Source organism: Lepidochelys olivacea (assembly GCF_965140295.1).
Source record: "Lepidochelys olivacea isolate rLepOli2 genome assembly, chromosome: 10".
Classification (NCBI taxonomy): domain Eukaryota; kingdom Metazoa; phylum Chordata; order Testudines; family Cheloniidae; genus Lepidochelys; species Lepidochelys olivacea.
In genome coordinates, this window is record NC_140420.1 from 46184750 (window position 1) to 46448585 (window position 263836).

The 263836-nt window shown below is 46.4% G+C and overlaps 3 protein-coding genes and 1 long non-coding RNA gene across 8 annotated transcripts; 1 reads left to right on the forward strand and 3 right to left on the reverse strand.

Annotated features, from left to right (window-relative positions):
- Nucleotides 1–20424: 20424 nt before the first annotated feature.
- Nucleotides 20425–41861, reverse strand: SEC11A (SEC11 homolog A, signal peptidase complex subunit). 3 transcript variants are annotated; one of them, XM_084641322.1, is made up of 6 exons: nt 41733–41861; nt 39693–39802; nt 32316–32465; nt 28623–28742; nt 21078–21135; nt 20425–20889 (listed from the first exon to the last, which is right to left on the reverse strand). In XM_084641322.1, exons 1-6 carry the CDS (start codon nt 41781–41783, stop codon nt 20839–20841), a joined length of 540 nt encoding a protein of 179 aa, XP_084497448.1. In that variant the 5' UTR covers nt 41784–41861; the 3' UTR covers nt 20425–20838. The 3 variants fall into 3 exon arrangements, with proteins under 3 accessions (XP_084497448.1, XP_084497449.1, XP_084497450.1); XM_084641323.1 differs by lacking the exon at nt 41733–41861 and adding an exon at nt 41343–41483; XM_084641324.1 differs by lacking the exon at nt 41733–41861 and adding an exon at nt 41402–41423.
- An 867-nt stretch (nt 41862–42728) lies between these two features.
- ZNF592 (zinc finger protein 592) lies at nt 42729–140363 on the reverse strand. 3 transcript variants are annotated; one of them, XM_084641836.1, is made up of 9 exons: nt 140282–140363; nt 131367–133711; nt 73273–73451; nt 69090–69266; nt 68070–68229; nt 59758–60033; nt 57528–57640; nt 48893–49028; nt 42729–45644 (listed from the first exon to the last, which is right to left on the reverse strand). In XM_084641836.1, exons 2-9 carry the CDS (start codon nt 133701–133703, stop codon nt 45147–45149), a joined length of 3876 nt encoding a protein of 1291 aa, XP_084497962.1. In that variant the 5' UTR covers nt 133704–133711; nt 140282–140363; the 3' UTR covers nt 42729–45146. The 3 variants fall into 3 exon arrangements, with proteins under 3 accessions (XP_084497962.1, XP_084497964.1, XP_084497963.1); XM_084641838.1 differs by lacking the exon at nt 140282–140363 and adding an exon at nt 139714–139733; XM_084641837.1 differs by lacking the exon at nt 140282–140363 and adding an exon at nt 135284–135295.
- Nucleotides 140364–140602: 239 nt separating this feature from the next.
- On the forward strand, nt 140603–188503 carry LOC311527080. The gene is made up of 3 exons (XR_014713235.1): nt 140603–141084; nt 185921–186125; nt 186979–188503. It is a non-coding gene; the product is annotated as an uncharacterized lncRNA (long non-coding RNA).
- Nucleotides 169138–238894, reverse strand: LOC311527079 (mucosa-associated lymphoid tissue lymphoma translocation protein 1-like). Its single transcript, XM_084640697.1, has 15 exons — nt 238559–238894; nt 235403–235506; nt 234124–234242; nt 231727–231880; nt 227953–228131; nt 224656–224752; nt 220380–220406; nt 217493–217696; nt 201922–202099; nt 198884–198958; nt 197724–197851; nt 196361–196492; nt 192101–192252; nt 181975–182100; nt 169138–170174 (listed from the first exon to the last, which is right to left on the reverse strand). Exons 2-15 carry the CDS (start codon nt 235410–235412, stop codon nt 169812–169814), a joined length of 1944 nt encoding a protein of 647 aa, XP_084496823.1. The 5' UTR covers nt 235413–235506; nt 238559–238894; the 3' UTR covers nt 169138–169811.
- Between the last annotated feature and the right edge of the window lie 24942 nt (nt 238895–263836).

Genomic DNA, 263836 nt, shown 5'->3' on the forward strand with positions numbered 1-263836 from the left:
ATCATTGTTGCAACCACTGTTATATATTTGCAACAAATCTTGTACAACAGTTGTCAAGTGAGGTGTCTTTAAAAAGGTTATGATTTGCTGGTTATGCTTATGCTATCTGTATTCATGTATCAGTTTTGTATTTGAAATTATGAGTATTGACTCTATACCTGTATTTCAAATGTTTGCTCCTGGGGTGACTAACAAGGTAGTTAGCCGGCACATCTTGGAGGGACTATTCAAACTGAGTGGCCCATCAAAAGGACACTTAACTCACAATGGACCCTGGGTGATGTCCATCTACACTGAGTGGACTGTCACGTAAACATGCTGTCTGGAGCATAATTAATGGCTTCCTGCAATGACTAGGCAAAATGCATGGACATATGACTTGCCCATGTGACTCCAAACTCCATCTTGTTGCTGTAATTTTCCTCAGTAAGAACAATGGGTTTCCCTCCACATGGTAGAGGATATAAAAGGCCCTGGAAACTCCTCCATTTTGCCTCTATACTGCTCCAGCCTTTGGAATGTGGACTTATACTAATGGGAGCATTTTAACCAATGGACTGAGGACCTTCCAATGGTTTGGAAGCAGTCAGAGACTTGACATAAGCCAGCTGTTTATTCCATCACTGCTACAAGCCTGAACCAAGAACTTTGCAATTACTGTATGTAATTGATTCCATTTAACCAATTTTAACTCTCACCTTTCTTTCTCTCTTTTTATGAATAAACCTTTAGATACTAAAGGATTGGCATCAGCGTGATTTTGGGGTAAGATCTAAGTTACATATTGACCTGGGTGTGTGGCTGGTCCTTTGGGCTCAGAAGAACCTTTTATTTGATGAGACTGGTTGTAAAGAACCACTCACCTTTAAAGCCAGTGTTTTCAGTGGTAATACAAGAACTGGAATGCCTGAGGAAACTGCCTTTATGACTTCTTGTTAGCCACTGTGGTGAAACAGAACTTTACTTTCGTTGCTGGTTTGGTGTCTCCTATGGCGGATTAGCCACCAGTCTCGGGGTGTATCTGCCCTATTTCTCAGCAGTTCGTCCTCATTTTGGCATTCTCAGTTGTGACCCACAGAGGCACGGTTACACCGATGAAGCAAATGAACCTGCAGCGATGGAAAGTTCCTACTGCATCACAGGTGGAGGATAAGCACGGTAACCTCAGTGACCTGGAAGCTCTGCCAAGCAGGGCTGACAAAAGACAGAGCCGATTCTACCCCTGGGAAAATGCCTGGACTTTATCCATGGATTTTATAACTGACACTAGCTTCTCCCTCTTGCTCTGCAACATGGGCATGCAGGGCTTGTGCAGGGTAATCCCTCCCTGTTTGCACTGCAAAGGCATCTTTTCTTTTTCTTCTTGCTATATTTCTCTCTGTGTCTCTCTCCACCCCCTCATCATGGCATTGCTTTCTTCACCCTTCTGCTATTCCCCAACCTTCCCTTCACCCTGTTCTGCTCTATTGTTGTATTGGTGAGATCCGTCCCAGTTGATCATCACAGAGTTACGTCGACAGTACTAAACTCTCACCAGGTTCATCTAGACCTGATGGCTACTTTGCAGAGTGCCAGGAAGGGTAACAAAGAGAAGAGAAGGAGAAGAGGAGCCTTTTGCTAGTGATGTTCATTGCGACAGCCGAGCAGAGCGGTCTGTTTAAGAGGCAATTTCTCACAGTGTTCTAGAATGCACATGCATAGATAGATTGCTGTGTCACATCAGGGCAAGCATAAAGTTAGTGAGTGCAAAGTTGGAATCATCTGGTCCCGGGGGTCCTGAGATTCAGCCCCCCTCATTCTAAAATTTGTTAGCTTGTAGAATGGTTTATTACCTGCTGCTAAGGAAAAAAATATATATATAGGCAGGGCCTGCCTGAAACTGACATCACACTGGGCTTCCTCCAAGCTCCTGAACGCCAGCAAGAGCCAGCTGCACAATGCAAGATTTTACAAGTTGTTACAATTTTTTCTGTTTCTGTAAAGTGGTGCCCCAGACTGATGCAACCCAGAAATCTAGTGCGCAATCAGGCTAGAAACAGAACTTGTCAGTTACAAGACCTATTTTCAGTGCTCTTAACTTCACAGGCACATTCAGATGGGCTTTAAAGTTGGCATGCCTGTTGCAGACCTGGCATACAGTTTGGGGAGCACATTTGAGGCTTTGGGGTGAGGGGCTTCCCCAAGAGACAGCCCCTCCCAAACAGCCTGATTTTACTTTTCAAAGTGTTCCAAAATGCATGCATGTAAGCAGGTTGCCCTGAAATTGCTGTGTCAGATCAGGGTCTGAGGTAGACAATAAAAAGTCTGAGATAAAGTCCCCGCTCCCTCCAAATGACCCGCTTTGCATGATCTAAGGGCTTGTCTACATGGCAGCTTAGCACAGGGCAAGGCAGAGTGCCAATCTACAGTGCACTAACCTGCCAAGTACTGTCCGGCCGTGTGGACCCTGCCACTGCACACTAAAATTTCATAGTGTGCTCTGATATAGTCCTGTCAATTTTAGTGCATGGTAGCAGGGTCCACACAATGAGTTAGTTCGTGGCAGGCTAGTGCGCAGTTGTGAAATGCAGAAGAGAAGAGAGAAGCCCAATACGGGGAGGAAGACAGGATCTGGCAGGGCAAGGAAAGAGTGTGTGAACATTATTACATTGTATAGAGGGGAAAGCAGAAGGAGGGAGGAGTGAAAAAGGAAGGTGAAAAGAATGGACATAGGGGAGCAGAGTTGGTGGAAATAAGTGAACAGAACATACAATGAAGATGGCAATTAATAATCACTACAACTGGACAATTAATAACTAAGCAGCATGATCAAAGATTAATTCCTATCACAGTAACCTATCAATATCAGTGAGCCTGACATACTGCAGTCACTAGCTAGTACAGTTATTGAGCCGTTTTGCTGCTGCTGGATAAACAGGATTAAAGTGTAGATGCCCTTGGGGCAGGCGCAGTCAGCATGTTCGGGGCTGCCTGGGGAGATGAGGCACCTTGTGCTGGGTATGGCCCTGTGGTATCCAGAGGTGCTATGGAGCTGAGAGTGGGCCCAGCTCTCCTGCTGGGGGCAGGATCGCAACCAGTGAAGCAGCCTCATTGTTGATCAGTGGTGGGATTGGTGCCCAACACTGGCGTGTCCGTGGGGATGGGGTCCTTGGTTCTCAACTGGAGGTCTGGCCAGGAATGACTCAGGATCCCTGGGGCAGAGGGGGATCTCAGGAGGGTTATGGAAGGGGGATTGCCACAGGAAGGGCTGGAAATGAGAGTGGAGCAGGGATTAGGGCTGTCAAGGGGTTGTTTGTGGGGCAGGGTGGGACTGGTGGATAGGATGGCCTTGATCCGGATGCTGCTGGGAGTGGGCGTAGGTGGATGGGTGGGATGGTGGCCAGATCCTTACCCCTCTCTACACAGCCTGGCCATGGTCGCTGTGCCCGATCAGCAGCCCTACTTCCCCACACTGGGCCAGAATCCAGGCAGCTCCACTGAGTGGGGATTCCTTGCTGCTGGCTGCAGGAGGCTGAGGGAGTGTCAAGGGTTCTCCTCACCATTGGGGCACCTCCTTGTGGCTGCATCTGGGGGAACAGCACCACCCAGTCTGATGCCCCTCTCACACCCGCAATTACAGTGCTCCCTCTTCGTGGCCTGGCCCACCACCCAGGTCACTATGCGGTTTCCCCCTACCAGGGTCCCAACATCACTCCACAGGAACTGGCTCAGGCACTCTTCCAATTCACTGCCCAGACTGTGCCACTTCTCCAGCAGCTGGTAGGGGAACCCGAGCCTGCCCACTACTCCAGGTTCCCCCTAAGGGACTCTCAAACCAGCAGCCAGGGTCTGTACTGTTCCAATCCTTACTGGCATTTCCCTCAGCCTTTTCCTACTCCACCCTATCAGGCTTCTGCTCCACCAGCCTTCTGAGTAAAGCCTTCCTGCAGGACCTGGATCCCAGGGCTTCTATTCCCGCATCTGGGTCACCTCCTTCCTTTCCCTCTATAAGCCCACAGAGTGACTGCAGTCCCCCTGGCTGTGTCTGCTCTTGCTCTCCCTCCCTCCACCTACCCCAGCCCTGCCTGCTCAGCTGGGCCCCATCTGCAGTCAGAGGTTGTCTATCTATCTAGTTCGTTAGCCCCAGCTGAGCCACATTAACCCTTTCCAGGCTAGTCTGGGGTGAACACCCGCACACAGGGAAGGACAATGTGCTGGGATGTCCCTGAGGGTTCAGGCAGCCACGGTCAGGTTATGGCGCCCTGAGGAAAAGTGTCGACTCCTCTCCGCATTTCCTGTTTTGTCTGTGGTGGGGTTTTGGACTGCAGTTCTCCTGTGCCCACCAGGAAACCACGTTTTGTGTGTGTAAATCAAAACCGGTGGCCAGATACTGGGGAGGAAGTTGCGGAGGGTATATAAAAGATTACAGGACAGATGTGCAAACTCTGGCTTCAGCCCCGGATTAAGTGATACTAATTACAGGCAGGGCAAAGAAAGCCAGAGTCCATCATTCACAGGGCCAATTACTGTAGGCACCAAAGGTAGGTTACAAAGATAGGAAGGTAGGTAGGTGACAAAGATTTAAGTTTCAGAGTAGCAGCCATGTTAGTCTGTAGCCGCAAAAAGAACAGGAGTACCACAAGTCCTCCTGTTCTTTTTAAAGATTTAAATGCTGCTCTCAGAGAAGCTGAATGCCTCCGAGAGATTACCTGGGCGGGAAAACAAGCGCCCCCCCCGGAAGATGCTGTCACATTGATGGGGGCAGGGAGCAGCCAGACCACCGTGGAATTTTAAGCAGGGGGAATGGGTTTATTCTCGCTCCAATTTAACTGCACACAAGGCGTGAAAAATGCAGCAGGCTCTGACAGGGATGGAAAAGGTGGTCTCCTCCCTCCTACCTAGGAGGTTTTTGTCAAGAAGGCACTTTTCTGTTTTCACACAGTGGCAGTGGGCACAGCCCAGCTGTACGGGTTGCCACCTAGGGTGACCATATGTCCTGTTTTGGCCGGGACAGTCCCTTTTTTAAGCCCTGTCCTGGTCATCCCGACTTTGTTAGCAAAAGAGACAAATGCCCATTTTTGCCCTCGCCCACTGATCATCATGGAGGAACATTTGGGGAGGGGGGAGCCAAGTGACTATGCGGGTGGCGGGGCTCAGGCTGTCTGCCCCCGGTGGCATAGGACTTGGGCGGTCAGCTCCAGCCCCGGGCAGCACAGGTCTTGGACGGTCAGCCCCAGCCCCAGCCCCAGCAAGGCTTGGGCAGTCAGCCCCGGGCGGTGCGGGGCTCAGACAGTAGGAGAACACTTCAACCTCTCTGGCCACTCAGTAACAGATTTAAGGGTGGCAATTTTGCAACAGAAAAGCTTCAAAAACAGACTCCAGCGAGAAACTGCTGAGCTTGAATTAATATGCAAACTAGATACCGTTAACTTGGGTTTGAATAGAGACTGGGAGTGGCTGAGTCATTACACATATTGAATCTATTTCCCCATGTTAAGTACCCTCACACCTTCTTGTCAACTGTCTAAATGGGCCATCTTGAGTATCACTACAAAAGTTTTTTTCTCCTGCTGATTACAGAACATCTTAATTAATTAGCCTCTTACTCCACCTTTTCATATTCTCCGTATGTATATATATATCTTCTTACTATATGTTCCATTCTATGCATCCGATGAAGTGGACTGTAGCCCATGAAAGCTTATGCTCAAATAAATTTGTTAGTCCCTAAGCAGCCACAAGTACTCCTGTTTTTATTGCGAATACAGAGCAACACAGCTGCTACTCTGAAACCTGAAATGAGTCCCACATGGTGTACCATTTTTGCTTTGGGAAATATAGTCACCCTACACCCATCCCAGTTTGGGCAAGGGGGAAAGGAATGGGACACTTAGAGCAAAGCTTGGAAAGGGCTGGCCCGGCTGTGAAGCCATTGGAGAAGGGCAGGACTTCTGCCGTGGGCCAATTCCTCACTGGGCAAGAAGTGAGCCGATACGGACCCTCTATTGTTTCCATAATAAATCTTGGAATTCCAGGGAGATTCCCGAAGACTGCTAAGGTGGTGCCAATATTCAAACGGAGCAAGCAGGATGACCTGGGTAACTATTGGCTGGAAGCCTGATATCAGTCCTAGGCTAAATTGTGGAAAGGTGAGATTCAGTTAATACAGAATCAAAGGATAGGAATATAATTCATCCCAGTCAGCCTGATTTCACAAGCCCCCCAGTTCACCTAGCTGAGGGGAGCAGAGGTGAAGTCACTGCACTGTCCTGGATGCCCTCGACTACCTCTGAGATTAATCTGACTGGAGAGTGGGGTGATGGTGGGTGTGCTTCCTGGAGAGCCACTGTTCTGGATCCCCTCTGTGACCAGATCAGGATGGTCCCAGAGCCCCCTTACATGCCCTAGATGTGCTCAGCATTAGATCCTTTAATGCTCTGCCAGGCCTGCTGAGCAGTTTCAGTAAGGTCTGTTACACACAGTGCCACCTAGTGGCTGAACAGTATAATACAGTTTAGCATTGGGTTACTTCCATAGGCTGGAGAGACATTGTTGGGACTGGGAGCCTTGACCTGCTGGTTTGTTTTGAGGTTGCTCAGTTCCTTGTACACAAACAGATACACTGGGAATTTGTGTTTCTTTTCACTGATTTCCTTTTCCCCATGTCATAAATATAAAGGGAAGGGTAAACCCCTTTGAAATCCCTCCTGGCCAGGGGAAAGCTCCTCTCACCTGTAAAGGGTTAAGAAGCTAAAGGTAACCTCGCTGGCACCTGACCAAAATGACCAATGAGGAGACAAGATACTTTCAAAAGCTGGGAGGAGGGAGAGAAACAAAGGGTCTGTGTGTCTGTCTATATGCTGGTTTCTGCCGGGGATAGACCAGGAATGGAGTCTTAGAACTTTTAGTAAGTAATCTAGCTAGGTATGTGTTAGATTATGATTTCTTTAAATGGCTGAGAAAAGAATTGTGCTGAATAGAATAACTATTTCTGTCTGTGTATCTTTTTTGTAACTTAAGGTTTTGCCTAGAGGGGTTCTCTATGTTTTTGAATCTAATTACCCTGTAAGATATCTACCATCCTGATTTTACAGGGGGGATTTCTTTATTTCTATTTACTTCTATTTTTATTAAAAGTCTTCTTGTAAGAAAACTGAATGCTTTTTCATTGTTCTCAGATCCAAGGGTTTGGGTCTGTGGTCACCTATGCAAATTGGTGAGGCTTTTTATCCAACATTTCCCAGGAAGGGGGGGGTGCAAGTGTTGGGAGGATTGTTCATTGCCCTTAAGATCCAAGGGTCTGGGTCTGTAGTCACCTAGGCAAATTGGTGAGGCTTTTTACCAAACCTTGTCCAGGAAGTGGGGTGCAAGGTTTTGGGAAGTATTTTCGGGGGAAAGACGCGTCCAAACAGCTCTTCTCCAGTAACCAGTATTAGTTTGGTGGTGGTAGCGGCCAATCCAAGGACGACGGGTGGAATATTTTGTACCTTGGGGAAGTTTTGACCTAAGCTGGTAAAGATAAGCTTAGGAGGTTTTTCATGCAGGTCCCCACATCTGTACCCTAGAGTTCAGAGTGGGGGAGGAACCTTGACACCCCAGATAAAAGCTGTCTGTGGCTCCATGTTCCCAAGGACTTGGAGGGCAGGTGAGTGCGGAAAACTACCTGCAAGAGAGACATGGGATGTTTTATTTTAATTTACCGGAGCCAGAGCTAGGAGTCTGCCTCTGGGGTGGGCTGATTTATTTCAGTAAGGATCCCTCCACACATTAAATCTGGCCTTTGTTGCTGGCTGTGGCACCTCGCAGAAGGATTACGGTGATAACGGTTTAGATCTCTCCCAGCCAGTCAGTTCTGTGCAATGTGTGTTCAGGGGAAGGTGTCTGTGGGATGCCCCAGTATACATCAAAGAACCTAGAGAAATAACTTATATAGATTTTCTTCGATGTTTGCAACAGGACCAGGCTTTATTTCTCAAACTCAGCCAGCTTTTCCCCATGTAACCAGCCCATTTGCACTACAGCAAAGGGAGCTCAGGGCTTCGTTCTTGGGAGACCGCTCCTCCCAACCGAGCTGCAAGACAGGGTTTTTAGGATCATCTTCCTAAGAGTGTCTCCTGTCCACAGGAGAAAGTCGCACAAGGCCCCAAGTAGAAACACAACGATGGTGGGTGGGTTGGAGAACAGATTGCCATCAATTACCCACGTTTTGAGTTTATTGCTGTTAGGATATAGATATTCAGGCCTGTCTGCAAAGGCCTGTACTTTAAGAATTTAGGTGTATTCTTGTCACTTGGCTAGTTAGAGGTATAAAAGAAAGAATCAAAATCACCGTCTGCCAGTGTAAGGTCCTTCTCTTACTGTGATAGTCTGAGGCCCTGTTCTTAGGCTAAGGCCTTTGGCTAAGCAGCAGAGGCAGCCATAAGCTGGGAAGCGACCGGTCATTTCCTCACATTCCAAACTAGTCACATTGAAAGAAGGTGCTATTGGGCTGTTAGGAATACAATCCTGTCCTGATAGTGCCTATCACCTCCAGAGAAAGGGAAGTGCCTAGAAGATGTAAAAGGAAACTTAGTGTGATAGCATCCTGTCTGGCAAGAACTCACTTATCAATAGCTGGGATGTGAAATCCTCACTTCTGTATTGTTTTGTCATTATAGTTCCCACTTTGCTATTGTTTGTCTGCATAATCTCTGTCTGGTTCTGTGATTGTTTCTGTCTGCTGTACAATTAATTTTGCTGGGTGTAAACTAATTAAGGTGATGGGATATAATTGGTTAAATAATCATGTTACAATATGTTAGGATTGGTTAGTTAAATTTCAGTAAAATGATTGGTTAAGGTATAGCAAAACAGAACTCAAGTTTTACTGTATAGTCTGCAATCGATCAGGAAGTGTGTGTGTGCGTGAGTGGGTGTGTGTGTATGGGGGGGAAATGGGAACAGGGAATGGGGGTGGGGAAATTGGAATCATGTTTGGCTAAGGGCAGGAATGGGAATAGGGACACAGGTGTAAGGCTCTGTGGTGTCAGAGCTGGGAAGGGGGACATTAAGGAAGGAAACTGGAATCATGCTTGCTGGAAGTTCACCCCAATAAACATTGAATTATTTGCACCTTTGGACTTTGGGTATTGTTGCTCTCTGTTCATGTGAGAAGGACCAGGGAAGTAAGTGGGTGAAGGAATAAGCCCCCTAACAATTGCTCTGGAAATGTCAGAGGTTTGGGAGATAAAAATACTCCCTTGTTTATGGCCCTGAAGGTCTGAGCCATTTCACTTTCTCCGAGTTCAGCATTATCAATGTGCATGAAAGGAGAAAGGCCTTTCACCAGGCAGCCTGCTAGGTCCTCTCCAAGTCTGCACTGCTCTGCACAGCAAATGCAAAAGCCTTAACTACAACCATCTACAGCCACCTTCCAGAGAAAGACACGATAGTTGACAATCTCCCCGAAGAAGTCTGTGGATGCCTGGCACTTCTCTTTCCTGTTGCAGTCACATACATCCGGGGCGGGTTAAAGTCTCCCACCAGGACCCTGCACTCCTGAGAATGAGAGGGGCTCTGAAAGATGGATACCTGTTGATAGAACTGCACCTGCTCCAGTGCAGATGTTGACAACACTGAGGATCAGCCCCTCCACAAACCCAGAGGTGCAGCAGATGGCTGGACACATCTGGAGAGAACAGTCACCATCCCACCCAAAAACTGCACTGTGGCTGAAGTGCACCTGTCCCCCCACTCCAGTTGCCATCTGACTTTCTTGGCCGCATTGGAGTGAGTCTCCTGCAGCAAGATAACAGCATAAGCCCTCGCCCAAGGGTAGGAGAATACCTGACACTTGCAGAGACTCACCCTACAGCCCCTGGTGTTCAGCGATGCAATGGAAGTTGGCTTCATTGGGGGATTGAGGATCCTTGTGGCCAGAGCAACACCGCCTGCACGCCTGGCACCACACAGCAACCCATGCTCGATCCCAATGGTGCTTAGGGAATTGTGGAAGCTTCAGGCCTGCTAGAAGGCCTTGCTGGTGCCCTGGGCATAACTAACAGTGCGAACCAAAGGCTGTGAACGCAAGTAGACCTGGCCTTGCCAGAACAGCAACTCACTAGGTATTAGGTAGCATCAAGTAAGCACACTCCTGACCGGAGAGGATAGTACAGGAACACCCGGAGTTCTCAAATAACGGCGTGAACACCTTTGTAGGAGATTGTACAGGGACACACCGAGCCCTCGTAAGGTAAGGAGGGAAGGACAGGATAATGGATGAGGATGTTTTGTTCCAACTAGCAGGCACAAGGACCAGGGTAATAATGAAAAGCATATGGAGTGTAATACGAAGCGTTTATATCCGTGCGTAAAGGAGAAGTTATAGGAGGGGTCAAAGCATATGGCGTGTAATACGAAGCGTGTTTGTATCCGTGTGTAAAAGGAGAAATTACAGAAATTACTTTGTATCAGCTGAGGGGACAGGACCATGGTGTCCTGAGCCTTCACCTAGTCATGGGCATACATGTGTTGGTGTCCCTGTGACCTGTTGGACAAGGTGCATGCTTTGCTGATGTCGCCACCGAACTGAGCCTGTGGTCTCTGTTTAGGAACAACCTCGAATCAGCTGAATCAGCAAGCTGCGCTCTCTGCTAGTGCAGCAAACACTGTAGCTCCAAAACCAGCAGCACATAGCAGCCTTAAGAATGCTCTGCAGCACTCATAATGCTGGTGACCCCCACTGTGGATTTGGTAAGTGGTGAGCTGCCCACTGTTAAGGGTCACAGCCTTCGATGGCAGAAAGCTCCAAGGCAGGTGTGACACATGGCCAGAAAGGATTTAGCATCCTGCAGGATAAATGACCCAAATTCAACCTCTAGGGACATATTGGTAGATGATGTTTGTGTTTTTGTGTGGTTACACATTAACTGTTAGAGGTTGACAGTGTAATCAAACAGTTCCTCTCTATGCTGCATTCTCTTAATTAGAGATCAAAAGGAGATCTTAACATTTAAATTAACTGTAAATATGACATCTCTGTATTGATTTCTCTTTGAAGTATATTGCAGATCAACTGCAAATGGTGGAAAACCGGCAATTGCCTTATGTTAATCCATGTAGCTAATTAACGGTGATGCTTAGGAAATAGGTCTACTTCAAAGTCTTGATGATGGCCTATTGTTTGCCTAAGGACTCCGTGCTGTCAAGAGAAGGCCTGGAACTGTATAAAGGTCTCTTGGGTCCTGATCCTTTTAATCTCAAATCTGCTTAAGCTTTATCAGGGAATGCATTAAGTTGCAAGATGGAGATCTCCAGTCCCATCTGGCTCACCCTACGTATGAAACTTTGGACTGAAAATATGGCCTAATTCTAAGAACTCTTTGCAACTCAAAAGCTCACCATCTCTACTATGAAACCGATCTCAGAACTGTCTGTATAATGATCTTTTAACCCAGGGGCGGGCAAACTTTTTGGCCTGAGGGCTGCATCGGGTTTCGGAAATTGTATGGAGGGCCGGTTAGAGGAGGAGGTAGGGTCTGCTCAGCCCCCACCTCCTATCCAACACCCCCTGTTCCCTGACAGCCCCCCCGGGACCCCTGCCCCATCTACACACACCCCTGCCCCTAACTGCACCCCGTCGCCCCATCCTGCCCCTCCTCATTCCTGACTGCCCCCCCGGGACCCCTGCCCCATCCAACCACCCCTTTTCCCTGTTCCCTGCTGCCCCATCCAACCCCCGCTCCTTCCTGACTGCCCCCCGGGACCTCTGCCCCATTCAACCCCGTTCCCACCCTGACCCCTATCTACACTGCCGCCCTCTGACCATGACCCCGAGCTCCCCTGCCCTTTATCCAACCCCCCCTGCTCCCTGCCCCCTTACTGCGCTGCCTGGAGCACTGGTGGCTGGCAGCACTACGGCCACGCTTCCCGGCAGGAGCCGGGCCACGCTGCCATCACCACACAGCACAGAGCCCCGGGTCAGGCCAGGCTCTGCAGCTGTGCTGCCCCAGGAGCTCACAGCCCCGCCACCCAGAGCATTGCCCTGGCAGTGAGGTGAGGCTGCAGGGGAGGGGGGACAGTGAGGGAGGGGCCGGGGGCTAGCCTCCCCGGCCAGGAGCTCAGGGGCCAGGCAGGAGGGTCCCGCGGGCCGGATGTGGCCCGCAGGCCGTAGTTTGCCCACCTCTGTTTTAACCAATACTCTCTCCCTTTTCTTTTTAAATAAATTTTTGTTTAGTTTACAAGAATTGGCTGTAAGCGTGTATTTGCGTAAGATCTGGAATATTCATTAACTGGTGAGGTAATGTGTCCAATCCTTTGAGATTGATGGAACTTTCACATTTGACTTGGCTGTCTGAGAGGGAGCTTTAAGGGAACTGTGTTTTGGCTTCTGTGTAACCAGTAAGGTATTACAGAAGCTGTTTCGTGGCTAGCTGCATGGATCTGAGTATTGGAATAGCCACCAGCTTTGGGTATTGTCTGCCCCATTCTTTGCATTTTGCCTTAACTGAGTAACCTCAGTGTGGGCCCCCCCGGAACCTCAGTCACACTAGGGAATCCCTTTTCCCCTCCTGTCAGATCCCCAGAGTTTGATGAGGAATGGATGCGCAGGGTAACGAGTAAAAGTGGCCCACATACGTTAAAAAAAGGAAGTGGAGAGACAAGGACTGGAATCGGTAAGGCAGTGGCAGAGACTGTAGCCTTGAAGGAGAAGAATAGAAATAAGAAATGTAGAACATTGCAAATTATGGTCACGGCTGTTGGATGGCTAAGATACCATGCCACAAAATTGGCGAGGCAAGTAATAGAAACAAAAAGAGTTAGAAGCAGCAACAGAAGGAGTAGAGCACTGGGAAATGCATGCTCTGCTGCCAGGGCAGCAAGCAGTTCAGAACCATGCTATGTTACACAAAGGCCTACAGTAAGGTGAGGAGCACTGTCCTTTGATCCTTTTCCCCGCCTCCAACAAGGTCCCCTCACTCTGCAGGACCAGACTGAAATCCCCTCCACCGCTAGAGAGCGCATTGCAACTTGCTCTGCTCAAGCTACTAAATGTTTGAGCATGCAACTATTCTCAAAGGGGAATGCGACATCCGAGTTACATGTAATCAGCTTTTACAAACATCTCTGCTCAATAAAACCAAAACACATTTATTCACAGACTTGCTTCTGGAATTCAGCTGATGAAAGTACTCATGAAAAGGGTACCCTGAGCAGCTTATACACTTCAAGGCCTCAGAAATCAGCTGCAGGGCTGGATGGGAGTTTAATGATTATTGATTATTATTTTAAGTGCTGATCACATATCTGGCACTGGAGATACAAAGTGAAGACAGTCCCTGCCCTGAAGAGTTTACAATCTATAGGCCAGATTGCATTCCTCGCGTTGGCTTGTTTGCTAAATTGCTTCTTGCAAGCTCCTCTCTGCTAGAGAAAGACCTTCCACTTCTACAGATTTATCTTTGGGGTCAACAATGAACATATGCAAATCAATGCAGTTCCATAAACAAAACACATCTCCTCACATTACTCCAGAGAGCTCTGGGCTTGTACCTTTCCATCCAGGCGTTGGTCAATTGTGCTGAATTGGGAAGTGTTTGCCTTGAACCGCTCATGCAATTTGTCTTGTAATCAGGCCATGAAACAGCCAAGAAGAAACTGCTCTCTGAATTCTAGCTGCCTGTAACTCTGCATAGCCAGAAGCGTTCAGAGGAACAAGAACTCTGTCCTCAGACTACACTTGGGAAACAGGCTTTCAGCACTAGAGTAGTTTATAAACAAATCCCACTCCTGTTTCATCGACAGTCTTCATCTCTCCTAACCTGCACTGAGCCCCTGGATCTCTTGGGCTCCTCCGTGAAGCGAGCGCTGGCATTGCACAGAAAGGAGAGTTCAGCCACTATTTCATCATAAAAGCATGGACCCAGTAAGCACAGCACCACAAACACCCTCTGGAACATAGGAGCATTAGCACCCTAGCCAGGCCCAAGGCCTTGAGTGCTGACTTCTGGGGCAGGCCGTCAGATGCTGTGGCACTTAGTCCAGCAAACTGGAAATTCTGTGGCAGCTTCAATGATATTTTAAACATTGAAATGTTTAGCAAATCAACTATTAAAATCAATAATGCATTCAGTACAGTCCCTCTTGTTTTGGTATTAAATTTCATTGATGTTCCCTCCACATTTTCAGTCTACACAAATCCTTGTCCTGAGCCCCCATAACTGTACTGCAAGAGTTCTCAGGGAAATGCTGGAGCTTTTGGTAACTGGGTGGGGGCATGTGATAAATGAATGGGGGGAGGGGGCAGCTCCCTTTTATGGACACCCAGCCAGCCAGTTAGCTATAAAATCCCTGTTAGTAGCTGTTCTCTACTTGCTTTACCTGTAAAGGGTTAAAAAGTCCATAGGTAAAAGGAAGGGAGTGGGCACCTGACCAAAAGAGCCAATGGGAAGGCCAGAACTTTTAAAAATTGGGAAAAAAAACCTTTCCCTTTGTCTGTCTGTCTGCTGTTCTCCAGAGCGAGATGCAGAGCAGGAACAGGGCTGAACTATGCTGTAGGAAGCTTTAAGCCAGGTATGAAAAACTATCAGATCATACCTAGACTGCTTATCTGAAACCCCAGATATGTAAGTAGATCAGGGAATGTCTAAGAAGACACGATTCGGTTTATCTTTTTTTTTTTTTTCCTTACTGGCTTGTGGACTACTCTGTGCTAACCCCTAAATGCTTTTGTTTCGCTTGTAACCATTAAGCTGGACCTCAAGAAAACCATTCTTGATACTTAATTATTTTATTTGCTCTTTTTAAATCTAGCAATAGCTTAAGTTCCAGATGTATTTTCTCTTTGTTTTTAATAACATTTACCTTTTTAAGAACAAGATAGGACACAAAAAACCCAAAAAGAAAAGGAGTACTTGTGGCACCTTAGAGACTAACCAATTTATTTGAGCATGAGCTTTTGTGAGCTACAGCTCACTTCTTCGGATGCATACCATGGAAACTGCAGCAGATATTATATACACACAGAGATCATGAAACAATACCTCCTCCCTCCCCACTGTCCTGCTGGTAATAGCTTATCTGAAGTGATCATCAGGTGGGCCATTTCCAGCACAAATCCAGGTTTTCTCACCCTCCACCCCCCCACAGAAATTCACTCTCCTGCTGGTGATAGCCCATCCAAAGTGACAACTCTTTACAATGTGTACTATTGGATTAATAGTATCCAATTTGCAAATGAATTCCAATTCAGCAGTTTCTCGCTGGATCTCTCTGGTTGCGCAGAGAGATCCAGCGAGAAACTGCTGAATTGGAATTCATTTGCAAATTGGATACTATTAATTTAGGCTTAAATAGAGACTGGGAGTGGCTATTTCCCCTTGTTTTTTCCTCCCCCCCTCCCCCCCCAGACGTTCTGGTTAAACTTGGATTTAAACTTGGAGAGTGGTCAGTTTGGATGAACTATTGCCAGCAGGAGAGTGAGTTTGTGTGTGTGTGTCCCCCGTGGGAAAGGGGTGGGGGGTGAGAGAGCCTGGATTTGTGCTGGACATAGCCCACCTTGATTACCATGCACATTGTGAAGAGAGTTGTCACTTTGGATGGGCTATTACCAGCAGGAGAGTGAATTTGTGTGTAGGGGGGTGGAGGGTGAGAAAACCTGGATTTGTGCTGGAAATGGCCCAACTTGATGATCACTTTAGATAAGCTATTACCAGCAGGACAAGTGGGGTTGGGGGAGGTATTGTTTCATGATCTCTGTGTGTATATAATATCTGCTGCAGTTTCCACAGTATACATCCAATGAAGTGAGCTGTAGCTCACAAAAGCTCATGCTCAAATAAATTGGTTAGTCTCTAAGGTGCCACAAGTACTCCTTTTCTTTTTGCGAATACAGACTAACACAGCTGTTACTCTAAAAAACCCAAAGAGGTTTGTGCATATATTGTTTAGCTGATGGCAACAGCTGATTTCCTTCGTTTTTCTTTCTCAGCTCTTCCTTGGGGGCAGTGAAAGGGCCTGAGGGTACCCCACAGGGAGAGATTCCCAAGTGCACTTTCCTGGGTCCAAAGGGGTTTTTTGCAGTTGAGTGGTGGCAGCATCTACCCACCCAAGGTCAGAGAGAAGCTGTAACCCTTGGGAGCTTAATACAAGTCTGGAGTGGCCAGTATTAATTTTTAGAATCCTTGCGGGCCCCCACCTTCTGCACTCAAAGTGCCAGAGTGGGGAATCAGCCTTGACAGGGCAGTTGGGGTTTTTGGTACCTTGGAGATGTGGGTAAGTATATTTGCTGTGTGTTTCTGCTGCAATCAGCAGCACTGAAGTAGCCAACCATTTATCTATCTTCATGTTTCACAAATGACCTCCGCTCCTATGAATGGAGCAGGCCACACCTCCGAGGTACTGTTTCCTGAGGCTGCAGACAGCCTGAAGACACCACCACATCTTTTCCACTCAGTTCATGTTTTCAAGGTTTTCTTTGCAGTCAGATGATTAGGAACATAGGGCCAGATCCTCAGCACAGGAAAGGGGGGCCATCAGGGTTCTTCCTACACCCCTCTCATTCTCAAACTGGTGCTGCTTCAGCCCTGGAGTAATTTACAGCAGCCTAGAGGAGTTTCTCATTTATGGCTCCTGGCTATATTCTTTGAGTGACCCTAAACCAGTGGAGAACTAGCGGAGCAAAGCTGTGCTTTGTTTCACTCCACTTCACCTTAGTTCCAACACACACCCTTCTGATCAATTACACTCCTCCTCAGTTCAGGTTTCTCTCTCTCTTCGGGCTGGATGTGGTGCCCAGTATCCCATGTGGCCACACTACAGCAAGACAGAGGGTGCCAATTACTTCCCCACTGTGCTGTGTTCTGCCTTTGTGTAAGCAGCTCGTAACAGCACAACCCTCATCAACTGTGTCCCACTCTCTCCTTTCCAGGGAGGGTCTATGGTTGGGATTATTTTCCCCACACATGCACTTGTTGAAATTTACCATCTTATTTTGTTATTCTCCTCTAGTGGGGCCCTATTTGCACCATCCGCACTAGTGCTCACTGAGGCCTCCCCTGCCTCCACTTGTGCAACAACTGCAGCTGAACCAGTGCTAGTTTGTAGTTGGCTTCACTTGGAATGCAGCTGTGTTCAGCTGTCCCTGTTGCTGACACCTGCTGGCAGTAATCGGTAATGGCTGCAGTGTAGACAAGCCAATAGCTAGCACATAGGCCACCCTCTAAGTAACAGACAAAGAGGCAATTGATCCTCTCTGCCAACCAGCTTCCTCAAAACTCTTCTTGACGTCCCAGTATTACAGCCCCCTGCTACCGCAGGAGCCCTTGCCACAACCTTCAGTTGACTCTTGTCACTGAGCTAATGCTGGTCACAAGTGCCGCTGCACGCAGAGCCGTGACGCTGGTGCGAAGGTGGGAGGACTCAATAGAGCACCATGTCATCAGCACTTTCACAACATTTTAATGAAGGCACGAGGTGTTGATGAACAGAATTTAAAAGCACTCTCCTTAACCTGGGACCAGCTGAAGGACTAAGAGTTCATGCTTAAGAACACCTTGGGCTGCTGGCAGTCCAGGGTTAATATAAACCCCAGGGGCAGAAGAGCTTGGCCTGCAGGCAGCCTGCTGCGAACTTCAAACCCATGGGGGAGGAGACTCGCTGGATAGGCCAGTGGAGAAGCATTCAGCCCTCAGGGGTCCTCCGGTCTGGCTCCAGGGCCTTTGGCCTGTATTTTCTCTACAGCAGTGGTGATGATATATCAGAAGTTTGCTTTCTGTTGCCAGCATTCTTTCTGCTTGTGCTGCATCTTGCTTTCCCATTTCTGTGTCTCGCACTTGGAAGAAGCCACTTGTCAGGACTCCATTCCCATGAGCTCCAACAGCTGGAGTTGAGGGCAAGAAGTTTTGTACAAAGGGACCTGGGCTACAAAGTTCCGCTATGGAGCCAGAAATCTCATATAAAGGCCTCTCTCCCTATCTGGAGAGCGCCAGAGATCTGGTATTTGCCCTGTTCTCCCTGGTGTCTCAAAGTTACTGTGTTTCATCCTACCCGAAGAACAGAACCGGCAACATATCAAATGGGTCATTAGCCCCCTTTGGCTTGAGATGTGGTGTCCAGGACCAGTGGCTGAACTCTGAGGTAAAACATCAAGAAGGTACAGTGAGTTCTGGGGGACCCAACTGCTCCTTAGGGAGCTCACCAGAGAGCTGATGAGCTCTGTAAAGTTTGCCACAGTGCTGACCTCACCCACATCCTCCAACTCACCCACTGGAGGGTTTGGTCCCATACAGCTGCAGGTAATGACTCCACATATGTTGTACCTGGAGGAGAGCCTGTCCTGGTAGAGTACCCAAAGGGATTGGTTTTAGTACTCAAGGCATATTCAGGAAGCCAGTTAAGTCCAAAGTTCATCACTTTTGTTCTTTTCATGTGCTAGAGTTGTGATTTTACTCTATGGGGTTTGTACTCATGACACCATAGTGCCGAGATTAATGATAATTGTCTAACTGTTGGTGCCAGTAACCTTCATGAAGAATGGGGAACGAGGGCCCTGGTACATGTGTCTAATCAGAAACTGGTGAAGTCGACTTTCTGTGGGCTCTCCCAGATCAAGGGGAGGGCTGCTAAGGAGATTTGAAAGGCATGGATTTCTAGGGACACAGAGAAAACTGCAGAGAGACAGGGAAACTGTTTATAGCAGGAAGCTTGTGATTTGTGAGCAAGCTATGGGCAGACTTATTTGCAGCAGTATGAGGAACTCACACATCACAGCATGAGGGGGTGGTGCTGCTAAACTCTCAATAACTGCCTAGAGACAGGTGTGAGCCCTGCCTCACTAATGAGCAGAAACAGAATTCTCTCATGAGTTGGATCAAACATCCTGGTAGGGGTGAACTGCAAACCTGACTCACCCAGTGCAGCTAGCAGGACACAACAGGTCAATGCACAACCTACACCACGGTCTCAGGCAGCCCCCTGGGCTAAACCTGTGCAAGCAGAATCACTGCTCTGATGGGGACCAGCACAGAAAAAAAACCAGTTACTGCAGGAAGTGATAGGTGGTATCCCTTCCCCTCTGCCCCTATGTTAGCACTACCCCCCACTACCCTAACACTCAGAAAGGGGTACTGTGTGGCTACTACCATCTTTGGGAGGAGCTATAAAACAGGGCTAGAGCAATTATGATCACTGCAGATCCCACAGCACATTTCACAACTGTAGGGAAATTTACTTCTGTAGCCTGGACAAACCCCAGCCTGCGTAACTGCATCCTACCCACCCCTCAGCTACAACTGGGTATTTCCTATCTATCTATAACTATAAAATCATGGGGTCTAAATTAGCTGTTACCACTCAAGAAAGAGATCTTGGAGTCATTGTGGACAGTTCTCTGAAAACATCCACTCAGTGTGCAGCGGCAGTCAAAAAAGTGAACAGAATGTTGGGAATCATAGGAAAGGAACAGATAATAAACCAGAAAAGTTCATATTGCCTCTACACAGATCCATGGTATGCCCACATATTGAATACTGCACGCAGATTTGGTCACCCCTTCTCAAGAAAGATATATTGGCATTGGAAAAGGTTCAGAAAAGGGCAACAAAAATGATTAGGGGTTTGGAACGGTTGCCATATGAGGAGAGATTAATAAGACTGGGACTTTTCAGCTTGGAAAAAAGAGGACAAAGGGGGGATATGATAGAGGTCTTTTAAATCATAACTGATGTGGAGAAAGTAAATAAGGAAGTGTGATTTACTCTTTCTGATAACACAAGAACTAGGGGATCAGATTTAAAAAAACAAAAGGAAGTATTTTTTCACATAACGAACAGTCAGTCTGTGGAGCTCTTTGCCAGAGGATGTTGTGAAGGCCAAGACTACAACAGGGTTCAAAAAAGAATTAGATAAATTCATGGAGGATAGAGCCAGGATAGGCAGGGATGGTGTCCCTAGCCTCTGTTTGCCAGAAGCTGGGAGTGGATGACAGGGGATGGATCACTGCATGATTACCCGTTCTGTTCATTCCCTCTGGGGCACCTGGCATTTACCACTGTCGGAAGACAGGATACTGGGATAGATGGACCTTTGGTCTGACCCAGTGTGGCCGCTCTTATTTTCTTATCCAAGTTCCTCTGAGTAGCACCATTGTGCACTGCTGAGCAGCCACCGTGGTCCTCCACAGTGGTGGTTCCATTCCAGCGGGGGATGAAGCAGCCCCTACCCACAGGCCAAGACACCCACATTATTTCAATAGGATTTTAAGATATCCAAAGATATGAACGGTTTACCCCATCAAAAGAAAGTTAAAGTGACAGCTGCTATTTTACTGCAACATATAAACAAAGGATAGTTTAATTCCTAAAGAATGTCTTAAGAACCTGTACAACACCAAATTCCTGGGCCTTTCCAATGAGGCCTTGGAAGAATTTGCATCCAGCCGTTTTTAAAACAAGAACATGGCAGGGACTGTTTTAGAGGATACGCAAAATCTTTTATTCGTGTTTTGAAAAAAAGACCCTGTCACCTCAATGGGTCAAACTACAAACTGGAGGGGGTTATTTGCAGCCAGGAGCAGCACCGACCGAGAGAACATTTGTGCAGGCACTTCAGAAATGAAGCTCAGCTTCAAAATACAAAACACAACATTTGGCTTAGACTTTTAATACAAAAACACACCGATGTACGAAAAGGCTAAAATGTGACAAGCCATTGGAAATACTGTGATTAACATTCTTCCTTACACAGTAAAAAAACAAACCCAAACTGCTAAGAAGCATTGAAATGTACATTTTCCTTTCTCACCACACATCAGGCCATTCTCTACTCAAAAATCTTGGTTACAAAAAGCATGGCATCTTCACTAGGAACTTCACTGCAACAGGACTACTCTCGATGGACCAGCACAAATAAGCCCAGTAAAAAGAGGACGGCATACTGAAAAACAAAGCAGCAGGATCACGACTCAGAATGTGCGTTCAGCTCTACAGACTAACCGTAACAATAAACATGCTTAGAAGAGCAGCCACTAAGTACAGTTTAGCTTGTGTGTGTAGAAGCTTCCCCAGCAAACCAACAAGAAAATCATTTCCTAGTGTAATGTGACAAAAATAAATATGTCATACCTTAAATTTTGGGTAATCGTTCATTAGAATAGTCACAATTCCAATGTAGGGGACAAATCTACAAGAGAGAAAAAAAAATCACTTATTTCAGACAGTTTCCACTGAAGATTTCACAGGCTAGGTTGTGCCCTGAAATACGCACAAAGAAATTGCCAGACTGGAAGACAGGAGCGCTCCATCAAGCACAGGATACTCTCTATGAACAGTTGCTTCAGTGGAAGATGCAAAGCCTCCCCTAGGGAAAACTTCCCCCTTAACCCTCTTTAGATAAGAGGCTGGGTTAAGCTCTGAAGCAGTCAGGTTTCCTCCCTTCCTAAGTTCTTGGTTTTTGTTTTAAATCCCTGGTATTATATCTTGGGGTATTCTTGTTGTCCATAAATCTCCAACATTTTTTGAATCCTGTGAGCTCCTGGCCTCAGTGATATGTTGGGGCAATCAGTTTCTCCAGCTAATTATGCAGTGCTAAAAGAGAATTTTTCTTCAGTTTCAAGTTTGCAGCCTCTCAGTTTCACTGCATGTCCCTGTGTTCTTGTATCATGAGACAGGAAGACAGAGTTCCTCTTCTACTTTCTCTATAGCATTCATCATTTTGTATAACTATCATGCCCCTTCTTATTCTCTTATGCTAAGGTAAGCAACCACAATCTCTGCAGTCTCTTCATATGGGAGTTTTTCCAAGCTTCTAACCATTCTGGTTGCTTTCTGAAGCCCCTCTATTTCCGCTTTCCCCATTGTGATAGAAATCAGTGGTCCACATTCTATAATGTCATTAGAACACAGGCTCTCAAACTACATTGCACTGCGACCCCCTTCTGACAACAAAAATTACTACATGACCCCAGGAAGGGGGACCGAAGCCTGAGCCTGCTTGAGTCCAGCAGCCCCAGGCGGGAGGGCCAGAACCTAAGCCTGAGCCCTACTGCCCTGGGCAGGGGGACCAAAGCCAAAGCCCAGGGGCTTCAGCCTCAGTTGGGGGTCTGTAACCTGTGTCCTGCCACTCAGGGCTGAAGCCCTTGGGCTTTGGCTTCAGCACGGGCTTGGGCCCCAGCAAGTCCTACCGACCCCATTAAAAAGGAGTCCCGACCCACTTTGAAGTCCCAACCCACAGTTTGAGAACTGCTGCATTAGAAGATCTTCATTGTTATTCCCAATCCCCATACATTTGCTTCTCTGACTGCTGCTGTCCATTGAGCAGAGATCTTCACTGAACTGCCCGCAATGATGCACAGGACTTTTCTCTTAGCAGCTGGCTATTTTAGAACCCAACAGGGCATAGGAGTAATTCAGATTATTCCTCGTTATGCACATTACTTGGCATTTGTCAACAATGAATTTCATCTGCTCCAGTGTAGCCCATTCACCTCTTCTGGTTGGGTCCTTTTGAAGCCTGAGCTTTGACCAACCTAAATAATTGTATAATCCTGCAAATTCCCACTTCGCTGCATACACATGGGCAAATCTGTACCTAAAGCAACAAAAACGGATGTGTGGTGCACACCAAGTTAGTTATATCAGAAACAACCCACGCCACTTGCACTGTGAGCTGAGTGACATGGTTATCAGTACCCTGTTCACAATGAAAGTACTCCTCGATATACAAAGGGACGCACTACTTGTGGAGGGCATAAGGAGTGCAACGTCACACCCTCCTCCTGAATGTTCTGCGAGAGACTTGGACACTGCCCATGGCGGAGGCAGTACATTTAAAATCCCTGTTCGTCTCTGGTCACGCCCCCTTTTATAGCTTTGCAACTTGATGCCATTCAGAGGTGTCCTAGCAAGATTCGGGGTTCCTGGTCCCCGGGTGCCTGAAACACGTTGGGGTGTAGGACTGCTAACAGAATGCAGGTAGCAGTATCTGTTAAAGTGTAGGTGTCTTGGCATTTAGCCACCAATGCCATGAGGCAGTGTGCCTCAGTTTCCCCTTATACACAGTAGCGTAGGCCTGTTATGCTTTTGCTGCTGTGCCAAGCTTCCAGCCTGTTTACAGGTATAAGCTGAAAAGTAACGTGCTTGTGGGACTGTCTTGTCACCATCTCTAGCACGTACAGAAGTTTTTCCCAAAAATTAGGTATGTCACACATCTTCAAAGCGTTTACCATTAGTATTAACTCCTTCGTCCTGACCCATAGGTGGACTAACAAAAGATACAAGATAACCAGCCACTTTATGGCAGACAGACTCTGTTTACCCAGTCTGGTTTGTTCAGTGTCCACTGCATTTTTCAATTCCTTTGTGTACCATAGTAGGCATTCAGATACAGATTCTCCTGTCTCTTTGGAGAAGGCTCTTAATTCAGGTATGTGTGTGGGGTTTTGGCAAGGAAAGGGTGCACTGCAACCATGCCTGCCCTCGGCCCCTCCCTCTAGAATCTCTTTGTGTCGGGCCCCATCTGCTCCTGAAGCTTCCCAAATGCAACTTCCTCCTGCTGTGAAGAGACAATGTTATGTCTTGCAAGCATAGCAGGAACAGCATCCTTCAATGGAGTGCTTTGGATTGGTAAGATCCCCCCAGTCACCCCACTCTCTGTTCCCAAAAGGTCAGCTGGGTGGACTCTCCTGTGTCCCCCAAAAGGGAAGGTGACTCTGATCCAGCTGTAGCTGTGAGCCCACCAGCCATGACAGACCCTTCCACCGGCCAGGAAAATCCGCCCCCTTTCACTCAGGTCGAGCTTGCTTCCAGGTACATTCCCCTCCCCCAGGGAGATGATCACAGGACAGGCGCTGGCTCTACCCACCCCCTCCTGCAGGGTCCTGCCTTGAGCCCCAGGGCTACAGGAACTGGCCTCAACCATCCCTGCCCCCAATGGCCCATTTTCCACTGCTACCGAGGAATTAAAGAGACACTCTCCTATTTTTCCAGCAGCACATGTGACTTCACCCTCCCCTCTGGGACTTTCAGCACAAGATTCCTTCTTGCTGCTAACGAACCTAAAAAGATCTATCTGGCTTTAACATTAAACCCAGTAAGTTTATGGAGGAGATGGTATGATGGGATAACATGGTTTTGGTAATTAAATATTCATGGTAAACAGGCCCAGTGGCCTGTGATGGGATATTAGATGGGGTGGGAATTGAGTTACCCAGGAAAGAATTTTCTGTAGTATCTGGCTGGTGAATCTTGCCCATATGCTCAGGGTTTAGCTGATCGTCATATTTGGGGTCGGGAAGGAATTTTCCTCCAGGGCAGATTGGAAGAGGCCCTGGAGGTTTTTTGCCTTCCTCTGTAGCATGGGGCACGGGTCACTTGCTGGAGGATTCTCTGCTCCTTGAAGTCTTTAAACCACAATTTGAGGACTTCAATAGCTCAGACATAGGTGAGAGGTTTTTCGCAGGAGTGGTGGGTGAAATTCTGTGGCCTGCGTTGTGCAGGAGGTCAGACTAGATGATCATAATGGTCCCTTCTGACCTAAATATCTATGAATCTATGAAACCCTGGGACTGATTCTGCCACATCAAAAAAATCATTCCCTAGTAGAAACAGTGCAAAATTGTGTGCCACCGCTGCAACAGTTAGTGCAGCCCGCAAATCACCAGTTTCCATGTGTATCTTAACCAAAGGTCCAAGGACCTTATAACCTCCCACCAATTCTAATTCTGCCATTTTTTCCTGGTAACAAATCCTTCTCCTGGATCAGGTCCCTCCTGACCACAGAAATCTCTACACCAGTATCCCTCCAACCTTGGAGCACTGTGCCATTAAGCTTAACAGCATGCATATGCTCACTGCTTGGTTGTGTAGAAGCAACCTTTACAAATCCTGTGTGGAAAGAGGCAGTAGCCTGGGATACCACTGTGCTCCGAGAAGCAGCAGCTTCATGTGTTACCTGCTGCCTGTTTCCACTCAGCCAAGGACACTTATTCCTCAGGTGCTCAGTCAACTTACAATGATAGCACCTTCTGGGCTCCTCTGCTTGTACAGGAGACTTGGGACGAGTAACAGGGGAATGGGGAGGCAAACGCCCCGCCTCCTTTTTCCCAGGGGTAAAACGGTGATTCTGTTTTCCACCAACCCTCTACCCCTTTGTCAGTGGTTTATGTTTAATTGCAGCTTGTGATTGCTCATAAGAGTCTGCAAACCCAGCTAATTCCCCCACTGCATCCACCTTTTTGTCCCACAAATACTGTTTTACATCATCACTGCCCATATTCAGGACCTGTTCTTGAGTAACCAAATCACCCATTTCTTCAAAGCTTGTAATGCCTTTTCCCCTCATCCACTTGTCTAACAAATCTCTCATTTCATCTACATAGGCCACATTACTTAATCCAGATCCCCTCTTAAGACTCCTGAATTTTACCCTGTAGGTTTCAGGTGTAATCTGAAAATGTTTCAAAACCACTTGCTTAAATTTACCACAGTTTGAAGCATCAGCAATAGGCATCTTATTGAATACATCCAGAACTCTCCCAATCAATTTTGCAATCAAAGTAGTCATTTTTTGATCCTCAGGAATCGCATGGAGAGTGCACAGTCTCTCAGATGTGATGAAATATTTGGCAATATCACTGGATTCCTCATATTGCAGGCATAACCGTTCCCATTTGTGGATTTTTGCGGAAGTGGAGCTAGCTGCCGAAGAGTTTTGTCTCTTCCACTCCATTACAGCCAGTTCATGCTTCTGGGTTTCAATTTCGGCAGGTCTCTGGGCCTCAATTTCTTTGTCTTTCAACTCCCCCAGGGCTAGCTGCCTCTCTCTTTCCTTCTCCTGAGCTTGCTGCCTCTTTCTTTTATCTCCAGTTCTTTCAGTTGCAATAATCTCTGGTGCTCTCTCTTCTTTTCTGCAACTTGCAGCCTAAAAAGTTCCAACTTTGCAATCGCTTCACTGCTTTCACTCATTTTTCTGTTCCTACTTCCCTTTCCCAAAATAAAGGAACAGAAAACAACAAACCAGTAACCACTTTGTCTGTTCTCCAGCCACCACACTTAAAACTCACTTAAAATCACTACCAGTGTCTCAAAGCAATCAGATGGAACAAAGTAAGTCACCAAGCAAAATAAAGCAAAAACATGCAAGTCTAAGCCTAATACATTAAACTGATTACAGGTAAAATCTCACCCTCAGAAAAGTTCCAATAAGCATCCTTCACAGACTAGACTCCTTCCTAGTCCTGGCCCATTCCTTTCCTCTGGTACAGTCGTTGTTCGTTTCGGCAGACATCTTAGGTGGAAAGCAGGGGTGTTCTCATGACGGGGTGTTCTCATGACTGGCAGCTCCCTTTGTTCTATTCCACCCCCTTTTATAGCTTTGGCATAAGGCGGGAATCTTTTGTCTCTCTTGGTCCCCCCCTTTGGGAAGTACCAGATTTAAGATGGATTCCAGTGTCAGGGGACATGATCACACGACCTGAGAGACCCCAGCTTCCATTCTTCCTGGGCTGGCCCACAGGTACACAAGAAGGTTGGTAAGTAAACAGAGCCATTTACAACCAATTGTCCTAGTCAATGGAAGCCATCAAGATTCTAAACCACCATTAATGGCCCACACTTTGCATAATTACAACAGGGCCTCAGAGTTGTACTTCATATTTCTAGCTTCAGATACAAGAATGATACATACATACAAATGGGAGGAATATATTCAGTAGGTTATAACCTTTGTTATGATACCTTACAAGAGACCTTTCGCATAAAGCATATTCCAGTTACATCATATTCACACTCATAAGCATATTTCCATAAAACATATGGAGTGTAACATTACACTACTATGAAGTGAGTCTAAGACACCAGGAAGTTTTGAGACAGATGGACTCTACATAGATTTGACACCAGAAGTAGAGCCAGCGTTTGCCATTTTGGGGTGGGCCTGTGAAATGAACTTTCTGCCCCTATTGTCCCCTGGGACACAAAAGACAGGACTGAAGATTTTAGAGCTCTAGCAAGGAGATTCTTTGGGGGACACCCAAACTTTAACTAGCTCTTCAGGTCACCATCTGGGTCCAGCTGTAGGAGAAGTGAAGCCTAAGGCCTGTGCTGCGGGTCGTGCATACTTTAATATTTAGACTGGCTCTGTAAGGGACAATTATCCAGGTAAGGCAGGGATCTGAGGACAATGCACTCCAATCTGCCAGACAGTTGAGGTGAACATTCAGGTAAAGTTTAGCACTTACAGCTGGCCCCGGCATGATCCGACACACCGGCCGCTGTTGGCACAGACCCCGGGGTGGCCCTGGAGCCAGCATCACCGGCCACTGCTGATGTGGCCCTGGAGCCAACTGCTCAGATGGCTGCTAGGGCAGCACTGGGGGCACCGGAGCAGCAGCAGTCCCAAGGGCCACCCCGGAGGCCGTGGGAGCAGTGGTTCCCAAGGGCCACATAGAAGCAAGTGGTGGGAGGCAGTCAGCCCCCGCCGCCAGAGCAGGGGCCAGCTGTTGGCCCCATAACTCCCCCAGATCAGAGGTGTCCCAGGGCCCCAGGAGCTGTGAAGTTTGAGTCAGGGGTATTTATAGTGAAAGCCATGGACAGGTCACAGGCCGTGAATGTTTGTTTATTGCCCATGATCTGTCCATGACTTTTACTAAAAATACCCATGACTAAATCTTAGCCTTAATTATGCCTTCCAAAGTTCAGTCAGCCAATCATTTCTTTTAATCAAGCTAAAATGATTAATTTGATAGGAAAATATAAACACTCTTCAATACACCAGTTCAGCGTATGCTTTTCCTGAAAGCAACAAAAAGCTTTCTTAGTATTTAGCATCAACAAGTCGTTAAGCTATTTTGATCTTCAACTCCAATCAAAAGATAGTTTTTCTACTCCTCTTTGAAAATTTTCATCCAAGTACTACTGACATTAACTTGAAAGTGATTTTCTTTTGTTTCTTTTTAAATGTTAAGCTTGTGCCTTTACTTGATTCTTTATGGTGGGTAAAAGAAGCCTGAAAGCTTTCTATTGTAATTATCAAAAATATTCAGTTATGGATCCCTAGTTTTTCTGAGAACGTCTTTGGGCTCTCAGGGATGTTTCTTGAGCTCTTGTACCTTAACTGAAAGAAGCATTGAACCTTTAGCAGAGATGGCCTTTCTCCCAACTGTTCATTAAGCCGTAGAGTTAAACAGACATTAACTTTAAGCAGTCTGACTAAAAAATCCCCGCCATCTTCAGTTGCTGAACTTTCATTGTCTTAGCATTTGTGCCAAAACTGCACCAGGTCCCAGGTCACCAGGCACGCAAGACCTGAATTTTGAATGTAAAAAGCCTTTCCAGCCTTCTTTATCCATTATAAAGCAGTGAAAGGGTACGCTCCCACTGCAGATCAGCTTTAATCGAGTTCCAGAAGGGGCTACATGACAACTCATCCACCTCCAAGACAGGAAATGAGCAGAATCCTGGAGGACAGTTCACACATGGCTACCTTTGGTCAAGGCAAGCCAAGAAGTGAACTTGCCTTTGTTACTCAATTCCACACATTACCTGCTGACACGCCACTTTAATCAGAAACTCCAACAGGGAAGAACTCAACAGAAGAAAGCATTTTCCAGTTCACACTGGAGACAAGCACTGGTCAGAGCACACCCTCCTCTGCTGGATAGCTTTACTTACCCTCTCGCTCGCCCCACCACGTCTTTCTTCTCCAGCCAGTGCTGCCCTTGTTTGTACAGCCCTCTGTCATCAACAGCATTGTTGTCTCCCTTTGTCAAAAATTTGATGTCTCCATTTTGCCTTACAAAGAAAAGAGACCACAGGTCACAGATGAGCCACTAACAGATATTCTAAGCAAGCACAATGACTGCAGGGACTAAGATACACAAACATTTCAAACACACAGGTTTGTCAGAGGTCCCAGTCAAGAGGAGCCCTCCCCCTTCAAAGCATTTTTGGAAGGGCAGATTAAATATTTAGAAACATTTAAAACACGAGAGAGAGAGAGCGCTCCTGGCCCCACTAATTCCAAAACATTGATGTTCTTTCCTAGGAGTTTCTGGATGACACTGATGGGATGTGTGATTGCTTCTCTCTTGGTAATTCTCTCTCCTGCTTCTGATCCTTTTTGCCTCCCTTTCCACCTGCAGTGTCTCCTGATACTTCCTTCCACCTTTCTAGAGCTCCCAAGTGATGCATATTTCCAAGTGGCATCCACAAAATGGTGCTACCAACTGGTCTTCAGTGCATTCCAATCACTTGTGAATGGTCCCTTGAAAGCATGTGCCAACTGGAGCTGCTCTTATAGCTTGGTTCAGCATGTCATGAGCTTCCCAGTCTGCAGGCCTACTGTCAAATCAATCGCCTGAAGGAAAGGACGTGGAAGCTTTTCATTGTGTGCACTCCCTCCACTGCACTCGAGCCTATGGGTGCTCTGACACAGTCTGCAGCCAATAAGCAGAAAGTCCAAGAGGAACACAGAGCCAGCTGCATTAGAGTAGCAGCAGGAGTGTCCTTAAAGTGTCTTAGATAAAGACGGCCTTGTCACAGGTACAGTACATGAAGCCTGCCTCAGACAGCTTATTGCTGCAATTCAGCAACAAGTGAGAATGTCAAAATAGGAGTGTACAGTGCAGGTCTGCTACTCTCAAAAAGGATTCGCAAAAAGAAAAGGAGTACTTGTGGCACCTTAGAGACTAACCAATTTATTTGAGCATAAGCTTTCGTGAGCTACAGCTCACTTCATCGGATGCAAAAGGATTATGCAACAGTGGCTTCTTCTTGCAGTGCAGATCTGAACCCTGGAGATACTAGCTATCAGAATAAGCAGGTGACCTGAGTGCCAAACATAAGTTGCCACTCCTTCTCATCCTTATTAGCCCTGCAGAGTCCCCAAGCTCTGGGAGGGGGAAACTGGATTCTAACCTGTCTCACAAAGTGACAGAACTGTTAGAATTTACTTGACAGCAGAATCTTTACCTCTGGAGGTAGAGAATGAATCCAGTTTAGTTCTTAGTCCAGAAGCACTTTGTAGGGCTGATGGGTAGAACACACTTTCCTTTATAAACAAAGGAGATTTGATCTGGAGTCAGAGGAAAATATGAATCTGCGCATTTTTGGTTTTCAATAGGCTACAGAGTCTCATACGGACAGCCCATTACTACACAATGGAAATTGTAAATCAGGAAGCTAGAGGTTTTGGCCACTGGGTAGAGAACAGCTGAGCGTTTTGGTATCCAGGGAGAAACAGGAGGCAGCTTAAGTCTAGGGTAAATACTCAAACTCGCTGCTGGTGATGGCAGAAATGTCAAAAATTAAGCAGTTATCTTTATATGTCAGAGTTAACACCCATTGAAATGAATGTGGCAGGTCAGACCTCAGACCTGTTGCTTCAGGCTGTCTGCTCTGCTTCACACTGCTCATGGTTTTAAAGGTTATCTTTACAAACAGGAGGACTAGATTTAATACTAAATGTAACCTGAGATTCTGGGAAAGACGGTGGATTCCACAGAATGCAAAGCACAAGGCCTTGCCTATAGTCCATTCATCCCTGGCCATCTCAACACTCAGCAACAGCTGAACAGATTCATATAATTCTTTAAAAAAAGTTTAGCTCTGAGGTAAAGCCAAGGATGGGAAGTTTGGGAAGGAAGAGGAAAGTTTAGTAAAGAATCCACATCTCAGCCTTAGCGACACCTGAACTGGTTGCATGCAGGAGAAGACTGGATGACCTCACAGGTTTTTTCTCTTCTAGCAACTATCTGTCAAGGCAGTGCAAAAATCTAGTAGTATGTATTAATAAAAGAAAAAAGAATGAGAAGGACCTCTTATGTGGGTAAATTTCACAGATTAATCTTAAAATACTGTACATGCAATGTGACATTGGAACCACCAAGACGTCCATATTTCCCTATTTTATTTTTAAATTCAGGATGTCCAAGTGCAGTTCTACTCTGAGAAGAGACTAAAAATATCACAATGGGTTTTCTTTATTGATCAAGATTTGTGTATAAATAAATAAATAGCAAAGAGACTGGTCCTATTAACTAGCAGATCTGGAACCCACCCTGAAAGGAGAGTGAAGCGGGGCTGCCCAAGGACAGCAGCTGGCTGAAACTGAAGTCTGGCAAGACAGATCACGCTGGTGGGGAGGGAAGCACTTTGTAGAACTCATCACGACTAACATCACCCCCACCATTGAAGCATCCTACCCTCCAGATGTTGAGATGATTCACAACTTTGGGGTCATTCTACACCCCAGTTTCTAGGTACCAACATAGCTGTAGCTACTAGAACTGCATTGAGGCTGAAGGTGAAAAGCCACGCTATCTATCAAAGCGATTTGGCTGTGGTAATCCTCGCACATGTGACTTCTACACTCCATTACTACAATTCATTGTGTCTAGGAATGACTCCATCAGTCCTGATAAAAGCTCCAGGTTATTTGTAATGTAGCACCACCACCTACTGGGAGCCCATCACCTCTAGACACCACTCTCTGCCTTGGCTCTCCATGGAATATAGGATCCAATTTAAGAGTCTCAAATCCCTCTACGGGACTGTCCCAAATTAGCTGAGGAACTGCCCCCATGTGTGACCACCACCACATGCCACTGGAAACATGGAAGAGGGAGTCTCATGAACACAGGATGGAGTTTTCTTGGAAGCTGGCTCAGAACTGCAGAACTTGCTCAAGGAAAAAATCAGAATGACCATCTCACCCACTTCAGAACAAAACGCAAGACTCACTCTGGCTCTAGGTTTATAGACAAGGAATGATACAGTCCAGGTAACCAGGACTTCCTAAGGTAGATATACCCTGTCCCAGAATGAGAACAAGAGAACTGGCATATTAAAAACCAACACGTTTTAAATTAACACACTACATATATCTAAAGGATCCCAAAACAAATATATAGAAGTCACTTCACTCACCACTGAAATGCAATCACCTCTGGGGCTATATAACAGAGATATGAACCCTATCCAGCAGTATGGGACAGGAAATGAACAATACTGTATTCCAGTAACGTTGCAGAGGAAGTTAAGGGAGGCAGAATTGCCCATAGTTGGTCAGGACTCCAGGATTAGCCCCGAACTTGTGAAAAATGGCAAGAGATCTTTAGCACAAGTTATAAGGACCTGACAGTAATTCACCTGAAGACCATTCCAGCAGCACACTATTTCCTGGCACTCTGGTAGGACACTGGGTGAGTGCTGAGGTAAGAGCCTTCACAGCACTTCCTGCAGAACCCAGGCTTTCCTTGATGTCTCCCATCCACTTACCAACCAGACTATTTTTTGAGATAAGCACAGCCCAAGGTACATGGCTATAGACATTTGCTATACAATTACCCCAGACGCGATACGTACTTTTCATGAATTTTCAAGACTCGATGAACTATTGGAATTTCCCTTCCTTCTATCCTAAAGACCACGATTTCTCCCACCCTGATGGGATCTTCAATTCGGTTGGTTAAGAACAGGAGATCTCCTCTGTAAAAAGCAGTCTCCATGCTGCCACTGAAAGACAAGGAAAATAGAAATTATGAAACAAGGGCATTTGAAAAACTAGAATCAGTGTTTGAAATCTATATGGTTTCAAGTAAACCCCAGGAAATCCTCCCTTAGGAAAGAGCCCCTGAGGAAAACAATCAAAATATTGAAATCACTGAGATGCTTTGATATAGACAAAGTAATCCCATAGTTGTAAGACAATCAAGACAAATATATACAGAGGATCATTAAATTACATCCCCTCTCCTCCACTTGGCCCTCCTTTCTATTCTCTTAAGACTTTATCCCTTCCTTTCCCTACAAAACATACAGCTTCACCCCAAAAAAACAAAAGGTTAATAGGAATCATTACAAATGTACACACGCCTTGTTAAGGTCATGTTTAAATAATTTTGGAAAAAAGGGAATGTTAATGATAAAACAAGATATGATCAATATACAATATGTTACTTAGCACAGTTAATCTGGTATGAAGATATGCACCTATATATCAAGACAATGTAATTGTAATATCTTATGGCTCATCACCCAAAGTATCCATAGTCTACCCCCTCGCTCCCCCCTCAAAACTAAGAGTCCCTGAGGAAAGCAGTTGAAGCCAAGACATTTCAGTTTCACCCACACTCTGCTTTGATTTCCCACCACTGGCAGCCATCAGCTTTACCACCACCATGCCAACCAGGCAAGGCTCTCTGGTATCCAGACTGACTCTTAGTGGTAAAGAGACTAGTGGCTACCAGCAACTTGTTTCCCCGCACTGCTAGAGCTGCACCAGGACTACTGCAATGGTGGGAAATTTTCGGCCATGTCTGTGCTACAGACTTTGGTTGATGCAAGTTTTGTCTGCATGCAGTAGCTGAAATTAGCACATTGCTTTGGTGTGGGCATACTTGGCTGCTTCCATTGGCGCTACGCATATTCACCCAGAAAACTTGTGCAAAGTGCAATGCAGTGCACCACAAGTATGTATCCAGTGTGCCATCTGCTGCAATGCCTTTTGGGGGATTTTTGCAATGTGTTGTAGGATAGTAATGACTCACCCAAGGATCTGCAGGAGCTAGCAGTTTTCAGCATGCAACTTTCTCCATCCCATAATGTCATCCATATCCCACAATTTTCTCACCTTTGTAAAAAATCCCACTCTGACAGAAGCACAGAGCCTGCAGAACTCTGCACTGTTCTCCCAAATGTTGCAAACTCAAGACGTGCGATTCTCCTGTACTTGCAGACCCACAGAAAGTACAGCAACAACGGTGGACACGAGGATTTCTTTGAGAACAGTTTGCTGAGCAACATTGCAAAGAATAGTTCAAGGTTGTTGGTGACATTCATGGAGCAGCTGCAGATGGTGGAGAGCAACTTTTGGGCCCCCAAAAGGAGCACTGACTGGTGGGATCACATCTTAATGCAGCTTTGGGACAATGAGCATTAGCTGCAGAACTTTTGGGTATGCAAGGCCACATTCTTGGATCCGTGTGCCAAGCTCATCCCAGAGCTCCAGTGCATGGACAACAGAATGAGAGCTACATTGACAATAGAGAAGCGAGTGGCAATCATGCCCTGGAAGTCTGCAATGTTGGATTACTACTGGTCAGTGGGAAATCATTTTGGAATTGGGAAATCCAGTGGGGGCTGTTGTGATGCAAGTGTGCAGGGCTATTAATAGTCTCCTGCTATGCAGGACGGTGACTCTCAGCACTGTGAAGGACATAGTGGATGGATCTGCAGCAATGGGATTCCTGAACTGCCCAGGGGCGGCAGACGGCATGCACATCCCTATTTTGGTACCAGCTCGCCTTGCCCCCGAGTACAGCAACAGAAAGGGCTACTTTTCTATGATTATGCAAGCGCTGGTGGATCATCAGGGATGCTTCACAGATATCAATGTGGGCTGGTCAGAGAAGGTGCATGATTTCTCCCATCTTGACGAAAACAGGACTTTTGCAAAAACTGCAACCAAGGACATTCTTTCTTGACCATTGGATTACCATTTGGCACTACTGAAATGCCAACAGTGATTCTGAGGAACCCAGCCTATCCCTTGCTCCACTGGCTCATGAAGTTGTCCACTGGGCATGGGGACAGCACCAAGGAAATATTCAACTACCATCTCAGCAGATGCAGAATGACAACTGAAGGGGCACTGGTGGTGTTTACCCAACAGATTGGGATATTTTTCTCATGGAAAACCCATTATTATAGCTGCCAGTTGTGTTCTGCACAGTATCTGTGGGGCAAAGGGAGAAAAAAAGCTTCCATCAGAGTGGAGAGCAGGCTGTCTACTGACTTTGAAGAGCCCAACAACATGGAGGTATGCAGTTGAGGGAGGCTTCGAAAATTCACTTTAGTGGTCAGTTACAGCAGTGTTTTGTGTGGAAGCGTTCTCTGGGCCTGGAGCTTTGGGTGCTGCAAAGAATTGCATAGTGCTTGCTGTACATTTATAACTATGACTGTTCATTTTACTGAAGCTATGAGTTCTGTGGTGCTTGGTTTGCATTTACAAATATTGTTTGCTTTAACTACCACTATGCATTCTGCATTTGTGAACTAAGATAATTTGGTTCTCCATAAACAAAACTTTGAATGGGAATAAATAGTGCAGAAAATCAATGTGCAAAAACACCCCACAGGCAATGTTATACAGATTTTTAACCTAACTTAAAGGGGTGAAAATTTAAAATTATAAACTAAGTAAACACACGTCCACTTGAGTGCACAAATGTTGTTCATTGTGGGCCCACATACACCAGCCGTTGTTCTTGCAGGTCAGTATGTGAGGCTGTGGTCTTCTCTGTTGTCTCCCAGGGTGGAGCGGTAGGCATGTGCCCTCATGATGCCATGAGTATGTTGGAGGGTGTAGGGAGCAGCAATCACGGAGTTCTCCAAGTACTGCAAAGGATAGAGTGTCCAGGAGTTATGGACCAGTAGTCTTTACATTTGCTACCTGAGAAGACCCATAATGTCTTGGAGTATTTTCCCCACTCCTTGTCTTGCTGGGACTCTTGGGCCTTCCTACTGTCCCCTGTCCTTTTCCATGCTGTTCATATTGGCCCTCCAAGCCTATTGTTCCTTGTCTGATGCAACACTGGCTTGTAGGACTTCATTGGACATGTCCTCCATAGTCCTCTTCTTTCACCTCGTCCTCGGGGTCAGGCATTCTGCGGGTGTAGAGGGCACATCCTTCAAGGCTGCCATGACAGAAGCTACTGATAAAAAACACAGATGTGACATTGGATTTACAGGCACATCCATTATTCACATAAGCCCTTAAGAAATGCTTATTAACACTTCAGCTTTGGATCACCTTGGTACAGCACCACTTTCCGGCCCCAGCCACAATAAATATTATCACCAGGTGTGGGGAGAAGAATCTTCTGTTGTATGAAGATATAAAAGTTCATTCCCTATCCCATCAGTATGAGTATAGGGCAGGGGTTCTCAAACTTCATTGTACCACGACCCCCTTCTGACAATAAAAATTACTACACTGACCTCAGGACGGGGGACCGAAGCCTGAGCCTGACCAAGCCCCGCTGCCCTGGGTGGGGAAAAGTCAAAGCCACTGCCCCAGGCAGGGAGCCAAAGCCCAAGGTCTTCAGGCTCGGGTTTGGAGGGGGGCTGGTAACCTGAGCCCCACCACCCACGGTGGAAGCCTTTGGCCTTTGGCCCCAGGCAGGGGGCTTGGGCTTCAGCCCCGGGCCCCAACAAGTTTGACACCAGCCCTGGTGACCCCATTAATATGGGGTCCCAACCCACAGTTTGAGAACTGCTGGCATAGGGCAATGGTACTGAACACTGGCACTGTTTTCCACAGGCAGTGGTAATTTTAGCTGATCTCCCCCAAGGCTCACAAAGGCACAGAGAACACAGCTGCTAATGGCATCCTAAAACCACACTGGCCTATATTCTGCTAGCCTGTTTACTACAAAGGTACGAGCCAATCTCATCGAAGAGCAACTTGGGAAAGTATCCTACCTTGGAGGAAGGAATAAAGCAGCCATTCCTAGAAATCTCTGGGAGAAGACTGCAGAGTATCTCCATGAAAGTTTCATTGAAATCTTTCCAGAGGACAAAAGGGACATCCCTATGCACATAAAGCATGCTGCATGGCCCACCCACCATCTAACCCACCGGGGAATGAAAGACAGATGACAACACTACCTCCTCTTGTAGGAAAAGTTGTTCCTTTTGCCTTTCTTCTTAACTTGGGGATGGGCCAGGCACCGTCCTTACATTTAAACATTGCAAGGAAAGGTATGCACACACTTATCCGAGTTCCCTTTCCCTTCATCAGGCTCATCCACACTTGCCAGGAGGGACTGTGGCGGAGTCTCAAGCAGTTCCTGGTTTGTAGCATGGCCAAAGTCCTGGCTGTGTGTCGTCATCCTCACTTTGCACAGTTGTGGTCGGTCTCAGACTTTTCCAATGTATCCGCAATGGTGTGCGGGGTGCTGGTGGGGTCTCTGCCAGGTATGGCATGCAGTCTTTGAAGAAGCGGCAGATCTACCGCACAACACCTGGTCCATTGTTGTGCTCCCTGGTCTCGTGGTATCCCTGGCAAAATTCCTTAACTTTCACACAGCTGCCGATTCCAGTCGTACCTTTTGCCTGCGTTCCCCATGCAAGCTGCCTGTAGATGTCCATAGCTGTGCTTGCACAGCCTCTTCTTCCCACAGGCCTGTGAGATCCAATACTTCCCCTCTACTCCACGCAGGAGCACATCTAGTACTCCTGTGTGCATGAAGCAGACACGGTTAGTTGGGCACCTGCACACAAGGGTGAGCTGCTAGGTGTGCTTGCCAAGGTGGGCAATCAGGAAAAGGGATTTCAAAAATATGCAGGGGGTTTTAAGGAGGAGATGATTCTGGTCTCTGTTAGCCCTGCCCAGTGGAGTTTAAAATTGTGACCAGAGCAGTCACTGTCACAGGGAATGGGGCATTGTGGGACAGCTGCTGGAGGACTGTTAGGGTTAACACAGGTCATGCAGCATCTACACTTGCACAGTGTTGACCTCAGAGGTGGTTTTACTGCATGAGTAAACAGCGTGCTTACGTTGACCAGAAAATTTGCGTAGTAGATACGTACACAAATAGGTCAATGCAACGTAACTTACGTCAACTTAACTTCGTAGCGCAGACCAGGCCTTAAGGTCAGTTTAGACACATTCTTTGTGAATCCACATTATGCTCAAAATAGAAGGGCTCTCAAGTTCCCAGACAGACTGTGCTGGAGATCGGTTCTTGTGATTCAGCATGTCTCCTCAAACAATCTCACTGCAAGCACTCCTACTCAAATTTTTTCTTGTAAATGGCAGAACATTACAGCATCCCTAACCTTTTTAATTGCAAATAAAATCATCATATAAAGAAATGAACTTCAAGCACTACATGTATTCCCATTGTGCCTGGAGATACTAGGCGAAGGTTGCTTGTCAGAAGAGAACATAATTTCACTGAAAAGGGAAAGTGAGTTTATGGCCTCCCATCTTACTCAATGGGAAGTGGGTGAAGTGCCTCTCATCAGCACTCTGAGGAATCAGCAGTAAGAGAGAAGTTTCACTAGTTTGTTTTCAAAAGTGACGTGATGCAAAAGAATGACAAGCTGCATAGCCAATGTCCCCAGAGACCTGGACCTGTGAAGTCAGTACATGTACATTCTGGGGAAGCCAGTACCTGCAATAGGTACAGTAGAACCTCAGTTACGAACACCTCGGGAATTGAGGTTGTTCATAACTCTGAAATGTTCGTAACTCTGGTTACGTCATGGTTGTTCTTTCAGAAATTCACAACTGAATATTGACTTAATACAGCTTTAAAACTATGATACAGAAGAAAAATGCTGCTTTTAACCATCTTCATTCAAATGAAACAAGTACAGAAACAATTTCTTTTCCTTGTCAAATATTTTTTAAACCCCCCACCCTTTTCTTTTTTTAAGTAGTTTACGTTTAACACAGTACTGTGCTGTATTTGTTTGGTCTCTGCTGCCACCTGATCGCGTACTTCCCATTTCAAATGAGGTGTGTGGTTGACTCGTCAGTTCGTAACTCTGGTGTTCGTAACTCTGAGATTCTATTTTATAGCCACTGCCGCAGGAATTTCAGCAACAGGAAGCTATTTCAAGTCATAACTTGCTGACACCAGCCCCACTCATTTCCTATTGCATTTCTTAGCTCACACAGATGCCATGTGAAAGAATTTCCCATTGAGTCATATGCAGTGTTCAGCAAAATCTATGGAAGTGGGAAGGACAACTTGCCGAGTAGTCTTAGAGCTCATCAGATGGCCAGAAAATAGATCTCTGGGCATGGAACAGAGTGGTCAGCACACTCCTAGCCTTGTTACAAGAAAGCAGCACAACACGTTCAATCGCAAGCCAAGACACTAAACAATTCTGTTCACATTTGTTATACTCATAGCAATCATAAGTTTCCCTGCTGAGTGTCTCCATCTGTTACATTGACTTCCTCACGATATCAATTTCACTGCCATTAAGAGCTCGTCATGTACTTTAAATATACATGTAGCAGCAAGATGGAAAACAATGAAGACGGGGGAAATAATGCATTTATATTTTCTGTTGTATTCCACAATTTAGTTTCAGTTCAAGTTGCTATCCTTTTGAGAAGATAATCTTTATAACATAAATAGATGCACCGCTGTAATGGTAACCCAATCTTGCTGAGAATCAATAGACACCCCCCACCCCCTCTACTTTACCTATGACCTCCCTCCTTCGTCACTTCTTCCAGACATCTTCATGCTCACTTCTATGCTATCCCTTAGGCCTGGAATGTCTGCACTGAACCCATCCATAAGGCCACTACACTTTCTTCCTTCCGTGGCCCACAAAGTCACAAGACCTCCTTGTCATCCCCCAGATCAGCCTAAGGAAGCTCAACGATGGTGGTGGGTGATCTGCAACTCTGGGGCCTGCATCCACTGGCTTCTTGGACTCCTCTGAAGAGCAGTGGGCTGGAAGAACAAGAACTAGACTAAAAGAAAGTCTGGCTAAAAATATACAGGAGATGCTGAACATTCAAACAATATATGAATGAATACTTCTCAGCCAAGCCATCTTTAAGCCAGTGTTGCTGAAATTCTATAAAGACTGAATCATTTGTGTTCCTTCCCTGAATGGAAATGTTCAGCCTCCCCTCCTCTCAAAGCCAGATCCACGTCATGCCCCATTAGCCGCACTTCATGAGAAATCTGAAAGTCAAACGATTTTTACCTGAGTACCACTACAATGGGACTTTCACTTCCTGTAACCACCATTAGCCCCTTCCAGATCATTAAAGCTGAGGAGACAATCATCCCAAAGTTCAGCACCTGATAGTACAGCTGCAATAAGAAAAAGACACTAGGTTAAGGGAGCACAAACATGGACATGTAGTAACCTTATAGGGGTGATGTTGTGGAGAATGAGGAAAACAGATTTCCAACAAGTGAGTGACTATGAGGCAATGCCTTTGTAAGTGTGCTAGGTCTGAAGCAGTGGCAGATTTACTGTGAAACAGTATGTGCCCTGGCTCGGGTCTCGCGGGCCAGGCACTTGGGCAGCCCGCTCCATGGGGGGAACTGCAGGGGCAGAAGCTGTGGGAGGCAGTAGAACAGGGAGGGAGGGAGACTCACCCGCAGCCTCAGGGGAGCAGGCGGGAGGTGCGGGTGGCGATGAGAGATGCAAACACACGCCAGAGGATGCAGGAAGAGTACAGGGTTGCCGCACAGCTGGCCGGAGAGAAGCGGCTGTTTGGAGGTGAAACTGCCGCTTCTCTCCAGCTGCGTGGCTGCCCCCTGCTCCTCCTGCCCATGTTCGCGCTGCTCGCCGCTGCCTGGTGAGTGGTGGCTGGGCGCAGCCCACCGCAGGGGGGAAAGGCCAGGGGATGGGCGATGTTTCGGCTCTCCTCCCGACCAGACAGGAGAGCTGACAAAGCACGAAAGGGGGGGGGGGGAATTTGCACTCTTTCAAAGGCTGCAGTAAATGACTTCCCTCCAAAGTTGTGGGCAAGAGAGCAGTGAGAATCTGAGTCCAACTCAGTTCCACTCAGGGCTTGTCATGGATGTACAGCTGCATGCTGCCTGTTACTCAGAGATAAATGCACAATCAATCACGAGCTAGCCTCAGACGGTAAGCTCTTTTGGCACAAGGATGTAGGCTTAATATATTTTTGTGTAGTGCCATGTCCTGTATGGCACTTTATAACTAATGAACATGAACTATAGGATGCATATATACCACTTTTAAGCAATCATACAGAGATTTAGGTAATTGGAGCATTTAAATCCTGAGCTAAAAGGTTTTGATCTGGAATTTCCCAAAGCATAGCACAGAGTCAGTTAATATAATGTTTTCGTCTAAGCTTTGGCCCTTCAGTTGTGGTGTAGTCTTTTTGTGCTCTGCTAAATAGCTGCTGTGTTCTACCACAGAGGTAGCTACCTTTCAGGAGTGGCGAAGTGATTTCTCTATACTCCTTATCCACCCAACAAGAATATTCAGAGGATTGATTTAGTTAAATTTAAAGCAATTTCTGATCATCAGAAAATAAATATTTTGAAAAACCTTCCCCTTGGAGTCTGGCATGATTAGGAGGACAGACAGTTTATAGTTAACCTTAAACTTCTGAAAAAAAGAATGAGGGGGGGAGGGGAGATAATAGAGAATGTTCTTTTTCTTGGCTGCGTCCCGGGAGAGCGGGGGGGCAAAAATGAAGCTGAGCACAGGGCCCCACTAACTCTAAATCTGCCACTGGTCTGAAGCCCAAGAACGGGATGCTCCTCCACTAATGGGCCACTCGATAGACAAAGGAGTCAGAGCAGGGGGGCAGCGCGCTGCAGCGACACTCAGAACGAATCCGTGCGACCCCCCAGGGCCACTGCCAACCTGCTCAGGCCTGGGGACGAGCGTCGGGGGCTCCAAGGCTAGTCACTGCGGTTCCTCACCGGCCACACGAGCCAAAGCCCGTCCCCACGCCCCTCACCCGGCTCAGCTCCGTGGGCGGGCGGACTGAGACGCTGGCCGGAAGGAAGAGGAGGCGCCGGCTCTTACTTCCGCCCCAGACCGCCGGGCTCCCATGGGCCATGCTGGGCAGCTCCACGGCCTGCGGCAACAGGACGCCCCAGGCCAGGGCTCCCCACGGGCGCCTGGTCCGGGCCTGCAGGGCAGGCTGCGCGTGACCAGAGCCCAGAGCCCCGCCAGGCCCGGGCGCTCCGAGGGGGGAGGGGAGCAGCAGGAGCGGCCAGGCCACGCCAGCCCCAGCGCTGGGGGCCTCACCTGCCGCTTGTTCATGCGCCGCACATCGTCCAGAAAGTCCAGGGAGAGCATCGCCGGAGCCTCCGGCACCGGCCGCCAGCGCGCCACTTCCGCTTCCGGTCTACGGCCCCGCTTCCGGCGGCGGCTGCCCCAGACCCCGCCCACAAAGCGCTTTGCCGCCACTGGCCCCGCCTCCGTCATCACCCCGACCTCCCCCCTCCAGCCCCGCCCACATCCCTTCATCACCCAACCCTGCCCCCCGCCCAGCCCCCCAGCCTTCATCTCCCCTTCTCTCTCAGGAGCATCTTACCGAACTTTCACGGTAGAAACGTGCAGGACCCCCAGACAGGGGGTAGCTAAACACATGAGAATTATTTTCTTCCCTCTTGCACCCTTGAAGGTATTCGCTATAGCAGGTTTAAGGCTTGGGGTGTAAACTACTGCAGACTAGATAGAACATCTGCCTTTAACAATCACTTTTCTAAAAATCTTCAGTCATGCTGTAGGGAACCCATCATCAAAAGAAGAGACCATGAGAAGCCTCTGGGGTGAGAAAGCAAGCCCTAGAGCAGATGATCTCAAATGCGGTTGGGATCCCAAAGTGGGTCACAACTCTGTTTTAATGGGGTGACCGTGGCTGGCTTAGACTTGCGGGGACCCAGGGTCAAAGCCCAACTGCCCGGGGCCAAAGAGCTTCAGCCCTAGACAGCATGGCTCAGGTTACAGGCCCCCTGCCTGGGGCTGAAGCCCTTGGGCTTCAGCTTTGACACCCCCCAGGCTGGTGGGGCTGGGCTTTGGGGCAGTGGGACTCAGGTGGGCTCAGGTTTCCGTCCCCGCCACCTGGGGTCATGTAGTATTTTTTGTTGCCAGAAGGGAGTCACAGTGCAATGAAATTTGAGAACCCCTGCACTAGAGTATGTGTTAGGAAATGCCTGAGGGGCAAGCTGGCCCATGTACCTTGCACTGGCTTACCCACCCTGCTTAGAATAGAATGGAGCCTATCCGCATGTTCTTGGATGCTTTTATTTGAAATAGTTTGAAGTAAACATTATAGCAAGGCACAAATGCCACTGCAGATTAAATAGATATGTGATGGTTTGGGAGTGACCCCTGCTATTGTTACTCTACATAGGCTACCTTGTAAAACATTCCCTAGGCTAATGTACACAGTATCAAAAAATACAAAGAGTTCCAAACTGGTTGTATCAAAACACATCAAGACAAGAAAGTAAGCAATTCAAATCCAATAAGATAAATAGTTTTTAAATTAGTTAAACGTCATAGTGAACAATAATGAGCGGGATTTTGTCTCAACATAAAAAGTGTATTGAAGTAATTATATTACACAAAGCATGTGAAGAGAACAAATAAGGAAACAGCACGGAAACAGTGAAGAGTCAATATGACTATACGGAAATAAAAAGTCTCCAAAGTAATTTATAAAATTGAGTAAAGATGGGAGATCTGCTATCAAAGGAGCTAGAGTACTGGAAGCATTACAGTATGGTGCTCTCTCAGTTCAAACACCTTTATGGATGCTACTCTCTTCCTTGCCTCATCATGTGTCTGGAACATTCCATGCTACTGGAACGGCTGCTAGTAGTGCTAGGAGTCTGATTTAGTTATATGCTGCACAGAAGGATACACACACTGGTGTTAGACTGACTTTTCTTACTGTAATCACAGTATCTGCTTCAGTATCTTTTTCTCCCAAACAAGGAGCTAACAACCTACAGCAGATTAAGTACATTTCTCTTGCAGAGTTTCTCATTCCTGTGATTGAAAGTATATAGTCTGTACCACTCCAGCTGATACAGCAACAGGCAGGTTCTATTTGTCTATCCTGGGAATTTCAGCTGTCCCTGGAGTACTGGTGCATCCTCCCTAGTGCAGACAAGCAAAGCTCTTATGTGCTGCAATATGCACTGTGCAGATTATTCTTGTCTGAAACCGGGACAAACTGCACAGGTGCTAACTGAATCTTATACTGGCTCTGTCTTCAGCGGGGTTTGCAGCAGTGCAGCTACATTGGTGTCTGGCCACCAAAGGCTTTAACTGTGGCAACTCCCCAGTTGATGGCCTTTGTTGGTGTGTGAGATGTGCTTTGTAAATCACTTACAAGTATAGATGATTTAGCAATATTTATATAAACAATTAAAAAGATGACTGAGGCTGCAAAATAAATCTCTTCTATGGTGATTTAAATTTATAACACAACTTGATTCAATAACATTCATGGAAAGACTAGAAGATGAACCTGGCATACTTCTAGGGCAAAGGTGGGCAAACTACAGCCCGGGGGCCATATCTGGCCCTCCAGAAGTTTTAATCCAGCCCTTGAGCTCCCGCCAGTAAGTGGGGTCTGGGGCTTGCCCCGCTCTGGCGCTCCAGCTGGGGAGCAGGCTCGGGGTCTTGGTCCACTCTGCATGGCTCCCGGAGGCAGCGGCATATCCCTACTCCGGCTCCTATGCATAGGGGCAGCCAGAGGGCTCCACACGCTGCCTCCACCTGAAGCGCCACCCCCCACAGCTCCCATTGACCAGGAACCACAGCCACTGGGAGCTGCAGGGGCAGTGCCTGTGGACAGGGCAGCACACAGAACTGCCAGGCCGCACCTCCACATAGGAGCTGGAGCGGGGACATGCTGCTGTTTCTGGGAGCTGCTTGAGGAAAGTGCCATCCAGAGCCTGCCACCCTGACTCCCTCCCATGCCCCAAGCCCCTGCCTCAGCAATGATCCCCCTCCCGCCCTCTGAACCGCTCGGTCCCAGCCCGGAGCACCCTCCTGCACCCCCAACGCTCATCGCTAGCCCCACTCCAGAGCCCACACCCAAGCTGGAGCCCTCCCATACCCTAACCCCCAATTTCGTGAGCATTCATGGCCTGCCCTATAATTTCCATATCCAGATGTGGCCCTCGGGCCAAAAAGTTTGCCCACCCCTGTTCTAGGGCAATGAAAAAGCCATGGTTTGCATCTGCTGCATGATGGAAGAGTATTTAACGTAGGTTTGTACTGTCCTGACAAGTGTATTTGGTTGACACACAGTCTTATGGATTTGAGTGATAAAGCAGAAGGTTGGAAGGGGAATTTAAATATTAGAAGAAAACTAAAAGAAAGGAGGCAAGGCTAGCGCTCCAGGCAGAGGCAGTACATACTCAAGGAAGAGAGCTCATTTTCAGAAAGAAAACTGCAGCTTCAGAAAGTGCTCCTGCATCCTTAGGAGTCAGACAAGTTCCAGTGGGGATTCTTGTCCTGCTTTCTCTTTTCACCTCTGATCTGGCAGAGATTCAGTGCTATGGAGGTGGAAGCAGTTTTTATTTCCCTTACAAATTAAAAAAGTTAATGGAAAGCACAGTCCAGCCCAAGAAATAAACAGGATATTTCAAAGATCTGCTTGATTTCCACCCAATATTTTGAGTAAAAATTTTTCTTTTCTTAAATCTTAGTAGCATTTGAATGATTGTTCTGAGAATTGCTACTGGAATCCTCCATGCCACACCTCTGACTGTGTGCACAAAGCACTGAGTCACTCTTGCACATTTTGCATTTCAAACTATTTTCTTCTTCCACTGTAGTGTTCATTTCTCTATTATACTCTTCATGTCCATTCTCATTTGTCTCTGTCTGTAACTTTTCCCTTTCCTCTTCCTCCTCCTCCTCCTCTTCTTCTACTGGATCTTTTACTTTATGAACAATAAAGAGGTGCCTGTTCAGAGAGATGTGAGATGTATAACACAAGCCACAGAGCAAGCATTGAGCAGTGGAGTTGTCCGCCTTGTGCTGAGGTATGTGTTCCTGAAATTCAGTACTGATATCTGTTGCAAATCCACATTTAGCACATTTCCAATGTGCCTTCAGTTTTTTGGCTGGTGGAACTTCAGTGGTTTCCATCTGTCCTGGAGCATCTGCAGACACTCTCTTTGGAGATTTTGCCTAAAAAAATGTTAAAAACGTCTTTATTATTATATCCACTTAAGAGCAAGAACTTTGGCTTGCTGAATTGACTGACATGGCTACAACAATACTGGTACCTTTCCCAGACCCAAAGAAGGACTCTGTGTAGCACAAAAGCTTGTCTCTCTCACCAATAGAAGTTGGACCAATAAAAGATATTACCTCACCCACCTTTTCACAGTTAGAATTAAACAGACACCATACAGTTTAAAGGAACATGAAGGACAGGTTAAAGGCTCTCTGGAATTATCTGAAGGAGATGTAGCGGTGTGGTGCACCAGGGCAGTGAGTTCTATGCACATGGGTAGAACAGAAGATGCAAAGATGAAAGTGGGAGAAGGACACAGGAAACAGCTGCTTGAGGTAAGTGCAGGCTTAAGGAAGGCTTGGGAGGAGTTAGAAGGAGAGTAAAGAGAAATGAGAACAGGGATGGAAGACAGGTCTAGAGCTCTGAAGGGGGAAGAATTTGAACTTGATGTGGAAGACAAAGGGGTTTGAAAAGGAATGTAACGTGATCAGAGGAGGGGGGAGGTATGTTATTTTATCGATAGCATGTGGGATAGACTAGCAGGGTGAGAGGTAGAGAGGACCATGGAGGAGGCTGAAACAGCTGAGGAAAGGGATGATCAAGGCATGGAGAAGGGGTTTGGTCAAAGGGCTTCTCTAGAGACATTGTTAAGGAAAAAACAGCCTGATTTGACCAGCTGGACTGGGAAAGGGAAGAAGCTGAAGATGGCAAAGATGAATGGAAATAGGTAAGGCTGAAGAGGAGACTGGAATGTAGTCCCACTGAATGCCTGCTAGAATCATTCTCTCCTCAGCGTGTGATCTTAGGGAAGAAAAACTGCTGGAAGCTCAGCCAGCAGGAGCAAAGACAAGCAGCTGAAGCAGAGAACTTGAGATGTGATGACATCATTCGCTCCTGGCAGCTTTTTACAATTTTTACTCTGGACATTTTCTTCCCTCTGCTGATCGGCTGTTTGCTCCAGCTCCTTCTCAGCCTCTCCACTTCAGCCTCCCTCCCTACTCCTCTCCCCCTCTCATCTCTCTCAGCAGCTAATCCCCTCCCAACAAAACCCCACATGGCAAAATTATAAACAAAAGCAAAAGGAACCAACAAAATAACTCGCACTATCATGTCATTTGCATACTATCACAATGTTCATTCCGCTTGTATATTACATCCTTTCCACCCAACCTTTTGTCTGACTTATCTATTTAGATCTTAATCTCTTCGGGACAGGGACTGTCTCTTATTCTGCACTGGTACTGTACCTAGTACACTAGAGGTCTGGATCTGGGTTGCAGTCCCTAAGCACTACCCCAATGCAAATAAAAGAAACAACTGCAACTACAGCTCAGCACAAATCTACCCCACTTTTTAAGACTGTAACAGTTAAAAAAATATAATGAAATTGGTTGAATAATTTATACAACAAATATAACTTACCCAGCTCTAACTAGGGGAAAGAAGCAGCCCTCTTTCTCCTATTGCAGGGATATTAAAAGTATTTCAATAGGAAAAAATAGTCCTTTTAAAAATGGAAGTGATGAGAGAAGAAAATAATGAAAAAATTCAAGCTAAGTTATGTTTGGGGAAATAATTTAGAATACAAATATTTAATGGAAGGGAGAAATTTGTGTGTGACAACAAAGTAAATTGGACCTGAGACTGCAGTGCAATATGGTTGTGCAAAATAAAATAAAAAATTCCTGGACTGTGTTTGTTATAGACTAGAAGGTGTAGACATTAAGGAGACGGTATTATTTAGAGTGTACATAGCTATAACTAAGAGTAATGAGATAAAATACAGAGAATCTTTAGGCAGAGATCTGTGGTTCAGGAGGGGGAGTGCTCCACAATCAAATTCCTGGACTGTGTGAGTGTGTACAAGAGAGGTGCACAGGCGTTGAGGGGGTTTTGGTGTCTTCTGTTGGCTTCTTAATTGAGCGTTCAAGACAGAAAACACTGAGTTTGTACATTCTAAATACAGAGACCTCAGGAAGTGAAAAAGTTAAGGCTCGTATATCATTCTTAATTCACCCATAGGGCACATACATTTGATATTTTGGATTATTGATTAGACTGTTAAATATTAATTTACTATACAGCAATGGTTCCCAAACTAGGGGTGCTGCTTGTTCAGTGAAAGCCCCTGATGGGCTGGGCCGGTTTGTTTACCTGCCGCGTCCCCAGGTTCGGCCAATCGCAGGTCCCAGTGGCCGCGGTTCGCTGCTCCAGGCCAAGGGGGGCTGCGGGAAGCGGTGGCAGCACATCCCTCGGCCCGCGCCGTTTCCTGCGGCTCCCATTGGCGGAAAACGGCGAACTACGGCCACTGGGAGCTGTGATCGGCTGAACCTGCGGATGCGGCAGGTAAACAAACGGCCCGGCCCGCCAGGGGCTTTCCGTGAACAAGCGGTGCCCCTAGTTTGGGAACCATGCTATACAGCGTATTCCATGTGGGAGAGTCATTACCACTATAAATCCATTAATATTTGCTTCCAAAGTTTGAGGTTTTAAAGATCAGCCATTTTTAAGGTGTGACCCATCCCACCTACCAAAAAACAAAAAGGAAAACCAAATGTGAATAATTGTTTATAAGGTGAGAAAAGGTATTTTACTTACCCACTAACTTGATTGCTCCTTAACAATAATTTTAAAACGGCTGAACAGAAACTTTCCAGAAAAATTCTACTTTTGGCAAAGCCCCAGTATGGAAAGTTACAGCAGTAAAGCAGAATTCTGTTTTTTCCATTAAAATTATGTAAGAGTGAAAACGGCGGTATAAATTTTGCCTCCCTAACTCTGAGTTTTGGTTCAAACACAATACTTCTGGTTGTTCTCTGACCTACACTGTTAACTAAGACAATACTCTTGTAAATAACCCTGGCTGCATACACTAGTTTCTAGGATATAGCTCAAAAAACCCTGTAAGTATATATAGAGGTGGCCAAACTTAATAACCCTCCAAGCTGCATAAGATAATCTTCAAAAGTTTGAGAGCCACAAGACATGCCCAACCTGCCCCAGAGGGCAGTGCCTGTTGGGGCGCAGTTCTTGTGCCCTGATGCCCCCTGCGAGGCTAAAGCCCCGAGTACCACCACCCTGCTGTAGGATATAAACCCCAACCTCCCCCGCAGTCTGGTAGGTGGATAATGTGGGGGCGGAGGGGGGTAGAGGACTTCACAAGCCACTATTTATTTTTCAGTATAACCATGTAAATTACTTTTGTTGAGTCACACTCTGGAGCTTTTGCTTTGGACATCTGGGACAGGTCTGGGTTTTTGATGCCATGCATAAGGCTGATGTGATTCTCCAGCATGGAAGGCTGAGGAAATGTCCGATTTTCATCTGTGCAGAACCTTAAAAACATAAAGGAAGAAAGTTACTAGCGAAGTGAAAAGCACATTTCTGCTGATTTAATTGTAGGCAGCCTGTTGGTAATGCAGAATTGTGAGTCAGTAAGAAATGTCACTGGCTACAGATAAAGGTGTTTTTAGTCTCCGAATTCTGACTGATTAGATCATCTCAGAAGATGCAGGAGTGCTCCCTACACTACATAGCATTTTATTATTTATTAGTATTTCTGACAAAATACTTCATCTACTTAAAGTTACGTTTGCTACAGTAAGTAACCAGCAAGATTCCCAAGTATGAAAGGTACTGAAATGACAAATAATGAGTATCAGAGAGTAGCGGTGTTAGTCTGTATCCAAAAAGCATCAAGGAGTGTGGTGGCACGATAATCCGTTCTTTTATATTCCAGTAGCAAACTAGAGGCCCCAACTGAGATCAGGGCCCCACTGTGCTAGGTCCTGTACAAACAGTCCCTGCCTCAAAGCATTTACAATGGATAATGATTGGCTGCCATGATGAATTGAAGGAACCATCTGTGGGCAGGGTGTATTGTGATGTGAAAATACATGGCTTGGAGGTCGAGGACTGAGAATCAGTCTCCCCGTTCCAGTGCTAGGATAATGGTGGAGAGGGTAACCATCTTGAAGTGTAGCAGTTTGACAAATTTGTTTAGGTTTCAAAGGTCTAGGATCGGTCTTCACCCACCAGATTTCTTTTGGATCAGAAAATAATGGGGATAAAAACCCTACCGCCTGTGCTGAGATAGGACTGGCTCTATGTCTCCCAGTTGCAGAAGGTGGTTTATTTCTTCTTGTAGAATGCATACATGAGAAGGGTCCCTGAAGAGGGACAGGAAGGGAGCAAGGGTGGGTGGGATAGAAAGGAATGGGATGGACAATCCTTCCTTGATGATCTTTAGAACGCACTTGTTGGAGGTAATTAGCTGCCATGATGGAAAGAAAGGGTCTAGATGGTCACCAAACTGGTGGGATGTTGGAGACAGTTTTTGTGACTGAACCAGGGGGAGGGTTCTCAGGGCCTCAACCACACCTTCAAAATTGTTTGACCAAAGATGTGTGAGAGGTAGCCCCTTGAGGAGTTGTATGTCTATGCTTGGTAGGGGATTTCTGTCGTACTGTTGATAGGGAGTGTACTGTGGTGGTCAGGATTGCAGGCAGGTTGATATTTCCCCGGTTGTCTCTTCAGCGCTAGTGGGTAAATGTTGAGAGAGTGGAGAGTTGCTAGAGAGCCCTTAAGTGAGTGTAGGGATTCATTCATATGCACTGCAAATAATTTTGGGCTCTCAAAGGTAGGTTCTCGATGATGGTTTATACCTTCTTAGGGAGGCTGGACATGTGCAAGCAGGATGCCTGCCTCAGGACTACGGCAGTTGCAATGGAATGGGCAGCAGGATCTGTGAAGTCCAAGAAAGTCTGTAAAGCTCTATGGCCCAAATGGTATCCTTTGGATATGAGTGTCTGGAGTTGCTCCTTTTTGTCATCAGGAAAGTCTTGGCAGAGTTTCTGTATTTTGGAGTAATTGAGATAATTGTATTTGGCCATGAGAGCCTCTTAGTTGTATATTCAGAATTGGAGCATAGCAGATGAATAAGCTTTGCAGCCAAATAGAACCAATTGCTTCCAATCCCTGTCATAAGGGGTGGATCGAGGTTGGCATTGACAAGTAAGGAATCTGGAGCGGGGCGAGAAAAAAGAAATTCCATGTCCTTTGCAGGACCATAATATTTTTTTGTCTGCCCACTTGCAGGTTGGTGGGATGGACGCTGGGTCTGTCATACCACCTTGGCAGGATCGAGAAGGGCCTCATTAACTGGGAGGGCTATTTTGAAGGAGGAGGATGTCTGCGGGACGTCGAGCAGTTTATACTGTTGCTCTTTCACTTCCTCCAAAGGAATCTGGAGGGAGTCTGCTATCCTGCGAAACAGCTCCTGAATGTGTTTAAAGTTGTTGGCTGACGTAGGGGGTGGAGCCAGGATAGCCTCATCAGGGGAAGAGGGGGAGAAATGGAGTGGCAGTGGAACTTCTTCCTCTGTTTTTTCTTCCTCGTCCACTATAAGGAGAGGCTCAGTCTTTGGTGGTCGAGAGACCGATGGAGATGCCCAATGTGTAGGCCTTTGGCTTTGCTCCATGGGAGGCCTCTCAAACTGTGCTCTGTACATGGCCCACGGATCCCAGTATGGCCAATGTCAAGGGAGTGGCACATGGGGTTACATCCATGGCAGGCCATACCAGGGCCCTAGTCCGGTTGTGGGGATGTATAGAGGACTCCTTTTCTGTCTGTCCCGAGTATGAGGGTGGGACGGAGTACTTATTAATTAACCCAGAGTATGTAGTAATACTTGGGGGTGGGGTGGGGGGAATAGCTGTGCATCTCTCTCTATCAGTGTTACAGAGGGCGAACAATTTATGAGTTTACCCTGTATAAGCTTTATACAGGGTAAAATGGATTTATTTAGGGTTTGGACCCCATTGGGAGTTGGGCATCTGAGTGTTAAAGGGAGGAACACTTCTTACGTTGCTTTCAGTTAAGTCTGCAGCTTTGGGGTATGTGGTTCAGACCCTGGGTCTGTGTTGCAGCAGAGTAGCGTGTCTGGCTCAGCAAGACAGGGTGCTGGAGTCCCAAGCTGGCAGGGAAAGCAGGGGCAGTATTAGTCTTGGCACAGTTGGCAGTCCCAAGGGGGTTTCTGTGATCCAACTCATCACAGTGGCGTAGAATATAAATTGTTCGCCCTCTATAACACTGATAGAGAGGTATGCACAGTTGTTTGCCCCCCATCCCCCAGGGATTAATATATACTCTGGGTTAATTAATAAGTAAAAAGTGATTATATTAAATACAGAAAGTAGGATTAAAGTGGTTCCAAGTAGTAACACAGAACAAAGTGAACTACCAAGCAAAACAAAATAGAACACGCAAGTCTATGTCTAAGAAAACTGAATACAGATAAAAACCTCACCCAGTAAGCTTCCTTTTACAGACTAGTCTCCTTCTAGTCTGGGTCCAGCAGTCACTCACACCCCCTGTAGTTACTGTCCTTTGTTCCAGTTTCTTTCAGGTATCCTTAGGGGTGGAGAGGCTATCTCCTTAGCCAGCAGAAGACAAAATGGAGGGGTCTCCCAGGGGTTTATATAGACTTTCTCCTGTAGGTGGACACCCTCCTCTCCCCCTGTGTAGAATCCAGCTACAAAATGGAGTTTTGGAGTCATGGACAAGTCACATGTCCATGTATGACTGAGTTTCTTACCAGCCAAGCCACATGCCTGGGAAAGCTCACATGTGGATTGGCATCTTCAAGATCCATTGTCCATTAAGTGCTTCTTGACTGGCCATTTAACTTGCACGTTCCTTTCTCGAGAGACTGACCAAATGCTTACTAAGGCTACTTAGAAATAAAGCCAGTACACAGCCAATATTCATAACTTTGAATACAAAAATGATACACGCATACAAATAGGATATATAGATTCAGTAGATCATAACCTTCACAGAGATATGTTACATGGCAAATGTAGCATAAAACATATTCCAGTTATATTATTCATATATACACACACACACACATTCATAAGCATATTTCCATAAAGCCTTATGGGGGGCACCATCACAATAGCATTTTACACAGACTTCACACTGATTTTCCACAAGTGTACCTGAGTACACAAGGTGCAAGGCCACGAAGTGTTAGCCAACATTCATGTTTGGTTAGTCTATACCATATTATATGAATCCCTGGTTAGCTGTAAGAGCTAAACTGACTTATTTTTCCTGAATTCTGTTCACTCATGCTAAGCTGCATCCCACAATACGCTGCAATAGTACAACTGACCATAAACATATAATAAATTCTATGTCTTAGTACAAGCTAGGGAGGTACCTTCACAGACCAGTACCTGGAATTGTAGTGTCCAAAACAAAAATAAAGAAAGGTACAGAACAAGTTAAGGAAATGGGATAAAATGATGGGCTGGATTTTAATGATAGGTAAAGGGTTTTGTAACTTGTAAAATCATCCTATAAATACTCCTAGCTGAAATGTGTAACTTTGGGAGCACTTTGTCTGTGTAAGATGAAGGTAACAGCACTGCACAAGACAGCTTCCCAGAGACTGGTATCACATTGAAACTTTTCCCTGTACTATAGCATTATTGAGTTTTAGTCATAAACCTGACTGATACTGGCTATTTTGTCTCTTGAATATCAGGGTGGATAAAAATCAATGATTTAAAAAAAAAATCAGATGTTTTTAATTTAAATTGGATTTTTTTGATAAAATGCTTTTTGAGGGAAAAACCTATCTATAGTTTTAATTAAGATACATTATAGCTCAAAGATATCTCATCACGGAATAGGGATTATAAATTCTAATTCTATAGTATGAGACAATATATTCATGTAATGTTTAAGAAAAGTTTTGTAAATGAGTTCTAATAATTCACCGATTAGAGACCCAATCTTAATGGGGTTCCAGGGGCTTCGGTATAGATTATTTAAGTTACTCTATCTACCCAAAGGGACTCAGTGTTCAGTCTAGAAGATACCATCAGAGATGCTTAGTTTTGCAGTTCTCAAACTGTGGATTTGTGTCTCCAGAGATAACAGCAAAAATGTTTTTAAATAAATAAATACATAATATATAGAGGTGAGAAATAAGACCTCAACCCTATTGTCCCTCTGCAAATTTGTGTACACAGAGTCAATCCCTTACCTCTCTCTAAAAGTGCAAAGTTTCAAAAAGTTCAATGAATAGAAGATTGTTGGGGACGGAATAGATCTGGACAAGGAGAAGAAGTCTGGAGATGAATGTGAGAAGGGAAGGAGAGGCAGGAGAAACAAAAGTGAAACTGTTTGAGCAGCATATTCCAGAAGTCTTGAGGTCTTTCTGAGTGCAGCCTTCCTTGATTTGAAATCTACCATACCATTCTCTCACTAGAAGGGAAAACCTATAATGGCAGCAGGCCATAAAAGAGACCCAGTTTGGGAATATTTTAATGAAGTTCATCTACCTGTGGGTAAGACAGACATGTGTGAAAAATGAAACCAGTGCAACAAAGAAATGCAAGGCCTGGTTGCCCAAATGAAACATCATCATGAGAAGCGTTCCTTCTCAGGAGGAAGTTGCGTTGAAGATGATGAAAGGAACATGTCTGAACATGCAGAATCTTCAGGTTGGTAAACTTTTTTATTTTATCCTTCTTTCTTAAGGACTGCCTGTCTTCCTTCTGGACTATTCTTCAATTCTCATGTTTGAGCAAAAAATATAGGTGTTACTCTATGGTACTATCATTTTAGATACAGTTGTGATAAAAAATAAATAGCTGAAATAGGCAGATCTTCCTTTTACAATTTCACCTTTAAAGTAGTACTGAGCGTCAGGGAATGCAATGAGCAGTACTAAATGAGCAGTATGGTAATAATAATTAAATAACTGCATTGACTTAGGAGACTCTATCCTCAACATACAGGATTCTGAAGACTATCCACCTTCAAGATCACCATCATTTTCTATAGTTGCAGAGTTATCTGCCAATGATAGTGTTTCAGTCACATCATGTATGTCACATAGCCACAATATATCACCTGTAGTAAAAAGGAAAAAAAATCTCCGTCATCCAGAAACAACCACAGATAAGTTGGTGATAAGAACCGGCACATTACAAAAAGAGATAATTGTTGAAAAAATTGCCCGGTTTCTTTATGCAACAAACTCTCCTTTCCGTATGATTGAGAACCCACACTTCATTAACATGGTTCAGTCATTAAGACCAGGATACAGTCCACCCAACAGAGCAAATGTCACAGGCAAATTGCTGGATAAAGTGTATGAAAGAGAAATTGAGCAGTGTGCAAAAGGTCTAGAGGGTAAAATTGTTAACCTGAGTCTTGACGGGTGGAGCAATGTCCACAATGATCCTGTTGTATGTGCTTGTGGGACAACAGAAGAAGGAAACGTCTTCCTTACAGATACAATTGATACATCAGGAAATCCACACACAGCAGAATATTTACAAGAAGTAGCAGTAAAAGCTATAACAAACTGTGAAAAAAAATTCAAATTTCTATTACGCAGCTTGGTCACAGACAATGCTGCAAATGTATCCAAGATGAGAAGAAATTAGTTAGAAGAGAGTGAAGAGCGTCCCAAGTTAATAACATACAGTTCCGGTGCTCATTTGATGCACCTCCTAGCCAAAGACTTCAGTGTTCCAGAAATAAAGGCTAATGTTGTTGAAATTGCAAAATACTTCCGTAACAACCACTTTGCAGCAGCTGCTCTGAAAAAAGTGGGAGGAACCAAGCTAACTCTCCCCCAAGACGTGCGATGGAACAAGAACTGGCCTAAACTGATGACAGTTTGTGAACAAAATCATGAAAAAATAGATGGCACTGTCACAGCCAAAGTGCTCAACGTTGGGCTTAAGAGAAATGTTGAACACATGCTGAGTATCCTGAAGCCTATTTCTGTAGCCTTGAACAAAATGCAGGGAAACAGCTGTTTTATTGCTGATGCTGCTGAAATTTGGAAGGAACTGAGAGAGATCTTTTAAAAAGATGACAGAGTTAAATTACAAGCATTAAAAAAACAAATGGGACAAGCACTGTCTCCAGCTCATTCTCTTGCAAATATTCTCAATACTCAGTACCAGGGTCAAACCTTAACTGCTGAAGAACAGGAGTTGGCTATGACACTGACATCTGGCAATCATCCCTCCGTAATGCCAACTATAATAAACTTCAAAGCTAAGGGTGAACCATTCAAGAAAGTTTGCTGATGATGTTTTAAAGGAAGTCACACCAGTGAACAGGTGGATGTCACTTAAGCACTTGGATTCAGAGACTGTTGAAGTGATAATCTCACTTTTAACAGCAGTAGCTTCTTCTGCTGGCGCAGAAAGAATATTTTCTTCTTTAGGAAGAATTCATTCCAAGTTGAGAAATCATTGGGGACCCGAAAAAGCAGGAAAGCTTGTTTTCTTTTCCAGATTATGAACAAACAGGAAAACGAAGGTGAAGACAACAGACTTAGCTGCAGAAGCCAATATTTTAAGTTCCTCATGTTGACCTGGCTGACATAGTCAATTTAATTTTTTTTAAAAAATATTTCATTTAACTATTTTAGCTACAAACAATTTTAAGAAAAACAAACCTGATTTTAAAAAACTTGAATGTTTAACTCAATTCAAAAAATCATATGCTTGTTTTGTTAAAATATTACATGTTTGCTGTTGAAGAAAAAAATCCAGAACATTGATGTTTTAGTTAAATAAAACTATTTAAATGTCTGTCTGGTGATGTTCTCCTCCTAATACAGCATGGCAAGAAAATCCTCCAAATATTAATGAGTAAGCTGTTGAATTGGAGATAGTTCACCTCCCAATGACTTCATAAATATCTGCTTCAATTACTTTTGGTAAATGAAATAACCAATCGTTCATTTTCTGTTATAGCTGTAAAACTAATCTGAAAAGTTTTCAAAATAAATCACTTTAAAAATGTATAGTGTGTACCTTCTAAAAATGAAACCTACATCTATCTCTGAGTTGTGAAGAATATGTATTAAGGTAACAATCAACAGCAGTGCACTTTTATGTAGAAATCCATGATTAAAGCGAGTTTTCCTGACTAGTGATTTAAATCATGATTTAAATCAATTTGATTTAAATCAAATCCACTCTGTTGAATACATTTCAGAATGAACCAAAGGGTGGCCAAGCAACTGACCATACAATTTATCAACAGGAGAATCAGGCCCAGTGTTTCACTGGCCATTCTGCAGGTGTGTGAGACTGTACTCATAGATACATCTGTAGAACTCAGTTTTAAACCTCACCCCAAGTCTCCAGGAACACTGCAATCAAAACGAAAGACCTATCTTAGCGAAAAAGTCACTCATGTCTAACCTTTTCCTCTTCTTACTCTTCCACAGTGTAATTGGAGAAAGTACAAGGAAGTGTTATTTACTCCTTCTCATAACACAAGAACTGGGGGTCACTAAATGAAATTAATAGGCAGCAGGTTTAAAATGAACAAAAGGAAGCATTTCTTCACACAATGCACAGTCAACCTGTGGAACTCTTTGCCAGAGGATGTTGTGAAGGCCAAGACTATAACAGGGTTCAAAAAAGAACTAGATAAATTAATGAAGGATAAGTCCATCAATGGCTATTAGCCAGGATGGGCAGGGATGGTGTCCCTAGCCTCTGTTTGCCCAAAGATGGGAATGGGCGACAGAGGATGTACCACTTAATGACTACCTGTTTTGTTCATCCCCTCTGGGGCACCTGGCACTGGCCACTGTCAGAAGACAGGATACTGGGGTAGATGGACCTTTGGTCTGATCCAATAGGGCCGTTCTTATATTATGTTCTTATGTAATTTACATTCTAGAGTAGACAGGAGAAGACATGATCTATTACAAAGGGCTTTTAAACATGAAAGATGAATTAATCTGTGGGAAAGCTTGGAAAGCAGTGTTAGGTACTCACCAGCAAGTGTAAACTTTCTTTGCTGTGTCATGGTTATTGCGAATATGTCTGCCCAGACTGCTGAAGTCGTTGAACGAATGCTCACACTGCCGACAGGGATATCTCTTCACAGACTAGCAGAAGAACAGAAACATCTTTTAACAACTGAAGCCAGCTAGCTCCTTTTGTCTACTTGACTCAAATGAAGGGATGAATAGCAAGGGAGACGCACAGTGCCTACACCCAGAGAGAAACACCTTTAACTGAGGTACCTCAAAAGAACAATTTCAAGATTTTTGGGATCCCCAAGTTAGCCAGCCTGAAAGTGGGCTGTCCTCATTGATCTCACCTTTAAACAGGTAAAGATCAGAAGCAGCTCAAGAACAATCTGACTTTAAAAAAAAAGTATTATTAATTACTTCTGCTACTGGGTACTGATTTAACTCTCTTCACTTATTGGTGACAAGAAGAAACCTCCTCATGCTCCTGAAGAGAGGGGGGAATTGATGAGAGTTTCCTCCTTAACAACAGAAGACCACCCTTACTGCTGAAGGAAGAAGATCTGGTTTAACTAGAAGACCTGTAGGGATAGGACACCATTATCTGCAAGCCCAGACAGCCACCTTGGAGTCAAGAGATAAGGTCCTTGATAGAAAAAGAGGCTGACTTCACTATAGGATTCTACGTGAAATTAATCCACTGACCACCACCGCACTCCTGTGCCCATCCTACACCCAGTCCTCTCAGAACTATGTGCTTCTCTGGTCCGCACCAGCTCTTTGTGCTAATGCTGGCAGGGGAGAGGGAAAAGTATCACCTTCTCCTGTCTCCTCCCTTCTCAGAGAAAGGGATGAAAGCAGGCACTGGCAAGACTCAAAACCACCTACCCATTCTCTTCTCCCAACAGCAGCACCAGGAAAAACAGCAGGCCCAAGGTAGCATTAGCATCACACTATGAGCCATATCCATTAATGACTCCAAATCCCCCTATACATTTGTTTTCTATCTGGCATCCTTCACGGTGTAAATCTGTTTGGGATTACACCCTTGTTATCATCTGCATTTGCCAGAGTTAAATCTCATCACATATATTAGCTCATTTCTAAAAAAACAAAAACAAAAAAATCTTCAATACTTAATGAGGATTTCCATTCCCCACGTTGTGTTTATCAAATGGGACAATCCACCACTCCCATCTTTCCCCTTCTTGTATTTATGAATTGGGACAATCCAGACCTTCTTGGTCGCTGTTCACAGGGCTCCAGTTACGTGTGACGCAGCACATTAATGACTCAGTACATTTACCTTGAGGTATTAAGAGTTTGGCTGTACACGAAAACCTGGCCTATGTTTCGTCAATGAGCTGGTGCTAGCCCTGAAATGCCCATTCTAACACTAATCTGTGTAAAAACCCATGTCAATAGAACACAAGATTTTAGGCACACAAAAGTGAGAAAATTCAGATTTATGGTTCCTAAAGCAACCTCACCTCTGCACCTTGCACAAATTCATTACAACAGAGTCTCTCAGGGTTAGATACCTAAGAGCAGACAATTCCCCATACTGTTTAGCAAATAATAAAATATATTGAGGAAGTGCCTTTTCCTCTTCATCTTTAAATGCATATATAGATGGAGGACAGTCTCCATCTGAACAACAATGTTGCTTCCAATTACTTTTACTCAAATTGCTATCTATGTTGTGCTGAGTTGATTAGCAGAGTGGAACTGCTATTGTCATGGACAGATCACAGTGCTAAGCGAAGAGTATTGGCAGCTGCTGAGGGAAATCGCAAACACAAGCCAACAGCAATCAATACAAAACCTGGAATCCCAGCCAGTGGAGCTGTCAGACCAGTGACTAGAACAGATACAGCTCTCCATTCATTTACCAAAGTATGTGAAAAAGGAAACTGGATGTGACATGCAGTGAGGGAAGGAGCAGAGGAAAGGGTGACATGCCAAAGTATAGATCATACTATTCAAATAGACCCAATATGCTGACAGCAGGTCAGGTCAATGTTTTGTTTCTGGCTATACTTTCACTCCAACAGTGCTGGTGAACAGCTACTGGGTTTCCATTTGATCAAAATATTAATGACTAGTAGTTCTATTGCCAAAAGCTTATAAACAGGAAGAAACATGCCTGAAATACTTAGTCCTGCCTTGAAATGCAGGGGACTAGACTAGATGACCTCTTGAGGTCCCTTCCAGTTCTATGATTCTATGAAAGGTATCATTTGGCTCCTTACCTTTCCATGGCTTTTCTTCATATGGGACACATAGTTTTCCCGATCAGGGTTCCATTGTGAACACTCTCTACAAGTCCAACCAACACTTTTCAAGATGGGTTTTGATTCTGAGTTGTTTTCCACTCTTGTGTCCTTCCTTGGCAAAGCAGTGTGGGAAGTACCATTGGCTACTGACAACTCCTTTGGTGGTGCAAGAACTTGGCTGCTGGACGTTGTCTGAGGCTTCTGTCGAAGGTTAGAGACATCCTCAGGATATGGGGGGACCCCATGAACAGCCTGATTAGTAATAAGGGAATTGAGCATCAGAATCAAAAACAGTTTAAATAACATAGCACTGAGGTACTCCTAAATCCCCACCAAGCTTCTGCCCCTGAAATAGGCTGGAAAGTTCTGCCTGACAGAAGAGTTGTTCGAGTAGCATTGCTAATAATTTACAAAAATACAACACTTCTATATTTGGCTCCCCATCTTGAGATCGTAACGTGCCTTATGAGCATGAATAAATTAATCCCCACTACCCTGCTAGGTAGGTCAGTGTTGTTAAACCATTTTTAATATGAGGAAATTCAGGCACATGGAAGTGCAGTGACTAGAGCGCAGAGCCAGTAAAAGAACCCGGATCTCATAATTCCCAGTCTTGTGCCTTAATCTATTCATTCAAAGGCACAAAAGGTCTTCAAATAATTGGTTCCATTTTCTAATCAGCAAGCAAAAGCACTTTACAATAGTTAGCTAACGGTACAAACAACATTTGGAAGATCATTAAGTGGTCCACCGAGACCCTCAGCAGTTTTCAAGTGGTGCGTGGAAAAAAAGTTTGAGAACCACTGCAATACAGTATGAACAACTTGCCAGGTGCATTATGGGGATGGGGATTTGCCACTCCCCATGTAATGTGATGAACCAATACAAACAAAATAGGATGAACCAAACCCCTTCTTTTTATATAAATGTAATGTACAAGGAAAGTAATCACAGAAAATATGAAATACCAGTAGAAACAGAAATGTTTCTAAATGGAATAGGTTTCCCACTTTTCAATCTGTCCTCATCAGCTCTTTAAAATCTTCCCTCTTAGTTACACGTGAAATATTTAAAACATTTGTGCTTTTTTTTTTTGCTTCAATATAAAACAACTGCCAGTCAACCTGTGACATTACTGACATAACCTGTGACCGTATAGATCATTGTTGCAACCACTGTTATATATCTGCAGCAAATATTGTACAAAGGTTGTCGTGTAAGGTGTCTATGGAAAGGTTATGATTTGCTGGGCATGATTATGCTGTCTGTATGTGTGTATCATTTTTGTAGCTGAAGTTATGAATATTGGCTATGTACTTGTATCTCAATGTGTTTTCATTCTAAGTAACCTCAGTGAAGCACTTGGTCAGCTTCTTGAGAATATTCTCAGTAAGTGCCCAATCAAAAAACACTTAATTAACAATGGACTTTGGGAGACGCCACATCTGAGCTTTCCTGGGAACGTTCAAACTAACATGTAAACAATGGAGTTGGCCTGTAAAGAACCGAGTCATGCATGGACATGTGACTTGCCCATGTGACTCCAAACTCCATCTTGCTGCTGTGATCTTCCACGGGCAGAGAATATAAAAGGCCTTGAAAACCGCCCCGTGTTGTCTTCAATCCTGCTTCTGACCTCTAGAGAGACTTTGCTACAATCTGAAGCTCTGAACAAAGGACTGAATGATCCATCCCAGCTGTGGATGTACTCCAGAGACTTGATTTGAACCTGCAGTTTACTCCATCACTGCTACAAGCCTGAACCAAGAACTTTGCCATTACGGTTTGTAATTGATTCCATTTAGCCAATTCTAGCGCTCATCTATCTCTTTTTCATTTTATGAATAAACCTTTGGGGCTTGGTCCTTTGGGATTGAGAGAACCTTTTTTCTTTTACTGGTGTATTGTTTTTAATAACCAGTCATCCCCATAGCAAGTGGCACTGGTGGTGATACTGGAAAACTGGAGTGTCTAAGGGAATTGCTTGTGTGACTTATGGTTAGCCAGTGGGGTAAAACCGAAGTCCTTTCTGTTTGGCTGGTTTGGTTTGCTTTAATAGTAAAGGAACTCCAGCTTTAGGCTGTAACTGCCCTGCTCTAAGCAATTTGTCCTGAATTGACACTCTCAAGGAGTGTCCCACCAAAGGCAGCATTGTTTATTTTTTTTTTAAATACCGTCTCAAGAGATAGAACAAACAACAGATGAGATACCTGGCTGTATCATTACCTGATCTACCTAAAAATGTCAGTGCTGTAAAAAGAGAGGTTACTGATCTTGTCTAGTAACTGGAGTTCTTTGAGATGTGTGATCCCTGGGTAGTATTCCACTGTGAGGGTATGCATGTCTTCCATGCACCTGAGACAGGAAGATTTTTGCATGAAGTGTCTGTTAGGCTTTGTCTACACTGGCAAGTGAAAGGCAAAACTTTTCTTTTTCAGGAGGTGTTAAACACACACAAAAACAAAAGTTCTGTCGACGACAAGCACTGGTGTGAATAGCGCTTTGTCAGCAGGACCGCTCTCTTGCCAACAATGCTAATGCCGCTCGTTGGGGGTGGAAGTTTTTGTCGTTAAGAGAGCTCTTTCCTGCCGACAAGCAGCAGCTACTCCATGCGCCTTTTAGCAGCATGGCTGTAGCGGCACAGCCATGTCACTAAAAGTTGCGTAGTGTAGACATAGCCTTAGTCTGTACCCGCGCTCCTCCTCTCCTCATGCTCCGGACTGAGGGCAGAAGGGGTGATGTGGACCAACAGCCAAGAGGTTCTTTCTCTACCACAAGTAATAAGTACAGAATCTGAAGCAGAGAGAAAGAAGGGCGGATAGTGGAATACAGATAGTGACCACAGAACTCAAAAACTCCACTTGCTATAAAAGGTAAATAATGCTGCTTCTGTGAGTGCTGGTTCCTATGTGTATTCCACTGTGGGTGACTGAGAAGCAAAGCCCATTTAGGAGAAGGGTGAGAGAACCTACATGGTATTGATGACTCAAGTACCATCAATCTAAAGGATGCATTTGCTGCAGAGGCTTGAATAGTGAATAATGTCTTGTGAAGGCAAGTATAGAGCTCTATACTATTGCCTTACAGATATCAATAAGAGGCACTTCATGAAGTGAGGCTATGGAAGCTGCCTTGACTCTGGTAGAGTGGGCCCTCACACCTTGAAGGGGAGAGCTATCAGCTGACTGACAGAGCAGAATACAGCTTGAAATCCACTTGGAAAATCTCGGAGAAGAGATCGCTTGTCCCTTCATCCATTCTGCCAATCCAGGCAATTTCCTAAATGAATTTGTTCTTTGTAAGTAAATGCCAATGCCCAGCACACACCCAGGGAAAAGAGGCTCTTCTCCTCCCTTCATTAGTCACACGTGGCTTCGGCAAAGAAAGGTGTATTGTCTGGTTTAGATGAAAGGCGGAAGAATTTTGGGTGTAGTCTCCATGAACCTTTTCCTTATGGAAAATTGTATAAGCTAGAGTAGCCATTAGGTCTCCTAGTTCTCGAACCCTTCTAGGTGACCTGATGGCCCCTAGAAGGGAGAATTTCATAGATAGATAGAACAGCAAACATGTCAGCAATGGTTCAAATAGTTACTCAAATAACGCTGAGAGTACTAAGTTAAGATCCCATGTGGGAGCGTGTTTAGTTTCAGGAGGGAAGGTTCTAATGCGATGCTTTAGAAAATGTACAGCTGCTGGATGGGTGAAAATGAATGGTTATCAAGGGAAGTGGCAGGCACTAACTTCAGTTAAGTGCAATCATAGGGAGCTAAGGGAAAGACCTGAGGTCTTCAGGGTCAGCAGATAGTCCAGTTCTTCTGGAGACATCTGTTGATGCTGAACCCAAATAGAAAATCTCTGCTTAGCAAAGCAGAATTTTTTGGTGGATTCCTTCCTGCTATTATGAAAGATGGCTTGAATTGCTACTGAACATGTCTGCTGTAGGTTCAATGCCCATCCAAGTACCAAGTCTTGAGGTAGAGACACTCCAGATTAGGATGTCTGATCTTGCCCCTGTCTGTGTCAAGAGGTCTGGGAAAGATTGGATATTGATGGGTGGATGTGCTGATGGCTGGAGAAAGTTGGGGAACGAATACTGTCTAGGCCATTTGGGAACAATAAAGATGACCACTGCCCTATTCTGCAGAATCTTCCTGAGGGCTCGAGATAAGAGAGGAATGGTGGGAAAGGCATACCTTAAGGGTCCCATCAACAAGATTAGAAAGGCATCCTCTTTGGAGTCCTGACCTTGCGCCCCTTTGGCGCACTATATCTTGGATTTCCTGTTTTCTCATGACTGTGATCCTAACAGCACCCCAGTGCAAGAGACTCACATATCTGGCAGTGAGTTTCAGCTGGCCTGACCAGTTCAGTGTACCCCAACTCATTAATATCATAATCTATATTTAAAAGGAGTCACGTAATATATCAATAGGAAGCTAATAACATACTTATTAATACTATTGTGTGGTGTATTGGGAATTATGTTCTTAAAGTGTCTCTGCTAGGCAGTGCTGAAGTTACCCCACCCTAGATAAACAAATGTGGTTCTGCCACCTTGAAGGTACTTCCAAGGTACATTGACAGACAATGGGAATGTATTTACATAAAAGGAAAACAAAACCATGAAGTCAACAAGGGGAGGAGATAACCACTCAGCTTCATGGCAGGGGGAGGAGATTGCAGGAACAGATCAATTTGTGTTTTAGAAAACACCAGTGCAGGAAGAAACCAGCATGGAATTTCCTTTACCATGAGACTCCAAATCTCCTTCCTCACAGCTTGAATGAACTTTACTTTGGGGGGTAACTTTCAGAAGAATCCATTACAAAGGTGCGCTGGAGTATGAAAGAGAAAGGCAAAGAACTCCAAGGTATCTTTTATCTAAGGAGACAAAAAGAACCAAGCACTCTGGACTTTGTGGGAGAAGTAATTGTAAACAGGGAACAGTCATAAAGTGTTTCCAGTGGGGTCATTCAGGGTTCAGTTCTTGGCCATATATTATTTAATATTTTTTTCAGTGACCTGGAAGAAAATTAAATCATCACTGATAAAGTTTGCAGATGACACAAAAATCGGAAGAGTGATAAATAATGAAGAGGACAGGTCACTGATTCAGAATGATCTGGATCCCCTTGTAAACTGGGTGCAAGCAAACAATATACCCTGTAATACGGCTAAATATAAATGTATACATCTAGGAGCAATGAATGTAGGCCATATTTACAGAATGGGAAGCAGTGACTCTGAAAAAGATTTGGTTTTGTGGTGGATAATCAGCTGAACATGAGCTCCCAGTGTGATACTGTGGCCCAATAGCTAATGCAAACCTGGGCTGGATAGACAGGGGAATCTGCAGTAGGAATAGAAAGGTTATTTTACTTCTGTGTTTGGCACTGGTGCAAAAGCTGCTGGAATACTGTGTCCAGTTCTGGTGCCCACAATTTAAGAAGGATGTTAATAAGTTGGAGAGGGTTCAGAGAAGAGCCACGAGTACAAAGCCTACTATGTAGTGATTGAATTCCTAGAGTCTATCTATCTTGACAAAGAGAAGGTGACTTGATTACAGTCTCTGGGCACCTACGTGAGGAACAATTATTTAATAACAAGCACTTCAATCTTGCAGAAAAAGCTCTAACATGATCCAATGGCTGGAAATTTAAGCTAGACAAATTCAACCTGGAAATAAGGTGTAAATTTTTAACAGTGAGAGTAACTAACCATTGGAACAATACATTAAATGTCATGGTAGATTCTCTATCACTGACCGTTTTAAAATCAAGATTGGATGTTTTTCTAAAAGATTGATCTAGGAATTATTTTGGAGAAATTCTATGGTCTGTGTTATACAGGAGGTCAGACAAGATGGGCACAATGGTCCCTTCTGGCCTTGGACCCTTGGAATCTATGGAGATGATGATACTCCTATCGGCCCTGGCAATACTGCTAGATCTGGCTCTTCCTCCTCCTCTTCCATGGGCTGCTGAGGGGGCTCTGGCTGATCTCTGGGGGGAAGAAAGGGAGAGAGGGATGGTGAGATTCCCAATGAAAGTGGACTGATTCAGGATATTGTAATATGGATCCCATAGTCCCTTGTAAAACCAGTAAGAGGGATCCAATATAGGTTGAGGAGATCTTCAAGGCACAGTTTAAAAACAGTCCTGGGGGGAAGGGTATCCCATCTTAGGAGGTCATGGCAGTGCCTAGAGGATCCAGAACCTTCTATCTGGGATGACATCTCCTAGTGGAAGTGATGTCAGTCCTTCCCCCATGTCAAATTCCCTGGAAGAGGAAAATATGGGCTCCAGTTCCAGTGGCTGTGCTGCCAGTACCATGACTAAAGAAATGCCCCAACTGGTAGGAAGAACTTCTCTCATAGCATTCATGGACTAATGGTGTCAGAATCTACCTTGTAAGGACCAGGCCCAATAGGAGGCAATGTTCTGGATCTAGAAGGATGATGATATCCTCTGAAGTGAAGTATCTATTGCCACTCATCGGTGTGAAGAGTCTTCTTCCTATGTTCCTTTGGAGCTGGCATGGAAAGACTCTTGGAAGCCAGTGTTTCATTATGCAAGCTTGTGGATAAAAATGGAGCAAGAGGTTCTCAGGTGTCCCTTGCCAGTACTGGTGGTTGTCCAAGCCTTGACTCCCGTCTCTCCTTGCTCGGTACCGGTGGTTCTGCTCCTGTCAACAGTGCCAATGCAGGGGCACCCTTATTTTTCAAAACCTCTGGGTTGTTACCGTGACCCCTATGGGCTCTTGAGCCTCCTGGGATCCAGAACATTGTCATTGTGAAGTGTCACCTGATTGAGAAAGTGTTGGGTAAGCAGCCCTCCTCTTAGAGTGGGATTTCTCTTTAGGCTTCTGAAAGTGCTCCCTACCTTCATGGTAAGCCTGGGAAGAGTCTTGGCGCTACCTTTCCTTGCCCCTGTATTAGATGTGCGAGAGCTAGGCCTTGCCCAGTATACAAGATGGTGTATGCCTGGTCTGAATTGAACTGAAGCCTCATAGTATTGTCCACTAGATGTCTCCTACATCTGAACTTCTATTGATTGGGAAAGGAGCGGAAGATATAGCATTCAGGTATGAGCTTTTCCAAGACAGAAGAGGCTCCCCTCAAGGTCATCATTTACCAAGAAGGACTGGGGCAGGAGATGCCATTCCTGAAGGTCAGATTCCTGGGCATAATCTGCATTCCATACCTGGAGTGGGAGGAGGTAAAAGGGGGCAGAAGGGACTTGTTCAAAATTCTAACTAACCAAAATAACTCAAACTAATACTTAACTAACAAAAGGTTTTATTTTACAATATTTACAGATTCAAAGTTGGAGGGACAGTTCTGGGGACACTGGAGGGTTCCATCTCAGATCATGTGGTGGCAGAAAGGAACTGGCAGTCAGGCCCCACTTAGACCAGAGCACAAGGAGAGAAAAAGCACAGGTGTGGACCAAAGACAAATCCCACCAACAGCAAGTAAAGGGCTTCAGTTTCAGATGCATGGAGCACATGTGTAGCCCACAGTGGAATATACAAAAGGATCAGCATGTGAAGGAGTACTGTGTCCAGTTCTGGGTGCCACACTTCAGGAAAGGTGTGGACAAATTGGAGAGTCCAGAGGAGAGCAACAAAAACGATAAAAGCTTTAGAAAACCTGACCTACTAGGAAAGGTTGAAAAACTGGGCATGCTTAGTCTTGAGAAAAGAAGTCTGAGAGGGGACCTGATGAGTCTTCAAATATGTTAAAGGCGGTTATAAAGAGGATGGTGATCAACTGTTCTGCACGTTCACTGAAGGTAGAGTAGGATGTAATGGGCTTAATCTGCAACAAGGGAGATTTAGGTTAGATATTAGGAAAAACTTTCTAACTCTAAGGAGAATTAAGCACTGGAACAGGCTTCAAAGGAAGGTTGTAGAATCCCTATCCTGGAGGTTTTAAAGAACAAGTTGGACAAATACCTGCCAGAGACGGTCTAGGTTTACTTGTTCCTGCCTCAGCACAGGGGGCTGGACTTGATGACCCCTCAAGTTCCCTTCTAACCCTACCTTTCTATGATTATATAACATCACTACTACATATTTTTGTTATAAAGTGAAATTTACTAGTGTTACCCAAACTTGCATAGTGAAATTTTACCTTACACCACAATGCCCCCTGGCAAAAATTAATTACATACATAAAATAAAACCCCACTTCCTTTCATCTCCTGCCCTCAGAGTCACTTCTGCCTGTATACAGACACACACAAAAAGGGCTCTGTGCTATCAGTAAGTCAGATTCAGCTACCTACCTTGACATGCTGCATTAATTGTTGTTTCTGCATATACACTAATTGACACTGCGGACACTTAAATACTCCCACCAACAGCTTGTTGGCATTCTGTTGGAAGTGCTCCTGGAGCAGCTTCTTCTTGTTAAAGACAGTCTCACAAGAACATTTGTAGATAACCCTGGAACAATTTAAAAAAAATAAAATTCATGCTCAGTATATTGACTATTTTGAAAAGACACTAGATAGAAGAAAACTCTATGATTTAGTCTTAGAAAGGGAAGTTACTTATTAGTGAATGGAGTTCTTTCAATGTGCTGCCTGCACATACCCATGCTTTTTGGTTATACCCCAAACAAGCTGCACAGGCCCCAGAACCGTTTGAAGCAATTAGCTGGAGGGGCTGAATGCATCAGGCACATATTGAGTGTTCTAAAAAGAGGATCCATTAAGCCCTGGATAGATTGGGAGGGTAACCATGGATATACAGAGGTAATTCATTCAGAGAACACCAGCTACCTGTTACTTTCAACCCAATCCAATTCCCCCCACCCATGCACCCACAAGCTCTTTCAGCCATGGCTAGAGGGGAAAAAGAAGAGGTTGCAGAGTGGAGAACACAAGACAATTTCTCCAGCTTCTTTAGGCAATGGCACCCCGAACATCCAGAAGCCAGAGGAGGCAGTTGTAGTGCAAAGTCCTTGTCAGTAGATGCCACTCTTACTCATGGGCAGGCAGGGTGTTGCAGCTGAGACTCCTCGCTGCAGCTGCTCAGCTCCCTCCCTATCTCTCCACCCCCAATCTTATGAGGCTCTGAGTTCAGGGCAGGGAACTTTGGCTTGGCAGAGACTAAGCCCCTGGCAAACAGCAAAAGCAGCAGCTTTTCCTCTTCCTCCTCTGACAGAGACAGGCAAAGGAAGGAGATGTGGGGGTGTGGAGGTGGGAGGGAATGTCAGTTCCAGAGCGATCCAGTGGCTAACACAGTTTACACAAAACATTGGGCAAACAGTGTAAATGCTTCCAAACGCTAAGGGCACTTACTGAGTAGTTTTGTGAGGCTCTTCTGGGTGCTGGCTAGTAATATGGGCAGTGGTACTGTCCGCAGATTTGAAAGCCATTGGACAAAAAGAACATTTGTGGAAGACTTCGCAGTGTTTCTCGTGAATGTGCACTTTCAGCATAGCTAGCGACATAAAGACAACTCCACAGTGGATACACCTGGAAGGCAGAGGGGAAAAAAATCTGCATTAAAATACACCAAGCACTGCCTCTCTTCAACTTCCAAAGGGAAACACAAAAGTGAAGAGTGGAGGACACCAGAGCATGGTGTTAGCTCTCACTTGACCCCCTCAGTAGTGATCTGGAAGAGGCAAAAAGCAGAATGTTAATGGAATTAATGAATCTTAAGGCTTTGCCCATGCATTGAGGCATGGAAAGTAAGGGGTTAACTGATGCCGCTCCAAAATCATCACAGGCATTGGCTAGCACCAGCTCATTAGTCTCCCCCTTCAATCTAATCCCCAGCTCCCGTTTCATGTTCAAATATTCTAAGCAGATGGGAGAGAGCTCTCCCATCAACTTACTTCAGCCCCCATGAGTGGTGGTAGCTATGTCGGCAGGAGAAGCTCTCCTGCTGACATGGTGCCATCCACACTGGTGCTTAGGTTGCTGAAACTTACGTCACTCAGAGGGGTTGCTTATTCAGACCCCTGAGCAACATAACTTATACCAACCTAAACTGTAGTGCGTACATAGCCTAAAACAAAGGGAAGGGACAGTAGGGGCAGCCAAGGTCCTATAGGCAAGGTTCTCCCAAACTTTCATCATTTCATCCATTCAGTCAGTCTCTCCTCGCAATTACAGAGACCTAGAAATACTGCCCCCAGTGAGCTGGCAACAACTGCTTGCACTTAACCTTCTTTCCATCCATCCCACCTTTTTTCTTATTCAAAACACACAAAAACACTATTCTGTGTATCAGTTAAGGGTGCTCTACACATAACATGCCTATGACAAAACCTCAAAAGCAAGGAAAGGAAAAGGTAAGCCCTTTAACAGCACATGCCCTCTCCTCCTCCACCCAGATATATGCACCTGGCACAAACAACTATACACCACAACCTTAGGGCTTGTCTACACTGACAGCACTCCTTCAGTGCAGATACTCTGCTGTAGCGCTTAGTGAAGAGGCTACTTATACCAATGGGAGAGCTTCTCCCATTGGTGTAGGTATTCCACTTCCCTGAGAGGTGGCAGTTATGTAAATGGAGAAGCCCTACCATTGACATAGCTCCATTTACACCAGGAGTTAGGTCGTTATAACTGCGTTGCTGAGGGGTGCTGATTTTCCATGCCTCTGAGCGACGTAGTTAAACTGACATAAGTTGGTAGTGTGGATCAAGTCTAATTCTGAGGCTAGGATGCCAGCCCTCCAGCAATCCTTCTCCAAACTCCTACCACCACAAATAAACCAGACTATCCCATTCTCAACTGTCCCTTCTGCACTGTTCTGGGAAACGACATTCACTCAGATTTGGGATCTGAGGTTGTGCATCAGATATGTTATGTGTAGACCCTGAATCTAACAGTGTTTGTGTGTAGATTTCCCAGTTTTCTTAGTTTTAGAAAGGATCTCTGACATACCAGCAGCTGTCTTGAAACAGGATCTTCATGACAGTAACCAGCCACTCAGGAGCTTGTGAAAATAGCTTTCCTCAAAGCTCCTCCTCTCCAGTGCACAAGAATGCTGCTGGAGTAGATCTCTTAAGCAGCTGGTGTGCTGTGACCACTGCTTTCCATGCTGGACAGTTTGGGCTCATTGCTTCTCTGTGCTCCTCTTTCGTTGTATCCATCTGTTGTCTTTTGTCTTGTATTTAGATTTTTAGCTCCCTGGGGCAGGGAGTGTCTTTTTGTTCTTGTGTGGTGTGTACAATGCCCAGCACAGTGCAGCCCTGGTTTATGATTGAGGTTCTTAGCTGCTACCACAATACAAATAAATAATAAAAAATAATCCCAACACCAAAGAAGAGGAAGGGATATTGACAGAACTAACAGTGACTACTGTGGCCACACCGCTCCCCTTCTCCTACAGCCAACTAGGCACTTCACAAAAATCCTGTCCTTTGTAAAAGGAGCTGCCACTTTGTCAAAGATCCTCCCCATGACACAACACAAGTGATGCTGAAGTACAAAACTCCCTTCCTCTTGACTATGGTAAGCCCTGACGTGGGGATATTACCATGGAGCATCTAACAAAAGGTAGGTGCTCTCCTAAAGCGTTCAGGATATATTCCAAATGTCACACTGGAGAATGGAGGCAGGGGATGAAACATGTTATTTGACAGCTCTCTGTTCCAAGTTTTCAGTTATGAGAAAAATGCCAATTATTTTTTCCTTTTTGTTAATGAATTTGAAAATTTTTACCAGTACCCTGTGAATTCTGCAGCCATGAAAACTGCAGCAGATTTCACCCCGCCTCAGAATTGTGATCCAGAATCTCAGATTTCATGTAAAGTTTCTAACCCTCATGGTTAGAAGAAAAAGCTTGAAAGAGTAATCTGAGTGAAACAAATGCAGTGATGGCTGCCTGAGTTTGCAGGCAGCCTGAAACGTTATCTCTGAGAAAAGGAACCGAGTCATTCATCTTAATGGGCTGTTAACGCTGAAACTTAAAGATGGTGGCATATTGCTGAAAACTAGAGTGTAGGGACAGCAAAAAAATAAAGTGAATTTAATATGAAAACAAACAATAGAGGAATGCAATGAATGTACTATTTATTTTTATATTTAATTCAATAAAAATCTCCATTTTATAAATGTATTGGAAACAGCTACAGAATTTCCAGAGTGCTGCAGAATCTAAGGACGTTGTCAGAGAATTTAGGTCCATCTTGCCATTGAGCACATGGGGCCTTGTATTATTGCAAGACACACTACATCTCACAGAGCAAGACTTTCTACTGTATTCCAGCAACCCAAAGGGACTAAAAAGCTGTCAGGTTTGTCCAGCTGAGAATTCTTCCAGTGTGAGGGAGCTTCCAGCTGGCATGAAGATGTATAGCTGGTTCCTATGTGAACCACTCACCCCACATGCAAGAAAGGAGGTAGAGGAGAGCATAGCTGGGATACTGCTGCACTCTGGCATTCTGTGGTCTGTTGGGGACCACAGTTAGCGGTCTTAAGTTTGACCAGCCCTTAGATTACTCTAACCTATGCCAGGGCCAGTACAAATATGCAAGGAGAATCTGGGTATGTCTGCACAGCAAAGAAAAACCTGCAGCTGGCTTGTGCCAGCAGACTTGGGCTGTAGACTTCTGGGCTTGGACTGGATGGGACGGTCCCAGACTATAGGCTCCAGAATAAGCCTGGAAGTCTACACAGCAATGAAACAGACCTACAGCCAGAGACGGCTGTCACGGGGCAGCCAGGTGATTTTCTTTGCTGTGTAGACATACCCTCAGGGAGCTATAACCAGCTCCTGGATATGCACTTCATTGCACCAAATAGCTTTTATAATCTTGCAAAGATCTATATACTACCCTATCTTAAAAGCAGAATTTTCCTGCAGATTTGTGGGATCTCTCCATTTTGGAGAGCGTGGATGTGGTGTTAACTTTCCTAGAGATCAACAATAGGACCTGGGTAAGGCACTTATCGTTCTAAATAGAAAGCTGACAGTAAAAATAAATCTAAGTTTGAGTGGGTATAAAACTGGAAAGATTTCAGGGCCAATATTTTCAAAAGTCACTAATAATTTTGGGTGCCCAACTTGAAGTTTATACAAATTGGCCAATTTCTTTTCTTTTCTTTTTCTTCTTTTTTTTTTTTTTTTTTTTTAAAAAAAGTGAGCTCAAATTCATTTGAGCACTCAGAAATGCTTTCTAATAGTTTTTATTTACTGTAATCTTCTTCTTGTTACATTAAATATTTTTAAATCTGCTTTGCTGTTCCAGAATGCTTTCCTTCATTGGGATGTGTGAGCAATTATCAACCCAAATAAATAGACTTTATCCATTTCTCAAACTGCGAGGTGGAAGTGATTTTTATGCTATCAATATATTTAAAACAATCTTTCAGTGGGACTTTGGATTCAGCCCTTGCACCTCAATCTGCCAAATTTTCTGTAACAGGTAATAAAAAAAATCTGTCTTTTTTCCCCCAAGAGCTGAAATAGTCCCCCATTCTTCCTCACATCCCCAGACAGACCCTTATAAACAGCACAAACCTGTATCCAACTTTGCGAGAGTAATGTAGGCAATTTTCCTTGACATGGGTTTGGAAATGGGCTGATCGGCAAAGTATCCCGCACTCTGGGCAGCAGTAAGGGGACTTGTGAGTATGGATTCTTTGATGAGCACAGTAGCAGCACTGGTTAGGCAGCATCATCTGGCACACTTGACAAGTCTAGAGAAAGAAAAAAAGAAATCACATTAACCATTTATTCTACACATTTTTTTCTTAAGTGACCTAATTTCATCCTAGAATCATTCAGATTGGAAGAGACCTAAACAATGCCTGGTTTTGCCTACTATCTCTCTATTGATGGAGATTCCACAGCACCTTGGCAGCTTCTTCCACTGGTGAACTCTTAAAAATTCTGAAGTTAGGAACTATTACAGTGGGACCATGTCTTGTGTCACTCATAGTTCTTTTAAAAACTTTCACCTATTCGTCTGAAATTTTCTATATTTGGTCTCTTCATCAAAGTAAATTGTTCTGGAAAACTTCAGCAAAAACCCTTCAGTCATTTTTTTGCGTAGGAGGCAAGAGGGAGTAAAATAATTAATGTTTCCCATTATAAAAAACCCTTGCTTTTAAAAACACCTTTACTGCTGAAGTCACTCTGGTAAAATGTTGGAATTTGGTAGAGAAGTAGCCTGCACGGAGAAGTGCATTTGAGTGTCCCTTGGAAAACTGCTTTTGACTTTGACCAAGTTATGACCCTTCAAAACTTACATGCAACCCGTGCTGTACATTTTGCAAGGTTTTTCTTGCTAATCTTGTATAGTATGAAACTAAGGAAGGCAAGAATACACACACATAATTTGGCTACACTTTGAAGGAGCTCCTTTCTCAGTTTCTGCAGACCTTATGGAGTCCAGCACTCCTGCCCGTGCAACTGGAAGGAAAGGCCACTACTGTGTGTTGTAGAAGTATAGGTTTGTAGGGAAAATGTCATGAACATGGTATGTAAATTTTCTACATGAACATGGTTTCAACTCCGATGGCTCCAAAACCCCGGCCCCCAGGCTCCAGCAACCCCAACTCCTCTCACTTCCCCCAACAGATTCAAGAGATGTCTGACAATCTAAGGAGAACAGTAGGGAAATGCCTGAGCAGGTGTACAGCTGCGGTAGACATCTGCTGTGCAGAGCCCTGTTCTGCTATGTTTAGTGGCTCTCTATGCATATACTCCCCAGCTCTTAAGTTTCACGGGTGAAAGACCCCCTCATAATGTGCTTGGGAGTGTTCTGATTGAATCCAGCTAAACTGCTCCAGATCAGGGAATTCTTATGTACTAACCTTTTTCTTACAAAAGCCTTGATAACCTCATTCAAGAAAAAAAGTGACATTAAGAGGGCACAATGAAACTCTCATAAGTAGGCCTGGCAGAATTCAGTATTTGTTTTTTTATAATTTCAACAGATAATTTTGACACATTGTTTCTATTTTTACCAATTTAAATTTTCAAAGTTGAGCAAAATTATGGGTTTTAACCTTTTTAAAATTTTTATCTATTTAAATTTTCACAGTGGTGGGAAACGTGGAGGGATGAGAGAAAAATTATTTAACAACAGTAGACATAGAGGTTCAAAAAATTAAAGCTTTATGACCATTAACACAAATTATCAACAGTACATGTCAAAATACATAAGTAAATATCCTTAAATCAAAGTTCTCAAGCAGCATTTTTCTTACTTTGCCTGTCTGTAAATTACAAAGATCATCAATGGAAATATTTTTTGTTGGATTTGTGTGTAAACTGAAATTTTCTTTTACCAACATTTACGAATAAAAACTGAATCCTTCTAAGCCTAGTTATAAGTCAGTGTCCAGATCAAGTTAAGGCTGCACACACTACCTTATCCATGCCTCCTTGTGGATGGGTATGGATCTGTACTTATACCACATGCTATTTCTACAGTACAACATACAATAGTTATTTCCTACATCCTTAGTCCTGGTCTACACTATGAGTTTAGGTCGAATTTAGCAGCGTTGGATCAATTTAACCTTGCACCCATCCACATGACGAAGTTTTTTTTTTTTTTTTTTACTTAAAGGGCTCTTAAAATCAATTTCTGTACTCCTCCCCGATGAGGGGATTAGCGCTGAAATTGACCTTGCTGGTTCGAATTTGGGGTAGTGTGGTCACGATTCGACGGTATTGGCCTCCGGGAGCTATCTCAGAGTGCTCCATTGTGACCACTCTGGACAGCACTCTCAACTCAGATGTACTGGCCAGGTAGACAGGAAAAGGCCCGCGAACTTTTGAATCTCATTTCCTGTTTGGCCAGCGTGGCAAGCTGCAGGTGAATGCAGATCTCATCAGCAGAGGTGACCATGATGGAGTCCCAGAATTGCAAAAGAGCTCCAATATGGACTGAAGGGAGGTACAGGATCTGATTGCTGTATGGGGAGACGAATCCGTGCTATCAGAACTCCGTTCCAAAAGACGAAATGCCCAAACATTTGAAAAAATCTCCAAGCACATGAAGGACAGAGGCTATAACAGGGACCCGCAGAAGTGCCGCGTGAAACTTAAGGAGCTCAGGCAAACCTACCAAAAAGCCAGAGAGGCAAACGGCCGCTCGGGGTCAGAGCCCCGGATATGCCGCTTCTATGATGAGCTGCATACCATTCTAAGGGGTGCAGCCACCACTACCCCACCCCTGTGCTTTGACTCCATAAATGGATTATCACACAATAAGGATGTGCATTTTGGGGACGAGGAAGATGATGAGGAGGAAATTGAAGATCGCTTGCTTGCTGTGCGCTGAGAAACCATTTTCCCCGAGATCCAGTTTCTCACCCTGGGCTGGAGCCAGTACTCCCCGAACCCACCCAAGGTAGGCTCCTGGACCCACCAGGCGGAGAAGGAACCTCTGGTGAGTGTACCTTTGTAAATATAATACATGGTTTAAAAGCAAGCGTGTTGAACGATTAATTTGCCCTGAAGACTTGGGATGCAGTCGCGGCCAGTACAGCTACTGGAAAAGTCTATTAATGCGTCTGGGGATGGAGCGGAAATCCTCCAGGCACATCTCCATAAAGCTCTTCTGGATGGTCACCTGGTTGAAATAGGGTAATTTTATTAAGGGGACATTTAGAGGTGGCCGTTCCTGCTGGGCTGCATGCCTGTGGCTGAAAAGAAATATGCCCCGCTGTTATCCATGCAGTGGGGGGAGGGGTGAAGCAATCATCCCAGAGAATTGGGGGTGTGTTGGGGGGGGGGTTAGTTGGGTTTCTGCTACACAGTAACCCGAAAACCACAGCCCCTCCTTTTAAATTGCCAACCCATTTTAAATGGCCAACCCAAAGGCTGCTTGGTATGGGAAATAAGGGGGCTGCTGTTTGAAACCATTCCCACATGTTATGAAGGTTAAAGAAGCCAAAAGGAGGGGGAGGGATAGCTCAGTGGTTTGAGCACTGGCCTGCTAAACCCAGGCTTGTGAGTTCAATCCTTGAGGCAGCCATTTAGGGATCTGGGGCAAAAATTGGGGATTGGTCCTGCTTTGAGCATGGGGTTGGACTAGATGACCTCCTGAGGTCCTTTCCAACCCTGATATTCTATGATTCTATGAAAAGACTGTGGCTTACCATGGCTGCCTGCAAGCTGAATTCGGTTGCCCGGCCCTGTGTGTGTGTGATCTCTCACACCAAACCGGAAGACCCTCAATATAAGACGCAAAACGCAACCTGGTACTGAAAGAACATGTGCTATGTAATGTTAACAGCAAGGCTCACTGTGAAAGAGTCTACACATTGTTCTCTAAAATGTGTCTTTTAACTACTACTCTACCTTTTTTCCCCTCCCGCAGCTGCAAATGTTTCAACGTTCACACTATCATCTCCATCCCAGAGGCTAGTGAAGATTAGAAGGCGAAAAAAAAGCACTCATGATGAAATGTTCTCTGAGCTCATGCAGTCCTCCCACACTGAAAGATCCCAGCAGAATGCATGAAGGCAAGCAATGTCAGAGTCCAGGAAAGCACAATATGAATGCAAGGACAGGTGGCGGGTTGAAGATGATAGATGGTGTCAGCTTGCTGACAGAAGGCAGGAGGCAATGCTGAGGGTACTGGAGGATCAAACGGATATGCTCCAGCATATGGTTGAGCTGCAGGAAAGGCAGGAGCTACAGCCCCTGTGTAACCAACCGCCCTCATCCCCAAGTTCCATAGCCTCCTCACCCAGACACCCAAGAATGCAGTGGAGGGGGCGGCCTCCGGGCACCCAAGCACTCCACCCCAGAGGGCTGCCCAAGCAACAGAAAGCTGGCATTCAATAAGTTTTAAAGTGCAGTGTGGCCTTGTCTTTCGCACCCCAACCAGTGCTTCCCTCCTCACCCACCCCTCCTGGGCTACCTTGGCAGTTATCCCCCTATTAGTGTGATGACTTAATAAAGAATGCATGAATTTGAAACAATGATTTTATTGCCTCTGCAAGAGGTGATCAAAGGGGGGGAGGGGAGGGCGGTTGGCTCACAGGGAAGTAGAGTGAACCAAGGGGGCAGATTCTCATAAAGGAGAAACATACGTAACTGTCACACCGTAGCCTGGCCAGTCATGAAACTGGTTTTCAAAGCGTCTCTGATGCGCACCGTGCCCTCCGGTACTCTTCTAACCGCGTTGGTGTCTGGCTGCGCATAATCAGCAGCCAGGCGATTTGCCTCAACCTCCCACGCCGCCATAAACATCTCCCCCTTACTCTCACAGATATTGTGGAGCACACAGCAAGCAGTAATAACAATGGGAATATTGGTTTCATTGAGGTCTAACCGAGTCAGTAAACTGCGCCAGCGCGCTTTTAAATGTCCAAATGCACATTCTACCACCATTCTGCACTTGCGCAGCCTATAGTTGAACAGCTCCTCACTACTGTTCAGGCTGCCTGTTTATAGCTTCATGAGCCATGGGAGCAAGGGGTAGGCTGGGTCCCCAAGGATAACTGTAGGCATTTCAACATCCCCAACAGTTATTTTCTGGTCTGGGAAGAAAGTCCCTTGCTGCAGACCAGAGTTCCTGAAGATGCGAGCATCATGTACCTTTCCCAGCCATCCCACGTTGATACTGGTGAAACATCCCTTGTGATCCACCAGTGCTTGCAGCACCATTGAAAAGTACCCCTTGCGGTTTACGTACTCGCTGCCTCGGCGGTCCAGTGCCAAGATAGGGATATGGATTCGGTCTATCGCCCCACCACAGTTTGGGAAATGTGCAGGTCATAGTGGATGGCTTTGCTGCAATGGGATTCCCTGAGTACTACCCTTGATAGCAGCAGCTCAGTGATTGTGTTGGCTACTTGCATCACAGCAGCCCCCACAGTAGATTTTCCCACTCCAAATTGATTCCCGACTGACCGATAGCTGTCTGGTGTTGCAAGCTTCCACAGGGCTATTGCCACTCGCTTGTGAACTGTGAGGGCTGCTCTCATCTTGGTATTCTTGCGCTTCAGAGCAGGGGAAAGCAAGTCACAAAGTTCCATGAAAGTGCCCTTACACATGCAAAAGTTTCAAAGCCACTGGGAATCGTCCCAGAGCTGCAACGCTATGCAGTTCCACCAGTCTGTGCTTGTTTCCAGGGCCCAGAATTGGCATTCCATGGCATGAACCTGCCCCATTACCACCATGATGTCCAAATTGCCAGGGTCCGTACTTTGAAAGACGTCTGTGTCCATGTCCTCATCACTCTTGTCACTGCGCTGCCATTGTCTCCTTGTCTGCTCTTGCAGGTTCTGATTCTGCATATACTGCTGTATAGCACAGGTGGTGTTTACAACGCTCATAACTGCTGCGGTCATCTGAGTGGGCTCCATGCTTACCGTGGTATGGCGTCTGTAGGAGAGCAGAGTGGCAGCAGAAGTGGCGGGTGGATGACGACGCTGACAGCAACATGGCGCCCACATGGAAAATGGTGCGAAACTATTGTTGGCCGTTGCTTTCATGGAGGGAAGGAGGGGGGAGCAAGGGGTAGGCTGGCCGAAGACGATGCAGTATGACTGCTAGCCATTGTGGTCTTCTGGGTGCTCGCCAGGAGACAGTGCAGAACAACTGTAGCTGTCATCGTTTCCAGGCAGACTGAATCGCCATGAGACGAAACTTAAATGGGAGTGAATCTAGGTCATTCTCTTATGTCCAGGCACCCCTGACAGACCTGCCAGGAGCACCCATGTCTGCCCAAGTGCCCCGACCGACCTCACCGAGTTCGTCCAAGAGCACCCAGGAGACGACGACGGCTACCAGTCGTATTGCACCGTCTGCTGCCACAAAGCAATGAGCTGCTGCAGTGTAGCAATGCAGTACCGCGTCTGCCAGCATCCAGGACACGTACAGTGACATGCTTGCCGTGGTATGGCGTCTGCATGGGTAACCCAGGAAAAAAGGCACAAAACGATTGTCTGCCATTGCTTTCACGGGGTGCAGGGTGGGAGGGCTGACGACATGTACCAAGACCCACCCACGACAATGTTTTTACCTCATCAGGCATTGGGATCTCAACCCAGAATTCCAATTGGCGGCGGAGACTTCAGGAACTGTGGGATAGCTAGCAACAGTGCAGTGCTCCGGAAGTCGATGCTAGCCTCAGTATTGTGGATGAACTCCGCCGACTTAATGGTCTTAAGTGGGGACACACACAATCGACTGTATAAAATCGATTTCTAAAAAATCGACTTCTAAAATTAGACCTAATTTTGTAGTGTAAACATACCCTTAGATACATATGCGTAACATTAGCATTGTGCACTATGCTGTGTGTATGCCAGAGTCCTTGAAAGTGATTTATGTGAGAAGTATACAGTAAGCCACATTTACCTACCATGACAGGTTTCACAATAACAGCTGTGTTAGTCTGTATTTGCAAAAAGAAAAAAGAAAAGGAGTACTTTTGGCACCTTTTCTATTTACCTACCATATTTCAGATTAAGTATAAACTATAGCAATAGTGAAAATGAACTGGTATATACAGTCCACCTAAATTGATAGCTATGTTAGTGTCATAATTAGCTGCCTCACCTCTTGAACTGCACCAAAGGAAGGCTGTACTATATGGCAAGCTCTCTAGAGTAGCTCACAAGCATGAGTGCCAACCTCAGGGTAGACTGTCAAGGAACAGGGCAAAAACCACAAACTGGTTGTATGTTCTATAATTAGATTTCACCAACCAAGTATAAAGTGTGAATGTCTCAAGCACTATAACAGCTTTAACATGGAGGCAGTCCCCTTGGGCACTCCGGTCTATCTTGCCACCCAGGCAAGTCTGCCTTTGCAATAGATGGTCCCTTACACTAAAAGTCTCAACAATATTCAGGTTACTACACCTAGTCTCAAAGCTAAATTGTACCTCAGAGATCTTTCTCCAAGGATAACACTTGCAGTCAATCCTGAAATAAACTAAAGATTTATTAACTAGGAAAAAGAGTTATTTGCAAGGTTAAAGCAGGTAAATACACACACACGAGTTACAGTCTTAGGTTTCAAAAGGAAATAGACACTGCTGTAATATGCAAGCTGTGTGTGTCCTTTAGGGCTAACTCAAGTTAAGCAGCTTGGGGATCCCTTGCTTATGCTTAGAAATATTGCTCTCTCTGAATTTCAAGCAGCATAGAAAGAACCATTTTTCTTGACAGGGATTTTTATCCCCCTCACTCAGAGCTCAAGCTGATGGGACGAGGGTTTGCGCATGACTCCACTTCATGGGTGCGGGGGGAGCAATCAACAAAGTCTTTCATCCACAGATGTTCCACAACGGCTTGTCTGATGTCAATAGGCTCTCTTTTGTTGGGCAGAAGATGAACCCTTTCATGGTAAACTCGTATTTCACACTTGATAGTGCTTTTCTCCTGACAGTGAGGGTTTACAGTTTTAGAGCAAATACTTTTTTAGTTACAAAGCAAACACTTAAATATTACCTTATGACATAGGATACAGATTTATAAGTGAGATTAATGCATGCAGCAACTTAGAAGCATTTCATAAAGTTTAAACACAGTATTATTTTAACAATACTAACACACAGGTGAATCAGACTGGTTTCCAGCTCTGCATTTATTTGTCAGTGTTCAGTGATGCCTAGGGGCCTTGGCATAAGCTGGCACCTGGCGTGCCAGCACCACACACACACATATAGTATGGGGTTAGTGACAAAATAATTAAATACATACAGTAGACAACAATGTATCATATAAAAAGTTTAACTCAGAAAGATATTAGATCATTACAATAATGAAATTACTGTAAACTTAACAGAATGAAAGAACATTACAAGATGCTGTACATACATATGTAAAGTTATAAACAACTTTTAAATATTATATCATAGTTGAGAAATAGCATGAACTTATGTAATTAAATACGGTCTCACATGGCACAAGGAGGTAGAGATAAAATTGTTCTATCATTTTCTGACTTTTGAGGCCTTAAACGTGCACCTTTAAAATACTCTTATGTAGTTTTAGTTAATGGAATTAATAGCGCTATAGTTAAGGCCTAACATTTTCCATTAAATGACCCTTGTTTTCAGTTGCTCATAACTGAAACTAATTGTTAGGGCTGAAATTTTCTACGTTTAGTCTTGGACTCAGGTTAGATTGGTTCGGAAAGTTTGAGGAAAAAATGGTGCAGCTGTTTTCAAGAATGTTAAAAGAAACTGACTGCCTTCCCCCCCCCCCCCCATCATCCCCAACTGCAGACCCTCCATAATTGGATAGTGAATTTGCAGTGGGAAAGTGCATAGTCCCTAGGACTTCAGCAACATGCAGAGTACTTTGGCTCTGATCCAATAAAACAATTTTAAGCACAAGATTGGACCCACTGAATGGGCTATTCACGTGCTTAAAGTTAAGCATGTGCTATGTGCTTTGTTGGATCAGTGTCAGAGCACTCTACACGCTGCAGGATTAAGCAGAAACTCACCATTTGCATATGTACAGCAGAACTTGCTCAGCACTGCTCTCTTAATATTTTTAATGTTCCAACTGAACTGGCCTGGCCATCCCTCTTACATTTACATATTAACATGTAAACTGTTCCTGCTCATCAACAAAAATAGCCTTTGGCCTATCAGAGAGGGCACTGGGCTGGGAGTCAAGGAGACCAAAATGGCCTGAGAGGTTCCACCAGATGATTTTTGTCAGAGGTTTGGAACAAAACGCATGTCTGTAATAAAGCTGCACTAAGTCTTATCCACATGGTCACAATACTTCTCAGAATAAATATGCCAAATCTATGTGCTTAGTTATGGAGAAATGGTATCCTGTCTGACAGTGTCTGATACCAGATGCTTCAGAGGAAGGTGAAAAAAACCTTTAAGTTGTCAATGATGTAGTAACTTCCCCAATGATTCCTCAAAGCTTCGGTCAGAAATTGGCTTATGCCCTAACTTTGTTTTCGTTCATTTGTTTTAATATTATTATTGTAACTTTGAGTGCTCTCATTATCTATATAAATGTCTAGCCCATTTTTTAACCTCAATGTATGGCAGTGAGTTTCACAGGCTAATTGCCCTTTCTGTTAAAACTCGTAAAAATACTTTTTTAAACCTGCCGCTTTTCAGTTGCATTACATATCCCTTTACAGAGTTACACTTACATAGATCCTAACACCAAAAGGGCCAATCATAATCATCTAATCTGATCTCCTCCACAACACAGGTCATAGAATTTTGCCTAATTCCAGCATCAAGCCCAACAAGAATTTATGATTGAACTCCAGTATATCTTTTAGAAAGACAATCAATCATGATTTAAAGACTTCAAGTGAAAAAGAATTTATGAAGAATTTAAGTTCTTCCAATGAGTTATTATGCACCACATTGTCCACACTAGACTTTTTACTGAGTTAATGGATTGCCAACTGCTTGTAAAAGACAGTGTTGATATTCCTCAGACATTAGTTTGTTACCTTAGGAAATGGACTGCATGCAGCTTATTATAACTATTTCGGTTAGGAGGGTGTGACTTTTTGATGGAAATACTTGTACACCATTTAGAGTGAACACAGTTTTATCAGGATAAAGGTGCCTCGTGCTTCTATAAATTAATCCCCTTCCCATATGGGAATAAGCACTTTTATACAGGTGTAACTGCACCTACACTAGGGGGAACATATCAATTTGAAGTGGTACAATTTATGTGGAGACAAGGCATGGGGCAAAGAACAAATGTTTATTTCCTAGAACAAATATTTGGGGAACGTTCACACTAGCCTTTAAAGATTCATAGATACTAAGGTCAGAAAGGATCATTATGATCACTTAGTCCGACCTCCTGCACAACGCAGACCACAAAATCTCACCCACCAACTCCTGTGAAAAACCTCTCACCTATGTCTGAGCTATTATCTACCTTTAGTTAACTGGCAATCAATCAATTTGAGTTAAAAAGCCTAGTGTAGATAAACCCACTGTTAAAAAGGTGTGTCTTATTTCCAGTCTGAATTTGTCTAACTTCAAACTCCAGCCATCGGATCTTGTTTTGCCAGTTCTCATTCAGCCAGTTCTGCTCTCACCCAGCTCTCTTCCCCTTCTGGAATGCCAGCCCCAGGACTACTTCCCTTGTTCCAGGCACCCACCACCAGAGTTAGTGCCACTCCTCTGTAGTTCCACTTCCCAGGCACAGCCTGCACAATCACTCCTCTTCCCCCCGCCCCCCATGGCAAAGCAGACTTGACTGCATCGTCTATAGCTGCCACCAACTATAATCCCTAAATACCTAGCATTTTATATTCTCTCGTTCTGCCCTGCGTCTTTCAGGTAATGCAACAACACCTTCCTAATACTACACTTTTCCCCAATATTTTTACTAAATTACAAAGTTACCTTATGCCATTTAAATTCCTCAAACAGCTTTTCCCTTTCTTTCTCAAAGCCCTTACATACCCATAACAGGTAATCAATTGTTTCTTCTACCAGACAGCATGCACATAGTCCATCTTTGTGTTAATCAAATCAGTAAAGATTTTCATTAAAATCATAATGGCCAGTGAGTATTCTAAACAAAATCACTTCATTTTTCCTATCCGGGCCCCGAAGCATAGCATTATCTTCAACTCTAGTAGAGCACAATTCAAAAAAATAATCCCCCTCATTTTTCGTTGATCTAAATTTGCCATTCCTCTTTTAAATTTTGTGTACTAGGCTTTCGAATTCCTGTTTACTCAACGGCATTTCTATTGAATCTCTCTATTTCTTACAGCGCTTTTAGCTGCTTTTTGAGCCAATTTGTTCCATTATCCTGATACGTGCTGGGATCCAAGCTAATGCTACATGTATCCCCATCTGTACTAACTTATTAGAAATATAATTTCATTGATTAAATCACTTCTACTTATAGATGCACCCTTTTTATTGCCATATGATCTGATTGAGTCTGAAAAAATGACCCTCGCTGCAGTTTAAAACTGGCATTATTGCTACTAGTTTGGCTGTCATGACAGCTACAAAATTGGATATTCTTTTACATGCACTAATTCCAAATTTTGGTATACAATATGCTCTCCCTATTCTTCCTATTTTTTTTTTTCTTTTTTGGACTTATCGGTATACATTTTCAAAAACAACTCCACTTTTCCTCTATATATCGGAACACTTCATTTTTTATACCTATAGTCTACTTTTTAACTCTTACGTTTATAAAATAACTCGAAATCCATATTTGGACCTGTGCTTTCATCCATAACTAATTTTCCCATGACTAAAAGTTTTGAGTTCATTTAGCTTTTCCTTATCTTTCAGCTCATGCATCCACATTTTAACTCGAATGGCAGGCATATGGAGTTCTAACACTGCGTGCCTATTGAATGTCCAACAACCCTCATAAATTTGGGTGGTACTTTCATCATTGCAATTCCCTTTAACTTTGGCCCAGGAAGTTAGGTCCACTAGTTTCAATCGTAGTGTTACTGGCATTTCACTAGCAGCTCTGTGTAGCGCGCCTATGGGTGTTGTAATAAAGGCACCTCACACGACTTTTAGTGCCTGTGCATATACTAAATCTAATTTTGTAAGTTTGAATTTGGTGCTGACCCAAAAGCTTGCCAGCCATAGTTGATAACTGGTATGATTAAGGCTCTCTCTGTATACTTTTCCTATTAGCCCCCCAATTAGTCCCAACAATATTTTTAAAGCAGGTTGATCCTTCCTTTGCATTTATCTTTAACATAGTCTGTATAACAGTGTGGATAAAAATCAATGATTAAAAAACAAAATCAGATTTTTTGGATACTTTTTTTCCCCTCAAAAAACATTTTATCTAAAGATAGCTTTAATTAAGATACATTATAGCTCAAAGATATCTCAACATGGAATAGGGATTATAAATTCTAATTCTATAGCATGACACAATATATTCATTTAATGTTCAAGAAAAAAGTTTTGTAAATGAGTTCCAATAGTTCATGGAACTATTTTATGGGGTTCCAGGGGCTTCTGTATAGATTATTTAGGTTAATCCTTCTATCTACCCAATGGGGCTCAGTCTAGAAGATACCATCAGAGATGCTTAGTTTTGCAGTTCTCAAACTGTGGATTTGTGTCTCCAGAGATAACAGCAAAAATGTTTTTAAATAAATAAATACATAATATATAGAGGTGAGAAATAAGACCTCAACCCTATTGTCCCTCTGCAAATTTGTGTACACAGAGTCAATCCCTTACCTAGCTCTAAAAGTGCAAAGTTTCAGAAAGTTCAATGGCTAGAAGATTGGTGGGGGTGGAATAGATCTGGACAAGGAGAAGAAGTCTGGAGATAAATGTGAGAAGGGCGGGACAGGCAGGAGAAACAAAAGTGAAACTGTTTGAGCAGCATATTCCAGAAGTCTTGAGGTCTTTCTGAGTGTAGCCTTCATTGATTTGAGATCTACCATACCATTCTCTCACTAGAAGGGAAAATCTATAACGGCAGCAGGCTGTAAAAGACCCAGTTTGGGAATAAGAACCATTCAAGAAATACATGTTTGCTGATGATGTTTTAAAGAAAGTCACACCAGTGAACTGGTGGAAGTCACTTAAGCACTTGGATTCAAAGACTGTTGAAGTGATGATCTCACTTTTAACAGCAGTAGCTCCTTCTGCTGGCGTAGAAAGAATATTTTCTTCCTTAGGAAGAATTCCTTCCAAATTGAGAAATCATTTGGGACCTGAAAAGCAGGAAAGCTTGTTTCTCTTTTCCAGGTTATGAACAAACAGGAAAACAAAGGAGAAGACGACTGAATTAGCTACAGAAGCCAATAATTTAAGTTTCTTATGTTCACCTGGCTGACGTAGTCTATTTAATTTTTGGGGTTTTTTTTTTTTTAATATTTCATTTAAGTATTTTAGTTAAAAACAATTTTAAGAAAAACAAACCTGATTTTAAAAAACTTGAATGTTTAACTAAATTCAAAAATTCATGTGCTTGTTTTGTTAAAATATGTTTGCTGTTGAAGAAAAAAATCCAGAATACAGAACGTTGTTGTTTTAGTTAAATAAAACTATTTAAATGTCTGTCTGGTGATGTTCTCCTAATACAGCATGGCAAGAAAATCCTCCAAATATTAATGAGTAACCTGTTGAATTGGAGATATTTAGGAAGTCATTGGGAGGTAAACTATCTGCTTCAATTATCTTTGGTAAATGAAAAACATTCATTTTCTGATATAGCTGTAAAACTATTCTGAAAAGTTTTCAAAATTAATCACTTTAAAAATCTATAGTGTGTACCTTCTAAAAATGAAACCTACATCTATCTCTGAGTTCTGAAGAATATGTATTAAGGTTATAACAACCAACAAGAAGGCACTTCTATGTAGAAATCCATGAGGAAGAGTCAATTTAATCACGGATTAGTCACTGAGTCATCTATCTGCCGCCCTGACCGGGAAAACCGAGAAGTCTGCTGCTTGCCAGGGGCTAAGATTCGCGATGTGACGGAGAGACTACCGAGACTCATCAAGCCCTCGGATCACTACCCCTTCCTGCTTCTCCACGTGGGCACCAATGATACTGCCAAGAATGACCTTGAGCGGATCACTGCGGACTACGTGGCTCCGGGAAGAAGGATAAAGGAGTTTGAGGCGCAAGTGGTGTTCTCGTCCATCCTCCCCGTGGAAGGAAAAGGCCTGGGTAGGGACCGTCGAATCGTGGAAGTCAACGAATGGCTACGCAGGTGGTGTCGGAGAGAAGGCTTTGGATTCTCTGATCATGGGATGTGTTCCATGAAGGAGGAGTGCTGGGCAGAGACGGGCTCCATCTTACGAAGAGAGGGAAGAGCATCTTTGTGAGCAGGCTGGCTAACCTAGTGAGGAGGGCTTTAAACTAGGTTCACCAGGGGAAGGAGACCAAAGCCCTGAGGTAAGTGGGAAAGCGGGATACCAGGAGGAAGCACAGGCAGGAACGTCTGTGTGGGGAGGGCTCCTGACTCATACTGAGAATGAGGGGCGATCAGCAGGTTATCTCAAGTGCTTATATATGAATGCACAAAGCCTTGGAAACAAGCAGGGAAAACTGGAGGTCCTGGTGATGTCAAGGAATTATGATGTGATTGGAATAACAGAGACTTGGTGGGAGAACTCACACGACTGGAGTACTGTCATAGATGGTTATAAACTGTTCAGGAAGGACAGGCAGGGCAGAAAAGGTGGGGGAGTAGCACTGTATATAAGGGAGCAGTATGACTGCTCAGAGCTCCGGTATGAAACTGCAGAAAAACCTGAGTGTCTCTGGATTAAGTTTAGAGGTGTGAGCAACAAGAGATGTAGTGGTGGGAGTCTGCTATAGACCACCGGACCAGGAGGATGAGGTGGATGAGGCTTTCTTCCGGCAACTCGCAGAAGCTACTAGATCGCACGCCCTGGTTCTCATGGGTGACTTTAATTTTCCTGATATCTGCTGGGAGAGCAATACAGCGGTGCATAGACAATCCAGGAAGTTTTTGGAAAGCATAGGGGACAATTTCCTGGTGCAAGTGCTAGAGGAGCCAACTCAGGGGGGAGCTTTTCTTGCTGCTCAGAAACTGGGAAGAATTAGTGGGGGAAGCAAAAGTGGATGGGAATCTGGGAGGCAGTGACCATGAGTTGGTTGAGTTCAGGATCCTGACACAGGGAAGTAAGGTAAGCAGCAGGATACGGACCCTGGACTTCAGGAAAGCAGACTTCGACTCCCTCAGGGAACAGATGGGTAGGATCCCCTGGGGGACTAACATGAAGGGGAAAGGAGTCCAGGAGAGCTGGCTGTATTTCAAGGAATCCCTGTTGAGGTTACAGAGACAAACCATCCCGATGAGTCGAAAGAATAGTAAATATGGCAGGCAACCAGCTTGGCTTAACGGTGAAATCCTAGCGGAACATAAAAAAGAAGCTTACAAGAAGTGGAAGGTTGGACATGTGACCAGGGAAGAGTATAAAAATATTGCTCGGGCATGTAGGAATGAAATCAGGAGGGCCAAATCGCACCTGGAGCTGCAGCTAGCAAGAGATGTCAAGAGTAACAAGAAGGGTTTCTTCAGGTATGTTAGCAGCAAGAAGAAAGCCAAGGAAAGTGTGGGCCCCTTACCCAATGAGGGAGGCAACCTAGTGACAGAGGATGTGGAAAAAGCTAATGTACTCAATGCTTTTTTTGCCTCTGTCTTCACTAACAAGGTCAGCTCCCAGACTGCTGCGCTGGGCATCACAACATGGGGAGTAGATGTCCAGCCCTCTGTGGAGATAGAGGTGGTTAGGGACTATTTAGAAAAGCTGGACGTGCACAAGTCCATGGGGCCGGACGAGTTGCATCCGAGAGTGCTAAAGGAATTAGCGGCTGTGATTGCAGAGCCATTGGCCATTATCTTTGAAAACTCGTTGCGAACGGGGGAAGTCCCAGATGACTGGAAAAAGGCTAATGTAGTGCCAATCTTTAAAAAAGGGAAGAAGGAGGATCCTGGGAACTACAGGCCAGTCAGCCTCACCTCAGTCTCCAGAAACATCATGGAGCAGGTCCTCAAAGACTCAATCCTGAAGCACTTACATGAGAGGAAAGTGATCAGGAACAGTCAGCATGGATTCACCAAGGGAAGGTCATGCCTGACTAATCTAATCGCCTTCTATGATGAGATTACTGGTTCTGTGGATGAAGGGAAAGCAGTGGATGTATTGTTTCTTGACTTCAGCAAAGCTTTTGACACGGTCTCCCACAGTATTCTTGTCAGCAAGTTAAAGAAGTATGGGCTGGATGAATGCACTATAAAGGTGGGTAGAAAGTTGGCTAGATTGTCGGGCTCAACAGGTAGTGATCAATGGCTCCATGTCTAGTTTGGCAACTGGTGTCAAGTGGAGTGCCCCAGGGGTCGGTCCTGGGGCCAGTTTGTTCAATATCTTCATAAATGATCTGGAGGATGGTGTGGATTGCACTCTCAGTAAATTTGCGGATGATACTAAACTAGGAGGAGTGGTAGATACGCTGGAGGGCAGGGATAGGATACAGAGGGACCTAGACAAATTGGAGGATTGGGCCAAAAGAAATCTGATGAGGTTCAATAAGGATAAGTGCAGGGTCCGGCACTTAAGATGGAAGAATCCAATGCACAGCTACAGACTAGGGACCGAATGGCTAGGCAGCAGTTCTGCGGAAAAGGACCTAGGAGTGACAGTGGACAAGAAGCTGGATATGAGTCAGCAGTGTGCCATTGTTGCCAAGAAGGCCAATGGCATTTTGGGATGTATAAGTAGGGGCATAGCGAGCAGATCGAGGGACGTGATCGTTCCCCTCTATTCGACATTGGTGAGGCCTCATCTGGAGTACTGTGTCCAGTTTTGGGCCCCACACTACAAGAAGGATGTGGATAAATTGGAGAGAGTCCAGCAAAGGGCAACAAAAATGATTAGGGGTCTGGAACACATGACTTATGACGAGAGGCTGAGGGAACTGGGATTGTTTAGTCTGCAGAAGAGAAGAATGAGAGGGAATTTGACAGCTGCTTTCAACTACCTGAGAGGTGGTTCCAGAGAGGATGGTTCTAGACTATTCTCAGTGGTAGAAGAGGACAGGACAAGGAGTAATGGTCTCAAGTTGCAGTGGGGGAGGTTTAGGTTGGATATTAGGAAAAACTTTTTCACTAGGAGGGTGGTGAAACACTGGAATGCGTTGCCTAGGGAGGTGGTGGAATCTCCTTCCTTAGAAGTTTTTAAGGTCAGGCTTGACAAAGCCCTAGCTGGGATGATTTAATTGGGGATTGAGCACGGGGTTGGACTAAATGACCTCCTGAGGTCCCTTCCAACCCTGATATTCTATGACACTTCCCTGAAGTGTACCATTTTTATTATATTTATTGGGCATAACATTCCCAACTCTGACCTACGTGGTCCATTTACTCAAAAATTCTCTAATCCATCCATTCTTCTCCTTATCAATATTGTACCTTCTTTGTACAATATGCCTTCCCTCCACAATACATTATACGCTTCTCCAATATCTAGGACAGCTAACATGAAACCTTTGTTTCTCATACTTGTTTGTATTTCATTTCCATGGTCGATGGTTCCTCTTTCTCTCCTAAAGCCATGCTGCACCATATGCCATTGTTTTCCAAATAGGCAAACAATCTTTCATTCACAATTCTCTCTATAATTTTACTGAGACAGGGCATAATGGCAATTGGTCTATAGGTATTCACTTTTGCAGACAGTTTGTCTGATTTTCTTACTGGAATTACTGGAACTTCATGTTTCCACCCTACCAGTATCACTCCTTGTTTCCATACATTATAATATAATTCCAAAAGAACCATCAAACTGCCGTCAGGAAGGTATCTAAACATTATATTACATATATTATCTTTACCTGGAGATGTATTTTTGGTTATATCAATACCTTTCTCAAGTTCCTGCATATAAAACCTTTAATTCAATACAGTATCTTCATGTTGTCACAAATTACATAATAGTTCATGCCCCTCTTCAATGAATTGTCTTTTAATCTGGCAAAAAACTGCACTTTGTTTTTTAACATTACTCACCTCTCAGAAAGTTTCTGCTTTCTTGTTATCAGAACTTCTAACTATTTTGTCAATCCCAGTAAGACCTGGCATGGAACTACTCTTATTCTGAATTCCATGCATTCTTCTAATTTGCCTGTATATTTCTGATGTTTGGGTATCTTTATTTAACCTCCCACAATACTACTTCCAACTCTTCCCTTGTTTTTTTCATAACTCTTTGTACTATTGCCTTAATTCTTTTATATTTCATGAAAAATACAATGAATAGTGAAGATTTAATTTTCTTATAGGCTTTGTTCCTTTCTTGAACTACCATTTTCCATTCCTCATTCCACCACGGAAGTCAGTTTTTAGTTTGGGGGTACTTCAATAGCTTAGTATAGCTACAATGGTTGCAGCTATTACCCTCTTTATTACGTTGTTGCTGTAATTCTCTATGTCCTCACTCACAGTGTTCATTCACAAATTCAGCACAATTACTTGTCAACCAGTCCCAGTTAGCTTTCTTAAAATTCCAGGTGGATAATCTTCCATTATCTTCAACCTTACCTTGCCCTTGAAAAGTAGAAAGTAGAGTATAAGGAAATGATTTCTCCCCAGTCCTTCTTCCTTATATATATTTCCCAGATGCATTTTCTCGCAATATCTGCCATTATAATTCCCACATCTAAGCAAGAAAACCTACCATCCGCTACAATTGGGGTGCCATCATTTAAAACACTAGATTATCAACACCTATGAACCTTTCTAGGCATGTTGTTGTTCTTTCCCACAGCTTCTTATGGCTGTTAAAGTCAACACATATAAAAATGGTCTTTCAGTGTTCTTCACTATGTTTTGTAATTCTGAGCTTTCTAATTTCCCACACGAGTTACAGAGATTATAAATTCTTAAAGAAATATTTCTCTTTTGTATTGGAATTTCAACAGCATTATATTCAAGACATACTTCTTCATTCTCTACTTCTATGTAGTTTAATGTTTCCCTTAGGAAAATACAAACACCTCTTCATCCACACAGTTTTTGGTCTTGCCTACAGGCAATACACCCTGGAATTTCAAAACCAAGATTTTCAGCCAACCATGTTTCATGGATATATATATCTGGTTTAGTTCTCATTTCCAGTATATTTTCTTTTAGTTCTTGACCATGTGCTCTCAAACTGCGTGCATTCCAATAAAAGATTTTGGTTCCCATGTGTATCATATTTCTCCACTACCCTCATTCAAGATTGCTAGCATACAAGTATTTTTCCACTGCCCTTGCTATCATTTTTTCAGATTTTTTCTGTTTGATGTGCAGTTTATAACTTCTGTCATAAATGCAATAACACTTTTTTTAACTACTAATGTATCACCTATTCCTTGTGCAGTGTTTCTCATATTTTTTTTTTAATAGAAGGAGCCTGTAGCTGCAATTCCCCTTTTCCTGTGTTGCTTTTCTCTTCCATTTCCGCCTGAGGTTTTGAGAGTCTCCTAAGAGTATCCGCGTAAGGCAGGTTATTAATGATTTTTATCTTTTGTATGTCTTTAGCTTGTCTTGCCGCAATAAATTCTCTGTATGCTGGACTATGACTCCCACCGCAGTTACAACACTTGACCTGGGTCTTTTCTATACAATTTTCATATGAGTGTTCACCCCCACATTTATCGCATCTCATTTTCCCTTTACAAACATGCTACATGCCCATACCACTGGCACTTAGAACACCTCAGAGGAGAGGGATATATCACTTGGTTCTAAATATCTGATACCCTAGTATTACTTTTTTAGATAAAGTCCTTACTTAAATGTAATCCGTACAGTTGCTGTACGGCGTATTTCCTCCTCCTTTTACTAATCAGCCACTTACTAATACTGTATCTTCACCTATGCTTTGTGTTCTCTCAGCATTAGTCAACTCCAATCGTACCTCTGATATTGCCCCCTTTGTTTCAGGCAAATACTTTGGAAGCTGGCAACTGTCTTAACTTTTATTGAAGTTTTACTTTTTAGCAGTTTATCAGTCTGCTCCTTGTTTTTACACTCAAATATAAAGAGTCCCATCTTGCAACTTCCTGGCTCTTACTATATCTCCTATGATTTTTTTTTTAAATCCAGTCAGTTACTTTCACAGGATTAATGCCACTTAATTTTTAAGGGGGAAGTGGGTGTGGAGGGGCTTGGGATTTCACAATTATAACATTCTAATATATTTCCTTCCTCAGCTTTGCTTATTTTACTGATATCATCTGACTACACCTCTACTTTTTTATTCTCCCCTCTCCCTTGCATCCATTCCCTATCTCTAATAGGCTTTGCTTTAGTTTCCAGGGTGACTTCATTTGGGGTCAGAAAATCCTCCATTTCTCCCCCCCAAAAAACAATGCTTTTTTGTCTACTGCTGCTCCTGCCTGCCTCTGCCCTCTGACAGGTCTTTATAGCCCCAGGTGTAGTAGCCCTGCCCCCTTTAATTGGCTCAGGTGGACACACTTGCTCTGGACTTCGTCTACTCAAAGGGACTAGCTACCTGTGATAATAGGGAAGGAAAACAGTCTAGTGCATAGCCACTATCCTGAGACTCCTGGAAAAGGCTTCCTGTGTGATCTTGGGCAAGTCATTTAATCTCTCTCCATCTCAGATCCTCACCTGTAAACTGGGAATAACATTTCCCTACTTCAGAGGGGCGTTGTGAGGATAAAATCCATTAAAGATTGGGAAGCACTCTCATACTATAGTAACAAGGGACATATAAGTACCTAAGACAGACAAATCAACTAGATTTCAAATCGTGATATTACTCTGACATATTTTCCATGAAAACATAATGGTTGGTATTGATATCTCTCTGTTTTCGGTTCTTCCAGTAGGGTCTTGTATTAGACATTTAATTATTTTGCCTGAGATCAGCGTCAAGCTGAGTTACAATTACTCTTTTAAAATACTGGCACGATACTGACTTTTTCCAATCTTCTGAAACTTCCCCAGTTCTCCCAGCTTTATTAAAGATTAACATTACCAGTCAAGAGAGCTTCTTAGCCAAATCTTTTAAATCTCTCATAAGAACATAAGAATGGCCATATTGGGTCAGACCAAAGGTCCCTCTAGCCCAGTATCCTGTCGTCCGACAGTGGCCAATACCAGGTGTCCTAGAGGGAATGAACTGAACAGGTAATCATCAAGTGATCCATCCCCTGTTGCCATTCCCAGCTCTCTGGTTAGATTTTCAAACCTTTTCCACTTCTATTTAGGCACTGGCAACAAGAGGGTTAATGAGAATCTGTGGGCCCAATCGGCCACACTCCACTACACCTGCAGCAAATGTTAGGCATCAAGAAGGGAATTAAAAGGAGATCTAGCCCAGCCCAGGAAGGAGAGCAGAGCTTTGCTGCTCCTGATGTGACTGAAGATTAGCTGCAGCCCACAAACTGAGCTGAATTACCAGCTGGATGAGACCAGAGACTGAGCTGGCTCACCAGCTGGATACGCCCCTGCTAGGAGGGATGACCAGATTCTGGGGGCTTTAGCTAAAATATGGGACAGGGAGAAGGCAAGCTCTGAACAGAAGGGTGGGTTCCACCAAGAATTCATTGGATAACCTCGCTGTCAGCTTTTTTGTGTTAATTTGTGTGTGGAGTGGGGGAGGTTGTTCCTCATTTCCTTTCAGACAATAGTACCCCACAAGAGATAGCACTGAAGTGTTCCTTGGCCAGAGGGCCAAAGCACCACTACCTTGGACCTCAGAGAGACCATGGCTGGGAGAGCTGTGCCCTAATGGCCACAAGGAGATGCCACAGATGGAACCTGGTCACAAATTTGGTCTTGAATGTGGGCATAGATCTAACTCCCCCCTTGAAGGGAGCAGGTCAGAACTTCACACACACACACACACACACAGAGAGAGAAAGGAGCACCATGGCAGCACAGACATGGAGGAACTGCTGAAATGGATGGTGGAGCAGAACACCCAACAGCAGCTCCTACAGCTGATGGCCACCAGCAACTGATCTGAAATTTAGCTGCTCAACAGCAACAACAGTTGTTGCAACAGGTCATGACCCTACTGTAACCTCCCACAACAGCTGTGTCCTTCACTATGGCACAAGTCCAGCAATGCCTACTGGGCCAGTCAGACTCTCAGAGATGGAGCCTAGAGATGATCCAGACCCCTTTCTTGAAACTTTTGAACAGATGGCAGCTGCAGTAACATCCAGGGATAGGCTCCCTAGAGCTCAGGGGTCACCTCTAGGGGACTGAAAACTTGCCTAGGGTGGCTGACGTCCCGAAGACCCCCTTGCCTGGAAAATCATGGTGGTCAAGCCTATCTCAGAGCAGGAACTGCCACAGCCCAGGCTGGTTCTAGGATTCTCGAGCTATGATCTAATAAGGGCAACCCCTGGCAGCTGGAATGGAGATGGCATACACAGAAGGGTCTATCTAGGGACAGGTCCCAATACCAGCCACCAGGCTCATAATGTCTGTGTTTCCTGTGGCCAATCTGGGCACAGGTATGGGGACCATCCATTCATGGAATCTGGTTATGGGCAAATCTGGACTGCGGAGGCCTGAACACACCAACCAAGGCCACTTAAGTTGACTATCCCTGTTAAAGTAAACAGCATAGAATGATGGCCCACTAGACTCAAGGTGTGGCCAAACCCTTCTAAGGGACTCTTTGGTACTGACTCCAGGAGCTCCCTGGGACATTATCTAAATACAACGGGTGTTAGGGAACCAGCTTTACATCACACTAGATTAACACACATACTAGAGGAGATGTTCATATTATAAAAGTCTCTCTGAATTGCCATCTACCATTCCCAACTGGTGGGTTGGTAGAGTGCTTCAAAACACATTAAAGAAGCTTGTTTCCACAGACCCCCATGACTGTGACCAGTTACTGCTCCCCCCTCCTGTTTATGGTGTGTGAGGTGCTGCAGTCATCTATGGACTTTTCCCCCACTTGAATTGCTGTGTGGGAGGCAGCCTTGGGGGATGCTGGATTTAGTATAGGAAATGGGGGAGGAGCAACCTCCCTGGGCTGAACACATTTAATAATTTTATTAAGATGTTAAAATAAAAAAAATGGTACAGAGTTTAAGCGTAGAAGTTTCTGGTTATCAGAGAATAAGGTACAGATCATCAAGCGGTGCAAAGTTCAGTTTAGGATCGGATGTACAGTCGTTCTCACCCACTGCAAGAAGCTAACAACCTAAGGCACCTTTGCAAGGGAAAAATCATCTGAATGCCCAGAGTGCTCAAGAGACTGCCTGCAACAAAAGGGGCCCACCTGGGAGTGTTCAAACCCAGGGATCAGGTGCCTGTTACTCCCTAGTTTGGAATCAAAACTCTTGGCCCATTGGCTGGGCCCTTCCAAAATAATTCACTAAGTAGGGCCGGTAAATTATGAAATTAGCCTGACAAAAGAAAAAACAAGTTTATCATGTCAATCTTTTAAGGCCACAGAAAGCCCAGGAGGGCCTATCTATAGCTCTCTAACCTCTGGAACCAGAGTTAGGACACAGCTATCCAGCATCTTAGGCTCCAGAGCAGTCTGTATTGGAGACAATCTCACACCGCACAACAGAAACTCAACAACTGATAGCCACATTCTCTATTTTCTCTACCTGGCCAGGATGAACCCACCTCACCTCCCGCCACATACAAATTGAGCCTGGACACTGTGCCAGAGAGACCCTGTGGCATCTTCCACAGAAGATGGGAGAAATTATGAAGCAAGAACACCAATCTATGCTGGACCCTGAGGTGTTTGAAGAATCCCACAGCAACTAGAAGAGTCCAGTTGTGTTGGTCCCTAAGCCGGATGGGACCACCTGATTTTTCACTCACTTTGTAAAAGTCAACCAATGCTGTCTCAAAGTTTGACCCAAACCTCATGCCTTGTGGATCAACTGGATAAGGCAAATCCCACTCAGTCTGGAGCAGCAGTTCTCAAACTATGGGGCGGGCCTCCCAAGGGAGGCACAGAAATCTGTCATGGGAGACGTGAGCTGGGTGCTTTTGGGGGTTGGGAGAGGAAGAGCTGTGGCTGTCAGCCCTGGGTGGTGGGGCTCGGGCCGAAGGGCCATCCAAACCTGGGAGGCGAGGATAAAGGGGACAGCCAGAGCCCCGCCATTCAGGCTCAGGCTCTCCCCCTGCACCCTCCCCATCCTCACTGGAAGGGAGTCCAGGATCAGGCTCTCCTTCCCCTCTGCTTCCCGCCACCCTCACCTGGAGATGGCGGGGCTCCAGCTGTCGGCAGCAGTGCAGAAGTAGGGGTGGTAATGGGGCACTAAGTCTGCTGTGAAAAGTGATATTGAGGAATATCATTTTTCACATTGCCACCCTTACTTCTGAGCTACTGCTGATGCAGCTGTGCCTTTAGAGCTGGGTGCCTGGCAAGCACCAGCTGCTCTGCTTTCTGTCGTCAGAGCTGGGTGGTGGTATAGGTATTGCGGCGGGGAGGGCGCTAAACAACTACAGACACAAAGAAGGGAGGCCGGATCAAATAAGTGAGAACCACTGCTCTGGAGTCCCCCCCACAAACCAAAAATAAAAATAAAAAATAAAAATAAAAAAAATCAGCCTTTGACACCCCTATGGCCTACAGAAGTTCTAGAGTATACTGTTTGGCCTATATGGGGCTCCAGCAACACTGCAACAGCAAATGGACCAGGTCCTCTAGCCCCTCAGCAGTTATGTGAGGCATCTCTCACCAATCTCCTCAAGAACAGCAGCCCAAGAAAGATCCATTGGATGGAAGCTACTGAGGCCATTCAGACACTAAAGGCTCACCTCCATAGGGGACCCATTTTATACAGCCTGGACTCCACCAAGGAATTCCTCATACAAACTGATGCCTCTGAAGCTGTGTTGGGAGCTGTCTTCACCCAGGTGGTCAATGGCAGGGAACATCCTGTCCTCTAAGGTGCAAACTGTTCCCAAGAGAGAAGGCCTATTCCATTATAGAAAAAGAGGGCTTAGCAGTGAAAGGGGTCATGAAGGCAGCCTTGGGGGATGGTATTACCTTCTCAACAATAAATCCACTCTGGTCACAGATCACACACTTCTATGATGGCTCCATGCCATGACGGACACCCCCAAGTCATGAGGTGGTACCTGTCCGTCCCTCCAGCCCTTCTTGTTCAGTGTCCAACATAGAGCTGGGAGCATTCCCTAAAATGCAGACTTTTCTCTCAAAATTGAGGTGAGCTGGTGGGGGAAGACTAGTGTCCCAACTAAGCACCTGACAGAGAGAATGTGTGATGGGTCAGATAAGCCCCACCACTAGCAACAAGCGGGGTAATGAGAGCCTGTGGAGCCAATTGGCCCTGCCCTGCTACACCTGTTGCAAATATCAGGCATAGAGAGGGGAGTTTAAAAGGAAATCGAGCCCAGTTCAGGGATGCCCAGGAAGAAGTGCAGAGGTCTCCTGCTCCTGTTCTGAGACACATCTGCTTGCAGCTCAAAGACTGGGAAGGCTTACAGATTGGAGCAGCCACTGCTATAAAGGGATGACCAGATTCTGGCGGCTTCAGCTGAAGCATATACTGTGTGAAGACAAGCCCTGAATAGGTGGTGGCAGATGACAGAACCAGGAGCAATGGTCTCAAGTTGCAGTCTAGGCTGGATATTAGGAAACACTATTTCACTAGGACGGTGGTGAAGCACTGGAATGGGTTACCTAGGGAAGTGGTGAGTTTTGCTCTGATGGTCCATATGGGGGCATTACAGAGGCAACTCAGTCACCTAAATGAAGTGGCCAGATTTTCAGAAGCACTCAACTTCCATTGTTCTCATTAAGTTTAGGAGGATTCAGTGAGAATAATGGGAGCTTCTGGGTGCTGAACAATTTCAAAAATCTAGCCCAGTTGGGAGCTGGCTCTGTGGCTGCAAGTCACTGTTTAATTTTAACAGATGCTGTTTAACATCCTCCTTAATTACTGTTGGAATAGAAAGTATTTCATTGTTATAGGATATCAATCATCCAGCTTTGCTCCAAATACAGAGTAGAAATATGTAAAACTCTTCTGCATTATTGACAACTGTAACACCAAATGTAGATACGGATCTAGACCAGGGGTAATCAATTATTTTGTGTCAAGGTCCAGATGGCAGAGAAAAATACAAAAATAATGATAAGTAAATAAGATTTTGCGGTCCATTCTAAAGCATCTGGCGATCCGGATTTGGCCCGCAGTCCATCTATTGACTACACCGATCTAGACCAATGTTCGGATTCTTTTTGTTCCTGATATATATTTAAAATACCTTTTTTAATCATAGAATATCAGGGTTGGAAGGGACCTCAGGAGGTCATCTAGTCCAACCCCCTGCTCAAAGCAGGACTGATCCCCGACTAAATCATCCCAGCCAGGGCTTTGTCAAGCCTGACCTTAAAAACTTCTCGGGAAGAAGATTCCATCACCTCCCTAGGTAACGCATTCCAGTGTTTCACCACCCTCCTAGTGAAAAAGTTTTTCCTAATATCCAACCTAAACCTCCCCCACTGCAACTTGAGACCATTACTCCTTGTTCTGTCATCTGCCACCACTGAGAACAGTCTAGATCCATCCTCTTTCGAACCCCTTTCAGGTAGCTGAAAGCAGCTATCAAATCCCCCCTCATTCTTCTCTTCCGCAGACTAAACAATCCCAGTTCCCTCAGCCTCTCGTCATAAGTCACGTGTTCCAGACCCCTAATCATTTTTGTTGCCCTCCGCTGGACGCTTTCCAATTTTTCCACATCCTTCTTGTAGTGTGGGGCCCAAAACTGGACACAGTACTCCAGATGAGGCCTCACCAATGTTGAACAGAGGGCAACAATCACGTCCCTCGATCTGTTGGCAATGCCCCTATGTACACATCCCAAAATGCCATTGGCCTTCTTGGCAACAAGGGCACACTGTTGACTCAGATCCAGCTTCTCGTCCACTGTAACCCCTAGGTCCTTTTCTGCAGAACTGTTGCCAAGCCATTCGGTCCCTAGTCTGTAGCGGTGCATGGGATTCTTCCATCCTAAGTGCAGGACTCTGCACTTGTCCTTGTTGAACCTCATCAGATTTCTTTTGGCCCAATCCTCCAATATTTGTCTAGGGCCCTCTGTATCCTATCCCTCCCCTCCAGCATATCTACCACTCATCCCAGTTTAGTATCATCCGCAAAATTGCTGAGAGTGCAATCCACACCATCCTCCAGATCATTTATGAAGATATTGAACAAAACCGGCCCCAGGACCAACCCTTTGGGCACTCCACTTGATGCCAGCTGCCAACTAGACATGGAGCCATTGATCACTATCCGTTGAGTCCGACAATCTAACCAACTCTCTATCCACCTTATAGTCCATTCATCCAGTCCATACTTCAACTTGCTGGCAAGAATACTGTGGGAGACTGTGTCAAAAGCTTTGCTAAAGTCAAGGAACACCACGTCCACTACTTTCCCCTCATCCACAGAGGGAGTTATCTCATCACAGAAGGCAATTAGATTAGTCAGGCATGACTTGCCCTTGGTGAATCCATGCTGACTGTTCCTGATCACTTTCCTCTCGTCACAGTGCTTCAGAATTGATTCCTCGAGGGCTTGCTCCATGATTTTTCCAGGGACTGAGGTGAGGCTGACTGGCCTGTAGTTCCCAGGATCCTCCTTCTTCCCTTTTGTAAAGATGGGCACTACATTAGCCTTTTTGCAGTCGTCCGGGACTTCCCCTGATCGCCATGAGTTTTCAAAGATAATGGCCAATGGCTCTGCAATCACATCCGCCAACTCTTTTATCACTCTAGAATGCAGCACATCCGGCCCCATGGACTTGTGCTCCTCCAGCTTTTCTAAATAGTCCCGAACCACTTCTTTCTCCACAGAGGGCTGGTCACCTCCTCCCCATGCTGTGCTGCCCAGTGCAGTAGTCTGGGAGCTGACCTTGTTCGTGAAGACAGAGGCAAAAAAAAGCATTGAGTACATTAGCTTTTTCCACATCCTCTGTCGCTAGGTTGCTTCCCTCATTCAGTAAGGGGCCCACACTTTCCTTGACTTTCTTCTTGTTGCTAACATACCTGAAGAAAACCTTCTTGTTACTCTTAACATCTCTTGCTAGCTGCAACTCTAGCTGTGATTTGTCCTTCCTGATTTCACTCCTGCATGCCTGAGCAATATTTTTATACTCTTCCGTGGTCATTTGTCCAACCTTTCACTTCTTGTAAGCTTCTTTTTTGTGTTTAAGATCAGCTAGGATTTCACTGTTAAGCCAAGCCATATTTACTATTCTTTCTACACATCGGGATGGTTTGTCCCTGTAACCTCAATAAGGATTCTTTAAAATACAGCCAACTTTCCTGGACTCCTTTCCCCATCATGTTATTCTTCCAGGGGATCCTGCCCATCAGTTCCCTGTGGGAGTCAAAGTCTGCTTTTCTGAAGTCCAGGGTCTGTATTTTCTTTAATCTTATTGGTCACAGATATTTAATCAATACCTTTAAAGTTCCCTTATCAACTACCTGCATTTAAAAAAACCTTCTAATTCATGTTATTTACTATCAATTTTCTTTTTCTATTTGTTTATATATTTACTGCTGTTTCTACACACTCAATCTTTTTTTTTTTTTTTACCAAAGTAACTTTTTCTGTAACTGAAGAATTGTGGCTATTTAGGAATCTAATATGGTGTTAAACTTTTTTTGTTCACACTTCTGTTTTTAAAATTTTTGCTCCTAATCAGTTTTGATCATAATCTATTTTTAGTTTTGATAGATGGGCCTTTTAAAGCATCAAGTATATATTTCACTGGCTGGGAGTGTATTTTGCTTACAAAAACAAATGTAACCAGGGCATGGTCAGTTGTACCTAGGCAACCACTAAATTCAGTGATTAATTTCTCTCTATCCATCGGAATGAGGTCTAATAGTGAATTACTCCATGTTGGTTATAATAATTTTCTAATATAAAAAGGGTCTATAATTTGTAGAAAATTCTTTGTTCTTGTATTAAAAAGGAAAGATAGATATACCTCCTCTAACCATTCTTTATTCTGTTTATTTTTAACGTGTACACTTTTACTTGTCTCCTATGTAAACTAAACACACTCAGTCTTTCAAAGTGTTCCTATGGAAGTCTGTTCATGTCTCTGTTCATGCTTGTTTGTAAACCCACTCTACTGGGGATATTTTATTTATATATAAATAAAATTTATATAAAAATAGGCAATAGAATTGCCTAATAAGATTGCCTGACACTTCTCATTAAGACACTGTTTTCAGATGCTTTTAACTTTGCCAAATTGTAACTATTTGGACTGAAATTTTCCATGCTGCGTCTGCCTTAGAATGATTATTTTTCGAAAACTTAGGACAAAGCTGTTCAGTCACTTCCGAGAATGACACTAGGGAAAAACAGCCAATGTTGTTATTACATTCTACTGGCCTTTACTTTGAAAGGCTCTAGTGCCACCATGCTTTGGAGGAATGGAGAACCACTTTGACACTTCAGTTTTTCACAATCAGCAATCAGGGCTTGCAGCAGGTCACTTACTCTTCTGGCAGATGTTATGGTTATGATTAAGGCTGTAAGAAAAAATCACAGGCTGCAATTTTGTTGCAGAAACCATAACTTTTAAACACACACTGCAACCTTTCATAGTTGCCACAACTTTGAGAGGTGTTGCGCCCTGGCACATTGGCCCACACCAAAACTGCAACTTTAGCAAACTGTAGCCATAACTTTTGAACCATACAATCACTACTTTCTCACAGCCTTAGCTTATTGTTTTTATTGACAAACATTTGTTTAGAGGCTCAAAAGGAGAAACTGAGTAAAAACTAGGTTAAGATCCCATTATAGAGCTGTACCTTTGACTGGTGGATAGATATCCACTAGATCCTTAAATCTCTTTACTGTGTCATAAGCAAATAAAGTTCCATTATCAATTAGCACGTGATAAGCAGATGTAGCTACTAAATAAACTTTCACAGACAAAGGCAAGACCATAAAGTTTCAGGTGAAGCATGCATTCAAGTATACACTGGACTAGAGCTGAGGTTGGGACTAGGATACTCAGACTTGAAACTTTTTCCCTAAGATCACAGTATTTGTGAATGGATTGCTTCCTGAAATTTATCAAGACATGTTGCACTTCCAGTGAACAGGATGTCTCTAGATCTGTCAGAAGCCTATGAAGATCTAGGTGATAATTCTGGCTGTTCTGAGACAACAGGTCTATGCTCACAGAGTGAGGTCAATGCTCCTCTCTAGAGGCATGCAGGTCTGGAAATCAGAAGCAACCAAAATTATTTTGGCTTTGCCTTGTTTTAGATCTATTTTATTACTCTTTGGATGAGAGTAAATGGAAGAAAAGCACAGAGGAAACCTACTCCCCAGTTAAGTAGGACCTGGGAATGGGCTGACTGTCTGCTACTGCTCTTGAGCAGAACCTCAGGCATTTGAATTTTTGGACTTAATTCAATTTTTTTTGTTAACTCCTGAGAGACAATATCTTGTCCATCACCGATACCTTTAGAGGCCATTCAGGCTCTTCCCTTCCATCCATGCTCAGTTGATTTGGTAGGTTGTTGTTTTGACCATCAGACGCAGGGCAACGAGGTAAATGTGATTAATACGTCAGTCCCTTAGCACCACAGCTTCCTTGCCCTGCTAAGTGAAATGAGCTCCTCTTTGCTTGTCCATAGCACATGGCTTGTGTTGTCCATAACAACTTGAACTGCGTCATGTTGCAAATAAGGAAAGAAAGGCTTGAGAACCCAGCGAAATGCCCTCAGTTCTTCAGAGTATCAGCAAGGATAGTTGCTGATAGAGCTGGGGGGGGGTTGAATGTTACTCATTTCAGGACATTGTGACTCTGTATCCACCATGAGAGGGATAGGAGTAACTTCTCTTGGAGGAGTCAATTTCAAGCCCATGTCTGAACTTGGCTAGCAAAACACTATCTGCCAATGCTGGAGATCTCTCATCTTAAGCCAAGCATACAGTGTCACGTAGGCAGCTGAGGCCATGAGGCTCAGTCTGAGGAAGATGATGACTGTCTCGTTGGAGTTCTGCCCCCTTTGTTGACTTTAAATTCCCTGTAGGCCACCCGCGCTCCTGCCTTCAATCATAGCTTGCTTGCAAAGGAAATAAAGTCACTATCATTTAAAAAAACATGTATTCTTTACTAATTGATTATAAAAATAGGGAGATAACTCACAAGGTAGCCTGGGTGGGGTGTGGGAGGAGGGTAGAAGGGAAGGAAAAGGCCACTTTAAAACTTGTTGAATGACAGCCTTCTGTTGCTTGGGCTATCCACTCGGGTGGAATGGTTGGATGCCCGGAGCCTCCCGCACCCCCGCGTTCTTGGGCATCTGGTTGAGGAGGCTATGGAACTTGGGGAGGAGGGAGGGCGGTTAAACAGGAGCTGCAGCAGCAGTCTGTGATCCTGCTGCCGTTCCTGAACCTCCACCAGATGCTGGAGCATGTCCGTTTGATCCCGCAGTAGCCCCAGCATTGCCTCATGCCTCCTCTGATCTTCCTGCCACCACCTCTCCTCATGTTCATCAGCCACTTTCCTGTACTCTGCTATTGTGTCCCTCCACATATTCTGCTGAGCTCTGTCAGTGCCAGAAAACTGCATGAGCTCAGAGAACATTTCATCGTGCGTGCGTTTTTTTCGCTGCCTTATCTGAGATAGCCTTTGGGACAGAGGAGGGAGGCCTGAAACATTTGCAGCTGCTGGAGGAAAAAAAAAGGGAGTGAAGATACATTTTACAGAACAATGGCTATACTCTTTCACGGTGAACAACACTATTCACATTACATAGCACATGTGATTTTGGAACAAGGTAGCATTTTGCATCTTATATTGAGTGCCTGCGGCTTTGGTGTTAGAGATCACACACGCAGTGCCGCGCAACAGATTTCGGCTTGCGGGCGGCCATGGTAAGCCATAGTATTTCGGCTTCTGCAATCTTCATAACAGCAGCGCCTTTCTCTCCCATACCCAGCAAAGCCCATTGAGTTGGCCATTTAGTGCTGCGGTTTTCCTGTTAATGTGCAGCAGCAGAAACCAAACTAACCACCCCCTGTCCCCCACCCACCCCCTGGCAATCCAATTCTCTGGGATAATTGCCTTACCCCTCACCCCAACGCGTGGCTGGTATCAGGGAAGATCCCTGCTAGCCAAACGCAAACATCTCAGCACCAATGCCCCTCCCCCTGCCCCCCACGACGTGGCTAACTGCAGGGAGGATTTCTTTTCAGCCACAGGCAAACAGCCCAGTAGGAACGGACACCTCTGAATGTCCCCTTAAGTTAAATTCCCCTATTTCAACCAGGTTACCATGAACGATTTCACTCTCCTGAGGATAACACAGAGAGATAAAGAACGGATGTTGCTTGAATACCAGCAAACACCGGGACCATACGCTGCCAGGCTTTGTCATGCAATGATACCAGATTATTTGCTACTAGCATGGCGTGGTAAAGTGTCCTACCATGGAGGACGGAATAAGGCTGCTCTCCCCAGAAACCTTCTGCAAAGGCTTTTAGAGTACCTCCAGGAGAACTTCATGGAGATGTCCCTGGAGGATTTCCGCTCCATCCCCAGACATGTTAACAGACTTTCCAGTAGCTGTACTGGCCACGAATGCATCCCAAGTCCTCAGGACTACTTGATCATTAAAAAACGTTGGCTTTTATAACATGTATTCTATTTTTAAAAGGTACACTCACCAGAGGTCCCCTCTCCGACTTCGTTGGGTTGGGAGGATATTTCAGTCAGGGAAGATAAAAAGATCCTGGCTATCAGGGAGAATGGTGTGCTGTGTGCTCTCCTCAAGCTTCTCCTCCTCTTCCTCCTCCTCCTCCTCCTCCTCATCTTCCCCGTCCACAAAATCCTCAGGCATGGCAGAGAGTACCCCATCATCGGAGTCCACAGACAGGGGTGGTGGTGGCGGCCCCCCCTAAAATTGCATGCAGCTCAGCGTAGAAGCGGCATATCTAGGGCTCTGTCCTGGAGCATCCGTTTGATTCTTTGGTTTTCTAGTACGCTTGTCTGAGCTCTTTAAGTTTCAAGCGGCACTGTGTTGCGTCCCTGCTGTAGCCTCTGTCCCTCATGGCCTTTGAGATTTTTTGAAATGTTCTGGCATTTCGTCTTTTGGAATGTAGTTCTGTTAGCACGGATTCCTCTCCCCATACAGTGATCAGATCCAGTACCTCCCGTTTGGTCCATGCTGGAGCTCTTTTTTGATTCTGAAACTGCATGGTCACCTGTGCTGATGAGCTCGCCTGGCCAAACAGGAAATGAGATTCAAAAGTTCCCGGGCCTTATCCTGTACACCTGGCCAGTGCATCTGAGTTCAGAGTGCTGTCCAGAGCGGTCACAATGACGCACTGTGGGATAGCTCCCGGAGGCCAATACCTTCGAATTGCGTCCACACTAACCCTAATTCGAAATGGCAATGTCAATTTCAGCGCTAATCCCCTAGTTGGGTGGAGTACAGAAATCGGTTTTAAGAGCCCTTTATGTCAAAAAAATGGCTTTGTTGTGTGGACGGGTGCATGGTTAATTCGATTTAATGCTGCTAAATCCGACAAACTCTTAATGTACACCAGGCCTTAGTCTTGCCCAGAGGGAGGCACCTATCTCCACTTGGGATTCACAGCTGAGTCTCCTCTCCTGGAGTTAGGTGCCTGAACCAGGTCAGTACTTTTCCAAGGGGGGGAGGGGGTGGAAGGAGGTAATGGTGTCAGTGCCACCCCCAGGCCCATAACCTTTAGCCCAGTGGCATTCACCAAGGTTGATATCTTTTATTTATAGAGTTTATTTTTAAAAATAAATATTTAAATAAAAATATTTAAAATGAAATTATGACAATATATGTTAAGGCCTATGATGAACCATTTCAATGATTTATTAAAATTAGGGCTGTCAAGCAATTTAAAAAAATTAATCGCTCTGTTAAACAATAGAATACAAATTTAAATATTTTTTGACATTTTCATATATATTGATTTCAATTACAACACAGAATACAAAGTGTACAGTGCTCACTTTATTTTGTTACAAATATTTGCACTGTAAAAAATAGTATTTTTCAATTCACCTAATACAAGTACTGTAATGCAATCTCTATCAAAGCTTAACTTACAAATGTAGAATTATGTACAAAAAAACTGCATTCAAAAAACAAATGTAAAACTTTGGATTGTAGGCTCTAATCAGTCCTACCTCTTGTTCAGCCAATTGCTCAGACAAACAAGTTTGAGTTTACATTTGCAGAAGTTAATGCTGCTTGTTTCTTGTTTACAATTGTCACCTGAAAGTGAGAACAGGTGTTTGTATAGCACTGTTGTAGCTAGTGTCGCAAAATATTTACATCTCAGATGCACTAAAGATTCATATGTCCCTTCATGCTTCAACCACCATTCCAGGGGACGTGTGCCCATGCTGATGACAGGTTCTGCTTAATAAGCATCCAAAGCAGTGTAGACCAACATGTTCATTTTCATCATCATGAGTCAGATGTCACCAGCAGAAGGTTGATTTTCCTTTTTGGTGGTTTGGGTTCTGTAGCTTCTGCATCAGAGTGTTGCTCTTTTAAGACTTCTGAAAGCATTCTCCACACCTCATCTGTCACAGATTTTGGAAGGCACTTCAGATTCTTAAACCTTGGGTCGAGTGCTGTAGCTATCTTTAGAAATTTCACATTGGCATCTTCTTTGCATTTTGTCAAATTTGCAGTGAAAGTGTTCTTAAAACGAACAACATGTGCTGGGTCATCATCTGAGACTGCCATAACATGAAATATATAGCAGAATGCGGATAAAGCAGAACAGGAGACATACAATTCTCCCCCAAGGAGTTCACTCACAAATTTAATTAACACTTTTTTTTTTAAACAAGTGTCATCAGCATGGAAGCATGTCCATTGGAACGATGGCCAAAGCACAAAGAGACATATGAATCTTTAGCACATAAGTAGCTGGCATCACAAGAGATAACAGTGCCATGCTCTCTCACTTTCAGGTGACATTGTAATTAAGAAGTGGGTAGCATTATCTCCCGTAATGCAAACAAAACTTATTTCTCTTAGAAATTGGCTGTACAAGAAGTCGGACTGAATGGACTTGTAGGCTCTAAAGCTTTATATTGTTCTGTTTTTGAGTGCAGTTATGGAACAAAACCCCCTACATTTGTAAGTTGCATTTTCATGATAAAGAGATTGCACAACAATACTTGTATGAGAAGAATTGAAAAATGTTTATCATTTTTACAGTGCAAAAATTTGTAATAAAAAATAAAGTGAGCACTGTATACTTTGTATTCTATGTTGTAATTGAAATAGATATATTTGAAAATGTAGAAAAACATCCAAAATATTTAATAAATTTCAGTTCATATTCTATTGTTTAACAATGTGATAAACCCAGATTAATTTTTTTAATCACATGAGTTAACTGATTAAATCAACAGTTCTAATTAAAATAATTTATTTTAAAATAATTAAGCAGTACTTGTTTGCTGCCAAAGTTTTAAAAAAAAGTAAATCCACTGAACTGGAAATCACTGTCTAAGTACCTGGAACCAGAGTTTGCTGAGGTGTTAAACCAGCTTTTGACAACAGTAGCCTCTTCTGCAGGTGCAGCTTTCAATATTCCTCATGGTTGTAAACATCACCTTGAGAATGTGAACTTACTGTAACCAATACAGTCATAGCTGCCTGATAGTAAATGTGATAAAATATTCTAGAGTGGAGGTTTGAATGCTTGATAGTTGTGGTGTGATCTGTGGAGTCCAGTTGTTAGGATAGTGGTAAGGTGCCTGTGCGTGGGGGAAGAGATATGTAGTAGGTAGATTTTGACACTTCCTGGCCTTTGTGACTGTGTCTCACATATGTTGTGTTCAGCAACCTAGTTTCATTTGTTTTTTGTGTAAAATTTTCTAGTTTTTTTTGTAATACACAAGTACCTGTTGTCTCACCTACACGCTGGGGGATATGGGTGGGCCCAGAAACGTCACTGAAATAGACGTAACTTAGATCTACTCACCACAGCGTCTTCACTGTGGTGAGTCGACAGCTGACACTCTCCGGTCGACTCTGCCTGCGCCTCTTGCTCCGGTGGAGTACCGGAGTCGACGGGAGAGTGGTCGGCAGTCGATTTATCATGACTAGACGTGATAAGTTGACCCCACTGGATTGATCGCTGCCCGTTGATCCTGCAGGTTATGTAGGCAAGCCCAGGAGTTGAAAAACACTGAGTATCAGTAAAACTCTCCCCCCAGGAAAAAAGTTTTAAACACAGCACATCTTGTTTCAGCAACTCCTCAGTTTCCTCCACTCCCAAGACCCCTCAACAAATCTCCATTTTCTGGTTTAAGCTGCAGACAGGTGTGTTCTCAAGCCACTGCCCCTTCCTCGTTGCTTGTCCAGTTTTCTTCTTTACAGTGTTGTTATAGCTGTGTTGGTCTCAGGACAAGACCAACACAAGCTTCTCCCTCCCACCAACAGAAATTGGTCCAATAAAAGGTATTACCTCATCTACCTTCCACCCTCTTTTGAATGGGCAGTCCATCTGGTGATATTTCTGATATAATTGTCTTTTTCCTCCGCCTGCAATTTTGCATGAGAGCCAGAGTGTTGGAAGTGAGTCACTCAGGGATCAGCAAGCTATGTGTCCACAAAAAGATGTTCCTTTACGTAGGATCTCAAGTCACTGTGCTCCTTTTAAATTAATCTTTCTCATCACCTCTTTGTTCATAGGGTTCATTATACAATTAACTAAACATTCTTCTAGAAAACCAGAATTCAAATGTTCTGAGTTTGATCTGTGTCCTTTTTAAGTGTCCAGCTCTCACATCCATACAGGAGAGTTGACCATATGTAGCCCTTCAGCAATTAAGTGCAAATATTCAGTTTTGACTTTCAACAATGCAGGAGCCTTTGAAAATTACTGAATACATTTTTAGAAGCTTGATTACTGTGTCATCTCTTTCATCTGATGTTGTTAGACTCCCTAAACAGGGATATCTATTCGCTTGTTCCACCATTCAATGGCCAAGGTATAGGTGTTACCTAATTTGTGCATCACTATGTTTACTTATTATCATTATCATACTTCCTCACTCCATATTTCCTGCTGATACTGTTCATGGCAATAAGCATGTTCTGTTTTGCATTGCTTCAACTAGGGAAGATCTTCAGATTATTCATGTATCTGTTGTTGATTTGTAGACTTGTATGTCCAGATAGGTGTCTTCTGGACCTCATTATACCTTCCTACCTATATATTAAACAGTTGGAGACAAAGTGCAACCTTGATGCTGCAGTAGTCAGATGATTTCATTCATTCACATTGCTGCTTTCTGTCCCCAAATACAGGATTTTTATCTTGAGATCAGTTACATTCTCAAGAATCAGAGTAGCAGCTGTGTTAGTCTGTATTCGCAAAAAGAAAAGGAGGACTTGGGGTACCTTAGAGACTAACAAATTTATTTGAGCATAAGATTTCATGAGCTACAGCTCACTTCATCGGATGCATTCAGTGGAAAATACAGCGAGGAGATTTATACACACACAGAACATGAAAAAAATGGGTGTTACCATACACACTGTAACGAGAGTGATCACTTAAGGTGAGCTATTAACAGCAGGAGAGCGGGGGAGGGAGGGCTTTTTGTAGTGATAATCAAGGTGGGCTATTTCCAACAGTTGACAAGAACGTCTGAGGAACAGTGAGGAGGAACAAACAAGTGAGGGGGAATAAACAAGGGGAAATAGTTTTACTTTGTGTAATGACCCATCCACTCCAAGTCTCTATTCAAGCCTAAGTTAATTGTATCCAGTTTGCAAATTAATTCCAATTCAGCAGTCTCTCGTCGGGAGTCTGTTTTTGAAGATTTTTTGTGGAAGAATTGCAACCTTTAGGTCTGTAATTGAGTGACCAAAGAGATTGAAGTGTTCTCCAACTGGCTTTTGAATGTTATAATTCTTGACGTCTGATTTGTGTCCATTTATTCTTTTACGTAGAGACTGTCCAGTTTGACCAATGTACATGGCAGAGAGCCATTGCTGGCACATGATGGCATATATCACATTGGTAGATGTGCAGGTGAATGAGCCTCTGATAGTGTGGCTGATGTGATTAGGCCCTATGATGGTGTCCCCTGAATAGATATGTGGGCACAGTTGGCAACGGGCTTTGTTGCAAGGATAGGTTCCTGGGTTAGTGGTTCTGTTGTGTGGTGTGAGGTTGCTGGTGAGTATTTGCTTCAGGTTGGGGGGCTGTCTGTAAGCAAGGACTGGCCTGTCTCCCAAGATCTGTGAGAGTGATGGGTTGTCCTTCAGGATAGGTTGTAGATCCTTGATGATGTGTTGGAGAGGTTTCAGTTGGGGGCTGAAGGTGATAGCTAGTGGCATTCTGTTATTTTCTTTGTTGGGCCGGTCCTGTAGTAGGTGACTTCTGGGTATTCTTCTGGCTCTGTCAATCTGTTTCTTCACTTCAGCAGGTGGGTAATGTAGTTGTAAGAATGCTTGATAGAGATCTTGTAGGCATTTGTCTCTGTCTGAGGAGTTGGAGCAAATGCGGTTGTATCGTAGAGCTTGGCTGTAGACAATGGATCATGTGGTAACACCCATTGTTTCATGTTCTTTATGTATATAAATCTCCCCACTGTATTTTCCACTGAATGCATCCGATGAAGTGAGCTGTAGCTCACGAAAGCTTATGCTCAAACAAATTTGTTAGTCTCTAAGGTGCCACAAGTAATCCTTTCCTTTACTCTCACGAATGGGTGGTATCCTGTGTTGGATTTTATCAAATGCTGTCTCGCAATCTACAAACCATATATAAAATTTCCCTTTGCACTTTTATCACATGCCTGCATAAGATCCTCAGGGCAAAGATTGCCACTCTGGTTTCTACTTCAGTGAGGAAACCAAACCGACAACACTTTTCAACAAAACTTTACATGAGTGTCTTATCAGATCTACAGTTCAATGTTGTTCACAGTCTCTGGCATTACTAACCTTCAATACAGGAATAGAGACTGACCTTTTAAAATACTCCAGAAGCTCTCCTTGTGTGCATATCTGATTACAATTTTTAGCACACCCTACTTTTTCAGATTAACACTTTAACATTCATTACCATGTAGATAATTTTTTTTTTCATTTTCATTGTTTAATACATTTAACAAGTGGATGGAGTGTAACCAATGCAGTGTTGAAGCACTGGACTTCCCCCTCCAGTCTCATTTCCCCACATCCAACCTTTTGCACACATTCCTCTTCTACCCACTACTACCCCTTCACTCACCTCCTCTGCCTCACCAACAGCTATTCATCTCACAGAGCAAGGAATGAGTGGGGATCGGGGAAGTGATGAGTCACAGTAGGATCAGGGTGGTGACCATTGTCAAGGTTTTCTTCACAATCGTTGAGGACCAGCCACTAGAAGGCATGCAACACACTCTCTCCAAACAGTTTGTACAACTGTTTCCTATGACAGCAGGAGAACAGTGGTAACAGGATTCCTTGATTCTGCTCCTAGCTCTTAGAAGAGAGTATGGTCTAGAGGTTAGAGCAAGGCCTGAAAGGATTTCGAAGTTGCTATTTGCTTGATGATATCTGCATTTAAAGTATACATTAATGTTTTCAAAAGGCTTTGTGAAGGTGGGTAGCCCCATTTTAAAGATGCACAGGCAAGCTCACATTTGTCATTCCTTCTGTGAGGCAGTATAGATAAGTGTCATTCAGTTAGGTCTGCTACATTACAGACCTGGGTTGTATTTCTTACTCTGCCAGAAATGATTAAAAAAACAAACAACAACAACGTGTCTCAGATCCTCAGTTACCTCATCCGTAACATGTTGGGGGAAACAATACTTGACTGACCTCCTGAGGTCAGGCTATGAAACCTTCCTCTCTACACAGAAGGGCACAGATTTATCATCATCAGTGACACAGGTAAGACGAGAACTCGGCCTCCTAGCCTAGGCCAAGAGGTCAGTGTTCCAACTACTGCTCCAGCTCTGTGTCGGTCACATGCATACAATGCAGAAGGGATAAAGTGGAACATAAGCATTATGCTGCCCCTCTGCACAGAAGTGAATTTCACCCTAGAGCCTCCATGGTTTTTTTTCTTTCCAAGACCTTTTAAAAAAAATAAAGACCAAGAGATTGAAATTAATTCCCAAATGCCCTTTTCATTTCTCCAATATACACCCAGTTTGAAAAGTCATGACAAAGATCTGGCAGCAGTTTAAGATATTCATTTGTCAGTAATTTCTGATGCACATGACTGAGAGCTGCTACCTTATATATGGTCAAGTTTCCTACATATTCCCCTACCTGCTCTTTATCAATAAGATTTTTTAAACAAACCAGTACTTAATTGTCCATAATGCTTTATTTTTCTTTCTAAAGACAGATTACAAAAAGCAGATGAGTAGCGCAGTCCTTTTAGAATCATGAATTTTATCCTCCTTTACTTATTAGTTTCCCAGAGAAACAAAAACCTCACTGAGCTAGAGTTAAGGTCAAAAATAAATATTACCTGTAAAACCTTATCAGATGTGGCCCTGTGGTTGTAAGGGTGTTTGCAAGTCAGGAAATCGAAGGCTAAAGTATAGTTCCACTCTGAAAAGTGGCAGTGTAAAAATGGCATCATTGGGCTTCCTGTTTCAATAAAACAATTGTCAAAGTGACTCAGTATCAGAAGAAAGAAGATAGTTTTACTAACTGTCAGCTCTGCAAAGAGCTTTGGAACAGTCAGACCAGGTTCTTTCCTACTCACCCATCACCATCAGCTTCCTGTAGGCCACACAAAGCCCTCAGTGTCTATAAGCATGTGGGGCATGGTCTTCGTTGATACACAACTGAAGTTTCAAAATTATTTAATGATGATGATATGCGATTAAGTAATTGCAATGCTTTTTTTTATAAACAGAACCTCTTTAGTACTGCAGGACCTTTAGAAGGTACTGTTAAAATTAACATTGACCCTGGCACCTGTCCACTGATAACCAGTAGCTGTATGTATAGAACACTTGTACAAACTGTACCAAAGTGACAGCAGAAGATGAAGGTATATGCTAACTATAAAGGGCAGTGTGACGTTACACTCTATGTTTATGGAAATATGCTTATGAGTATAAATATGACATAACTGGAATATGGTTTGTGCTAGATATGTCATGTAACATAACTTTTCAAAGGTTACGATCTACTGAATATATTCATCCTATTTGTATGCATATATAATTTTTATATCTGAAGTTATGAGTGTTGGCTCTATGCTTGTATTTGAAGTGTTTGCTGAAGGAAACACATAAGGGAGGTTTGGCCAATATATTGTGACGCGTCTATTCAAGTAACTGGGAGTACTTAACTAACAATGCACTTTTGGAGACGCCAATCCACATCTGAGCTTTCCTGGGAACGTTCAAACTAACATGTAAACAATGGCATTGGCCTGCAAAGAGCTGAATCATTCATGGACATGTAACCTGCCCAGGTGGCTACAAACTCCATCTTGTTGCTGTGATTTTGCACAGAACAACGAAGGGATTTCTGCCCACAAGAGAGAGAATATAAAAGGACCGGGAAGCCTCTCCATTTTGTCTTCAGCTGGCTCAAGAGATGGCCTCTCCACCCCAAAAAGATGCCTGAAAGAAACTGGAACAAAGGACTGTAACTACAGGGGTGTGAGTGATTGCTGGACCCAGACCATAAACTACAACGTTGGTCTGAAAAGGATTGTACACAAGAGAACATCTAGGGTGAGAAGTTAGTATTTGTAACTAGATCCTTAGTGTATTAAGTTAGCCTTGCATATTTTGTTTTATTTTGCTTGGTAACTTACTTTGTTCTGTCCGTTATTACTTGAAACCACTTAAATCCCACTTTTTATATTTAATAAAATCACTTTTGTTTATGAATTAACCCAGAGTAAGTGATTAATACCTGGGGGACCAAACAGCTGTGCATCTCTCTCTAATAGTGTTATAGAGGGCAGACAATTTACGAGTTCACCCTGTATAAACTTTATACAGACTAAAATGAATTTATTTGGGATTTGGATCCCATTGGGAGCTGAGTGTCTGAGCACTGGAGCACTTCTTAAGCTGTTTTCAGTTAAGTCTGCAGCTTTGGGGGTATGGTTCAGACCCTGGGTCTATGTTGCACCAGGCTTGCGTATCTGGCTCAACAAGACAGGGTTCTGGAGGCCCAAACTGGCACAGAAAACAGGCTCAGAGGTAGTCTCAGCACATCAGGTGACAGTCCCAGCTACAGGCATTTCTACTGCTTCAACAACCTTAATTCTGAATTTCCTGCTAAATCCTCTTCTTCCTCTCCTCACAATCCTCCACCCTTACTGGATTCCATGATGTCCCTTCTGACCCTTTAGCTTCCCACCACCCTGAAACCTGGGTCAACAATTCTGTTTGCTAAAATAACCACTCATTTGACCATATTCACCAAACTCTGCTTCTCTAACCTCTCCATTTCCACATTCCCTCTCTGCTCACCACCTCCATCCTCTTTAGCTATGCCTCAAATCTGCCCCTTTGTGACCGTCAATCCATTTACTCTATGCCACTCAGTAGGTTCCTACCCACACTTTCTTCTGCTGACTGTTCTGAATCCTTCCATTCCACACTTTCCTCCACCCTCCTGTTTTTTTATTCTTCTGTCCAATTGCAGAGTTCATCTTAAGACCTCCCAAACCTAGCTCATTCTAAACTTCCAGTTCCTCTGCTCCTGATCCCTGAGTGCCTCTGAGGAAACTCCCAAGACCATACAAGCTCTCTTTCAGTTTGGATATATTCCTCACTAAACAGCACTATTTCTGCACCTTTATAAGCGCCCACACCCAATACCCCAAACCCAGCCAGAGGCCCAGTAGTGGTATGGGTTGATTCCTGGCTCCCAATAGGTAGTGGCAATCGTGCTGTGAAGCTTGTTCCCTTTCCTGCAAATAGGTTCCTTCTTCAAAACTATTCAATCCACAAGCCTATGCAAATAGCCAAGGGACTCCCAGAAACATCCAAAAAGGGGTAGCAAACTCACCCCATTAAGATGACCCAATCAAAAGACAAATTGAGTTATGTCCACTTCTTTCTATTTCTGGAATCTCTCAGCTCACTGTTATTCCAACCTGTGTCCACAGCAGAAACTTGAAGACCTCTAGTCAGTTTTCTTAGCTCAATACACATCCATTTGGTAGCAGTCTGCCTATTGTTTATTTTATATAACAGGCCAAACTGGATTTGTTATCTTTGACATACTTTGGACAACTTCGGACACAGGCTTTTGCATATATTAGCTCAGTGGTTTGCGCATTGGCCTGCTAAACCCAGGGTTGTGAGTTCAATCCTTGAGGGGGCCCTTTAGGGATGTGGGGCAAAAATTGGGGACTGGTCCTGCTTTGAGCAGAGGGTTGGACTAGATGACCTCCTGAGGTCCCTTCCAACCCTGATATTCTATGAAAATATTTTTCCATCAACCTCAACATGTCATAAAAATGCTTGATCATTTCTCCACAAACCTCTCCAACTCCCCACTTTTAGTCAGCCTATAAGATGGGAGTTCTCAGACTCCTCTCTCATTTTCTCTAATAATCCAAGCTGTATCCAAATCCTGCTGCTGCTGCTTCCAGAACTGTTAAGGTCCTGTTTTTTATTTTTGGTCCACACAGATGAGACTCATTTAGGCCCTCATGATTTATCTGGATGGGTTTTTCCAAGTTTACCCATCATTGTAGTATTAGAGCAGAGGTGGGCAAACTACGGCCTGCGGGACCGTCCTGCCCAGCCAGAGCTCCCAGCCATGGAGGCTAGTCCCCAGCCTCTCCCCCGCTATTGCCTTTCCCCTGCAGCCACGCTGCTGCGTGGGAAGCATGGCTTGCACCCGCCCACCTTCCAGGCTTTCCAATAAGCCTGTCCTGCTGCTCTCAGTGGTATGGTAAGGGGGAGGAGGGATTGGATATGGGGTAGGAGCTCCCGGGGGGGGGGCAGACAGGGGACAGTTGGATGGTGCGGAGGTGGCAGTCAGGAAACAGGGAGGGTTGGATAGGGGGTGGGGTTCTGGGGGACAGGGGTCCCAGGAGGGGGCGGTCAGGGGACATGGGGGGTGTGTGGATAGGGGTTGGGGCAGTCAGGGGATAGGGAGCGGGGGGGGGCGGTGGAGGAAGGGAGGATTGGATGGCTTGAGGGTTCTGAGGGGGGGCACTCAGGGGGCAGGAAGTGGGATAGGCCCTCCATACCATTTTGCAACCCCGATGTGGCCCTCAGGCCAAAAATTTTGCCCACCCCTGTATTAGAGTATCTTCCACAAAGAAGTTAACACAAGTCTCTTCCACACCTACCAGTTACTGCCTTTTTTAGAAAAAATAGGCTATATGAGATGCAAGTATGCTGCTGCATTATGATTGTTACCACAAGAAAGCCAAATTGAAGTGAGGGGTATTGCATTTAGTTCTGAACTTGGAGAAGGCAGAGTTAATTCTTTTTTAGTCTGTAAACAAGCTCCACAGCCTTCACCTGGCTCCTGTAAGAGCTCTTTCTCCTGAAGATCGGAGTCTTTTCCAATTTGGAAACAGTTCCATTTTTCCAATTATGTGAAGCCATCAGGTTCATCACCACAGAAAAAGGCAGCTCTAACTACCTGAGAGATCACCAACACCAAGCAGGGCTTTAAAAGTCAGTACAGTGAAAATGAACTGAACTGTGTCCAACGGAGAACCAGAGTGGGAAGCTATGAATTAGGATGATGTGTTCTTGGTAATCTGCATTACCGAAGAGACAATCATTATATTCTAGACCAATTTAGCCTCCTCAGGGTATTGAATTTTACTGCTAAGTATAGAAAATTGCAATAATCACGCCATCTTGATTACTGTAATCCTTTCTGGCAACTCTGACATCCACATCATTCTCCTCCAACAGCTACTAAGGCCAGGTCTACATCAGAAGAAGCTTGGCAGTAAAGCTATATCAGCAAAACTTCTGAGTGTACACAGAGCTTATACCAGCTACAGAGTGCTTATACGGTTTGGCAACATGATAAGCTATACTGGCAAAGGCACTTTTACGCCAGAATCACCGCATTTGCAGTCTGGCTCTTGCTGGTATACAACTATCACCACTCTCACGCCTCACAAAAAAACCCACCCCAACCAACACTGCAATACCAGCAAAGTTTCTAGTGTACAACGGGCCTATGACCATCTTCTTTGTTCATCTCTCTAGCCATACCTGCCTTGTTCTGTTTCAATCCATTCATCAACTCCTTTTATTATCTCATATTCATGCAGAGGTGTGGGAAAGTATCCAACTGCAAAGGAAGAAATAAGGCTGCCATCCCTAGAAACCTGAAGAGGAGGATTGCAGAGGACCTCCATGAAAATTTCACTGGCATCTATCAGGAGGATTCTAGGGATGTCGCTGTGTACAGAAACAAACTGCTCTGTATAACTCTTCAGAGGAATGAAAAGCAGATACCTATCTGTGTCTCAGATATTCACCAAACTCTGCACTCTGACCCTGCCGAGGTATCCACCATGGCCTAGGTGGTGGTGGGGTTTCTGCCAAGTATTTCATGTAGTTCTTGGTAAAAGCAGCAGGTCCATGGCTTAACATTGGATTGATTGTTGGCCTCCATGGCCTTCTGGTGTGCCAACCACAGTTCCTTGGCTTTCAGATGGCACTGCTGCTGATCCCTGTCATACCCCTTCTCCTGAATCCCCCATGCAATCTGCTCATAGATGTCCACATTTCTATAGCTGGACCATAGCTATGCCTGTACAGCCTCTTCTCCCCACAGTCCCAGGAGATTTGGTATTTCCTGTCTACTCCAGGTCAGAGCGTATCTGGGATGCATAGCCGGAATGGTTGGCTGGGCAGTTGCACACAACAAGAGAGAGATGCTAGGTGTGCACACCAAGCTGGACAATCAGGAAAAGGTATTGCAAAAAAATTGCTGGATTTTTAAGTGGCGAGGGGCAGCTTCTGGTCTCCGTGACCCCTGAGCAGTGGAGTTAACAACTGTGACCAGAATGAGCCATTTCCTTCACCCCTGGTGGGCCATACTCACTATGGCTGGTGCTATGCACAAACACTCCCAAGCAGAATGGTCAATAAGCACATTTTATTTCAAACTTTAGGGGAGCAATGGAAGGGAGTTTTGAACCTTAACTTTTGCTTTCCATTGCAACTACACTGACAATGGTACCTCTGTGTTTTATCTCTAGCTGTTGCCACTGCAACCATGACAGATAAGGAGAAGAAAGAAGAGGACTGAAGATAACATGTTCAGCAAGGCCATGCAAGCAAGTGCTGCATCAGACCATGAGCAGAAGGGCTTGGAGGGTGAATACTGCAGACTGTGTGGGAAAGAAAGAGCAGACAGGACCAGGAGAAAGGCCCACGAGTCAAAGCAGGAAAAGGAAAGGGAGTTGCACCCATACATAATGGGTCTTCTCTAGAAGCAAACAGATGCTGCAGACTCTTGTGGAACCTACAGGTTCAACAATCAAAGGCTTCCCTCCCTTTGCTATCCATGGAGAACTCCAGTTTAGCACCTCCTTACACATACAATCAATGTTCCACATGGCACCACATTACCCCTCAGGGTGGATAAAAATCAATGATTTTTTTTTAATCGGATTTTTAAAATTTAAATTGGATTTTTTTGATAAAATGCTTTGAGGGAAAAACCTATCTCATCATGGAATAGGGATTATAAATTCTAATTCCATAGCATGAGACTATATATTCATGTAAAGTTTAAGAAAAGTTTTGTAAATGAGTTCCAACAGTTCATAGTTTAGGGACCCAATCTTATGGGGTTCCAGAGGCTTCTGTACAGATTTACGTTAATCTTTCTATCTACCCGATGGGGCTCAGTGCTCAGTCTAGAAGATACCATCAGAGATGATTAGTTTTGCAGTTCTCAAACTGTGGATGTGTGTCTCCAGAGATAACATGCTTGTTAACTGCAAAAATGTTTTAAAATAATTAAATATATAGAGGTGAGAAATAACAGATCTCAACCCTATTGTCCCTCTGCAAATCTGTACAGAGTCAATCCCTTACCTCTCTCTAAAAGTGCAAAGTTTCAAAAAATTCAATGAATAGAAGATTGTTGGGAGCAAAATAGATCTGGACAACGAGAAGAAGTCTGGAGATAACTGTGAGAAGGGAAGGACAGGCAGGAGAAACAAAAGTAAAACTGTTTGAGCAGAAGTCTTGAGATCTTTCTGAGAGTAGCCTTCATTGATTTGAGATCTACCATACCATTCTCTCACTAGAAGGGAAAACCTGTAACGGCAGCAGGCCATAAAAGAGACCCAGTTTGGGAATATTTTAATGAAGTTCCTCAACCTGTGGGTAAGACAGGCATGCGTGAAAAATGCAACCAGTGCAACAAAGAAATGCAAGGCCTGGTTGCCCAAATGAAACATCATGAGAAGTGTTCCTTCTCAGGAGGAAGCTGCATTGAAGATGATGAAAGGAACATGTCTGAACATGCAGGATCTTCACGTTGGTTTTTATTTCATCCTTCTTTCTTAAGGACTGCCTGTCTTCCTTCTGGACTATTCTTGAATTCTGTTTCAGCAAAAAATATAGGTGTTACTCTATGGTACTATCATTTTAGATGCAGTTGTACAATTTCACCTTTAAAGTAGTACAGGTACTGAGCGTCAGGGAATGCAATGAGCAGTACTAAATGAGCAGTATGGTAATAATAATTAAATAACTGCATTGACTTAGGAGACTCTATCCTCAACATACAGGATTCTGAAGACTATCCACCTTCAAGATCACCATCATTTTCTATAGTTGCAGAGTTATCTGCCAATGATAGTGTTTCAGTCACATCATGTATGTCACATAGCCACAATATAATCACCTGTAGTAAAAAGGAAAAAAAATCTCCATCATCCAGAAACAACCACAGATAAGTTGGTGATAAGAACCGGCACATTACAAAAAGAGATAATTGTTGAAAAAATTGCCCGGTTTCTTTATGCAACGAACTCTCCTTTCCATATGATTGAGAACCCACACTTCATTAACATGGTTCAGTCATTAAGACCAGGATACAGTCCACCCAACAGAGCAAATGTCACAGGCAAATTGCTGGATAAAGTGTATGAAAGAGAAATTGAGCAGTGTGCAAAAGGTCTAGAGGGTAAAATTGTTAACCTGAGTCTTGACGGGTGGAGCAATGTCCATAATGATCCTGTTGTATGTGCTTGTGGGACAACAGAAGGAGGAAACGTCTTCCTTACAGATACAATTGATACATCAGGAAATCCACACACAGCAGAATATTTACAAGAAGTAGCAGTAAAAGCTATAACAAACTGTGAAAAAAAATTCAAATTTCTATTACGCAGCTTGGTCACAGACAATGCTGCAAATGTATCCAAGATGAGAAGAAATTAGTTAGAAGAGAGTGAAGAGCGTCCCAAGTTAATAACATACAGTTCCGGTGCTCATTTGATGCACCTCCTAGCCAAAGACTTCAGTGTTCCAGAAATAAAGGCTAATGTTGTTGAAATTGCAAAATACTTCCGTAACAACCACTTTGCAGCAGCTGCTCTGAAAAAAGTGGGAGGAACCAAGCTAACTCTCCCCCAAGACGTGCGATGGAACTCAGGAGTGGACTGTTTTGAGCACTATATCAAGAACTGGCCTAAACTGACGACAGTTTGTGAACAAAATCATGAAAAAATAGATGGCCCTGTCACAGCCAAAGTTGCTCAACATTGGGCTTAAGAGAAATGTTGAACACATGCTGAGTATCCTAAAGCCTATTTCTGTAGCCTTGAACAAAATGCAGGGAAACAGCTGTTTTATTGCTGATGCTGCTGAAATTTGGAAGGAACTGAGAGAGATCTTTTAAAAAGATGACAGAGTTAAATTACAAGCATTAAAAAAACAAATGGGACAAGCACTGTCTCCAGCTCATTCTCTTGCAAATATTCTCAATACTCAGTACCAGGGTCAAACCTTAACTGCTGAAGAACAGGAGTTGGCTATGACACTGACATCTGGCAATCATCCCTCCGTAATGCCAACTATAATAAACTTCAGAGCTAAGGGTGAACCATTCAAGGAAGTTTGCTCATGATGTTTTAAAGGAAGTCACACCAGTGAACTGGTGGATGTCACTTAAGCACTTGGATTCAGAGACTGTTGAAGTGATAATCTCACTTTTAACAGCAGTAGCTTCTTCTGCCGGTGTAGAAAGAATATTTTCTTCCTTAGGAAGAATTCATTCCAAGTTGAGAAATCATTGGGGACCCGAAAAAGCAGGAAAGCTTGTTTTCTTTTCCAGATTATGAACAAACAGGAAAACGAAGGTGAAGACGACAGACTTAGCTGCAGAAGCCAATATTTTAAGTTCCTCATGTTGACCTGGCTGACATAGTCAATTTAATTTTTTTAAAAAAATATTTCATGTAACTATTTTAGCTACAAACAATTTTAAGAAAAACAAACCTGATTTTAAAAAACTTGAATGTTTAACTCAATTCAAAAAATCATATGCTTGTTTTGTTAAAATATTATTTGTTTGCTGTTGAAGAAAAAAAATCCAGAACATTGATGTTTTAGTTAAATAAAACTATTTAAATGTCTGTCTAGTGATGTTCTCCTCCTAAGACAGCATGGCAAGAAAATCCTCCAAATATTAATGGGTAAGCTGTTGAATTGGAGATAGTTCACCTCCCAATGACTTCATAAATATCTGCTTCAATTACCTTTGGTAAATGAAGTAACCAAACCACCATCCATTTTCTGATATAGTTGTAAAACTAATCTGAAAAGTTTTCAAAATAAATCACTAAAAATGTATAGTGTGTACCTTCTAAAAATGAAACCTACATCTATCTCCAAGTTGTGAAGAATATGTATTAAGGTTATAACAACCAACAAAAACGCACTTTTATGTAATAATCCATGATTAAATTGAGTCTTCCTGAATAGTGATTTAAATCAAATCCACGCTGCTACTCCTACCATTCCACACCAGGATAAAGTAAGGACAACTACAGCTTCATATACACTGACCTGTGAGAGCCACATTTGTTGTATGAGTAGCCAAAATGGACATTAATGGAACAGAACTTAACAAGAGGAAAGAACATTCATTTATTAAGTTTTTAAATGTATTAGCTTTTAACTTGTACAGATTTTTTGGCACACTGGTTATGTTACTCATAATTATATTTTTTGGAAAATAATTCATCTTTAATTCCCAACATACACTGCAGAATGCCAAGTGGTACTGAAAGCACCCACTTACTTGTTACTGTACAGTGTGACAGCTCATAGGATTAGTGACAGATAGTGTAATATTTCTAAATGTACAGCAAGCACCAGAAAATTAATAGGTGCACTGACATTGTATATTCATAGACATACACCAAAACACCCCTCTGTTACGATATAGGTATTCAAGCCTGTCTGTAAAGACCTATACTTTAAGAATTTAGGTATATGTTTATCATTTAGCTAGTTATAGAGGTATAAAAGAAAGAATCTGTTTAAGGGCCTTCTCTCACTGTGACAGTCTGAGGCCCTGTTCTTAGGCGAAGGCCTTTGGCTAAGCAGCAGAGGCAGCCATAAGCTGGGAAGCATATGATCACATCCTCACATTCCAAACTCGTCATATTGAAATAAGGCAATCTGGGGCTGTTGAAAAGATGATCCCTTGCTATGGAGGTAATAGATCGGAAGAGCCTAGAAGATGTAAAAGGAAATTTACTTTGATAGTTTTCTGTCTGGTAAGAACTCAATCTATCAATAGACAGAGGTGGGAAACCCTTTTGTCTTTATAAATGTAGTTGTGAAATCCTCACTTCTGTAATGTTTTGTCATAATAGTTCCTCCTTTATGACTGTTTATTTGCATGGTCTCTGTCTGGTTCTGTGATTGTTTCTGTCTGCTGTATTAATTTTGCTGGGTGTAAATTAACAAGGTGGTAGGATATAATTGGTTAGCTAATCATGTTACAATGTGTTAGGATTAGTTAGGTAAATTTCAGTAGAATGATTGGTTACGGTATAGCTAAGAATATTACTATATAAATTAGGGGCAAACAGGAAGTAAGTTGAAAGAAGAAAAGGAGTACTTGTGGCACCTTAGAGACTAACCAATTTATTTGAGCATAAGCTTTCGTGAGCTACAGCTACACAAATGAGCTGTAGCTCACGAAAGCTTATGCTCAAATAAATTGGTTAGTCTCTAAGGAGCCACAAGTACTCCTTTTCTTTTTGTGAATACAGACTAACACGGCTGCTACTCTGAAACAGGAAGTAAGTTGGGATTTGAAAATAAGGAAAAAGGAACTTGGATTTAAGCTTGCTGGAAGTTCACCCCAATAAACATTGAATTGTTTGTACCTTCAGACTTCGGGTACTGTTTCGCTCTGTTCATACAAGAAGGAGCAGGGAAGTGGGAGGGTGAAGGAATAAGCTCTCTAACACCCTCTATTCCTAATAGGCCTCAGAATTGCAGGGCAAGGAGGAACAGTTCACCAAAACACTTTACTGGGGCTCACTATTATAGTGCTTTCTCAAGGCCTTCCTCAGCCATATATCTCCACGTTGAGCTCATTTAATACCCCTTGTGTCTGACTGTTCAAACCCAGCAGATAGCCAGTCCACCTCCATGTTCCACCCCGCCAGCAACTTTTCTCCCTTTGCCTCACAGATCCTATGCAGGATACAGCAGGCAGCTATAATTATGGAGATATTTTTCTCAGAGATCCAATCTTGTGAGTAAACAATGCCATACTTCTTTTAGCCCACCCAAAAAGCACATTTAACTGTCATTCAACTACAGGATCAGTAGGTGAAGAATCTTTCCTTGATGCTGTCAAGCTGGCCACTATACAGCTTCATAAGCCAAGGGTAGGCTGAGCTCCACAGGATCATTACTGGCATTTCAATATTCTCAATGGTAATCCACATGTCAGGAAAGAAAGTTCCTGCTTGTAGCTTTCTGAACAGTCTTGTGTTCTTAAAGATGTGAGCATCATGCACCTTCCCTGACCAGCCCACACTGACGTCGGTAAAGAGTCCCTGGTGATCCACTTGCATAACCACAGAAAAAGTAGCCTTTTCTGTTGATGTACTGTGGGGCAAGATGAGCTGGTTGCCAAAATAGGGATATGCATGCTATCTTTCACAGTGCTGCAGTTTGGGAACCCCATTACTGCAAATCCATCCACTATGTCTGGCACAGTGCCAAGCGTCAGTACTGCGTACCACGAGATGAATAACAGCCCTGCACATTTGCATGACAGCAGCCCCCACAGCGGCTTTTCCAACTCCAAAAATGATTTCCCACTAATGGGAAAGAATCCGGCGTTGCAATCACCACTCACTTCTCCACCGCCAGTGCAGCTCTCATACTAGTGTCCTTGCGCTGGAGAGCTGGGGTGAGCTCAGCACACAGATCCAGGAATGTGGCCTTTCATGTCTGAAAGTTCTGCAGCCAATGCTTGTCATCCCAAAACATGTACAGCAGAACCTCAGTTATTAACACCAGAGTTACAAACTGACCAGTCAACCGCACACCTTATTTGGAACTGGAAGTATGCAATCATGCGGCAGCAGAGAGAAAAAAGCAAAGACAGTACAGTACTGTGTTAAACGTAAACTACTAAAAAAAAATAAAGGGAAAGCAGCATTTTTCTTCTACAGAATAAAGTTTCAAAGCTGTATTAAGTCAATGTTTAGTTGTAAACTTTTGAAAGAACCACCATAATGTTTTGTTCAGAGTTACAAACATTTCACAGTATGAACAATCTCCATTCCCAAGGTGTTCGTAACTCTGAGGTTCTGCTGTATTATGATGCAATCCCACCAGTCAGTAATCCTTTCTTGGGCACAGAAGCCCACCAGCTCCAGCACCACCACCAGCCACCTTGAATTGGTTTTCACTACGCCCCCACAGCAATCTGTCCTCCATGAAACCATCATGCTCTCCACTGATGCGGTTCTTCTTGTGACTCTGCAAATACCAGAGGATCATGCATCCTGTGCTTGCAATGCTCAGAATAATAGCACAGAGCCGTGCAGGTTCCATGCTTCTGTCAGAGATGACTGATAGCGGGGAGGGCAGAGCATATTCACGCAATTTTTTTTTTAAAAAGGCACTAAAATTACAGACCTTGAATGACATTATGGGATGGAGAAAGTTGCATGCTGGTACGCTGACCCCTTGCACCACTTGTTTCTGCCCCACGATATATTACCAAAATTTCCCAAAACACAGTGCGCTGGACAGTCGCAATCTGCATACCGGGATATCTACTCATGGTGCACCGCACTATGCATTGACAAAAGCATCTTAGGTAGTATATGCAACGCTAATGCAAGGATCCAAGTGTGCACATGTACAAGCAATATACTAAATGCAGCAACTTTATACCAACGTAACGTGCGTTAGCAAAATGTGTAGTATAGACAGCTTATGTCCACAGAAGAATGCTTCCATCAATGTAACTAACTTTGTTTGGAGAGGTGATGTTCTTATACTAATGGAAAAACCTCTTCCATCAATAAAGGCTATATCTACAATGCAGGGTTATGCTGGCATAGCTACATCAGTATAGCTATTTTGGTATAGTCTCGGCAAAGTAGACATCCCCTTAGTGCTAACTGCAGAAAAGAGCTGTTAAGCTTCAGCAACTCTCCAAAAAAAGGAAAGTCATCCCTCAGAAGTGTGAATAACTGAATTATTTAAACATGCTTTATTAGAATCAACTCTCCAATCACGAAAGAAGGTTTCGTGAGGAGGTGAAAGAAGCAATAAGATATAAAATGGGGAAGCTGACAGCAAAGGATACAAATTTGCATTTCCTGACTGGTGACAACTGATAGGGATGCTAAAGGCAGCAACAACAAAAAGGCAAAGACCAGCAGGGTTAAGGACAATAAGAAGGAATTCCTGAAATATATTAGGAACGAACAAAATCATAATGATATACGTCCAAGACTAGATAAGGATAACTGCCAAGTCATGATGCAGAATAGGCAGAAATTAATATTTCTGTTCTGTATTTGGATACAAGCAGGATGATATTTATATCAGACACTGATAATGAAATATTTTCCATTCCATCAATAACTATGGGCCATGACAAACAGCAACTATTAAAATTAAACATTTTAAAATCTGGAGAACCCAATAATTTGCATCCAAGAGTATTAGAGGAATTGGATGAAGAGCTCCCTGAATCATTAATGTTAATTAATGGTCCTAGAATACTGGAGAAGCTCCAAAGGACTGGAAAAAAACTAATATTGTCCCAGTGTTTAAAAAGGAGTAAAATGGCATGTTCTACAAAGTATATGCTAGTTAGTCTGATGTCATTCCTGGACAAAATAATGGAAAGGTTGATCTGGAATGCAATCAGTAAAGAATTAAAGAACAGTGGTATAATTACTTCCAAACAACATGGTTTTACACTAAATAGGTCTTATCAAACAAAAAATTCTGAAAAGTTTGGTAAGTACACAAGTTTGGTTGATAAAGGTAACTAAGTTAATATACTTGGACTTCTGTACGGCATTTGACCGGCATTTTGATATAAAACTAACACTATATAAAAATCAATGTAGCCATATTAAATGGCTAAGGACTAGTTAGCTGACAGATCTCATAAAAAGTAAGTGTACACAGAAAAACAACACTCAACAAGAGAGTGTTTCTAATGTGGTTCCACAGGGATCTGTTCTTGCCACCAATACTATTAAATATCAATGATCTGGAAGAAAATACAAGATCATTGCTGGTAAAACCTGCAGATGACAAATTGGTGGAGTGGTAAATAAAGATACGGCCTGGTCAGTTACATACCCCGAAGTTGATCACTTTGTAAAGTGAACTCATTCAAACTAACATCATTCATTTCAAACACAGCCAAAAGCAAGATCATACATCTAGGAACAAGGACCATAGGTCGTACAAGATGGAGGACCATATCCTGGAATGCAGTGACATTGAATAGGACTTGGGGATAACAGCAGATAACCAATTGAACATGAGCTCCCACCTGTGCTATGCTGTAGCTAAGAGGGCAAACACAACCCTTGGATGTATAAGCAAGGAAATATCAAGGAGTAGGGAGGTACTGTTACCTCTTTATACAGCATTAGTGAGACTATTACTGGAATACTTCGTCCAGTTCCTGTGTCCACACATCAAAAGGACATGGAAAAATTACAAAGAAAAATGCTACAAGATTGATTTGAAGCCCAGAGACCATAATTTATAACAAAAGGCTTAAGCAGCTCAGTCTGTGTAAGCTTACCCAAGAAAAGGTTAAAAGGTGACCTGATCATCATCCACAAGTACTTACATATGTAAGAGATTTCTGGTAGTAGATGGCTCTTTAATCCAATGGTTGGAAGTTGAAGTTAGAGAAATTCAGAATAGAAATAATGCAAAAAATTTAAGTCAGGATAACTTATCAGTAGAACAATTTACCTAGGGATAGAGTGGATTCTTCATCACCTGAAGCTTTTAAATCAAGAGTTCCTATCTTTCTAGAATATATGTTCTCGCTCAAATCCAAGTTACGGGTTTGAGGCAGATTTTACCAACTGAGGTTCTTTGGCTTGTGTTATGCAGGTCAGATTAGACAATTTTAAGGGTCCCTTCTGGCCTTAAAAATCAATGAATCTTTGTCTAAGATTAGAATACTGGATCAAGTAATCCATTCCCTGCATGCAATAGAGGTACTGAAGAGAGAAGAGAAAACAGAAGAAAGAAATTATGGCACCTATACTGGGCCAGAGCAAGTCTGAAACTCAATCTTAGTGCTCCCAATATTTGTTTAAATTAAATACAGTTCTAGGTGGAACGCTCTAGTGAGAGATTTGTAGCTGTATACTCCAGATCATTCAATGTGTCCATGCTAAGAATGGTCAGCCATGCTTCCAGAGCCTCCTGTCAGCTTGTAGTCTTTGTTTATGGATCTAATTAAGGGAATTATATCTGGGGCCTGCCAGCACATACAACTTAATAAATAATTTTGGCAGCCAAAAATACATGGAAGGCTTTGCCTTTTTCTAAAGAGTAAGCGAGGAAAGATCTCTCCTTCTATTCAACTATGGCTGTTTGAGTATTTAATAAGGATGTTGTATGATCGATCAGACCCTCAAAGAATCAGATGGCATGATCTTAGTGTGCAAGAATGGAATGTCCCCCTCTCCTTCATACCTATGGAGAGGGCAGGCAAAGGAGAGGTAGAACTGCATAGATTCTCAGGGTGGCATTCCTTAGAATTGGAGATCAGTGCTCACTCAGAGGGAAGAAACCCAGGAGAAAAGCAGCAGGGCAGTAGCTTCTTCAATTACATAGGAAACTGAGTCCCTTGCTGAGGAGCAGACTGCACTGAAGTGCTAAGCCACTTCTTTAATGTCCCACCAGAAGCCCTAGCCAGGCATGGGCCTCATCACAAGACAGCCAAGAAGAGGCTGTCACAACTGTCAGACTGATGCTATTGCAGATACTGCACCTGCCTCTCAGGGTATGTGTACGCTGCAATTAGACACCAGCAAATGGCCCGTGCCAGTGGACTCAGACTCACAGGACTCAGGCTAAGGGTTGTTTAATTCTGGTGTAAATGTTTGGGCTCAAGCTGCAGCCCAAACTCTGGGACCAGCTCAGGCAGGGTCCTCAAGCCCAGGCTCCAGCCTGAATGCCTATACCACAATTAAACAGCCCCTTAGCCAGAGCCCCATGGGCCAGCTGCAGGTTTTGAATTGCAGTGTGGACATATCCCCAGTCTCTCCTTTTCTATTTATGCCTTGCTGGGCTGCATGTGTTACCAGGGTCCCAGAGTTCAAAATGCTGCACAAACAAAACCCACCTCAAAACGTTACAAAAACCAGAAATTAAATACGATCACATGACTCCCAACCTGGTTCTGAATTTAAAACCCTGTTAGAATTCAAAATGATCTTGACAAATTAGAAAAGAGCTCTGAAATCAAGATGATGAAATTCAGTACAGACAAGTTCAAAGTACTTCACTTAGGACAAATCAAATGCACAACTACAAAATGGGGAATAACTGGCTATGCGCTAGTACTGCTGAAAAGACTCTGAGAGGCTATAATAGATCACAAATTGAATGAGTCAACAATGTGATGCAGTTGTAAAAAAGGCTAATATTTTGAAGTGTATTAACGGTGTTGTATTTCAGACACAGAAGGTAATTGCACCACTCGGCACTGGTAAGAACTCAGCAGAAATACAGCATCCAGTTCTGGGTGCTACACTTGAAGGAATATGTGGATGAACTGGAGAGAGTCCAGAGGAGAGCAAAACAATGATAAAAGGTTTAAAAACCTGATCTATGAGGAAAGGCTAAAAAAACAGGGCATGTTTAGTCTTGAGAATAGAAGACTGAGGGGGCACCTGACAACAGTCTTCAAACATGTTAAGGGATGTTATAAAGAGGAAGGTGATCAATTGTTCTCCATGTCCACAGAAGGCAGGACAAGTAGTAATGGCTTAATTTGCAGCAACAGAGATTTAGTTTAGATATGAGGAAAAACTGTCTAACTCTAAGGATAGTTAAGCACTGGACCAGGTTACCAAGGGAGGTTGTGGAATCCCCATCTTTGGAGGTTTTTATAAACAGGTTGGACAAACATCAGTAAGGAATGGTCTAGGTTTACTTGGTCCTGCCACAGTGAGGGGACTGGACTAGATGACCTCTCTATGTCCTTACCAGCCCTACATTTCCAGGATTCTAATTAATCTGTGTAATTCATCCTATAGTTTACACTCTCATCCTTCAAAGCATAGACAGTGAGTAACTAGTCAATAGGTCTGGTATTCATGTGCTCAGAACTGAAGACCAAACTTGAGAGCAATCTCCCCAGAGCCACAGAAAAAATCACCATCTTTGCAGTCCATGGCGCAGTGCTGTTGCACACCTAGCCCAAAACTTCACTGGCAGCTGCTTTCTATTTTACTTTCCACCATCATCCCTACAATTATGACACAAGATACACTGACATACAGACCCCAATACAAAATTGAAAGCTTAAATAATTCACTTTCAACCATGATGTCTAGTCTCTTTCTTTTTCAAATGGTAGTTACATTTCTATTGGGTTTAAAGGAGTTAAGATTTTAAAGAATTACTTACCAGTCCCTCATTATCTTCCGAGGTTCTCTGGAAGTGTGCTGCTAGAGCAACATAATCCTGTGCCTGCTTGTTACATTCAAGACACTTTAGTCCATGACGGATTAGTCTCAATGGGTCTGCATACAGAGGCATGGCTGGGTGAGTGTTGATAGAGGTTCCTGTCCCACTTCCTGATGTGGCACTGGGTTTACATGAAGGAGCTGGGAAATGCAAAGTCTGAGGGGCCAAAGACACTGAAGAGTTTGTAGGAGAAGGTGAAAACATTTCATCTAAGGAAATTGGTTTCATTAACAGCTGAGAACATTGCATAATCAATCCTTTGCTCTTGTGCTCTCTCGCATGTTTAAGCAAACTACACTTGTTAAAGAACAGCAGCAGAGTTGAACACTGAGTACACATGACTTCAATGTGGACACTTCGCCTACTATAGTGTTGAGTTAGGCTTTTTTCTAAGGCAAATGAATCTCCACATTCAAGGCAACAATACCCAGATGCAGGTAACTGAATATTACTGTCAGGTGGTGGGCTGAGGTTTGGAGAATACACTGACACAAGATTGTTACTGTTTAGTACTTTATTAAATTCCTCCACAATTACAGGAGCAGCTTTCTTTACTTGATGCACCAGTGGCACTGACATCTGGGTTAGCTGAGGCTGACTTCGCCTTTGCACAGACGATTTTGCTGTGACAGAAGCAGCAACACTGTGTGGAACTAAATTGAGATTTGCTAGATGTACGGCTTTGGGAAGGAGGCTGGAAGTGGTGGGGTTAGATGGCTGCGTCACAATACCCTGATGCTGCCTCTTGTTGGGCTGCTGCCCTACATTACCTATTTTTGTGGCATCACTGCCACAGTTTGGCAGTGGAGACGAAGACACTTTGGGTGTGCTGTTGTCAGCAGTCTCTGTTTTCATATCATCTATACAGGGGCTTGCAACATTTGACACTTGAATAGCTGTGGCAGCTGCATTTTTGGTGGAACCCTTGCTTGCCTCATTTTCCATGACTGCACTAGTATCAGGTGAAGGGAAGGACTTAGTACACTCTTCTGCGGCCAAACCTTCTGCAGATGACTCCTCAGGAGATTTGCCCAACTCTTCCGCTTCTGGCAAGATTCTAGTTACAGTTCTTTTAATTTCACCAGAAGACATCTTAATAGTTTTTATTCTAACTTTGGGAATAGCTGGTGGAGAGCCAGCTGCCACGGATGGAGAGCCTTTTCCACTACTATCACTGCACACACTCCGAGGACTCTCAGGCTGCTTGTTGGCCTTTTTTACCACCTCTAGGGGGCTTCTTGGGCTCTTTGGTGACTTAGGCATTTTGGGGCTTCCTTTCATGCCATCTTTCAAATGGCCAGAAGGTTCTTTTGTAAGGCTTGTTTGATCTTCTTTTGGAATACATGCAACTTTTTTGGCCTGAAGAGCTACTAATGCAGCAACACAAGATGACAATTTTGAGTGAGCTGGCTTTAGACGTTGGCGAGGTGGGATTGATGAAGAAAAGTTCACCTCAGGCATAGACCCTCTGCTTTCCTTCAAGTTATTGTCGTGGAAGCTTCCAAACGCCAAGCCTTCTCCAAGGAAGTTGTTGGTATCTACTAGATCTTTGCTGGATTCTACTAACTTCTCTGCTACTCTGTCTTGTTCTTTTCTGCTCAATTCCAGCCTATTTTCTTGCTGGCTATGAATCTCCATCTTTTGTTCTTTTTTACAATATTGATCAAACATACTCAATTCTGGCTCTGGTACCTTCCTAAGTGAATCTAGAACTGAAGCCGCAGATGGAATATACATTGGAGTTGGTGGGAAATATGGAGTTTGGGCATGTTTTGGTTTATTGTCAATACTGTTTTCTTTGAAAGCATCCTCCGGTTCAGGGCTGGAGATAGGGCTGAACTGACTGAATGTGGGTAAAGGTTCTGACTTCGACTGGTCCAGTTTTTCAGAATAGTTTTTCAAACTATCACCATTAATAAAAGCAGAATCAAATTTCCCATAATTGTGCACTAAGTTGTGAGCCTCTGATGGCAGATCAGACCCACGGAACCCATTGTGTAACAGACCAGCTCCAAGGTGATTCCCCTCCTTCTCTGCTTCAAAGGACTCCTGACGACTTGTGTTCTTCACAATAACACTCACAACAGGGATATCAGGAGCCGGCACTGATTGGGACAAGGACACATTTTCATCTATACAAATTCCTGATGGCTTTAAGTGATTTTCGTTCTCTTCACCAGTTGACTGTATGGTCTCCTTGGCATCAAGGCTAGTTGGGTCTGGGATGTCAAAAGCAGCCAAAAGGTCATCGAAGTCTGGGGTTTTCATGTCCCCCATGATGAAAGCTGCAATTAAAAGCGAAACACACTATCAAAGTTTGTCTCTGGGAAAAAAATCTATTAAACTCTTACTTGGATTTACTCTAACTAATGAAGAAAAAAATTAGGACTCTAGCCACTACAGGGAAGCTAGGATGGGAAGTTTCAACATGCTATCACTTAAACTTCCAGTTTAAACACTGTGGGATTTTATTGTTCATTTGTAGATGGACTAACTCAGTGCCATTCAGCCTTTCTGGCCCCAGGGCCTAATGTGTTACCTTAAAAGGCCAAGGAGCTGCAATCAAGACTCTGGGGCAGATCCTCTACTGTTCTGCTCCCTATAGACTGCTCAGGCAGCACAAGCCACCTGCAAATACCCTGTTGTGGATTCCTAACATAGAGTAGCCTCCAGTCGGCATCCAGCTGTCTCCTACACTCCCCTAGCACAGCTGTGCCAGGCTGGGAGGGGATTAGCTGCAATGTGCTGTGCTCTGGCTACCCCACTTGGTGCATGGTTCCTTGGGACTACTGGCAGCTGGTGCAAGTTAGAACAGCTGGAAGTCTGCCTTAACCTGGGCTGGGAGAAGAATCAGGGAGCTGTAAGTTAGTAGTTGTTCTCAGTTTCTCTTCGTGCCCCATTCCTATACTGCCCTGGGTGGCTATGTAGAAGAGGGGCACATCCTTTCCTAGGTGCCCTCTACATTCAGCCAAAGTCAGTCAAATTCCAACCCTGCTCTCCCTAGAGCTCCCATAGCCTGAAGGGGAAGCAGGTAATGAAGCAATTGATGCTACTCTCCCCTCCCTCCTGTGCAACCCAACAGGGAGCCAGTGGGGTAACTGCAGCAGCTGCTGCTCCTGGAGCTACAGGGAAAGCTGTGGAAGGCAGTGCCCCCTACCTCCTCCTTCCATAGGTACAGGGCTGATCCAAACACTTCAGTGTAAAAAATAAAAATCACAGGGCATGGCTCAGGGAGCACTCTTCAATTGACCAAACAGAGTCACGCTGAAGGACCACCAACATAAGGCCTCAAGGATCACAGAATGGATACCTCTGGACAAACTCAAAAGTGAAACTAGTATGATCTGCAAATAACAGAAGCTGTTACTTCCTGGAAAGGTTTCAGAGTAGCAGCCATGTTAGTCTGTATCCGCAAAAAGAAAAGGAGGACTTGTGGCACCTTAGAGACTAACAAATTTATTTGAGCATAAGCTTTTGTGAGCTACAACTCACTTCATCGGATGCATGCAGCAGAAAATACAGTGGGAAGAATTTATATACATAGAGAACATGAAACAATGGGTGTGACCATACACACTGTAACAAGAGTGATCAGGTACAGAAAGCTATTACCAGCGGGGGGGGGGGGGGGGAGGATGGATGGACGGACGACGGGACTCCTTTGTAGTGATAATCAAGGTGGGCCATTTCCAGCAGTTGACAAGAACGTGTGAGGAACAGTGGGGGGGGGGGGGGGGAGAGGAGAGGAGAGGAGGAATAAACATGGGGAAATAGTTTTACTTTGTGTAATGACACATCCATTTCCCTGGAAAGGGTACAGTGTAGCCAGACCTCAACTATTTAGTACTGTCAATCACCTGGAGAAAAGCCAGAAGCAATTGGCCAGCCCAAGAGAAACAGCATTGAAAAACGAGGTTCCAGGTTTCTGCCAAAGCAACCTAAATAATAAAAAAGTCTTTACCAAATATTTTAGTATGTTGTGTACAGCACCTGAAGCACTCAGTTGTGGATTACTGTATAAGAGGGCTGAGCCTATAGTCCTTAATTAGCTAATAAAATCACTGAAGAGTTTTGCCAGAGCACAGAATAAAGAATCATGCCTAAAAATCATAATCCAAACCAAAAGTTTCTGAGCATTTCTTTGGTTATAACTGTCTACAAAGGAAGGTAAAGATTACACAGGCACTGACTGCAGCTTCACAGTTAACATTATAATTGAGTTTTCATTATACACCTTCTCCAACACAGAAAAGAGATTTGTTATTACTGTAAAGGACTATATCCTCCCCCAATAGTTGTACATAAATTCATGAAATATTTAAATTATACCATAAAAGGAGACCTTTTTGAAATTTTTAAGACAACTCATGTTTTTTCAGCCACATCTAACTTGAAAATGGCAAGTTTATGAATCCAGAACTGGTACATACTGTATGCACAACAACACTTATGCAGAGTTCTTTTGCCCCGGGGGGGGGGGGGGGAGAGGAGAGAGAGATGGGTAAATTAAACAAAGAGATTGTTTCTATTTTTCATTACTAATGACTAACACCTTCTCATAGAAGCCACCACTTAACATTTTAACAGTTGAAAGTCACATTTAAAATATATTTCCTTCCAGAAAGCTGCTACAAGGAACAACTTCTATGTGAACTGACAACTAAACACTACACTTTGTTACAAAACAATGGAACATACCGAATGGTCTCTGCTCTCTATTCGCCCCACTCTATCACTTCTGTACTAAGAAGAAACTAAGTTAATCATTAATCACATTAATTATTGCGGGGCCTCAGGACCAATCAAGAATTGGTCCTCTTTGTGCTAGACTCTGTACAAACACTGAGTAGCAGATGGTCCCTGCCCCAAAGTTCTAAAAACTAAATAGACACGAGACACAGACTGGGCAGAGGTGGGGGTGAGGAAGGGATATCACACAGAAGCAGAGTGAACAATATGATAATGGAAAACGTCATTTTAGTGTCAGGATTTTTTGGCTACAGTCCTCTTTCCACACTACCTAACTGGTTGCTCCTCAAGCACAGTTACAAAATTTACGGCTTGTCTACAAACAAAGAGCATTGGTTTAATTAAAAGGTTTTAAAATGTAGTTTAAGCCAGTGAAAAGGCTTTATGGATACTTCTTTTGCTTTAAGAATGGCTAACTTCGGGTTAGATTAAACCTGTTCTAATTGACCTAAACTAAACCAAAATAAGAGCATCTACACAGGGGTTTGTACCAGTTTAAGACCATACCTTTAGTTAAATCAGTGTAATTCTGTATTTAGACAAGCCCTTGAAAGTTCAGAAGATGATCCATAAAGTGCTTAAGAAGAGTGCCAGTCTATGGAGAGTTATCATGCACCATAAGGACTACAGCTGCTGGCAAGAAGCATCGATGTAGGACCTTCCACTTACTTTTGGAGAGAAAAGTCTGTGCCAGCTGGAAGAGAAGACTAGACATCCTTCATTTTCTGGCACACAAGTAATTATACAACGAAGACTGTTCATTCCTTACAGCAGAGATCGGCAACCTTTGGCATGCGGCCCACCGGGCCGGTTTGTTTACCTGCCACATCCGCAGGTTCGGCCAATCACAGCTCCGACTGGCCGCGGTACACCACTCCAGGCCAATGGGGGCTGTGGGAAGCGGTGGCCAGCACATCCCTCGGCACACGCCTCTTACCGCAGCCCTCATTGGCCTGGAGCGGCGAAACGCGGCCAGCCGAACCCGCAGACGCGGCAGGTAAGTAAACTGGCCCAGCCCGCCAGGGGGCTTATGCTGGCGAACCACATGCCAAAGGTTGCTGATCCCTGCCTTACAGCATAATGCCCATGTCTTTATGCACAGAAGGTAGATCACCACATTATTTTAGGCACATAAAATTTCTATGATTAAAAGATTTCGGTGCACCAAGACTTATATACAGAATGCTTTAAACAAAAAATTTCATGAACAGCATGGTACGCAGTCCAACCTGTTACATCTCCTTTTCCTAGCCTCAGCTAAATCTGCAGATTGCAGTCCACCAATTTATACTGAGAACTGGAATGTTTCAGAGCACTGAATTTGGCTCCATACGAGTCAGAAGCACCACACAGACTGGGCTCACTAATAAGCAATGCAGACAAAGATTAGCTGAAAATAAGTCTGCAGAGAGGGGACCAAGGGCCAGACTTTTTAAAAGGATTTAGGTGCCTAGTAGGATTTCCAAAAGCACTTTAAAAGCTTTTGGAAATGTCCCTAGGCAGATAAAGAGGCAGATAGGTGCTGGCGTACTTTTAAAAATTTGGTCCTAGATAACTACAGTAGGACAAGAACTGGGACTCCTCACCACATAAAGCTTTATGGGAAATAGTCCAGTGTTTGCAGGACAGTCTGTGTACATATTTAAGTCCCACAGCAGCTTAATTTATGTACTCTCTCTGTTGTACAGAGTATAAGTCTCTCCTTTGCTCATATTGCAATATTTCTTCATAAAAGTTTATTTTAAGATGATATAAAGTTATATTTTCTCAGAGTAAAGCAGAATCAGACTCAGGATCTGGAGAAAACTCTACAAACATTTCCAGTTAAAAAGATTTTAAAATAACCAAAATTTTAAAGAGAAGTCAATTGTCGAATATTTCTGTGTATTCCTAAATATTGAAAAGAGAATCAAGTTATAATTCAATGTATTGAAGTTTCTATTGTACCTTCTGCATTATAGAAAAATAAACATTTGTCATTCTTATATAATGTGAATGTTTGTCACTGGAGTGAGTGAAAAAAGTATGGGTACAGACAAATTTTTAAATTACAACTTAAAACAAAAAAAAATTGAAGAAGTTGAAATTTGCAAAGTGTAACAGGTCATCAAACAGGCTGATAAATGACAATTACTTGCACAATAACCAAGTATGTATATGTTTTGTTGGCCAAAAACCAACCAAGCAAGAATATACATTTCAACAAGAAGGCACAGGGGAATGAAAGGAGACAAAGATCTTAGCTCTTAACTCTCTAGGGCACTGAAGGAACTGTGGGCCAGGTAGAACTGTAAACTCACAAGGCCCTTTGCTACATCTACGCTCCAAGACACACTGAATTCCAAAGGAGTTACTGTAATATCAATGCCCCACATGCACACTACATTCACTTTTCATTGGGAGTATTATTTCTGTGGACTTTTTGAGATCTGCAATAGGTCCAGTAGACTTTACAACAACATGAAACATTCTGTTCAAAGAAGAAGTTCAAGATTGCCATCTAATATTAGAGTATGAAAACACAGTTATACAAAGGTCAGTTACAGTCCTAAAAAGCTAAGTATTTAGAAGTATGCAAGTTAAGGGACAATAGAAAAATACCCCAAAAGCCAGGCTTAATTTTTAGACAGGACAGCGTGGGAAAGCAAAATCTCTTTGCCAGCAGAGTACTTTCAGAGAACTTGAAGATCAGGCTCATGGACTTAGTAAACACAGAAAGTGTACAACAACTGGCAGTAAAAGATGAAGCTGAGTTTGTCGAAGGAGACATTTGTCTAGGGAATGTCAGGAGAGAGTGGGTTTTGGGATGCTAAAGGGACAGAAAGATTAGCCAGCTAGGAGAATAAATTGGAGGCTTCCACAACACATAGGGGTGGATTCAGGCTTCAAAGTTTTAACATACAGTAAAGTACAGGAAACACAGAGTAGAAGAACAGAGTAGGCAGGTCCCAAAACAAACTCCGTGGACAACTTAATTTACATGGCTTGGTGTGAACGTGGCCTGTTGATTTACTGTACAGGCTGGGTAGACAGTTGTGCTCTAGGTCAGCAGTTCTCAAACTAGGGTCCAGGAACCCCAGGGGTCCTTAGAAACTGCACATGGGGTCTGCAAAACGTCAACCATCAAGCCAAGGATAGACAGATTCTCCAATAAGAAGCAGGTACACCCACCTCACTGACATCTGTAAATGCTCTTATACTTTTTTCTTAAAGCATTACTAACAGTACGTGTATATGAAGTACACATATACCTTTGTCAATCAGTTTCTCAGTCGTAGGTCCGTGATTAACATTGCATTTGAAAAGGGGTCCATCCACAAAAAAAAGTTTAAGAACCTCTGCTCTAGGTAACCAAACTTTGGGCTGGAAGTGGCAATTTCTGGGCTCTATCCCTTACTCTGCCAGTGACTTGCTGTGTGCCTTTGGGCAAGTCACTAAAACTACTCTGTGCCTCTGTTTCCCCGCTATGAAGCGGGAACCTCCCACTTACCTATCTTCATCAAGAGCTTCAAGATCAAAAGAAAAAAGAGAGACTAACCCCCAGAGCAATACTGTTAGGCTAAAGCCAACCCCCAGGATCCAGACGGGCCATCCCGGAGGGAAGGCCACACACACTGCTCAGTGGCCTTCGTCCCAGGCGGTGAGGGAGAGGGGAGAAGTCTTCTGCCCCCAGCTGGCAGCAGTGCCTGTCCCACCGGCAAGGGAAGATCTCTGTGGGGCCAGGCAGGCCAGGATACAGTCACAGCCATTCCCTGGGGCGGGAGGTGCAGTCAGTCCGCCCGCCCGCCCCATAGCGTGGGCAGGGCAGGCTGTCTCCTGTCCATGGGGCTGGAAGTGCTTTGTGGGGCTGGCGGGAGCCGGCCTGTCTATGCGGCCCCATGGGGCAGGCAGGCAGGAGAGTCACGTCAGTCTGTCTGTCTGTCTGCTCACCCAAGGGTCGGCAGTGGGGTGTCAGCCTGCACCGCGGACTGGGGGAGGGGAGCGGGCAGTAGTGAGCCCCACGGGGGGGTACTGGAGTCCGGCTGTCAGAGCAGGGAGCTGTGCGTCTGAGCGGGACTCGGTCCGTCCGCGGGGGTCAGTGGCCGGCCCGGCCGAGCCGCACTTACCAGCGCAGGCAGCTCCTCCAGGGCCCGCACAGGCCTCACCCAGCGCCGGGCAGCAACGGCCGCAACATGGCGGCGGCGGGGCGGGGCCGGGCCTGGGAAGACCTGCCCCGCTCCGCCCCTTTGGCCCCGACTCCGCTCCCTGCCGCGCCCCCAGGGACCGCCCCGCTCGCGGCTCTCTGCTTTGCCCCGCCTCCCCCCGGAAACCGCCCCGCCCCCTTGGCCCCACCCCGCCCCCGCTCCCTGCCGCGCCCCCAGGGACCGCCCCGCTCGGCCGCCTGCGACGCGGTGCCCGTTCCCGCCCCGCCCGCCCCTGCGCGCGCCGCCCAGGCCCAGCTCTCGCTGCGCTCCTCGGCGCGCTCCCGCTGCTGCGCAGCCCTGGAGCCCTGTCCTCCGCGCCCACCTCTCGCGCGCCCGGGCCCCGCCGCCCGCGCTCGAGCCGCTCCGGGGCGTTACACTGGCCGTGAGAGGCCCAGGCGGAGGCCCGGGTGCGGAGATTCACACCATCATTCCGCGGGCGCGCTTGCTGCCACGGGCGGTCCCGCGCCAAAGGGGCGCCCGGCGAGCTGGGCTTGGGCCTGGGGGCGAGTCCCGGAGCACGGCTCCCTCGTGCTGGGGTAACGGCTCCGGCGTTAGGAGCGGGGCGCTCGCTGATCGCGGGGTTGGGCTGGGAAAGCTGTGTGCCCTGCCCCGGCCCGCGCTGCTGTGGCACGGAGCCTGGTGCTGTGTCTGCGCTGGCCGAGCGGTGTGCGGGCCTCGAGAGCCGTTCCCGGGGCTAGGTGCCTGGCTGAGAAAGCCGAGAGGAGGTAAGGCACAGGTGGTTTGTGTACCGCCTCCTCCCCCCAGCTGGCGGTCACCCCGGGGAAAACCACAGGGCCTTGTCTCCAGCAGCCTGTCACAAGAGAACTACTCAGCTGTGCGGCCTCCCTGGAAATACACACCTTTGTGGCACTGAAGACAGCGCCTCAGTCTTCAGCGGGGAACAATAGGCACAATCCCCCAGTCAGTCAACACCATTGCTGGGTATATTTGTGCCCTGAAGACGGGTTGAATATAGGACCCTGAGACTGCAGTTCAGGCGAGGGGTGGGTGCTTTTGCTGGAGCTCTTGAAGGCACTGTGGTGACATAATGAGGTGCCAGCCTCAGAGGGTGCAGACCTTCATATTACGATCATCCTTCTTTTTTTCTTGTGTGCTTTAAAAATTACCTGCAACACTGTTGAATCTTTCTCGCAGCCTTCGCTTGTTATTAGCAGGTAGGTTTTTAAGACCTCCTAATAATTAAAACAGCAAAGAAACAACCTTCTGTCTTTTATTTCTCTTTGTAATTTGCCTTTTGGATGCACCCTGTCCCATCAGCAACTCATGTAATTTCTGTGAAATAGTGACATCACAAATCTGAGTTCCTACTAGTGTGAATTTTGTGCCCTCCCATGTTTTCTGGACCAGGACACAACAATGTAGCAATGTATAGGTGTGATAGGTTTCCCCCGGGGTGCCACTTTGAACTGGGGTACTACTGAGGCCGCGTGACCCATGAGCCTGGGCTCCCTTTAACTGTACTGCTGTGACAAGCTGCAGACCTGCTCCTGATCTCTCACTTTCACCAGCCTACATAAGGGTAGGGACACACCCAGCTGTAGTAACAGGCTTTCTGACTAGCCCCCTGCATGGGAAGGCTTCAGCGAAGGAAGTGCTCAGATAGTCAAGTGCACACCCCCCTCTGGAGTGCAAATCCAATATAGTATTGTCTTGTGCTGCACAGAGAACTATACAGCATATGTGATGTTGCACTCCATATCTTTATGGAAATATGCTTATGAGTGTAAATATAATATAACTGGAATATGCTTTATGCAAAAGGTCTCTTGTAAGGTATCATTGCAAAGCTTATCTACTGAGTGTGTTCATCCTATTTATATGAATGTATCATTCTTGTATCTGAAGCTAGAAATATAAAGTATTACTCTGAAGTTCTATTGTAACTATGCAAAGTGTGGGCCATTAATGGTGGCTTGGAATCTTGATGGCTTCCATTAACTAGTACAATTGGTTGTAAATGGCTCCTTTTCTTTTTGGGAATACAGACTAACACGGCTGCTACTCTGAAATCTGTTTACTTGTAAGCCTTCCTGTATACCTGGGTGCTAGCCAGTGAGTAATGAAGTCTCACAGGACATGTGAACATGTCACATGATACTGGAATCCATCTTAAACCTGGTGCTTTTCCATTTAGAAGGAAGGGTGGGAACCCAGAGAGAGAGAGACAAAGGATTCTCGCCTTGTGCCAAAGATATAAAAGGGGGTGGAACAGAACAAAGGGGGCTGCCAGTCATGGAAATCCCCTAGTTACCACCTGAGCTGGAACTAACAAGAACAGGGGAAAGGATTGGGCCCAGACTAAGAAGGAGTCTAGTCTGTGAAAGAAGCTTATTGGAACATCTGAGGGTGAGATTTACCTGTATTCAGTTTCTTAAATGTATTAGGCTTAGACTTGTGTGTTTTGTTTTATTTTGCTTGGTAACTTACTTTGTTCTGTTTGTTTTTACTTGAAACAACTTAAATCCTATTTTTTATACTTAGTACAATCACTTTTGTTTATTAATTAACCCAGAGTAAGTGATTAATACCTGGTGGAGCAAACAGCTGTGCATATCTCTGTGATGGATTGGATCACAGAAACCCCTTGGGAGCTGCCACCTGATGTGCCAAGACTACTTCTGCCCCCGCTTTCCCTGCCAGCTTAGGACTCCAGCACCCTGTCTTGCTAAGCCAGACACACCAGTCTGTTCCCAACACAGATCCACGGTCTGAACCACGTACCCCAAAGCTACAGACTTAACTGAAAGCAAGTTAAAAAGTGTTCCTGCCTTTAATACTCAGATGCCCAACTCCCAATGGGATCCAAAGCCTAAATAAATATGTTTTACCCTGTATAAAGCTTATACAGGGTAAAGTCATAAATTGTTCGCCCTCTCTGACACTGATAGAGAGATATGCACAGCTGTTTTGCCTCCCCGCCCCCAAGTATTAATACATACTCTGGGTTAATTAATAAGTAAAAAGTGATTTTATTAAATACAGAAAGTAGGATTTCATAGAATCATAGAATATCAGGGTTGAAAGGGAACTCAGGAGGTCATCTAGTCCAACCCCCTGCTCAAAGCAGGACCAATCCCCAACTAAATCATCCCAGCCAGGGCTTTGTCAAGCCTGACCTTAAAAACCTCAAACGAAGGGGATTCCACCACCTCCCTAGGTAACGCATTCCAGTGTTTCACCACCCTCCTAGTGAAAAAGTTTTTCCTAATATCCAATCTAAACCTCCCCCACTGCAACTTGAGACCATTACTCCTTATTCTGTCATCTACTACCACTGAGAACAGTCTAGATCCATCCTCTTTGGAACCCCCTTTCAGGTAGTTGAAAGCAGCTATCAAATCCCCCCTCATTCTTCTCTTCCGCAGACTAAACAATCCCAGTTCCTTCAGCCTCTCCTCATAAGTCATGTGTTCCAGTCCCCTAATCAGTTTTGTTGCCCTCCGCTGGACGCTTTCCAATTTTTCCACATCCTTCTTGTAGTGTGGGGCCCAACACTGGACACAGTACTCCGGATGAGGCCTCACCAATGTCAAATAGAGGGGAACGATCACGTCCTTCGATCTGCTGGCAGTGCCCCTACTTATATAGCCCAAAATGCTGTTAGCCTTCTTGGCAACTGTTGACTCATATCCAAAGCAGATTTAATTGGTTCCAAGTAGTAACAGACAGAACAAACAATTACCAAGCAAAATAAAATAAAACATGCAAGTCTATGCCTAGTACAGTAATAAAACTGAATACAGATAAAAACCTCACCAGTTCCAGCAAGCTTTCTTTTACAGACTAGTCTCCTTCTAGTCTGGGTCCAGCAATCACTCACACCCCCTGTAGTTACTGTCCTTTGTTCCAGTTTCTTTCAGGTATCTTTGGGGGTGGAGAGGCTCTCTCTTTAGCCAGCTGAAGACAAAATGGAGGGGTCTCCCAGGGGTTTAAATAGGCTCTCTCGTGGGGGGAGACCCCCTCCTCTCTCCTATGCAAAGTCCAGCTACAAAATGGAGTGTTGGAGTCACCTGGGCAAGTCACATGTCCATGAATGACTGAGTTCCTTACCAGCCAAGCCACATCCCTGGGAAAGCCCAGATGTGGATTGGCGTCTCCAAGTTCATTGTTGGCTTAAGGGCTTCTTGATTGGGCGCTTACTGGGAATAGTCTTTTCTCAGGAAGCTGACCAACTGCTTCACTAAAACCTACTCAGAATCAAACAAATATGCAGCCAATATTCATAACTTCAAATACAAAAATGGTACTTGCATACAAATAGGAGTAATAGATTCAGTAGATCATAACCTTTACAGGGATATGTTACATGGCATATGTAGCATAAAACACATTCCAGTTATGTCATATATACATTCATAAGTATATTTCCATAAAGCCTTATGGGGGGCACCATCACAATCTCTTTGAGTGTTATGGAGGGTGGACAATTTACGAGTTTACCCTGTATAGCTTTATGCAGAGTAAAACTGATTTATTTGGATCCCATTGAGAGCTGGGTGACTGGGTGCTGGAGATAGGTGACTTGCTGAGCAGTTTTTGGTTAAAGTCTTCAATTTTCAGGGCATGGACCAGACCTGGATCTGTGTTGCAGCAGACTAGCATGTCTGGCTCAACAAGGCAGGGTTCTGGATTCCCAAGTTGGCAGTGGAAAACGGGCTCAGAGGTAATTCCAGTACATTAGGTGACAGCCTCAAGGGGGGTCTCTGTGACTGAACCCGTCACAGCGTAAGCTCATTGAAATTCACCCCCTCCCTCAGTGTGGAGGAAGATATGCACAGCTTTTTGCCCCCCCCCCCCCCGTCCCCATTATGAATTCCACAGACTGGTTTTAGAGACAACAAATACAAGTTTATTCGCTACAAAAGATAGATTTTAAGTGATTATAAGAGTTAGCAAACAGATCAAAGCAGATTACCATAGGAAATAAACAAAACCACAAACTAAGCTTAAGATACTAACAAAACTGGTTACAAGTAACAAATTCTCACCCTAAATGTTGTTTTAGGCAGATTGTAGAGTTTCTTGAAGGCAAGCTGCTCTTGCTTACAGCTTAAAACTCCATGTATTTCTTTCACAGGCCCCACCCCCTCTAGCCTTGGGTTCAATCCTTCCCCCCCCCACACTCTTTGTCTTTGTTTCTTATGTTTTCAGCAGTCATCCTGGGTGGGGATTCAGTGAAGAAGGAATCCTGATTATGGCACTCCTCTGCCTTAAATAGGTTTTTCGTATGGCTGGAATCTTTTGTTTTCCAGTATGTCGTTCCCCGCTGCCACCAGTGGAAAAATACTGGTATTCTATCATGGAATCCAGGACCAGATGACTTGATCACATGACCCTGCAGTGTCAAAGGAGCCATGAGGCAGAGGCTGTTTGTAACATCCCAGGAAAACTTCTCAGGAAAGTGGGAGATTAGTATCTTCAAAGACCTATTGTTTTCCCTAATGGTCCATTGACTTGTTTCCAGCTAGCCAGCCAGACAGATTGCATTTGTCTGGTGGGCGTTTCCCAGGTGCAAACACTTTTGTAGTATAGATATATAGTCAATATTCCTAACTTTAGATACAAAAAAGATACATGCATAAAAATAGGATAATCATAGTCAGTAAATCATACCCTTTCGAATGATACCTCACATGATCTATCTTGCATAAAATACATGATAATTATGACATAATCATATAATATTACTATGAAAATATGGCAAGCAGTGTAGCAATAGGTAAAGTGATAGAGGGGAGAATGCTGTTTGTTTCTGCTTGGCATGCAGATAGCAGTGATGTTGGCAGGGCAGAATAATTTTTTAGAGAAAGGCAGAGCTAATATTTTTCATAAAAATAAAACAGGGATTTTGACAAAAAAGCAGAAATTGATCTTCACGAACCATGGGCACCTGCAACGGTTTGTCCAGTGGTGAGAGCACCACACAGGGTGAGATCCACACACTGTTCCTTCTCTCCCACAAACAGCCTGTGTCACCTTGGGCAAGTCACTCAGGGCTAAATCAACAGAAGTACTTCAGTGTTCATTGGTGCAGGGACTTAAGTTTCTTATATCCCAGCTGAGTACCCTAATCGCTGGGCAGTAGTTAGTCTCTCTCTCTGGCCCACTGAATATTTTTTTATACAAAGTATAAAGCTTCAACAGGAGAGATTGAGAGAGCCTAACCCAGAATACCCCAAAAGCATACTGGTGGGGGCACTCCCCTGGGATATAGGAAACCTGGGTTCAGACCCATTCTTCCAATCAGGCAGAGCGGAGATTTGAACTTGTGTCTGCTAAAGCCTAAGTAAGTGCATGAGGCGCACACACATACCCACCCTGAAAATTCATGACCTGCTTCCCCATGGCTGCCTTGTGTTTTAAACATGGTCTGAGAATGCCTATGGGATCAGACTCCACTGGCAAGATAGGTGGAGGGAATGCGTAGTTTGAGGGGGCCACCAGCCCTTTATTGAGGGCTTCAAGAGCTTGTTAGTTATCTGGCAGTGTTAGCATTTAGGTGGCTTTGCACACATGTACTGGTGGAAAAATAGGCACCTACAGCCACTGAGTGGTGGTTTTGAGAATGTCAGTGGCACCTAAATGTTGGACTTAGGCACATAAGTAACTTCGTGGATCTAGCCTTTCATCTCTCTGTGCCTCAGTTCCCCCTCAGTAAATGGGTATAACAGTATTTCCCTATCTCACAAACATGTTCTTGGGATAAATACATTAAAGATTGTGAGATGCTCAAATACTGTGGCGATGGGGGCCAAATAAGTACCAAAACTAGATAGAGTCCCAAGCTGAAAAAGTGAACAAACGCAAAAGCTTTGCAGATCACCTTGAGAGTATGTCTTCACTGAAGTTAACTTGTGTGATTGACACTTGGGTTGGCCTAGCCCAGATGTAAGCAGATAGGCTGCAGAGCCCTTCCCAGATGACTGTGTTCTGACAAGTGTTGCATTCTCCAGGTGTGTGTCGCTAGGACTTACGGGGGCATAGCCTATGGTTTTTTGTGGTGCAGTAAACTGAGCTGCTCTATGATTCTTTTGCAGTGAATTGTGAGAGAACTTGTCTGTCCTTCTGGGCAAATGGGGGAGAGGGAATCATGAGACACTGGAACACTATCAGCACCTGAGTGATGTGGCCTCCTCCAAAATGGGTGGGTTAGCCAGCCAACTGAAAGCAGCATCCAGACTTTAGCCTACAGCCCCACCCAAGACAGATGGCTGGAGCTGATAACATCACTAAATTGGGGTCACAGTTTTCATAGAATGTGAGGCCAGAAGGGACCATTAGATCATCTAGTCTGAACTACTGTATAACACAGGCCATTAAATTTCACCCAGTTACCCTTGTGTTGAGCCTAATAACTATAGTTAGACCAAAACATTTTAGTCCTTAAGAACATTGGTCAGACCAATGATCCATCTAGCCCAATATCCTGTCTTCCAACAGTGGCCAACACCCGGTGCTTCAGAGGGAACAAACAGAACAGATAATCATCGGGTGGTCCATCCCCCGCCATCCACTCCCAGCTTCTGGCAGTCAGAGACTAGGGACACCCAGAGCATGGTTTTACATCCCTGACCATCTTGGCTAATAGCTAGGACCCTACCAAATGCATGGCCCATTTTGGTCAATTTCACAGTCAGGATTTTGAACATCGTAAATGTTATGATTTAAGCTATTTAAATATGAAATTTCACAGTGTTGTAATCGTAGGGGTCCTGACCCAAAAAGAAGTTGTGGGCGTAGTTTCACAGTTGTGGTACTGCTACCCTTACTTCTGCGCTGCTGCTCGTGGTGACGGTGCTTTCAGAGCTGGGCAGCTGGAGAGCAGTGGTTGCTGGCTGGTAGCCCAACTCTGAAGGCAGAGCTGCTGCCAGCAGCAGCACAGAAGTAAAGATGGCATGGTATGGTATTGCCACCCTTCCTTCTGCGCTGCTGCCTGCTGAGCTGGGCCCTCAGTCAGCAGCCACCACTCTCCAGCCCCCAGCTCTGAAGGCAGCAGGGCAAAAGTAAGAGTTGCATGGTAGGGTATTGCCACACTTACTTCTGCGCTGCTGCTGGTGAGGTGCTGCCTTCAGAGCTGGGTGCCCGGCCACCAGCCACCGCTCTCCAGCCACCCATCTCTGAAGGCAACACAGAAATAAGGGTGGCAATACTGCAGCCTCACTAAAAACATTGCAAGCTCCCTGCAACTCCCTTTTGGGTCAGGACCCCCAATTTGAGAAATACTGGTCTCCCATGAAATCGCTATAAGATAGGGTAAAAGCACTCAAAAGACCAGATTTCATGGTGGGAGACCAGATTTCATAATCCATGATGCATTTTTCATAGCTGTGAATTTGATAGGGCCCTACTAATATCCATTGATGGACCTATCCTCCATAAACTTATCTACTTCTTTTTTGAACCCCGTTATGCTTTCAGCTTTCATGACATCCCCTAGCAATGAAGGCTAAACTGTTGTGAGCCACAGGCAGAGAACAGGAGATCCCAAAGTGCCACCAATGTCTGAGTCCCCTGTAATGGCAAGGAATTAGGTAGGGTACACCCAGATGTTTCTAGCAGACAATCTATGCCCCATGTTGCAAAGGAGGGCAAAAACCCTCCAAGGTGCCTGCCAATCTAGCCTGGGGGAAAATTCCTTCCTGACCCCTAATCTGGTGATCAGTTTGACCCTGACCATGTGACCAAGACCCACTACCTCTGCATCTAAGAATAAGGATTCTCTCTACCACCTCAGCACTGGTCCACCCCATCTAGCGTCCCACTGCCAGCCACAAACAATCAGACAAACACCTGAATACATCCAGCCGATGTGGGGGGAGGGGAGGAAGGGGGAGAAGTCAGTGATGGGTTGAATCTCTGAAGCATGAGATTGGATTATAGTCATTGTATTAATACAGAACTGCAAATGTCATGACCATGTGGAGAGCAATGCAAGCGCTCCTATTCTCTGCATAACCCTTGAAGGAAGGGGTTGAACCGGGATGCATAGATTCCAAGGCCAGAAGGGACCACTATGACTGCCAGTCTATAGTTGCATGGGTCATCCCATTTTATATATTGGACCTACTGTTTTCCATGGGACCCCTGTATAGAATGGACAGTGAACAAGACAGGGTTTTGTATGGAGTCAGATGGGATCTGGAGGAGGGGGAAAAAATGCCAAAAACTTGATCTCGTCTAGTCCTCAAGGCTAAGATAGTCTGAACGTTGTGTTAATTTACATAGTAGGTAAACCTCAGACAATTAATTCAAATTGCCAGGAGTCAAATGTAATATAGCCACAAAATCAGGAGTGTTGGTGGTTTTTGCTAGCAGACCAGAAAAGGAAAAGGCCAAAACTCAAGAATTTAGGATGCCTGGGCAACCTTTATTTGGCCCCCTGGTGCATATGCATAATGATACACTATTACATGATCACACAATATTTTTTCTACAGGACCCCACCTCATTCAGTGCACAGGATGGACAGTGAATGAAGTCGGGGCTGCAAAAAGGAAAGATACTCTTGTGCCTCAGGCACTGTAGCAGAACCAAGAAGAGTTTGGTTATCTCTGGCTCTACCACTGATTCCCTATGTGACATGACACAAGGCATCAAACAAGTATTCTGAGGAGATGCTAATTATCAGTGCCCAGCTGGACACACCTAGGGCCAAGTTTTCAGAAGGGTCAACTCCTGCTGAAGTCATTGGGCGCTGTGGGTGCTCAGCACAATTTAAAAAGACTTCAGGTGTTAGCTTTGACACCTGCTTATTGAGGCATTCAAAATTAGTGGACATTTTTGAAAAGATTGTCTGTAATCTCCCTGTGCCTCATTTGACATTAATAAAATGGGAGTGCTGTGAAGATAAGTCCATTCATGTTTGAGAGGTGCTCAGACACTGTGATGAGGGGCACCAGAGACAATTAATCATTCTGTATTCAGGACAAAGTTTGAATCTTGTGCAGTAAATAAGACCTGGACCAATCAGTGAATTTTGGGGAGAAAAAGAAGCAGAAGGAGGAGTGCCTCATTCTTTGAGCACCATCCATCTTGAGGAAGGGTTCTTGTGGAACAAAAATGTGTCTCAGTCTCACACTAATGAATATTTTCAGCCCCTCAGCAAGGATTTATTTATGCCCCTGTGGTGCACCCATCACTGTGGTATCCAAGTACGTGTTTTACTAGGGCCTTATCCCAAGGAAAGATGACACAAATTCAGAAGAAAATGAAAAAAAATTCTTCTCTACCATAGCTCCAACTAATAATGAATAAAAAGGGAATTATCTTGATCTCATCTTCCTGTCTCCCATGACTTCATCTAAAAATTAATTAATGCCCCGTGTTTGCTTTCACAGCCTGCTCCATTTCTTCCAGAGTTGTTCTTTTCTCAGTTTAGCAAGTGACTTGCTGCTGTATGATTGATGCTGCTGCATAGACAAGCTATTGCAGCCTCTGTGTCTATCACCACATCTGACCCCTCCTTCCGACAAGCTGCAGAGCTTTGATTTCCACATAGTCACGCCATTCTGATCAGACAGGCATACTAGTATTGGGAGAAGAGCTTTATCATAGACCCTCAGCAACCCTTCATGGGAACAGATCAGCTCCACAGCAATTCACAGATGGTGCATGCTGTCAGGAGAAGGTGAGTATTTAACAACATTCATTACTTCCCTAAAGAGGTAATAGCTTTCAGTAACACCTGGGATTCCTCTAACTCCTAGGATGAAACATTATTGGTCCATGGACTCAGCAGCTTGTGATTCCAAAAGCTGCTTTCTGTTTTAACAATGACTTTCTCTTAAATATTCTCCTGACCCCCAAAGAGAACCCTAAAAGTTTATATTCTCCCTCTCTTCCCCATCTGTGCTTGGGTCCTATCCTACGCACATCAGGGCTTCAAATGGAAAAATATGCTGGCATGCTCTCCAACCCTTACTACAGGGATAGGAAGCCTGGACATCCTAGTGTATCCCCTCCTTCGATGACAATCTTTCCCCCACTTTCCATCTCTCCAGGGACTAATGCTAGATACCCAATCCATGGTCAGTACATAAACAAAAGTTTTTATTCCCAACTCTGGAATTCAGCAACTACCTTTAGGTATTTACATTTGAAAATATTTCCTATAGTTTTAAGTTTAAAAGTGGCCAAATAAATTTTGTGTGATTTCTGACTCCCTTCAAGTCTTGTGAATTTGAGATGGAGCTGTGGACCAGAACATTTTCAGCCTTACATTCCCCAGATCTGGATAAAATTTGCCTTTACTTCCTGGTAAAACGTGAATATCCTGGTGTCAAAAGATACTTCCTTCTCTTATGGCAGAATGTGTCTCGTTAGATTTCTAGCCCACACAAATGGCTGGTGGTGTTAATGGGGGAGAGAAAGTGGAACAGAGAATCAAGGCACACAATCTCAGTAAAAGCTGCAAGGGAGAAATACCATTTTTTAATACCAAACTCCAGGATAAAAGAAAGAAAAGACATTACAAGGGCTGTGGAAAAAAGGTCTTTCAGGTAAAACAAAATACAGGGCTTATTATGAAGAATTCTTTTTCCCAGGAAAAATGTTAGGGGATGTGACGATGAGAACAGGAAAGGGCTGTACAAGTGAAATCAAAAGCCTTTTGGAAAGATAGTGGTGACAAATCGGCAAACTGTGGAATACTAACTGTGGATGTGAGAGTGTTTTCCTCCCTTTTTTTATACTGCTAGGCACTCACTTGCCATCAGTTATGCTGTCCTACCAGTCATAGTACTACTGTGTTGTGCTGTGGCTGCTCTGAAGTGCCAACATAAGATATTAAACTGTAGGACAAACAAATATCAGCTTTTAAATGCTGCATGCTTTCTGACTCATGCAGTCACGTTATATATGCATAATGTTTTAATTAGTAGCTTGCAAGATGTCCTAAAATATATTTCCCTAACCAGCCTGCTTGCAAAAACCTGGGCTTTCCAAGCTGTGTCTTAGAAAATAAGCATGTACCACTTATTTTCAGAGCAGTACAGCTGTTGAAGAGCGAGGTCATAGTGACAAAGAGAAAGTAGCTAGAAATTGTTTGACACTCATTTCACTGTTAGGTGAGAACCTCCATACAACGAATGCCAGTGACAACAAATAGAAAGGCTGATTACCATATTGCAGCCAAGGGCTTAGTATAGGTCAGGGTGAGCAAACTTTTTGGCCTGAGGGCCACATTGGGGTGCAAAACTGTATGGAGGGCTGGGTAGGGAAGGTGGTGCCCCCCAAACAGCCTGGCCCCTGCCCCCTATTCACCCTCTCCCACTTCTCGCCCCCTGACTGTTCCCCTCAGAACTCCTGACCCATCCAATCCCCCCTGCTCCTTGTTCCCTGATTGCCCCCTCCTGAGACCCCTCCACCCCAAACTGCCCCCCCGGGATCCCACCCCCTATCCAACCCCGTTCCCTGACCGCCCCAGAACCTCCGTCCTATCCAACCGCCCCCTGCTCCCTGTCCCCTGACTGCCCCCCAGAGCCCCCCGCCCCTAGCCACCTGCTGCTCCCAACTGCCCCCTATCTACCCAACCCCCCACGCCGCTGCGTGCGCTGTCACCATCCCCTTACCATGCCGCTCACAACGGCAGGAGCTCACAGTCCTGGCTGCCCGCGTGGCAGCAAGGGAGGGGGGACGGGGGAGAGGGGCTGGGGGCTAGCCTCCCAGACCAGGAGCTATGGGGCTGGGCAGGACGGTCCCGCGGGTGATAGTTTGCCCACCTCTGGTATAGGTAGATGCCAAAAGGGACTAGTGAATTATATCTATAAAACAACATCCACCGTTACATTAGATAGGATACAATAATAAGCCTTCTCCTTCAGCGTATGAGCCAGACTCTAAATTTTCCCTTGGGAAGGTTTTTCCATAACTTCTTCTTGCACCTTTCTCTGAAGCATCTGGTACTGGTCACTGTCAGAGGTAGGATACTGAGCTAGATGGCCCTCTGCTTTTATCCTCCTTGGCATTTTCTATGTTCTTGTATTCCCTCTCCTGATGGTGATGTTCGCAGAGTAGTTTGTAAGTGTCATAATGCAATGTTCGTCAGTCTCTAATATGGCAACGGGTGTTCCCATTTCTTTAAAGAAGTATCACACTTTCTGGCCATCTTGAGAGCTTTTCCAGCTCCATAATATTTTAAGCTGTCTACACAAGTTAAGATTTTTTTTCCCCCTCAGAGTGTCCACTGTAATGTAACAGAAATAAAACAATGGGAATTCAGAGGTACTTTCTGGCAATGGTGCTGGGACTATGGCTGCAGTGTATTCAGCGTAGGGCTCCAAACCTTGAGTTTCTCTGCTATCCCAGATACTGCACACCTGGTTATAAAAACTCACGCTGAGCCTGCTTCACTCAGACTTCATACTGCTCTTGGTGTCTAAGCACTTCTCCCTAGAGAAACACCTCTAGAGAGAACACTGATTAAAACATCAGTAATAAAACAAACTACCTGATTCAAACTCTCGTTCATCACAAATTGAAGAATAGCAGGTGAATCTAACGCATCATATGGCATCTTGTCAGTGGGTATTTACCACAACATTCTATGCAATGCCTTATGAAGTGTTCCTCACAAAGCATTACATCATCATCATCGCCCCTAGGACTCCAGTAATAGAGTTTAAGGCCAGAAGGGACCAGTAGATCATATAGTCTGACCTGTATCTCACAGGCCACCAACACCACCTTATGATAAACCCAACAACCAAAATGAGACCAAAGTAAATAAGACCCACAGGAGACTAGACTATTATGTGCCACAGGCAGAGAATAGGAGGAACCAAGATCAACCAGTGCTCAAGGTCCCTCTAGTGACAGACAAATGATTAAATGAAATATACGCAGATAATCCTGGCAAGTGACCCACACCCACATGCTGCAAAAGGTGGTAAAAAAAAAAAAAACAAATCAAGGTCAATGCCAATCTGATGTGGGGAAAATTCTTTCCCAACCCCATATGGCAATCAGTTAGACCCTGAGCAAGAACCAGCCAGCCAAGGACCTGAGAGAGAATGCTCATTGCCACCTCAGAGACCTTGCCTAGTATCCCATCTCCAGCCATGGTGTCAAGGCTAATTCCCCGCTCCTACACTTGAACATAGGACATAAACCAGAGTGAGCCCCAGGGCTGTTGAGTCTACTCCTGACTATTGCAAGCAACTCTGTCATACAATCACACTCAAATCTGTCCAGCTCTCTCAAAGTAATTAAGTTGCTTGCCTCCACAACTCCTATTGGGAGGCTGTTCCAGAACCTCACTCCTCTGATGATTACAAACCTCCTTCTAATATCCAGACTGACTTTGTTCATGGCCAATTTATACACATTTGTTCTTGTGCCAAGAAGGAGATTAGGATGACCATGAACCTCAGCATCTTCAGAACAAATTGCAAAACCCACTTCCTTGTCCTGCCTTCCCATATAACAAAACCCCATATAGTGAAACAGCAACAAATTCTGACTACAGAGTGGGGAAACGAGAGGGAGAGAGAGACATAGGGAACCTCTTTTTATCACCTGAATTTGTCAGGTGTCTATCACCCAGCACCATGTAATTTAGATAGATCTAAAACTGATCCTTGCCGAACCCACAAGATACCCATCATTGTCACTGGTCTGAAGATGCAGAGGTTCATGGTCATCCTAATCTTCTCCAGCACTGAGCTCTAGATTCCCAGGCTGAGTGCCAAGACACAATTGTCTCCCGCACACCCGAATCTCAGTCTTGAGGGTGACATTTTCATTGTTCCCAGGGACTGTAGCTGCCATGGAAGGTCACGATCAAGCATGGAGAAGCCATCCTGTGGTAAACTTGGGAATAGAAGGCTTTAAAGACAGGACCAAACCTTTCAATTTCACCAAATACTCAACGAGGAGCTAGTGTAGCGAGCAGAGCACAAATCACAAATTTATGGTCCAGTCTGGATAAGTCTGAATCTGACCGAAGGGTTGCAGTCTCCTGCCCAGTAGTAGGTGGCAAAGGACATTTTGCATCCAGGCCTGTTTGGTTATCAAACCTTTTTATTAATGATCTGGAAGAGGGAGAAAACAGAACATTAACAATTCTACAACACTAAATTGTGAGGAGTTTGGAACACCAGTGAGGACAGAGAAATAATACATTAGAAATGAGATGGAGGTCTTTAATACCTAGTTTGCTTCAGTCTTCACTAAAAAGGTGAATGGTGACTAGACACTCAACAAAACTAATATTAACAACAAGGGGGAAGGAATGCAAGCCAAACTGGGGAAAGAACAGGTTAAAGAATATTTAGATAAATTTGCTGTCCAACTAGAAGTGGATATCTAGTGTGGTCCCACAGGAGTCAGTCCTAGGGCTGGTACTAGTCAATATTTTCATTAATGACTTGGATAATGGAGTGGAGAGTAGGGTTATAAAATTTGCAGATGACACCAACCCGGGAGGAGTTGCAAGCACTTTAGAGGACAGGATCAGAATTCAAAACAACCTAGCCAAATTGGAGAATTGGTCTGAAATCAACAAGATGAAATTCAATAAAAACAAGTTCAAAGTACTTCACATAGGAAGGAAAAAATCTGATGCACAACTACAAAATAGGAAATAATTGGCTATGCAGCAGTACTGCTGAAAAGGGTCTAGAGGTTATAGTGGATCACAAATTGAATATGAATCAACAATGAGATGCAGTTGTGAAAAAGGCAATACCATGCTGGGGTGTATTAACAGGAGCGTTGTATGTAAGACATGGGAAGGAATTGTCCCACTCTACTTGGCACTGGTGAGTTGGAGTCCTGTGTCCAGTTCTTGGTGCCATACTTGAAGGAAAATTTGGACAAACAGGAGAGAGTCCAGAGGACAGCAACAAAAACAACAGATTTGGAAAACCTAGCCTATGAGGAAACGTTAAAAAACCTGGTCATGTTAGATCTTGAAGAATAGGGCGGGCTAATAAGAGTCTTCAAATATGTTAAGGGCTGTTATAGAGTGGACAAGTAATGGTCTTAATCTGCAGCAAGGGAGATTTATATTAGATATTAGGAAAAGCTTTCAAACTATAAGGGTAGTGAATCTCTGGAATAGGCTTCCAAGGGAGGTTGTGGAATCACCATCACTAAGGGTTTTTAAGAACAAGTTGGACAAATACCTCTCAGGGATGGTCTAGGTGTACTTCTTATGTTCTTATGTCCTGCCACTATGCAGAGGGCGGGACTAAATTACTTCTCAAGGTCCCTTCCAGCCCTACGATTCTATGATTAAAGAGACCTTGCTGAGATGAGGGCAATGACTTTTTGAGAGCCAATAGTGTGCTTAGTGAGGTACTGAAAAGAGATGAAGACAGAATGAAATAGTCAGGCCAGGAAAACTAAGAGGTTTGCCATCCATCAGCTAGTTTACAATCTAAGAAGTAGGATGTTGGGATGACATTAGAGAAGGGAAGAGTAGGTGTTTGATAGTGAGATGTATTAGGTTTTGTTTGGCATTGCCTCCAAAGGAAAGTGATGAAAGTATCCTCCTTAAGACATTTCATATGATATTGGACAAAGCACTAAAACCAGAAGGTAGGAATCAATCCTGCAGTGGCCTCCAGGGGTGGCCTAACTGCCCCTTTACAGCTCTGACTCCTACAGGTTACCATGATGGGAAGTCCCTTCAGCTGTCCTCATTCCTGGCTCAGATTTCTCTTGCCTGTGTACCAGCCTAGAATTCTCTCCCATTTATTCCTCCAAACTCTTTACATCAGAAATGCTACTCAGGAATCAGAGGCAATAAAATGTTCCAAGCCACATAGGCCCCCTGGCCTTACTCTGTCTGCACCACTGTTTGTCTTGCACCTTTTATTTTGAGTCTTTGTCCTACCCTCCTTTTCATCTACCTTCAGGAAGCAAATGATCAAGAGAGGGAAAGACAGTAGATGGGGAATAAAGGACAAGAGGAGGTGGGGACATCAGGCAGGGAATGGCGTCGGAGGAGACGACCCTGGCACATGCAGTTCTCCTTGGTTATTAAGGAAGATCTGTGCTGACAACACATGCTCTTTAAATTTGATTTTTGAAGGGATAAATTTGCTAAACTGTCTTCTATTCTAGGAATGGTTAGAAAACAATTACATCAATATGGGGGGAGGGTGACTTTCTTGAGGTTCTTGCCCCCTAAATGATTCTAAGATTCCTGCACTGAGACACAGTACTATTGGATTATGCTGGGCTACTGTCTACTTTGTTTCCATTTAAAGTAAACATGGATGTGTGTTAGGCACCATTTATTCACTGCTGCCTTGTGGTGCAAAGGGCAAATCTAGGCCAGCCACTTCACAAAGTGCTGGCATTTCCTCTAAGGCTAAGATTTTTCAAAGGAGTCCAAGCGAGTCAGGCATCCAGGTCCTATTGATATTCTCTGGGAGTTGGGTACCTAGAACGTAAAAAGACTTCTTTGAAAATACCAACGTATGGGTAAACATTTATAAAGTGCCTAAGTCCCTTAGGAGCCCATGGCTTATTGACTTTCTGAAGATCTTAAACTCCTTGGAAGTTGATTGACAAAGAGGACATACACTCTGCATTGCAGTACCTAACTTTAGGCACTCTGCCACGCAGGGGATTTCACAGCCTTGGGTTAGGTACCTAGGCTCCCTAGAAAATTAATGGGGAGAGTTAGGCACCTAAGAATGGGATCCTTAAAAGCCAGCAAGCTGAACAGTGAATTGCCCAAGCTAGCCAATAGGAAATGCCAAGGAGAGGGGTGGGGACTAAGCACCTATCTCCATTCAGGATTCACATCTATGAGTTTTCCTGCAGTTAGGTGTCTAAGCCATGCGAGGGTGAGCTATGTACTCCAATGGGCAGGGCACTTACCTGGGCTGTAGTATACTTGGGTTGAGATCCCCCTGCTGCTTAGTTCAGATCAGGGGCTGGAACCCAGGTTTCCCACTTCCCAGCGGAGTGCCCTAACAAAGAGTATAATGGGATGGGGCTTTCTTAATTTCTCCTGTTGAAGCTGTTCCACTTTCTATATATTTAAATATTCATTGACCCAGAGAGAGAGAGAAACAGGGTCAATGAATCAGGGAAGTCTATGATTCTGGCACTCACCTAGCATGTGAGACTCACGTTTTTCCTGCAGAGTAGGCAGAGCAGGAAGCTGAAGGCCAGCCCCACCCAGACCAATGCCCAAGCCACTGGGCTGTTCTACAGCAAGACTTTCTCAGTCTCTCCTGATCACACAGTTCCCCTTTGTATGAAATATTCATTCATCAGAGAGAGTGAGAGAGTCTGACTCTGTAGCCCAGTAGTTAGTACAGCCTCTCGGGAGACCTAGGTTCCAATCCCTGCTCCAATATATAAGAAACAATCTGTGTTTAGGGAAGACAATATTCTCCACGTCCACAGTCTGAGCATAGGACTCTCTCTTCCTAGCACTAAGGCATATGAATGTAGCAGGAGTGTTCCACATCAGGGTGAAGCCCTGTGTGCCTAGAGATGAGTGTCGGTGAGATTTTCATACTTCTGTTTGAGCTCTCCTTTTCTGTAAGGGCGCACAAAAGGCTCTTCCCAGATAGTGCAAGGACTGTGGCTAGATAGGGATTTGGGGCCATTGTTTTTCATCAATGTTTCTGTTAAGTCTAATAATCTTTGTGTCTGTGTAAATATTCATCAGGCTCTGCAGAGGGACTGATGGGCATGATTGTAGTGAAGGGCCCTTTTCTCCATATCTGGAATAAAATAGTCTGTATTTGGTCTGTGCTTTTTTCTGAAGGTAAAGAAGGATGTGTGTCTCTCACCCCCTTGCAGCACTCACATTAGATCTACCAAAGAGACAATGGCATGTTATTAGGCATCAGCGGCTGTTTCACTCCAACATACTAGGATAGGTGTGTTAGGACCAACAAGTGCATCAGGCAAAAAGTGTGCCAAGCAGAAGGATTATATGACTGTGGGGCTAGCTGACCAGAGAGACCAGCCTTATGAGTCTATGTAACACAGAATATGAGTTTAGAAAACCCAGGGATCATTGCAGGCCTGATCCACAGCCAGCTGAAAGCAATGGAAAGACTTCCCTTGTCAACAAGAGACTTGGAGACAGACACTTAAGGATTGGAGAGTTCTCTTTTGTTTGTAAGGCCTTCTGAACATAGTGTGTCTGTTACTGGTCTCATGGACAACAGGGATGTCATTGTGGAATATTTGTTATGGGGTAAGTTAATGAGCATGAAGGAGCCTGTCTGCAAATCCTGGAGCAGCTAATATGATTGGACCTGAAGTAAACTCCAGTTATGCACAGGCCTTGAGGAGGGTTGTGACATATAGGCCTGTGTTATTGGTGAGACCCCCATCCTGTATGTTAGGGGTTGGATATAGAGTACACTTCCAAGTCACTAGGAGGTTATAGCCAACTTCAGACTTGCTGCCTGTTTTTCTGTGTTGCTTATTATAAAATATTAAATCAGATAAATACCTTTGGCCTTTCTGAATGATAAGAAAATACATTTTTTCTACCTCCTCAAATGCTGTTGTTTTCCCTGGAAATGCTAATGGCATTATGTAAAAGGTTATTTCATCCTTCTTAATCTGAAGACATAGTGGCACAGTTGTGATGCCCTTTGTTTATGCCTTTTTAATGATGGCTTTTATCTCTGAGAATCTGAGGCCTCACTTACAGACTTTGGGGCTTTGTATCTTCAAAGCCTCTCACTTCAGGTTTCTCATTCAGTCTTATCAAGTACCCTTTGGTGAGGCTATAATCGATGTTAATGAGCTTCTAGAAGCAGCTGGCAGCTTCTTTATGAGTTGGGAAGATTCTTCTCTCTGAAGTGTTGCTTTGTGTTTTATCAGTTCAGTTTGCATAGCACAAGAGGCTGAGAGATTGGGGTCCTTTCCTTCAAGAAAAGATATATGCATCCTCACCTTCACATTTAAAACTTGAACTCCGGTGAATCAGAGATATTTGGGAGGTGTTGATAGCACTGAGCTCCTGGGACATAGGAAGAATTTAGTGTGTTTGTGTGTCTGTATATGTGTGGTGTATGCCCATCTTTGTATAAATGTAGGCGCATGACTGTATGTTTATACAAGCTGTGTATTTATGTAGGTGTATGTGCATATAGTGTGTGTCTGTGTCCATGGGGGGTGGCAGTACCTATTTGTCTGTGGCCATGTGTGTCTACGTGCATGTGTGTGTGAATGCACAGAATTCTTTTTATTAAAAGAATGTGTGAAATTGTCCACACGCATCCTCTCAGTGATGCAGAGCCAGAAATAACAGTAGTGATAGTGCCCATAGCCAGCATGCCACGTATAGCTGCTGTGGAATCCACCCCTTACTGAGGAATTGTGCCCCAGAGCCCAAGATGTCATTTACAATATGTTTCTGGCCTTTATGGCAGTGAAGCAGACCTTGAAAATGTGAGCTGAGTGTAAGAGATGCAGACTTGTCTTCCCAACTTTGCAAAAAAGCCTGGAACAATGGGTTAACTCTGAAAAGTAAAGATTAAATGTCATTGTTAACTATTTCATGACTGCTCATTCTATCAGAGACACAAGGTGGGTGGGATAATGTCTTTTATTGAACCAGCTTCTGTTGGTGAGAGAGAAGCTTTCATACCTCACCCACCTTGTCTCTCTAGTATTCTGGGACTGACAGGGCTACAACTACACTGCATACAACATTTTATCAGAAACACTCAACTAGTGGGTTCATCCTACAATCCCAAGCCCTCCTGTGCTGCCAGAGGTGCCATACACTCTAACTGCCCTCTAACCCACTGCCACAATCTCCAGTGGCCTTTCAATGGGATGCTCGTGAGCGTGCAGTTAAGAATGTGCTAAAGTGCTTTGAATCGGTTGCCATCTTAACTATGGAAAGGGATTGCTGCCTCTCCATAATAAAGCACTGTCATGGGAGCCAAGAGATAGTGGTGGGTGTTGAGGCCAGTCCCATAGCAGTACAGCAGCTATGTCAGTGCCTCAGCTGTTGTGTACATGCCTCATTTTTCCCCCCAATCTTCAGCCAGAACAGAAAATTTCTTTCTGCTAGCTGCATCTCCCACAGTTCTTGACCTCTAGGCTGCCCTCCTCTTTCTGCAGCTCAAGGAGGCAGATTAGAGTTTTGCAGCCTCATGGTCTGGTCTTGTCCCACCAGCTGCTGCTTACTTCCACGATTCTCCTCTGGCTGGTCACTTTGGTCAATTCAAGATCCAGGCTCTGGTGTCGAGGAGTTTCTGGTGGCTGGCTCTCCATGCTTCGGTTGTGACCTCTGTGCCCAGACCAAAACCCTCCCTGTGAAACTGCTGGGCCTCCTTCAGCTCTTGCCCACACCACCTCAGCCTTGGGCCATTGTGCTGATGAACGCCACATGGAGCTACCACCTCTCAAGGTTACACCATGATACTAGTAGTAGTTGATCTCCTGATGACAATGGTGCATCTGATATCATCCCACTGCCTCCCCACTGCTCAGAAAATATCTGTCACTTTCATGGGTTGCCCACAAGCATAGTATCCAACTGGAGGTCCTAGTTCATTTCCCTCTTTGGAGGGAATTTCTGCACCTCCTAGGTACCTCAACTGCTTACCACCCTAGCACCAATGGTCAGGCAAAGAGGGTCAGATCCTGGAGCAAAATCAACAGTGCTTCCTAAATTACCACCAGGACAATTAGCTGGCACTTTTTCCCCATGCCGAATTTGCCTACAACAAGTCCACACGCCATGACCCAGTGGACCCCTTTTTTGCTTGCTCTGATGATTTTTTAGTGTGGTTTGGGTGGGTGGGGTTTTTTGCTCACTTAGGCAGTGTATGAGCTCTGTCACGGCTCTGGTGAGACCTTGTGTGGCTAGCCTTGCTGAGGGCCTGAAATCCTCTCGTGGGATCTCTTTCCGACTCCTCGCCTGCAGTTTCAGATTCTCCATGGGAGTCAGGAGGGGAAACACATTCAGGGCCCCACTGTTCAAACTGGGAAGGAGTGTGGGCTGGCTTATGAGACCTGCTTCTTCCCCTAGGGTGTTCAGGATCCATTTTAGGATTTGTGACTCCACAAGGCTGCCTCTCTGTTTCCCAGGGTCTCCTTGAGACTTACTTTGAGTCAGCTGATTGGAGGTCTTCCTTGTCCTTGGAGCCACTCCTTGTTCTGCCCTGAGACTTCCGGTTCATTTTTCCACATTGGAGTTACAGCTGCTCTGGTGGGTAGGGGATGCCACTTTCCTGTCCAACTCATAGCCCCGGGACCTAAAAGAGTCAGGGATGGGAGGCTGGGTGCAGGCTGGGCACAAGTTACCCACTGTCTGTTGAGCCTAAGAGTGCAGTTTCACAGATGGAGTAACATTTGATTTCATTCAGTGCTTTTTAGGTTGCTCTGCCATGCTTGGCTGGAAGGTGCAGAGGAGCCAGCAGAGAGGCACTGCAGCTGAGGCTCCAGGGAGTTCCAGAAATGGCATGAGGCAGAGCTTTCGGGGAGATCACTGCTCACCACTGCCCCAAAGTTTGACAAAAAACCCCATCTTAGGCAGATATGAAGGTGGGAGTTGTAAAAACTGCTACCCACACACTGGAAGCAAGCAGGAGCTGAGGGGACATGGTCAGATCATGTGGCTCAAACTCTTGATCTGCCGCCCTAAGCTGTAGAGAGAGGAGACACGCCCAAATGTCAATAATTGTGGGAGACACTGGGCTGCAGAAATGCAGTAATTTATTAGTCCATTCTTTGATTCAAGGTTCTGGAAAGTCATAGCCAAAATCTCTACCTTGCCTCTTCAATCACTGTTTATTTGTAATGTTTAATAACAAATCTGTTTCATCAGCTTGACACTGTGGCAAGAAACTCAAACTCAGCAAAGGCAGAATTATCAAAGAGATTTTAGTTCTTAATCATGGTGTGAGAGGTCATGCCAGTGCTTTTTGTGCGTGTGGAGTTTCGTCGATAACTTCAAAGGGTGTCTTCATCCTTTGTCAAGATGTAAGATGACCATTATATTTGAAATTGTCATTGATAAGGAATAAAATTGTCTACATCTAGAAGATGAGAGAAAAATCTCAAGTGTTTCATGATGTCTCATCTTTTTGCAAAATACTTTTCTGAGACCCAATATCACTGAGGTAATTTCAAGTGATTAATAACGGCAGAACGGGATGTGAAATGACTGTTTAAAGAAGTTAAGAATAGTGGAACCATATAAAGATACAGCGATATCAATAAATTTCATTTCTGTTCATTAATAAAACATAAGTTACGTGATTCAACATGGCACAAACACTGCTTCTGTCTCTGTGTATTTAGACTGGCATATGCCCCTCAATAGTGTAGGAGCTGCTTGCTGGAGCGTACTTTGGTAGGATTGCATTTCAGTTCCCTCTCATTTCTAACCATGCTGACTTTCATGATTCCCCCCCCCCCCTTTTCTAAACCCACTGTCAGCTTTAGTTTGGTATAACTTCAAAAAGATCCCTTTGGTTGTTTTCATTTTTGATGAGAACAGAAATATTTGGCATTTCCAAAGCTCCTTGCAGTGCCAGGGCTAAACAGAATGCCCATACATTAGCAAACTAGGCAAGAATGCATAAACATATCCTTTTGCTGGGTCTTCATGTGCAAATGTGATGGATGAAGGTCCACCTTTTATAGTTCCATACTTTATAGACCTTTGGCTCTGTGTGTCCACAGAGAATAATTTACCATTACCTGGTATTTCAGTGTGTTCAAATCCATTCTCAAGTATCAAGAAAAATTTTAGGAACATAAGAACTGCCATGTCAGATCAACCCAATGGTCCATCTTGTCCAATACCTTGTCTCTGAGGAAGGCATGAGAACTCCCAGTAATTTTATAACTTGCTCAGAGAAGAAATTTCTCCCAGCCCTACAAATTAGTGGTTGACTTGAATCATAATCATCCTAAATAATTTTATCCTATTGGTATATGTAAGAAATTACATTAAAAAAACTGTTAAAATGCTATATCAAGATGCAAAGGGGTCAGCACCTGCCTCTCGCAAGTGCCCCCTTCCCTGGCTGATAGTGCCTGCAATCACAGTTCTTTTGACCAGGTCTTCAGCAACTCAGCCCTCTGGCTAAGCTTCATTTACTATCCCCCCTTCCAGAGTATACAGTCTCAGGTTCTTTTCCCAGTCCTGGTGTGGGGCTCTAAGGCTTCTTTCCATTGGCCCTGCCTTCATAAACAACCCAAACAAGGCCCATCTCAGTACCTACAGCTGTGGTCCTTTCAACAGTCCTCCCTGGGCTCAGTCTGCAACCAGACCAGCTGGGCCCATCCTGGTGCCCTTGGCTGGTCAGGCCAGGTTCTGGGCTCAGGCTGCCCACCTTGACCTGTCCACAGTCCTGCTACTCAGCCAGGCACCTGGTCCTCCCTCTTCAAGCTCCAGGCAGGAACTGAACTCTCTGCTCTGCTGCTTGTCTTTTATATAGCCCTTCTGGCCCCTGATTGGTTGCTTCTCTGCAGCCACTCTAGGCTGCCTGGAGGACTTCTTTGCTACTCTGTTTTGGGGTGGCCTTCATTGTCCTTATCCTGAGAAATGTTCTGACCAGCACAGGGCAGAGAGTGGGACCCAGATGACATTGCCAAGTCTACCAGCTCCAGCTAACTCCCAAACACCACCTGAGATGTGAGACTTTGGTTCACGTTATCATCACCCGCCTCTCCGCCACTCCCATGTGTGTCCTTCGGCAACTTATTTCTTCTCTTTCCTATTCCTCTCCTTTTGCCTCCTGCAGTGGTTCCCAAACTTGTTCCGCTGCTTGTGCAGGGAAAGCCCCTGGTGGGCCGGCCGGTTTGTTTACCTGCCACGTCCGTAGATTCACCCGATTGTGGCTCCCAGTGGCCGCAGTTTGCTGCTGCAGGCCAATGGGAGCTGCTGTTTAATGAGAGTCTGGATTAACTGGCCAAGGCTACATATTTTGCTACACTGCTGGGAGCCTGTCATCAGAAAGGCAGCTAAAAGCAATGTCCTAAACAGCTAGACATTGGTACAAGTTTGGTATATCTTGGGAGTGGCTAATCAGACCATGTGCTGTGCTGGAGTTCCTCCAGCAGAGTCGTTACAAGTGAGGGTCAACACCAGAGACAGAAGCTGCATTTTCTCTCTTTGCTGTTCTTTTCTCTTCCCTTTTGTATATGTTCATCTTGTAGGATACACCATTGACTTTAACAACAGCAGCAACATCTCCAGCTCCTGCCCTCTACAGGAGGTCAGACTAGATTATCATAATAGTCCCTCTGGCCTTGGATTCTATTAATCTGTGAATAATCTCAACTACATTTCCTCTTTTCCCCAAAAAGGACTGTTGTTACCGTCTTTAATATCATCTAAAAGATGGTCAGACAGTGGTGTTTTCCTTCTAAAAATTATCTGTGGCTAAAGGGAAAGGAAATAAAGGATATTGTTAAAATGATAGTCTTGCTACTTTACATTTCAAATGCTTTAACTGTTTTGAGATCTTTTTCTGTACCTTTAATAAAAGGTTAGAAAGATTTTTAATGGTGTGTTTGCCAGGGGACTAAGCAGGTCGAGCTCTCTGTATTCTTGAACCTTAACTCTTTAGTGTTTTAAAGTGACAGGGTCATGTTTGAGTTTCTGGATCCGTTTGTTATTCCATCAAAACTAAAACAATATCCTATCTGGGAAGATAGGCCCACATCGGACTTAAATGAAATATGGTTTTAAATTAAATTTGGATATTAGCATGATTGATAGGCCAAGACATGTGACCACAAAGAATGCGATCAGGAGAAAGAAGAGTTGTTTGTGTTAAACTTGTGGTGACCTTTGAAATACCAGTGTTAGCTTATTTAAGGTTTGGGCTGACATAATAGAAATAAAGAAAACAAGGTGCCAGGTGCAGGTTATATACGTTTGTTTAACTTACTATAAAGAAATGCTTAGTACTTAGTGTCAGGGCCGAGACATTGATGGCTGGGTCTAGAGGTTGGAGTAGGAGTCAGAGTTGGGAATCAAGCCAAGGGAGCTGGAATAAGAGTTAGAGAGTTCCACCAAGGATCAGAGACAGATTCAGAGACCGGGGCAAGGATCAGGAACAACTCAGGAAAGCAGGAACCAGGAGCAAGGCAGGAAAGCAGGACTCAGGAGTGAGGCAAGACAACAGGGTTCAAAGTAGCAGCCATAGAGAGCCCAGTTTTGTGGAGTGACCTAGCAGATCACCGGTCCAGATAACACCAGGGGAACGTCACAATGAGCCACTCACTTTGTTGATGGGTTTCAAAGGTGTTTGCTGACAGCAGAGGAAGGGTGAGACTCAGGAATCCTGGGTTCAGTACCAGTTTCTGGAGGGCAAAGTGCTGTAGTAGGATAGACGCTTTAGTCCATGTACCTTCAGCCCATGCATGTCCCCTTGGGTCCTGGCCCACTCTCCTTCTGCTCCTATGGAACTCCCACCTTCATCCTGACTCCTGCCTGTCTGCTGCTATCCAACCCTTTCCCCAGCCTTTGAATTCTGCCTTCCTGCATTGGTTCTATCCCTCTCACCCTCTGGCTCAGAGGCGGTGGAGGGGGTGCTGAGGTTTAGGACTAAGGGGTGTACATCAGGCACAGAGAGAGCTCTGGCAGTGATGGAGGGTGAGAGGACAGGCACTTGACTTGGAGATACACGGCAGGCTGAGGAAGCGGCATGCTCAGGGTAGCTATGGTGGCATGATGTTCCACTCCCATGGGTGGCACGTGAACTCCTCCTTCGAGGAGGCTAACCCCACAGCCACGGCCCTTCTTCCGCCCTTCCCCCCCCCCCCACTCGCTGGAGTCCCAAGCCCCTCACTGTGGCTGGAGGAGCTCCAACCGGGCTTCCCCGAGCACCGGTCCACCTGCCCCAGCCACCGTAGGTCACTGGCTGGCCCGCCCCAGCTGCCCTGTCTCCCGGGCTGCCAGCTGGCCCAAGTCAGCCCAAGCACCAGCCCACCCCGCCCCAACTGCCCCAAACCACCAGTGGTCAACCCCAGCTGCAGAATTTTAAAATACTGTGCGCAGAATTTTTAATTTTTTGGTGCAGAATTCCCTCCGGAGTAACTAGCGTTTCTCAATGAAACAGTTGTAAGAATTGTTTTTTTAACATAGACAAAACATTGTATTTTTCCCTAATTTCTTTCTTGGAAATGACTGCATTGGTTTAGCTTAAAGTAAAAAAAATTATCCCAATGCAGAAACCCTGCATAGAAAATTTCAGTTCAGAAGGTTAAAGTTTGGCAAAGTGATAAGCAAATGAAAACAGGGTCTTATAATGGGACGTGTCAGGCTACCTTAACAATAATTCAGACACTCTCGACCCCAGGAAACATTGCACCTTTAGCACAGAGTCATAGGGCCAGGTTCTGTTAATTTTCGTTATGGGAGTTTAATGAATGTTTTAAACTTACTATTAGTTTGGTGTCTGACAAGCAAAACTGAGTCACCGGCAAAAGAACTCCAAGCCCCAATTACCATTAATGTCATGTGACCTACAACATCCTGCAACCCTATCCAACCTGCCCAATAATTCCTTGGGCTTTTCATGCTCTGGTATGTAAGCAGCAGATGTTGGCACAGAGCTTGCTGTGGCCCAACATATCTAATCAGCCTTCAGATCCCAAGGAACTACACCAGATAGACAGACATGCCTGCCCACCCAATGGTATTGTGATGTGCTGAGCTGCTTTCCAGGATGCCATCCACACGTTACAAAGTCACTGTCACATGCTGCAGGAGACAGCCCCTTGAAGGCCCACGTTCAGACTTGGCGGGGGGTGAGGAGGGGGACTTGGTGGCTGCCATCACCCTGGTAAGACATGACTGTACGCTGTGGCAAGCATTGTGCATGATGCTCTGAGTGTGCGCTTCAGCAGAGCTCCCTCTCTCACCACCGCTGCTCAGTGCACAAAGGCTGGTTTCTGTCTCTCTTCTCAGCACACAGACTTTAGTGGAGCTATATAGCAGCTGAACATCCACCCCTCATTCTTCTGCAGAGAGGCAGCACAAGGCCTATGGATCTCTTCAGCCCTCAAAATAGGATTTACATGAAATTTAACTGGTATCTTCAGTCTGTGACAGCCATTGCACAGGGGAGCTTCCCGCTAGGTGAATCATTTGCTACAGCCGTGCAATCTACACTGGAAGGGTCCTTCATTTCTTCAAAAAGAAAACACCAAGCAATTCCCACACGAGGAAAACTGACAATTTACAGTTAAGGCTGCAGTCATGTTATCTAAGTACTAGAAAGAAAATCCACACCTTAATACACAGGTTCGCAGTCACAAAGGGGAATAGTTAGATATTCAGTGGGCCAGAGAGTGAGAATGATTTCATAGCCCAGTAGCTATAGCACCCACCTGGGAAGAGGGAGACCCACATGCCAGGCCCTTATTCCAAAGAATATTTAATAGAAAGCACACTCTGTATGCCTGCCCACCCACTAAAATGTAGGCACCTTAGGGACTTTGGCAATGGACACCCCAGGGTTAGGTGGTAGCTGAGAAGAAGTTTTGTGAATGCCAGTGGTGCCTAAATGTTGGACCTACGCACCTGTAGTGGCAATTAGATGTCTAAATCCCCCTTGTGAATCTCACCCACAGATGCCCAAAACCACTCAGACACTAGAGAACACTAGGTTAAAGCATCCAGCTACATCAGACGCATCCCACAAACACTGTCATTTAGAATATAACAAAACCTTTAACTCTGACCCACGTTAGAACCAGGGGAAAAACAATGTAATAAATATGTTAAAATACATTAAAATTATGTGCATTTGCAAAATGATATCAGAAGGTGGTTTAGAGAAAAATGAACATAATCCCAAATACAAAGATCAAATATATCCTTTAGAAACACAAATATACGTTATTGTACAATTGTTTGTTGCATGTTCCTATTAGATAGAAAAGCCTAACACCATTTCAGCATCACATACTGAACACAGCTACACAGTCATATAATTTTACTTTTGTCATTTGTTAATTCTTTGTAATATTTATACAGAGTTGAGAGAACTGTTTACTTTTTTAATTGTATCTGTGGTTGTATCAGACATGCCTGCAAGGTCCTTGGGTCTCTTCACTTACCATTTCTTACAGTTTTGTCAGTGCTTGATATAGACATTTGTATATTAAAGTGTGACTCTCCAAGCAGCTCAGTTGCCAACACTGGCTGTAAATGAATGACATTTGCTGTTCGGGAATGTGATGACTCATGTCAGTCACACTGTCTAGTGGACAGTAAAATCACCCATCTGCAGAACGCCCTTGTTTTAAACAGCTTATAGCTTTGCCTGTGAATCAGGTAAAGCTCACTAGGACTCCCTGCTAATGGGATGAGAGGAGAAACCCTTTCAACAGCAGCCTTGACCATCTGGTTGTGATCCACGCCAGACTGGAGAAGAGCTCAGACTAGAATACAGATTATGGGAGTTGTCTGGTTTGTAACTTGAAATACAGTCTGCTGATAGTGAGATGAACTCACCCCACGTCAAGGACAATCCTGCCTTGGGCCAGTCCTTTGTAGTGCTGAGCAGAGGCTGCTCAGGTCACTCTCATCGTTTTCCTCCGGCTCGCTGCATATGTTTGACTGGCTGCTACATTGCCAGCTGTGTCTGGGCTCTGCTGTCAGAGAGGTGGGGCCCTCATGGGCTACAGTCACAGCAGGGGCATCCTTGGGGCACATGGTGGCAGCAGCCTCTTGGCCCGCCATGCTGGATGGGTTTGCAGAGCTTTTCGGGCTGAACAGTTTTGCTAGCAGAGATTTCTGGAGGATTTTCTGCAGACTCTCGCAAGCCCTCTGCTTGGTGCCCAGCTGGGTGTAATGCAAATCCAGCTGCAGCAGCACATCAGTCTGGGGAAAGAGCAGAAGACTCAGAATGAATCAGAGATGAAAACCTAAAGCAGGCTTCACTTCAACCACCACCAACGGACCAAGGGCTGGACTGGGTGCTCTTGGGAGCTCACTGCCCCCAAACACTGTCTGCAGCACGTAACTCTGGCCAGGAGACCCAGGTCACTGACAAACTTCACCGGGACACATTCACGACTAGCTAACTGTGTTATTGTATCTGCTTACACCAGCAGTGAATCTGGCCCATTGTCTACCTACTGGACTTCCTGGTTTCCATTGAAATGAGCTCTCTTGGCGACAGGATAAGCTGTGCTTGGGATGTACCCTTTGTCACTGGTGACATCGCAGGAGTTTGGCTAAGTGGAGCCAGGGGCTCTGTGGGAGGCTGCTCCTCTTATGGTGAGGATTGCGATTTCTTATAAAAGTGTTGCAATGTTGTTGTTTTGAATCAGTCATCTTGGCCATAGGTTTAGGCCCAGGGAAGGCACCAGGGAAGGCAGGTCTGGCATTAGGGCTCAAAATGAATTCAGTTCGGCACATTCTGGGGATTAAAAGCTGACTGACCTCAAAATGTAGTTGTTTAATGGGGAACTGTCAACGAATAGGGGTGTGTAGGGAGCCAGGGTGGCTCCTCTCCGAACCAGAGGGTAAAGAGCCACCCTCTCAGCCTGTGTGGGCGGGGCCAGACCAAGCTTCTGCCAATCCCCGGAAGGGGAAGGGTGGGACAGGAAGTACAAAGGGCGGGGCCCTCTGCCCAGTGAGGAGAGCACCAGGGAGGGAGACAGACACAGGCTGCTCCCTTGCGATCCTGCTGCTGACCCAGGCGAAGCCCTGGGCAAGGAGGAGCCTGAACGGGAGGAAGGCCTGTGGCAACCAGGACTGCCAGCTGCTGAATACCCAGAGGTCCTGGAGGGACCTGACCGCAGCCCGGGCCAGCGTGAGTCCGATACAGAGGGGGAGCGGGAGTGGCCCGCGGCGGAATACTCGGACGAGATGGAGGGACCGGAGCTGCCCGCAGCGGAATATCCGGATGATATGGAGGGACCGGAGCGACCCGCCTGAGAGACCGGGTAGGAAGTAGCCCAGGGGCCGAACTGCACCGTGGGCTGGGTGTGTTTGGTCAGCGGGCGCGGATGGCCCCGCTGACCCAGCGGCGGGACTTTTGCCTCCCGCCACTGTCAGGGCCCTGGGTTGGAATGCAGTGGAGTTGGGTGGGCCTGTGTTCCCCTACCCCGGCCAACCTGCCCGAGGGGCACGCTGCTGACTCGTGCCGGCACTCCCCTGCCTGAAGGGGGCGCTACTGACTCCGGCCGGCACACCTTCCCCGCTAATTCCCCAACGCCCGGAAGGTGTGGCTGAGGCCTGCCAGTTAGACCATAGCTCTCCATCGCCCCTAGGGGCTTGGAGGACCGACCGAAACCTGTCACAAGTGGTGGAGAATGTGGGCATAGATCCCAACCCCTGCCGAAAGGGGTTAGTGCGAGGGCGCCTCTGAAGCTCCCCTACTGGAAAGATGGAGATGGAAAGGCTTATCAAGTTCCTCGCTGAGAGCCAGCAACAGCAGCAGCACCAACTCGTGCAGCAGCTGGGCGCCCACCAGCAGCAGTTGCTTCAAACCCTGGGGGCCCAGCACCAGGAACAACAAACCCAGTGCTTCCAGCAGCTTGCAACCCTGTGGCCGGGCCAGGGTGGTGCTCAACCGGAGCAGGCAGCCACCCCGACCCCTCCCGCCCCACCAATCCGTCTGGCCAAGATGGGGCCTGAGGATGACCCGGAAGCCTACCTAGTGACCTTCGAGTGGGTTGCCTCAGTGGCTGGTTGGGCGCCTGACCAATGGGCGACACTCCTCGCCCCATATCTGACGGGGCTAGCCCAGAAGGCTTACCGTGGGCTCCCAGATGATGAGGCCCACATTTATGCTCGAGTGAAAGCAACTATCTTGGATGCCTTCGACATTACCGCAGAAACCTTTTGGCAATGGTTTCGGGAAAAGGTCTACCCACCGGGCGCCAGACCCCAGGCGGTGGCCCAGGAACTGAAGGACGTGGGTACCCAATGGCTCCAACCTGAGCATCGAACCGCAGCTGAGGTGACGGAACAGGTCATCCTTGAACAATTCGTGCACATCCTCCCACCCCAGGGGAGGGCTTGGGTGTTACGGCACCGGCCACAAAGTCTGAGCACGGCCGTTGCGCTTATGGAGGACTTTCTCGAGGCTGAGTCCCCGATAGGACCAGCTGCCTGCCCCAGAAAACCCTGAACTCAATGCACAGAAACTTGAACGGAGGGAGCGCACCTCCCAAACCAACGCACCCCACCATACCGGACGACCAGAAGGCGGCAGGGCTGAGTTTTCCCGACAGCCCGAGTCAACACCAGTCTCCGGCCCTGGATGCTTAACCTGACCACCAGGCCCCAGCCCACTCTGCGGCCCCACTGGTGCCCCCATGTGGCCGGCGCGCCCAGAGGTAGGACCTTGTTTCCGATGTGGCGAGTATGGGCATCTGCAACAGGGCTGTCCTGCAATGGATTGCAACTTTGGCCTGGTGTGCGCCAGGGAGTGACGGGCCCATCTGCCCTCCGTGGCCAAACTGACAGCTCCCATGGAAGTCGCCGGGGTCCCCGTGGTGGGTCTAATCGATTCGGACTATGGGCAGACCCTTGTCCGCCAGGCGCTCTTCTTGGACACCAAGCGGACCGTCAGGGAAGTACGGATTCAGTGCATCCACGGAGACGTAAAATCGTACCCCATGGTGCGGGTCCCCATCACGGTGCACAGAGTAACTCAGTTAATGAATGTGGCGGCGGCATCCCTCGCCTATCCAGTGATCCTGGGCCGTGACTGGCCAGACTTCGTCGAGGTGCTCCAATCCCTACCCACCAAAGAGGCGTTCGAGGGAGCCCCGCCTGAGAAGAAGACAGGACCTGACTCAAGCTCCGACTCTGGAGCTGAACCAGGCCCCGCCCCCGGGCAGGATGGCCTGGAAATGGCGGGTCACCCTCCTGACCTGGTGGACTTTAGCCGAGATCAAAGGGAGGATCCTATGCTCCGGTTTGCCTATGAGCAGCTGGCCCGGGTGGATGGTGAGGTCGTGGAGGCGCAGCGCACCACCCAATGGCCCAGGTTTGAACTCAACCACGAGCGGCTCTACCGCCTTGACCGAAACCCCCAGACCCAAGAGGTCCGGACCCAACTCATGGTCCCCCGCATCCATCGTCGGGCTGTCCTGAAGCTGGCCCATGACATCCCGGCGGCCGGCCATTTAGGGCAGGAAAAAACTGCGGCCAGGGTCCTGGCCAGGTTCTTCTGGCCCGGCGTCCACTGTGAGGTGAAGGAGTATTGTGCGTCGTGCCCGGACTGCCAACATGCAGCCCCGGCCGGGGTCAGAAGGCCCCCCTGGTCCCGTTACCAGTCGTAGGTGTGCCATTTGAGTGGGTAGCAATGGACCTGGTTGGGCCTTTCCCAAAAAGCAAGGCGGGCCATCAATACATCCTCGTCCTGATGGACTACGCCACCCGCTTCCCGGAGGCCATCCCCTTAAGAAGTATCACCGCCTGCACTATCGCTGCGGAGCGCGTGAAGATCTTCGCAAGGGTGGGCCTCCCACGGGAGATACTCACTGATCAAGGGACCAACTTCATGTCTAAGTTGTTCCACCAGGTATGCGCCCTATTGGGGATTAAGAAATTGCAGACCTCGGTCTACCATCCCCAGACTGACGGATTGGTTGAGCGGTTTAACCAGACCCTGAAGGGAATGTTGCGGCGTTTCCCCACCCAGGACCTCCGCCAGTGGGACCAGCTGCTCTCTCCTTTACTACTGGCGATTCGAGAAGTCCCACAGGCGTCCACGAAGTTCTCCCCGTTTGAGCTCCTCTATAGGCGGCGACCCCGCGGGGTGTTGGACCTCTTGAGGGAGACTTGGGAACACAACCCGTCCGCAACACAGGGTCTCTTGCAATATGTCTTACAACTGCAGGGGCGGCTGGTGTGGGCGGGTGAGCTCGCGAGGGAGAACTTAAACACTGCCCAAAGAGCCCAGGAGCAGCACTACAATTGGGGTGCCCAGGCTCGATCATTCGGGCCAGGGGACCGAGTACTCCGCCTGCTCCCCTCGGAGGAATCAAAGCTTTTTGCCCGCTGGCAGGGTCTGTATGAGGTCCTCCGCCAGGTAGGGCCGGTAACCTATGAGATTCGGCAATCTGGTCGCCGTAAGGAAAAGCAGATTTATCATGTAAACCTCTTAAAACCTTGGCAGGACCGGGAAGGGCTCCTAGTGGCCCCCTATCCCCCCGAACCGGAACTGGGGCCCCAACCACCCGAGGAGTCAGATAATGGTGAACCCCAGCTAGCAGAGACACTCACCGTCGAGCAGCGAGAACAGGCACTCTGCTTAGTGAGAGCATTCCCCAAGACGTTCACCACGAAACCCAGGCGGACTACACTCACCTACCATGTGATCCAGACAGAACCCGGGGTGGTGGTCCAAGAGACAACCCGGCCATTGCCTAGGTGAATGCGGGAGGCCGTAGAGGAGGAAGTCCAGGCGATGTTGGAGTTGGGTGTTGTTGAGCCCTCCCAGAGTGAGTGGCGGAGCCCCATCGTCCTCGTACCGAAGCCCGATGGGAGCCAGCGGTTTTGCATTGACTTCCGGAGGGTAAAGGCCATCTCAAAATTTGACGCCTATCCGATGCCCCGCGTCGATGAGCTCCTCGACCGGCTCGGGGAGGCCTGTTATATCACCACTTTAGATCTCACCAAAGGGTACTGGCAGATCCCCCTGGATCCCAGGTCCAAGGAGAAGACCGCGTTTGCCACCCCTTCAGGGTTATACCATTTCACCCGGATGCCTTTTGGCCTACATGGGGCCCCGGCAACCTTCCAGCGTTTGATGGACCAGGTGTTGCAACCACACACGAAATACGCGGTGGCCTACCTAGATGATGTGGTCATCTATGGCAATAACTGGGAGGAACATCTTAACCAAGTAGTGGCAGTCCTCTGGGACCTCCACGCAGCCGGGCTTACGGCCAACTCGAAAAAATGCCGAATCAGGCGGGAGGAAACCACTTACCTGGGGTACACCTTGGGCCGGGGACAGGTCCGCCCCCTCATCGGGAAGGTCCAAGCACTCCAGGAATGTCCGGTGCCGACCACGAAGAGGCAAGTACGTCAATTTTTGGGCTTAGCTGGTTATTATCGGCGGTTTGTACCCCACTTTGCAAGCATTACGGCCCCGCTAACAGAGCTCTTGACCAAGGACAGTCCCCGCTGGGTGCATTGGTCCAACGAGTGCGAGACGGCCTTTCAAACTATCAAAGAACGGCTTTGTAGCAATCCAATACTCTTCAGCCCTGACTTTCATCGTGACTTTATTGTCCAGACAGATGCCTCAGGCGTTGGGCTTGGGGCGGTCCTCTCGCAGAAGGTGGATGGGGAGGAACACCCGATTGTTTACCTCAGTCGGAAGCTGTTCCCCAGAGAACAGAACTACTCCGTCGTGGAGAAAGAGGCCCTAGCCGTTAAGTGGGCAGTCGATGCTCTCCGCTACTACCTCCTCGGGGCCCCCTTTATACTGGTTATGGACCACGCACCCCTGAAGTGGCTTAATAAGATGAAGGACAATAATGCCAGGCTGATGCGATGGTATATCGCTCTGCAGCCCTATGCCTTCACGATTCACCATCGGGCGGGACGAGACAACGCCAATGCGGATTTCCTGTCCCACCTCGGAGAAGGTGAGAACGCCAGCTCCGAAGATTGGGAGCTGGATTTGAGGGGTGGGGTATGTAGGGAGCCAGGGTGGCTCCCCTCCGAACCAGAGGGTAAAGAGCCACCCTCTCAGCCTGGGTGGGCGGGGCCAGACCAAGCTTCCGCCAATCCCTGGAAGGGGAAGGGTGGGACAGGAAGTACAAAGGGCGGGGCCCTCTGCCCAGTGAGGAGAGCACCAGGGAAGGAGACAGACACAGGTTACTGGCTGCTCCCTCACAATCCTGCTGCTGACCCAGGCGAAGCCCTGGGCAAGGAGGAGCCTGACCGGGAGGAAGGCCTGTGGCAACCAGGACTGCCAGCTGCTGAATACCCAGAGGACCTGGAGGGGCCTGACTGCAGCCCAGGCCAGCGTGAGTCCGATACAGAGGGGGAGCAGGAGCGGCCCACGGCGGAATACTCGGACGAGATGGAGGGACCGGAGCTGCCCGCGGCGGAATACCCGGATGAGATGGAGGGACCGGAGCGACCCGCCTGAAAGACCGGGTAGGAAGTAGCCCAGGCGCCGAACTGCACCGTGGGCTGGGTGTGTTTGGTCAGCGGGTGCGGATGGCCCCGCTGACCCAGCGGCAGGACTTTCGCCTCCCGCCACTGTCAGGGCCCTGGGCTGCAACGCAGTGGAGTTGGGTGGGCCTGTGTTCCCCTACCCCGGCCAACCTGCCCGAGGGGCGCGCTGCTGACTCGTGCCGGCGCTCCCCTGCCCGAGGGGCGCGCTGCTGACTCGTGCCGGCGCTCCCCTGCCCGAGGGGCGCGCTGCTGACTCGTGCCGGCGCTCCCCTGCCCGAGGGGCGCGCTGCTGACTCGTGCCGGCGCTCCCCTGCCCGAGGGGCGCGCTGCTGACTCGTGCCGGCGCTCCCCTGCCCGAGGGGCGCGCTGCTGACTCGTGCCGGCGCTCCCCTGCCCGAGGGGCGCGCTGCTGACTCGTGCCGGCGCTCCCCTGCCCGAGGGGCGCGCTGCTGACTCGTGCCGGCGCTCCCCTGCCCGAGGGGCGCGCTGCTGACTCGTGCCGGCGCTCCCCTGCCCGAGGGGCGCGCTGCTGACTCGTGCCGGCGCTCCCCTGCCCGAGGGGCGCGCTGCTGACTCGTGCCGGCGCTCCCCTGCCCGAGGGGCGCGCTGCTGACTCGTGCCGGCGCTCCCCTGCCCGAGGGGCGCGCTGCTGACTCGTGCCGGCGCTCCCCTGCCCGAGGGGCGCGCTGCTGACTCGTGCCGGCGCTCCCCTGCCCGAGGGGCGCGCTGCTGACTCGTGCCGGCGCTCCCCTGCCCGAGGGGCGCGCTGCTGACTCGTGCCGGCGCTCCCCTGCCCGAGGGGCGCGCTGCTGACTCGTGCCGGCGCTCCCCTGCCCGAGGGGCGCGCTGCTGACTCGTGCCGGCGCTCCCCTGCCCGAGGGGCGCGCTGCTGACTCGTGCCGGCGCTCCCCTGCCCGAGGGGCGCGCTGCTGACTCGTGCCGGCGCTCCCCTGCCCGAGGGGCGCGCTGCTGACTCGTGCCGGCGCTCCCCTGCCCGAGGGGCGCGCTGCTGACTCGTGCCGGCGCTCCCCTGCCCGAGGGGCGCGCTGCTGACTCGTGCCGGCGCTCCCCTGCCCGAGGGGCGCGCTGCTGACTCGTGCCGGCGCTCCCCTGCCCGAGGGGCGCGCTGCTGACTCGTGCCGGCGCTCCCCTGCCCGAGGGGCGCGCTGCTGACTCGTGCCGGCGCTCCCCTGCCCGAGGGGCGCGCTGCTGACTCGTGCCGGCGCTCCCCTGCCCGAGGGGCGCGCTGCTGACTCGTGCCGGCGCTCCCCTGCCCGAGGGGCGCGCTGCTGACTCGTGCCGGCGCTCCCCTGCCCGAGGGGCGCGCTGCTGACTCCGGCTGGCACACCTTCCCTGCTAATTCCCCAACTCCCGGAAGGTGTGGCTGAGTCCTGCCAGTGAGACCATAGCTCTCCATCGCCCCTAGGGGCTTGGAGGACCAACCGAAACCTGTCACAGGGTGTTTCTAGTGGGATCTGTTCTTGGCCCATTGCTATTCAATATTTTTACCAATGATCTGGAAGAAAATATAAAATCATGGCTGGTAAGTCTGCAGATGACACAAACTGGGGAAGTGATAAGTAGCAAGAACAGATCACTGACACAGAGCAATCTGGATCACTTCGTAAACTGGATGCAATGAAACAACATGCATGTAATACAGTCAAATATAAGATCATTTGTCTAGGAAGAAAGAATGTATGGCACACTTACAGAATAGGCGACTGTATCCTGGAAAGCAGCGACTCTGAAGAGGACTTAGGAGTTATGACAGATAAACAATTGATAAACAAAAGTGAAATGCTGTGGCTGAGAGAGCATATAGAGTCCTTGGATGTATAAGTAGATCACTGAAGAGGAGTGGGGGAATGGTAGTACATCTGTATAAGGCATTAGCAAGACCATTATTGCAATATTGTGTCCAGTTCTGGTATCCACACTTAAAACAGATGTTGACCAATTGGAAAGGTTTTGAAGCAAGGGATAAGAGGTGATTTGATCGCAGTTTATAAGGAGCTTGTGACAAAGTGCTGAGGTCTAATAGATGGGCCAGCACTCTGATCACTGTACCTGCACTTAGTTTCTCCAGCGATGGTCGATTGAGGAAATAGGGAGGAATTAACTAATGAGACGGGGAAGCAGGGTGAGTTAAGGGACTAATTGGCCCATCATTTGACTAGCTTGATAAAAGACAGGGTTAGCAGGGAAAAAGGAGAGGACAGAGCTAGCTGTGCGCAGATTGAAGGTAATCCCAAGGAAGAGAGATCTCTTTTCCTCCCAGGGCCCTGATGAACAGAGGTTGATTGTTCTAGGGTCATAGGTATTAGAATTGTGGCAGTGCCCTGTATAGGTGTTGGTGGAGGGGACTTGAATAAATTACATGGAGTAGACACTAAAAGAAGAGACTGTGAGCAGTTTCTGCAGTGATCAAGGACTGGGGGGATCTACGCCCCACTACAAGTGTGGGTTTGTCTGGGATATGGATTCCCCTGCAGGGGTGACTGAAAATTTGTCGGGGGGAGTTGGTGTGAAGGCTCAGCATCCAGACACAGCAGACTCTGCCGTGGTTGGCTGAGGAGCAGAAAGAGCTGCAAAACACTATGCATTCCAGCAATCCCACCGATTTGAACGTCAATCCCTGCTGGTGTGGCAAGCAAAGCAGCAGAAAAGCCTCCAGGAATTAGTCAGTTGTTACAGAAGTTAGTGAGTCCTAGTGCAGAGACTGGGAGTCATACACCGGGAGTGACTTTATGCAAAGCAGGCCCAACTGATGATCTTGACTCATTCCTGGTAACATTTGAGAGGGTAGCCACAGGCGCCAGATGGGGTAAAGAAATTTGGGCCCTCCAGGTGGCACTCTAGCTCACTGGGAAAACTCTGTGGCTTACTGGCCCTGAATAAGGAACAGGCCCAGAACTAAGATGTTATGAAGCCCACCATTTTAGACTGGGTAGAGCTGTCTGTTGAAAAATACCAGCAGAAATTTTGGGCCACTAGAGGGGTAGGACCCAGGGCATATGCACAAAAGCTGACAGCCTGGGCGGCCCACTGGCTGAAGCCAGGTATTGGATCTGTGGGGGAAATTACAGATCTGGTAGTACTGGACCAATTTCTCCTGAGCCTCCCAGAGAATACCAGAATCTGGGTGAGGCAGCACCAGCCCAGCATCCTAGAGGTCACAATTTAACTCTCCAAAGAGTTTGCAGAAACCAATTTTCCCAGAAGAGTGGTCCAGCGACTTATGGGTCTGGAGCCAAGGGGGCTGGGGGTGGGAGCGGGAACTGAAAAGCCCCAAGAAGAAAAGTGAGGAAGCAAAAGGAACTCTTTCAGGGAATCGGGAACTAGTATGCTTACAATGTGGAAGGTCAGGACATATTAAGCGGGACTGCCCCAGGATGCAATGCAGGTTCCCAGAGTTCTGTGGATGGACTGGGACCGCCGGGGGGAAGGAAAAGGAAAATGCCTATCATCCCTATAAAGATGGGAATAAGGGGGATTGTGGACACTGCCTCAGGATGCTCATTGATCTGGGGGGATTTAGTGAAGCCCCACTGGAGGCTCCCAAGGGAGAAGGGAGAGTTAACATGCATTCAAGGGGAGAAGAACATGCCCAATGGCAGAGGTATCCCTAGCGGTAAAGGGGAAATGCAGATGGAAGCAGGTGGGAGTAATGGAGAGGCTACCCCATCTGGCTATAGAGGGTACGGACTGAGCCCCTTCCCCTATAGAAAGAAAGCGAGTGGCCATGGCCCCACATGCTAGAAAAAGGAGCAAATGAGGAACGGCCTGAGTTAACAGAATCAGAACACCCTAGGCAGAATGATACAAGCCAAGGTGAAAATTGAACTGCTCCAGCAGAAAAGAGGGAGAAAAAGGAAAAGGTAGAACTAGGTTCAGGGGAGAAGAACAGCCCAAGAGTTGGACAGTCCCAGGTCACTGCATGGCAGAAAGGGTGAGGGGAGGAACCCAGGGGCCAGTTCGTGGGACTGGGAGAACCAGAGGCCTTAGAGAAGGAAGAGAAAGGGGGACAACCCGGAGACAAGAAGGAAGAAGATAAGGAGAGTGGACCTGTAGGTGTGAAGCTCTGTGGGTTAAGACTGAATTATGGGAGCAATTTTTGCAGGTGGAGGATGGAATGACCCAGAAAAGGGATCCTACAAGACCAACCTGGGGCAAATGGGAATGTATAGAGGCAAGAACCTCCTACAAGGAGGGAAAGGTGCAAAAAACCCCCAAACCCACTCTTAGGTAGAGGAGGGATGTGTGTGACAGAGTGCTGAGGTCTAACAGATGAGTCAGAACTCTGCTCGCTGCAGCCTTAGTGAGTTTCCCCAGTGATGGTCGATGGGGGGAGCTGGATAAGGAACTAATTGGCCCATCAGCTGACTAGCTTGATAAAAGGCAGGGTTAGCAGGGAAAAGGGGAGAGGACAGAGCTACTTGTGCTCAGACTGAAGCCAAGCCCAAAGAAGGGAGATCTCTTTTCCTTCCAGGGCCTGGATAAACAGGGGCTGACGGTCATAGCATAATAGGGAATTAGAATTGTTATATTGCATTTTATAGGTGTTAATGGGGGGCACTTGAATACATTATATGGAATGAACACTAAAAACCCGAGACTGAGCAGGTTTTGTGGTGATCAAGGATAGGGGGACACACGCCCCTTTACATTCCTATGCAGAGAAGGGACATCTGATGTAGGGGGCTTTTTAATCTAGCTGATAAAGGAATAAGAAGATCCTGTGACTTGGAAGTTGGGTCCTAAAAATTCAAATTAGAAATAAGGTGCAATTTTGTAACAATGAGGCGATTATCCATTGGCACCAGGTTATGGACGGATTTCATGGATTCTCCATTTCCTGGAGTTTTCACCCCAAGTCTGGATGCTTTTGTGAGGATATGCTGTGGCTAAGCTGCAAAGTATTGGGCCCCCAGGTAGCAGGGAAGAACCAGTCCCAGCACCGCAGGGCTGACTGACTGAGGGTCTCTAGCCTATGCTAGACAGCAGGTCAGACTAGATAACCATAATGATCCCTCCTTCTGGCCTTGCAGTTTATTACTCATCCGCTCTGAATGAGCAGCCTTGTCTATCTATGGGATAGGTAAGTGTCTCTTGATGGAATTAAATTTTTTTGTAAGCCCCTGGAGATGGGCCTGGTCTTTGCTTGTGGCCCGGCCATCTGTCTGAAACCGAAAGGACTGGGGAAAACATGCTCTCTAGTCTCAGGGGCTAGAAAGGAAGTTTGAGCAAAGGGGACAGCTCTTTTGTGCCCCAACAGTGATTTGCCCTGATAGCAGCAGTGTTGGCTTCGTCATTAATCTGCCACAGGAGAGTTCAAGGCCCAGGGAGAGGCCGCAGCACCATGGCCATATCTGAGCCAGTGTTTCCCTTCACAGCCAGGAACATGGGTCAGGAATGCTTGAGGATGATGTATGTCTCCTGCAAGGATGGTCTGGGAGGCACCAGCTGCTCTCTGGGGCAGTAAAGCCAGCAGTGAAGTTTCCACAGAGGATGGCTTTTTTACCTGAATTTTCTGTAGGCCACAGAGCCGGAGCACACAGTCCAATTCCTCTTGCTCATACAGTGAGACAAGGAGTGACACCATCCGGTCAGACTGGCAGTCACTCAGCATGGCCAGTTCTTGCACCTCCTGGAGCAGACAGACAAGAATAAACAAAAAAGCATTCTCAGCACAAGCCAAAGAAGCCAGAGAGCTCTGGTTAAGGTAAATACTGCATTTTCTAATACAAATGCTACAAAAGGGAAATGTAAGAACACAGGGACAGTTTCTGAGCATTCACTTTTGTGCTGTTCTGGTGGCACAAAGCAGCCAGAGAACTGTAGGGCTTTTGCCAGCATAAATATAGTAAAAACAAATGTAAAGGAGTACTTGTAGCACCTTAGAGACTAACCAATTTATTTGAGCATAAGCTTTCATGAGCTACAGCTCACTTCATCGGATGCATACCGTGGAAACTGCAGCAGACTTTATATATACACAGAGAATATGAAACAATACCTCCTCCCACCCCACTGTCCTGCTGGTAATAGCTTATCTAAAGTGATCATCAGGTGGGCCATTTCCAGCACAAATCCAGGTTTTCTCACCCTCCACCCCCCACACAAATTCACTCTCCTGCTGGTGATAGCCCATCCAAATGTACATCCCTACTTGATGTTACCTGCCCTCGCTTAACAGGGAGTCTGTAATACGCTGGCCTGCTTATGTGGGATCATGAGGCCCTCTAGTGGCGCATTCCAGCAACTACAACAGCCCTTCCAAATTCATGGGTAATGTCTACGCAGCCCATCAGCAAGCCTCCCAGCCCAGGTTAGCAGGGCTTGCGCTGGTGCGCTAAAAATAGCTGTGTAGACAGTGCTTTGATGTTGCAGCTTGGTCTGAAGCCCACCCCACTCCCTAGGTTTCAGAGCCTGACCTCCAGCCCAAGTCACAACTTCAAAGTGCTGTCTGAAGAGCTATTTTTAGAGAACTAGTGTGAGCCCCGCTAACCCGAGTCTGTCGACCTGGGCTGGGAAGCTCACTGACATGGGCTGGGTAAAGTAGAGGTACCCTAAAAGACTTGGCCAGATCCTTAGGTGTTCTGGCTAGTGCTCGCTGGCTGCAAGAGCTGCCAAATGGCTCGGGAGCCTCCTCTGAGCCAAGTGTGAACTGCTGTGGCATACAGCTGGTGTTCGGGCTTGTTCCCCACAAAATCCCCCTGCAGTCAGCGTACGAGGACAGGACTGACGCTGCACTGACCCCAAGCTAGCTGTTCAATGCCATCTGGCCATTGCAGGCAGGTGTAATGCAGTACAGCCCTCAGAATGGAGCACTGTTTGTAAGAAGTGATACTAGCAGCAAGACAGACCAGTGGGCATGTCACACCAACTTTCACATCTGCTCTGATCTCCCATCTGTGCATGTGGGGAGGTTTGGAGTCTTGGCACAAGCTTGGTGCACTGGTGCTGAAGCTCCTGAGTTCAGTCCCTGCTGCCAACAGGCATGTCTGTACATGAAGGGCTAGTGACAGCAGGAGGGTTTGCTGCATGAACAGAAGCAATCGGTGACCTAGCTCCTGTTATCGCGATTCAGGCTTCATTTTGGAGGAACTGGATAAATGCAAATACCTTGGAGATTGGAGTATTTTTGTACAAACCAACCTGACCTGAAGATGCGTCTGTTTCCAAGTACTTGGTGCATCAGAGAGATGCAGATGGGAGGGAGCTCGGAAAAGAGCAACAATGGTTGAGGCAAAGAGTTAGGAGGAAACATTAAAGGGCAGCATTCTTGCTGCTGAGGGTAGAACATATCATTGTAAAGGGGTGGAGTTCCACACCCAGTCCAACCCCCTGGTCAGTTACTTCAAACCATCTGAAATTGTTCCTCGGGGCTGCACTGTTCTGTGTTGGCCTCAGGTGGAAGGTGACTAGGCTACGTCTTCTCTACTGAATTAGCTCGAGTTAACTCTTTGAGTTAGCTTTGCTCAAGTGAGAGCAGCCACACTGTGACCCAGCACTGGAGCTGCACAGAGAGCCTGGATTAGCAACACAGTATTTATATGACAAGCATAGAGTAGCTGCGTCTGCACTGCATTAGTAGCTCCAATCCCCAACCCCTGATGGGCTAGCTCACGTGAGTGTAAAGCGCCATTAAACTCAAGCTAGAGATTTGTCTATGTGCATGGGAGTTTGGTTGGGGTAACAGCAGAGTTATACCTGGTGCTAACTCTGCTGTGAAGACAGGCTGTTCGTCTGGAACAGAACAAAAGGAATATTCCACCCCATGTGTTCTCCTTGGATCACAGCCCATTTGAACTTCACAGCCACTACTTCCACCTCCCTCCCTCACACTGAATCCCCATCCTTAAGCTGCTCTTGCCCAGGTCTCTAATGATCAGTTTCTGGTCAAATCTCAAGACCTCTGCGCCACCTTCACCTCAACTTCGCTGTTGCTTTTGACACGTTATCATAGAATCATAGAATATCAGGGTTGGAAGGGACCTCAGGAGGTCATCTACTCCAACCCCCTGCTCAAAGCAGGACCAATCCCCAACTAGATCACCCCAGCCAGGGCTTTGTCAAGCCTGACCTTAAAAATATCTAAGGAAGGAGATTCCACCACTTCCCTAGGTAATGCATTCCAGTGTTTCATCACCCTCCTAGTGAAAAAGTTTTTCCTAATATCCAACCTAAACCTCCCCCACTGCAACTTGAGACCATTACTCCTTGTTCTGTCATCAGCTACCACTGAGAACAGTCTAGATCCATCCTCTTTGGAAACCCCTTTCAGGTAGTTGAAAGCAGCTATCAAAACCCCCCTCATTCTTCTCTTCCACAGACTAAACAATCCCAGTTCCCTCAGCCTCTTCTCATAAGTCATGTGTTCCAGTCCCCTAATCATTTTTGTTGCCCTCCACTGGACACTTTCCAATTTTTCCACAATTTTTCATCTTCTCTTCTCTTCCCGTTTGTAATCCTGTCTTCTCCTGGCTCACTGCCCTCCTCCCTCCCCACCAGCATTTCCTTCAGTGTCTCTCCAGGCAGCTCCTCCCCTGCCATTCCCTTGCTGCCTGCAGCATTCATTCTCCTCCCTTGTGGCATGCATTACCCAGTCTGTAATGTTTGGCTTTGCAATCTCATGAACACCCTTAGCAGACAGCCTCGCTGTACATCATAAATCTTCCAGCTGTTAAAAATGGTGATACTCTATCCCCAAGACATAAACAATCACAACCTTGACCCCCATACTTACATGATGCACCTCTTCTCCCTATCCTCTGTCTGCCTGTCTGTCGCCTCTCGTGGGGAAGGCTTGTCCCTCATTTTGTGTTTGTAAAGTGCCCAACAGATGGCCCAGTGGGTAGGATCCCAGTCTAGGACTAAAGACACCATCATTCAATCCCCTGTTCTCCTACAGACTTCCTGTGTGCCCATGGGCAAGCCACTTAGTCTCTCTGTACATTGGGGAAAGCAGCACTGCCTTAACCCACTGCAAGGATAACTGCTTTAAAGATTATGATGTGCTTTGAGAGCGACTGATGAAAAGGGCTAAGTATTATTATACTGTGGGCACTGCTAGAATCTATATAACCAGATTCCAGAATTTGTCTGCGAGTCACTCTGAAGCCGCAAATGGCTGAGTCAGTGCGGAGTGATGGAAACGATTGCAGGCATGGTTGTGTTGACTAACGTATGCTGGCTACCATATTAATAACATGTATCATCCACACCATATACATATAAGTATACATTAAGCACAAACATTGTAACAGTGAGATAGCCTAAACTGGCCAATACTATAATCCTGTTCACTTATGCTAAGTATCCCATAACACCTTGCATTAGCTGAAGTAAGCTTTGGCTTAAGTAGACAGGAAAACTGTCAGTATCAGGACATATCATTGTTCCCTCATTGCAACAGAAAGTGAGTTACCCTATTTATAACCAAACCTATTTATCCTGCTACACAGATGCAAGAAGCAGGAGGGCAGATGCCCTGTCCCGCATGGATGAACTTGCTGGGTCATGCACAACACCGCATTCAACCATCCTTATGCCATCACCCTTTGTCCTGGGATCAGTGGACAGGGACCTGGTGTCACTCATTCAATCGCTGCTGCTTCACAACCCCTTTGCCACCCAGACCTGCCAGAGCCTGGGTGATGCGGACCACAGGTTGGTTCAGAGTTGCGATTGCAGAATGGAATTCTATACTGCGGACAACGCATTTCTGTTCCGGACTGCCAGCCTAGATGCAAGGGTCTCGAAGGACGTTATGAGTCCCAGCTCGCCAGCCATTTTGGCCAAACTAAAACCAGGAACTTGGTTTTGTGAAATTTCTGGTTGCCTGGTATACACACATATATCAGGAAATACACTGACTCCTGCTGTGATCGGTGTTCCTGGGCCAAGAACCCTTGTGTTCTCCTTCAGTCCATATACACCCTCTCTCAGCCCTGGTCTACTGTGTCCCTGGATTTTATAGTAGAACTACCCCACTCCCAGGGATATACAATTGGGTTGGTTGCTGTTGATTACTTGCCCAAGGTGGCCCATTTGATCCTCTCTTGTGCAGTTCTCGCTGCCCTGGAAAACACCCACCTCTTTCTTGAACACATCTTTTGGCTCCACAGACTATTGACTGGCATTGTGGCAGACCAAGTCCCACAGTTTGTCTCCCATGTCTGATGAGAGCTCTATAATCCCTTGGGGGTAGAAAGCCCTGAACCGCCCTACTCTCCTGGCTGATGTAATAGCTATTGCAAATGCTACCTTTGTTGAAATGTGTAACAGAGAGCAAGTTGCTAGACGCTCAAAATGGGGGATCCATCGGCTTTGATAAAACTGAATTCAGACGTCAGTGTGGAATAGGACTCCATACCTGCAGAAACACCCTGTCCAACCCCCTCAAAAACCTTATGACCAACGGGCTGGAAAAAAGGGAGCGGTTATCCACCGGAAGGTGAAATGTCAATATAGCTGCTAGCTGTGTCCTAATTAAGCTAATCGCTAATCCTTGATGTTTCAGGTACAAAATATAGTCCTTCACATGCTGAACAGAAGCAAGGATGGGGAAGACCCTGCCCCCCACTTCAGCCTCCATCAGATGGAAAATCTTTTCCATTCAGCCAGGACGGGTCGACCTTGTTGATGGCTTTCTACTATTCAGCACTACCTCCTGCATCTCTCTTGAGTAGGACTCCTCTGCTGATGTTAGCCATGAAGCCTCCAGGCCAACAGGTGGAGAGCTTCGAGGCTGGGGTAGAGGAGACAGCTATGATTCTGCAAAACTAGGTCTGTGGGAAGTGGGAGCAATAGCGGGAGACTGATAGGTCCAAAAGCTGAGAAAAACAGTGTTGATGGGTAGAGTTGCCAGGCGTCTGGTTTTCAATTGGAATGCCCGGCCAAAAAGGGACCCTGGCAGCTCCAGTCAGCACAGCCGACCAGGCCATTAGAAGTCCAGTTGGTGGTGCTGTGGGTCTAAGGCAGACTAGTCCCTTCCTGTCCTGGCACCACGCTGCGCCCCGGAAGCTGCCAGCAAGTCCGGCTCCTGGGGGGAGGAGGGGTGGGGCTCCATGTGCTGTCCCCATGCCAAGCACCCGCTCCACACTCCTATTGGCTGAGAACAGTTGCAAATGAGAGCTGGGGGGGTGGTGCCTGCAGGCAAGAGCAGTGCACTGAGCCTCCTGGCACCCCCACCTAGGAGCCAGACCCGCTGGCCACTTCCGGGGTACAGCTCAGTGCCAGGATTGGCAGGGAGTGTGCCTTAGCCATGCAGCACCACTGACTGGGAGCCGCCTGAGCTAAGCCCTCACCTCAACCCCGATCCCCACCCCCTTCCCCAGCCCTGAGCTCCCCCAAACCCAGAGCCCCCTCCTGCACCCCAAACTCTTCATCCCTGGGCCCACACCAGAGCCTGCACCCACAGCTGGAGCCCCCACACTCCCTGCACCTCAACCCCCTGCCCCAGCCCAGAGCCCCTTCCCAAACCCTGAACCCCTCATGCCTGACCCCATCCCAGAGTCTGCACCACCAGCCCAGAGCCCATACCCCCTCCCAGAGCCCACTCCCCTGCCTCAGCCTGTAGCCCTCTCCCACATTCCGAATCCCTCGGCCCCATTCCCCAGCCTGGAGCTCCCTCCTGCACCCCAAGCCCCTCAGCCCCACCCCCAGCCGGAGCCCTCATCCCCTCCCACACCCTGAACCCCTCATTTCTGGCCCCACCCCAGAGCCTGGACCCCCAGTTAGAGCCTGTCATAAATATAAAGGGAAGGGTAAACCCCTTTGAAATCCCTCCTGGCCAGGGGAAAGCTCCTCTCACCTGTAAAGGGTTAAGAAGCTAAAGGTAACCTCGCTGGCACCTGACCAAAATGACCAATGAGGAGACAAGATATTTTCAAAAGCTGGGAGGAGGGAGAGAAACAAAGGGTCTGGGTCTGTCTGTATGCTGGCTCTTGCCAAGGACAGAACAGGAATGGAGTCTTAGAACTTTTAGTAAGTAATCTAGCTAGGTATGTGTTAGATTATGATTTCTTTAAATGGCTGAGAAAAGAATTGTGCTGAATAGAATAACTATTTCTGTCTGTGTATCTTTTTTGTAACTTAAGGTTTTCCCTAGAGGGGTTCTCTATGTTTTTGAATCTAATTACCCTGTAAGATATCTACCATCCTGATTTTACAGGGGGGATTTCTTTATTTCTATTTACTTCTATTTTTATTAAAAGTCTTCTTGTAAAACACTGAATGCTTTTTCATTGTTCTCAGATCCAAGGGTTTGGGTCTGTGGTCACCTATGCAAATTGGTGAGGCTTTTTACCAAACCTTGTCCAGGAAGTGGGGTGCAAGGTTTTGGGAAGTATTTTGGGGGGAAGGACGCGTCCAAACAGCTCTTCCCCAGTAACCAGTATTAGTTTGGTGGTGGTAGCGGCCAGTCCAAGGATAACGGGTGTAATATTTTGTACCTTGGGGAAGTTTTGACCTAAGCTGGTAAAGATAAGCTTAGGAGGTTTTTCATGCAGGTCCCCACATCTGTACCCTAGAGTTCAGAGTGGGGGAGGAACCTTGACATAGCCCTTACCCCCTCCCGCACCCCAACCCCCTGTCCCAGCCCAGTGAAAGTGAATGAAGGTGGGAGAGAACAAGCCACTGAGGGATGGGGAATGTAGTCAGTGGGGGCGGGTTCCTGGGGAAGGGGTGGGGCTAGGGTGTTCCATTTTGTGCGATTAGAAAGTTGGCAACCCTACTGATGGGACCAAGCTGGGTTGATCAGTATAAGATTGGCTTTGTCCTGCTTGACCTGGCACAGAACTTTGAAAAGAAGAGGAATGGGGGAAAAGGATCCATCAACAAACCCAGCTGTGTCCTGCTCCGGAACAGAGCTAGTGACATTTTGGTTGTCCCTTGTTACAAGCAAATCCACTTGGGGAGTTCCTGAGAGCTGGAAAATGGACCTTACTATATCTGGGCAAAGGGACCCCCGTGGAGATTGATAAACAACTTGCTTAGGTGGTTTGCCGGCATATTCTGAGCCCTCGCAGAGACAGCCAGTTCTATTATTCTAGATACACATCTTTATTTGGCAAATCATTGAACAAAACCTCCAAACTGCTGAGAAAAATTTCTTTTATATATTCCCCATCTGTAAATGGCTTTCAGTTTTTTGCAATGCACTGTGCAATCTTGTAACTTCCTTCTGGGGCTTGATTTTTACTTACACTTAAGCATTTAGACACACTGCTTTGCTTCTCATATCCTGCTACTGCCTTTTTGATCAATTCAGTCTTGTCTGCTTCGTCAAGAAAGGTTTTCTCGTGGTTCATTGGAAAATGTTGTTGTCAAATAGCTGATGTGCGACAAACAACACTTTCACAACAGAAAGCACAAACAGCATGGTCCTTTTGAATAAATCCAAATGTGTCTGTCCAAGGAAGCTGAAATAAACGGACATTTAACTTTGCTTTCTTAGGAGCTGACATTTTGTCAAATGTACCCCTCAACTTACAGTGGGAAAAAAAATGGTGACAGACAGCCCGCACGTCAAATGCAATGAACTCTTTCCATGTGACGTGATAGTGATGTAAGCAATAAATCAGGACTTAAAAATATCCCAGTACAGTGGCTCTGGAACAATTTTTAAGGTGGGGGTGCTGAGCTGTGCCCCCTCTTGCCCCTGTCTGCACCTCTCACTGCCCCAGGACACTCTGCAGTACCGAGGAATGAAGAGATGTTGATGCAAGTCCATCGGGAGAAGGTCTCAACAGGCCCCGTTGGGCTCTGGAGTCAATGAACTCCCCTAGTTACAGGTGTGCTGTGGGGAGTGCTTCCTCTTAGAACACCTTCCCAAGTCCTTAGCAGAGTCAACCTCTTTGAATCCCTCAATGACCCTGGTATTGAATCCAATTTCCGATGCCTCTTCTTCGGTACTGGAGATGCTGATCTGCCCCTCACTACCAGTAGCACCAGAGGTGTGCTACTGACCGATGCCGAGGTGCTCAAAGCCCAGAGTAGAGGTCTCAAATGTAGGCTGCAGCACCTACTCCAAGAGCAGATATTTTAATCTGGCTGCTCTTTTTTTTTTTTCCAACTGGGCTTACATCCCTTGCAAAATGCCCTTGCATTTAAGGGAGCTGGGGTGTGGCTCACTATTCAGGATGGCCTTGCCACAAGAGTGTCAGGGCTTGAAACCCCGAGAGCGTGGCTTACATCTGGTACTGGGGTGAGTCCCCAACACTGGGTGCTGGAACCCACACAAACAACAAAAACAATTTTTTGTTTACTAAGAAACTAACTGACTGACTTAACTAGTCATACGATACACAGGTGCTATAAACAGATAACAGGAAAGATTTGCAGAAGCAAGGCCAGGAAGCTCCAACAACCATCAGTGGTGACAGGAAGGAACTGAGGAGGGTCCGGAGTTGCTCAGCCCTTTGTGCCTACACGATGTGTGTGAGGCAGCAGAGGGCACTCAAGCTGTCCCAACAAGTCCTGCTAAAGGTAAAAACTCTCTGACAACTGTGCACGGGAGCACAGAAAGCCCTACTGTGGAATGGACATGTGCGATCACTTGAAGAAGAATGTGATTTCCCCTGCTTGAATGTGACCCCGAGGTAAATCAAGAGACATTGGAAACACATTTACATAAAAGGTAAACAAAGCCTTGGCATGGCACATCGCCTCTGCATTTAGAACGTTTGTTCTGTAGCTTGGACTGATGGAACCTTGAACAGCCTCAGGGGGATGCCCTGAATCACCAGTCCTGATTGCTGCCAGGAGCCGAGGGCCATCCCTCCCAGTAGGTGTGAAATGGGCCCATGGTGGTGCCGGTTGTGCCTGCTGTTGCCTAGCGCCTCCCGTAAGAGGAGCACACTCCTGGGAAATGCTCCCCACCCAGCACTTCAGCCCCTGCTCATGCTCTGCCACTCAGCCCACACAAGCTCTTCCCTCTGGGAAGGGCATTGCACTGAGCTGTCTCCAGCAGCATCTGACATCCCTCCAGTGTCTCTGTCTCCAGGCTACAGCAAGCCAGCCTGTGGTGCTCTGTCCCCATGCTGGAGCATGTAGGGTCCAGCATGGCTGATTCCTGCTGGCTACAGGATCCCAGGCAGGACTCTCTTCCTCACTGAGTGAGCATCCTTGGGCAGAGCAAAGACCTCCAGATCCCCCACTTTATGATGGTCAGAAATGCAGTTCCCCAGAGAGCTGCCAGACAAACACCCTAGAAACAGAGTGATATGCCCATTCTACAGCTCATCCCCAACCCGCCTTTCAACATTCACTGCCCTTGCCTGGCCCCTGAACACACCTACCCCAACAGTACTACCCCAGGCTTCCACCCACTCACCCAAACATTCCCAGCTCCCCTCCCCACCATCCCAAATGTACATCCCTCCTTCTCTACACACTGAGCCCCTCAGCCTCTCCTGGACATATACCCCCTCCCAAACCTTACCCACACAGCACACACCCCACTCAAACTATACACACACCACCCACACTACACAACCCCCACCTGCACACTGTCCCTCCTTCCTGCCCAACCACTGGCATTACTATTTCTGCTGCCTTTTCAATCCTGCTGAGAAAAGGGGCTGAAGGGAAGTTCAGGACACTAGCCTGAGGTCCCCAGCCAAAGGCATGATGGAGCTCACCGCAGGTCTGCAGAGCAGGAGTCGGATGTCGGTGACGTGCGGAGGAGGAGCCTGCAGCTTTGCACTCACGTGCATTACGTTAGAGAAAACCACCTGGAAGCGTAGTTCCACTTGGATGCCACATGGAAAAGTCAGTGTCTCCTTCAGCAACTCTGTAAGTGAAATCAGAGGAAGAGTCATGGCAGAGGCCAGAATGCACAGCACACCAAGCGCTCTCTGTCTCATTGCTGTGCCCTGTCAGCAGATGGGAATGATTCATAGATTCTACTGGACCACTGTGATCACCTAGGCTGACCGCCGTAACACGAGCCAGAGAACTGCCCCACAATAATTCCTAGAGCAGACCTAACATCCTCCCTTGACTGAAAAATTGTCAGTGATGGAAAATCCACCATGACCCTTGGTAAATTGTTCCAGTGGTTAATTACTCTCACTGTTAAAAATGTATGTAGTATTTCCAGTTTGAATTTCTCCAGCTTCAACTTCCAGCCATTGGCTTGTGTTAGACCTTTCTCTGCTGGATTGAAGAGACCATCATTAACTATTTGTTCCCCAAGTAGGTACTGTTTTAGGGTAAATTCGTAGGCCTCATTACCACTTGTGAGTTCAACTGTAAGAAGTGAGCATAAGTTCATAAGATGTCACAGTAACCTGGAACAGCCAATGTTGGTGGGAAAAGGCATGAAAGGGAGACAAAAAGACTGAGCTAGTCCAAACAAAAAGGCCTTCTGATATAACTCAAGGATTGTGTTAAGATCATTTTTGGTTTACCAAGCATGATTTTAACATAGTCCTTGAGTGTGAAACCAGAAATTAGTGAACCAAAGTTGGTGCTTCGGAAACAAGGCCTAATTAGTGGACAAAATAATGAGGGGATGAGCTATTCTGCCCATCACTCCCTTTTGGGGTCCTTGAAGAAAAGAGACTTTGGGAGAAAAATTGGCTACTGGGATGAGATTCACAATTATGACTGCCACCCCCACCATCTCCTGGGACCCCAGGCCTTCATCATCCTGATCCTGAGAGATGTCCTGACTGGACAGGGCCAGAGAAAAGGACCCAGATGACCTCACCACATCCACCAGCTCCAGCTGATTCCCAACCATCACCTGGGATGAAACAGGATTGGACCTTAATAATAAAGAGAGCTGCAGCCCATCTCAACTAACTTCTTCTCTGTTCTCCAAAAGGACAGTTATTACCAGCTTTCATACCATCTTAGAGACTGTCAGACACAGGGATTCTTCCTTCTAAAAACTCTCTCCAGCTAACAAGAAAGGGAACAAGGTATGCTGTTAAAATGAAAGCCTTATTTAATACTTTATATTGTAAAGGCTTTAACTGTGTTCCCCTCTTTTCTTTATCTTTAATAAAAGGTTAAAAGGATTTTTAATGGTGTGTTTGCCATGGGACTAAGTAGGCTGAAGTCTCTGTAGACCAAACCCCAAGCCTTAACACTGTTTAATACTGGACAGTGGCTAGGTTATGTTAATGCCTTTACATCTAAATGAATACAACAGTGCTTACAGATACCTTACGTATCTCTTTTTTAAGTTAAATAGATTGAGCTCCTTCCATCTATCGATATAAGACATGTTTTCTAACCCTTCTTGAACTGTGAACACCAGAACTGGATGCAGTATTCCAGCAGCGGTTACTCCAGCGCCAAATACAGAGGTAAAATAACCTCTTTACTCCTACTTGAAATTCCCCTGTTTATGCATCCAAGGATTGCATTAGCCCTTTTGGTCACTATGTTGCCCCAGCTGATTATCCCACCACGACCCTCAAATCTTTTTCAGAATCCCTACTTCCCAGGATAGAATCCCCCATCCTGTAAGTATGGCCTACATTCTTTGTTCCTAGATATATGTGTGACAGAATATACCTAGGTGTTCACACCCTACATGTTATTGCCATAATTTTTGTACAAGATATGCCTTATAAGGTATCATCTGAAAACTCATAATTTACTGGTCAGTATGGTCCTGATAAAATTTGTGTGGCAACATTGTACGTAAAGTTATAACATTTCCCTGTATGATGTTATTAACACATGTTCCAAACCCCACAGCCCTGCTCAAACAGAGGTTGGCAAACAGTCTGTCCTAAACAAAGGAATGTGTGCTCTGCTTAATTTACCTTAAGCAGTAAACAGAATCATCAAGACGAAGGAAAACAAAGGATGCTCACTGATGAGAAAAGGGGAACATCCTTCCACATAGACTTTCTGCCTTCTAGTGCCCAGCTGGAAATGTTTTTCAAGAGAGGGACTGAAACTTTAAAAAGAAGGGACAAATACCCCAAGGCACCCACTCTCTCTCTGCCTGCCCATCACATTCACTGCAACTGAAGCAACAAAGGAAGCAGTCATTGGACTCTGGGGGATGGGTACTGGTCAGTAAGACTGCTGAAAGAAAGCACATGGTGAGAAATTTTGCTTGAATCTGATATAGTTTAAGTTAGGTATTAGTAAACATTTTATGTTTATTTTCCTTGTTACCATTTCTGATTTTTATGCCTCATGACTTGTACTCACTTAAAATCTCTCTCTTTGTAGTTAACAAACTTGTTTTACTGTTTTATCTAATTCAATGTGCTTAAACTGAAGTGTCTGAATAACTATTTGAGATAATAACCCTGCACATTATTCCCTTTAAGGAATAACAGACTTAAAATATTTTGTACTGTCCCCGAGAGGTCTAGGCAGAACACGACATACATTTCTGGGGGGAAATCTGGGTCTGGGGGTGTGTTGGGGTCACCCTGCAGTATAACCCAGGCTGGTGAGAGTTAGAGTATAACCCAAGTATGGCTGACAGGCTGCAGTCACACACAGACACTCTGGGTGTAACTTCCATGCTGGTGGCTGTTTGTGAGCAGCCCAGGGGGAGATACTTTATCAAGGCATTGTAAGAATGGAAGAACGGCTATACTGGGTCAGACCAAACGTCCATCTAGCCCAGTATCCTGTCTTCTGACAGTGGCCAATGCCAGGTGCATCAGAGAGAATGAACGGGACAAGTAATCATGAAGTGATCCAACCCCTGTCACCCATTGCAGCTTCTGGAAAACAGAGGCACCCAAGGTTGCAGGGCAGGGGTGACACAGCTGCTCATTAGTCTTGATTGTACCCTGGTATGTCACAATATGCATTTACATTTAGCTGTAATAAAATGCACATTGGTTGCTTGTGCCCAGTTTACCAAGTGACCCAGATCACTCTGTACCAGAGACCTGTCCTCTTCATTATTTACCACTCCCACAATTTTTGTGCCATCTGCAAACTTTATCAATGTTTTCTTCCAGGTCATTAATAAACATATTACATAGCGTAGGGCGAAGAACTGATCCCTGTGGAACCCCATTAAAACCACACCCATTTGATGACGATTCTCTGTTTACAGTTACATTTTGAGAGGGTGCCCCTCCTGTCCCAGCCGTTATTTTCTCCGCCTGCAGTGCTTGAGTTACCCCTGCAGTGTGGGAAGGTATGTATAATTGTTGTAAATTGCTGGCCCATGGCTGGGCAGTGATCCCTGGGATACTCCTTGTGACCTGCCCTGGCCCAGACTGCTACTCTGGGTACCAGTGGATTGATCTCCTCTTTGAGCCTGCCACTGCCATTCTGCAAATTCCCTGCTGCTGCTGTTCTCTTTGCCTCATCCCATTATTTCCACTATAATTCCTTGGACAGGAATCGCTTCAGTGTTCAGCCAGCAGCTGAGTCATCTCCTCACTGGCCCCACTTCTTCAAGCCTGCTGGCTTGCCTTGCAAGCTTCCTGCTCCAATCCCAGCAGGGCCTGAACCTGCCAGGAAAAGCCTCTTGCTCGACAGTGGCAGCGGGACCTCCCTCTATTTGCTGCTCCCCACTCTCTGGGTGCTGCCACTGCTTCTCCCCCATCTGACTCTTATGGCAAGAGACCCTTAGGCCCCCACCCCATTCTGTGCCGTATGCCCAGACCCCACCCCAACCCCTTCCCAAAATGGTTCCCACAGCTCTGCTAGCCCTCTCCATGGCCTGGACCACTTCCTGGAGGGGGTGGCAGAGAAGCAGCACCCTGAGGCGCCCCCTTATGGGGGGGCAGTGTAGCTGTGAACAGGGCGCAGCGTGAAGCAGGAGCAGTGAAACCCAAATACAACATTGTGCACTATTGATGTTAGACATATTTAAGAGCCAGATGCTAATGTACCTTGCCTGGGACCCCCAGGGCCGGGGCTGAGACAGCGTGGCTAAGGGCTCTGCACTGGTCTCTTACCATGGCTGTGTCCCCAGAGCTCTGCAGTCGGCCCAGTGGTGCAGATGGGGTCTGTCAGCGCCCGGGCTTCCTTCAGAGTGTGCTTGATCTCCATCACCTGCTTTCCAGTTACCAAGGGGTCCCGACCAATGTCTGGGGGAGAAAGAGCTGCCTGAGGAATGGTTCAAAGGGATAAGGCGCAAAGGGTGCTGAGGCAGCCAGCTCCCACTGAGAGTCAGTGGGGTTTGGGCGCCCACTTCCTTTTTGTGCCTTTGAATTTTCCCCCTAAATTGGGGGCCTGGCTCACACCGTGCCTGCAGCCATTCCGGTCTCTCCACATACAGTTCCTACTGTGCCCCCTCACTCTCCTGGCCCAACTCGGAACCCCCCACTGTATATTCTATGAGCTACTGAGCAGTACTGCACCCATGAGCCAAGCGAAGGGTGGAATATTAGGGTGTTGGAATATTCACCATCCCATTCCTTACGCATCCTAATATCTTGTTTGGTTTCTGAACCGCGCCTACACACTGAGCAGAGGTTTCACACAGCTGCCTGCAGCAACCCCCAGGTCCCTGTCCCGAGTGAGTACAGTCCATTGAGAACCCAGCAATGTGAATGAAGAGTTCAGATCACTCCTCACCTCGCATTTGTCGCACTGGATTTCAACTGCCAATGAGTCATCAGTAAACATTGCCACCTCACTTCTCCAGATTATTCACAAATATGACAAACAGCACCAGACTTAGTATGGGGACCCCACTGCTTCCCTTGTGCCTTGAGGAACTCTAACCATTCCTTTCTACACTTTGCTTCTGTCTCAGCCCGTTTCTGACTTGTCACATCTACACACAACTAATTCATTTCCTTAATAACCTCTCGCGAGGGCCTTTGCCAAGGATTTTTGAAGGACTGGGTAAATGCTATCAGCTGGTTCTCCTGTCGCCCCTGCTTTGTTGTTGCCATGATTAGAGAATTGTAGTAGATGGCAAAGGCAGGATTTTTGTTTGCAGAAGCTGTGCTGGTTTATACCCAGCATGCCAATTTCACCCAGGTGGTTTGTTATTCTAATGAAACCAGTGTACTTTGCTCTGATGTGAGGCTTCGGGGCCTCTAATGCCCAGGATCACATCTAGAGCCTTTTGTAAAGAAAGATACAATGGCCATCCCCCTCCGTATTCACTGATTTTAACAAGAGATGGATTTTATTACTCTGATGCTCTTGGACACACTGTCTGGGCCTGGAGACTCATTGGCCTTTCATTTGTCTGTTTGTTCCATCTCCCCTTCCTTTGAATCCTTGATCAATGACTGCACCTCAACTTTACTACCTGGAACAAGTAGCTTCCAGCTTTAACTAAACAACTTCCGGTGCAATATTTACCCTCCAACACATCCTCCAGTACATGGGTCACTTTCTTTTCCTGCAGAATGTGCTTTTTCAGATACTTCATGAAGATCCCAGAACTGAACTCCCCATCCTGAACTTCATAGGCTTCTGCATCTTCACTCCTTCGAAGGCAAGCACACGACCCTCAGCTGCTTGCCACACAGACATGGCACAGGAGCACCCATAAACCCCAGAGACACACTTTGATTCAGGATTTCCTTTCTATTGGCCTAGTTATTGCTTTGGCCATATTAAGAGAGACCCTGGAAAGTCAGTTGCCAATTCTGGGGGAATAATACAGAATCCTTGCAAACTCAAGGGGCTGAAAAATTGGAGTATTATATGCTGCTCATTTGGATGAAGGAACATGAGCACCTGTATTTGCTTCAGAGTATTGGTCCTCTAATTATAAGGTTGCATTGAACTGATGGCCTTTCTGTAGTTTCTGTTGCTGTTTGCATTGTGAGCCACTGGGCGTATCTGCAGCATTTTAGTGCAATACAGAGGCTTGTTTTAATGAAAATTAAACTGCATTGTATTGTTTCAGGGGCAGAGTTATGACAGCTCAGCACATCTGAAAATCTCTTCCACAATGATCTCCTGGCCGTGGAAAAAGTTCTGTGACTCATGGGGTGCCCTGTGCACTGCCCCAGGGTGTGTCAATTGAATTATCCAATTGTAGCCCTGAAGGAGGTGCTGCCATCCAGAACAGCCAGCTCTGTATCTAACTATAGGATCCTTCAGCTCAGGCTGGATGTGTCCTGGCTTGTTGGCGAGAGACTCCATTACAAATACTCACTGATATTAGGCCACAAAAGGGTGCTACAATCTTAACTGTGGATCAGCCACAGCTGCCAGCACAGGGCTGTAGGGAGAGATGAGGGTACACATCAGGAAAGCCAGGGAGAAAGTGTGAGAACCAGAGATCTGAGACAGGCCCGGCCTGCACTAGGGATGTCCAGCGGCAGCAGTACTAGCTGGCAAATGGAGACAGGGCCGTTGCAGCTTCTGGCAGTCTCAGCACCTCCCCCTGTCACTGACACTTGATCTGATGGCCAGAGTTCCAGCCCTGCAGAAGCAAGAGCCTCAAGCCTCAAGCACAGCCACTGGGAATGCCAAAGGTCTCCAGTCACCAGCAATCAGCAGATACTTACGTGGCATAGCCATAAACCGTATTCCCCCAGGGCTCCAGCGGCTGCACCTGCGACAGCGCACACTGTGGGTTGTACCTAGAGATGAAAGGATGTAACAGGTGAACTGGGTGAAGGGGGATTTGCTTTCATACACGTACAGGATGGCCCCATCCCTGGGCACAAACAGAACCCATATATCCAACGCAATGATGTCTGCTGCGTGACAGCAATGCACTCGACAATTACATCAAACCCAATTTCTAAACACTTACCTACAAGGAAAGCCATGGAGGATGGTGTAGCAATGGCCACAGGGTCTTTTCAACAGCTGAGAGCTCCCCCAGCCCAGCCAGACTCTGGGCAATTTGTGCTGCTGGGGCTGAGCAAAGGGGAAAATGTCTGTCTGAAATCTGTAGAGCTGACTCCTTTGTGGAGCTGAGGGTGCAGCTGGAAAGGAGCCATCTGGGGCTCTGATCCTGGGACTGATTTTCCACCAGCATAGTGGAGAGCTGCATCAGGACTCATAACAGCTCATACACTGGTTCATACTGCCCCCACGGGACTACTACACTGGAGAGGATTGCTGGAGCACACAGCTCTTCCCTTCCCCAGGGAGCTGGCTAGGCCAGCCAGCCCTCTGCAATGTCAGAGGAATCCCCCACTGCCCTGTTAGGGCAGCTTTAGTGAAGAGTGGCCTTGCTGTGGCCAAGGAGTTGGCCCATAATTTCCAAGATCAGGTAAAGGGTGTCAGGGCTGATTTGGTGTGAAAGGCTTGACTTCCACCACAAAATACCTGAGAGATCCTTTGTGCATGGCCTTAGTCACTGGGTCTGCATAGGAGGTGGCTATCTGCAGCCTACCGGGGAAGAATCAGCTTTGCACAATATCTCTGGGCACTGAAGATACCTGGGCATAGGGAGGGCCAGAGTCTCTCTCATTTACACCAGGTTTACACCAGTGCAGCGGAGTCACTCCCAGTTTGCACATGTGGAATGGAGGTCAAAGCCAGGCCCAGAGTATCGTCCGCAGCAGTGTTATCTGCTCCGTTGTGGTCTGGCCTGCTGAGGAGGAAGTACAGGATGTCCCTGTTTCACAGAGTCAGCAGCAGATAGCAGGCTGTTTGTTTATAACTTGTGACCAGGAACCAGGGGGCCACTGGATGGCAATGTTTGTCTGGCTTGCACCTACCTTTCAAACACACCCAGAAGTCACAATGACAGGCATGAGGTACGTTTCTAAATAAAATCAATGAATGAATAGATTTATCTGCCCTCAGCTGCTCCAGACAAACACATGAGCAGCTAGAGGATTCCAGACACGAGGAACAACAAGACGTCATATCCCAGAATAGGCTAGAGCCCTCACTGGCCCCACACAGCGCGCAATGTGCATCTAATCCGTGGGCTACGCTCAGCTGCTTTGGTGCAGACACACACACACAGCGACAGAACAGCCAGCCTAGCACAAGGAGTGGAAAAATCGGTTCGGGTTTGTTTGCCTTGACTGAGGTCAAGGCTCAGCTGGAACATGTTTTCAGAGCATGATGGAGCAGAGACATCCTTGGCAATGGAAATGATGAGCAGGGTTAGCGCCCAGACACTGGGCCTGATTCTCATCTCATTTACATCACTGTAGCTCACTGGGTTCAATTATTTACGTGCCATGTAGGTGGGAGGAGATTTATGTCCATTTGTCTTAGGCGACATGCCCTAGAAATGCCAACAAGACAATAAGCTTGATTGTGTAAACCAGGAGCAATTCCACTGAATTCAATGACGTGATACCTGTGTAAAGCAGGTGCAAGTACAACTGGAATCTGGGACAAGGTAGCCCAATAATGACAGCCCCAGACACAGATCACTTTGTCCTGGTCCTCATAGTCCCAAGATCCCAAAGTGCTCAGACATCTCAGTGATGCGTACAGGCTAAAAACCTAAATAGAACAGAAAATGGGAACAGCATCTACCAAATGGCTAGTTTTAATGCACTATGTATGGTGCTGCTACGCATAGGAGGAGGGCTTCAGCTTCAAAAACGTTGCAGAAATCCAATGTGTGAGCAAGTAAGGGAGGCAGGGTGGGGGCCCACTCCTTAGTTTCTGTCCTGGGCTCCAGCGAGTCTAATGCTGGCCCTGCTAGGGAGCATGCTCAGTGCAGATGGAATGATCACAGATTTGAGCAACAAGCCTCTAACAAGCTCTACTTCAAATGTGCAAGTGGTGATTTTCTGCAGCTTACAACTTGGCCATATCTGGACAAATTTCCACGGAGACAACAAAAGACTCTTCTTTAACCCCAGGACCACTCCCTTGCCAAATTTCATGTTTCTGCTCCAAAACATGAAGGCACTAAAGCTCTTCACAGGTAATCAAGGGCCCCTACAAGTACGCATACCAATGGGACACTAATTTTTACATTTGCTGTATCAGGTCTCATGACTGGGGAAATTCACAGGTATTATCAGTGTGGGCACCGGTAATCCTGTTTTACCCTGTTCTGTTTCCTGTTTAATATAATTACTGTGTTGAAGATATTGTGTGTGCTTGTGTTATTTCTTGGGAGTTTCCAACTCTCTGGCAAGTAAGTGGAGGTTACGCTGTGATTATAATTTTCCTCTGCCACAGTCCAGGGGAGGATGGTAGGGCTTGGGACACCCATGGGAGGACTACAGCTCCCCCCCCCAGCACCTGCCCTCACAGAATGCTCAGGCAAGGGGTCTGCTCAAATGAGGCACTCTCCAACTTACTCTCCTGCTGAAGAGCGTTCATGCCAGAGGTGTCTGTGGGCCCCAATGGGCCTGGAGTTAAGCTCACTGTCATTATCTCTTAATTAAGGCCTTGATTCAGCATGGCAGTTGGGTGTGCGTAGCTTTAGTCACATGAACAGAGCCTTAGAAGCCAATGGCCACCTCTCACACCATGAACTTTAGGCCTGTGCCAAAGGAGCCAGCTGAACTGAGCCAAAGTCAGGGGTTCTTTCCCTGTCTCCCCTCTGGGTCGTGAAAGCAACTACTGCTAACCCCACTGTCCTTGGGAGGTGGGGGAAAGGAACAGAACCTACCATTTCCTGCAGGTGTCCAGCAGGATGAGGTTGAGGGCTGTCTGCCTCTGCTGCATCTTCTGGAGGATCCTCTGCACGCTGATACAGTTCTCGGGGGCGTAGGGCTGTGGGGCATCAATGGGGACCATGTAGTTTCTCCCAGAATGTTCATATCCATGCCCAGCATAGTAGAATATGGCTGCAAACCATGGACAAGAGAGGGAGAGTTATGGGAAGAGGCCAGGCTTTGCGCCGAGAGGCATGGAAAACACAGGGTGCTGTTTGTTACCAGGGCAACTGCTCCAATGTCCAGCACGCCTCCCTTCCCCCACCATATAGCAGATGTGTTACACCACAGCCCGTTCCCCTCCTCATGGGATCCTGTATCGTCTCAGAGCAGGTGTGTAACATCCCAGCCCACCTCCTCCTTCCGGGCACTATGACACCTCAGAGCAGGTGTGTTACACCACAGCCCATCCCCTGGTCCTGGGTGCTACAAAACCACAGAGCAGGCGTGTGGCACCACATCCCACCTCCTCCTCCTGGGTGCTGCGACACCTCAGAATGGGTATGTGGCAACACAACTCACCCCCCTCCTCACAGGTTCTGTGAGGCCTCAAAGCAGGTGTGTTGTTCCCCCCATTCATGGTGGGGACACCTCACTATGCAGGCAATAACCTGGCCGTCATTTGATTGTCGGTCTAACCTAATCTGCTCCCCCACCATCACCTGGCCAGTAGTCCTAAGTCCTACAACTCTGAGAGAAGCCCTTTCTAGTATCAGCCTAAACCTGTCCTCCTCACAGCCTCTGCTGACATATAGAATCACAGAATTAAGGGACCATTATGATCATCTAGTCTGACCTTCTGCACAACGCAGGCCACAGAATCTCACCCATCCACTCCTGTAACAAACCCCTAACTTATGTCTGAGCTATTGAAGTCCTCAAATTGTGGTTTAAAGACTTCAAGATGCAGAGAATCCTCCAGCAAGTGACCCGTGCCACACGCTGCAGAAGGAGGCGAAAAACCCCCAGGGCCTCTGCCAATCTGCCCTGGGCAAAATTCCTTCCTGACCCCAAATATGGCGATCAGCTAAACCCTAAGCATGTGGGCAAGACTCACCAGCCAGACACCCAGGAAAGAATTATCTGTGGTAACTCAGATCCCACCCCATCTAACATCCCATCACAGGCCATTGAGCATATCTACTACTAGTAGTCGAAGATCAATTAATTGCCAAAATTAGACCTTCATCATGGCTCCTCCTGACTGGACAAATCCATCCATGGATTTCAGCTCCCTACTGGGGACCTGAGCACCTGAAAGCAGTCACCTCTCATCACTTCATTCCTCAGTTCAGTAGAACTTCTGGAGCTGCAGGGGTGGGGCTGGAGTAGCCGCACCTGGGAATCAGGGAGCTGTAACCAGTTCATGCATGGCGCCTTCCTCACCTCTTGTGCTGAGTGGATCTTGGTGGAGGAGAGAAACTAGCACATCAGCTCTTCTAACCTTTGCCTTTAAGTGAGGGTCACTGTATCATGCAGCAAATTGGAACTAAATTAATTTTGCATCCTTAATGTTTCTTTAATACAGCTCTGTGTATCTGATAATAGTCAGCACTGCCAACAGTTATGGTTGCCCAACACTTCCCATGATAAGAACCTGTTTTCAGTTGCTTATAACTTTGCCAATAACTGGGCTAAAATATTCCATGCCAAGTGTTTGCTTCAAGCTGAATATTTCCGGGAAGATTCAGCTAAAATGGTTCAGCTGTTTCTGAGAATGAGGCTGCAGAAAAATACATTGTTTTCCCCACATTAAAAAAAATGATTACAACCATTTCATTGAGGAGTTCTAGCAGCTCTCTGCTTTGGAGCAGGGCCTTGACATTTGGCACATGGTCACCTTGGTGTTAGGGAGGTGCTGTTTGCTGCCCTCATGAGAATCTACCCACATTTGTTTAGTTTAAGTGTCTGAAAAATCAGTTTGCACGTACCAAAGATTCTGTCTGCCTGGAAGATAGATTCGTAGATTCCAAGGCCAGAAGGGACTGTTGTGATCACCTAGTCTGCCCTCCTGCATAGCACAGGCCAGAGAACTTCCCCAAGTAATCCTAGCTCATACTCCAGCCCGTCACAGCGTCTACATGCCAACCAGATGGCAAATGCCCCTTCCTCACAGAGCGACTGAGACGGTGCCATGCCGGGGCTGAGCTGGACTTTCCCTACAATTGCTCCTCCCAGCTTGCGGGGAGGGGGTGGGTGCTGTGACAGAAGGCACTACAACTGAGAGCAGAGAGACCACTTCCTATCCTCTCAGTGCTCTGCCTGCTGGCCCCCAGGCAGCAGGGAGGAGGAGGAAGTCCTCTGACTTAAACACAAGAGGAGTGAGGTCAGGGGGAGGTGAGGAGGGGGAACAGTTGCAGCAATGGAGGGAGGGCAGAAACAAGCTGGGGAAAGAGGAGGGTTAGAAGCTGGAGGGTGGGGAGGGAGCAGTGGGGATGGTGGAATAGGGCCAGAAAGGGAGAGGAAGAGGCTGGAGATGCAGGGGCAGAAGGGTCTGTAACCATGCAGGGTTGCCAACAATTTTGTATTATAAGGGTTGGCCCTTATTTAAATAAAAACATTGCCTGGCCTGTACTAAATTGGTTTGGGATGCCTTTTATCCCACATTTCCACCAGGGGTGTAATGCTGCCAGAGTGGTCTGGAGCATTGTTCTGGCACCTGAACCCCTGACAGTGGGGCTCGAGCACGTCTCTTTGCAAAGTGCTGCCAGTTGGCCACTTGACCTGGCACATGGGATTGCAATGCCACTCAGATTTGGCCCAGCTCCCCCTCCAGCTCTAGGCCCTGCTGAAAGTTGCACACCTCCCCCCATTGAAATCTGAACTGGTGCCCCTACTGGTTGCAGCGAAGCCTTCTCTAGGTGTACCTTCCAAGTCCACACCCATTCTTGCAGTCCCTACCCCGGCAGCGCATGGCACTGCAGCAGCTGGAAACCAGCAACTGCAGCTGCTGACTCAGTTTGCGCCCCATACAGAATGTGAACAGGACCCACAATGGCTGCCCAGCCCAGTACCTGAGGCCCTGAGTTCTCTGCAGCGCCAGAGCTAGAGAGAGAGATCCCCTAGGACGGACAAGGGAGGAGAAGAACTCACCCCTAAGGTTCAAGTTAAGACTGGGGACAGCTGAGGTCTGTCCTGTATTTCTGAAATACAGCAACTCCTAGCTTAACGTTGCAGTTATGTTCCTGAAAAATGCAACTTTAAGGGAAATGATGTTAAGCGAATCCCATTTCCCCATAAGAATTAATGTAAATAGAGGGGGTTAGGTTTTTATACACACACACACACACACACACACACACACACACACACACAGAGTATAAGTTTTAAACAAACAATTTAATACTGTACACAGCAATGATGATTGTGAAGCTTGGTTGAGGTGGTGGAGTCAGAGGGTGGGATGCCTTACTGCTAAATGATGAACTAGCACTCAGCTGAGCCCTCAAGGGTTAACACATTGTTGTAAATGTAGCCTCACACTCTACAAGGCAGCACAAATGGAGGGAGGGGAGACAGCATGGCAGAGAGAGACAGAGACACACACTGTGTGTGTGTGTGTGTGAGAGAGAGAGAGACGCATTGCCCCTTTAAGTACGCTGACTGCACTCTAAGTACATTGCCTTTTTAAGTAGATCAGCAAGTTGAGACAGCAGCTGCTGCCCGCAAGCTCCCTCCATCCTGAGCCCTGTCGTGTCCCCCCCGCTTTATGGAGATGGGGTAAGCGGGGAGCAGGAGCAGTGGGAGCGGGACACCCTGACATTAGCCCCTTCTTCTCCCCCCCCCGCGCACAGCAAGCAGGAGGCTCCCTGGAGCAGCTCCAAGGCAGAGGGCAGGAGCAGCACAAGGCAGTGCGGGGAGGGACAGCTGAACTGCCGGCAACTGATAGCCTGCTGGGTGGCTGCTGCACAGGGAACTTAGGGGAGCTGATGTGGGGCTGCCAGTCCACCTTGGTTCCAAGCGCCCACCACTGGCTCCAATGGGCTGCTCTTCCTGCAAGCAGTGGACAAAGCAGGTGGCTGCCAAACAACCTTATAAGGGATCATTGCGCAACTTTAAACAAGCATGTTCCCTAATTGATCAGCAAGTAACAATGTTAACCGGGATGACTTTAAATGAGGAGTTACTGTACAATGTTGTCAACCGTATTAACCACTATAGAACACTGCACTAACTGGAACTGAACCTATTAGTCCTGAGTCTCAGCATATAGCTGTGAAGCCCACCAGCAAAACATGTCTTCACCCCTCTCCAGTGGCTGCTCCACAGAAAAGATAAAAGCCTTCTACTGCTCCCAGTTACTCCATTAGCTCTAGTGAAGGAGAACTGTGCTTTGGATCTCAAGATCCTAACCCTGCTGATGACCCAGTGAGAGGGTCAGCATCGTTCCACGGGCTGGCATTTTTGTTTTCAATTTTTACGTTTCTAAAAAACGTAGACAATTATATAAAAAACTGTGTTAAAAGAACATTATTAAAGTTTGGCAAGTCAAACACTCAAAAGCTAGGAAATGCCAGAATTAAGCTTGCCTGTGTAACTTTAATTCACCTCCCCTGTGCATATGCATGATGGTATAGTCTATAATTACACACTCACATACAATTTTTTCCATAGGACCCCTGCACCATTTTTCCTCATTCCCACTGCCACTGTTGTCTATAGGACCCTGCCTCAGTTGTTGCTGAAGTTGAAAGGTGCGTAGTGAATGAGGCAGGGGACTGCAGAAAGGATGAGCTCGTAGTTAGGACAGTTGAATGCTGCCCTGGAGAATTGGATTCTATTGCCACCTGTCCCCACAGAATTCCTACCTGGTGCCAGGCAAGTCACTTAAACCACAATTTTCACAGGTGGCCTCTGTGTGTGTTTCTCATTTTCTGGGTACCCAACTTGAGACACTGGTGGTTTGATTTGTAGAGGTATCAAACACTCACAACTGTAACTGAAGTCAGTGTGAGTTGTGCAATGATTATGTGAAGTGATATAAAATGCTACATAAGGCTGTAGGCTTCTCAAATTCGGCACCCAAAATTAGTTGACAATTTTTTCCTTTAATTTCTGTGCTTCAGTTCCTCATGTATAAAATGGGGATAATACCAGTCCCTCACTTCACAGGAGTGTTGTGAAGATAAATGCATTATGTTTGTAAAGAATTCAGAGACCATGAGAGCACCACAGGATAGCCCATGAGGAAACGAATAATTCTGTATGCAGTACTTGTGGCACCTTAGAGACTAACCAATTTATTTGAGCATTATTTAGTCTCTAAGGTGCCACAAGTCCTCCTTTTCTTTTTGCGAATACAGACTAACACGGCTGCTACTCTGAAATCTGTATGCAGTGCAAGCTTTGGATTGGGTGCAGTAAATAAGGAAGGGGCCCACAAACTGAATATGAGGTTAAACAGAGATATTGAATTATCCATTCAGTAAGCACCGTCCATCCTGTGCACTGAATGAGGCAGGGGTGCTGTGGAAAACATAGTACATGATCATGTAATTAAAGACTGTACCACAATGCATATGTACAAGGGATGAATTAAATTTTCACAGGCAACCTGGACTCTGCCACTTCCTAACTTCTGAGTGCTTGCTTTTGCAACCTTAACATTAATGTGTTTTAATATAATATATAAATATAAACTACATTAAAATAATGGTATTAAAGTTGCAAAATCAGCCTTATGCCAGATTTATGTTGCCCATGCAGCTGTAATTTAGCCCCCTTGTGTGTATGCATTATGTGAGGCAGATATGCCTGCCTATAAAAATTGAACCCCAAAATTGTGAGTTTAGAAAGAAAATACCTTTTTACTCTACCCAAGTTAAAGACTACCCTTTCGCCCAGATTTTGTGTGGCAAACAAATGCTGTTCAAAGATGAGCTGCTGAGTACCAAAATATAAAGGGGAAGCTACAAGCATCTGTTTGTAAAACAGGAACTGCCCTTCTCTGGCCACAGCTGAGTATATGTGTGCGTGGTGCATTCCTGTATTATCACTTACAACATTTTGCTATCTTTGTATTTCTGAAATTATCTTTGAGTTGGGACTTTTTTTATGAGGGCTGAGATAACGCCTATGGACTGGGCAATGACCTCAAACATCTCAAAATACCTACACACCTGCTGATTGACTGACTGATGGTAGATTTTTGGTCTGTGGATTTTCCAAGCCCAGAGTTACTGGAATGAGGGGTTTCAGAGTAACAGCCGTGTTAGTCTGTATTCGCAAAAAGAAAAGGAGTACTTATGGCACCTTAGAGACTAACCAATTTATTAGAGCATGAGCTTTCGTGAGCTACAGCTCACTTCATCGGATGCATACTGTGGAAAATACAGAAGATGTTTTTATACACACAAATCATGAAAAAATGGGTGTTTATCACTACAAAGGTTTTCTCTCCCCCCACCCCACTCTCCTGCTGGTAATAGCTTATGTAAAGTGATCACTCTCCTTACAATGTGTATGATAATCAAGGTGGGCCATTTCCAGCACAAATCCAGGCTTTCTCCCCCCACCCCCCGCAAACAAACCCACTCTCCTGTTGGTAATAGCTTATCTAAAGTGATCACTCTCCTTACAGATGTGTATGATAATCAAGGTGGGCCATTTCCAGCACAAATCCAGGGTTTAACAGGAACATCTGAGGAAGGGGGGGGGGTTAGGAAAACAAGGGGAAGTAGGTTACCTTGCATAATGACTTAGCCACTCCCAGTCTCTATTCAAGCCTAAGTTAACTGTATCCAATTTGCAAATGAATTCCAATTCAGCAGTCTCTTGCTGGAGTCTGGATTTGAAGTTTTTCTGTTGTAATATCGCAACTTTCATGTCTGTAATCGCATGACCAGAGAGATTGAAGTGTTCTCCGACTGGTTTATGAATGTTATAATTCTTGATATCTGATTTGTGTCCATTTATTCTTTTACGTAGAGACTGTCCAGTTTGACCAATGTACATGGCAGAGGGGCATTGCTGGCACATGATGGCATATATCACATTGGTAGATGTGCAGGTGAACGAGCCTCTGAGAGTGTGGCTGATGTTATTAGGCCCTGTGATGGTGTCCCCTGAATAGATATGTGGGCACAGTTGGCAACGGGCTTTGTTGCAAGGATAGGTTCCTGGGTTAGTGGTTCTGTTGTGTGGTATGTGGTTGCTGGTAGGTATTCGCTTCAGGTTGCGGGGCTGTCTGTAGGCAAGGACTGGCATGTCTCCCAAGATTTGTGAGAGTGTTGGGTCATCCTTCAGGATAGGTTGTAGATCCTTGATAATGCGTTGGAGGGGTTTTAGTTGGGGGCTGAAGGTGACAGCTAGTGGCGTTCTGTTATTTTCTTTGTTGGGCCTGTCCTGTAGTAGGTGACTTCTGGGAACTCTTCTGGCTCTATCAATCTGTTTCTTCACTTCCGCAGGTGGGTATTGTAGTTGTAAAAATGCTTGATAGAGATCTTGTAGGTGTTTGTCTCTGTCTGAGGGGTTGGAGCAAATGCGGTTGTATCGTAGAGCTTGGCTGTAGACAATGGATCGTGTGGTGTGGTCAGGGTGAAAGCTGGAGGCGTGTAGGTAGGAATAGCGGTCAGTAGGTTTCCGGTATAGGGTGGTGTTTATGTGACCATCGTTTATTAGCACTGTAGTGTCCAGGAAGTGGATCTCTTGTGTGGACTGGACCAGGCTGAGGTTGATGGTGGGATGGAAATTGTTGAAATCATGGTGGAATTCCTCAAGAGTTTCTTTTCCATGGGTCCAGACGATGAAGATGTCATCAATATAGCGCATGTAGAGTAGGGGCGTTAGGGGACGAGAGCTGAGGAAGCGTTGTTTTAAGTCAGCCATAAAAATGTTGGCATACTGTGGGGCCATGTGAGTACCCATAGCAGTGCCGCTGATTTGAAGGTATACATTGTCCCCAAATGTAAAATAGTTATGGGTAAGGACAAAGTCACAAAGTTCAGCCACCAGGTTAGCTGTGACATTATCGGGGATCAGTGTTCTTGACGGCTTGTAGTCCATCTTTGTGTGGAATGTTGGTGTAGAGAGCTTCTGGATTTGTGCTGGAAATGGCCCACCTTGATTATCATACACATTGTAAGGAGAGTGATCACTTTACATAAGCTATTACCAGCAGGAGAGTGGGGTGGGGGGGAGAGAAAACCTTTTGTAGTGATAAACACCCATTTTTTCATGATTTGTGTGTATAAAAACATCTTCTGTATTTTCCACAGTATGCATCCGATGAAGTGAGCTGTAGCTCACGAAAGCTTATGCTCAAATAAATTGGTTAGTCTCTAAGGTGCCACAAGTCCTCCTTTTCTTTTTGGAATGGGGAGATTCCTCATTTGCAGCAAGGGGACCTAATCAGACCCCACTGAGTGATTCCAGTCACCACAGAAGAGGAGGTCCCATTCTGATTCTCCAAGAAGTTTCTGAGAGGAGTTTCAAGGGGGAGGAACCAGCCAGGCCATCTTCAAAAACTGAATGAAAAGAAGAAGCCCTGATGCTGCTGCTGGCTCGTTTCTGGCTTCTGTTGGATGCTGGCCACTGGCCTCTGGCTAGGCAACGGGACCACACATGACTAAGAAACCTGTGCTTTCTCCATCCCTCCATGGATATGAGTCCAGCAACATGCAACAGCTAAGATTTGACAACTACAAGCAAATGACCTCTAACTAGCCAACAAGTCTGCTGACATTAAACATTGGAGCCAATCAGACCACCGGGCTGATCTTTTCAAACACGCACTGGCTTCCTAACGCTGATTGAAACCACAAGTCATGAAACCATTCTGCATAAGTATCAACCTTCTGGGTTTAGTTTTATTTCACATTTGCTGTAGCGGGATGCCTCTACCTCAGCATTTTTGCACTTGTTTTTAAACTCCAGCAGATGGTTAGTAGTGAGCATTGCATATGGCTAGAACCCATAGAATCTATTTGAGAATGGAGCCTATAGAATAGTTCCTCAGATACCTAACAGCCCTAGGTTAAACAACCTTGCTGCCTAAAAGATCACACATCCATAAATTTCAGGGGTTAGGAGTTGTATATTTAATCCTGAGAAATCATGTTATTTTCACCTAAATTTGTCATTTGAACATTATATGTAACAAGCCGAGTCATCTTGAATTGTATTGGAATATTTCATTGTAACCTTATGTTGTATGTGGGGAGAATGGATAGCCAATAATTTGGGCAGGCAACCTTAATTGGCATCAGAATTGCAGGGATTTTACCCTCCTTGTATTAGCTATTCAGCTGGAACCTAAATACAGTAACACCTCACTTAACGTTGTAGTTATGTTCCGGAAAAATGCGACTTTAAGAGAAATTATGTTAAGCAAATCCAATTTCCCAATAAGAATTAATGTAAATAGGGGGGGGTTAGGTTCCAGGGACATTTTTTTCGCCAGACAAAAGACTATATTATATGGACAGTATAAGTTTTAAACAATTAAATACTGTACACAGCAATGATGATTGTGAAGCTTGGTTGAGGTGGTGGAGTCAGAGGGTAGAAGAGGGTAGGATATTTCCCAGGGAGTGCCTTACTGCTGAATGATGAACTAGCACTCCGCTGAGCCCTCAAGGGTTAACACATTGTTGTAAATGTAGCCTCACACTCTACAAGGCAGCACAAATGGAAGGAGGGGAGACAGGAAGGCAGACAGAAACACACGCCCTGTGTGTGGGAGAGAGATGCACATTGCCCCTTTAAGTACGCTGACTGCACTCTAAGTACATTGCCTTTTTAAGTAGATCAGGAAGTTGAGACAGCTGCTGCTACCAGCAAGCTCCCTCCCTACTGAGTCCTGTTGTGTTCCCCCCCACCACACAAACTCTATGGAGATGTGGTAAGCAGAATGCAGGAGAAGGGGGGAGGGGGACACCCTGACATTAGCACCCCTCTTCCCCCTACCTCCGCACAGCAAGCAGGAGGCTCTGGAGAGCAGCTCCAAGGCAGAGAGCAGGAGCAGCACATGGCAGTGCGGGGAGGGACAGCTGAACTGCCGGCAGGTGGTAGCCTGCTGGGTGGCTGCCGCACAGGGAACTTAGAGGAGCGGGGAGCTGATGAGGGGCTGCTGGTCCCCTCTGGTTCCAAGCCCCCCCCACTAGCTCCAGCAGGCTGCTCTTTCTGCAAGCAGTGGACAAAGTAGGTGGCTGCCAAATGACGGTATCAGAGAGCACTGCGCAAGTTTAAACGAGCATGTTCCCTAATTGATCAGCAACGTAACAACGTTAACCGGGACGACTTTAAGTGAGGAGTTCCTGTATATTGATTGGCACTGAGACTGATAATGCCCTGTTACTTTGGAGCTGATAGTTAAACCAGACTGTGGCCTCTCCAAATTATGACACAGAGTTTATAAGTAATTGTGTATGTCACATGGTTTAAGCAACCTGATAATTAGATTCATTTGATATGAGTTAACTCACATTCTTGTAATTTGATTGGTTTGTATGTATTTTATGCTATTGCTAAGTTATTTAGTTTAGTTAATAAAACACATAAAACTGGGATGTTTGGTTTGGATGTTTCCTTTTCAGAAATCAGATTGTAAAGCGGAGGTAACTCTGTGACCTCCCTGGTGGCGGCCCATGGAACTGCTTCTATGGCCTGACCATAGCTGGTACCTGAACTGGAACACTGCTGTTTTTTGAGGGGAAGTTCATTTTTGTATTGATCATTTCTTTTGGTCAGCACCATGGGTTCCAGAATCTTGGAGGGCAGTGGATATGAGCCAGTCAACCTAAAGGTTGATCCGTTCCCCAGAATAAGTCTATGCTCCTCTCAGTTATGATGCAGACTTTAATTACATGATCACGGCAATGGACTAGAGCTGTTCTGTAGTAACTGATGAATACTGTATGTTGAGCTGGTTATTGGCAGTGGTGAGCTGGAGCCAGTTCGCACCAGTTCGCGCGAACCAGTTGTTAAATTTTGAAGCAGTTTTAGAACCGGTTGTTAACCCGCTTCCCTGCACGGGGAGTTGAGGCTTTGATGGGCTCTGGCCAGGAAGTGATGAAATTCCTCTTCCCGCCACTGGGGGCGCTGCACTGTGGGAGCCATGTGGGCTGCCACCTGGCCCTGGACATGAGCCCTGTTGCTGCTGCTGCTCCCCCGACCCCTGGCCCTGGGGCTCCCGCTGCTGCCTGGTGGGTCCCCGGCTGCTCTGCTGGGCCTGGGCTGCGTCCTGCTGCTCTCCCCGTGAGCACCCACCACCCTGCCCGCAGCCAGCCCCTGCCTCCAGCCCCCCGCCACACCCCCTGCCCGCAGCCAGCCCCTACCCTGTCCCACGCCCCTGTCTCCAGCTAGCCCTGTCCCACGCCCCTGTCTCCAGCTAGCCCCACGTCCACTAGTGCCCTACAGTTCCCACGGCAGTAACCCTGCACACCTGCTTCAATGAGGGGGGCAGGGAGCAGCTGGGACCCACACATGTGCACACCCTAGGGTGACCAAACAGCAAGTGTGAAAAATCAAGACGGGGTGGGGGGTAATAGGAGCCTATACAAGAAAAAGACCCCCAAACCGGGACTGTCCCTATAAAATTGGGACATCTGGTCACCCTAGCACACCCCCAGGGCGTGGCGGGGCCCCACACATGTGAAACGGAGCTCATTTCTAGTTCAGGCCCATTTTTTTAAAAAAGAACTTTAGGCAGGGTTAACATACAGCCATATTTTCCCAGACAGGTCAGGCTTTTTGGTTCTTAAATCGCCGTCTGGGAGGAATTTTTAAATTTCTCCCGGGAAAATACGGACATATGGTAACCCAGCTGATACAAAAAAATACATACTGGGGCACATCCCTTAAATCAGAACTTTTTATAGGGAACCAGTTGTTAAGATTTTGGCAGCTCATTACTGGTTATTGGGATGTTACAATATGACTGTATTGGTACAATGATTAGTGTAATGGGCTGCAAGGAAAAAAAAAAAAGCAGGCAGAGAAATGAGTAACTCAAGATAAGCGACCCCTTAGCCAACACGAGTAGATTTATCATTGACAAAGCCTGAACTATGAGCGTGAAGATTTTTCCTCCTCCCCAACCAACCTGAAAAACTAGTTTTGTCCAGAAGGGCCAAAATCTGGGAAGTCAGAAAAATAATGGAACTCTTGCAGCTTAAAAAGGATCTCTGTCTCAAGGTAGGGGGAAAACCAGACAGAGACACAGGGACCTACTGAGGATGGGAAGCCTCTAGGTAAGATAGAGATGTTTAGATGGTTTATTGTTTTATAATCCTTTTGCTCTAAATGCTTTGTTCATATTGTTAAACTAAACACCACTGTGGTATAAGCAGATTGTCTGGTCACTGGTTACAGACTCCCAAAGGGAAGAACTGCAAGTGCAAACCCAGTCCAACCTACTGGATAAGCCTCTGTAGCCCGGGGCCCAGACAGATTGGGAGAACTGCCCCAGGAGAGGTGCAGGCAGGAGGCCTGACACATGACCGGGTGCACTCAGGGAAAGCTGGCAGAGGACAGTGCTTCAGCTAGCCCTGTAACTATGGCAATCACATACTACCCATTCCACACAACTGCGTCCTCATTCAGTGCACAGGACGGACAGGGCTCAGGGAACGAGACAGCTGTTCAATATTTCTTTTATCCTCAACATTTAATACACCTCTACCCCGATATAACGTGATCCGATATAACACGAATTCGGATACAATGCGGTAAAGCAAAAATGGTTTTCTGTCTCTTCTACAACATTGGTTCTAAAACTGGGGGTTGCAACCCGGTTATGTGGGGGGTCACAAGCCCTGACCTCAGCGTGTGGCTGCAAGTTGCAAGCCCCGACCCCTGCGCCAGACTGTGAGCCCCGACAGTGACACATGGCTGTGAGCCCCGACCCCTGTGTGGAGCTGCGGGGCTATGAGCCCTGGCGCATGACTGTGAGTCCCAACCCTGACCCCCTGCGCCGGGCTGTGAGCCCTGACCTTGACAGGGACATGTGGCTGCGAGCCCTGAACCCAGTGCGGGCTGTGAGCCCTGAACCCGACAGGGACACGTGGCTGTGAGCCCCAACCCCAACAGGGACGCGTGGCTACAAGCCCTGAACCCGGTGTGCGGCTGCGAGCCCCAACCCCACTGCCGGGCTGTGAGCCCCGACCGCGGGCTGTGAGCCCCGACCCCGACAGGGACGTGTGGCTGCAAGCCCTGACCCCGGGCTTGATGTGAAGGACAACATCAGATGCGCCCTTTCTAAAACAACACCAAGAATAAAACTTCTTGTGTCAAATACTGTATTAATAACAGAAATGCTCGAGGCCAAAGCAAGTTCGAAATAAGGCAGTTTCACCGATAACACGGTAAGATTTTTTGGCTCCTGAGGACCACGTTATATCGGGATAGAGGTGTATGTGGCCCAACTTTATTTACTGCACACCCTGCAAACCCTGCACTGAATATGGAATGATAAGCTGCTTCATGGGCCTTTCTCTGGTGCTCATCACCACAGTGACAGCCCAACAAACATAAATAAATTTATCTTCACTGCCCTTACCTGAGATAACAGAGCATGAATTTACATATGTGGAACTGAGGCACAGAGGGGTTAAAGCCAAAATTGTCAAAAGTGCCCACTAATTTTGGGTTCCCAAACGGAGAAGGACTGCATTTTCTGAGGTCTGAGCATTTCTGTAGTACTTTACAGCTTGAAAGAGCAGCTCCAGTTGACTTCAATTGCAGCACTTCTGCAAACCAAAAGCCAGGTGTCTCAAGGTGGCACCCAGAAAAGGAGGAACTGACAATTAGTGTCCAGCTGTGAAAACCGTGGTTTAAATGAGTTCCTCGCACCACTCAGGAGCTCTGTGGTAGAGCTGGCAATAGATCCCAGTTCTTCTGGGTAGCAGTTACACCTTAGCTACATTCACTACACACCTTCCAACTTCTGCAACCAATGAGGCAGGGATCCTACAGTCAACAGCCTCCTTCATTACACTGCCCTGATTCATCCCCAGAGCAGCTCCAGCCTGTTGAAAAAACTAGTCTGTGATAATATATTTAGAAACTGTATCATCATGCATGCACACAAGGGGGCTGAGTCCATAGATTCCAAGGCCAGAAGGGACCACTGTGATTATCTTGTCTGACCTCCTGTACAGCACAACACATACCCCCTCTATTATCAGCAGCATTTGCTCCCCCAACTTTCCACACAGAGCTGGATGACTTGAGCTAAGGGGCTACCTCCATCACCAAGCTGCAGACGGCTATTCTACTATGTGCACCAGCCACTGGTGGAGGAAGCATAACACATTGAAACAGTGGGTTAAATATGCACGCTTAGCCCTGTTTTGCTGACAGTATAGCCAAGTGCAAAAATGGGGCTAAGAGTTGCGGCAACCATAGGAGAACTGGTTCTCTTCCCAGCTCATGTAACTTCTCAATGGCATAGGTTTGTGAAGGGCAGTGATGAAGTGGGGGATTTTTTTTAAATGGTTTGCATGTGTGCTGCATGTTTAATGAGGTGGTGGGAGAGGGTGTTTGTTGTTGCAGAGGACCAGGTGTGACCTCACCTTGCAGCCTGGATCACAGACAACAGCCTGGACACAGTGGTACATAGTAACTGGTGACCCAGAGACCCACCCCAGCTTGGAAGCCAGCTGGTTCTGGACAGTGGGAGGACAAAGGGCAGAGGAGAGAGGGCCCAAGTGATCTGTTTGTCTAGGAAAGAAGACAAAGGACCGAGGAGAAGCTGTTGGGGAGCTGATGTAGGATAGTTGACTGAAAGGAGGTTGCTTCTGGACTGGGGACAAAGAGCAGCCTGAGCCCACCTGGACTGGGATAGACTCAGTTGGACGGTGCTGGAACTTTCTAGGCTCAACAGCCCTGAGAACTTCCTGTGCTGTGTTCAGATGTTCAATAAACTCTTCAGTTTCACGCTGGCTGAGAGTCACTGCAGTCTAGAGATCAGGGTTGCATTGCTCCCTGTGGGTGTGGAGAACCCAGGGGCCAAGAGCGAGAGGACTCCCTGAAGGTACTCACAGAGAGAGACAGACATGCTGAAGGCTCAGAGAGGTGCAGCTCCAGGAGGTGGTGGAGCCCAGGGCTTAACCCCCCGAGAGTGAGAATGACCCCTGACAAGGGCTGTCACACTGAAGGGGATGCCTCCAGGGACCATACAGAGTTGAGAGAGCACGGGGCCTGTGAGTGCGTGACAAGGCACAATGATTAACACCAATCTGTAGAAGAATTGTGATTTCTTGGTCTCCTGCTTCCCTGCCCAATGCATCTTCCCCTGGGCTGAAGGGTATTTTGATGGGAGAAAGTCCTGCTGCAAACCATAGAGGATCTAGAGCTTTAAAAACCAAACCAAAAACCCCCGCCAAACAAACAAAAAGCACCCAACAATCAGAACAATTTGATAAAGAAAATGTAAGGCAACCTTAACACAGGGCTCACTGCCACACCCCCTGAAATACTAATGACCACTGCTAACTGCTCTCTGGTTTGCTGCCTGGGGGGCTCTCTGCTTGGCCTGTATTCTGGTGAAGGTGGCTTTGGAGAGCTTCTCAGGTTGCAACATACCATAGACTCCTTTCCCCAGGAGTTGCAGGAACTGATTGACAGCTATCAGCATCTCTGTCTTGTTCAGGTCCAGGAGGGAGACCACCCGGAATCCCAGTCGCTTTAGGAGAAGGCTGAGTTCAAACACATCAGTGATGGGAGCCATCAGGTGCGGATGATTCCAGTAATGGTTGTTGCCCACCAAAAGTGCGACCTTGTCTGTTGCTGGCAGAAATATCAAGTGACAAGCAAAGATGTAAGTGTCTAAGCAAGGAGCAAGGTCCTTGATTGATCTACCAGCATCCAAACCTCCTGGAATGGGTTCTGCTGGTTACTCAAGGTTATACATAAACTGCAGGACTCCTCAAGGCTGTTTGATCAGGAAGCAGCCCAGGAAGGGGGGCGGGGGAGGCAGAGGTCTGATTGCTCATTGTTGGGGACACGTTCTGCCCCGTGCCAGTAAGGGTTGAACAGGGACAGTCCCACTACATGAGGAGGGTAGGATTTGGTACATTGAACTCTCCACATGGCCCAGAACTCTCCTCCCTGCAAGGCAGCACATAGTGTGGAACAAGGCCACAGAAGCCACAGAAAGGCGAGGGCACAAAGGCCACAGACTGGGCTCTACCGGAGAAAGACTCCTGCACCCTGCCCCATGCATCTACCCCAGGGCCTGACCCACCTAGTTTGGCTGGCCATTGTGCTCTGGATTTGCCCCAGAGGGGCATTAAAAACCGTTATTAACCTGTTCTGTAATTGTTATTCTTTGAGATGTGTTGCATGTGTCCATTCCACTTCAGGTGCGTGCACGCCCAGTGCACCAGAGTCAGAGATTTTTCCCTTAGCAGTACCTGTCAGGGCAGTGCATGTGCCCTCAACCTCCTCGTCCTGGTGTGGGTGGAGCCACCCTGGACCTTCCTCAGTTCCTTCTTACCAGACAGATTCCAACAGAGAGAGGGAGGAGAGTGGGTCATAGAATGGACGTGGACAGCAGTTACAGAAGAACAGCAATTACAGAACAAGTTAATAACCATTTTTTCCTTCTTTGAGTGATTGTCCCTGTCCATTCCACTTCAGTTCAACCTGCAGGTGGGTTTCAGAGTCGACCTGAACAATGACTGAAGATCTACACATCCTGGCATTGTCTCTGGAATGCTGAGATACAGCACAGTGAGTAGTTCCGGTATGTACCAACGACCAAGTTGCAGATCTACAAATGTCTGCTCTAGGTACTTGGTCCAAAAAAGCTGCGGAAGCTGCCTGACATTTTGCAGAGTGCTGCCACACTGCATGGAGAGGGCACCTTGGCAAGGTTATAGTGCAGGTGTACGCAGGATAAAATCCTCTGTGTCGAGCCTGGAGGGCCTTTCTTCCTGGCCATGACGACACAAACAGGTGGGATGATGATCTAAAAGGCCTAGTTCTGTCCAAGTAAAAAGCTAACACCCTTCTAACACCCAAGCTATGGAGCTTCTCCTCATCCTTGTGAGGACAGGGCTTAGGAAAGAAAGTCAGTAAGCATATGCCTTGAGTGAGGTGGAATTCTGATGCTACTTAGTCAGGAAATTCAAGTGTGGATATACATACAACTTGTCCCTATAAAAAACTGTGTAAGGAGGGTCAGTTGCCAATGCTTGTAACTCCAGCAGCTTTCTCACGGAGGTAATAGCTACCAAAAATGCTGCTTTCTTAGAAAGATCCAGTAAAGAGGACATAGCCGTTGGTTCAAAGGATGGACCCACCAACCTTGTTAGCACCAGATCTAGGTCCCAGGGATGGGTGGGATCCATGACATGGGGATATAACCTGTCTAGACCCTTTAAGAATCTGACTGACACAGGATTAGAAAACACTGGGTGGTCTGCAGTTGGTGGGTAGAAAACGGAGACTGCTGCCTGGTGAACTCCAGATGGAACTAGTCAATAGGTCTTGTTGTTTCAAGTGGAACAAACAGTCTAAACCATGTTGGCTAGAAGAGGCTCGTTTCCACTTGAACAAGTGAGTGTACCTCGTAGATGGCTTCCTGCTGCTCAGGAGAACGTTTTGCACGTTCCACAAACACTCCACCTCCTGTGGCATTAACCACAGAGCATCCAGGCTGTAACTTGGAGAGTGGCTGGGCTGGGATGTAGCAGGTGACCTGGGTCCTGAGAGATCAGGTTGGGATCTGTGGGGAGTCTCACCACTGTGCCCTTTTTTGTTTAGGGTTTGAAGTCCCTGCAAATCTGGCAGTGGTCTTGAATATGACCCTCACTGAGGCACTTCAAGTAGGTGGAATGTGGGAGAAGGCTCCACACGTGCACCACAATTGAGGCATATCCTGGTACAAGGCATCAGTACCCTGTGAGTAAGGGGGAACCCATGCTCCAAGAAAAAATAACTCAGAAAACCTACACTAATCTAACACTAATGAATACCGCTAACTTATAAAGGGAGAAACTTGCAGTAGCAAGCCCATGGGCTCCGACTACTGATCATGAGCGGGGAGAAGGAACTTAGGGTGGTCAGAGGCAGCTCCACCCTTTATACCACTGTGCAACAGCATAAGATTGCGGAGGACACATGTGCCACCTTGATGGGTACAGCTAAGGGAAAAACCTCTGACCCTGGTTCACAGGGAGTACGCACACCAGCAGTGGAATGGACACGTACAATCACTCAAAGAACTGATGTTTCCTATTTTACCTGTGAGACCATGGTGTGAGATGGTACATGCTGGTCATGGGGGAGGGGTGCCTTGCATGGTCTGTTTGTACAGCTGTATTTGACAAATGTGCCAAGGCGCTGTTAGAGCAGAGGACAGGTGCTGGGTCCTCTGGAAGGAGTGTGTCAATCAAAATAAGTTACAGCTTCATTGCACTTTGGACACAGGTTTGTTTTGACAGGAAGAGACAAACATAGCACTCACCAAAAAACGGATCTGCCAGACACGTACCTGCAAAATGACAGGGAGGAAATCAACCCCCAAGCACACACCCTGGATCCCAAGTGCTAACTCAGGTCAGTTGTCTGACACCAACAGTCCCTGATTAAACAGGTCTTCCCCCCACCCCCCAATATAACGGCTGAATCTAACAGCTCCACACTCTACTCTGACACAGAACAGCAGAGGGGGTGAGAAGCCCAAGGCCAGGGTGGAGGCATTGATCTTTCATGTTACACAGGAGTAAGTCAGTGATGCCTGCTACTGTGCACCAAGGGGACGAGCGGGGCGGGGCCCAGCTTTACCCCCCAATACGTCAGCCGGCATAGCTCTGAGTTGCTGGGATCACCGAACATTACTACCCCCGGCACAAGAGGCAGGCAGGCGGAACTGTGCCCCCCAGGAGCACCATTCCTTCCCTGCCCTGCCCCTGGGGTAGCAGCTACTTGCTGCCCCATGCATAGGCCCGCTAGCAAACCAGCCTCACCCTAAAGATATTGGCCTAGCTTCTCAAAAGGAACTGGGCATTTTGGGTATTCAGCAGATACCCCTGAAAGGGGCTTGGTTCCCAGCAAGGGCCGAGTACCCACTCCTCAAAAACCAGTCCCCTCTATGGTGTGTGAGGCAAAGTGAGGAAGTGAGGGTGGGAAGGTGCATGGCAGCTGAATTCCCCCCAAGACAAAGGTCAGGGATGGACTGGCAAGGAAGGCAGAGAAGCAGGGTCAGACTCCAAAAGGGAGGGAGACAAGGAGGAGTCCAGGGGTTGATAGCAGCAGCCTGGAAGTCTGATGGAATGAAGGTCAGAGGAGGGGCAGGAGGGGGCTGATGGTGGAAGGCTGGAAATGGCAGAGGGGCAGGTGGCAGGATGAAGGGGAGGAGCCAAATGCCACCAGCCTGTCTCTTCTTGTTCCTGATGTAGTCTAGCGCTTCTCCATATTCAGGGCATCCTGCTAGGAACTGCCCCTGCCCATGGGCTTCTACTCTCTGCCTGTGCAACTATCTGCTCCCCGAATGGCAAAGAAAAAGAAAAACAAAATCAAAATCTCCAATCACATCAGCCTCCAGCCCAAATCGCTCAGGCCAGCAGTTCTCAGCCTTTTCAGGCTGGCAACCCCTAATTCAAAGTCAAAAACGTGCCTGACCTCCTCACATTTATTACAAAATGCAGGAAAAAGGGGGGCCAGTGCTAACAAGGATAAACCTAGATAACTGAGTGGTGTGTGTGTTTTGAGAGGCTGATGGAGAGCACTCGACCATGCAGGGTAAGGGGGGGCAGAGAGCGGGAGAGTAAGATTTTCTTTGCTTTAGATTTGTGCCCTCCCCCCCCACCGCAACTGCCTTTAGTGACCCACCTGGGGTGTGACCCACTGGTTGACAAATACTGGCCTGCCTATTTGGTGACCCATCTTACTTGCCATGTGGTTTGGAATGATTATCTGAACCCAGCAGGACAGCACACCACACTCGCTGACACACACCAGTGAGCTATTAGTTTTCAAATGATACCTCACGAGGCATATTTTGTACAGAGATTATTACCATAGCATGTAGGATGTGAATACAGGGGTGCGTTCAGTCACCACCACATTTATTATTTTGTAAATTATTTTATAAGTGATTTTTAAGCCAATCTCATGATTTGGCGGGGGTGGGGGTTGGAGCTGACTCATGAGTTTGAACATGTCGGGTGGTGACTCTTCCAATTCTATATGGGGAGAGGGGACCGACCCTGTCCACTTCCCTCGGAAATAGCCCATTTGTCCCCATCTCCCTCTGGCCGTCTGTATCTTGTGGGCACTGGCTCTGTCGTGTAGGTTAGGGCAGCTGTTACTTGTTTCAGTTTGTTTGAATTTGTGCAGTGCTCTGTTTCACCACATCCTGCACCCTGTGACGGCTCCACCAGTTACTGAGAAGGTGGAGATACTGGGCTAGCTTCCATAGTCTGCCCATTTGCATTGCAAAGGGGCTGTAAAGCTAGCTGAACAGACTAGCGAAGGACTCCCCCAGCATGGGAGAGTCCCGAGCCAGTGCAGATCTGGCATAGCCATCCTTATGGCACCACTGCCTCAAACCCCAGACAAAAGGCATGGCCAGCATCAGGTGTGTGGCTAGGGCATGGCCAGTTCAGTGGTGAGGATGCTCTGAGTTACACTGGATACAAACTAGTTCCTGGACTTCTCCACAATTGGGGAGCTACCCAACAGCAATGGAACCTTGGTGGAAGAGGGGGGCCCATGAGGACCCGCCCCTCTCTGTGGCCCACCCATGCTCCTTCTCTTCCCCCCAAGGCTCCACTCCTGCTCCTCGTCTTCCCTTGAGGCCCCAACCATTTCCATGGCCCCACCCCCTGTTCCTCCTCTTCCCCCTGAGGCCCTGTTATGGGGCGGTGACACAGACCAGGGGCTGCTCTCGGCACACTAGCACCCCACCCAGGACAGGTGGAAGGTCCAGGGCTCCCCACAGTGGCCTGGGCTCCCTAGGCAGCTCTTACCCTGCTCGGCTCCAGCTTGCGGCCTGGCCAAGGGTCAGGGCCTCAGGGGGAAGAGGACGAGCAGGGGTGGGGCCACGGAGAGGGACCAGGCCTCATGGTGAGGAGGGGCTAAGACCCACCTCAGCCCCCCCCCTTCACCAGGAAGAGACTGGGGCCACTGGCAGCGGGGAGAGCTGATCACTTTATCAGCTCCCCTGCCATGAAGCACAGCTTCTGCTGGTGCCACTCTGTGCCTGCCCGAGGCTTGCCATTTGGAGGGGCAATGCAGCCCCCTGCCTGCCAAACTATGCTCATGTTAAAAGATGCATGGGCATGGCCCTCCTGGTCCCCCCCAGTTCCAGCGCCCCTGCCTTTGCCCCACCCTCCCGGGTTCCAAGACAAGCACATCTCGGCCAGTCCCAGGAATCGGGCCTACTGACTTCCATGTCCCTATAGCATATGTATCCCTGACATTTTTACCAGCTCTGTGTGTTCAGCATTTGCTAGTGTGGTATGCTAGATTCCTAAGATTAGTTCCTGCAGTGCAAACACAATCCTTCTCATCCAAGATTATTCTGGATAAGAGCTGTGAAATCTACATCTCCGCAGCCCAAGAATGCCAAAGTGAGAATCTTGCAGCACATTATAATGCAACAGCTTTTCGATGACACTGCTGAGGATTCCTTAGAAACCATTCATTGTTTTAATCTGATACTGACAGAAAACACATGGCCAAGCTCTTAGCGTTCAGCTGTGCTCCAGAACCTGAGCTCTCTGGGCAGAGTAGATCTGCAGGGCTAGTGAATGAATTGCTTAGACCCAGCTCAGTTCTCTGGTTAATTCGACAATGTCACAGCCTCTCTGGGGTTACCAAGGAATTTCATGTGACTGCTGTATGTAACTCTGAGCCTTGCAGGATAAAAGCGGAGGGCAACCCTTTGCATTTCGATCTTTTTGTTACGGGAAAAGAGCCACACTCCTTGTCTTAGTGGCAGCACAGACATTATTCACCCCCCCCCCCCCCTTATAATTATAGATTCCACTTCCTGGGCTAAATTTAAAACTCTCCCCTTCTCATGGAATTCCAGGAATGCCATTATCGCTGCTCTGAGCCGGGGCTGGTAGACAGCTACTTTCTCAGCTCAAGTGAGCTGGCGCTGCTCCACTGAGGCCACTGCTTCAAGTCAAGGTTTTTACTGGGCATGAGAAACCATTCTACAGGCTGTCTTTGTGACAGGCGTTGCCAGGACACCTCCGAATTCTCTGCGGCCTATGGGACGTCGAGTTGCTACAACTACAAAGAGCATTCTCGGTTCAGCAAGAGTTGCCCCTGATATTACTCCAAACCCTGCCTCATCCGCCCAGGACCGCAGGAGTAGATAGGCATCGCACGCATTTCTCAGATCAGGAACTGAGTCAGAGAAGTTAAACGCCAAAGTTTTGACAGTGGCCGCTGATTTCTGGGATGCCTGTTTTCAGGCGTGCATAAAGAGTCTAAAGTTGGACTCACAGAATTACCAGTCCCTTTTGCTGATGTTAGCTGAACTGGCTCACCCAAGGCCAGAGAGGGAGTCAGTGTCAAAGCCCACATGCTGGATCACCCAACCCCATGGTGCTCAGTCCTACACTTACCCACATAGGCCACACTGACGCTGGCCCAGAGATAACACCATGGCACTCGCCCCCCCATCCCCACCCCGAGGTTACTGCTCTGACATCCAGCCTCTCCTAATATCTTTCAAACTGAACACCCATTTGTAACACAGCAGGCTGTGAATTAGATCTGCTCACCTATGTGAATCTCCACGGCATCAGTCCAGTGTTCCCCTTGGCCATTGGCTGCACAGCAAAGGTACGTGCCAGAGTCGCTCAGCTTCGCAGAGTTGATCTGAAGAGATTGATAGTAACATCAAATCGTTTTCACCTGGATTTTGTGTCCCCAGATTACAGCTGCCAAGTACCCATTACCCCAAAGCCTCTCACAATTACTTATCAGGCCTCACAGTTAAGGCCACATTTTAGTCACGGGTATTTTTAGTAAAGTCACGGACAGGTCACAGACAGTAAACAAAAATTCACGGCCCGTGACCTGTCCATGACTTTTACTAAAAATACCAGTGAACAAAACTTTTTTTGGGGGGGGGGGAGGGGGGAGCTGCCCAGGGGCCCCACGGGTGCTAGGGGAGCGCAGCCGGGGCTGGGGGGAAGGGAGGCCATCCGGTGGTGCACAGTTCAAGACCCCTGTGGGTGCTGGCGCAGACACCTGCAGGCACCGCCCCCGCAGCTCCCATTGGCCACGGATCCGGCCAATGGGAGCTGTGAAGCCAGTGCTCTGGGTGGAGGCAGCATGCAGAGCTGCCTGGCCACGCCTCCACCTAGCAGCTGAGCAAGGGGGATGTCGCCGCTTCCAGGGAGCCCCCCAGGTAGTGCCGCCCAGAGCCCGCCTCACCCCATCCCATGCCCCAACCCCCTGCCCCCTCTCACACCCAAACTCTGCTGCTGGGGGGGTGCCACGGGGGCCCGAGACTGCCCCATCAGCACCGGTGTCCCTGGTGTAGGGGCTGCCTGAGCTGCCCCTGAGCCAGGTGCACCGGCCGTTGCAGAAGTCACGGAGGTCATGGAAAGTCACGGAATCTGTGACTCCCATGACCTTCATGACAAACTCGCAGCCTTACTCATAGTGTATGAGTCCCAAAGAGCTTGCAGTCCATATAGACAAGGACCACAGAGATTTGGCCGCGTCCATACAGGGAGTCTATGGTAGAACCAGGGAGTGAATGCAGATCTCCGCACTAACGCCTCAAATGAAGCCCATCCTGCCCCGCTAAGACCCACGATCACAGCCACATTCTGCAGGGGGAAGCATAGGTGGGGGAACTAGGGATGTGGGGGATGCTGCAGGTTTTACACGGGGCTCTGCTCCGAGCCCCACACCTGGGATCCTGACTGCTGGTCCCACGCCCAGGGCTCTGCTCCCAGCCTCACATGTGGGGTCCCAGCTCCTGGCCCCATGCCCAAGGCTTTGCTCCTGGGCCCACACCTGGGGCCCCACTGCCGGTCCCACACCCAGGGCTCTGCTCCTGGCGCTGTACCCAGGGCTCTGCTCCTGGCCCCGCATGCAGGTTCCTGGCCCCATGCCCAAGGCTCTGCTCCCAGCCCTGTGCCCAGAGTCCCAGCTGCCAGCTCCGCCCCTGCCCCCCTTGGCTCCCTTACCCTGTCTGAATTCCCCCCTCCCACAGCCCTGGCCCTTTTCCCAGCTCGAGCTTTAGAGGCGGGGCGTGGGAGGGAGGGGTACAGACAGGGATAAGGCGGGGGGGCGCGAGGTAAAAACTTTGGGGACCGCTGCTTTGCAGTTTTGCTGACTTCCAGCATCCCCACTATAAAAAGTGTTCCAGGGCCACTGGTAGGGAGATTCGTGCATATCTGCAAGCTTTAATGACAGGAGGTTTCCTGCTCAGACTCGAAGGACAATGAGGTGCATTGACGGCCTGATCCTAAACCTGTACTACATGGAATGGACAGAATACCCAGGAGACCAACCTACTTGCCAGAGGTGCTGAACACCCACAGCTCCTGGCTGCTCAGGACCTCCCAAAATCAGGCCCAAAATGTCTCTTAAATTGGGCATGCAGTAACTGAGTCACCCCAAAATAGTGGCGACTTCTGCTTATCTGTCGAGAGAGCCTGGTTCCAAAAGGGTTAAAGAAAGGATAGTGTCCTGCCCTGTGATGCAGTGTTCACCCCACACTTGCCCTGAAGGAGTTAATGTAGGCTAAGAAGGGGCTAATTAACCAGACAGGCTACAACTGAGGTGAATCAAGTGGCTTAAGTAATCCCAACCGAATAATGAGGGGGCCCAGCTGAGGAGGAATTAGCTGGGTGGGGTTTATAAAGACAGGAAGCTGGCAGCTGAGAGGAAACCAGAGGCTGTAGTCACTCTCCGGAAGAAGGGAGACTGTTGTTTGGGAGCTATAGCGCCAAAGTAGCCTACACTCATTCCTTGGGAGGAGGGAGTTTTGGGGCTGGCAACCACAAGGGGGGGAGGGGGAGAGTGAGCCAGCAGGTTAGGAAAGAAGCAGTAAGGGCCAGAATAGAACAGACCATGGCTGCTGATTAGAAGGTCCCTAAGATGGAGTAGAAGGCAGGCCTGGGTTCCCCTGCCAGCTACTGGAGAAGTGAGACTGGCTGGGCAGTGAATGGGCAGGCTGCCTGAGCCTGCTCATAAGAAGAAACTTTGACACTCTGGAAGGCGAGAACATGTGACTTGGCCAGAGGGCTAAACCACAAACACAGAGCATCTTGCCCCTCTGAGAGCCAGGAAGAGAAGGCAGGGTGTGCGGCAAGAGGCGGAATGGAGGCATCAGACTGGGAATCAGCTAATCCCCAGAGTGACCAGGAGGAGGTGCAGCAGCAGACCCCGTGCAGCACCCCCATGCTCAGATTCTCCATGTACAGGAGTGGTTTGGGGGCAAGTTCGTGCCAATGTGTCCTGTTTAAAGTGACCATTTCTATTGCTCCCCTGGGAGGGCTGTGCATTGTCGCCTCGGTGTCTGGCAAAGTCCTTCATTCCTTTCTAGGATTCTCCTGTACTCACACACAGCCTCTGCCAAGTCACAGCCACCCAAGAGATAGAGGGGGTACCTGGGCTCTGCTCACCCAACCGCAGAGACCCAAACAGTGCAAAGAGCTTACAGCCTGCTTTGCAGGGAAACCTGACTCAATTCAAGATGGTTTCTCTAAGGTCAAAGAAGCAGGGAGTAGTGACATTGCATGTAATTTTGCTTGACTGCATAAACTAAAGCCCTGGAAGCTATAAGGAATGTCCCACATGGCTGGAGAAAAGCAGAGTCACCTGTGGCTCCAGTAACCAAGGTGATAATGACACTAGGATATCCGTCACTCACAGGTCTTTCATGCCTATTCCAAGCCAGCAGTAGATGAAATGCCAAGAACCACACCTGCTTTCTGGTGGCTGACTGGGATGGGGGCAGTTCTCTCATGCTCAAAGCCCAGTCATAAACACCCTCTTCCCCTCCCGGCACCATTACACTGAGCCAAAGCTTATGAACCGCCTAAAGACAACATTACCAAGAGTTTCTTCTTCTTCTGATGCTTCATGGGGGTCCCATTGTGGTACCACTGGTAGTGTGGGGCTGGCACCCCCAGAGCGGCACACTGCAGCTGGAGTGGCTTGCCCACCTGTACCTCTGGCGCAGTGGGATTGAGGACTATGACGGGTTCTCCTTGCCACAGCTCAGGGAGCAGGCCTGGCAAGCAACATTACAACTGAATTAGAGCACATTTCTTTGCCACAGCATGATGAAAGAGGATGAATGGCTCCTCAGAGCAAGAGTCTGAGCTAAAACCCAGAAGTGTGAACTCTCCCCATGTGTTTCCCTTCCCCTCTAAGGCATGCCAGGCCTCTCAAATTCACTAGCTATCCCATAGCAAGCCCTCTCCGTCCACCATGCAGTTTCTGGAATTACACCTTCTACCCCACCCCACCTTCCCAAAACAGCTCATGGCACAGTCTGCAACACCCACCTTCCATCAAGATAAACACACCACCACCTTCAGTGGTACCCCAGGCTCTAAGTCATGCTCATCTTCCACACAAAATTTAAAGGCAACTATGCCTGGGATTCATAGATTCCAAGGGCAGAAGGGACTACTGTGGTTATCTAGTCTGACCTCCTATTGAGCACAGGCCAAAGAACTGCTCCTAAATAATCCCTACAGCAGATCTTTTAGAAAAATAGCCAGTCTTGATTGAAAAATTGCCAGTGATGGAGAATCCACCATGACCCTTGGTAAATTGTTCCAATGGTTAATTACCCTCCCTGTTAAAAATTCACTAAGGCTGTCAATTAATCACAGTTAACACCTGCAATTAACTGAAAACAAAATTAATGGGTTAATCGCACAGATCTGGGTGAGGAGGGAGGCATCTGGGGGGAGGGCTGAAGCACCAACCAGGAGCCCTCTGCCCCAAGGGTAGCAGGAGCTTGCTGGGAGCCTGGAGCCTATAGGGAAGCTAAAAGTAGGAGGTCACAATTCTTTTTTAAGTACAAATGGGGTCACCAGCACAAAAAGTTTGAGAAACACTGCTATAGAGAATAGGGGCCTGGTGAGCTCAGTCTCCCTGCACCCACCTCTCCTCCCCTGCTTCAGGCCAAGTCCCTGAGGTAAAATCCACCCTCCCTTGCAAACAGGGGCTCACTCAGCTGAAGGGAGTTATGTAAAAATAATAATAATTCTACTTTTGTAAATTCAACTTGCATGAAAGAGATTGCACTACAGTACTTGTGTAAGGTGAATTGAAAGGCTATTTTTTACAGTGTAAATATTTGTCATCAAAAATAAAGTGACACTGTACACTTTGTAGTCTGTTGTGATTGAAATTAATATTTGAAAGTATAGAACAGATCCAAAATATTTAAATAAATGATATTCTATTATTGTTTAACAGTGCAATTAAAATGGATTAATTGCAATTTTTTTAATCTCATGATTAATCACTATTAATTTTTTTTAATTGCTTGACAGCCCTAAAATTTACCCCTTATTTCTAGCCTGAATTTGTCTAGCTTCAACTGCCAGCCATTGGATGGTATTAGATCTTTCTCTGATAGACTGAAGAGCCTATTAGTAAATATTTGTTCCCTATGTAGATACTTAGACTGTATTAAGTCACCCCTTAACCTTCTCTTTGTTAAACTAAATAGATCAAGCTACAGTCTACCACTATGCAGTGTGTTTTTTAATCAGAGTCTGCAGTCTTTGCTCCTAGATGTAAACGTTTACATTTAGCCTTATTAAATTGCATATTGTTTGCTTGTGTCCAGTTTACCAAGCAATCCAGATCAGTCTGAATTACTCACCTGTCCTCTTCATTATTTACCATTCCCCCAGTTTTTGTATCAGCTACAAACTTTATCGGTGGTGGGTTTTTTTCTGCCCAGAGAGTGATAAAAATGTTAAATAGCATAGGCCAAGAACCAATCCTGGCAGGACCCCCCTCGAAACACATCCCTTCAATGACAATTCCCCATTTACAGTTACATTTTGAGACCTATCAGTCAGCCAGTTTTTATCCATTTAATGTGTGCCATGTTAATTTTATATTCTACTTTTTTAATCAAAATGTCAGGTGGTACCAAGTCAAATGCTTTACAGAAGTCTTTTATGTCAACGTTATTATCTTTAACAACCAAACTTTTGCATTAATTACATTACCCTCCTTTAATTCCTTATTAGGCGTTCTGTATCAGCTGCTCCATTATCTTGCCTGGGATCGACATCAGGCTGACAGGTCTGTAATTACCCAGGTCATCCTATTTACCTTTTTTAATAATTGACACAACATTCACTTTCTTCCAGTCTTCTGGAACTTTCCCAGTGCTCCAGGACAATGAAAAATCAACATTAATGGTCCAGCAAGCTCCTTGGCTAGCTCTTTTAAAACTCTTGGTTGCAAGTTATCTGGACATGCTAATTTTAAAATATCTAACTTTAGTAGCTTCTGTCTAACATCCTCCTGAGATACCTGTGGAATGGAAAGTGTGTTCTCATGGCCATATGACCAGACTGCGTCAACTGTTTTTTCCCCAAATACAGAATAGAAGTATTTATTGAACACTTCGGCCTTTTCAGCATTATTATTGAGAATTCTATCAGTTCCAGCTAGCACTCGACCAATAGCACTTTCAGGATTCATTTTGTTCCTAATATATTTTTAAAACTCCTTCTTACTCTTTTTAACTCTGCTGGCCATAAATTTCTCCTTGTGTCCTCTTGCTTCCTATTTGGTTTTCCACAATTTCCAACTTCTGATTTATACTCATTGCTATCAGTTTCCTCTTTCTTCCATTTGTTACATATTAACTTATTTTTTACAGTTGCCTTCACTTCCCTTTAAACCAGGCTGATACTGCCTTCTTCCTCACTTGTGGGATTATGGCTTTTGGGGGATTTAGTAAGGTTTTCTCAATGATTCCCAACTATCATTCACATTTTTCTGATTAAATTCTTCCTCCCAGCTCATTTGGCTCATAATTGTTTTCAGCTTTGGGAAATTGGCCCAAGCACCAAATATATATATTACTGGTCTGGACTTTACTCTGTTTGCACATTATAAATGTGATCAAGTCATGAACACGTGTACCTAAGCTATCATTAATTTTTAGTCCTGTGATCATCTCCTCTTTATCTGTTACAACGAGGTCCAATAAAGAACTCCGTCCTCTTGGCTGCAATGCTTTTTGAGTTAGGAAATTGTCATCTCTTATATTTTGAAATTCCAGGGATGTTTTAGTCCTGGCAGCATATGTGCCTCAAATTAAAGTCCCCCATGATTACATGGCTTTTTTCCCTATACATGGTTCATAGATGTGTAAGGAGCCAACCATCCTGTTCACTATTGTGATCTGGCAGACACTAACTAGTAACCCATTTGTGCTTTATCTGTGAGTTCAGAGTGTTAATTTTGCTCCCTCTCTCATAGCTTCAGAGACTTCCTATTATCCAAGTCCCTTTGATGAACACAGGCACCAAAGCCCAGTGGGTAACACTGTCTGGGAGTGCTGGCATGAGTGTTATAAACAGGAGACATGGAGATCCAGAGCCCCACACTCAGGGGATAAGGACACTGATTTAAATGGTTTGGGAGCACAGAGACAGCTGTCTGACTTGGACACATTGGCAGGATCACATTGCTAGAGCCTGCTTTCCCTTGATATCAAGTGATGGACTGGCCTAGAATGCTTCCACTGAGGATATCCTCTGGAGGGTCTCTGTGTTCTAAGGGAAGGTGAGCACTCACTAGAGGGATGCGGGCTGTGTGGGGGAAGGAAAAGTGTGTACCTTTGGTAATACGCTGATGGACCTCTACTCTCACCCAGTTAGAGAAGGTGACGTTTTTGTGCAGGTCATTGATTCGGCAGATGTACAGTCGGGTTTCCCTTGCAGTGATGAGCAAATCTGGCTCCGTGGCCCCCACAATCTGGCAGCAAGCAGACTGAAAAGAAAATGCAACTTGTGGACATGGCACAAAGTCCTTTCTCTTCACCAGTACGTTTGTAACCCAAAGGCACCAGCAGGCTCTTGGAGAGAGACACTACCACAGAGACTGGGAGAACCTCCTTGCTTCAAGCCCTGTTAACCAGACTGATGGATGATGCAGAGATGGGTACAGGGGAGAGGAGCTCATTTGACAACTCCCAGCAACAACTTGCCATTGATGCACCATGGGTCTGAATAAGCAAACACATCCCACTTCCCCCCATTCTCTTTGTTTTTGGTTTCCTAGCCTCCTGGTTCCAAACCTGGCCAGCTCCAGAATGGACCCAGCTCTATTACACCATGGCTGTGTAAGCAGTAGGGCAGGCTGAAGCAGCCCTGTCCTGGTGACAGAATGGATCAGAATGAGCCAGAAGGCGGAGCATGCAGTCAGGTATCACCAGGTAGGAAAATGGAGCTGAGATTCCCAGGCTGCATGGATGCATCCTGCTGGTTGCACTGCTGTGAATGCAAAGACGGGGGCTCCTATTCCAGCTCTCCTGTGTGTGTCTGTCGAACCTGTCCTAGCAGCAGGATTCGTCCCAGCAAAGATGACTGAGACAAACTGCCCCATTTAACTGGGTTTCTTTCCTGCACCAAGATGAGCATTTGGGGTGAGCAGGGGACTGCACAACAAGCCTGCCTGAGATGGATGTGAATGCCAAAGAAGGGAAAGGTGTGTGTGTGCACGTCTGCATGTTGGTGGAGGGGGTTCGCAGGGAGAATGGCTGTTTCCAATGTTTTAATCTGAAATCAGATGTTAATGGCAAGTGTGGCAGAGCAGCCCATGGGGAGGGTGGAGCAGGCCCAGGCCCAAGGGGATGCAGTGCCGCTATTCCACCTTGTTCTCAGCATCTGTGCCGGGCTCTGCTTTATCAACATTGCAGGCCTGATTTTCTGCTATCTGGTCCCTTGTCACCTGCTGCCTGTGCAGACTCAGAGTCAGGCTCTTACCCCTGTGGCAGTGAGCAGCGGGGTGCCTGGGTGCAGCACTGACTTCAGATGCCCGGCAATGGACAATCAGGCCCTGAGAGCAGAGACTCCTGGTCTCCCATTGCATGCCCAAGAAAAGAGGCTGCCATCCTGCACAGTCACTTGGCCTACCAATGAACCTTACTGTGCCTTGTCTCATACCCTCCTGCTTCCCTGCACGCACCTTTCCCTCCTCTAAGCTGGCTTGGTCCAGCTCTCGCTGCCCTCTCCCTTGGAGGGCTATAACTTGTCCCCCTGGCTCCTCCTCCCTAAGTGACTTCACAGGCCCTGCTTACAGTCCTTCCAGCTCTGCTGCCTCCCTTCCTCTCCCTGCTTCCTTGTTTGACCACAATTACTGGGCCAATGCGTTTATCCCTCCCAAGACACAGGCAACCCTGCCACCCCCACACTCTGTTCTCCCAGTGCCTGCATTCCTTCTCATCCCTCAGTGCCACTCATTCCTCTTCAGCCCCTCCCTCTGTCACAACCCACCAGTCTCTCCCTTGCTTTGACTCCTCCTTCAACCACACTGGCCTCTCTTGCTCTTGTTGACTCCATGGTCTCCTCCCCACCCCCAGGCTTTTACTCTCACCGGGCAAGCGCCTCTCCCTGAGCTGAGCACCTCTGGAAAAAAGCCAGCAGCTGGGGATTTCCCTCTCTGCTCTTTTTCCTCCAGGTCTGCTGCCTTCCTTGCTAAACAAATCTATTTCTCATTAAACTGCTCCTGCACCTCCCCCCACACTGTTTCTTCTACCTTCAGCTCTCCCGCTAACCCTCTGCCCCTCTCTGTTCTCTACCAGCTTCTTTACAGACAGTGCTAGCATGAACTAGGCTTGACAAAGCCCTGGCTGGGATGATTTAACTGGGAATTGGTCCTGCTTTGAGCAGGGGGTTGGACTAGATGACCTTCTGGGGTCCCTTCCAACCCTGATATTCTATGATTCTATGATTCTATGATTCTATGAACGATCAGCAGGCTGCCCTGTCACACACCAGTCTGAGTGGCAACTGCTGCTCCTACCATCTTCCTTCAGCCCATGCAGATGGCCCCCGGATCCAGCCCACTCCCCACTCATGGCCACTCAGCCTTTCAGACATGGCAGCTTTGCACTGACAGGGCTAAGGGCGGTTCTCTGCCCATCCCCGGAACTGATGCGTGTGGCACAGTGGCTGGGGTGGGGAGGGGAGCTTCTGTCTTGCAGTCGCAGATATACTTTCCCCTGGCCTTACCTGGCACTGGTAGAACCACTGGTACTGTGGGGAGGTGCAGGCTGTGGCCCTACATCGCAGCGTGAGGGAGTAACCGACAGGGACGGAGGCGGAGGCCGGCTGCTCAGTGATCACAATAGCTAGAGAGAAGCAGATGCAGAGTGGTAATGGCAACCAAGGGATCAGAGAGAGGAGCAGCAAAGTGGCCTGATGCTCTGGGCCCTAAATATTCAACCTGTTTCCCCTTGAGTTGGATGGCCAGATGGTCCAGTATGATGCAGGGCGTTCTTTTGCCAGGCCAATCTGTAGAGCTAGATTGAGCCCCGGCCCTGCAAGGGCTGGAAGGGAAGGGTGGTGACTGGAGCCCTCCCTCATCTTGTGCCCCAAGCAGTTCTTGAGCTTGAGACACCATAGACACCTGGTGAGAAGCCACCTCCATGGGGGCAGGCTGGGCCCTGGGCTCATCCCTCTCTGTGCCACTTCACTCAGCTGGCCAGACACATGATGCTGCACCATCCAAAGGGTGCTCCTGCCCTGTGCTGAGAAGCTCTGGAAGGGGATGTGTCCATCTGCTCAGGCTGATGCTACTCACCTGTAGAACTGCTGGGCATGCCTCCTCAGCGGCTGGGGTCTAGCATGCTGCCATCACTACTTTTACAGTGTTTAAACTTATGGGCTACAGCACCCAGAGCTGTACAATTTGTATATTGATCGTTTGAACAGTAGCAACTGCACATCTGGTGTCATTAATAAAGATGGCCTGCAGAAATGCTGCATTACACCTGGCTAATGAGCAGAGCACCATACACCAGCTCTTCTGGAAGCACCAATGGTGGCTCCATCATTAAGGGTCAGTTAAGTTTTGGGAGAAAAATAACAGTAGCGTCAACCCCAAACATTAAAAAAAGTGAGTCAAGCCCTGGAAAACATGAGATGATTTTAAATATTGTGAGATTTCAACAAAACACATTGTGTTATTTTTCTTTGCTTTCTGGTGTTGGAGGGTTCCTGGCACGCATTGCCCAGGTTTTCTCTGCAAACCAAGGGGGTAGAAACTTGGTTTCTTATTTAAAATGGAAGCTGAGATTCTCCCGTAATCACATGATTCCAGCAGCTGGGGCTTTGGGAAAAGCACCAAAGAGTGAGACCCATAGTTGTGTGCCACACCTGCAGCACGGCAATACAGATGTGTATTTAAACTCATCTGTTACGCTTTGGGGGTGGGCAGAAGAGAGAAATAGCTACTATGGATCATAGTGAAGGGAGCCCTATCCCCTCAACATGGCTGAGTGCTGCTCACCTTTTGGCATTGCTTAATCAGCAGCTTGGTCTTCTATGGGCATAGGCGTCAGCAATTGAGTGCCTCGCTCCCTGGCCACTCTCCCTCTAGGAAGCAGCACCTCCCTGGAAAGAGGCAGAGGGTCTTTGTGAGAAAGGAAACTTCTGGCCCACATGCCAGCATACCAAAGCAGAGAGGCAGCTGGCTGTTGCCATGTTACTCAGCATAAAGGGCCCACAAGCCAACTGCGCACCATGGGTCCTTACTAACTGGCACATAGATTGTTCCTTTGGTGGCCTGTTGCTGCAGCAGCATGCTGGGGTAACAAAAGCAGACACATGCTCCCTCTACCCTCACCCCCCAGGCAGGAGAAAGTAGAAGAGGGGCAGGTGAGGGGCACTGCAGGATGTCAGGGGCCTTAGCTTTCCTGGGTAAGGAGTGTGCTGTGCTTGGAGGATGGGGCAAAGGGATGAGTCTGAAATGTGCCAGGGTGGGGAACTGGGGAACCCAGAAATGCAGGGGTTGAGAGCAGCCAGGGCTCCCCAGAACTGTGCCAGGCTTGGAGGTGGAGGGGACACCACAGCTGTGCAGAGGGAGCAGGGCCTGTGCTCTCCAATGGGAGTGGGGAGGCTGCCTGATATCGGCCAAGGGGAGCATGGGGGCAGATGCTAAAGGAGGGTTGGTAGTTCTGGAGCTTGGACAGAGGGACATCAGGGAACCATCCAAACAAGTGGACTGGGTAGTCAGGGCTTCTTTCCCCCTGCTCATCCCCCCCATAGCCTTGCTTCTATCCCCATTTCGCTCCTCACAATCTCTGCCCTGCTCCCCTCTCCCCACCCAGCTCCATCCCTCTGCCATTCAAAAACCTCAACAGGGCAAGCCCTGGAGGACTGGGAGCCAGGACTCCCTGCTGCCCCACCTGTTCCCCTCCCCCCTTTGTTTCCTCCACCCTGCAATATAGGGTCAGAATCCAGCTGAGAGGGATGGGGGACTGCAAAGGAGTCAGATGCACTCCCCAGTCCCAGGTCTGTTTTGTCTGATCTGTGGAGGAGTTCTCTGCACCGGCACTTTGGCCACATCCCTGACACACTCGCTGTGCCGGGGTGTCTGCTGCTGGCAGATCTCCTGGCTTACCCACAACACATACTGCCATGAGGACACAGTTTGCGTGGCAAGTGAGGGCTGGTCGGATATGGTAGCAGTGATAACAGCTTCCAGGAAGATGCAGTGGAGTGGGGAACTCCCTGGTTGCAGGGGAAGCTCTTCAGGGAAGAGCGCGGCTCCGTGTGACATGAGCAGCAATGTGACAACAACAGTGGTTGCTGCCGGTAGCACCACAGATCCACGTGGCATGTCCCCAGAATAGAAACACACAGAAATCTCTTATTCATTGATGATTTCTGTACATTTCTGAGAGCTCCCCTTTGGCCCACCCCGACACATCCCGGCAGCAGGGATAAATTGTGAGTGCTGCCCCAACCTCTCTAGGTGGATCCCTTCCACCAACATTCCGGGGGGGTGGGGTGGGGGTTGAGGACCCCAGCATAGACTCTGAGCCGCAGCCTCACTTTCACATTTGAATCTTACTGAAGTCCAGCCCCCAGCTGTGCTCAGCACTGCATCCATAGGAAGCAAATCCTCTGTCATTGGCATCGTGCCTTTTAACATATGAACTTTACCAGGAGAACTGTAAGCCTCACTGTAGGATAAGTCTTGCCACGGGCATCACTGCATTAAGGTACTCAGATGCTATGGTGATGGGCCCACAACAAGTACCTAGCCAGATCACACATGCACATGAAACAAACGATGGCCCTGATTCTGCAAATATTAAGGCATGTGAATAACTTGACACACTGGAATAGTCTCAATGAACTCAAAGGGATGATGCACATCAGTGGTTCCCAAACTTTAACAGCCTGTGCACCCCTTTCACTAAATTGTGAAATCTCGTGAACCTCCTCCTAAAAATGAATATTTCCAGGGATTTAAGTTTAAATTTCCTCCGCACTCCGTGGGGCTCCTGCTCCTGGACCCCATTGACTGCCCCGGTCAACTGAGCTCCACTGAGCTCGGGCTGCAGATCCCGCTGACCACCAGGGCTCGGGCTGCCAGCCCAACTACCGGACCCTGCTCTCCCTGGGGCTCGGGCTGCCAGCCCTGGGCGGAGCGCTGGGGTTCGGGCGGCCAGCTCCCCTGCTGATGGGGGCAGGGCTTGGGCTGCCAGCCTCAACTGCCTGGCCCCGCTCTTCCTGGGGCTCGGGCTGCCAGCCCCAACTGCCTGGCCCCGCTCTCCCTGGGGCTCGGGCTGCCAGCCCCAACTGCCTGGCCCTGCTCTCCCTGGGGCTCGGGCTGTCTGCCCTGCAACCGGATCCCACCTGCTGCCTCCAATGCCCGGAGTCCTCTGGCCGCCATTAGTGAATTTTTTCTTGCAAACCCCCTGTAACGTTTTAAGAACCCCCAGGGGTTCACAAACCCCAGTTTGGGAACCACTGATGTACATGTACATGAAGTTACTGATGTGCCTACAAGTTTGCAGGGTTGTGGCCTATGGATGAGCTTTACTCAAGCTGCTTTTTGAACCTCTACAACTCTTTTGTGTATGTTGAGAAAATAAAATCTTTCGTTTCAATGACAGGTGGTGTTTGGGATCCTTCTAATCTGTAGGAACATTACTTTACCACTCCTTGTAATTTGCTCTAGACAATGCCAGGTGACATAGATAGCTGAAAGTAACATTCCTTTAGCTAGTTAGAAAATCCTAAGAATAATATTTAAAACCAGACCTGTAGCTTTCACCCTGCCTCAGGCCCCGGCAGAGCATGTGTGACTGCGGTTCCACCCGATAAATGAAAGTATCATTTCTCACATATTAATGCTTTCACATCCCTTTTAAAGCTCAGAAGATACCAGCATTCTTCAGCCTCCTGTTAGATGTGCAGCTTCAAAACTTTGCCCAGAGGCCCCATTCAGCCCCTTGGTAGAAAGATAGAGTCTTGTGACTGTCACCAAAGCAAACTCCAGCTTAGCTGGCAATTTCCAGGCTGGCAGGCTGCATGGGGGATCAAAGAAGCCTCCTTTGTGCCTCTTTCTACCTTCACCACAAAAGAAAATAAAAAGAGCAACAGATGTCAGAAAGGGCGGTGATTCCCCTGGGGAAAACGCCAGGTAACTTACCAGGTGTTCGGCTTTGTAACCTGCGGGAGAGTCACTTTTTGCAACCTGCTGCTCGGACAGTTCCTGGGTGTACAGTGATCCAGCACTTCCTCATTTCTGCAGTGGTTTGATGAGGAGTCTCACACCAGCACAACAGGCTGAGTCACTAGCCAATCCCAAAACAAGTCCAAGCCCTGAAAGTGAAACTGGGGAAAAACTTCTCTGAGTGCAAGTGTGTCTCCTCCCTCCTGGTGAGACACACGTTAGCCGAGGAAACAGATCTGCTACCAGCACTGGTCCCACGCAAGCAGAGATCATAGACAAAGTGAACAAATTTTCCTGCCAAAGGCTTCCCTGGAAGGGGACTTCCCAGACAGCAGTACAGCCTGCCTATGAATCAGCTCTCAGATTTCCTTCCAGAACTCAGTATTTCTTAAAGGAGCAATAGCAGCCATTAGTCATAGTACTGCTCCTTTCTCTCCACAACTCCTACAAGTTCATCCTCTCTGCTGTCCCTGCCCACCACAAACAGCTGCCGTGCCCTCTAGCTAAGCCAGCATTGCTGCCAGATAATAAGGTTAAACAGGGGAGAAACTGTCATCTCTCTTTTTAAAGTACTTTTATTTTGCAACTTTTTGACTGTGTGGATTCAGAAAAGGGATGGGAGAGCCAAGCAAGAAAAACAACCAGAGACAACTGCATCACACTTTGCCCTAAGAATCATGGGAACAACAAAGGGAAGCGTGAATCACCAGAATCTGGAGATGATTCAGGAACTGGTTGTGACTAGGGCTAGTTTAAAGCAATCTGGGGCCTTAGGGTCCTCCAAAAATGGGATGCCCCATAGCTCTGCTCCTCCAGCCCAGACTTCGTTGTGGTCTCACACACCTCCTTTGGAGGGCTGGTGGAAGGGGACCTCCTTCCCCCAAGAGAAACAGAGGCAGCAGCAGGGGAGGCCGTCAGTGTTTATTCCAGCCGCCAGGGCATATCTACTGGGGTGGATGGGCCATCTGCTGCGCTCTTTCTCTCCTGCCACACAGAGTCTTGTGTTGGGGTGATGCTGCTGGTGGGGCTGTCCAGAGCAGCAGGCCTCAGAGTTAACACCCCATTGAGATGAATGGGGCAGACCCCCCTCAGCGCTATTGTTTCAAGCTCTCTGCAGACTCGGCAGTTACCTTCAAGTCATGTTTTCTAATAGTCTTTCCCAACCATGGGCGCTAGGAACTATTAAAAACTGAAACTGAGATGATCATGTCACTCCATGAGCTAGGGCCCTAGTTATGCTTTAATCCAGAGGTGGCCAAGCTATGGCTCGGGGGCCACATCCGGCCCTCCAGATATTTTAATCAGGGCCTTGCGCTCCCTCTTGGAAGTGGGGTCTGGGGCTTGCCCGTCAGGGTCTTGCTCCACTCCGCACGGCTCCTGGAAGCAGCGGCACATCCCCGCTCCAGCTCCTATGTGTAGGGGCAGCAAGGGGGCTCCACACGGTGCCCCCACCCCAAACGCCATCCCCTGCAGCTCCCATTGGCCAGGAACCACAGCCAATGGGAACTGCAGGGGCAGCACCTGGAGACAGGGCAGCACCTGGAGACAGGAAAGCACGCAAAGCCGCCTGGCCACGCCTCCATATAAGAGCTGGAGAGGGGACATGTTGCTGTGTCTGGGAGCTGCTTGAGGTAAGCATCACCCAGAGCCTGCCACCCTGACTCCCTCCTGTGCCCCAAACCCGCGTCCCAGCCCTGATCCCCCTCCCGCCCTCTGAACCCCTCGGTCCCAGCCCAGAGCACCCTCCTACAGCCCCAACCCCTCATCCTTAGCCCCAGCCCAAAGCCCACAGCCCCAGCTGGAGCCCTCCCGCATCCCAACCCCCAATTTTGTGAGCATTCATGGCCCGCCATACAATTTCCATACCCAGATGTGGCGGGCCAAAAAGTTTGCCCATCCCTTCCTTAATCTGACCCTGGACTCAACCTAATAGTTAAGGGTGAGTTGAGTTGTTCAATTAAAGCAGGGATTCAACCTCTTAGCTATGTAGGAAGACTACAAAGTATCCTCCTAAAATCCCAGCATTCACTCTTTGGGCACAGAATGAATTGTCTGAGAATTTACAGGTTAATTAGCTAATTCATTTAGGAATTACATTTCATTCTTAAATGGGTCTATAAGGGAATTTAGCTCTCCATGTCAGTCTATTTTTTGTCCCAAATGATCCTAATAGCAGAATAGCCAACTCCTCACACTTCCCTTGTAGTTACTGAAACTCTCTGAAATCCTGCCTGTAGGCTGTATCTGAAGAAACTTGATTGGAGTCATACTAAGATATTCACGCTGGCTGTATCTCATAGCTTGGACCGTAGCCTAGAGCCAGGGCTCTATCAATAGCTCAGGTCTAGCTAATTTGCACACGGCAGTTCAATAAATTGAAATGAGTCAGCTCCGTGAGCAGATCAGAGTTGGGTTACTTGGCCCAAGCTGTCACCACTCCCAACAGTGCTTGGCCACATGCTGGCTTCTGTAGCCCATCAGACAGAGTCCTGGTCTGAGGGGCTGGATCAGGTTAACTGGAGTGGGACTCTTCTGGGCAAGCTGAACAGCACTCTCGGACCATAGAGACATCAACGAGGGGCCATGAGTGGGAGGATATGGGTGCCCCCACTATGCCCTAATCTTTCAGCAATTCTGGGGAGACCATTCTGGTCCATCACTTTTTTGAGCAAGTCCCTTCTCTGCCCGTCTCATGATGACATCGTGCAATGTAAGGACTGCCTGCAAAGGTGCCCATGAAATTAATAACCTGCACCCTTCAAACCCCTAGCCCCCTACCCATGTAACGCCCCCAAACCCTGCTGCCCACATCTTGCTTCCAAGTTCAAAATCCCTAGCCCAAACCACAAGCCCTGCTCCCTACGCCCATCCACCACACCAACAGCAGAAGTTCTCATGCAAAGGGGAAGTAAGGTGGAAAATGCCTTGTCAGATCCAAGCTCTCCCCAGACTGGAGGAGACCATGCAAATGGTATTCCAAATCTGAGGGGAATGTAACATTTTCTCATTATTGCCATGGAGACTTGAATTACTATAATAACTCCTTGTTCTGTTTCTCAGCTCCCCCAGATCCTGCACCTGACACCCCACGCACCTGACAGCCCCAGCTTACAGCAGTCTCTGCTTTCACTCTGCCTCACTGCCCAGCCACGTGCTCCAAGATGAATTCCAAGCAGGGTACGGCCAATCTATCTAGACATCAGAAAAGCATTTGATACAGCGCCAGAAGGGAACCAGTTTTAGTTAAGATAGAGACTATGGGGATTAGTACAAGAATTGGAAAGTGGGTATGGAACTGGCTAAAAGGGCGATGACAATGGGTTGTGCTGAAAGGGAAATGATCAAGCTGCAGGGAGGTTACTAGTGGAGCCCCTCACTGCACTAATCTTCGGACGGATCTTATTTAATATTTTCATTAGTGACCTTGGCACAAAAAGCAGAAGTATGCTAATGAAATTTGCTGATGACACATGGTGGGGAGGTGTTATCAACACAGAGAAGGATCATACAAGAAGAACTGGATGACCTAGAGGACTGAAATAAAAGAAACAAGATGAATTGTAATAGAAGAAAGTACAAGGTAATGCACTTAGAGACTAGTACCAATAATTTTTGCTAGAAGCTGGGAGCTCATCAGTTGGAAATGACAGAGGAGAAGAAAAACCTGGGCGTATTAGTCGATGGCAGGATGATGACGAGTGAGGCTCAGATTTTGTCAGCGTTATTTTTAGTTGAAGTCATGGACGGATCACGGGCAATAAACAAAAATTCACAGCCAGTGACCTGTCCCTGATTTTAGGGGCTGCAGGGTACTGGTTCTAGCCCCAGTTGCAGGGCAGGTGCGCACAGTCCTGCCTCCAGCCCTGGCTTCAGCTGCTGACACGTCACGGAGGTCTGGTAAAGTCATGGAATCTGTGACTGCTGTGCCCTCCATGACTAAATCGTAGCCTTAATGATGAGTCACCAATTCATGGGGCAGTGAAAGAAGCAAATGTAATCCTAAAATGTATCAGGCAAGATATTTCCAGTGGAGATAGGAAAGTGTTATTACCATTGTACAAGGTAAGATCTCATCTGGAATTCTGTGTGCAATTCTGATCACCCATGTTCAAGAAAGGTTTCAGAGTAACAGCCGTGTTAGTCTGTATTCGCAAAAAGAAAAGGAGTACTTGTGGGAGAGTGAATTTGTGTGGGGGGTGGAGGGTGAGAAAACCTGGATTTGTGCTGGAAATGGCCCAACTTGATGATCACTTTAGATAAGCTATTACCAGCAGGACAGTGGGGTGGGAGGAGGTATTGGTTCATATTCTCTGTGTGTATATAAAGTCTGCTGCAGTTTCCACGGTATGCATCCGATGAAGTGAGCTGTAGCTCACGAAAGCTCACGCTCAAATAAATTGGTTAGTCTCTAAGGTGCCACAAGTACTCCTTTTCTTCATGTTCAAGAAAGTTGATTTTAAACTGAAACAGGTGCAGAGAAGGGCTGCTAGGATGATCAGGGGAATGAAGAATCTATATTATCAGAGGAGGCTAAAAGAGCTGAAATTGGTTTAGCCTAGCAAAACAAAAGCTGAGAAGAGATCTGATTGATCTCTATGAATACATCAGGAGGAAACACCAGGGACGGAGATGAGCTACCGAAACTAAAGGACAACATTAGCACAAGAACAAATGCATATAAACTGGTCATGGATAAACTGAGGCTGGAAATTAGAAGGTTTCTAACCATCAGAGTAGTGAGGTTCTGGAACAGCCTCCCAATAGGAGTAGTGAGGGCAAGAAAACTGACTGGTTTTTAAATGGAGCTTGACAAGGTTCTAAACAGGATTACATGACGGATTGCCTGTGGGATTCAGTGAGCCATGAGGTCCCTTCCAGTTTGGTGTTCTGATGTTCTTATTTCACATGGGCAAGCCGTGATGTAGTCATGCAAATTGCATTGTATGTATTATTACAAGTCAAACAACCACAGCAAATGCAGGAATCAGGGTGGCCTGCACAAGCAGGACTGCAGCAGGCATCTATATGTGTGTGATACGTCTCACCCTGGCACTAGCAACACTGTATATTCTGCTGCCCTGACATGATGTCCTGGGAGGTGTGCTGCCTGCCCGGTGCCCACGTCCAAGATGTTACGGAAAGGTTGCCAAGGCTTATCCAGCCCTCTGACCTCTACTCCACACTGACATGGGCACTAATGGTATTGTCATGTATGACGCTGAGAAGATCAATAGTGACTACAGGGCTCTGGGTGCAAAAGTGAAGGATTGGGGGTGCAGATTATGTTCTCATCCATCCTTCCAGTTGAAGGTAAGTTCCCAGGCAGAGACACACACATCCTGGAGATGCATGCATAGCTGTGCACATGGTATCAATGGGAGGGCTTCGGTTTCCTTGACACAGGATGCTGTTCTGGGAAGAAGGTCTGCTGGGAAGAGTTGGGGTCCACCAGACCAAAAACGGGAACAGCATCTTTGCACAACCTAGCGAGGAGGGTTTTAAACTAGGTTCAAAGGTGGCAGGTGACAAAAGCCCATAGGTAAGCATTAAAAAAGACAACCTTCATACAGGGATAGATGTTGGAGGTTCATGGAAAACCCTAAACTTAGGGCGTGGAACCGTACCCTTAAAAAGCTTAAGAGTCGGGAGCACTACCTATAGGAATCCTAAACCTAGGGCAGTGATCCGTGCCCATAGGAACTGCAACCCTAGGGCAGGGAGCCCTACCCCTAGGAACCCTAACCCTAGGGTGGGAAGCCTTATCCATAGAAACCCGAACCTTAGGGCAAAGCGCCCTACCCATAGGAACCCTAACCCTAGAGTGGGGAGTCCTAACCATAAGAACCCTAATCCTAACTCCAAGAGGCCTACTCATGGGAACCCTAATGCTAGGGCAGAGAGCCGTACCAATAGGAATCTTAAACTTTACTCCAAGTGGCCTACCGATAGGAACCCTAACCATAACTCCAAAGCTGCCTACCCATAGGAACCCTAACCCTAGGTGGGAGAGCCCTACCCATGGGAACCTTAACCCTGGGAATCGCAGCCTTACCCATAGGAAACCTAATCCTAACTCCAAGTGGCCTACTCATAGGAACCCTAACCCTAGGGCAGCAAGCCCTACGCATGAGAACCCTAACCTTATGGCGGGGAGCACTCCACATGGGAACCCTAACCCTAACTCCAAGTGGTCTACCCATGGAATCCTAACCCTAACTCCAAGTGGCCTAACCATAGGAACCCTAACCTTAGGGCAGGGAGCCCTACACATGGGAACCCTAACCTTATGGTGGGGAGCCCTACCCCTGGGAACCCTAACTCCAAGAGGCCTACCCATAGGAACCCTAATATTGGGGAAGGGAGTCATACCAATAGGAACCTTAAACTTTACTCCAACTTGCCTCCCCACAGGAACCCTAACCCTAGGGCGGACAGCCCTACCCATGGGAGACCTAACCTTAGAGTGGGGACCCCTACCCATGGGAAGGCCAACCCTAGAATGGGGAGCCTTATCAATAGGAACCCTAACTCTAGGGCAGGGAGCCCTAACGATAGGAACCCTAACCCCAACTCCAAGTGGCCTACCCATAGGAATGCTAACCTGAACTCTTAAGTGGCGTAGGCATAGGAATCCTAACCCTTGGGCGGGGAGCCCTATGTATGGGAACCCAAACCTTAGGGCATAGAGCCCTACCCATAGGAACCCTAACCCTAGGGCAGTGAGCCCTACCTATAGGAACTCAAACCGTAACTCCATGTGCCCTATCTATAGGAACCCTAATGCTAGGGAGGGGAGCCGTACCAATAGGAACCTTAAACTTTACTCCAAGTGGCCTACACATAGGAATACTAACCATAACTCCAAGCTGCCTACCCATAAGAACCCTAACTGTAGGGCGGGGAACACTACCCATAGGAACCCTAACCCTAGGGCGGGGAGCCCTACACATAGGAACCTGTAGCAGGGTGAGTACCCACTCCAGCTCTGAAGGGGTTAGAAAAGCCCTGCAGAGGGCTAGGGCTAGGGAAGGGAGCAAAACCCTGGCTGACTGGGGGAAGTGGTGGCAGCTGTGGACCACACCCCAATCAGGGCCCAGCTGGCTCTATAAAGGCTTTGAGCCAGATGCTCCAGTAGAGATGCTCTCTAGCTTGGAGAGAGAGGGACCTGACTGCAAGGACTGAGAAAGTACCTAGACTGGGAGCAGGGCTGGGGAAGGCCAAGGGAGCTGGGAAAACCCCAGGCTTCAGACCTGGGAAGGTCTATTAGGTATGGGGGTTGCAGGGGCAGCCATGGGTAGGCAGAGACAGCAGGTCCAAACGCCCTTGCCTGAGATCAGTGGCGTATACTGCAGTCTGCCCCAGGGAGCGGTGGCTAGTTGGTGACTGGCAGTAGCCTAAGACTGAAGTGAGGTGGGGATAGTGGGTGGGGGTTCCCCTGGGAGGGGGAGACCCAGAACTGTGGGGGTACTGCTGGGGGCAGCACCCATGACTAGAGCACCAGGGTCCAGGAGGGATATGGGGGCCAAGGGTGGTGAGAGACTGGCCTGAAGGTGGTGCTCTGGAGGCTGGATGCTAATTCCCTGAGATGACCAGCAGGAGGTGCTGCTGGGTGAGTCTGTACCCTGTGACAGAACCCTTACTCTAATTCAAATGTTCCACCCCATAGGAACCCTAAATCTAGGATGGGGAGCTCTACCAATGGGCCTCCTAAACCTATCTCCAAGGGGCCTAACCATAGGAATGCTAACCCTAGGGCCAGGGCCACCCTTAAGATTTATGGGGCCCTATGCAGTATTATTAAACTGGTGTCAGACACAGGGGCAGCAGCCTGGGCTCATAGCCCAGGGGAGGGGGGTAGGAGGGACAAGGCAGCAAGTATACCGAGCCGCCTGGCCTGCCTCATGGCGGTGGAGTGTTACAGTTCCCCACAGAGACCCTCTCCCTCACGCAGAACGTGTGGCCCTGGTGCATTTGGCTCTGTGAACACGGCCCCTGCCTAAGGAGACTGCAGCGCATGCTGGGTGTGTGGGAGCTGACCCGCTCTTACCTGCTGTCCTGGGCGATGGGTAAAGCTGCCGCTTGGGGAGGCTAGCTCCCCAGCCCACCACTTCTGCCTGTAGCTCTGCCCATACTCCCCTCCTGCTCTGCCTCAGGCCCTGCCCCCACAGCCCACTGTCTCCCTCTTCTCTCTCCCCCCCCCCCCCCCGGCCTCACCTCTTTCTAGCCAGGTCCCTGAACCCAAATGAAGCAAATGACATTTGAAAAAAACACTCTTCTGCAATTTCTTTCTCAAGAAAATGGAGCATGTTTTCCACTGCATGGCAGATGGTGAAGACTGGACATGCAGAAGGTACCTAATTAAAAGCCCTAAACTTGAGAATAAAAAATGTCAGTCACAGGTTTTTTGATATACCCTGAAGTTTGTCAGATTTATTTGCAAAACTTTGTAGTAAGGGCAAGTCAGCTGTCCTGCTGAATACAACATGAAATATTATGGAATACATGATGCAGCTCTTCTCAGTTTTATGTTTTCTTAATCAGTATTTCTAAGCTGATTTTATATTGTACTCTTAAGCCTTCATAAAGTAATCACTCCAGTTTACTACATATTTAACTCACTGAAACAAAGACATTATTTTAAATTCATCAGTCATAGAGGTTTAGTGTGTTCATAACAATGTTCACTGCTTTTAGAAAAAGGGAACACTAATTTACTTTGTGAGAGCTCCATAACAATAGACATGTTTATGAAATTTCACCAATTTTAAAAAATATATTTCCAAAGATTTTTAGGCATAATAAAGGATTTTATATCTTACTAAGGTACTGACTTTGCTTGCGGGTTCTCCTAAAACTAGTTCATTAAATAGTCAGAAGTAAAGAAAGGGAAACTTGTTTGTCCAGCTATCTGGAAGGAAAGGGGTGTTGTCCTTTGAAGGGCTCGCTTAAACAGGGGGGTGAAGAGAGAAAGGGATGGACAGAGACTTTGGAAACAAGTTTTTTGTACTATAGTAGTGTCATAAATATAAAGGGAAGGGTAAACCCCTTTGAAATCCCTCCTGGCCAGGGGAAAGCTCCTCTCACCTGTAAAGGGTTAAGAAGCTAAAGGTAACCTCGCTGGCACCTGACCAAAATGACCAATGAGGAGACAAGATACTTTCAAAAGCTGGGAGGAGGGAGAGAAACAAAGGGTCTGTGTCTGTCTCTAGTCGTTTTTACCGGGGATAGACTAGGAATGGAGTCTTAGAACTTTTAGTAAGTAATCTAGCTAGGTATGTGTTAGATTATGATTTCTTTAAATGGCTGGGAAAAGAATTGTGCTGAATAGAATAACTATTTCTGTCTGTGCATCTTTTTTGTAACTTAAGGTTTTGCCTAGAGGGGTTCTCTATGTTTTGAATCTAATTACCCTGTAAGATATCTACCATCCTGATTTTACAGGGGGGATTTCTTTATTTCTATTTACTTCTATTTTTTATTAAAAGTCGTCTTGTAAAAACTGAATGCTTTTTCATTGTTCTCAGATCCAAGGGTTTGGGTCTGTGGTCACCTATGCAAATTGGTGAGGCTTTTTATCCAACATTTCCCAGGAAAGTGGGGGTGCAAGTGTTGGGAGGATTGTTCATTGTTCTTAAGATCCAAGGGTCTGGGTCTGTAGTCACCTAGGCAAATTGGTGAGGCTTTTTACCAAACCTTGTCCAGGAAGTGGGGTGCAGGGTTTTGGGAAGTATTTTGGGGGGAAAGACGCGTCCAAACAGCTCTTCCCCAGTAACCAGTATTAGTTTGGTGGTGGTAGCGGCCAGTCCAAGGACAACGGGGGGAATATTTTGTACCTTGGGGAAGTTGTGACCTAAGCTGGTAAAGATAAGCTTAGGAGGTTTTCTCATGCAGGTCCCCACATCTGTACCCTAGAGTTCAGAGTGGGGGAGGAACCTTGACATGGTGGCATAGTGGTGGGATTAACCTGAAATCCAGTTTTCAGGTTAATCCCACCACTATGCCACCATGTCAAGGTTCCTCCCCCACTCTGAACTCTAGGGTACAGATGTGGGGACCTGCATGAGAAAACCTCCTAAGCTTATCTTTACCAGCTTAGGTCACAACTTCCCCAAGGTACAAAATATTCCCCCCGTTGTCCTTGGACTGGCCGCTACCACCACCAAACTAATACTGGTTACTGGGGAAGAGCTGTTTGGACGCGTCTTTCCCCCCAAAATACTTCCCAAAACCCTGCACCCCACTTCCTGGACAAGGTTTGGTAAAAAGCCTCACCAATTTGCCTAGGTGACTACAGACCCAGACCCTTGGATCTTAAGAACAATGAACAATCCTCCCAACACTTGCACCCCCACTTTCCTGGGAAATGTTGGATAAAAAGCCTCACCAATTTGCATAGGTGACCACAGACCCAAACCCTTGGATCTGAGAACAATGAAAAAGCATTCAGTTTTTACAAGACGACTTTTAATAAAAAATAGAAGTAAATAGAAATAAAGAAATCCCCCCTGTAAAATCAGGATGGTAGATATCTTACAGGGTAATTAGATTCAAAACATAGAGAACCCCTCTAGGCAAAACCTTAAGTTACAAAAAAGATGCACAGACAGAAATAGTTATTCTATTCAGCACAATTCTTTTCCCAGCCATTTAAAGAAATCATAATCTAACACATACCTAGCTAGATTACTTACTAAAAGTTCTAAGACTCCATTCCTAGTCTATCCCCGGTAAAAACGACTAGAGACAGACACAGACCCTTTGTTTCTCTCCCTCCTCCCAGCTTTTGAAAGTATCTTGTCTCCTCATTGGTCATTTTGGTCAGGTGCCAGCGAGGTTACCTTTAGCTTCTTAACCCTTTACAGGTGAGAGGAGCTTTCCCCTGGCCAGGAGGGATTTCAAAGGGGTTTACCCTTCCCTTTATATTTATGACAAGTAGTTAAAATTAAAATGTGTATTTTAGATAAATGTGGTCTTCTGAAAGATTTATTTTAAAAACTAGATGTCCGAAGATCCAAGCATTTAAGACTAAAGATGAATACTCAGATTGTGCATCTAAAAATCTATGCGAGGATTTTTTTAGAGATGTGATTTTATAATCTTTAGCAACACAATGAAGTATTTTTAAAGCAAATTTTAAATTAAGATCCTGTAGACTAACATGTTCTGAGTAAATATTACAATAATGCACAACTGTTTTTGTCAGTAAATTAAGAAACTGACAGTATATACCCAGGGGTTGGCAAATGCCTGTTTGGATTCATTACCACTTGAATGGTTCTTTAACAGTTTTAAGGTTGTGCTAATAGGTCTAGCAGGCTGGAAGCCTTTTTCACTTTTAAGTTACTAGATCCCCTTCAGAGGAAGACTCCCCAGGCTGCAGCAGCCAGCTGTGGTGGGAGCCTGCAGGAAGTGTTAAAACAGGAATAGGAAGAGGCGGGAGGATACACATGAAGACGCAGGGGTGCCCCCAAATTATCAGGTGCTCTACACAGCCGAGTATGCCTTAGGACGGCCCTGCCTAGGGCAGGGAGCCCAACCCATAGAAACCCTAAGCCTGACTCCAAGAAGCCTACCCATGGAAACTGTAACCCCAGGGTGGGGAGCACTATCCAGGAGAAACCTAACCCTGAGGCAGGGAGCCCTCCTCATAGGAACATGAACCCTAGGGCAGGGAGCCCTTCCCATAGGAACTCTAAGTCCAAGTGGTGTAACCATAACCCTAACTCCAAGTGCCCTACCCATGGGAACCCTAATTCTAGGGCAGGGAGCCAAACCGTTTAGGGTCATAGGAGCAACAAGAGGGAAATGAGGGAGGGAATCTATTCAACTTCTTAGATGTCTATATACAAATGCAAGATATTTGGGGAATAAAGTGGAAGAACTGGAAGTATTAGTACATAAGCTAAAGTGTGACTGAATTGGCATCACAGAGACTTGGTGGGAAAAGTCTCATGACTGGAATATTGATATAGAGGGGTATAGGATGGACAAGGAGGAGGTGTTACATTATTCATTAAAAACATATACACCTGTTCTGAGGTCCAGAAGGCGGTGGGAGGCAGGCCAGCTCCAAGTCTCTGCGTAAAGATGAAGGGGGTAAAAAATAGGGGTGAGTAGGGGTTCTACTATACACCACCAAATCTGGCAGGCTCCCTACCCAGCTCCGTGTGTTCCTGCAGCTCCTAGGTGGCAGAGGGGCCACGAGGCTCTGCGCAGCTCCCATTGGCTGGGAACTCTGCCTAGGAGCTGCAGGGCCATGCCAATGGGAACAAGGGAGCCCCCACCCCGAGGTAAGTGATTCTCCCTCCCACCCTCAACTGCTGAGCCAGCCCCCATCCACACACCCAAACTTGCTGCTGGCCCCTGCAGAAGTCACGGAGGTCAAGGAAAGTCATGGAATCCGTGACAGACTCGCAGCCTTAACCATGGGATGTGTGCCCAGAAATCTTAGCACCACATCTGAATGGACACATTGCCAGTGTGGGCACGAGACATTGCAGCAATGCCCACAGCATCAACTGTTAGTCTGTAGTGTGGCCACTTACCCTTGGGTAAGCAGGGGATTTGTCCCACTGTAGTAGGGGACTTTCTCTATGCACACTGTACCCCCAGCTGAACAGAGTGAAAAAAGGATCCGAGTCCCTGCCCTGATTCACTTCACCCCGGTACCTGCCCACCTTGACCTTCCCTCCCAACCCACCTGTGAGCAGAACTCACACAGGGAAAACTGAGACCAGGGGCTCCTGGGTGTTTACCTCAATCTCTCTGTGAGCAACTCTGGGCAGGGACGAGGTTGCTCTTCAGGATATGCCTAACTCGCTTGTCACCCTATTAACCTGCAATCACTGCAATTCACTTAAATATACATACAATGTATTTACACCAAAACTGTTTCTTTGGGGATTAAAGAACGCTTCACGGTGTCAGGCCTGTGAGGAAATTACTTGGGTGCAGTTCAATGCAGCAGTCTCTAAAGTGCAATACACTTACGGTTACAATACATTTACGAGTCTGCTGTCTCTTTCCTGGACAGGATGTGCTGCTGTGATGCTGCTGATGGCACTCTCCCAGGATGGGTTTGGGCTCTAGGTGACAGGACCCGTTCTCCACCTTCAGTTCTGGCCCTCCTGTCAGGCCACCTCCCTCCCTGGGTCTGGCACTTAATGCCCTCCCAATTGGCAATGTCCCACTCTGGGTCCGGCTCTTAACACCCTCTCCACAGACTTTGAGAAAGGGGCCTGTCTCTCCCCATCTCCCATGACCAGTGCACATGATCCTGCTGCGACAGCAGGAGACTCATCCCACCACTATCACTACAATGCTTCTCTGGCTCCGGCTATTGATCTGGGCTGCTGCCCTCTCCCCAACTCACCTCTGGCTCTGGGTTGCTGCCCTCTCCCCTGCTCAGCTCCAGCCCGGCTGCACTCTCTCTCACTCTGCTTTACTCTGCCCTGACAGGCCCAGCAGCAGCTCACGCAGAGCTCTGGACTCTTGATTTCCTCATTGGCTTGCCCACCCTGTCAATCAGCTGACTTGGAGTGCTGGCCTTCCCTCGTTGGCCTGGGGACCTGTCAGCCCTGGGATCCTGGCTCCTCTTTGGCCCTCCCCTTTCTCCTGGTATTGGGAGAGGGCAAACCGAAAACCCCCTAGATTTCAGGAAGTGTCCAACATCCCCTTACCTTTGTGATACCTCCTGTATGCGAGCCTAAGGCAAGACTCGAGTGAATGTGGCCCTGGCCCCTCAGCGTGCTCCTGTGCTGACAGAGGCAATGCCCTGACAACGGAAACTGGTGCCCCACGCACCCGCCCCAGCTGAGGGGTCCAGGTTGATGGAGGACCAGGCCGGCCCAGTGTTTTCCCCAGGAATTGAAATTAGGGGGGTGTTCAAAAATACAGGGGTGAGGTGAGGACCAATGAGGGGTGAGACTGTTAGGGTGAAGGTGGGCTGTATGACAGCATAGTAAAAACTGAAAAATGTTTCACGACCATTTTATTAGATTTAAATCATCACACAAATTTAAGTTGGCTACACTTAACACTTAACCTACTATCTGCATTCTTCTTGGTTTCTTGTTGTAATTTTGTACAACTCTGTTAATTAACTTCTCAAATGCAGTGCATTCATTTTTGATGGTTTCTCATGTGTCCGGTACTTCCAGTCCTTCATGATATGCTCATGATCACGCAGAAAGCAACTTCTTTCAGAACACAAAATTCTATTGAATGAGGAAAAAGAACACTCAACTGTAGCTGTTGTAACTGGGGCTAGAAAGAGATGAATTTCTACTTCTTTCATGTCAGGAAACATAGAACAAAAATTGAGTCAAACCACTAGTGATGATAAAAAAAATTGAAGTCAAATCTTCGTTTGTTCATCATAGGATATTCCATTCTGTGTTCAAATTCTCTATTCTGTCCTGATCACATGGCAGCCCCATTGCTGGTAGTGCCTCACTCCACTCATCTGTCAGTGTTTTATAAGACAGGCACCTGTAAAAGCTACGTAAAGGTTGATAGAATCCAGAAGTTGGTGTTGTACAGATGTAAGAATCAAGTCTGTGTACTTTACTTTTTCAGCTGGCTTAACAAAAACTTTTTGTCCCCTTCATTTAAGTGTAAGCAGAGTCAGGATGAGCTCCACCCTGACATCTGGTGGTGAGGTGTGGCTAGTTGTGGAAAAGAACTTCAGGGGCTGATCTCATTTGCATAGGCACACCCACCCCGCCCAGAATGAGGCCACAGCTGCCCAAATGGTCAATTTGGCTGCTGTGGGATTCCCAGTGTCTCTGTTATTGGGGCAGGAAGAATAAAATGTTATTACCCTGACTATGGGAATCAAGGACAGTGGAACTGCACTTTGCCTTTTGTTATGATGGAAGGATTCGCCATCAACTAAGTAGCACTCGCTAGGCAAGGGACATGGGTTCCAAAACTCTGTGAATTGAGAGAGGCTGGGGACAGGCATTAATACCTGGTGGTATAGGCCTTACATGCTAATCGCACTTCCTTCTCTCTCCACTGTGGAATACCAGAGCTAATTTTGATTCTACTAGGAGTCTAGCTATAGGCTGCTGAGCTGAATTCCCTTTGGGCTAATGGTGCACCAGCACTGAGGCTCCCCTACTACAAGCTGAAATCACAAAAGAGCTGAACTTACTAAGAGCTGAAATCACTGAGCGTTGTGTTAAGTAGTGGGGGAGCCTGAAGATATATGGTGGAGCAGTTTGCGGGACGGCGAGCAGAGCGGCTGGTGGAGCAGAGCCGTTTGTTGGATGTCTAGAGCAGCCCATGGGGTGGCTGGCAGAGCGGAGCCCCATGGAGAGGTGGGGCCATCAGCTTTAGACCATGTAAGGTGCCCCTTACTCCCCCCCCCCCAAATCTCCACCCAGGTTGGGAGGTAAAACTCCGCAGATAAACTTTTGAACTCTGGGGCTGCCCTGACCAGGGACAGAGACTTTTGGGACTTTAGGTGATTTGGGTTGCTGGACTCAAGAACCAAAGGGAAAGGACATGCCTCAATTTGCTTGGGATGGGATTTTTGCTCATGGGTTGTGTTATGAATCCTGTTGGTGGTGTTTCCCCAACATAATGCCACATTGTTTCTCTCTGTTATTAAAAGGCTTTTTGCTACACTCAGACTGTGTGCTTGCGAGAGGGGAAGTATTGCCTCTTGGAGGCACCCAGCGGGGGTGGTATATATTTGTCCCAGGTCACTGGGTGGGGGCTCGAGCCGGTTTTGCATTGTGTTATTGGAATGGAACCCCTAGATACTGAACCCGGCCCTTGTTGCTACCAACTCTGACAGGCAGAAGGGTTACATAAGGAGCCAATATAAATGCTCTAATTAGTCAACTTCTGAACTGAAGTCTGTCTTCCAGTACATTTTCAATGGATATCCCTCTGATTGATCCAAGTGTAGCTTCCATTCCTGGACAGAAATCTACTACTGTTGTAGCAGATACTTGGATGGCATTGTTTAATGACCCAAGTGGTTTCAACAGTAGACTTACAAGAGAGAACGGTGATTGTCTTCTCTGAACTTGGTAGCAAAAGTAGTCCACCAGCCTCACTACTTAGATCCGTCCCATCTCGGTAGATACTTTCCAAAGCCAATAATAATGGTTGCAGTAATTTTAAGACAACAGCCAAGGATTGCTTATGGTTTTCCAGGTTGGACTACTTTGAACTTCAGTCCCAGTGCATCTTCTATATTTTCCAAGATGTTCAGTCCTTTTGGACTCTAGCTGAAAAAAAAAGTATAATGAAGACATTAAATTTATAGCTTTTAAAATGCCCTTTGAAAATTCTGCAGCTCTAATAGGAAAATAGAGCTAGCTGGAGTAGATGGCCTCTGCAGTGTGTATAGGAGAGATTAGAGTTACACTTTTTTCTGAGCAAAGCTTGTACTCCACTATGTTTTCCAGAGAAGTTTGCAGCTCCATCAAATGCACAAGCAGCCATCTGTTTGGGGTTCAATTTACAAGCATTTAACTCTTCTAAGGGTATGTCTACACTACGGAATAAGGTCGAATTTATAGAAGTCGGTTTTTTAGAAATCGGTTTTATATATTCGAGTGTGTGTGTCCCCACAGAAAATGCTCTAAGTGCATTAAGTGCATTAACTCGGCGGAGCGCTTCCACAGTACCGAGGTTAGAGTCGACTTCCGGAGCGTTGCACTGTGGGTAGCTATCCCACAGTTCCCGCAGTCTCCGCTGCCCATTGGAATTCTGGGTTGAGATCCCAATGCCTGATGGGGCTAAAACATTGTCGCGGGTGGTTCTGGGTACGTATCGTCAGGCCCCCGTTCCCTCCCTCCCTCCGTGAAAGCAAGGGCAGACAATCATTTCGCGCCTTTTTTCCTGAGTTACCTGTGCAGACGCCATACCACGGCAAGCATGGAGCCCGCTCAGGTAACCGTCACCCTATGTCTCCTGGGTGCTGGCAGACGCGGTGCGGCTTTGCTGCACAGTAGCAGCAACCCATTGCCTTCTGGCAGCAGACGGTGCAATATGACTGGTAGTCGTCCTCGTCGTGTCCGAGGTGCTCCTGGCCACGTCGGCTGGGAGTGCCTGGGCAGACATGGGTGCAGGGACTAAATTTGGAGTGACTTGACCAGGTCATTCTCTTTAGTCCTGCAGTCAGTCCTATTGAACCGTCTTATGTGAGCGGGCAGGTGATACGGACTGCTAGCAGTCGTACTGTACCATCTTCTGCCAGGCAGGCAAGAGATGAGGATTGCTAGTAGTCGTATTGTACCATCTTCTGCCAGGCAGGCAAGAGATGAGGATGGCTAGCAGTCGTACTGTACCATCTTCTGCCGAGCAGCCATGAGATGTGGATGGCATTCTGCACCGTCTGCTGCCAGCCAAAGATGTAAAAGATAGATGGAGTGGGTCAAAACAAGAAATAGACCAGATTTGTTTTGTACTCATTTGCCTCCTCCCCTGTCTAGGGGACTCATTCCTCTAGGTCACACTGCAGTCACTCACAGAGAAGGTGCAGCGAGGTAAATCTAGCCATGTATCAATCAGAGGCCAGGCTAACCTCCTTGTTCCAATAAGAACGATAACTTAGGTGCACCATTTCTTATTGGAACCCTCCGTGAAGTCCTGCCTGAAATACTCCTTGATGTACAGACACCCCCTTTGTTGATTTTAGCTCCCTGAAGCCAACCCTGTAAGCCGTGTCGTCAGTCGCCCCTCCCTCCGTCAGAGCAATGGCAGACAATCGTTCCGCGCCTTTTTTCTGTGCGGACGCCATACCAAGGCAAGCATGGAGGCCGCTCAGCTCACTTTGGCAATTAGGAGCACATTAAACACCACACGCATTATCCAGCAGTATATGCAGCACCAGAACCTGGCAAAGCGATACCGGGCGAGGAGGCGACGTCAGCGCGGTCACGTGAGTGATCAGGACATGGACACAGATTTCTCTGAAAGCATGGGCCCTGCCAATGCATGCATCATGGTACTAATGGGGCAGGTTCATGCTGTGGAATGCCGATTCTGGGCTCGGGAAACAAGCACAGACTGGTGGGACCGCATAGTGTTGCAGGTCTGGGACGATTCCCAGTGGCTGCAAAACTTTCGCATGCGTAAGGGCACTTTCATGGAACTTTGTGACTTGCTTTCCCCTGCCCTGAGGCGCATGAATACCAAGATGAGAGCAGCCCTCACAGTTGAGAAGCGAGTGGCGATAGCCCTGTGGAAGCTTGCAACGCCAGACAGCTACCGGTCAGTTGGGAATCAATTTGGAGTGGGCAAATCTACTGTGGGGGCTGCTGTGATGCAAGTAGCCCACGCAATCAAAGATCTGCTGATATCAAGGGTAGTGACCCTGGGAAATGTGCAGGTAATAGTGGATGGCTTTGCTGCAATGGGATTCCCTAACTGTGGTGGGGCTATAGACGGAACCCATATCCCTATCTTGGCACCGGAGCACCAAGCCGCCGAGTACATAAACCGCAAGGGGTACTTTTCGATAGTGCTGCAAGCTCTGGTGGATCACAAGGGACGTTTCACCAACATCAACGTGGGATGGCCGGGAAAGGTGCATGATGCTCGCATCTTCAGGAACTCTGGTCTGTTTCAAAAGCTGCAGGAAGGGACTTTATTCCCAGACCAGAAAATAACTGTTGGGGATGTTGAAATGCCTACATGTATCCTTGGGGACCCAGCCTACCCCTTAATGCCATGGCTCATGAAGCCGTACACAGGCAGCCTGGACAGTAGTCAGGAGCTGTTCAACTACAGGCTGAGCAAGTGCAGAATGGTGGTAGAATGTGCATTTGGACGTTTAAAGGCACGCTGGCGCAGTTTACTGACTCGCTTACACCTCAGCGAAACCAATATTCCCACTGTTATTACTGCTTGCTGTGTGCTCCACAATATCTGTGAGAGTAAGGGGGAGACGTTTATGGTGGGGTGGGAGGTTGAGGCAAATCGCCTGGCTGCTGGTTACGCGCAGCCAGACACCAGGGCGGTTAGAAGAGCACAGGAGGGCACGGTACGCATCAGAGAAGCTTTGAAAACCAGTTTCATGACTGGCCAGGCTACGGTGTGAAAGTTCTGTTTGTTTCTCCTTGATGAAACCCCCCGCCACTTGGTTCACTCTACTTCCCTGTAAGCTAACCACCCGCCCCTCCTCCCTTCAATCACCGCTTGCAGAGGCAATAAAGTCATTGTTGCTTCACATTCATGCATTCTTTATTCATTCATCACACAAATAGGGGGATGACTACCAAGGTAGCCCAGGAGGGGTGGTGGAGGAGGGAAGGAAAATGCCACACAGCACTTTAAGCACAGCACTTTAAAAGTTTACAACTTTAAAATTTATTGAATGACAGCCTTCTTTTTTTGGGGCAATCCTCTGTGGTGCAGTGGCTGGTTGGCCGGAGGCCCCCCCACCGCGTTCTTGGGCGTCTGGGTGTGGAGGCTATGGAACTTGGGGAGGAGGGCGGTTGGTTACAGAGGGGCTGCAGTGGCAGTCTGTGCTCCAGCTGCCTTTGCTGCAGCTCAACCATACACTGGAGCATACTGGTTTGGTCCTGCAGCAGCCTCAGCATTGAATCCTGCCTCCTCTCATCACGCTGCCGCCACATTTGAGCTTCAGCCCTGTCTTCAGCCCGCCACTTACTCTCTTCAGCCCGCCACCTCTCCTCCCGGTCATTTTGTGCTTTCCTGCACTCTGACATTATTTGCCTCCACGCATTCGTCTGTGCTCTGTCAGTGTGGGAGGACAGCATGAGCTCGGAGAACATTTCATCGCGAGTGCGTTTTTTTTTCTTTCTAAGCTTCACTAGCCTCTGGGAAGGAGAAGATCCTGTGATCATTGAAACACATGCAGCTGGTGGAGAAAAAAAAAGGGACAGCGGTATTTAAAAAGACACATTTTATAAAACAGTGGCTACACTCTTTCAGGGTAAACCTTGCTGTTAACATTACATACATAGCACATGTGCTTTCGTTACAAGGTCGCATTTTGCCTCCTCCCACCGCATGACTACCCCCTCAACCTTCCCCCCTCCCTGTGGCTAACAGCGGGGAACATTTCTGTTTAGCCACAGGCAAACAGCCCAGCAGGAATGGGCTCCTCTGAGTGTCCCCTGAAGAAAAGCACTCTATTTCAACCAGGTGACCATGAATTATATCTCACTCTCCTGAGGATAACACAGAGAGATAAAGAACGGATGTTGTTTGAATGCCAGCAAACATACACTGCAATGCTTTGTTCTACAATGATTCCCGAGTACGTGTTACTGGCCTGGAGTGGTAAAGTGTCCTACCATGAAGGACGCAATAAGGCTGCCCTCCCCAGAAACCTTTTGCAAAGGCTTTAGGACTACATCTAGGAGAACCGCAAATGCCAGGGCAAAGTAATCCTTTCACATGCTTGCTTTTAAACCATGTATAGTATTTTAAAAGGTACACTCACCAGAGGTCCCTTCTCCGCCTGCTGGGTCCAGGAGGCAGCCTTGGGTGGGTTCGGGGGGTACTGGCTCCAGGTCTAGGGTGAGAAACAGTTCCTGGCTGTTGGGAAAACCGGTTTCTCCGCTTGCTTGCTGTGAGCTATCTACAACCTCCTCCTCATCATCATCTTCTTCGTCCCCAAAACCTGCTTCCGTATTGCCTCCATCTCCATTGAAGGAGTCAAACAACACGGCTGGGGTAGTGGTGGCTGAACCCCCTAAAATGGCATGCAGCTCATCATAGAAGCGGCATGTTTGGGGCTCTGACCCAGAGCGGCTGTTCACCTCTCTGGTTTTCTGGTAGGCTTGCCTCAGCTCCTTCAGTTTCACGCGGCACTGCTTCGGGTCCCTGTTATGGCCTCTGTCCTTCATGCCCTGGGAGATTTTGACAAAGGTTTTGGCATTTCGAAAACTGGAACGGAGTTCTGATAGCACGGATTTCTCTCCCCAAACAGCGATCAGATCCCGTACCTCCCGTTCGGTCCATGCTGGAGCTCTTTTGCGATTCTGGGACTCCATCATGGTCACCTGTGCTGATGAGCTCTGCATGGTCACCTGCAGCTTGCCACACTGGCCAAACAGGAAATGAGATTCAAAAGTTCGCGGTTCTTTTCCTGTCTATCTGGCCAGTGCATCTGAGTTGAGAGTGCTGTCCAGAGCGGTCATAATGGAGCACTCTGGGATAGCTCCCGGAGGCCAATACCATCGAATTGTGTCCACAGTACCCCAAATTCGAGCCAGCAACGTCGATTTAGGCGCTAATCCACTTGTCAGGGGTGGAGTAAAGAAATCTATTTTAAGAGCCCTTTAAGTCGAAATAAAGGGCTTCATTGTGTGGACGGGTGCAGGTTTACATCGATTTAACGCTGCTAAATTCGACCTAAAGTCCTAGTGTAGACCAGGGTTTAATGTAGACCAGGACTAAGACGTGAGTTGTCAGAAATGCAGCCGATTTGTCTTCTATACCAGAACATCTAGAAATTCATCTACTGGCTTACCACAGACATCAAGATAACCTACGCAGTGACTTAATACTTGACACCCATTTGCATCGGTTCATTCATCAGCCATATATGCACATTTTTAGAATGAGGTGGGAGAGTTCTTCACTTTTTCAACTGCTGAGTCTTTCACTGTTGCACTGCATGCTTCTTATCAGTCAGTTGAGTTTCTTGCAGAAAGATAGTGAGCATTTGCTGGTCTTGGTTGGAACAAGTGTCCAACTTCAGGATGAACAAATGACAATGCACTTAACATTGGCCTCCAGTTTGTAGTGTGTGATGTCTCTTGCTTAAAGAGAAAGTATGATGTGACCGCCACGTTTGTTTGAATAAACAGTCTCCAGCATTTTTAACAGCCTCATTAAGTACTTCTAAAGTTGGCTTTGACAATGATTGGCTTTTAAGGTTTTCTGCATGTCAATGCAGTCCAGAGAATTGGTGTTTTTGCAGCCTTTCCACATAGTTTGTCAGCATTGGCTTTGCTAATCGGTGTAGCAAACCAAGCTCCTCCACTTTTATTATATAAATCCATGGTATGCTCACCCCTTGAATTGTGAGTGCAGTTCTGGTTTGCCCCATTTCAAAAAAGATCTGTTGGAGTTGGAAGAGGTACAGAGAGAGGCAACTAAAATGATGAGGGGTATGGAACAGCTTCCATATGAGGAGAGAATAAAAAGACTGGGACTTTTTAGCTTGGAAAAGAGACAACTAAGAGGGGATATGATACAGGTCTATAAAATCTTGACTGGTGTGGAGAAAGTGAATAAGTTCCTTCACATAAAACAAGAACTAGGGATAAATGAAATTAATAGGCAGTGGGTTTAAAACAAACAAAAGGAAATACTACTTCACACAACACACAGTCAACCTGTGTGACTTTTTGCCAGGGGGTGTTGTGAAGGCCAAAACTATAACAGGGTTCAAAAAAGAACTAGATAAGTTCATGGAGGATATGTCCATCAATGGCTATTAGCCAGGATGGGCAGGGATGCAACACTGTGCTCTGAGAGCCTCTGCTGGTCAGAAGCTGAGAGTTGATGACAGAGGATGGATCACTCAATAAATTGCCCTGTTCTGTTAAATCCCTTTGAAGCATCTGGCATTGTCCACTGTTGGAAGACAGATTATTGGGCTAGATGGACCATTGGTCTGACCCAATATGGCCATTCTTATGTAAAATTAATTATAATGTTTAGTACAGAAACTCCACAAGATAACAACCTCTCAAGATAATGATCTTGGCAAATAATGCATTTTTAAAAAAAATCTTGGCCTACTAGGAAATGTATATTTATATAAGTTTCTTAGACACAAATCTAGCATTCTGGAGCAAAGTCAGTAAAACACAGCCCAACAAACAAATGTTCCTTTAATATGTCCCTCCCTTCTCCCTCTACTACACCCCACACGTAGTTGTTGTCCTTGGTCAGTGAAGACCCACAGTTCAGAGGTGCTTTCGCATGAGTTCACCTCCCACCTCCCTTCACATGAGTTGCACCTTGCTCATTCCTCCAGCTGCTTGCCACTTGTTCCGGCTGCTTACTCTGGCTGCTGTTTGTCATGCCACAATTCACTCCACCACTCCATTGCCGCTGGCCCTGTGCCATCTCCTTCTGCTGCCACTGTGACCTCTGTGAGTCGGTCTCTTGAGGTTCCACCCAGCTCTCAGTGATTTCAGCTCTCAGTGGGGGAACCTCACAGCGAGTGCAGGCTGGGCTGTCTTTTCCACAGACATGCTGTCCTGCAGGAGGTCTAAGCACTTAGACCTGATTATTAGTGATTTCAGCTCTAGTGACCACTTAACAAAATAAAAAAGATTCTCTATAGAGTCTAATAAGTTCTATCTTTACATAGGGGAGAGGAGCAAGTCAAATAGTGCCTGTGACTCTTCGGCACAGACCACACCACCAAGCAAAACCCCTGTCCCGTCCCCCCAACTCTTTCCACTGGGATCTGCCATCCAAACCCCTTGCTTAGCAAGTGCAGTTCAGCTGAGGGTGACCAGTGCTTAATTTGTAATGAAAGAGGTGACAGGGCTCAAGCAAGTTTTTTTTACTTGCAAAACTGATGTGGCAAGCCCACAGGTCTCCGGGCTATGAACTGACAAGCCTAGAGGTGCTGGGGCTCTGCCCTGGCAAAAATTAAGAATTGAGGATGACCCCTCTCAATCAGGACAGGCTAAGCACAGTTCTGTTGCCCTTTACTCCTACAATAAGGATAACAACATTTCATGACACCCCCCCCACACACATTCAATACTAAAATGATTTGTATCCCAACACCAGCCAAAATTGATCACCTGGGCAGCACAGTTCTGTCTGCTGGATATCTAGGACGAGTAGGTGAGTTCATGTAAATACAGTCTGGTCCTGAAGCCTTCCCCCACTCCCCCGGCTCATCACTAGCTGTCAGGGGAGAGAGTTCATTCAGACCTTGCTTACAAATCATAATTTGAAATTATAAGGTTGGCCAACATTGCCAAAACAAATGTGCCAACATTGTCAGAAAAAACAAGAGCTGGGTGAAGAAGCTAGTCTTTGTTCATACTTTCAAACCTATTACACTTTTTCAGGTACACCTATTTTATCATATACTATATATATATATATTTTAAAGTGTGTATTAATGTTTCATTTTCAATTCAAATTTCCAATGACTAAATTGACAACACTGCATAACTACTAGTTGACCACTGGGGGGGGGGGCTATTTGGGGAAATTCTGGGGGTGTAGGGAAATCCCTACAACCCACTGCAGAAGGCACTGTTTTGAGAAGTGGCCTGGAGGTCAGAAAGCCAGGGAGGCTGAGAGAGAGCAAAAAGAAAAGGAGTACTTGTGGCACCTTAGAGACTAATAGTCCTTTTTCTTTTTGCGGATACAGACTAACATGGCTGCTACGCTGAAACCTGTCAGAGAGAGCAGTCATTGGCCGGCTAACGGGGCTGGGTTAGCTGGCATTAGGCTGTAGCCTCATTTGATAAATGTAACAGGAACCATGGGAGACAATGGACCCTGACCCTGTCATGTGATGAGGTAATAACCTTGTCACTCCAACCAGGTCATGTGCCTGGGACCAGACAATACAATTCAGCCTTATACCCTTATTACAGCGGGAAGGTCATGGGAGATCCCCAGTGCTGGGGAGCAGAGAGGGGGAGTAGGGTGATCCTGTGGCCCAGGTGAAGGGATGGATGGGCGAAGGGGAAAAGAATCCTGGGGCGCAGACAAGGAGAGGGACAGGAGGTGGTCGAAAGCAGTGCCTGGGTGGGGAGGGGTCCCAGTTCCCACAGCTGGGATGGGAGGAGGATATTGGTGTCCAGGCAGTTAGAGGAGTGTGCGTGGAGCTTGGCACCCAAGCAGGGCTCGGAGTATGTGCCTGGGGGGGACCCCAGTGCTGTGGCAAAGGAGGGGAGTCATGGTGCCTGGGAGGAATGGGGCTGGGAAGAGGAGGTTGTGATGAAGTGGCTGGGGGTCCCAGTGGCATGCTGAGGTTTGAGAGGGACTTGGTCCTGGATGTGAGGGGATCATAGTAAGGTGGCTCCCGATGGCCTGCCTGAAGAAGTTCCTAGTCTGGGGTGGGGGGCGGGTTCTGGAGCCAGGGTTCCGGGCGGTCCTTGTGCCCAGTGTCCAAGTATGGGGATCCCGGTGTCCAGTGCGGGAGGTCACGGTGCAGGGGTCCTGGTGCCCAGTGTCCCAGTGCGGGGATCCCGGGCGTGGGGTCCTGGTGCCCAATGTCCCAGTGCGGGGCTGCAGGTGCTCGGTTTGGGAGATCCCGGTGCCGGAACC

Excerpts from the sequence above, each read along its gene's own strand:
- SEC11A (XM_084641322.1), bottom strand. The coding sequence starts at position 41,783 with ATGCTCTCCCTGGACTTTCTGGACGATGTGCGGCGCATGAACAAGCGG. Across the intron at positions 21,136-28,622 it reads GTGGTGGGGCGAGCGAGAGG|ATTTGTCCCCTACATTGGAA; the intron begins GTAAGTAAAGCT and ends TCTCTCTTGTAG. Across the intron at positions 20,890-21,077 it reads ACGATTACCCAAAATTTAAG|TATGCCGTCCTCTTTTTACT; the intron begins GTATGACATATT and ends TTTGTTTTTCAG.
- ZNF592 (XM_084641836.1), bottom strand. The coding sequence starts at position 133,703 with ATGGGGGACATGAAAACCCCAGACTTCGATGACCTTTTGGCTGCTTTT. Across the intron at positions 69,267-73,272 it reads TCTCGCAAAGTTGGATACAG|GTGTATCCACTGTGGAGTTG; the intron begins GTTTGTGCTGTT and ends TCTGCCTTCCAG. Across the intron at positions 68,230-69,089 it reads GAGCCTCACAAAACTACTCA|GGTTATCTACAAATGTTCTT; the intron begins GTAAGTGCCCTT and ends AAATTGTTCCAG.
- LOC311527079 (XM_084640697.1), bottom strand. Across the intron at positions 196,493-197,723 it reads ACTGGAGGATGTGTTGGAGG|ACATTGGTCGGGACCCCTTG; the intron begins GTAAATATTGCA and ends TTTCTCCCCCAG. Across the intron at positions 182,101-192,100 it reads TCCTGCTCTGCAGACCTGCG|GAGGTGCAAGAACTGGCCAT; the intron begins GTGAGCTCCATC and ends TGTCTGCTCCAG.